Source organism: Budorcas taxicolor, chromosome 16, assembly GCF_023091745.1.
Source record: "Budorcas taxicolor isolate Tak-1 chromosome 16, Takin1.1, whole genome shotgun sequence".
Classification (NCBI taxonomy): domain Eukaryota; kingdom Metazoa; phylum Chordata; class Mammalia; order Artiodactyla; family Bovidae; genus Budorcas; species Budorcas taxicolor.
Window position 1 is genome coordinate 28,660,174 of NC_068925.1, and position 288,358 is coordinate 28,948,531.

Consider the following 288,358-nt stretch of genomic DNA (forward strand, 5'->3'; position numbering starts at 1 on the left):
TTATAAGAAATCATATTTGGTCATTCAAATGTCCACTGTCCTGACTCACTGCTCCCCAACCCTTGAAATATCCTGAGAGATAAGCGCAGTGTGAGCATCTTTTGTTATAATATTTGGTCTCTTGTCCTCAGTTCCTGAAATCACTTCAGAGCCAGAAAGGTGAAATGGTGTCTTGCTATCCATAACAAGCTCTTTTCTACAACAACTGGCTTATGTTAATGATGTGACTTTTGGAACACTCCTAAGAAAGGGGGCTAGTTGAGTGGGGAATCAACTATGATTGGTTGCTAACAGTAGGTTCGGTCCTACTCCCTGATTTCTGGCAAGGGGAGAGGGGATGGAGATTGAGTTTGTCAGCAACAGCCAAGAGCTTCCAGGTTGCTGAACCAGAACACATCACTGTGGGTGGTGCATCCCACACTCCATGGTGACAGATGCTCTTAAGTTTGAGAGCCTTCCAGATCTTGTTCTATATATCTCTTGATCTGGCTGTTCATTCATATCCTTGAATATCCTTTGTAATAAACTGGTAATCTAGTTAAGTAAACTGGATTCCTGAGTACTGTGAACTGCTCTAGCAAATTAATCAAATCCAAGGAAGAGATCATTGGAACCTCCAATCAGCTGCCAGTTGGCAGAAGCAGAGGTAACTACCTGATCATGCCATTGGCATCTGAACTGGAGACTGGCTTGTGAGACTGAGCCCTAACTTGTGGAATCTGATGCCATTAAGATTTGAGTTGAATTGTAGGATGCCCAGTGGTTTCTGAGGATTGCTTGGTGATATGGGAAGACCCCTCACATTGGAACTGGGTACAGAACACTTTAGTTGGTCACTCAACACCCATTCCTAATCACTTTATTCCTTGCCTTCCTGTACTGTGTCACATGCACTTTTATTTTTTATTTTTTTAAAGACATTGGCTTGTGGAGGCGTTATGTACTACTTCAGCAATCAGCCTGGGAACTTTATGGGTCCCTAGGAATGCCTACAACATATGGGTACTAGATAGTTGTTGAATAACAGTAACTGCCTGGGATCTTATTTTCTGAAATGCTACCACTTCAGTCATCTTTACTAAGATGCCACTTTATAACTGATAAAATGAGATACAACATGGCTGAGCAACGGGCAAGAAAAATAGGCTCTGTGATATGGATGGATACTTGAAAGTTAGAGTGGTAGGATAATTAAATTTTCCTTTCATGTAGAGGCTTCTGATTCTGGTAATGCTTGGTTAGATAATTCAGACCAATCTTCCTACTGGACACAATTTTAAAAGCTGAATGAGATATGTGTGTATATATATATTTTTTTTATTTATTTATTTTTTTTTTTAAGCATCAAAGACTCAACAAAGGAGTAAGGAATTACTGAGGCCAAGTTCTTAGAATGGTTGGGAACCCAGAGAGGCCAGACTAGCACTTGGGGCCAGTTTTTCTCTAGAGACATTGGGTAACCTAGAGGAGGTGGCTGACAGGCTGGGTTGTGCTTTTAGTGCTTTCCAGGGTGGGAGCAAAAGTCAGAGTCCAAGGACCACCATGGTTTAGAACTTGATGACCCACTTGCTTTGGCTTGCGATCTAAAATGATTGCTCCATTTGAATAAGAGTGAACCAGAAATAAAGACATCCTTTGCGCAGACCACAGTTAGTGGGTTAGTCCACAAAATCTCAGTCTCTGAAACTAGATCCAGGTAATTTTAGAGTGCTCATTTCCCCCAGACACTTGGCAAAAGAAGTATAAAATTTTCCTTGGAGAAGGATAACATCATCTTAGAAACCTCAAATTTCCACAAAGAACATTTCAAAACAAAGTTTGACATACAGTATAAAATTACTAGACAGATGAGACGCTAGGATTCCATAGGAAGGAACCAGTAGAAACAAAAGATAATAGATTAGCCTTAAGGGTCTCGAAATATTTGAGTGATCAAATTTCCCTTTGAGATTATTGTATTGTTCTGGTGTTACAAAAATTTATGCAGCATAATCACAACAGTTAAAAGAAATAACTGATATAAAATAAAAAGCAAAAAATAGAGCTAGAAAGAAATACACCACTTTTGTGTTAGTGGCGTCTGAGAGTGACAAATAGCGTTTGCTTCATTTTTTTCCATCTCTGTATTTCCAAATTTTCTTTAAGAAACTTTATACTCGGAGACATATTTAGGTGAAAGATAAAGTGGCAAAAAATATAATACAGGGCAGGGCTGAAGTCACAGGTGTGCAACCTCTACAGTTGCAGGGCTTGGGGGAGGGTGTCCTGTACTCAGACGGGCCTCAACCTTGGTTTAATAATCTGCTGTTCCTATGCTGAAAGTCTCTCTCTGTGCTGTGCTTGGTCGCTCAGTCGTGTCCGACTCTTTGGCACCCCATGGACTGCAGCCCGTCAGGCACCTCTATCCATGGGGATTCTCCAGGCAAGAACACCGGAGTGGGTTGCCATGCCCTCGCGTCCAGGGTTTCTTCCCAACCCAGGAATCGAATCCAGGTCTCCTGCACTGCACGCGGATTCTTTACCAGCTGAGCTACCAGGGAAGACCCGCCTCCCCCATATATACTTAAATAAGAAGCCCCATATTTGCATTTTGCACTTGGCAGTGCAAAGTATGTAGACCCAGAGGCAATTAAATGTTGACCCTTATGCAGATAAGGAGACCGAGATTTACAGAGGTTAGGAAAGGTGCAGTTAGAACGGGGTTTGACTGCAAAAGCACAAGCTTTTGACACGTCCTCTAGACCAACGCCAATATACACCGAACCACTGCTGCCGCCTCTCCAGCCCACAATAGTCCTCAAAGTCTAGCTTCCTCAATTCCAAGGTCAGACGGCGGGGGAGGGTGAAGGATGCGAAGGGAAGATGCTCACAGAGAATTTGCAGGCGCAGCCTGAAGCATTATGAAATCCATAGCTGGGAAAACCCATTGGACAACCCTGGGGTCCAAAAGATTTTCCTGTCTCTCCAACCAACAGAATATCAGCACCCTCAGCACCTACAATGCCCCCTCCAGTGTAACTGCGAGATCCAGGAGAAGCCGCAGCCTTTAGGTGCGAGGTACACACATACCCTTCCGCAGCTTCCCACCTCCTCCAGACGCACGTGTTTAAAGAGTCCCTGCTCCTCCCCACCCTGCCTCACCTCGGGACTGCCGTCCCGTCCCGCCCCGCCCCACCAGCGCTGCTGGCCTCAAGTTTCCTCGGAGAGGCCGGCGCGCACGACTGAGGCAGCCTCGGCGACCGAGCGCCCGGCGGCGCTTGGCAGCCCACCTTTCCCCGGCCGCGCCGCCGCCGCAGTCTCCGCCCGCCGGGGAGGGCGTGCTCGGCGGAGCCGGAGCCGAGGGTGGGGCGCCAAGAGGGAGGGGACCCCGGCCGCGCAGCTTCAGTGCTCTTCGCGGCACAGGCAGCAGCAGCAGGTGGAGCGAGCTTCGCGGTGAGCAGTTCTTGGCCTGAGATTCACTCCAGCGGGCCTGCTGGGCTGCAGCCCGTGTGCCGAGGCTCCTGTGCCGCTTAGACACAGGGGACACTAGAGTCCCACCGCCTAGTTTCCGGGGAACTTGGAGTACCAAGGCTGGTGGGCCCCGGGGCCGCCGGAGCCTGGCGCGCCTAGGAGCGCACGGCAGCTCTGGAAACCGCATCCGGGGCGCAGGGCCAAGGAAACCTCGCTCTTCTCGGCTACCTAAAGACCTGTTTTCCCGGGAAAGAGCCTCTGCTGGATCTGGGATTTGAGAGGAGCTCGGGGTCCCCCCCCACCCCCGCCCCTTCCCGGGCACCTCGCTGGACGCTCTCGGTTGGCGCCCAGGTGGCGCGGGAGGGTCCTGAGCGGCGCTCTCGGCTCTCCTGTGCCGCTCAGACGCGGGAAGCAGAGGGGGCTCTTCCCTGGGATTCCGTGGCTCGCGCGGTCCTCCGAGGGGTCCTCGCACCCCCGCGTCGTGTTGTCTCGAGAAGCTGGCTGGTTGGCACTAACTGCAGAAGTTCGCTATTGATTTGGTTTCTTCTTCGATTTGGGGACAGTTCCCGCCAGCGACGCGCGACGCACCTGTCTTCGCGGACGAGCTGGCGTCTCAGGTCGCCGGAGCCTGCGGGAATCCTGCCCCTTTCCCAGACCCGCACGGCTCTCCGCTGGCGTGCCTCCTTCCTAGCCACTGGCCTCGAGCGGAGGGTGCAGACCTGGCTCCTTGCTGTCCCCCGCCTTTTGAGGGAGTGCGGTCCTCCGGAGGGACTTCGGCCTCCTAGGCGCTGCTTGGTGTGTTGGTGTCGGGGTGCGCGCGGCCCCCCGCCGGCCGGCCATGGCCTTCACTTTCGCTGCTTTCTGCTACATGCTCTCGCTGGTGCTGTGCGCTGCCCTCATCTTCTTCGCCATCTGGCACGTGAGTAACCGGCAGCGGCTTCCAACTCTTTTCTTGCGCCCCTGGCCGCCTCCTTCCCCAGGTCCTCTGAAATGCCGCCTCACTTTCTCCATCGCGAGTGTGGGTGGATAGGCGGCCGGCCGCTGCGCACCCGGTTAGACCCTCTGCCGCCGCCGGATTGTCCCGGGCGGGAGATGGTTCAGAGCATCCCGAGGCCGGCGCGCCTTCGGTGCCCTCCTACTGGCGGCAGGCGGAGGGACCGCCCGGCCGCGGGGCAGGGCACCCTCGCCAGGGCTTGGCCTTGTGTCCCAGGCCCCGGGATGCGCGTCTACAGCCCCAGCAACCTTCCCCACCCCTTCCCGTGCCCCCTCCTCTCCTGCCCGCGGGGAGGCGAAGAAGAAGCGCCACCATGGGCCCGGCAGTTAGTCAAGTAACTATAACAACTAAACATTTAAAATGTCAGCATCTGTGGTGGGTTGCGTTTCCGCATACCTGGAGGCAAAGTGGAAACACAACGGGAGCGCCTTGTAAGAGGAAGTAGGGAGACGCCGGGCCAGGAAGGGGAGTGGAGGGAAGCCAGGTGATGCAGGTGGGGAAAGAAGGGGGTGGGCCAGTGAGGATGAGAGAGGAAAGCGAGGACCAGGGAGGGAGGCCGGAGAAAGACACGCATCAATGAGGCTGTTGAGGAAAGTCTCCGCAGAGACAGGTGGAGGGGAGAGAGTTTCCTCCGTTGCCCTCCCGGGGTCTGAGCCCGTCAACTCCTGAAAGGCTTTGCAGGTGGCGCACCTCCTTTTGGCGAGATCTCCGGCATCCCCAGTGGGCACACACTTGCCTGCTGCCCTTCCTGGGGCTGCATCAGGTTGAGGGCAGTCGTGATGAGTCCCGACTCTGCAGCTGTGGCGTGGGACTAGGGGACAGAGTGCTTCTGAATAGAAGGAGGGAGAGAGAAGTGAGGAACGCTGGTTCTCTCACAGAGACCGCACAACATCGGACACGTCTAGTTACTCTCGGAGCTTCCTCCTCTGAGGTTGTTTAAGCTCCCCGCCCTCACCATCAGAGACTTGTTGGGAAGAATAGCTAATGTCGCACATTTTAGGAACACCCCTGTGCTGCCCAGGAAGTCAGGTGCCAGAGAAGGATGCTGAGATGAGTTCCTGGAGGCGTGGATCCCGTGAGCCTGAGAGAACATGCATTCGGTGGACTGAAGACCAGGAGAAAATTTCGTGGTGGGTGGGATGAAGATGTTTGTGCAAATGGTTTCCAGAGTGAGAGGATTTCTTTGAAAATAGAACTAAGTAGCTAGAGCAGCCCCGTTACAAGGCTCTCTGACAGGGAGGAGCAGGAACCCCAGGAGGGGGAAGACTTGGGACTGTGTCATCTTAGGGAAGATGCTTAGGAAAGACACCTCAAAAGTGAGAAATTTGACCTGGATGATCTCCAAGCTTCCCCTTATGTCTAAGAGGGTATATAAGTGTGTGAATCAGTTGACCTATTCATCTAGGGGTGAGAGAGAAGGAATTCATACGTGGGAATTTGGGGGCTGATCAAAAATTCTGCGAGTGAGAAGTGATGAGATTTTGCATCATCTCTTCCTCTGTGGGGAAGGCTGGCTCTATCGTACAGTGGAGAACAGAGCCTTGAAGTTGCTGACACTTGTTAAGGGAAAACAAAACTTTAGGATAAAAAGGGGTGCAGAACAGGTCATGCCCAAACATGCAACAGGCCTCTCCTAATGTGCTTTAAAGGAGCTTGCTGTGCTTCTTGAGATCAAGGGAGTTGTTTGCATTCTAGAAGACTAACTACCCCTCTTTTTAAGAAATACTTCATTCGCTGTTTCTTTTCATTTTTGCCTTGGCCAGAGGGTGGCAGGTACCAGAGAGCTTCATCAAACTGTCAGGCTTAGAGAGCTTTGAATTAGCCCCTAAAGCAAAGCAGATAACCAGAAAGAATAATTTTCTCTCACTAAGGAAGATAATAAATAATTCAGGAGTAGATTAATTAAATGGATGGTTTGTGCAGCTGGTTGACTGATAGACATTTGACTCAAAATCGAGCATTATTGCAATCCCATGTTGGCCTCTACTCTTCTGGTTTCCAGTGCTCACCCCCTTGTCGAGGGGTAGCTGGACGTGGTCAGGTTCAAAGCCTGGGTCAGGTCTGGACCTCCTTCCTGACCTGGCAAGATTCCAGTTTCTGATGATAAACAGAGTTTGTGCTCTTTGAATTCAAATTATAGTGACAACTCCCAAGTCTCAGCCCCTTTTCCTTTCCTAGTCTTTCCCATCACCCTCTCTGCAGAGCAAACAATCCAAAGCCACACTGCATTGCTTTGGTTCCTGAACACTGAAAGGGGAAATCTGAGACACATCGACACAGTCTGTGTACCCATTGTGTGTGGGGGTGTTGGTTATACGGTGATGATTATTTCAACCAAAATTTAGTTAGTCTGTGTTATACTCTGTGTTTTTTTTTCCAGCATCTTATGTTCCTTATACATTTCTTGATCTGACAAGCCATATTGATTGCTTATTATATATTGACATCCTAAATAATGACTTGGGCACTTAATTTACAGCAGTTAAAAGACCTGCCTCCCTGCCATGTCTGGGCTGAAGAAAAGGAGATGGTTCTTCTTACCTAATTGTACACACTTAGGGACAGTAGGAGTAGTTGCTGTTTGCTGAGTGTTTGTTGTAGACCAGTCTTAGGGACTTACAGAGGACTCCTCAGGTGTATCTCTAGTTGCTTACCTGTCTCCTCTTCCAGATGGGAAGTCTGGAAGCAAGGGTGGATGTGGCCAGTCATAGCACAACTCAGTTTTTAAAAGTGACTCTAGATATTTTTAAAAGAAAATTTTAAAGCCGAAATTTTTAAAGCTTTCAAGTTTTGCTTTTTACTTTGAAAATTTATCTGCATTTGTTTTCAAATGGAAAGATTTCATATTACTGATTAATTTATTCTATACGAGCCACCGTCTTTGAGTATAATTGTTACATTTGGAAGATGCAGAATAAAACTGAGGATTTTTTTTTTGTCTGTGTGGCTTTGCATACCATCAGATACATGGTCCCTTATTGCCCAGGCAGCCTTTTTGTCCTCGGAACTGACATTTTACAGATGAAGAGACTGTATGAAGAGGTTATGAAACTTGCCTAAGGTTGCACAGCTGGTATGTGTTAGAGCTGAGAGATTAGCTGAGTCTCAGGCTATTATGCCCATGTCCCTTTTCTAACTCTAGTCACTGTCTTTGGATTGTTTAGCTTTGATAATAGTGAATAATATTCGTATCCCAAGAATTACTTTTTTCTGTATAGATGAAGTATTTGGAGTTGGAATTTCTGATTAGAGCCACAGCAACAGGAAGACGACACCAAACATACTGTATCTCCTTTTTAAAAAGAGAAAATTCTATTTCATTTTTTGAAAAAAATAAATATTTTTTCTGTTTATACAAGTTCATTGCCCCGAATTTTGAAAGGACAGGTACATAGTCATGGACCGAAATCACTGCTAATGTCATCATCCGGAAGAGGTTTGGATGTCTCTTCTTCCAAACATTGTGTATGTGTGTATTTTTTTAAATGCATATTGGGTGTTTAGAAGGAAAAAAAAGTGTTTTAAAGGGTTTCAGATGTGAAGTGATGTCTGTTTCCAGCCAGTATAAAATGAACAATGTTACTCGCAAGAGCCCTCTCAGCTCCAGCTTGGTTGAGCCTGTTTGCAGACTGTCTCATTTATATAAACACAGATGAAACCATTCTTTGAAAAGATCGAAGATTCATACCAGTTATTTCAGATTTTTAGTTAAAAATTTTTTTTAAAAATATCTAGAGTCACTTTTAAAAGCTGAGTTTTGCAGCATACAAATAAAATTAATTTCCAATGATATTTCTTAGGATTCACAGCAGCATTTGCCATTGGAGAGTTTTAACAGGCCCCAACAGAAGATAACAAATAATGCTGACTGAGGGGCAGTTTTGATAGGTGAAATGTCTTTATGACTGAGCCTTTCAGCCAGTTCCAGCCTGTGTCACAGGGAACTGAGCAGACCTCTCAGTTTCTTAGATTATCCGCCTGGAAACGAAAATAATGGGTTTACGTGAGATGGTCGGATGCCTGGGCTTGGCAATAGCCTGTCCTTTGAGGACCCTACTTTGATCTGTCCAGATGGGGGTGCTGATCTCTTCGCTCTGCCTTACCTGGTCTCCACTCTCTGGTGTGTTTGAGGCAGCCCCATCTTCTGCGGTATGTCACTCTTAGATGTGATGTTCGCACATCCTTCCTCCCACGCTCCCCTCCTCTCTCATCCCCCACAGTGTTCTTTCTCCACTGCCTCACAGCTAACACAGGACGATGCTCCGTAAGAGCAGGGGACCCTTTCTGCTTTCATGGTTTCTCTGGAGCCTGGAACAGTGCCTGCCATGTAGAAGGGGCTCAGTAAATCCTCATACAGCTTAATGATGATGCTGGCAAATATTTTTAATTTGGTGTAGAAAAGCAAACAGAAGACTTTCTTTTTTTTTTTTTTTAAATGTTCTGACTGTGTGGGATCCTAGTTCTGGACCAGGGATCGAACCTGTGCCCCTAGTGATGGAAGCATGAAGATTCAACCAGTGGACTGCCAGGGAAGTCCTGAAGACATTCTTACATATACTAAAATACAGCCAAAATATAAACTATAAAACTCTAAAAAGATATCTAAACCGAGATTAAGCTCTTAGACTCTAATGGAGCCCCCAACATTTCTGTGCACAGCGTCAGAGGCATTGAAAGCCTTAGAGAATCTTGGTTGGAACACTCTCTGCTCTAGGGCACGGGGATTGCAGAGTAAGGCTGGGACCTTGGGAGCTCTCTCGGGACGGTGTCCCCAGCAGTTCGGTGCTGGGGGCCTGCCGCATTGTAGTGTCTGCCTGCCTGCTGCTGGTCTCCCACTCCTCCCGTCTCATGGCCCCAACTCCACAGGTAGACTCTGCTGCCCAGAAATGCGCATTTAATTCCTCTTTCCACAAGGAAAGACTTCTACCCTCTTAGGTCTAAATTCTGCACATTTTTTCACTGTCTCGCTCAAATCTCACATTGTCAGCTCTACTCACTCCAGCCTACCACAGGCTTCTAAGAAAGCTCACGTAGCTCACTTTCTCATGTGCGTGTAGGACACTTTCACATGTGTGTCCCGAACTCTCTAAGTGTAGTAGGCACTGTTAGAGGGGAGGGTCCTTATCTGTCCATGACATGCCTTCACAGAACTTAGGAGGACACGGTGACCACATGGGGATCATGTACCTGGCAGTGGGTGGTCTTCAGATTGGCCATGAAAGGAAGAATGAAAATCACCTGTTTGGTAGCCTTGTTTGGCTCATTAACTCAGAGTTCACCCTTCGAGATGTGGTACATATATATCATGGAATATTACTCAACCATTAAAAAGGAACAAAATTGGGATGCAGAAATATGGGTGGACCTAGAGACTGTCATACAGAGTGAAGTGAGTCAGAAAGAGGAAAGTCAATATCGTGTATTAACTCGTATGTGGGAAAAGGGTACAGATGAACCTATTTGCAGGGCGGGAATACAGATGCAGACGTAGAGAATGGGTGTGTGCACAGGGTCGGGGGTGGGGATTGGGATTGACATATATGCACTACCACGTGTAAAATAGGTAGGTAGTGATAGCACAGGAGCTTAGCACGGTCCTCTGTGACCTAGGTGGATGGCAGGTGAGAGGGAGGTCCAGGAGGGAGGGGATATATATTTATATATGTGTGGCTGATTCACTTTTGTACAGCAGAAACTAACACAACATTATAAAGCAACTATACCCCAATTTTTAAAAAAAGAACTCAAGCTTTGAAGAAAAGAGAGAGCCTTTGGCTCTGGTGACTGTGGTGGCCGGCCTTGAGAGCAGGGCCTGGGAGCTGGCCCAGCCAGGTGGCGCTCCATCTGGGTGCTGTGAGTGCCAGTGAGCTAGCAGCCTCTCTTTCTATTTGCTCGGAGACTTGACCTGGAAGGGATGCACCAGCCAGGTACCGCTGTCACAGAGGTTGGCTTCATCCTTGAGGGGCTGGCCTCTTACTGCAGGCTCGACACTCCTGTCTGTGCTGGGGTGCTGAGAATAGAACCATCACCACCTGACCCTGAGGCCATTGTCACAAATAAAGAATTCCATTGCCCTAGCTTCAGGGCTTGTAAGGGCCTTAGTTACATACAGGCAGGTAGAGGGCAGGGACTATCTTCTCTGTCTTGCCTGAGCTTGTGTAGACACTGATTGAGTGTGTGCTGAGTTGGACTGGAGATTTCTGTCCAGTCTCCATCATTTAGTTACACCAACCCAGCTTTAGACTCAGGCTGCCTGGTCAAGCTATCTGTTTTCTCTAGTTCTGTCCTGTTGCTACCTTTTGCTCAGCTTTCTCTGTGTTTCCCTGGTTACCTGAGAGAGAAAACGGGATTGCACCTAGCCCTGCAGTTTCTACTTTGGACTCTCTCTGGCTCCTCTCATTTTTCAAACTGATTAAATTTTTTTATTGTGGTAAGATAAATTGGCCATTTAAAAATCATTTTTAAGTTTACAGTTCAGTTGCATTAAGTCTATTCATGTGATTGTACCACTGTCACCACTATCCATCTCCAGAATTTTCCATGATTCCACACTGAAACTCCATACCCGTTAAACAGTAACTTCCCATTCCCCCATCCCCTTAGCCCCTGACAACCACCATGTCACTTTCTGTCTTTAGGAATTTGACTATTCTTTGCACCTTATATGGGGCTTTCCTGATGGCTCAGACAGTAAAGAATCTGCCTGTAAAGTAGGAGACCAGGGTTTGATCCCTGCGTCAGGAAGATCCCCTGGAGGAGGGCTCGGCAACCCACCCCAGAATTCTTGCCTGCGTAATCCCATGGACAGAGGAGCCTGGTGGAATATGGTCCATAGGGTTGCAAAGAGTCAGATATGACTGAAGCGACTTAGCACAGAGGCACATGTGCCTTATATAAGTGGAGCCACACAGCATCTGCCCTTCTGTGTCTGGCTTATTTCACTTAGTGTAACATCCTCAATGTTCATCCATGTTGTAGAAGGTGACAACAATTCATTACTTTTTAAGGTTGAAGATATCCCAGTGTGTGTGTGTACTACATTTTGTTTATGCATTCATCTATTGCTTCCACCTTTCGCCTGTTATTGTGAATAGTGTTGCTGTGAACATGGGTGTGCAAATATCTCTTTGATACCCTGTTTTTCATTTTTGATGTATGCTTTATTGACTATGCCAAAGCCTTTGACTGTGTGGGTCACAATAAATTGTGGAAAGTTCTGAAAGAGATGGGAATACCAGACCACCTGACCTGCTTCTTGACAAACCTGTATGCAGGTCAGGAAGCAACAGTTAGAACTGGACATGGAACAACAGACTGGTTCCTAATAGGAAAAGAAGTACATCAAGGCTGTATATTGTCACCCTGCTTATTTAACTTATATGCAGAGTCCATCATGAGAAACGCTGGGCTGGAAGAAGCACAAGCTGGAATCCAGATTGCCGGGAGAAATATCAATAACCTCAGATATGCAGATGACACCGCCCTTATGGCAGAAAGTGAAGAGGAACTAAAAAGCCTCTTGATGAAAGTGAAAGAGAAGAGTGAAAAAGTTGGCTTAAAGCTCAACATTCAGAAAACGAAGATCATGGCATCCGGTCCCATCACTTCATCGGAAATAGATGGGGAAACAGTGGAAACACTTTATTTTTCTGGGCTCCAAAATCACTGCAGATGGTGATTGCAGTCATGAAATTAAAAGACGCTTACTCCTTGGAAGGAAAGTTATGATCAACCTAGATAGCATATTCAAAAGCAGAGACATTACTTTGCCAACAAAGGTCCATCTAGTCAAGGCTGTGGTTTTTCTTGTGGTCATGTATGGATGTGAGAGTTGGACTGTGAAGAAAGCTGAGCGCCGAAGAATTGATGCTTTTGAACTGTGGTGTTGGAGAAGACTCTTGAGAGTCCCTTGGACTGCAAGGAGATCCAACCAGTCCATCCTAAAGGAGATCAGTCCTGGGTGTTCATTGGAAGGACTGATGTTGAAGCTGAAACTCCAATACTTTGGCTACCTAATGTGAAGAGCTGACTCATTAGAAAAGACCCTGATGCTGGGAAAGATTGAGGGCAGGAGGAGAAGGGGATGGCTGAGGATAAGATGGTTGGATGGCATCACTGACTCAATGGACATGGGTTTGGGTGGACTCAGGGAGTTGGTGATGGACAGGGAGGCCTGGCGTTCATGGGGTTGCAAAGAGTCGGAAATGACTGAGCAGCTGAACTGAACTGAACCCACAAGTGTGTTGAAAAGCAGAGACATTACTCTGCCATCAGAGGTCCATATAATCAAGGTTAAGGTCTTCCCAGTGGTCAACATGCAGTTGTGAGAGTTGGACCATAAAGAAGGCAGAGCACCAAAGAATTGATGCCTTCAAACTGTGGTGCTGGAGAAGACTCCTGAGAGTCCCTTGGCCAGTGAGGAGATCAAGCCAATCAATCTTAAAGGTAATCAACCCTGAATATTCATTTGAAAGGACTGACGCTGAAGTTGAAGCTCCAGTATTTTGGTAACCTGATGAGAAGTGCTGACTCATTGGAAAAGACCCTGATGCTGGGAAAGATTGAAGGCAGGAGAAGAGGGTGTCAGAGGATGAGACAGCTGGATGGTGTCACTGATGCAATAGACACGAACTTGGGCAAACTCTGGGAGATGGTGAGGGACAGGGAGGCCTGGCATGCTGCAGTCCATGGGGTTGCAGAATTTGACACAACTGGGTGACTGAACAACAACCCACAGGTGGAAATGCAGGAACTTTTTCAAACAGGAACTTTTGGTCCTCAGTCTTTTCGGCACCAGTTCTGCCTTTTCTTGACTCTCTGGCCCCTGTCTGTTGCTGCTGTCTTCTTTGCTCTAGGATGGACCAACAGCAGTGTCCCAAACATCCTGGGTTTACTTGCTTGCTTAAAAATCTGGTCTGTTTTGCTACATTACTCTGGAATCCTCAGGTCTTCTAGGTGAATAAAATAGTTGCAGAATCTTTCTTCAAACCATAGCATGGAGTCCTAGTTGAACCTTATTGAGAAGTTGTAAATGCTCCTTAAACAGATTTTACCAGATCTTGGGTTTTGCCGTCACCCCATGACCACAGCCATTTCTTCCAAAGGATTTCATCAGGAAGAGCTAGCAGTGTTTTCTGAGACTTTCAGCCTAGATGTGTGAGGATTGAGAGATGTACCTGATGTTGAGAACAAAGGGATCTTGTGCAAAAATTTTTTATTGTTCAGTTAAACCTTTGCATTTCTGCTCATGAATCAATGGGAAGCCCAAAGGCCCAGCACTTCTTTTGGTGGCTGTCAGAGAGGGGAACCAGGCAACTTTACCTGGGCTGAAGACTCAAGTTCAATTTTACCCCTAAACTGGGGACTGCTGGGTCATGGAAATGAAGAGGTTTTAGCTCACTGGGAGACAGTTTGGAGGATGACTTAATTTCCTAGTTTCTTTAAGTTGTCTTGGGTCACAAAAGTGGTTTTAAAAGACAAACCAGATTTATAAAAATGTAATACACAGACACACACACATACTTGTGCGCATGTGCACACAGTTACCACCACAACAAAAATTCTCCATAGCAATGCAGATACCACCTTTTCTTGGCCATAAATTTGGGGAGGATGGAATTTGCTTTCCTCTGTCTCTCTAGGGGTAAGGGTGGCTATGGGCAGTGGGCATCCCTGTGTGTCCATTTGCAGTCCCCACAGTTGGGGTGGGAGCTGTTAACCACACATCCATACACAACCAGTGACTTACCACCCAGAGGCTTGGGTTCAAAGGCCCCCACGCCTGTTTGCATGGTCTGCCCTTGAGTATGTACAGCACCTGGGACTGCCCGTGGGGTGAGGTCCAACTTCTGTGATGCCATCTGGCTAGCTGGAGCCATGACCTCTGGCCCTTTTCAATGTCTGTAAATACTATAGACAGGTACTCTGGACATGTTTCCAACTGAATGACACACCCACTTCCTTCCTCTGGACGTCTTTCCTCCTGGAGAGGGAGACACTGCAGGCTAGGCAACTATGAGTCCAGGGTTCACCCCCTGCCCACCGTCATTCCTCAGCTTCCCCATTCACATCCTTTTCAGGTTTTGGCTTCCCATTTATATTGGTGGATCTGCCTGCAGTGCAGGAGACCTGGATTCAGTCTGTGGGTTGGAATCCCCTGGTGAAGGGAATGGCAACGCACTCCAGTATTCTTGCCTGGAGAATTCCACGGACAAAGGAGCCTGGAGGGCTGTAGTCCCTGAGGTCGCAAAGAATCGGACTGAGCGACTGACACTTTCACTTTCACCCTCCCTGGCCTGGCACCCGGAGCTCAGCCCCTGGACTGCCCGAGGTGCTCTGGGCTGGCTGGAGCCTGTAGTGGTTGGCGAGTGTCTGGCATTAGGGATCCCAGGCCCTGATGGCTCTGTCTCCCTCCTTCCTTCTTCCCTTTCTCTGCTGCTTCCTTCTATTCCTTTTCCTTTGCATAGATCTTACTCTGCCAGAGCCCGCACAGTATTTCTTAGCTCAGCTGGAGGGCCTGAGTGCTGGGATGTTAGCTGACACCACCTCCCTCCCCCAGGGCATCTAGAACCGTGGGCTGATATTTCCAGAACATTAGCTTTAGGTATCTTTTCTGTTTTTGTGTTCACATGGTCCATTTTGATGATGGGATATAGCTCTCCTGCTGGGGAAAAATGCAGGGGAGGAGAGCAGAGTCTTGGAGCTGACTTCCTTTTCTTTTTTTTCCTTATTGGTAACTGATTCATGAACCCTAAAAAAAGAGTTGATAACAACATAGCCAGCTAGCAATAGCAGCCCAGATGGTCCCATATATAATAGAGGCATTTGTATCTTGGATTAAAAAAAAATATTGAAATGTGTTCTGCAAATCTCCCTGAGAAAAGGAATTAGCAGCAACTGCATTCAGGTGTTGTGGGTGTGAAACTAGCCAAATGATTCTAGTTTTCCAGAATGCAGAGATTAAGGAATGGGAACTGGGAGGTGGAAGGCTCAGATGTGGGGACTCAGGGGGGGAGGATGGGTTTGAGGGCATGGCGCTGCTCTGGCTGTCGGCCTGAGGTAGCCCTCCCTCGGGTTTGTCGGGGGAGAGGGGTCCCATCTGATCATGTGTGTGGTTGTGGAGCTGCACGTCTGGATTTATGTCCACCCAGGTGTACTGCCCGCCTGGGAGGCTTCAGACAACTGTAGGCAGACCCGGGCCAAAGAGAACAAGTATGCTCCAACTGTCTCTAAATTCTACATGGACTGGATACACAAATGATGCTTCCCTTGTTCCATAGGCCCAGTGAATCCCCTAGGCCTGCCTGAAATATTTTTTTTTCTTTTAAGTATTGAATCTGTTCCGGTATTGCTTCTGTTGTTTATGTTTTGGTTTCTTGCCCCTGAGGATATGGAATCTTAGCTCCTCAACCAGGGATTGAACCTGTACCCCCTGCATTTGAAGGCAGAGTCCTAATTAACCACTGGACCTCTAGTGAAGTCCTGGGCCTGAGATCTCTATGGAGCTTTTATTCTTATTGTCAGATATCCTAAGCAGGCCATCGGGTGGGGCTTGGAGATCTTTGAGAGGCATTCTGGAGTGTGGTGGCATCAAGGCTACCTTGGAGGATGAGGGGGGAGGGCATCCATAACCGTCAGTGAGTGGGAGTGTGTGAGGGGCTGTGGCTGAGGAGGGCTGGCCTCTTACTGCACGTGGAGTTGCTGCCTGGAGTTGGGAATCGGGACCGGATGCCGAGGAACCTAAAGCCACTTCATCATTACCAGACCGTGACTTCTCTGGGATAATTTTTCTTGGAGGTTCTGGAGAGTGATGAGGAAATTGAACTGAAGCCAACCAAGCATATGTGCTGACTGGAGAAAAATGACTGGAGAAAAATGTATCTGGGCTTGACATCCTTTTCTCGCACTGGTTGGCAGTTTTAGAACCATAAAGCCTGCCCTAGAAAGGGGCTGGTGGCTAATGGGGCTGAAGCTGCTGCTGAGTTGGAGCTCTCGGCAAGCTGCTCTGGGCTTTAGACAAGTCCTCGCATCTCCCCAGGCCTCTTGTTTTTCTGTGTGTAAAATGAAGATGCTGAGTAAAGTGATCTCTGTCTAGCCTTCTATCCAGCTCCAGAATTCTGCGGTTCTTCCATTGCCTGATCCATGCATCTCATCTCGTCAAGCACATACTTGCTACGTGCATCTTGCATTTCTCTTCCTTTTCTCTTGTCATGGTTTTCCTTTTCCGGTGGCCTTCCTGGGCATTCAGTGTCAGATTTCTATGGAGGGAATAATTAGTTAAGGTTCTTAGATATCAGGGCTGCTGCTGCTGCTGCTAAGTGGCTTCAGTCGTGTCCGACTCTGTGCGACCCCATAGAGGGCGGCCCACCAGGCTCCTCCGTCCATGGGATTTTCCAGGCAAGAATACTGGAGTGGGTTGCCATTGCCTTCTCTGAGATATCAGGGCAGTCCCCCTTAATCAAAGAAATAATTTATACAAATAGAATTGGAATGCTCATAAGATGGACAGAAAGCCTTCAAAACTAGACTTGAAGCAATAAGATAACTTTGATTGTGATCACTGCCCGTCTTTTTTCTGTCCCCGATACTCCCAAGGATGGAGAGGGTTATAGACTGAGTCTGGGTCGGTGCCCCTGTGGGCTGAAGTGGTGAGTAGAAGTAACACAGGGATCTCCCAGTCTCCCCAGTAGGAGGTCAGGCACCTGGGTTTACCCTCCCACCTGGATTCTGCAAAAGGTGTGTGTGTGTGTTTTAGTTGCTCTGTCGTGTCCAACTCTTTGTGACGCCATGGACTATAGCCCACCAGGTTCCTTTGTCCATGGAATTTACTAGGCAAGAATACAGGAGTGGGTGGCCGGTCCCTTCTCCAGGGGTTTTCCTGACCCAGGGGTTAAACCTGGGTCTCCTACATTGCATGCAGATTCTTTACCTCTGAGCCCTCAGGGCTCTGAGTCAAAGAGAGAGAGGTAATTCTCCAGAGGAAATCAGACCAGTGTAGAAAAGTGGGTATGAATGTTGAGTAACCAAAAAAGTGACCGATGTTCACTACTTGAGCCCTTCAGTTTACCTGTCACCTCCCCTGTAATCAGAGAAAGCAACGTTTTCTCTAAAGTAAAGGTTAACTTGTTGCCAGAGGCCCTGTGATATGTTATCTTAAGAGAGTTGCCAAGAAGATCTTATTTGTCTTCATTCCAGCCTGATGAGGAGCAGCTGTGCACTGGCCAGGAGGATGGACTTACTGGACTCGTGGTCCTAAGTGTGTTTCCCCAACTTGGGTAATGACCGCCCACTACCTCTTAATAAAGTTTCCGCTGTCTCACTGTTAAAACATTGGAGGCAAGGTGATGGAGCCTGCAGCTTTCACAGAGACCATTTGGATGAGGACTTAGCAGGAATTTAACAAAGCACATGCTCGTTTAGAATGAAGAACAGCAATTGTGTGAAGCAACACTTCCCTTGTGGTCCAGTGGTTGAGAATCCACCTTCCAATGCAGGGGACGCAGGTCCTATTCTTGCTTGGGGAACCAAGGTCCCACGTGCTCCAGGGCAACTAAGCCCTCATGTCTCAGCTCGAGAGCCCAAGTGTTGCAGGATAAACAGCCCGTGAGCTCTGGAGCCTGCGTGCCATGACTGGAGAGAAGCCTGCACTCTGAAAGGAGGGCCGCAAGTGCCTCAACTAAGACCCAATTCAGCTGAAAAGAAACATAATAATAAAAAAAGAAAAACAAAAGTGATGTCTTGCCAGTTTGGTGTCTTCCAGGCTCTTTAGCCCCAAATTCTAGAGCATACATGGGAGAGTAGAGCCCAGCTATTCCTTTTCCTCTTGGGAAAGCAAACCCTTCCCCTCAAATGCCCTCCTCTTTCTGAAAGCACCCCCCACAGCCCTCTATCTAGACTGGGCTGAGCAGATGTGTTCAATTACCATTCCCTGCTCCATGCAGAGCCAGGACAGGGCCCCCTCCCAAGCCCTGTGTGAACCACTTAATATGCCCCCCTCTGCATTCCTACCAGGAGTCACTTTCTTTCAATTAGCAAAGTTGGCAACTTCCGCCACTCTACAGAGTAAGTTGTTTTGCTCTGTAAATGAGAGGCAGCATCAGTTGTCTCCCGAGGGGAGAGAGGTGATGTTATGGCTCAGAGCTGTGTTGTATGCTGGCACCTCTGTTAAAACTAGCTGCTCCGCTGTTTCAGGGTTGTCATGAAGGAACCGGTGAAGTTTGATGTGGCAGGATTATTAAAGCCAAGGGAGAAAAGACTCTAGGACCAGGATGGCGTTTTCAAGAGGTCAATCCCACTGAGCCGTGGGAGGCAAGTGAAGTGCTGGGCCTAGGGCGGGGATGTGACCTTGGAGAGGAGACGCCGGCAGGACCACACGGAGAATTTGATTGCTGGAGCTGCTTCTTAGTCCACGTTTTCCCTTAATTTTTCAGTTTTTCCTTTGTTATATAAAAACTCTGAGTGAAATATCTTTTTGTTAAAATATTTTTCTTAAAGATTTTTTTTCTGATGTGGACCATTTAAAAAGTCATTATTAAATTTGTTACAGTCTCATTTCTGTTTTGGTTTTTTGGCTGCAAGGCATGTGGAATCTTAGCTTCCCAGTCGGGAATCGAACCCACCCCCGCCCCTGCATTGGAAGGCAAGGTCTTAACTACTGGACTGCCAGGGACGTCCCTCAAGGAAAATATCTCATTTAAGAAAAAAAAAGAAAAAGTGGAAACCTGAGCCAGTAAAGAGTCTGGGGTCCAGGCTCAGCCAGTTGTTGCTGCTGCTGCTGCTGCTGCTAAGTCGCTTCAGTCGTGTCCGACTCTGTGCGACCCCATAGATGGCAGCCCACCAGGCTCCCCCATCCCTGGGATTCTCCAGGCAAGAACACTGGAGTGGGTTGCCATTTCCTTCTCCAATGCATGAAAGTGAAAAGTGAAAGTGAAGTCACTCAGTCCTGTCTGACTCTTCAAGACCCCGTGGACTGCAGCCCACCAGGCTCCTCCGCCCATGGGATTTTCCAGGCAAGAGTACTGGAGTGGGGTGCCGTTAGGAAGAGTCAATTGCTATGCGCTGGCCCTCGGCGCCCTCTACCTTGCTTCGTCTGGAAATGAGGCTGAGTAGGGTGGGTTTCGTTTACAGTTTGCTGGTTTGTGTTCTATTTGGCACATTGATGGCAAGGGATGGAGCCACATACTCGGATAGGCCTGGAATCCCCACACCTAAAGGCACCTAAGATCATCTGGTCTGTCTGTACATTTGGAATGAGGTGCTTTAATGTGCAGAGGTGAGGTCATGGCCAAGCCCAGAGCATACCTCTAGGTTTCCCAGTTCCCCAGCCAGTTCTTCCTCCATCCAGAGGGATTTCATCAGGGAAATCTGTCCTGTTTTTATCACAACTGAAATAGAGAATAACAGTGTGTCTCCTTGACCTTCTGGAGAAGGCAATGGCACCCCACTCCAGTACTCTTGCCTGGAAAATCCCAGGGACAGAGGAGCCTGGTGGGCTGCAGTCCATGGGGTCGCATCGAGTCGGACATGGCTGAAGCGACTTAGCAGCAGCACCTTGACCTTCACAACTGTGCAGACTAAATCTTCATACTTCCCCCACAACTCATTATTGGATTTTATGATGTTTGGTTGTTTTCTAGGTGGGCTAAAGAGAACACTGGTAACTGAATTAAGAAAAGAGGGACACGTGATATTTTGTCAGTCCCCATATTTAAGATATTGTGTAGCTCTGGGAAGATGTGAATTAGAGGGTTGTTTTAAATTTTTTCATTTACTAAAAATACTTTAGGGACTTCCCAAGTGGTCCAGTGGCTAAGACTCTGTGCTCCTAATGCAGGGAGCCGGGGTTACATCACTGGTCTGGGAACTAGATCCCACATGCTGCATCTAAAATATCTCACACTCTGCAGCAAAGATGGGCGATCCCACATGCCACAACTAAGACTGAACACAGGCAAATAAATAAGTAAATAAATATTTTAAAAAGAAAATGAAATACTTTGGGGCTTCCCTGGTGACTCAGATGGTTAAGAATCTGCCTGCAGTCCCTGGGTCGGGAGGATCTCCTGGAGAAGGGAATGACTACCCACTCCAGTTTTCTTGCCTGGAGAAATCCATGGACAGAGAGGCCTGGAAGCTATAGTCCATGGGTTGTGAAGAGTCAGACATATTTTTTAAATAAAATAAAAATTAAAAACATATTTAAAAAACTACATTAACAGGTGTCTTTTCCCCTTGTGGTCAGAGGTTTGTTTCTGTCTATGAGGCCCAGCCTCATATATATTGTCATCCTGCTTATTTAACTTCTATGCAGAGTACATCATGAGAAACGCTGGACTGGATGAGGCACAAGCTGGAATCAAGATTAACAGGAGAAATATCAATAACCTCAGATATGCAGTTGACACCACCCTTGTGGCAGAACGCGAAGAAGAACTAAACAGCCTCTTGATGAAAGTGAAAGAGGAGAGTGAAAAAGTTGGCCTAAAATTCAACATTCAGAAAACTAAGATCATGGCATCTGGTCTCATCACTTCATGGCAAATAGATGGGGGAAAAAATGGAAACAGTGACAGACTTTATTTTTGGGCTCCAAAATCACTGCAGATGGTGACTGCAGCCATGAGATTAAAAGACACTTGCTCCCTGGAAGAAAAGTTATGACCAACCTAGACAGTATATTAAAAAGCAGAGACATTAATTTGCAAACAAAGGTCTGTCTAGTCAAAACTTTGGTTTTTCCAGTAGTCATGTATGGATGTGAGAGTTGGACTATAAAGAAAGCTGAGCACTGAAGAATTGATGCTTTTGAACTGTGGTGTTGGAGAAGACTCTTGAGAGTCCCTTGGACAGCAAGGAGATCCAACCAGTCTATCCTAAAGGAAATCAGTCCTGAATGTTCACTGGAAGGACTGATGCTGAATCTGAAACTCCAATACTTTGGCCACCTGATGTGAAAAACTGACTCATTGCAAAAGACCCTGGTGCTGGGAAAGATTGAGGGCAGGAAGGAGAAGGGGACAACAGAGGATGAGATGGTTGGATGGCATCACTGACTCAATGGAAGTAAGTTTGAGTAAGCCCTGGGAGTTGACGGTGGACAGGGAAGCCTGGCGTGCAGCAGTCCATGGGGTCGCAACGAGTCAGACATGACTGAGCGACTGAACTGAACTGGATGAGGCCCAGCCTCACATGTCGTCCTGATTCAGCATCTGATTCATAATGTGTGATGTGCCTGGTGCCTGCCCCCAAGCCACCTGACATGTCAGTTCATCTCTCTTTGCGTTGTAGTCTCTTTAGTCATCATACAGGGGAGTCTTTTCTTCTTCATGGTGTCCTGAGTTGGGATCACTTTTTTTCCAGCTGTCATGCAAGACATCTTGGTCATACATTCTCAGGGTTTTGTCCCGTCCCTCCCTTGCCTTGAGAAGGTCTTTGTAAACCATCAGTGAAGCCACACCCTTCCTCCCTTCCTCTGAGTCAGTATTAAATTAAAGGACACAAAGTCCTGAGCAAGGTGATGGCTGGCTTGTTGGTCACACTGTGACTGTGTGACTACCACTCTCCCAGCTGGGTGTGGACGACGCTGTGGTGGTGTGTTTTGGGGTGAGGGTGGGCCCTCTGAGACCCTCTGCTCTCCTTGATTTTCAGTTGCTCCCTTTGGTCAACAGCACATGTGACCCCTGCCTTGCAGAGGACAAATCGGATTGCTTGTGATACCAATGCTTTTCAAATGGATGAATAAGAAAGACACACAAAGCAAGTGGTATTTCCTGTTTAGTATTACATCTCTGGGCTTCCCTGGTAGCTCAGCTACCTGCAATCAGCTACAAGAATCCACCTGCAGTGCGGGAGACCTGGGTTTGATCTCTGGGTTGGGAAGGTCCCATGGAGAAAAGAATGGCAACCCACTCCAGTATTCTTGCCTGGAGATTTCCATGACAGAGGAGCCTGGTGGGCTACAGTCCATGGGGTCACAAAGAGTCAGACATGACTGTGCGACTTTCACTTCACTTCATAGTGTCTCCAAGATAGAAACCCTGTTTTCAAAGAGTGAGATGGGGAGACTGCTTTGCAGCCATGTCTGGGCGAGGGGTACCAACATGATGATGGATGAGGAGGGCCTGATCTACATCTTAGACCCAGGACTCATGAGTGTAGGCTCTGCTTCACGAGGCTTTACAGTCAGTCTGGGTGATGCTGAACCACCTGGAAGAGGAAGGGCAGTGTCTGCAGAGGATTTTGAACAGTTGAAAGGCACAGGGAGATGCTGAAGGGGCAGAGGATGGTGATGGGGCTTCACCCTAGCCCCTGCCTCCAGGCTGGGCAGGGAGGAAGGGGTCAGCCTTCTGTGGAAAACCCAGTAGGCTCCACCCCCCCCACCCCTCACTGCTCTGCCTACCAGGGTGCTCATCCCAACAGTCAGGGGGATTCCCTCCACCTGTTGCGGATCCTTCTTCCCCGTGTCATGTCAGGCCTGACCTTCTGAATCTGGGCTCTAGAACTTGCCTTCTGTTTGCCTTTCCCTGACTCTACCAGCCTCGTCTCACTGCTCTGGGCCTCACTTTCCGACTCTGTGAAAGGAGGTGCCTGGACTAGTGGTTCCTACAGATGCCTGACCCTGGGATGTTATTCTCAGCAGTGAGGGGCCTGGACTCGGAATTTTCAGAAAGCTCCCAGGTGACTTGGACGTTCAGGCAGCATTAGGAAGCTGCAGCAGGCACTGGAGAGGCTCTCCCTGATGGTCTATGGCTCTTTTGAGTCTTATTCTGGAAAGATTCCTTTCCAGAGCACCATGTTAAATAAAGTTAATCACCTTGTCATTCCTTTTGTCCCACATGTACACTTCTAGCATGTAATGTTTTTTTTGAGGATAATTGCTTTATAAATTGTGTTAGTTTCAGCTGTGCAGCAGTGAGAATCGGCTCTAAGTATGCATATGTATCCTGCCTCTTGAGTCTCCCTCCCCACACCCCCATCCCACTCCTCTAGGGTCACCACAGAGCACTGAGCTGAGCTCACTGTGCCATACACCAGCTTCCCACTAGCTAGCTGGTTTACACATAGCATGTGATCTTTCTATTTGCAGTTCTATTAATGTTTTCTATATTTCCATTTTTTCCCCTTTTCCAGGAAGTTTCCCAGAATTTGCCTCTTACCTGCTGATTTCTGTTTTGACTCAGGTTCTCCCTAGGCCTTCCAGGTGGTGCATCTTATCTCACAACAGAGAGCAGTCTTTTCTGTTTTTTTTTTTTTTTTTTTTGTTTAAGTATCTACTTGCATTTTCTGCCCCTTATTTATTTTTTATGACTTTTTTGGGGTTGTTGTTTTATTTTGTTTATTTATTTATTTTTAGGCAGTGCCATGTGGCAGGTGGGACCTTAGTTCTCCCACTGGGGATTCCATGCATTGGAAGCGCAGAGTCTTAATGGCTGGGCTGCCAGGGAAGCCCCAGTCTTTACTGTTTTGATGAGGAAATATGTTTGGTTGTTTGATCTGTGAATTTTCTTTCCCCTGTAACAGAGTGAACTCCTGACTGTTCTCCCCTGTCAGCCAGGGGCCTGATCATCACTATTGATCCTTGACCTCTGTCTTTTATGGGACATTAACAGCACTGGTCTGTTCTCTTCTTGAAGTGGACTTTCAAATACAACAAGCCCCCTTATCTGACACTTTTGTGAGCTAGACATTGGTGGGGTTCACCTGTCCCCACCCCTACCCAGCAGCCCCAGGCCCAACTGGCTTCAGTAGGAAAAGGAGTGACATCGGCTGCCTGCTTTGTGGCCTACAGTTTCTTCTTCTTTTTAAAATAATTTAATTTATTTATTAATTTTTGGCTGATTGGGTCTTCATTGCTGCTTGGACTTTTCTCTAGTTTCACCGAGCGGGGGCTACTCTGTTGCAGTGTGCAGGCTTCTCGTTACAGTGGCGTCTCTTGTTGTGGAGCACAGGCTCTCAGGTGCTCAGGCTTCAGTACTTGCAGCACACGAGCTCAGTAGTTGCGGCTCCTAGCCTCTGTAGCATGGGGCTCAGTAGTTGTGGCACATGGGCTTAGTTGCTCTGCGGCATGTGGGATCTTCCAGGATCAGGGATGGAACCCGTGTCTCCTGCATTGACATGCAGATTCTTATCCACTGAGAGGCCTGCAGTTTCTTTTCGCTCTCCACGTGTGTTGAGTGCAGGCTGAAACATCTCTGCTTTGTAACAATGACCTACCTCCCCAGCCTCAGCCCTCCTATCTGGGCTGTGGTTTTCCCATCGGTAAAGTGAAGCGGTGGACACGGTGACAGCTGAAGCCCCTTTCTGCTCTTAAGAGAGTGAGACCCACTCACTGTTTGGCACCCGTAACAACAGGTGCCTGCAGAAGCGATTGATGAGAGCTGCTTAGAAAAGGCCTTTCTTTGCAAAGGATGTTGGTGTCAAGTCCGGGGAAGCCACATGTGCGCTCTGGTGATTCAGACTCCCGGAGAACCTTTGTGTCTCTTGGTTCCTGTGATCCTCTGAATAATTTATTTACCCCTTAGCATCCCCACTGCCTTTTCCAGCTCTTCTCTGCTCATTAGTGTCTGTGCCCTGAGTGGGCAGGGGCCGGAGAAGCCAGGGAAATGAGGATGAATTGGTGGAGTGGGGGCAGCACTGGGCCCAGAGACAAGAGGTTTGGGTGACGATGGAGGACCTCCTCCACCATCTGCTGGGATGCTCAGGGACCCTGAGTGGTCGTTAAGGGGCAGGGCTGTTAGGGGTGGGCTGGAGGCTGCTGCTTGCTATTTCCTAAGCAGCAGATCCAAAGGTGAAGGGAGAAGGAACACTCGATTGTGAAGAGGAGTTGGAGGTGTCACGTTTCCCATGACACAGTTGACATTCTGGGAAGATTACACCGAATTGTTGTGCTTTGCATGTGCTATATTTGCTTCCTTGATCAGGCAAGTGCAGTTCCCTAGGGCCTCTGAGACTTGCCCTCAGTGCAGTCGGGATATGAAGATGCTGCAGTGAGAGTCTTTGGGGCACAGTTGGTGGTGGCAGAGCCACTGAGGGGGCAGCCTGGGCTCAGCCTCTTCTGCAGACCCAGGTACCACCCAGAGGCTGCCTGGCACCTGCGGCATGGAAAGTGGTTTAGCCCCACCCGTAGGGTAGGCCTACAGCACTTATGAAAGGAAGACAGAGAAGATTCCCGTCCCGGGGATCATGCCTGCCTGCTCACCAGTCATTTCTCGGGGCTGTGCCCAACATGACCAGGTACCATCCAAGGGGGAATCCCCCTCCATCGTCCCCAGCTGGGCTCTGGAGTCCTGCTTTTATTCAGTGATGCTGTCTTCTTCCCAGGCACACTGGAGACCCCAGGAGAGCTCCTCCTTGCCTCTCCATTCCCCAAGCCAGTGTGCAGAGAATTAGGGCCTTGCAGTACCTCCCAGCCTTTGCTTCCTCTTCCAGTTTGGACCACCAGCCCTGTGACTAATCAGTATCGTGACATCTGAGTGGAACGTTGCTAAGAGCATGGTTTCCACAGTTGTGGCCTCTGGGTCGGTCTCTGCAGTGGCACGTTTCTCAAATGAAGGGCAGCTGGCTCTCAGAGGCCATGGGGCTCTCCCCACAACACACCTCCTTTTCCCCCCATCACTTCTCTTATGTTCCAGCATCTCTCTCATAGGAGGGGGATATTGGCCTGTCCCACCTCCAAATTTGAAGCTGCCACGCCCCCACTTTTCTTTCCCACCAGTAGTTAATGGAAGACAAATGGATTGCATTTGTGAGATTCATGGTGACAGCTAACTCCCCTTCACATCACCTGAGATGAGGACCGTGAGCCATCCCTCTAGTCTGCTCTCTTTCCCCTGCTCTGTCTCCTTCTCTGACGATGGTTAATTGGAACACTGGGTTGTCTTTGTAAAACTGATGAAAGCTGTAGGTTCCATTCCGCCTGCATGTTGCAGTCATTCCATTTGAGGTCTCCCTTATAGGCAGAGTAAGTCTCTTACATATGAACCTTCAAGTTGCAAACTTTCAATGACGTGAACATGCATTTGGTGCCAGGAAGGAACCAGAACCTGTGCCATCAACATCAGGCATGGGTGAAATTAACCGCTTGCCCTTGGTCTCCTGTTGCTGACGGTCCTTCAGCTCTACCATCTCCCACCTCCCCTCCCTCCTCCAGTCAGTAACTCTTTTTGCCTGTTCACTCGATGTCAGCTCCTGTATGCCAGCTAATGTACTGTACTACTGGACTTTTCGAGGTACTGTTCAGTTCAGTCGCTCAGTCGTGTCTGACTCTTTGTGACCCCATGGGTTGCAACACGCCAGGCTTCCCTGTCCATCACCAACTCCCAGAGCTCACTCAAACTCATGTCCATAGAGTCAGTGATGCCATCCAACTGTCTCACCCTCTGTCGTCCCCTTCTCTTCCTGCCTTCAAGGTACTTCAAGGTCCTGTACTGTACTGTAAGATTAAAATGTTTTATTTTTTGTTTGTTTTTGATGTACTGTTTGTGTGGAAAGTATTATAAACCTATTACAGTACAGTACTATGTAGCTGATTGTGTAAGTTGGCTACCTAGGCTAACTTTGTTGGACTTAACGAACAAACTTGACTTATGAACACGCTCTTGGAACAGAACTTGTTTATATGTAGGTGACTTACTCATATTCTTATATTCTCAAGTTTGAGTGTGCTTGTGAGTCACCAGGAAATGTTCATGAAGTTCAGATTAATTCCTGGCCTTGGGGATTCTGGTTTGGGTGGGAGGACTGATCATGCTCAGTTTGTATATAAGGATTCGCTAGAGAATGAGCTTTGACCTGGATTGCTGTTCTCTGTGAGGATGGGAGGATATTAGCTGTGATGATGGCTAATATTGTGATTAAATACTTAGTCCACCAGTTAGGTAGTATCCTAACTGTAGTGACTCATTTAATCCTCACAGCGTCCTCTTGTGCAGATCCTGTTGTTAGTTCTATTTTTAGATGAGGAAATGGAGGCACAAAAACTTTGCCTGTGGTCACACAGGTAATACGTGGCCAAGCCAGTAGGGATTCCAGGCAGTCTGACCCCAGAATATGGCTCTTTTCCATGCGCTACCCCGCCTCTCTGCTGTACCTTTTGGGTAACTATGCCAAACTCTCTGTGTTCTGTAGGTAGGGATTTTTTTTTTTTTTTTTTTAAAGAAAATGATTGGTATTTCTGAGGAAGATCCCCTGGAGAAGGAAATGGCAACCTGCTCCAGTATTCTTCCCTGGGAAATCTCACGGACAGAGGAGCCTGGTGGGCTACATGTCCTGTTCTAGCATAAGACTGAGACGTGACATAGCAACTGCACAACAACAGCATAGTCCTAGAACCGTACGTACATGTGAGTATCTCTGATGAAAGAAAATCCAGAGGTGGTTAGGTCATCCATCTCGAGATAGAAAGCCTGAGCCCTACTCAGTACTCTGTAATGACCTATGTGGGAAGAGAATCTAACAAAGAGTAGGTGTATGCATATGTGTAGCTGATTCACTTTGTTGTACACTTGAAACTAACACGACATTATAAATCAACTGTAATCCAATTAAAAAAAAAAGAGAAGCCTGAGCCTATGAGGTTAGCGGTAGGCAGGAGCAGTCAGGACATTGTGAGCAGATTCTACTCCGCTCTCTCTCGAGAGCTCTTGTCAATACAGCTGGACATAAAAGTCAAGATGCGGGGCCCCCAGAAGGCCCCTATTTTTGCCAGTGTCAGCCACCTGCCACTGCCACCTGGCAGCTTGGACCGGTCTGTAGGCCTTCTGTGGTCTTGGTGGCTGTAAGGCTGGTGTTTGGAGAGTGTGCATTTTGATTTTAGCTTTTATATTCCTTTCCTTAAATGCATATAGTCCTTCCACAATCATCAAGTACCTACCAAGGGTCCTGGGCCTCAGGAATATAGGGAGGAAGGAAACACAGCCTCCCTGAAGGAGGTAGCAGTCTCTAGGAGAAGACACACATAATAGGAACAGGAGCACTCCAGGGCACTGGTTGCTCCCTCCTCAGGGAATCGTATTTGCAGTATCTTTGGGACACTGGTTCCAGCTACATCTACATGGAGGCTCATTCACACTTAAGGAACCTGGAGAAGATGCAGTAAGATGTTAAATATAACCACATTGGTCCTGCCTTGGGCCCCGCAGGCCCATCAGCTTGACAGGAGTGATCCAGGCCAGTGAGTCCAGGAGGCAGGACCAGGTGAGGCAGGAGGCCAGGCAGCCTCCCTTCTGTGACCCCCAACGTTGGGGGCACCTGAGATGAGAATCCAGCCAAGATGAGGCAGCTCCAGGGTTTCCATAGCTGGAAGGTGGGTACTGGTACAACCCTGGTGAATGCTGGCGGGACCTTTGGTTTGGGCTGGAGGCTGAGTGACTCTGGGGGCCTCTTCGACTGCACTTTCTTCATGAAGGTGGGGCTGATTCTTCCTCGAAGGTGCTCAACATGTGCTTGGTGACTGAATGTGTAGAAGAGACTGTAAATATCTCTACTGGATAATTTCACATCCAGAGTGGTAGCTATGGAGATGCATTACAACATATCGGAGAGAGTGGGGTTGGACCAAATGATGTCTAGGGGACCTCTTGACTCCATCATGCTGCCTGGCATACAGCAGCATGTGTCTGCTGAAACAAACTCTGCAGTTCTCTGGAAGAAAAAAAGCATCCACATAACCCTTCCCCATTTATCTTTGTTCTCATCCATTTTTCATTAATTTCTCCTGGCTGCTGCAGGTGGATGACTATCCTTTACCCCGAAGACACCTGACTGTTCAAAACAGCCTTGCCTTCAATTTGAAACCCGTTTTTTTTTCTCTGAAATGCTGTAATGCCTACCCACTGCCACTAGAGGGCTGAGGTTTTCCAGAGCAGCCTCCAGTTCAAAGGTTTGCCTACTGGGAAATCTGGACTGTGGGCAAAGACGCTGATGTTGGGAAAGATGGGAAAGATAGAAGACAGGAGGGTTCGGGGATGACAGAGAACTAGGTGGTTGGATGGCATCACCGATTCAATGGACATGAGTTTGAGCAAGCTCTGGGAGATGGTGAAGGACAGGGAAGCTTGGCATGCTGCAGTCCATGGGGTCACAAAGAGTCTGACACGACTGAACGACTGAACAAGGCAAAGGCCAGTTCTGAAAACTCAAATGAGCAATAGATGTTTAAGCAGCCAAATGCCTACACATCTGAGCTGGAGGTGCAGGGGGACGGCGGGGGCTCCTGTGTGGCGGTAGCTGAGGTCTCTGTGCAGCTAAGGGAAATGGGAACATGTTAGAGAACCTGTGCGGGCAGTACCCACAGGGTTGGCAGTGGCTGCCTCACCGCTTTGAGCCATGAACAAACATCCGAAGTTCAGTTTTTGCCACCTCTTCCACTGCCCCCACCCCCAAATGGAAGAGTTTATGTTATAGCGCATGTATATTTATTTTTTTCCCCTGGTCTTCCTTCCCTGAAGGAGTTAATAAGGACTGAAATGACCAATGAACAGAAAGCAATGGGGAGATGTGAGGAAAGAATGGACCACGTTTAATTCACCGACCAGATAATCTCTTGCCCTTGGCGATGTGCAGGATATTTTCAGCCGTGAGCTGGGCAGCCCTTTAGGGAAACCAGTTTTATTTAATTCTATTCATAGTTATATTGAGCACTTGTTTATCCGTCACTGTGTTTGAACTTACTGGAAACATAACGTGTAAGATTAAGGCCCCATCCTCAGGGATCTTGCAGTCTAAGATAAGGCAGCTGAGGTCTACGATGGAAGTTCAAAGCAAGGTCGCTGGGGTGAAACAGCGGTGCCTGGGCCTGGGGATTTGGAATAGGCAGAAACTGGCTAAGCATTTGCTGGCAGAAACTTGGTTCTGTGTGACCAAGCCTGTGGCAGGAAGTTCTCACCTGAGACTGAAGTGATGGCAAGAACCAAAGTGGGGAGCTGGGTCAGAACCCCTAGAAGAAAGTGAAGCTCGAAAACTTGGGAGATGCTATAAGAAATGCACTATCAAGCCATGGAAAGACTTGAAGGAAACTTTTTTTTTTTGACCAGACTGTGCAGCATGTGGGATCATAGTTCCCTGACCAGGGATGAACCTGTGCCCCCAGCATTGGAAACATGGAGTCCTCACCACTGGACCACCAGGGAGATGTCAAGGCTTGAAGGAGACTAATGCATATTACTGTGTGGAAGAAGCCAATATGAAGAGGCTACATACTGTACGATTCTAACTCTGACGTTCCAGAAAAGGCAAAACCATGGAGACATAAAATCATCATTGGTTGCCAGGGGTTGCAGGTGGGGAGGGATGAATAGGCAGAGCACAGAGGATTTTTAGAGCAGAGAAACTCTCTGTTTGATACTCTAATGTGGACCCATGCCATTGTACATTTGTCCAAACCCATAGAACGTACAACGCCAGGCATGCCCCTTAATGTAACTGTGGACTTCGGGTGCTTCTAATGTGCCGAGTGTACCACTCTGCTGGGGGATGTTGTTAATGGAAGAAGCTGTGCATGTGTAGGGACAGCGGGGAAACCTCTGTGCCGTCCACTCAATTTTGCCGAAAACCTTAAGCTGTTCTTAAAAAACAAAGTCTTAAACAATCTGGGGGAATATGTGTTAACCTCAGTTCTGGAGAAGACACAGGCTGGGATGGGGTGAAACCCCCTAGAGCCAGAAGTTTATGGCTTGGTGGCAGAGTGATCAAAGAAGGCAGTTTGGAACCAAGCAGGATGATGGAGAGAGGAGGCAATATCTTGGAAGATGGTCAGACCACCAGTGTAATGAGCAGGTACAGACAGGGTCTGGGTGGGTCAGGCTGGCTTAAGGGACCAGTGGCAGGTGGAATAGAGAAGAGTTAGAAGTAGTTTAAGTCTTGGAGCCCCTCTGGGGGCTATGAATTCAAAAGTAGGAGGAGGTTTCAGAGAGGTGTGCTGATGAGTTCTTTTCTGGGCGTGTTGGGTTTGAGGTTTTGAAGGACCCTGGGAAGGAAACTTTGAGTCTGGAGCTGGGGAGAGAGTGAAGATGTCCAGCTAGGAGTTGTCAGTCTAGACATGGCAGTGGAATTTGTGGGAAGAGATGAGATCACCAAAGGGAAAGAGCGTGAAGACAGGATGTTTTCCATTCCTTTATTCATTCACCGGATATTTGTGTAGCACCAGGAACTGTAATAGGCAATCCTCATTCTTCAGAGTCCTCTAGAAGCTAAGAGCACTGCTTGAGGAGAAATTTGCCTTACTGAGGCGATGTTGGAGCTAGTGATGGGGGAGTATCTGAACTTTCCATCACTTCTCCCTGGGATGTGGATATGAGGAACAGGAAAGCGCACCGGGGAACGAGGATTCACTTTATCAGGACTCAGGCCTGTGCTCAGGGCTCCCGGTGCAGAGAGCTCCAGCACAGCTGTGTGGGGGCCCACACCTCATGGTTTTATCACTGAACTGGGAATCTCTGCCTCCTCTTAGCTCAAATCCAACTTTGATCACCAGTGTGCGTCCACACCCACAGAGTGTGATGGAGAACTGAGTAAGACGGCGGGGCGTTTGGCTCAGGAGAGAGGAATGTCGTGTGAGGGCTTGTTGAGCTTTCAGTGCCCGGTGACCTGGCCTGCCAGGAAGCAGGGCCTACTCAGGTTCTGCAGTCAGGTTGGTAATTGTTCCTTCCTGGGCAGGAGGAGCAAGAAAGCCCTCAGCCGTTCTACAGGTGTGAGCTCCAACCACCACTACGAAATGTGGGAAGTAACAGGCCCAGAACTGATTTGTCCTGAGTTGCGAACAACCCACTGTCCCTTGTTCCTTGAGTTTCTTCCTTTCAGAATCCCTGCACGTCTTCCTTTTCTTTTTAAAATTAATAAATTTTTGGCTGCACTGGTGCTTCTGGTTGCAGTGCACGGGCTGCTTATTGTTGTGCCTTCTCTTGTCATGGAGCGTGGGCTGCAGGGTGCGCGGGCTTCAGTACTTGTGGCACACAGGCTTAGTTGCCCCGTGGCATGTGGGATCTTTCCGGACCAGGGATCAAACCCGTGTCCCCTGCATTGGTGGGAAGACAGAATCTCTCACCTGCTTAGCCAGTGTGTAAGTAGTAGGGCTTTCCATATTTATTGTGCTCACAGATTGTGGTAGAAAGATGCCCCAAAGATGTCCATGCCCCTTGCCTGGCACCTGTGACCTGTGGCTGTGTTACCTCACATAGCAAAAGGGACTTCCACAGATGTGATTAAATTAAGGATGCAGAGATGAGGGGACTGTCCAGGTGGGCCCAGTGTAATCACAAGGTTCCTTTTAAGAAGAGGCAGGAGGACCAGAGTCAGAACAGGAGGAGTGGTGACAGAAGCAGAGTTCAGAGGGATGCCATGGCTGGCTGAAGCTCACAGCTGGGGACTGCAGGCGGCTCGACACCGGGAGAGAGAAGGGAGCAGATTCTTCGCTAGAGCCTGCAGGACTATCAGCACTTGATTTTAGCCCCTTTGTGACCCATTTTAGAATTCCAGCCCTCAGGACTGTGAAGTAATACATATTTGTTGTTTAAGCCACTAAGCTTGTGGTCATTTGATACAGCAGCTATAGGAAACTAATATACCAGCATACACCTAATTTCCAATTTATACCTACATAGGTGCTCAGTTTATTGGATGAATACTTTAAGCCCCAAGCTATGGTTCTCAATGGTGTTTTCTCAAATCTGTTGTTCTGCTGTAGTTCAGTTGCTCAGCTGTGTCTGACTCTTTGCAACCCCATGGACTGCAGCACGCCAGGCTTCCCTGTCCTTCACCATCTCCTGGAGCTTGCTCAAACTCATGTCCATCGAGTCGGTGATGCCATCAACCGTCTCATCCTCTGTCGTCCCCTTCTCCTCCTGTCCTCCATCTTTCCCAGCAACAGGGTCTTTTCCAGCGAGTCAGCTCTTCACATCAGGTGGCCAAAGGATTGGAACTTCAGCTTCAACATCAGTTCTTCCAATGAGTATTCAGGGTTGATTTCCTTTAGGACTGACTGGTTTGATCTCCTTGTAGTCCAAGGGACTCTCCAGAGCCTTCTTCGTCACCACAGTTCGAAAGCATCATTTTTTTTTTTTGGGTACTCAGCCTTCTTTATGTCCAACTCTCACATCTGTACACAACTACTGGAAAAAACAGCTTTGACTATACCGACCTTTGTTGGCAGAGTGATGTCTCTGCTTTTAATACACTAAGTGTGTCATAGCTTTCCTTCTAAGGATCAAGCGTCTTTTAATTTCATGGCTGAAGTCACCATCCACAGTGATTTTAGAGGCCAAGAAAATAAAGTCTGTCACTGTTTCCATTCCCCCCACCCTTCTATTTGCTTCATTTGGGTGGGTAGAGACTTGGAGGAAACTGCCCAAGCAAGGAAATCCCCAGGTTCAGTTCAGTTCAGTTGCTCAGTTGTGTCCAACTCTTTGAGGCCCCATGAACTGCAGCACACCAGGCTTCCCTGTCCTTCACCATCTCCTGGAGCTTGCTCAAACTCGTGTCCATCGAGTCGGTGATGCCATCCAACCATCTCATTCTCTGTCATCCCCTTGGATCCGTTCTCTAATCTGAGCCACCCAGCGGAGCAGTCCTGGGAGGGCTGTTCGATTGCCTTGGCTCTGTCTTGCCCTTCACTGCTTCCATACTCTCTTCACTGCAAATCCAAATCCGGGAGATTTCCATGAGTTCAGAAAGCCAGGTGGAGTGATAGCTGCACGTGAATGTTGTGCTTAACAGAATCTTAGTCATCTGGGAATTGGCAGGAATTTAGTGAGCGAGGTGTAGCGGTGAGTGGAGTCAGATGGGCATTTGGCTCAGGAGATAGGAGTGGTGGGTAAGGGCTTGTTGAACAGGTGTGCTTCCTGCGCTCAAGATGCTCACATAGGCCAGCAGCTGATGCTTGGAATGATCTACAGAAGTGCTCTTGTGTCGAGGTGGCAGCTGAAATTCTGCTTTGCATAGAACCTAAGTGTCCTGAAAAAGGTGAAGCCTCCAACACGGGGCCTGGGGCCATGCTGTCCATACCCTCAACCAGCTTCTGAGGCCAAGGAGCTCCCCTGGAGGACTTTCTGGAGTGTAGAGGGGCACTCCCTGCTTAAGTAGTGCTTTTCAACAGGCTTGCTGTGTCCCTGGATCTAGACCAAGCAGGGCGGTTCATTGAACACACACTTCCAAGAAGTTGCACAAACTATGCAATTTGATTTTAAAAACTTAGAATTAGGCCTCTTGAGACCCACGTGTAAATTTTTGCAAATAAGCACCAGAGCCACGTGACCTGGCCCAGCTGCCTGGCTCTGGACAGTGGCCCCTGGCCCTGCTGCCCCTGTGTGTAGCCCTGTTTTTGGCTCTGGGACTCTAGACGGTAATGTTGGCAAAATATGGGTGGTGGAGGGAAGGACTGTTCCCACAGCCATGACAAAAACAATTCTTTTAGAGGGTTGGCATGCTGTTCCTAAAACCTTTCTATTAATACGAGGTTCCAGAGGCCTTAGAATTTTTACTTATTTCTTTGACTTATTTTAGGCTGGGCTGGGACCTCATTGCTGCACTTGGGCTTTCTCTGGTTGCGGTGGCTCTTCTTGTTGCGGAACATGGGTTCTAGAGCCTGGGCTCAGTAGTTGTGGTGCAGGGGCTAAGTTGCCCCACTGCATGTGGGATCTTCCTGGACCAGAGATCAAACCTGTGTCCCCTGGATTGGCAGGCAGATTCTTAACCACTGGACCACCAGGGAAGTCCCAGAGGCCTCATAAACTCGCTTCTTGGATGTAAGAGGTTAGGAGATTTGCTAGAACCCAACTCCTGGGATGGTGATTGAAGAGAAGCCTCTTTGTTGTTGCTAGAATTTGGGCAAGCCTCCCCTAAGCCTGGTTTAAGATCTGGGCTCCCTTTTCCTGCAAAGGTGACTAGGTAGATATGGACCCACCTGCCTGTGTTCAGTGTAGACACTAACGTGATGGGATCTTCTGGCCCAAGTCAGAGAGGAGACTTTCTCTGTCTCTCTCTTCTCACACACACAGGTCAACATTGAATCCAGTGCAGCTTCTCTGTGATGTGGTTTGTTTGGTTGGAGGTAGGGAGTTTAGAGTGATGGTAGAATTAGAAAAGCAGGGGAATAAAAAAATTACCATAAAATAGCTTTGAAGGGTATTTTTTCTGACTATATGAATAATTCATACTTAATAAAAATGCAGATAATGCAGGAATGGTATAAGGCCACTGCGTAGTGATAACCCGTATTAGCGTTCTGGTGACTACACTTTCATGTATCTTTTTATGGACACACATAGCATAATTTTACATAAAAGGAATTATATGAAATTACATCATATATTCTATTTTTTTCATCTCCACTTTGGAAAGTTCTATTTTTCGCCTCTGTTCTCGTTCTACTATTCTGTCCACCCGTGGGCACTTGCCTTCCCCTCCCACCACTGTCACCTCCCATACGCAAGGTCACTGGTGTTGGCAGCCTGGGAGGCATCTTGCATATATTTCTTCATGGTCATGTAATCACATACAAACACAAATACTCCTTAAGGGAGTGTCTTGGATTTGGTTTGAAGTTTTTCTGCACCCTGCTTTTCCTGCTGAGTCACAGCTCAAGGAAGCCCTTCTCAGTTCATCTGTGTAGCTCCAGCTCGGGGCAGTGTCAGAAGCCATGAATTGGACCCATTACTTCTTATGCAGCCCTTCTCTTACTGAGAAGCATTCACTGTGTTTTCAGGTTTTTTTCCATCTCAGACAGTGCTTGGACATCTAGTCTTACCTAGTGGTGCCTTTATTTCAAGAAACTAGAGCCCCAGAAGGAGGATTGCTGGGTGAAGGGGGTGTTTGTTTTCATTAACAGTAGACATTATCAGATTGCTTCCCAAAGGCTGTGTCAGTTCACATTTTCACCAGTGGTGGGTGGGGGTTCCTTTTTCTCGGCTTCGCCAACAGCAGTTTACTTATCATAGTTACATTTCCTTTTCAGTTTGATAGGTGTCAAATAATATCTCACTGTTACCTTCATTTGCATTATTTTGCAAATCAGTGAGGTTGTAAAGCTTCTTTAATGCTATTGACCTGTTGGCTATTTCGTCTTCATTTTTTTTTTTTTAATGAGTGCTTTCATTATAAAACATTTATCTGTTTATTCTTGGCTGTCCTGGGTCTTTGTTGCTGCGTGGGCTTTTCTCTAGTTGTGGTGTGCAGCCTTCTCACTGAAGTGACTTCTTGTGTTGTGGATCACGGATTCTAGGGCACAGGCTTAGTTGCTTCCCGGTGTGTGGGATCCTCCCAGATCAGAAATCGAACCCGTGTCTCCTGCATTGCAGATGGATTCTTTTACCACTGAACCGCCAGGGAAGCCTCTGTTGGCTATTTCTGCAAAGAAGTATTGCATGGAAGTCTGACCTTTAATTTTCAGGTTTTGTAGGGTTGGAAAAAAACTGGCGTGTGACCTCACCCAGACCTTCCTTCCCTGTGTACTAGAGGCTTGATCAGATAGAAGCATGCCGATGGTGTCTGTGTTGAAGCAGATCAACAAGGAAGACTGGGGTCAATGCCTGAACTGGACTCGACATCAGGGGGTCGGGAATAATGTGGCTCCAGTCCTCAAGGGTCTGCTGCACAAGAGTCAACAGGTTTGATGAGTTCAGCCGCTGTAGGCAGGTTGCTGGAAGTGAGGTTGGCGCAAGTGTCCATTCCAGGTAATCAGTCCTTTTGCAGTCAGCTGGACTCTAGCCAGTTGCTTGGAATAGGAGGAAAGGGTGTGGGGTAAGGAAACAGAATTAAAGCCCCTAGGTTGGGGAGACAAGGGCTAAGCAGTGCTGGGGCCTTGGCAAGCACACTCCTGTTACAGCAAGCAAGTCCTATACTGGGCAGGGTGGCTGAGGAAGGATCCTTGTTGTACACACCATGTCCCGAAAGAAAGAACAGGAAAGACATCAGAGCTGCACCACACAGTCATCTCTGGACTTCTTTTAGAAACCAAACCCAGGGAAGCAAAACTAAGTCCAGGTTGCAGCAGCTGATGTGGCTGGGGCTGCTGATGTGCTTTATGACTCTGGTGAGGATTGCTTAGGAGGACGTGAGCTTCTGTTCTCCACTCAAACCTATCTGGGCAGGTCTTAGCAGCTCTGGTTGTGCAGGCGTGGAGAGGACAGAGGTGGTGGAAATGATGCAGAAGCAGGAATCACTGGAAATTTCCTTTGCTCATGGCAAGGCAAGGAACATGAGGAAGGGAAAACGTTTCGTACCTACCCAGTTGAGTGACTGGCCACATTTCTGCAGCTAAAGTAAATTATTAATTAGGTTACATTTCCCTTCAAAATCATTTTTTGGCTAATCATGTTTCAAACCGGGAAGACCTCATCATTAGAAGTGACTGAGTTTATTAGACATTTCATTTACATTTTATGTTTTTCTTCCTTAAGGTGTGGGTTTGCATTTCTTAAACCAGTATTTTACATGGGGGAGCAACTGGGTTTCAGATATTTCTATCTTTTTATTGATTATTTTTAACACTCCTCTCAGGAAGGCAGCTGGTAAAGAAAATATAAGACTGTCTAAGGCTGTACTCTGTGGATGGTGAAATTGTATGAACTCAACACAAACTCTCAGTTACTGTTGTCTTTTAACGCTATTGCAAGTCAGGGTGAACTCAGAGGCTTCTACCAGGTCAGATATTTGTTTTGAACAAAGGCAGCTATGTTCCAGCCCCTCTTCCTTTTTAACCTAAGCTTAAAGATTTGAAGTTGCTTATGGATAATCTAGGTGCATGTCTCCTTGCTATGGAGCTTGTCTTTTTTTTTTTTTTTTCCATAGGATTTTCTGTATGCTGATGATACAGTTTTTTCTTTTTTTAACTTTGGTCATAAGCTAACAGTGGCCTCAATAGGCACTTATTTTAGCCATTGTGTGAAACCTAGTTCTAAAACCAGCATCAGCAGATGTCCTGTAAAATTTAATTGGTTACATTCAATAGCTCCATATAACAGGTCACTTCCTTTAGTTAGTTTGGGCACACTTTGCAAATAACTCATCCTGGAGAATTCATTAGAAAGCTGTTTTATTCAAAGGCTGCTATTTCACAGGAGTGTTACTGAGATTTAAAAAACAAACAAGCAAACAAACTAATTCCTCTGCTGAGCAATGAGTTAACTAGTAGTACGGGCTTTGAAATTTATCTAGGCCAAAATGATTCCATTCTGTATGACATATAGAATGTTGAGAACTTGATTAATCATCGATTCACAGGCTAGAATGTATCTAGAATATTTATTTGTTTGTTTTGGTGCCAAATTACTTTATTTGAAGGAATGGTACTGAGGAAAGAATTTAAGTAGATGTTTTGGTACTAGAGTGTTTATTTGCTTCATTTTTAGATGTATGCATGTGTGTTTAGTTGCTCAGCCTGTTTGACTCTTTGCAACCCTGTGGACTGCAGCCCACCAGGCTTCTCTGTCCATGAAATTTTTCAGGCAAGAATACTGGAGTGGGTTGCCATTTCCTTCTCCAGGGGATCTTCCCAACCGAGAGATCCAATCTGCATCCAATCCAATGCATCTCCTGCATTGCAGGCGGATTCTTTACCACGTTAGACCTGGCCTAACCTTCCGGTCTCTTGTATTGGTCAGGATTGCAGTAGAAGACAGATGACACATTCAGAGGAGGTGATTGAGGATGGTTTAAAATTTACAGAAGAGGAGTTGGGTTAAGAAACCAACATGGATAGTGAAGCACCAGGGTCAATCAGAAGGGGAAACTTACCACTTCCAGTCTGGTGGGGCAAGCGGGGTGCAGTGGCCAGAACTTCATGAGAATTGTGGGGGTGAGGGTGCTTCCTGAGGGGCCTGTGGCCTCAAGTGGAGGGGCAGAAACCCTGCCTAACCCAGGTCCAGCAAGAAGGGACCCAGGGAATAAGTACCTTGCCAGTGCCTCCTGTTGGCCTGAAGTAATAAGAAGCCAGAGGGCAAGAAGAGCCAGGTGGTACATTTCTTAGTGACTGAGCATAGGGTGGAGGAGAGCTGAGTGGGATCTAGAGGGGTAGATGGAGACTTTTCAGCACAGCTCACCTTCAGGTGGAAGGAAAATGGACATCCAGGCAGGAGAGAGGAAGCTGGCTAGACTCCTCAGTTTTCCCAAGTCATTGTCAGTGTTGCTGGTAGCCACTGGAGCTCCATGTAGTAGGAGAACCACAGGATACCTGCAGTGGAGGTCCCTACTGGGAAAACCAGCCTCTTCTTACGTGTTCTCCATCTGTTCAGATGCCTCAGTGGGAGATTCATGGAAGACTATTTGCAGAACATTCAAAATCTGGACAGTATGACTTGTTTTTACTGAGTCACACTTCATGTTGAGTTCTCAGCCATCACTGAGTGTGGCTCCAATGCCAGTCTACCTATTGCTGTGTGTGCCCTCTACTGTGACTTAAAATATGTGTGACAAATAACTTAGATGTGAGTGTTGGGGATAGTTTGTTTCCCCTGAGGAACCCTTTTTCTTTCTGGACATTGATAACTGTGTAGCTGATTTCTCTTCCTATCTTAATTTCTGGAAAGCTTAGATCCAAATTTTCAAGCCACCTAATTTGGCTTCCTTTGGGATCCTAGAGTTTATGTATGTTTGTGTGTGTGCGTGTGCATGTGGGTGTGTATTTCCTTCTTTCAACTTTTACTTTTCATTCAGATTTGAATTTTTTCCTGGATCTAACTTTTATTCTCATTTTTTAAAAACTATTTTATGTAGTTCTGATAAGCTACCTGAAGTAACTTCCTAAAAGGTAGAGTATTCTTACACATTTTGAATATGGGTAAATTCAGTTAATCACTTAGGGAGTCTGGAGGAGAATGGTCTAGATGAAGGTTCCGAAACCTGGGACCTGCCTCATGTTGGATGAACATGTGATTGCCCTCAGGGAACTGACCTCTTGAATGCTGGAGTGCCCTAGGGCTCCATCTTTGGTGCAGAGATAATATTTCCTTAAGTGTATGTGAGGGTAGGAGAAGTATGTCCCTCACTTTGTCTGCAAGAAGCATTGGGTGGGTGGTTGTGCTCAGTTAATGAAGTATTTAGGCAAGTATCTTGAGAAGATTAAAATGCTTCCTATTTGTTCATGTGCTCATTTACCATTTACTGCAAGCACTGGGCCAAGGATACAAAGATAGGTAAACTTGTTAATTTATCCTTTCAGTAGATATTTGTTGAACATCTACTGTGGGCTGGGTGTTAGTTGCTCAGTCGTGTCCGACTCTTTGAGACCCCGTGGACTGTAGCCCACCAGGCTCCTTTGTCCGTGGGATTCTCCACGCAAGACTACTGGAGTCGCTTGCCATTTCCTTCTCCAAGGAACATCTATTGTGTTGGCCCTAATCCAAATGGTGGGGAGGCAGCTGTATAAGGAAAAACTGAGATTTTCCCCTCTGTTGTGTTTCCTTTACAACTTCATTTCTGGTCACCAAGTGTGTGGAAGCCCCCTGCCACACACCCCCCAAGTAATTCTCTGCAGAAGTCAACTGGATGTCCTACAATTTAACTCAGTTCTAACACTGACTGCCTGGAATAGTACAGTACAGATCCCACAGGTTCAAGGCTCAGTCCCCCAAGATGAGGTTCCCTGGTGGCTCAGATGGTAAAGAGTCTGCCTTCCATTGCAGGAGATGCCGGAGATGTGGATTTGATCCCTCCTTTGGGAAGATCCCCTGGAGAAGGAAACGGCAACCCTCTCCAGTATTCTTGCCTGAGAAATCCCATGGACAGAGGAGTCTGGCAGGCTCCATGGAGTTGCAAAGAATCAGACGCGACTTAGCAACAAAACAACAACAACCCACAAGACAGTTGCCATTTCAGATGCCAACTGTAAGCAGTGGTTCCCAGTTTATATGTAAATTACCTCCTCAGGTCAGTTCAGTTCAGTCGCTCAGTCGTGTCCGACTCTTTGCGACCCCATGAATCGCAGCACTCCAGGCCTCCCTGTCCATCACCAACTCCTGGAGTTCACTCAGACTCACGTCCATCGAGTCAGTGATGCCATCCAGCCATCTCATCCTCTGTCGTCCCCTTCTCCTCCTGCCCTCAATCCCTCCCAGCATCAGAGTCTTTTCCAATGAGTCAACTCTTCACATGAGGTGGCCCAAATACTGGAGTTTCAGCTTTAGCATCATTGCTTCCAAAGAACACCCAGGACTGATCTCTTTAGAATGGACTGGTTGGATCTCCTTGCAGTCCAAGGGACTCTCAAGAGTCTTCTCCAACACCACAGTTTAAAAGCATCAATTCTTCGGCGCTCAGCTTTCTTCACAGTCCAACTCTCGAATCCATACATGACTACTGGAAAAGCCATAGCCTTTACTAGACAGACCTTTGTTTGCAGAGTAATGTCTCCGCTTTTGAATATGCTATCTAGGTTGGTCATAACTTTTCTTCCAAGGAGTAAGCGTCTTTTCATTTCATGGCTGCGATTACCATCTGCAGTGATTCTGGAGCCCCCAAAATAAAGTCTGACATTGTTTCCAGTGTTTCCCCATCTATTTCCCAGGAAGTGATGAGACCAGATGCCATGATCTTCATTTTCTGAACATTGAGCTTTAAGTCAACTTTTTCACTCTTCTCTTTCACTTTCATCAAGAGGCTTTTTAGTTCCTCTTCACTTTCTGCCATAAGGATGGTGTCATCTGCATATCAGAGGTTATTGATATTTTCCCCGGCAATCTTGATTCCAGCTTGTGCTTCTTCCAGCCCAGTGTTTCTCCTGATGGACTCTGCATATAAGTTAAATAAGCAGGGTGACAATATACAGCCTTGATGTACTCCTTTTCCTATTTGGAATCAGTCTGTTGTTCCCTGTCCAGTTCTAACTGTTGCTTCCTGACCTGCAGACAGGTTTCTCAAGAGGCAGGTCAGGTGGTCTGGTATTCCCATCTCTTGGACATAACAGAAGCAGAAGATATCAAGAAGAGGTGGCAAGAATACACAGAAGAACTGTACAAAAAAGATCTTCATGATCAAGATAATCACAGTGGTGTGATCTCTCACCTAGAGCCAGACATCCTGGAATGTGAAGTCAAGTGGGCCTTAGAAAGCATCACTATGAACAAAGCTAGTGGAGGTGATGGAATTCCAGTTGAGCTATTTCATATCCTGGAAGATGATGCTGTGAAAATGCTGCACTCAATATGCCAACAAATTTGGAAAACTCAGCAGTGGCCAGAGGACTGGAAAAGGTCAATTTTCATTCCAATCCTAAAGAAAGGCAATGCCAAAGAATTCGCAAACTACCGCACAGTTGCACTCATCTCACATGCTAGTAAAGTAATGCTCAAATTTCTCCAAGCCAGGCTTCAGCAATACATGAACCGTGAACTTTCAGATGTTCAAGCTGGCAGAGGAACCAGAGATCAAATTGCCAACATCCACTGGATCATTGAAAAAGCAAGAAAGTTCTAGAAAAACATCTATTTTTGCTTTATTGACTATGCCAAAGCTTTTGACTGTGTGGATCACAATAACTGTAGAAAATTACCTCCTACTTGGCTACAAACTGGAGGTTCCCATGACCCCGTCCCCCTCAGGTTTGATTAATTTGCCCCAGCAGCTCACAGAACTCAGGGAAGCACTTCTTTTATTTACCAGGTTATTAAAGAACATGATAAAGGATATAGATGAACAGCCAGATAAAGAGATACAAAAGTCAGGCTCTGGGAGGGCCCCAAGCACAGGTGCTTCTGTCCCTGTGAAGTTGGGGTGCATCACTTTCCCAGTGTGGATATCTTCACTAATCTGTGAGCTCTCCAAACCCTGTACTCTTCGGATCTTATGGAAGCGTCCTCACATAGGCATCATTAATCATTTACTCATTTCCAGCCCCTCACTCCTCTCTGGAGAATGAGAAGCTGAAATTTCCAAGCTTCTAATCATGACCTGGTCTTTCTGGTGGCCAGTCCCCATCCAGGAGACCACCCAGAATTTCCTTAATAGAATGAAAGTTGCTCCCAGTCACTTTGGAATTTATAAGAGTTTTAGGAGCTCTATGCCAGGAACAGGAGCAGAGACCTATATATTTACTTTCTGTTATCTCAGAGCAATGATGAACAAAACAGCGTCTCTTCTCACAGAGCATTTCATCCTGAAATCCCAGAGGCACTCATAACCAATGGGGTTCTTTGCATGAGTTCTTTCTGTTTGGGATGTGTGGAGGCTCACTGTTAAAATCAAAGCTATGTTTTCATATTAGGATTTATAGATCTAAACTATTGTTAAAGGGGACTTCCCTGGCAGTCCAGTGATTAAGACTTTGTGCTTCCATTATAAGAGGTGAGGGTTCAATCACTAGTTGGGGCACTAAGGTCCCACATGCTGCTTGGTGTGGCCAAAAAATAAAATAAATTGAAAAGAAACCAAGATTAAAAATAAATAAAAAACTTTGTTAGGGTTGTTTGTATTCACAGAGAGGGGCTTCCCATCCTAGGTGATGCTAGTGGTAAAAAAATCTGCCTGCCAGTGCAGGAGACATGAGAGACACGGGTTCTGTCCTGTAATGTAGGAGACCTGGGTTTGATCCCTGTGTTGGGAAGATCCCCTGGAGAAGGGCTTTGCAGCCCACTTCAGTATTCTTGCCTGGAGAATCCCATGGCCAGAGGAGCCTGGCGGGCTACAGTCCATAGGGTTGCAAAGAATTGGACATGACTGAAGCAATTTAGCACACACACACACACACACACATTCACAAAGAGATTTATAGGTTTTTTCCATTCTCCTAACACCATGGAATGATATCTACAGGTAGGAGTTAAAGACAGTGATAAAGTTGAGGACTATGTCTGTAGTTCCTGGGGAGGCTAATGTGCTGGGCTTTTCTTGTCCGAGGGATGCTGCAGGTACATGATGTGATGACATTCTCCAAGTCTCACACAGCACGTTAGAGCAGAGAGAAAGGTAGTTTTCAAGTGGTTCTGGCCATGCTATCCTCATTTTGACTTAGCAGATCAAGGGCAGGGCTTGTGTTTGGACAACATCCCTAAAAAAACCCAACATGCTTCCTGTTCCTATCCAATGTTCAGAAATGCTATCTGCCCCCATGTGCTGGTTTGGCATACAAGGAAACTGAGGCACAATCAGGCAAAGAGATTACCCAACATCATAGTTAAGAGCAAAGCCAGGACCCAGACTCAAGTTCCTGACTCCCACACAGGAAGGTACCCTTTCCCTGAGCTTGGGCTGTTTACCTTGTATGTGCCTGCAGGTAGTGAGGGTGGGGAGGTGGGGTATTGATACACCCTTGCTGTGAGGTTATCCACCCACTTTCTCCCCTGCTCTGGAAGGAGTGCCAGCAGAAGCATGGCCTGGGCATTTTGGTTTCATTCCCACTTGATACTGTACTTGCTCTTCTTCCATTGAATTATTTCAATTGTTAAATGTATAGTGCCTGACTCTTAAGACTTCTCAACGCAGATGTTGCTGCTTTGAAAACCTTAATAAATAAAGTGTTTAGGTATTCCTCTGGTGGGGAAGTCTCTCTGCAGGAGATCATTCCGGCAGGCATTTGCTACCAGAAGTGTTGTTGCAAGCCCTTGGAGGTTTCCACAGAGAGTTATAGCTAAGCCTTCTTTGGCCAGACTCATTAATGGGTATGTGTAGTTATGGAGGAAATGACTCCCAGAAAATGGCTTTCCAAGGAAAAAGTCTGCCCATTAGGTGCACTATGGAGCCTGAGTTGAGGGCATTTGATCAGTTTTTTTCTTCATGATTGACTCCACATTTGATTTTGAGGACTTGATTGTTAAAGCCTAACATTCTAGTCCTGGTACAAATCCTTCTAGATCGAGGAAGGAATTCTGCTTTTGTTTTTTTTTTTAATTGAGATATCACTGATTTACAATATTGTGTTAGTTTCAGGTGTACAGCAAAGTGATTCAGTTTTATATATATATATATATATATAGTTTTATGTATATATATAAAAGAGTATATATATTCTTTTTCCTTATAGGTTATTACAAAATATTGAGTGTAAGTATCCTGTGCTATACAGTAGATCCTTGTTGGTTATCTAGTTTATATATAGTAGTGTGTATATGATAGCCCCAAACTCCAAATTTGTCCCTCCCACCTCCTTTCCTCTTTGGTAACTATAAGTTTACTTTCTATGTCTATGGGTCTATTTATGTTTTGTGTATAAATTCATTTGTATTTTTTTTAGATCCCATATATAAGCAATGCTGCTGCTACTGCTAAGTCACTTCAGTCGTGTCCGACACTGTGCGACCCTGTAGACAGCAGCCCACCAGGGTCCCCCGTCCCTGGGATTCTCCAGGCAAGAACACTGGAGTGGGTTGCCATTTCCTTCTCCAATGCATGAAAGTGAAAAGTGAAAGTGAAGTCGCTCAGTCGTGTCTGACTCTTCGCGACCCCATGGACGGCAGCCCACCAGGCTTCTCTGTCCATGGGATTTTCCAGGCAAGAGTACCGGAGTGGGGTGCCATTGCCTTTGTTTTTGGCTTACTTACTTAGTAGGACAATTTCTAGGTCCATCTATGTTGCTGCAAATGGCATTACTTCATTCTTTTTTTAATGGATGAGTAATATTCCATATTATTTATATATATATATGTTATGTGTGTGTGTGTGTGCGTGCGCACATGTACGTGTGCATATGTGGCTGCTCAGTCACTTCAGTTGTGTCTCTTTGTATCCCCATGGACTTCAGCCCACCAGGCTCCCCTGTCCCTGGGATTCTACAGGCAAGAATACTGGAGTGGGTTACCATGCCCTTCTTAATGTATGCATATGTATGTGTGTGTGTATCTATCTATCTATATACATATATATATATATATATATACACCACATCTTCTTTATTCATCAGTCGATGGACATTTATTTAGGTTGATTCCACATTTTGGCTATGGTAGTTAGCACTGCAGTGAACAATGGGATGCATGTATCTTTTCACATTATGGTTTTCTCTGGATATATGCCCAGGAGTGGGATTGTAGGATCACATGATAGCTCTATTTTCAGTTTTTTAAGGAACCTCCATACTGTTCTCCATTGGTGGCTGCGCCAATTTACATTAGACTTGGAAAGGAATTCTAAAGTCCCAAGGATGTTCCTCTCTGGGCTATTCTTGGGATATACAAATATTTGCATAGTCATTTTCATCTGACTTGCATATGATTTACATATGCCTTCTGAGACAAGTCTCATCCAGGCAGTTTGCAAGTTGAAATTTAATCTCTTCAAGTTAGGGTTGCCCTTCCCGGATTTCTCTCATCTCCTATTACGTCACATGGAGTTGCTATTCCACTCCTGTCATTGAGTCCAAGGACAATGCCCTGTTGTCTTTCTGCTGCTCCAGGGACAGTGTCTTTTCTTCTGTCTGCAGCTCCAAGCATAATGTCACGTAGTAGGGGCTCATTAAGTATTTAGTGAATGAACTAATAACTCTGATCCCTTTTAGTTGACTCTCCAAAGCCTAGTCACTGGGCTTTCCTGGTAGCTCAGTGGTAAAGAATTCACCTGCCAATGCAGGAGATGTTTGATCCCTGAGTTGGGAAGATCCCCTGGAGAAGGAAATGGCAACCTGCTCCAGTATTCTTGCCTGGGAAATCCCATGGACGGAGGAGCCTGGTAGGCTACAGTCCATAGGGTCGCAGAATCAGACGTGGCTCAACAATAACATGTGAAGTCACCGGTGTTGGAGGACAGGAAAGGACTAACTAGAGAACTAAAATCTCATAAAGAAAATGGAAAATAACATAAGAGTCTATCTTTGTGTCTTAGGGACAAGGAAGAACTTCTTTTTAAAAAAACTTCAAAAAATATAAAACATAAAGGGAAAATTTGATTTCCACTCAATGAAGGATACTACAGTTAATAGGTGATGGATGAGAGGAGGTATTCAATATATCTAAAACTGAAAGAAGATTCACATCTACAGCATAGTAGCAACAAGTTCGAATCAAAAAGAAAAATAGCAACAACCACATAGAAAAATGGGCCTAGCAGCTAAGCAGGCAACTTACAGAAAAGAAATATAAAAGGCTCTCCATTATATGGAGAGAGGCTCTATCTGGAGAAAGCAAGTTAAAACAACAAAAAGATCACTTAAAACCTATTAGACTTCAAAAGGGGGAAAGCTGGATGCTGCTAAGTGTTGGCAGGCATGTAGGATGAAGAGTCCTTAGCACCCCACAGCGGGAGTGCAGCCACTTAGGAGGGTGGTGGGAGAGTGCATGCATGTTTAGTTGCTTCATTTGTGAGCGACTTTTTGCAATCCTGTGGACTGCAGCCCCTTAGTACTTAGTTCTATTTAAAAAAGCCGTAAACCTCATGGCCCAGCGGTCCCACTCCTAGGTATAAATCTAGAGGAAATGTCAGACCAATCCCTAAGGGAACATGCATGGGGATTTTGGAGCATTATTCGATGTGCAAAGGTCAAATTAGTCTGTGTCTCTCCCTGGGAACACAGATAGACAAACTGTAGAGGCTATACCTATGGAGCCCTGTAGCTACTTTGCTAAGTGCAAGAGGTAAGCAAGAGAATGAGATACAGTTAGGTAAATTAATAATGTGTACACACAGGGGACTTCCCTGTTGGCACAGTGGATGAGAGTCTCCGTGCCACTGTAGGATGTGTAGGTTCGATTGGTTTCTGGTCCAGGAAGATCCCACATGCTGTGAAGCAATAAGCCCATGCACCACAACTACTGAGCCAAGCTCTGGAGCCTGGAAATTGCAACAACTTAGCCAGTGTGCTGTAACTACTGAAGCCTGAGTGCCTAGAGCCCATGCTCCATAACAAGAGAAGCCACTGCAATGAGAAGTCCTTATATCACAACAAAGAGCAGACCTGGCTCACCACAACTAGAGAAAATCCTGTGCAGCAGTGAAGACCCAGCACACATGCAAACACACACACACACGCACACATATGTACATAAACATATGCACGTTTTGTAAGAATATAACAAAGAGAAAGATACCCATTAAACATAAACCGATAATCACCTCTAATGGAAGGAAAGGATAATGGGAGAAAAGGAAATGAATCGATAAATTAGTAAAGTAAGAGAGGGCCTTGCTCAGATCCTTGATGACAGTGTGTTATGAACCAAGGAGTGTGGTTAATTTACCCTCTGCTTCTGAGAATCTCAAACCAAAAGAAGCAACCCACCACCACCAACTTAGAAAAATTTAAGTTCTGGCCTAGAGCTTGGGGTCTTGCATCCCTTTATATATATCTAACCTTTAATTTGATTAAAGAGTTCACACTCACATTTGGAAAAGTCAGTGTTTTGCTTAATAGGCTGTTGTGCCCAGAGGCTGTTGCTTTTTTGAAGTTGACCTGAGAATGAATAAAGAAAAAATTATTCTGGCACTTGTTAAAGTGGTAAGGGAGCCTTAATCAGGGCTATTGCAATACGGGAGATAGAGTGGGCTCAATTATGAATACAAGGACAATAGGGATTTTTAAAAAATATTTATTTTAGTTTTGGCTGTGTTGGGTTTTAGTTGTGGCACACGGGATCTTTTATTGTGGTGGGAGAGTTTCTCTCTAGTTGTGGCTCACAGGCTTGGTAGTTGTGGTGCAGACTTAGATGCCCCGTGGCAGGTGAGTTCTTAGTTCCCTGACCAGGGATGGAACCCACATCCCCTGCTTTGCAAGGTGAATTCTTTTTTAAAAAAACTAATTAAATTCATTTATTTCTAATTGAAGGATAATTGCTTTACAGTATTGTGTTGGTTTCTGCCAAACGTCAGCATGAATCGGGCAAGGCAAATTCTTAACCCCTGGACCATCAGGGAAATTCCTGACAATGGGGATTTGTAGCCAATAAGCATGGTAAAGGGGTTGGTGATGAAAAATCACTAAGATGAGACATTATGGGTGGGTGGAAAGGTTTACTAAACTGACTTACTAGCATTCTTACTGAAGACAGGCCAGGGTGATCAGATATCTAGAGCAGGGATTCTCTCAACCAACTTAGCAAAAACTAGACTTGGTAAGGACAGACACAGAGCTCAGGACTGAAGCCTAGCTGAGAAGAAGACTCAGAAGAGCCTGACTAAGATTTGGTCAAGGAGACCTTGGTCAAGTGACCTTGGTCACTGGGAGAGCCCTGTGCCTTGTCTGCCTTCCTTTCTATGGTATCTCCAACTCCTACCAGGGTGCCTGGCAAATGGTAGATCCTAGTAAGTATAAGAATGAGTAGTGATGGACTTCCCTGCTGGCTGGGTGGTGAAGAATCTGCCTGCCAGTGCAGGAGATGCAGGAGATGCAGGTTCCATCCTTGGATTGGGAAGATCCCCTGGAGAAGGAAGTGGCAACCCACTCCAGTATTCTTGCCTGGAGAATTCCATGGACAGAGAAGCCTGGTGGGCTACATACAGTCCATGGGGTCGCAATGAGCTGGATATGATTTAGCTACTAAACAACAACGACTGTGATAAGGATGGATCTTCCTGGAAGATTCTCCGGGGTGTTAGAGCCTCCTTGATGCATGTTCACACTTACCCTTGGACGTTTGCTCCCCCAGAACTGGGCCTACTGGCTGTGGGGCACTGCAGGCCTGGGGGCTGGAGGGGGCACTTGCTTGCCCCAAGAAACAGAGGACATTGGAACCAGAGGGAGGAGCAATTCCAAGAGCTGTGTGGAAAGCTGATGGCCAAGACCCAGAAAGGTGTCTGGAAGGTCACCAAACCCTTCAAGCCAGAAATTGCTCCTGAAATCTCAAGTTTGAGAACCAAGGATGCCAGAGCAAGCGCAAGTGTGGTAGGAGAAAGGGGGAACCTGGGGCTGCTAACAGTCACTTAGGCTCTGTGGTTCCCAATTTGCATCACATAGCAGTTTATGGTACTGTGGGTGCTGGCTGGGTTAGGGGCTGAGTGGAGCAGGGGCCTGTGGCCTGCTTGAGTGAGACCAGGAAGACCTCAGAATGCTGCGGGCTGCTGCCCTCCTCCTGTTACCAAAGAGCTTGTACTGCTTGCCATGTGCTGCTGCTGCTAAGTCGCTTCAGTCGTGTCTGACTCTGTGCGACCCCATAGACGGCAGCCCACCAGGCTCCCCCGTCCCTGGGATTCTCCAGGCAAGAACACTGGGGTGGGTTTATATTTCCTTCTCCAATGCTTGCTGTGTGACAGGCCAGTAAATTGAAAGACAAGTTGTTGGGCAAAGGGATAGCGACTTTATTTGAAAAGCCACCAGACTGAGAAGATGTTGGACTAGTGTCCCAAAAAATCATCTTTTTTTCCCCCTTAGATTTGTTTTTGATGTGGACCATTTTAGAAGTCTTTATTGAATTTATTACAATATTGTTTCCATTTCATGTTTTGGTTTTTTTGGCCACAAGGCATATGGGATCTTAGCTCCCCAACCAGGGATTGAACCCACAGCCCCTGCATTGAAAAGTGAAGTTGTAACCAATAGACCACCAGGGAAGCCCCCCAAAGAATCATCTTACCCCAGTTAGAATCCAGGCTTTCTTTTACGCTAGAGGAGGAGGGGGTATGGTTAGTTATTGCAGACTTCTTTGTGTCAGAATCTTTTGTTCTTGAAACTGTCCCTGTAGGTGTTTAAAGATCATGACTTTCTGGTAAACTGCCAACAAGACAAATGATATTCTTTGTTCTGTGACTTTTAATCTCTGTGTAAATGGAAAAGTGTTATGCCTCTAAAGGTCAGAGCCTTGAGAATGTCCTGTACATCCCAGGCTACATGGAGCCTTCTTGTAGTGAAAGCAGAGTGGAATACAAAGATTAAAGTAAGAGAAACATTCAGAATGGACTAGGATTTGTTCTTCCCTGTTCCACTCCCACCCTTCCCTCACTGCGCGTGTTCTTCAGAGGGGCTGCCTCGCCCACCCCAAGTTAGCAGAACATGGGGGCCTTCTCCTGACCTCCTCCCTTCTGGAATGTCCCCTGGCTGAAGCTGTGCCTGCCTGGTCTCCTGTTCTCTTGGCTCCCATGCCAGACATACCTGGCTCTGGGGCATCTTTGTTTTTTGTTAATTAGATGAGCACTGGGGAAACAATGTCAAAACCAACTGTGTCTGCAAATTCTGGCACAGGCAATGGCAAATAGGCTGTGTCCTTGTGTTCCCCAAGTTGTACTCGTCGTTTGGGTCCAGGGGTTGGTCTGGGGGCTGATGTCTGCTTTCGCAGCTGATGTGCTGATCCCAGCCTCCTTCCCAGTATCCCAGTCTCCTTCCCAGTATCCCAGCCTCCTTCCCAGTATCCCAGTGCTCAGTCTCCCACCGGGGACAGGATGGGCCCTGCCACTTTCTCATCCATGTGTAGCCTCGGAGTGGTTCTACACCTACCTACATCCTCCTCCCCTAAAGTGCCTGGGTTCTTCTGGATCCAGACTGTGATGTTAATAACTGTGCTCAAGGCCAGGGAAGTGGAGTCCTAACATCTGCATGCTGGTAATAACTACAGTAATAAAAATAACAATATTTACTGTTGCCACTAGGCATTGTGCCTAGCGCTTTTATTGCCATTATCCCATTAATCCTCACAGCCACAATAGGAAGTGGGAACCATTACTGTCCTGTCTTTATATTTGAGGACACTGTGGTTGGAAAGGTTAAACAGTTTGCCTGCAGTCTCACGAATAGATGAGGTGGAGTTTGGATTTGAACTGAGACTTTCTGACTCACAGGCATAGGCTTAACCATTCTACCATGTGGTGCCTTCTCTGGAACGGCAGTTCACTCCTCATCCAGCCCCATCTTTATCTCTCCTGCTCTGATGCTGTGGTCTGTGGCACCTCATTTCATCCTCATGGTGCCTCATGATGTAGAGGTAGGGATGGTTATTTATTTCCATTTTCTGAATAAGGAAACCACAGTCTGGAGAAGTGAAGTGAGATATGCCCAAGGTCACACAGCTAGTCTTTGCAGGGTCAAGACCCCACCGAGCCCTCCTCCAGGTGCGGGCTTCTTGCCTCTAAGAGACAGCAGGAGGCGTGGAGTCGATGGTGGCTCACTTAGCAATGGTGAGGAGGGGGATGTAGGGCCGGCAGAGGTGGTACCCATGAGTGTGGAGCTGATGCTGCTTCTTCCTGGGGGCTCAGGTGTGGCTTAGCAAACTGTTGCCCATAGCCGTTTAGAATCAGTGAATAGAACCTTTAGGATGTTTCAGCTGCTCCAGTGTCAGACATAAAACTAACACTAAACTGAAGCCATCTGTGTTACAACCAGTAAAGCTGTTCCCATCCCCCTTCTCTCTCCCATCCAGTTGAACTCCTGACTCTCAAAAATGGCCCCAAGGCTGGGGCCATTACTCCTGTTGAGACAAAACATGGAGAAGTTAAAAAAAAAAACCAAAAACTGACTTCTTTCTAAATTAGAAGTATATTCTGAGCATGACTTTAGGGAACTTACAAGGCATGTGGTGAGTGTAAATGCCTGTTTCCCCAGGGAAGGTATATATTTTGGGTTGGAAATACTTCTGTTGGCTTGTTTCACACTAACCAACTTTCACTGATAGCGCCGCATGCCCTTCTCTCCTGGTAAACATCTTAGGTGACAGCAGCAACAATTTCAGATATTTTGCAAGTGGAGTGTATTGGTTTCCCAGGGTTGCCTTAGCTAATTGCTACAAACCTGGTGACTCAGTAGGATTTATTCTTTCACAGTTCAGGAGTCTGAGAGTCTAAATTCAGGGCATGTCCCTGCTCCCTCTGACAGCTCTAGGCAAGATCCTTCCCTGTGACTTCCAGCTTCTGCCGGCTCCTGATCATCCCTGGTGCTCCTTGGTTTGTGGCCGCATCATCCCCACCCCCCCATTTCTGTGTGGCCTTTTCTGCGTCTTATAAGGATGCTGTCACTGGGTTTCAGTTCAGTTCAGTTCAGTTCAGTCGCTCAGTCGTGTCCGACTCTTTGCGACCCCATGAATCGCAGCACGCCAGGCCTCCCTGTCCATCACCATCTCCTGGAGTTCACTCAGACTCACGTCCATCGAGTCAGCGATGCCATCCAGCCATCTCATCCTCTGTCGTCCCCTTCTCCTCCTGCCCCCAATCCCTCCCAGCATCAGAGTCTTTTCCAATGAGTCAACTCTTCACATGAGGTGGCCAAAGTATTGGAGTTTCAGCTTTAGCATCATTCCTTCCAAAGAAATCCCCAGGACTGATCTCCTTCAGAATGGACTGGTTGGATCTCCTTGCAGTTCAAGGGACTCTCAAGAGTCTTCTCCAACACCACAGTTCAAAAGCATCAATTCTTCGGTGCTCAGCCTTCTTCACAGTCCAACTCTCACATTCATACATGAGCACTGGAAAAACCATAGCCTTGACTAGACGGACCTTTGTTGGCAAAGTAATATCTCTGCTTTTGAATATGCTATCTAGGTTGGTCATCAGTTTCCTTCCAAGGAGTAAGTGTCTTTAAATTTCATGGCTGCAATCACCATCTGCAGTGATTTTGGAGCCCCAAAAAATAAAGTCTGACACTGTTTCCACTGTTTCCCCATCTATTTCCCATGAAGCCAGATGCCATGAGCTTCGTTTTCTGAACGTTGAGCTTTAAGCCAACTTTTTCACTCTCCTCCTTCACTTTCATCAGGAGGCTTTTTAGTTCCTCTTCATTTTCTGCCATAAGGGTGGTGTCATCTGCATATCTGAGGTTATTGATATTTCTCCTGGCAATCTTGATTCCAGCTTGTGCTTCTTCCAGCCCAGCGTTTCTCATGATGTACTCTGTATAGAAGTTAAATAAGCAGGGTGACAATATACAGCCTTGACGTACTCCTTTTCCTATTTGGAACCAGTCTGTTGTTCCATGTCCAGTTCTAACTGTTGCTTCCTGACCTCCATACAGATTTCTCAAGAGGCAGGTCAGGTGGTCTGGTATTCCCATCTCTTTCAGAATTTTCCACAGTTTATTGTGATCCACACAGTCAAAGGCTTTGGCATAGTCAATAAAGCAGAAATAAATGTTTTTTTTGAACTCTCTTCCTTTTTACATGTCCATTACCATCACCATTATCAGAAAGCACCCATGAAGTAATTGTTATCTCATGGAGCTTGAAGGCATAAGCTTCATTCTGGCCTTCCTTTTTTCACACCTTCCTTCAAGTCGGGTCCTAAGATGAGCTGTGGTTGCCTGCTGTCAGACTCAACTCAGCAGCTTGAAACCCCCTGGGGCTCCTGTCTAGCTGCTTCAAGCATCAGCTGCCTTTGTTCCCTTCAGCCCAGATCCACATCCCTTCACTTAGATAGGGAGCGGGCTTGAGGCAGGAACCACACGGGTGCATCTTCCGTTGCAGCGGTAATGTGGGGCTTGATCCCTTTTCTGAATGGGCTCCTAGCCTCTTTGGGGAGCTTATATGTGCTGTACCAACAGTAATGGGATTCTAACGCCATCCAGAGACTTTTAGTTGACTGGATTAAATCTGATGAATTGTCTTTATAATTAGGTACATAATGAGTGGAATGCTTGCTTATGTCAGCCTACTGGGATCTAGGAGGTCGATCTTCAGGCTCTGCCCTCGGTTCTGCTCAGTTTGCATTTATATCTGGGGATAACACATTATGTTCATTAACATTAACATTTGTAGTTTGGAGACATATCTCAACACATTGGACCAATAGGGAGGAATTAAAAGGGATAAATATCCGTTACTGCTTTTAGGGACCAATAATCCAATAATGGGCGTGTGGAAGGAAGTGGGTTTAGTTTAGCTGAAGCACATAAAAAGGACCTGGGCTGTTATGCAACGCAAGTTCAGTATGAAACCAGGAATATGATGTGTCTACAAAAAGGCTAATGCTATCAGGTCACATTAACAGAGGTACGGTTTACAGAACAGAGGTGAGTGATGCTTTTACTCTCTGAGCCAACTGACCTCACCTTGAGTATGGTGTTTAGTTCTGACAGTCATGTTTTAGTAAAGACGTTTACAACTGTAATGTGACTGAAGGACAATCAGAAGGGTGAGATAATTTAGTGCCAGTTAATATAACGGCTGCCCACTCCAGTATCCTAGCCTGAAGAATTCCATGGACTTTTTAGCCCATGGGGTCGCAAAGAATCAGACACGACTGAGCGACTTTAAAAAAAAAAAAAAAAAAAAAATATATATATATATATACATGTGTGTGTGTGTAGATATATATACATATATACATACATACATACATATATATATACATACATATATATATATATATATATATATATATATATATATATATATAATGGTTGGAGAGATTTAGCCTGAAGAAGGATTTGCTGGATTCACCATAGCTGGCAATACTGATAGGAATTCATTGTGGAAGAGGGATTCAGTGATCCTCCGTGTCTCTAAAGCAGTGCTTTACAATAGAACCTTCTGTGATGATGGAAATGTTTTATATCTATGCTGTTTGATAGCTACTAGAAAGATGTGATTTTAAGTAATTAGAATGTGGGAACTGAATTTTAAATTTAATTTTAAGTAATTAAAATTAAAATAGCCAAATGTGGCTACCATATTGGACAACATGCAGCTCAGAGGAGAAATAAAATAGTAGAACAGAGGTTAGCAAATTTTTTTCATTAAAGAGCAAAATAGTAACTATTTTGAGCTTTGCTGCCCATACGGTTTCTGTGGCAGCTACTCAACTCACCCATTTTGGTGCAAGAAAATAGACCATGTATGAAAGAACGCATATGTCTATGTTCCAATGAAACTTTATCGATGGACACTGAAATTTGAAATGATCTAATTTTAATGTGTCACAAAATATTATTATTTTATTTTTTTCTGTTATTCTAAAGATGTAAAAACCATTCTTAGCACACAGGTTGTACAGAAATGAGTGGCCAGCTAGATTTGACCTGCTGGCTGTGGTTTGCTCACACTGGCTTAGCATGTGGGTGGAAACCTTAGGGAGTTATATGTGAGTTCAGTTAAGGAAGATAATGATTAATTAGAGGTAGCCAGGGATAGAAGGGGCATCTTCAGTAAGTGGTGAGTTTTTTGTTACTAAAGCTTCAGGTATCAGCTGGATAATGAACTATCTGGCAAGGGATGATACATAAATGCGTCTCTCTAATACTACTTACACTGGAATTCCCCCCTAATTCTGTAGGAGTATTAAAATCAGAATGACATGTGACTGCGCTACAATCATACCTGCTTTTTTAAGGGGAACAAGTCATTTTCCTTCACTTGGTACTTACTCTCAGCCCCCTGCTGCTAGAACAGGGACTGTTTTGAACAGGGGCACTAGCTTCATTGTTTCAGTAATTCTCCTGAGTGTTCAGGATGCCTGGGATGTGCCTTCCTGGGGGAGTCGGTTTGTCCTTTTGTGTGCAGCCCAGGAAAGGTCTTGAGACCTTCACACCCTAGGAGAGGACACCCTACTGGCTGTATACACTTTTGTTCTGTTACTGAGTCCCTGAGGACACCTGGGGGACAAAGTGGTTGGGGTTAGGAAGCGTCCCTTCTAGCTAGTTCTTTGTGTGGCTGGGTCATGCCTCATTCTGTGACTGGAGAAGATCACCTCTAATATTTTCCCCTCCAGACAGATAGGGAAACCGTTGCTCTCTGGGGACCTCTGAGCCTCTGTCCAGAATGACCTTGAGAACTCAAGTCCAATGGAGTAAGCTTGACACCTTGATTGTCCAGGAGCTGATTGTCCAGCCTTTGGATGGCTAAAGATTCAATTGTTTCTGGTATTGTCAACTCTGCTTTCTTAATTTTCTCGTCTCCCTTTTGCCTGACTTCTATTCATTGAACTTCTAATCAGCATCTCTGCCAGAATAAACAAAAGTAAAAAATAAACAACTTTTTCCTTCAGGAGAAAATGGAAAGTGCTGGTTTGAAGTTTTAATTGTGTGTGTGTGTACACCTTTATTCAAAGCCCAGCCTGCTCACACTGTAACAAAGTTTTCTCTATATTTTTGTGAAGCACAAGAAACTTAAAAAAACCTTTATTTGGGGGATTTAAAAAATTGAGATATTTGACATACAACATGGAGTACATCTAAGGTGTACAGTGTATAGATTTGGTACATTTATGTTACAATATGGTTGCCACTTTTGCCTTAACTAACACCTCTAGTCCATCACGGTTACCATTTTTTCTAGTACTGGGAACAATTAAGATCTAGTTTCTTAGCAAGTATAATGTTTATAATACAATTTTGTTTTCTGTTACCACTGTACAGTGTATTAGGTCTCCAGGACTTATTTATCTGCTATTTTAAATATGTACCCTTGAAAAACATCATTCTCATTCCCCATGTAGGGGATTTTCAGGCATATACAATGTAGACAGGAGAGTACAGTCAACCCCAAGTGCCCATCACCAGCTTTGACAGTGACTCCTGGCCAGTGTCGTGTCATTGGCACCCCTCTTCTGCCTCCTGAGTTATTTTGGACCACATCTATAGGAAGCTTTCCACATGGTGAACTGACTCATTTTGTACTAACATCTTGACTCTGTGTTTTCCATTTCAGATAATTGCCTTTGATGAGTTAAGAACGGATTTTAAGAGCCCCATCGACCAGTGCAACCCTCTTCACGCAGTAAGTAGTGGGTGCTGGTGACTGGAAGGGTGGTGTCACTCCAGGCCACCCAGGACCTGTGAAGGAGGGTAAGGTTTTGATGAGTAGGGTGAGTGAAGCACATACTTGGCCCTGGCTGCACCTCCATGTCTGGTTCAGGGCGGTAGTCCCTGAGGCTGCAGCGGTCTTAACTTATCCTGAAAAGTCGAGTATAGCAGTCCCAGTACCTGGGTGGGAAAGCTCTGTGTGCCGTCGCTGAGGACTCCTCGTGGCCCCATGTTAGTGGATCTTGAACAGGGAGGGAGGCTCCAGGCTGTCCATCATGTTGGCAGATGTGGGAGCATCACCGTGGTCATCCCCACTCTGTACTTTTGCCAGGTTTCCCACAGGGAAACTTGCAGGGGGTTGACATGTGCAGTTCATTTCGCTGTATCCATCACCCAGGGAGCATTCATCTCAGGAGGCTGTCTGGGTTTGAGGTCAGTTCGCCTCCCCCTGGGAACCTGATGCAGTCCAGTTGTCTGGCCCCGGTTCAGAATATGAGAGACCCCCTGCCCCTTCTGCTCCCTGAGTCCTGATGCTCTGTCTGGCTTGTCAGGCCATGACCACTGCTTCCACGTGCCTGGAATGGATGTAGGAAGAAGCCTTGATGTGAGCAGAGGAAAAGGACCTTGTGTCTGCAGAGTCGGGTGGATGCTGGCTATCCACTCCTTGGCTCACTGCAGCCCACATCCCAGAGCCAGGCACCAGCTAGGCCTGTACAGAGCCTTTTCCAGACTCTTCTGGACCAGAACTCAAAGGATGGAGGTCATAGTTCATGCAGGTCTGTCTCTTAGTCTAATAAGCTCGGTGAGCCTGCATTGTGTTGAACTTCCCTCCAGGCCCTGGTTTCCAGGGCTAAGGCAAGTTTTTGTTTGAATAGTTCTGTTGATAGTTTCAGTTAAAAGTTGTAGAGTGAATGCCAGGATTTACTAGTGTGACTATACATATATGTAGTATATATCTGTGTGAATATTAACCTGGAAGGCTTTCGTGACATCATTTCGTGACATAATTCTCTAGTGACAAGGACAAAGAGGTCTGTTCTCCTTAGCCGCAGACCCCCTGAAGAGAGTTGTGTTCTTCGGGAGCTACTAAAAGACCAAGGGAATAGGCTTTGGTGTCCACTTGTGAAGTACAGGGTTATTATTGGATTATTATTTAACAGTTATTACTGTTAAATTTTGGGTGGGTTTTATTACATTCCAACAATACAAGAGAAGACTCTACATATGGACGTCACCAGATGGCCAATACTGAAATCAGATTGATTATATTCTTTGCAGCCAGTGATGGAGAAGCTCTATACAGTCAGCAGAAACAAGACCGGGGGCTGACTGTGGCTCAGATCATGAACTCCTTATTGCCAAATTCAGACTTAAATTGAAGAAAGTAGGGAAAACCACTAAACCATTCAGGTATGACCTAAATCAAATCCCTTATGATTATACAGTGGAAGTGAGAAATAGATTCAAGGGATTAGACCTTATAGACAGAGTGCCTAAAGAACTATGAATGGAGGTTTGTAACATTGTATAGGAGGCAGTGATTAAGACCATCCCCAAGAGAAAGAAATGCAAAAAGGCAAAATAGTTGTCTGAGGAGGCCTTACAAATAGCTATGAAAAGAAGAGAAGCAAAAGGCAAAGGAGAAAAGGAAAGATATACCCATCTGAATGCAGAGTTCCAAAGAATAGCAAGGAGAGATAAGAAAGCCTTCCTCAGTGAGCAATGCAAAGAAATAGAGGAAAACAGCAGAATGGGAAAGACTAGAGATCTCTTCAAGAAAATTAGAGATACCAAGGGAACATTTCATGCGAAGATGAGCACAATAAAGGACAGACATGGTGTGAACCTAACAGAAGCAGAAGATATTAAGAGGTGGCAAGAATACACAGATGAACTATACAAAAAAGATCTCTATGACCCAGATCACTAGGTGATCTAGGTGTGATCACTCACCTAGAGCCAGACATCCTGGAATGCAAAGTCAAGTGGGCCTTAGGAAGCATCACTATAAACAAAGCTAGTGGAGGTGATGGAATTCCAGTTGAGCTATTTCAAATCCTAAAAGATGTTGCTGTGAAAGTGCTGCATTCAATATGCTAGCAAATTTGAAAAACTCAGCAGTGGCCATAGGACTGGAAAAGGTCAGTTTTCATTCCCATCCCAAAGAAAGGCAATGCCAAAGATTGTTCAAACTACCGCACAAATGCACTCATCTCACACGCTAGCAAAGTAATGCTCAAAATTCTCTGAGCCAGGCTTCAGCAGTATGTGAACCGTGAACTTCCAGATGTTCAAGCTGGATTTAGAAATGGTAGAGGAACCAGAGATCCAATTGCCAACATCCGTTGGGTCATCGAAAAGCAAGAGAGTTCCAGAAAAACATGTACTTCTGCTTTATTAACTATGCCAAAGCCTTTGACTGTGTGGATCACAACAAACTGTGGAAAATTCTTCAAGAGATGGGAATACCAGGCCACTTTCCCTGCCTCCTAAGAAATCTGTATGCAGGTCAGGAAACAACAGTTAGAACTGGACTTGGAATGACAGACTGGTTCCAAATCGGGAAAGGAATACGTCAAGGCTGTATATTGTCACCCTGCTTATTTAACTTATATGCAGAGTATATCAGAGAAATGCTGGACTGGATGAAGCACAAGCTGAGATCACAAGATTCCAGATCACAAGCACAAGATTGCAGGGTGAAATATCAATAACCTCAGATATGCAGATGACACCACCCTTATGGCAGAAAGCAAAGAACTAAAGAGCCTCTTGATGAAAGTGAAAGAGGAGAGTCAAAAAGTTGGCTTAAAACTCAACATTCAATAAACTAAGATCATGGCATCTGGTCCCATCACTTCATGACAAATAGATGGGGAAACAGTGGAAACAGTGATAGACTTTACTCTTTTGGGCTCCAAAATCACTGCAGATGGTGACTGCAGTCATGATTAAAAGACGCTTGCTCTTTGGAAGAAAAGTTATGACCAACCTAGACAGTATATTAAAAAGCAGAGACGTTACTTTGCCAACAGAGGTCCGTCTAGTCCAAGCTGTGGTTTCTCCAGTAGTCATGTATGGATGTGAGAGCTGGACTATAAAAAAAGCTCAGCAACGAGGAATTGATGCTTTTGAATTGTGGTGTTGGAGAAGACTCTTGAGAGTCCCTTGGACTGCAAGGAGATCCAACCAGTCTATCCTAAAGGAAGTCAGTCCTAAATATTCATTGGAAGGACTGATGCTGAAGCTGAAGCTGAAACTCCAATACTTTGGCCACCTGATGTGAAGAACTGACTCATCTGAAAATACCCTAATGCTGGGAAAGATTGAAGGCAAGAGGAGAAGGGGATGACAGAAGATGAGATAGTTGAATGGCATCACTGCTTCAATGGACATGAGTTTGACTAAACTCTGGGAGTTGGTGATGGACAGGGAAGCCTGGTGTGCTGCAGTCCATGGAGTCACAGATTCTGACACGACTGAGCAACTGAACTGAACTGAAGAAAAAAAAAAAAAAAAAAAAAATATATATATATATATATATATTCAGTGGTGATTTAGTCACTAAGTCATGTCCAACTCTTGTGACCCCATGGACTGTAGCCACCAGGCTCTTCTGTCCATGGGATTCTCCAGGCAAGAATACTAGAGTAGGTTGCCATTTCCTTCTTTGAGGATTATTCTTGTGTTTCCTACATTGCAGGTAGATTCTTTACTGCTGAGCCACCAGGGAAGCCCCATATAGACACACACACACATATATAAAACCTATAATTCTCATAACTCTGTGAGACAGGCATCATTTGCCCAATTTAGACTCTTATCCAAGGACTCAAAGTTCTCATGCACATTGAAGTCAGAACTGGAACCCATGTCTGCTTGTGTTCTTACCACTTACTCTATGTTGTAGAAAAAGAGAGAGATCTGATTCTTTAAACACCTGTTTTTATAATCCCTTGATTCTGTGAAACAGAGCTGACCCTTTCCAAGTCAACTGTGTAAAGCAGAGTTTTGTGGCAAGTTGGAAGAATCCCTAAGATCTACTTTACAACTTACCTGTCTTGTGAAACTTGTCATTATTTAAAATTCATTTTGTTTCCATCTGCCAGCCTCACCACCCTCCAGGGGTAACTTGGCTCCTCCAGGCCTGAAAAGGTTGCACCCTGAGCCTCCTTTCATTCTGGATGTTTCTGTGTTTGGCACCAGCATCACACACCTGGCCCGTCAACATCGACCAGGTGCATAGAGCCGCTCTAGGCTGAGAGGGCACTTCTATTTGGAATGTCTGGGAGTCAAGAGCCTGTTTTGCTTCCTTCTGGTGGCTTGGGCTCAAATTAGAAAGTGGCTCACATAGAATACCCAGAGTTTCTTGTGTCCTGCCCCTCAAATCCATCATGTGAATTCAATACCAAATTGCAAGAGAGTTGATGAAACCATGAGACAGGTTCATGACGCCCATTTCCATTTTACCTTGACAGTTTTCTTAGTTCGGGCAGAACAAAGAAAATTAGGACCAGTGTATGTCCAGTGGGAAGCTTCTGCACAAGGTCAGTGCAAGGACAGAACCTGCACACAGTAGGCGCTTAATAACTGTTGCTGAAAGAATGAATGACTGTTAAAGGGCGAGATTACATAGCAGAGAAGCTGAACCTCAACTTTTTATTCCTATTATAAAAGCCACACTTGTTCACAGATATAGAAAACAAATGTAAGCTTACCAGGGGTGGGGAAGAGGGGGGATAAATTGGGAGATTGGGATTGACATATACACACTACTGTGTATAAAAAGGCTTCCCTGATAGCTCAGTTGGTAAAGAATCCACCTGCAATGCAGGAGACCCCAGTTTGATTCCTGGGTTGGGAAGATCCCCTGGAAAAGGGAAAGGGTACCCATTCCAGTATTCTGGCCTGGAGAATTCCATGGGGTATAGTCTATGGGATCACAAAGAGTTGGACATTACTGAGTGACTTTCACGTTCATATATAAAAGATAACTATTAAAGACCTACTGTATAGCACAGGGGACCCAATATTTGTAGTAATGTGGGAAAAGAATCTTGAAAAGACTGGATATATGTATGTATATAACTGATTCCCTTTATTGTACACCTGAAGCTAACATAGCATTGTAAATCAACTATACTCCAATAAAAGTTTGAAAAAATAAAGCCCCACATCTAATCGGTCAATGAATTAATTAAGGAGTTCTTGCCTGGAGAATCCCAGGGACAGCGGGCTGCTGTCTATGGGGTCGCACAGAGTTGGACACGACTGAAGCGACTTAGCAGCAGCAGCAGCAGCAGCAGCAGCAGGGCCCCAAAGGCCAGACATCTTATAGACAGACTAAAGCCGTTAGCTTTGTAAAGGACTCCTGTCTGATATTTTTTAAAGCCCTAATGGAAGAGTATTAGGCACATTCCCCCTGGATTTTATGATGTTACTCCCTGGCAGGAACTTAAACTTTGGATGCCTCATTTAACTCATCCTTAAGCTCTCTGGGCCCCCATAGAGTCTCTGCAGCAGCATCTTGGGCTCAGATGGCTTGACAAAGCTACTTCACTAGTTGCTAACTGTAGTCCTGGACAAATTTGTGCAAACAGTTGCTGATTGGTGTGGAGTATTTCTAAATGAACATGCATGAGGTCCATTGGTTCTTTAGATGTAAGCTCTAAACACTGTTGGACCCTTTGGTTGACCATCAGCCCCCGCTTCCAGCCAGTGGGAAGAGGAGGAATGCTTTGTTTTTACTCTGAGTTTCTCATGGTAACCCTTTCCCTTTCCTTTTATCAGTGGGACATTTAATATCACTGTAAAGTAAGGAGAGATGTTGTCCTTCAGAGGATCTGGCTTGCTGGAGAAAGAGCTCGCATGTGTCCTGACCCCCCCTCTTTCATCCTTGGGATCTCACGTCTTTTCACGTGTTCTCCGTTTAGGCAGCCTGGATGCCCAGCTGTGTTTGTGTGCGTTTGCTTGTACACGTGCAAGCACACATGTGTGTTGAGGAGAATGTGGTCTGTCTTCCTAGCCATGTGGACACTAATTTGTCCTGATGTGGGCTCTTTCCTCTGGGCTTAAAGGTTGCACAGGAATTGCTATATTTGTGATTTAATTAGAGAAATTGAAGTGGCCCAGCCACCTGTCTTCTTGTGATCCAGGAGGAGCCTCATTATCATCACATCTACCGCAACCAAATTGCCTTGGTAATGAAGCACTGGGAGATGCCACAGCTGTGTTCAGGGTGGCTTCAGAGATTGCAAAAGTCACTGCGGGAAAGAGGAGGCAACATTCAGTGTGTGAGCTGAGCATCATCACCTGCCCACCCCTGGGGCATTTTTCCATGGCAGTGAGCCAAACTCTAGAAATGGCCATCTTGAAAATTCTTAGCCCGGAGGCACTGCTGGTGTCTAATTGAGTGGGAAGATTGCTTCCTCTAAATACATTCACTTTAGAAAAATAAAGTCAAGGGCAGAGAGCTTCCCCACTTTATACACTAATCAGGCACAGACGTGCTCTTCGAGACTTGAATGGGAGGCCCTCCAGGGGGCCTGACTCTGGGCTTCAGGACATTCATGAGCACGTGGTCCCTGTTCTTTAGTGTGACTGTCTTACAGGGATATGGAGGTTGTAGGAAAAAGAAATAAAGAAACGTGCTGGGCTGAAAAGAAAGCTGAACCCATGCTGTTTGCTGGGGAAGTTGGGTTAAGAGCAAATAACTGTGCAAGACAGATAGAGAAAAACTTGAAACTCTTATTTCTTTCAGTTTTATTAAGATATAATGGACACATAGCAGTATATTTAGTTTCAGGTGTACGGCATAATGACTTGACTTGCAAACGTTGCAAAATAATTGGTTAACATTGCAAAATAAATGGTTAGCATCCGTCATGTTGTATAGATGTGAAAGAAAAATAGTTTCCTTGTGATGAAATTTTTGGGATTTATTCACTTAGCAACTTTCAAATATGCCACATAGCATGTTAGCTATAGTTGTTATGTTATATATTACATGCCATTATTTGTCTTATAACTGGAAGATTTTAACTTTTGACCACCATCATCAAAATCCCTCTCTACCTCCGGTAACTGCAAATCTGATCTCTTTTTCTGTGAGTTTGTCTTGTTGTTCTTGTTTTGTTTTTAGATTACACATATAAATGAGGTCATACAGTATTTGTCTTTCTCTGATATTTCATTTAGCATAGTGCCCTTGAGGTCTGCCTATGTTGTCACAAATGGCAAGGTTTCCTTTTTATGGCTGAATAATATCCCATTATTTATGTGTATACCACAACTGCTTTATCCATTCATCTGTCAATGGACACTTAGGTTATTTCTATGTCTTGGCTACTCTAAAAAATGCTGTTATGAACATAATGGTGCAGATATTTCTTCAGTATAGTAATTTTGTTTCCTTTGGTTATATCCAGAAGTGGAATGCTGGATCATGTGGTACTTCTATTTTTAATTTTTTGAGGAACTTCCATACTGTTTCCCGTAGTGACTATACCAATTTACACTCCCACCAACAGTGTAGGAGGGTTCATTTTTTTCCCCACAGCCTCACCAGCACTTGGTATCACTTGTCTTTTTGATGCTAGTCGTTCTAACGGATGTGAGGTGATATCTCATTTTGGTTTTAATTTGGGTTTTCCTGGTGATGAGTGAAATTGAGCAGCTTTTCATGTGCCTGGTGGCCATCTGTATGTCTTTGGAAAACTGTCTGTTCAGATCCTCTGCCCATTTTTAATTGGTTTATTTGTGTGGTTTTTTTTTTTTTTTTTGCTCTTGAGTTGTATGAGCTGAAATTCTTCTTAGCAAAAGGTCGGAGCTTGAAGGTAACGGCTGGGAGGGGTCTGTGGTGGACTCTGCCTCCTCCACTAGGGGCTGAATGTGGGGTTTCTCGTGTTTTTCCAGCAGAAGACCTAACCTCCCCTTTCTTTTCTTTCTTGTGCCTCCTAATAGAGGGAACGGCTGAGGAACATTGAGCGAATATGCTTCCTTCTGCGAAAGGTCAGTGCAAGTGCCCCATGCCAAAGGGTGGATGGTCACGTGGTCATGGGTGGTCACACAGTGAAAGGGACTGGTGAGGCTGAATGCCCGCTTCGGTCCCTGTCTCCCCACAAAGGCAAATGATGGTGGGGGAGAAGGAGGTGGGAGCAAGTGAGTTCTTTGGAAACCTCCGGAGACAAGAGGCACTAATTAAAAGGGGTGGCCATCAATCAAAGTGTCAGAACAGCACTGGATATTTGCAAGTGCCCTCTGGTTGGATTTTGAGATTCTTTATCTTTGCTTGATGATGGATGGCCTTTACAGCTGATAACTCCTTCACAGCCTTTGTTCCTGTCTGATGCTGGGCTCAGAAATGCTCCCGCCTGGCTCAGCCAAGTTTTTAACTGGTTGTTGGGTTTCATTTGAGGTTTCAACCTGCCATTCAGCTTTGCAGTTTGATTGACAGCATCATCAGGAGTGTTGGAGGGGTGGAGTGGGAGATGTTATTAAAGGGGGAGCCAGGCATTCAGAGAGTTTCTCTGAATGAATGGTCAGTAGGTCACAGCTGCCCTCAGCGCATTCAGAAAGCACACGTGTGCACGCATAGTCATGTATGCGTGTACAGCTTAAGCTTAGTATTTAGCAGGGCTCTATGACTGAGCAACTGAACTGAACTGAACTGAACTGCTGATGTAGCTGGGAGACCCCTGTGACAGAGAGATCAGTCTGCTACTCTCCAGTAAGGAAAGCATGTACTTTTTGTAGCAAAGTGTGGAGAATAGCAACTTGCATGTAAAACTAAGAGTCCATTACCTTGAGCCAAGGGACATCTGTGATCTCTATTCAGAGTGGATGGGCTACAGGCTGTAGGAAAGCCCCCTGTCCACTCAAAAGGAGTTTTTGAGCCTTATGTGAACAGGAAAGAAATCAAATGCTATGCCAGCATTGATGGAAGGGAAACAATTTTGCAAGCTTTTGATTTTTTTCCCCTATATTTCAATAATGATGCCTTTCATTGGGAGAGAGAGCTTAATCAAGAAATCAGTTATTTTTCTAGCTAATTACTTGTCCTTTACTGTTTTTCAAGAAACTCAGTATGTCAGGGTTCCGCATCTGCTATGACACAGCAGGGAAGTAAGCTCAGATAATGAAAATACTAGTGATCCAAGGAATAAAGAATGATTAAGAAAATAACATATGACATTTGGTGTTAAGGGGCTTCCCCAATGGCTGAGGGGGTAAAGACTCCACCTGCCAATGCAGGAGACATAGGAGATGTGGGTTTGATCCCTGGCTTGGGAAGATCCCCTGGAGGAGGAAATGGCAACCAACTCCAGTACTCTTGCCTAAAAAATCCCATGGACAGAGGAGCCTGGCGGACTACAGTCCAAAGGGTCCAAAGAGTTGTACACTACTGAGCACACATGCATGCATGTGGTTTTAAGAGTGATTCATGAATTTGTAGATTATTTTCCCACAGAATGTCTCGGACACCAATAATCCTCTCCAGCGGTCACTTCCGTAGTCTTCAGTTAATTTTTTAAGACTGATACCCAAGGTCTTTCAACTCCAAGTTGCCCCCCGCCCCCATTTAAAATGTACCGTCCTGAATTCTCTGGCAGAGCAGTAACCTCCGTCAGTCACATCTGAGCCTTGCTCACTCTTCCTGTGTCGTTGACTCTAGCCAGACAGCAGGCGGTAGCCTGCGGCTGCCTCTGCCGAGGTCCCATCTTACAGCCCTGTGCTCTACAGCCAATCATTACTCACCTATTTCAGGCATGGTTGTTTGTATCTGTTAATCCCATGCACCTAATTTGTCCTTCCCCTCCTTCCTCTCTCCTTGGGAAACCATACATTTGTTTTCCATGTTTGTGAATCAATTCCTGTTTTATATATAGGTTCACTTGTCTTATTTTTTAGATTCTATGTAGAAGCCATATCATATAGTATTTTTCTCTCTCTGTCTGACTTACTCAACTAAAGTATAATATGTTCTAGGTCTATCCATGTTGCTGCAAATGGCAATATTTCATTTTTTATGACCAATTAATATTCCATTGTATACATATATATACACCATATCTTCCTAAGCCAGTTGTTTATCGATGGGCACTGAGGTTGCCTCCATGTCTTGGCTATTATAACTAGTGCTGTGGACATTAGGGTACTGGTATCATTTTGAATTAGTTTTCATTTTTCCTGGTTATATACCTAGGAGTTGGGTTGTTGGATCATATGGTAGCTCTATTTTTAGTTTTTTAAGGAACCTCCATACTGTTTTCCATTGTGGCTGCGCCAATTTACATATTCCCACCAACAGTGTAGGAAGATTCCCTTTTCTTCCTTTTACCATCTCAAGCATTTATTATTTATAGACTTTTTAATGATAACCGTTCTAACAGGTATGCGGTGATAACTCATTGTGGCTTTTTTTAGAGAAATTAGTTGTATTTAAAAATATTTTATATTGGCATATAATTGATTTGGGGGACTTCCCAGGTAGCTCAGTGGTAAAGAATCCACCTGCCAGTGCAGAAGATGCAGGAGACGTGGGTTCAGACCTTGAGTTGGAAAGATTCCCTGGATGAGGAAATGGCAATCTACTCCAGTATTCTCACCTGGGAAATCCCATGGACAGAGGAGCCTGGTGGGCTAGAGTCCATAGTGTCACAGTCAGGCACAACTGAGCAGGTATGCTCAGTAAATAGTGTATTTATAGTGTTGTATTAGTTTCCGGTGTACAACAGAGTGATTCAGTTATACACACACACACACACACACACACGTATCTATCTTTTTCAAGCTATTTTCCCACTTAGATTATTAGAGAATATCGAGTAGAGTCCCCTGTGCTACATAGTAGGCCCTTGTTGGTTCCCTATTTTAAATACTTTGGTGTGCATATGTTAATCCCAAGCTCCTAATTTATTCCTCCCCCCTTTCCCCTTTGGTAACCATAAATTTGTTTTCTAAATCTGTTTTCTGAGACGTAGAAAGTTAATTTGTATCATTTTTTTAGATTCCCCATAAAAATTATATCATATTTGTTTTTCTCTCTCTGACTTTCTTCATTTAGTATGGTAATCTCTAGGTCTATCCATGTTGTTGCAAATAACATTATCTCATCCTTTTTTATGGCTGAGTAATATTCCATGGTGCGCGCGCACGCACACGCACACACACACACACACACACACACTTTCTTTGTATACCCTTTCCTCTGTCAGTGACCATTTAGGTTGCTTCCATGTCTTGGTTATTGTAAACAGTGCTGCAGAGAGCATTGGGGTGCATGTTTCTTTTCAAATTATGGTTTTCTCCAGAGATATGCCCGGGGGTGGGATTGCTGGATCATATGGTAACTCTATTTTTAGTTTTTTAAGGAACTTCCTTACTGTTCTCCATAGTGACTATACCAATTTACATTCCCACCAAACAGGGTAGGAAAGTTCTCTTTCTGATGATGGGTATTCTGACAGATGCAAGGTGATACCTCATTGTGTCTTTGATTGCATTTCTCTAATAATTAGTGATGTTGAACATTTTTTCATGTTCCTGTTGGCTATCTGTATGTCTTCTTTGGAAGAATGTCTACTTAGGTCTTCTGCCCATTTAAAATTTTTTCTTTTTTTTTTTTTCCACTACTGCGTAGTGTGAGCTGTTTGTATATTCTGGACATTAATCCCTTGTTGGTCATATCATTTGCTCATATTTCCTCCCGTTCCATAGGTCATCTTTTCATTTTGTTATTGGTTTCCTTTGCTGTGCAAAAGCTCTGAAGCTTGTTTAGATCCTGTAATAGTCTTTTCATTTCTTCACTTCAACAGTGTCCATGACAAAGCACAAAACTTAAATCTTACCACATTTGCTATGTACATCAGGTTTGTATTTTAAAATCGAGTTTAACTCTTTACTGTATTCATTATTGACACAGAAGATCTCTAAGCTCAGGTTCTATCCCCTTCCTTTCCTCTGTGTTTCTGTCCTCTCCCCTCTTTGTAGTCTGTATTTTAACCTTATGAATAAACTCTCTCTGCCTGTTCTGGACAGGCACTGGACGCATGATGTAGGGCGCTGGCAAAGTGTGCAGGCTTCTGGTACTTCCCGCCTATGCCCGGATTCTCTGTGTCGCCCCCAGTGTGACTCTGAAGTGGGGGTGATAAGTTCATCACCCTCCTCATGGAGTTGTGAGAATTAAATGAGATGATACATGTGCGTCTAGCTCATAAATACTCACCATGTACTAAATGTGACTCATATTATCCTGACCCTTAGCTGCTGCCTAAAACTTCTTATAACATCCCCAAGCATACCCATGGTGCTGAAGTAACCCTGGATTGGCCACAGCCCCTCACATTTTGTGGGGGTGAGGGTCATTTGCCGTTTAAGCAGAGTCACAGGGCAGGAAGGCCTGCCTCCTCCCTCCTGGCTAGTTCTGAATGGGTTTCCAAGTTCAGATTCCCCAGCTGTGAACACGTGCTAGGGAAGGTGGGGAGGGTGAATAGGTTTCTTTAGCATCACCACCTCGTGGGAACTGTACCTTCCAAGAAATTTCTTGGAACTCGTCTCCTAAGTACCCCGGAATGTGATGCATCTCAGCAGTTGATTGTTGTTAAACCACCTCCTCAGCTTTCTCGGGAGAGAGGAAGGAATTTTCAGAGTGGGTCCATTTTTAGCTCTATAATTAGCAGAAAATGTGTTCTTTGGGTAATTGTCTGAACTGCAGGATTCTTGTGTCAATTTGTGCTTATGATTCATTTTTTCGTGCCAAGAGCCACTTGCCCTTCCACCAGGCATGCTGTCGCTCTGAGGGTCACTGTCAAATGTAGAGAGCCGGGTGGAGTGTGGAGCGCAGAGGTTGGTTAGACAGCTGTTCTCAGGAAGGGTTCTCATGTGGAGGAGATTGACTAGAGGCCTCCTGTTCCATCTCCAAGTTCAGGGACTGGTTAGAGGAAATGAACTTAAATGAGAGCCTGAGAGTGGCGTAGAATGAAGAGAAACTTTGTTCATAAGCAGCTGTCATCTAACCTTGGGGTTGTTCATCTCAGGGACTAAGAAATGTTCACCTCCCTCAGATGAAGTTCACCTGATGTCTAAGATGGTTTTGAGTTAGACTGAACCTGCCTGAGAGGCTTTGGGATGTCCCTTTGGTTTGAAAAACCTTTGATTCTCCGTTTCACACCCCTGATTTCCCCAAGAGTGTGTCTAGTCTCTCTGCAGGTTTTCTGACTGTGGTGGATGTGAAAAGCTCTCATGGATGGATAATTTTACTCTTTCCATTGAGCAGTCACAGTGAGATGTGAAAAAAGAGGATAAGTGGGGTGGTGGGGTTGGAGGTAGGTGGGGGTGTTGAGTTCATTGGGGAAGTATAACCAGCCTGGTGTGGGGGGCCAGGTGCTCCAAGTTTAATTCTGGAAAGAACAAGATGGGGGTAAGGACCCAAGTGTAACAACTGATGACCACTTAGGCCCCTCCCTGTTCCATGCTTGTCAGAACCACACCTCTGTCTTAGGGAGGGCATCATGGTGTGATCTGAAGCTGAATGGTGTGAATGTGGATTCACTGCAGAAATTCTTCTATGTGGTGCTGAATGCAGGATCTTGGAGGAGTTGGGAAATTAATATGACACTTCTGTAGTCCAAAGTCAGTTTGTTAAGTAGGAAGATTCATCATTGTTCCAAATTCTTTATCCTCCCCCATATTCAAGTCTGGCTATATAATTGGCAGGGCCCAGTAAAAAATGAAAATTTGGGGCTCCATGACAAAAATTTATTAGTAATCTTACACAGCTGACAACAGAGCATTCAGCCAAAGGTGGGGCCCTCCTGAGTATAGGGCCCAGGTACGTCTGCATGGGTGGCACATCCCTGAAGCTGGCCCTGCCTGTGTCCATGACCTTTGCATATGATTTTGCAGTTCTTCCTGCTGGAAGCAGCCCTGCTGATATAGGGTTCAGCCGTGTGACGGGATGTGTCCCCTGGAACGAGGGAGGACTTGTGAGTGTGTACTGAGACATTGAGAGTAACTGGACATTTCTTCTTCCTTTCTTGCACTTCTGACATCACCAAGGCCAGCCCACTGGTGCAAGGAGCATGGGAGGCATGAGATACAGCCCTTAGCCTACCTGTGGCCCAGAGCCAAACCCACTAGGTGACGTGACACCCAGTCAACCTCTAGATGCATGAACAAATATAACTGTTGTTTTAAGCCACTGGATTTTGGAGTGATTTGTTATGCAGCATTATTATGGCAATAGCTAGCTGATGCTACTATAAGCATCTCCCATTTTTATAAGGTGGAGGGGGAATCTTTTTATTTTTTAAGAGATTTCATTCTGTGGCAGAGATCAGCCATTTGCTGACTCTACAAATTTATAAATAGACACTTTCAAACTCTGTCCCAATTTCTTTGACCCAAGAGGAGGCTACTAAGTGCATTTATATACCAGAACTTGGAGAAAGACTCATGTCACTTTGGAGCACAAAATTTGTCATGCATTAACTATGTGGAAGAGTGGCAAAGATGATGTCTTTTCTGTAATCACTGGCACTCCCTGCCACGAGGGATTTGCTTGATTTCCAGTCTTTTTAGCTGTTAGTGTATTTCTTCCTGCAGGGCTCTGGAGGGAATGGTGTATTTTCATGGAGAGACATACTACTGAGAAAAGGGATGCAGAAACTCAGAGGCAGTTGTGTGGAATGCCTTGGAGAGACCATCCTTGGCTCAAAAGTTTTCCAGATGAGAATTCTCTGTGGCTTGGGGAATGTCCAAGGCATGACAATACTGCTTACCTTTCTTGAGTGACTACTGTGTGCCTTTAAAAGGATTGACCCTTTTAATCCTCACAACAATTCTATGAAGTAGCCACGATTAACAGCCCCAGTTAACAGGTGAGGAAATCAGGCTTAGAGAGTTTCAATACATGTTTCCTGGAGTGTTTTAGGTCATAAGTTGGTAGAACTGGGATTTGAAGGCAAGTCTGTTTGGACACAGTCCACAGTTTCATTCTCCACATTGAAGGAGAAATTGTCAGTTCTCTCTGAAACACACTCCTTAAGGACCACCACTATAGCAATATTGCTCAGCTATTTTAAAGGGAAGATACAAATACCAAAGCTCCAGAAGGCCTCAGGGACCCTATCATATGCTTAGCTCACCGTGATGGGGCCAAGTGGATCTCTTTAAGGCTCTTTTCTAATTCTATTTAATTTCTTGGTGGAATTGTTCACCCCTGGAGGGAATGTTTGTAGAAAAGTAAAAATATCCTGGAACAGAACTTGCAACTAGTTCAGAAACTGTGTCTCATGTATAATTTATTTTCTGCCTTCTGTGGCAGACTCCTTGTTAGTCAAAGGGAAAGGGGGGACATTTTATTCGCTGTGTGGATAATGGTGCTGTCACAGGGTTGCTGAACCAGAAGCTGGAGGAAGAGCTCTGTCCTCATTTCACTCCACTTCCAAACCGCAGCTGGAGAAACCAAGGACTTCACGACAGCTGCCTTACACACTATTGTTGTTCAGTTGCTGAGTTGTGTCCGCTTCTTTGAAACCTCATGAACTGCAGCACACCAGGCTTCCCACAGGGGCCCTGGCTTTTCACTCTAATCTGGGGGAGCTGGTTGACCCTATCCTTATTAGGTCTCCATTGCCATGTGATAGCTGCTCGTGTCAACCATGATTTATATTTCTTGTAAGTCCTTGAGTGATCTGGTAGTTCCACTGATCTTGGCTGGGCTTGTGGGGAGACGAAGGTGTTCTTCTGGTCTTGGCTGGGCCTCATTCATCTATCTGCCTGGAGTCAGCAGGCTGTAAGCTAATCTAGGATGCCCTCAGTGGGGGTGGGCCATCTCATTTTCCAGAGACTATTCCAGACTTTTTCTTGTGGTGTCATAGAGAAGCAAGAGAAGTGGAAATACACAAGCATTTTTTCAAGCTTGGTTTTCATCAAATCCTGCGCTCAGTTGTGCTCAGTTGTGTTCAACTCTTTCGACTGCATGGACTGCAGTCTGATAGGCTCCTCTGTCCATGGGATTTTCCAGGCAAGAACACTGGAGCAGGTTGCCATTTCCTCCTCCAGGGGATCTTCCTGACCCCAGGAATCGAACCCATGTCTCTTCTGTCTCCTGCATTGGGAGGTGGATTCTTTACCACTGAGCCACCTGGGAAGCCCGCATCAAATCTTCTAGTGTCTTATTATTGGCTAAAGCAAGTCACATGACCAAGCCCAGGGTCACAGTGGAAGGGACTACAGAGTTCCAAGGCAATGAGCGTGGATACAGGGAGGCCATTAATTGGTGCCATGACAGGGAAAAGTGTTAGTCACTCAATCATTTTGAACTCATTGTAACCTTATGGACTGTAGCTCACCAGGCTCCTCTGTCCATGGAATTCTCCAGTACTGGAGTGGGTAGCCATTCCCTCCTCCAGGGGATCTTACCAACTCAGGGGTGGAACCCGGATCTCTTGCATTGCAGGCAGATTCTTTACTGTCTGAGCCACCAGGGAAGCCCAGTTTGTGCCATAAATGCCATCACATCCCTGCTGCTGCTGCTGCTGCTAAGTTGCTTCAGTCATGTCCGACTCTGTGTGACCCCAGAGATGGCAGCCCACCAGGCTCTTCTGTCCCTGGGATTCTCTAGGCAAGAACACTGGAGTGGATTGCCATTTCCTTCTCTAATGCATGAAATTGAAAAGTGAAAGTGAAGTCTCTCAGTCATGTCTGACTCTTAGTGACCCCATGGACTGCAGCCTACCAGGCTCCTCCATCCATGGATTTTCCAGGCAAGAGGACTGGAATGGGGTGCCATTGCCTTCTCCAATCATATCCCTACTACTTAATTATTTTATAAACTAGAAGTTTGTACTTTTTTTGGTCACTTTTATCAAATTCACTCTCACTCTTCTGATAATCAAAAATCTGATCTCTTTTTGTTAGTTTTTTTATTGTTGTTCTTACTGTTTTGTTTTTAGATTACACATGAAAATGAGATCATACAGTATTTATCTTTCTCTGTTTGACTTATTTCACTTAGCACAATGCCCTCAAGTTCCACCATGTTGTCACAGTGGCAGAATTTCCTTCTTTTTGTGGTTGAATAACTGTGGTGTTGGAGAAGACTCTTGAGAGATCCAACCAGTCCATCCTAAAGGAGATCAGTCCTGGGTGTTCACTGGAAGGACTGATGTTGAAGCTGAAACTCCAATACTTTGACCACCTTATGTGAAGAGCTGACTCATTTGAAGAGACCCTGATGTTGGGAAAGATTGAGGGCAGGAGGAGAAGGGGACAACAGATGATGAGATGGTTGAATGGCATCACCAACTCAATGGACAGAAGTTTGGGTAAACTCTGGGAGTTGGTGATGGACAGGGAGGCCTGGCGTGCTGCAGTCCATGGGGTCACAAAGAGTTGGACACGACTGAGTGACTGAACTGAACTGAATATTCCATTATAAACATATATCCTGGAGGAGGGCATGGCAACCCTTTTCAATATTCTTGCCTGGAGAATCCCCGTGGACAGAGGAGCCTGGTGGACTAGAGTCCATGGGGTCGCAAAGAGTCAGACATGACTGAGCGACTAAACATATAAACATATATACTGCAACTGCTTTATCTGTTCATCTGTCAGTGGACATTCTGGTTGTTTCCATGTCTTGGCTATTGTTAAAAATGCTGAACATGGGGGGTGCAGGTATCTCTTCAACATAGTGTTTTTATTTCCTTTTGGATACATACCCAGAAGTGGAATTGCTGGAGCTCACTCATGTGATAGCTGCATTTTTAACTTTTTGAGAAACCTCCAGACTGTTTTTCATTGTGGATGCGCCAGTTGACAGTCCCACCAACAGTGCACAAGGGTTCCCTTTTCTCCGCATCCTCTCTAACATTTGCTATCTCATCTTTTCTGATGCTAGTCCTTCTAGCAGGAGTAAAGTGATATCTTATCCCTTCCCTTCAGAAATATGGTAGATTGACGGCAAGGTCAGCTAGCTCACGGGTCTGCTTCCAGAGCCCTTGCGTACTCCCTTTGCATTTTGCTGTCTTGGTCTGTAGGAGCTGGTAACCTTGCTCACCTTTTACAGAGCTTCTGTTGACTCTAGGAATCAGTCTCTATGAGTCACTCACCAAGAATGACCATCACGTAGTTTCCCCTCTAGTCTCCATGGACCACGTAGACCAGAAAAAAGAGGCCAGTCAACTTATCGAATTCATTAGCAAAGCAGATTCTTGAAGGCTGACCTAAGCAGACTTATGGATTCTCAGTAGTTCTGCTGTGAGAAGTCACAAGTCATTGACCGTACGGACAGAGGTCATTTGGTTTTCTGCCACACCTTCTCCTTTGTTTAATATACAAAGAAACTCCACGTACTGTAGGATGTGATGGAGGCAGGAAAGCGGTTTACAGGTCTGAGTGTGAGTAGAAGATACAAGGGAGCCCGCTCTGTCTGAGAGGAGCGCGTCTGGGCTGAGGGTGGGGTGGGAGAGGACCCTGCCTCACAGAGGTGTCTGGGGACCCAGGCTCCTCCTGCCTTCGGAGCTCTGCCATCATTAAGGCATTTTCTTGTCCATGTGGTTCATGAGGGCATCACACCATGATGTCGTTTCAAGCAGCAGGGTGGAGGGGTAACAGGAAAAGGGCTGCTTCAGAGAAGGACATGACCTGGAAGCTGTGCACATCACTTCCACTGAATTCACCAGCCAGATCGTAGGCAAATGGCCATATCTGGTCTTTTCTGCGGGGTGGGCATGGGGGTTGCTATATGCTTAGCTTCAGATCAGGGATTTTATTTCAGAGAGCAGGGGGATGGATGCTGGAGGATAGCTGCCTTGGTCTCTGGGAGAAATTCATTCAGCAGAGTGGTCAGTGCAGGGCACCCAGCCACTGTCAGGCATCCCGGAACTCCAAGGGCAGTGTGACGTGGGCAAAGGGGATGGGGGCAGAGAGACTCAGTATTAGAGGTTGAGGTGACATCTGGTGGTACCCGGAGGAGCCTGGATATGGTGGGGGTAGAGAAAGGAGGCAGGGAGTCCTGGGTATTGGCCTTGATGAGCTCCAGTGAGAGCAATCTGAATTTCTTCATTCATTCAAGCAGAATTCATTTAGACCTGCTGCGTATGGAGTTCCGTGTTGTGTGCTGATGATTATTTGTGTGTGTGTATATCTGTGAGATGTGTTATTTGTGAAGACATCAGTCCAGCTCATTTTTCCTCTGATTTCCTGCCTAAGTCTGAAACCTCTGATCTCACAATGCCTCGAATCACAGTCACTCATATACCTTGTCTTCCACGGTTGATTCTTGAAGGCAGGGATCATGTCCTCCTAATTTTTGTGTCTGCTGTGTTGCCTAGCATGGTGTCTGATTCATGTTAATTAGCTAAATGGATTAGTGAGCATGAGCCCAGCAACCACACAATGGCTTGGATTATTATTTTCTTAATGTATGCAGTAGAATTATCACTGCTGAGCATGGGATTAAGGCAAGTGAAGGAGACCAAAAAAAGGTCTGTGGCAGGTGTGACAGGCTTTGTCTTGTCAGAGCATCCCTCACTTGCCAGAGCATCCCACTGAGCACAAGAATGGATGTTTTGGGTTGGCCAAAAAGTTTGTTCAGGTTTGTCCATTATACTTTCTAGAAAACCCAAACGAATTTATTGGCCAACCCGATGATTAGCGGGCTGGTTCTCAACCTTGGCTGCACACTGGAATCACTTGGGGAGCTTAAAAAGTACTGTCCCTGGATCCCACCCCCAGCGTTTCTCTTTCAGTGTTCTGGAATGCAGCCTGGGCATTGGCAGGGGTGGAGGGGGTGTTGGAAAAGCTCCCTAGGTGATTCTAATGTGTAGCGAAGCTGCAAATCACTGAGTTGAAGGGTAGGCCAGGCTTCAGCAATGCAGGTAAGGAGGCATTTTCTCTTGCTTGGTCCCCCAGAGTATGATTTAGAGAGCTGTAATTTTCTAAATGGTACCAGAGTAAAAGCAATAATTTACCAGTGGGTGCCCAGGTGGACTAAAGGAGTGAGGGCCTAACTTCCTGCTTCCTGGGAGATGCTCAACCCAGTGGGAGACGCCTTGCAAGTAACGGGCAGACAACTTGTTTTTCTCCGTGTGAGCTTTGCTTCTAGGTGCTGGCTTTTCCAAAATGCGATAAGTGAAAATTCTGGTTTTCAACCCCCGAAATGCTCACCCTTCCAGATACTCATTCTTGCCCTTTCCAAACTGCTGAAAAAGCAAGAAACATTTCTGGGTCACGTTTCTGGGCCACAAAATTTACCAGTGTTACCAAATCCTAATGGTCTCTGATTCCCTATGGTTGCTGCCCAGTCTCTGTCTCTCCCTACAGTTAGAACCGAGTACCAGCCTCCGCCCAGGCAGGGCCCACAGGGAGAGCCCTGAGACTCAGAAGAGAACTCCTCTGGGCTCCCCGGCTTGTGCTGAATTGATTCCCATGCTCCAGATGCATCTGCTCCCCACGGAATAGCTGTATTGCTGCATTATCATGCTGGATCCATTCGCAACTTCTATGGGATTTGTTATTCTTTAAGAGATTTGGGGCATCGGGCCTCCTCCAGCACAATTTCACTGACTCTGATTCCTAAGCTGTCTCTACGGCACAGACAATTACAAAACACATGGGGTTTTGTTTCATTAGGATAAGACCAGCCAATAGACAAGAAAATGCACTGAATACGTGAAATGTGCTATACAAATGCAAAGTGCCATTATTACAAAGGGACAGAAAAGCCATACTGTTCCCTTTCTGTGTCTGCCACATGGTCCAAGCAGTGATGAAATTCTGGGAGACAATGGTCCCCGATTATAGCACAAGGAGGTGGGCGGGCAACACACAGGAAAAACAGCTCTGCTATTGTGGCCTTCCTCGTGGTGACATCACTGCCCTTACCACTCAGCGCATCAGCACAAAGTGGTGCCGGTGCCGCTGGTGTCCTGGTAGGAACTGAATAAGGGAGCCACTTAAGCAAGATCCCCGCTCTCGGGAATGTATACACTGTGCGGATGACGTCAGCAGGATGGACTGATTAAATGACCAACAACGCCTCTCCTGTGAGGGTCTGTATAATTCTCTTTGTATAAACTATCACACACGTATAACTGTGCTATTTCAAATGCTTTTTGATAGTGTTGATGCCAACTGTTAATAGAAACCAAAAATGAGGGACCTTGGATTGTTTTTGAGTATTTGACATTTAAGTTATTCAGTTATTGATGAAATACTTCAAGCCCCAATATTGTGAACTTGAAAGGAATGCAGTGTGGGAGGGCAAAGTCAGAAGGACGATTCTTTATAAAATGTTTGTTTTCCTTAGTCAACTATAATGTTGATGAGGGCAGGGCCCTTGTTTCTTGTTCCCTGCTTACCTGACCTAGAAAACAGCACCTTTTCAGTAATTCTTTGCTGGCAGAATGGCTGGATATGCTCTGTACTTTTCCCACAGTCTTGGATTTATTCTTACATCGACTCTGTGAGGTGGAGATGGGGACCTGAGACCCGAGGGCTAATATCACTCAGATGGGGAGTGCTGGGTCTGGATTCAAATCCAGCTCTACTTTCAAACGCCTGCCCTTTCTAGTAGTTTTTATGTCTCCGTGCACTAGGGATTAAAAGCATGTTTCTCTGCATTTCCCAGGACAGTTCCATACATGGCGTTTGCAGAGCACACTTGGATACCGCCCTCTGACCACCGGCATTTATCCATTCAGGCAATCCCCTGTCAGCCACAAGCACGTGTGTGCCCTGCCTTTCTCCAGTCTGACTACCAGAAAGAGACAAAGGTGTCAACAGGGTGGGCTTCTCCTGAGGCCTCTCTCCTTGGCTTGACTTCTTCTTGCATCCCCACCTGGTCATCCCTCTGTGTGTCTGTGTCCTAATGCCTTCTTCTTATAAGGACACCAGTTATATTGGATCAGGGTCCACTGTAATGACCTGGTTTAACCTCAACTGTGGCTTCCCGGATGGCTCAGTGGTAAAGAATCTACTTGCCAGTGCAGGAGACACAGGAGATGTGGGTTCAGTCCCTGAGCACGGAAGATCCCCTGGAGGAGGAAATGGCAACCTGCCCCAGTATTCTTGCCTGGGATACTCCATGGACAGAGGAGCCTGGCAGGGTGCAGTCCATGCGATCCCCAAGAGTCGGACACAACTGAGCAACTGAGCACACACACATGTACACACACCCACTGATTTAAAGACATCCCCAAATCCAGTCACATTCTGATCCGATTACTGGGAGTTAGGACTTTTAACATATGAATTTTGAGGGGAAACACAATTCAACCTGTCACAGGACCCATATGGATACCAGGGAAGAGTTTTTATGGCAATGACATTCTCTTGGTTAGGAGCAGTGATTGGCCTTCCCTTGAATTCTGTTCCTTGACAAATAGCAGAGTGAAAGGTGAGCCCCTGGGTTTAGATTTCTGGAGCATTTTCTTATCACGTACAAGTGTTATCCAGGGAAAGAGAAGGCAAGACTGATTCTTTCTGTTGGATTTTATTGCATGTTTATCAGAATAAAAAGCTAGCTTGTTCTGAGCAAAGCCTGTGAAGAAGTGCTCCCATCATTCTTCAGAAGAGATGCTCCAAACAGAAAGAACAGGGCCTGGCCTCTTCGAACTGTCACACCCCTTGCAGGGAGCAGCGTGTGGAGCCAGTCATCCAAGCATAGAGAGTTGACTCAGCACACACTGGACAAGGCTGGGGTCGTTCATCATTCTAATTAGCTTTGGCTCCTTTCTCCTCAGCAGGCCCAGGGTCAGGACCAAATCCATGTATGCATTGTGAGCATTTACAGAAGGGCCAGTTACTGAGGATGGCTGAAGTTATATAATTATTGTAACTATTTTTTGTTTGTAGGACATCCTTTCCCAGAAGATAGATCACAGGCACTTCCCTGCCCAGCGGCTGTCACTTGGTAGCAGGACAGCGTGACCCATTGCAGAGCTGGAGGAAGTCATAAAGAACGCTGTCCACCATAGTGCCTTGCAGGCTGCACAAAAAAGTCGCTATATGCACAGCTCTCGGGAAGGCTGAAGCAATGTAGAGTCACAAGAGGGCTTGGGTTTTTTCTTTGCTGGAGGAGGTGAGCTTACCTAGACTTTGAAGATTGGTCTTGAGTGGCTTAGGGAAAAGTTTTTCCATGACAACAATGTTTATTAAATTACTGTATGTGGCCTAGAATATGGCAGATGTTGTCGTGCAAAGCACTTGCCTGGGTCATCTCACTTAATGCTCATCTCTGATGTGGATGCCATTCTGATGTAGGCATCACTTTGGTCCCCTTTCACCAATGAGCATATTGAGGGCAGAGGGATTAAGGAACTGAAGGTAGGACATGCAAAGCCAGGATTTGAATCTAGGTCATCTTATCCCTGGGCTCAGTCGTAAAGAATCCACCTGCCAGTGCAGGAGACTCAAGTTCAATCCCTGAGTCGAGAACATGCCCTGGAGAAAGAAATGGCAACCCACTCCAGTAATCTTACCTGTGAGATCCCATGGACAGAGGAGTCTGGCGGGCTACAGGATCCTGAAAGAGTCAGACACTCTGTGGGTTTTCTTCATTAATGATTTTAATTGTAGAAGTTGTATCTCCTTGTTTTAACTAGAAAATGATGCTCAGTTAATTCGAAGTAAATATTAATAAGCTCCCAACTCCTCTCTATTCCTGACTCTCTGACATAACTAATGTTAAAAGCTCGGGTCTCTGCTCCTACTTCCCTGCACAAACACAGGCAAGTGCACATACGCACACACACATACGTACGTGTACATTCCCTCGGAGTTGGCCTTTTGCCTTTTTTCCCCAATAATTGAAAAAAAATTTTTCCGTAACTTTTCCCCTGCATACCGTTTTATTATGGACAACCCTCTAGATCAGTAGAGTACTATAGATCTATCTGTTTTAAGAATAATCACAAACTCTCATAGTATTCCACAGTGAAAGTGAAAGTCACTTAGTCATGTCCGACTCTTTGCGACCTATGGACCTTACGGTCCATGGACTTCTCCAGGCCAGCTGGAGTGGACAGCCTTTCCCTTCTCCAGGGGATCTTCCTAACCCAGGAATTGAACCTAGGTCTCCTGCATTGTGGGCAGATTCTTTACCAGCTGAGCCACAAGGGAAGCCCACAAATACTGGCGTGGTGTAGCCTATCCCTTCTCCAGCGGATCTTCCTGACCCAGGAATCTAACTGGGATCTCCTGCATTGCAGGCGGATTCTTTACCACAGTCCACCCACTTTGTTCAGTCATGTTTATATTTGTGGACTTTCTGTTTCTTTTCAGTTTTGTTGATTTGGCCTATATCAGTAACCCTGCAATAAATACCTTTGTGTGTTTATATCGCAGGAGTGAGATTGTCAGGTTAAAGAGGATATGAATTTGTACTCTAAAAAATTTGCCAGATTACTTTCCCAAAAAGGTTGTGATCAGGAAGTTGTTCTCACAGACCCGAGCTTCTCAGTCTGGGCAGCACATTGAAGTCTCCTGGAGCGCTTTTAAATTCCGGGTGCAGAGGCTCCACCCATAAGAGTGTCTCACTTAATTAGCCAAGAGGGCGTAGGCAGTGGTGTTGGCCAGAGCTGCCCAGGGCCTTCTCACTGTCCGCCAGAGTGGAGGGCTTCTGAGAGCGATCCTCGCAGACTCCAGGGTCCTTTCTTCCCTCTCACTTCCCTGTCTCTCCCCTCATCCCTTCCTCCCTCCTTGAGGCCCTCTCCTCGAAGGTCAGGGGAATTTTCGCCGGAAGCTGCAGGTAATATCCTTCCCCCAGCAGCCTCCTTCTAGTCACTGCCCTGGTCCCGCAGAAACACACTGGTTGGAAGGGCTGACGTTAGCGCTTGCAGCACATCCCCTCTGGAGAGCCTTCAGGGCCTTTGAGAGCCTTCCAGCTCGTGTCGATTTGGAACAGTGTCTCTGGAAGAGAAGGGGCTGTGCATCACTTCTCTTTCAGGACCAGAAAGAGGATGTGCTGCCCTCCTGCTACATAGGTGATGTCATTTTCATCCCACAGTCTACAGACCTTCTGTTCTTCCACCTGCATCCCACGCCTTATCCCCTGCAGTATGTGTACCGGCGCGACCCACACGGCTGCCTCCAGAACAGCAGCCCAAGCCCTCACCCCCCTGGAGTTACGCAGACCACCGGCAAAAGCCAAAGCTGTTTAACTTCAGCCTTTTTCGTGCCTGATTGGCACGCAGCTCTTCACTGCCATCCATTGCTCACCTTGAGTCAGAATGGGTAGAATGCCCCACGGGCTGTTGTGGGGAGCTTCAGAGCAGCGGTGACTCAGGTGCTTTATACACAGCGGTGTGTGTGTGTCTTTGGCGGGGGGCTGGGGTGTGGGAGTGCCTGGTGCTTACCTAGTTCTGCTGAAATGCCCGCAGGGTGCTGACCCAGCCCATGGCTGATGCTGGGGCTGGTAGAGTCCTGTAGCTGGCCACCGTCTTTGTCAGGCCCACATAATTATTAACCGTGATACCTAATGTTTGCCAAGTGCTCTGTTTTTCAAACTTGGCTGCACACTGGAATCCCTTGGGGAGTTTTAAGAAATTTTGATGCCCGGTTCCGTCTCCAGAGATTCTGACTTAATTGGTTTGGCATAAATCTTGGGAGTCAGGATATTTAAAACCTCCCCCCGCCACCGGGTGATTGTAATACACAGTCAAGTTTGAGACTCTTTGCCAGGCAGGGTTCAGCATTCAGGTTCACTACTGCATGAAAGTACCCTGTGTGGCCTGGCTGCTGTGGCCCAGTGGGTCTTGGGGCCGACTTCCTCCCTGACCCTGCGCCTCCCCTCCCTAGTGCAGGGCTGGGTAGGGGTGCACAGACACCTACCTGGTCCTTTCAGTTCAGTTCAGTTCAGTTCAGTTCAGTCGCTCAGTCGTGTCCGACTCTTTGCGACCCCATGAATCGCAGCATGCCAGGCCTCCCTGTCCATCACCAACTCCCGGAGTTCACTCAGACTCACGTCCATCGAGTCAGCGATGCCATCCAGCCATCTCATCCTCTGTCGTCCCCTTCTCCTACTGCTCCCAATCCCTCCCAGCATCAGAGTCTTTTCTGATGAGTCAACTCTTCACATGAGGTGGCCAAAGCACTGGAGTTTCAGCTTCAGCATCATTCCTTCCAAAGAAATCCCAGGGCTGATCTCCTTCAGGATGGACTAGTTGGCCCTTAGCTCCCCCCAAATCTCCTAGTACCTCCAACAGTTGGCAGAGCCTTTCAGCTGCTGGGATGGGTAGGCTTTTAGAGGTCAGAGGTGTTTCCAGCTCCAAGAAGAAACAGGGCGGCAGTTTTCATGACTGCCTGAACCAAGGCCCTCTCTGCAGTGTTTCATAAAATGCTGAGGGCCTGGCCCCACTCTCTGAGTTTCCAATATAGTGGTGAGATTTGCACATAGAAACTTAAAAAGATTTTTTTTTTTCTTGGGGAAGGGAGAAATGTCAAATGAAAGGGAATGTTTCAAGAGTAAAATAATGAAAAATTCATATAGATGATCTTATTTACAAAGCAGAAACAGAGACAGATGTAAAGGACAAACAGATGGGTAGCAAGGGGGAAAGGGGAGTGGGATGAACTGGGAGATGGGGACTGACGTATGTACACTGTTGATACTAAGGCTTCCCTGGTGGCTCAGATGGTAGAGCGTCTGCCTGCAATGCGGAAGACCTGGGTTCGATCCCTGGGTCGGGAAGATCCCCTGGAGCACGAAATGGCAACCCACTCCGGTATTCTAGCCTGGAAAATTTCATGAACTGAGGAGCCTGGTAGGCTACAGTCCATGGGGTTGCAAAGAGTCGGACACACCTGAGCAACTTCATTTCGCTTCATAGAACAGATAACTAATGAGACCCTACTGTGTATCACAGGGAACTCTACTCAGTGCTCTGTGGTGACCTAGATGGGAAGGAAATCCAAAAACGAGGGGATATGAGTATATGTATAGCTGATTCACTTTGCTGTTCAGTAGAAACTAATGCAACACTGTATAGCAACTATACTCCAATACAATTTTTTTTAAAGAGTAGTATAATGAATACCTATAATGTAGTCTTTACCAAAAGTTATCACTCACCATGTTTGCTGTATCTGTTCTCCCCTCCCCCCAGGCATGTAGCTTTTTTTTTTTTGCTGGACCATTTAGTTGCACATGTGATGACATTTTACCCCTGAATACTCTCTCCAGCATAACCACACTACCGTGATTACACCCAAAGCCATTGTCATCATAATGTTATCTATTAATAACAGTTGTCTGTAGTCACATTTCCTCTCTTTTCCCAATAAGTTCTTTATGGTTTTTAAAAAATATCCAGGACCCAGTCGGGTAGCGCACATAGCATTTAGTTGCCATATGTCCCACTTTCTCCTTTAATATGAAAGAGACTGTCCATTTTTTTTTTTAATGACACTGACCTTTTTCGAAGCATCTCTGAGTATGGGTAGTTTTTTAAAGTTCACCAGGCATTTCCAATGGGCAGCAGCAGGGTTGAGGAGCCTTGCACCAGAGGACTATGCAAGGTGATTTCCCCACAGGAAGGTTTATGTGGAGGATGCTGGAGGCTGCCCCTTCCTGCTTCTCAGTCTTCAGAGAGGGCTGCCCTGCTTGCTGTTTACAGCCTGCTGTGCAGAGCACACCCTTGCCCCACGATGTTTATTTTTAATTGATCTGGAGTCACCAGCCCCTGTGATCACTGCCTTCTCTGGTTGCCCAGCATCCTCATCTCCTCCTTTCCTTTCTCTCCTAGCATCTCCAGAAGTGTTTTGTGGGCTGGATCTTCAGGGTCTAATTGCTTGATGCAGCCTCACCGAAGTGGGTGTGGCAGGGGTGTGTCTGATTTCTCCATCCGCAGCTGCAGTGGGTGGTGGAAAAGTCTCTACAGGGGGGGTGGTTCTTCTTAGGCTGCCTGCTTCCCTGCTCTGATCACCCAACTAAGCTCCATTCACTTTCCCTCTTCCTGCTCATTCTTCCTTTTTTTTTTTTTTTTTTGGCTGAACCTACCCATTCTTTAAAATTCAGCTCGTGTCACCACTTCTGGGAAGCCTTTGCTTCCTCCCTTGGTTGGGGTCTTGCCCCTTCTGCAGGGTCCTGCAGCCCCTGGGCTGATGTCTACCCTAGGGCTTACCAGGCAGCAATGCATTTCCCTCTCCCCAGCTAGACCATGAGCTGCTGAAGGACAGGGACCGAGTCTGTTGTAAATCGAACTCCCTAGACCCCAGCATGGTGCCTGCACCGTATGCGTGCTGAGTCAGCGTTCAGTGAGTGAATGGTAATGGAAGTTGGACCCAATTCTGAGAATCCAGTAGTCACAGACTTCTGGGTTAGAATCCTAGAAGGTTAGAGCTGGGAAGGGCCTTTGTGAATTCTGGTCCAGCTCCTTCCCTGAAGATAAATGAAAGTGCAGAAAGACAGAGATGCAGTGCCCCCAAATTGGCAGAGTGAAATCTAACTCTGTCCCCTCTTTACCCTGAGTCCTTTCCCCCTCCACCCACCTTTATTTCATTGGGTTATTTATTCACTTCATATTTCCAAGTCCTGTTGACTTTCCATCATTCACAGATGGATAATCCTTCATATTATTGTCTACCGCAGTATCTAAACTCCAGTTGGCTATCTCTCCCTTCTGACCATGGGAAAGAGAAGTCCGTTTTAATGCGAGTATAAACAAGATGTAATCAGGAGAGTAGATTTGTTGGATGAAAACCAACAATCACAAAACCACTCTCAATCTAGAATAAAGGCTCTGTGCTTCTTTGGAACATCACAGGGACCCCCTCTACTGAAGTGGACAAGGGATAGTTCACCATCAAGTTTGTCGATGCAGTTTTTATTTTCTCCTTTCTCCTGGTGGAATTGGCCAACCAGCAGTGGGAGTCCAGCAGTGCTGGCTGTGGTACAGTTGCCTGTAATACACTCAGACTCTCAGGCCCCATCGAGATCTACAGGATCCTGGTCTGGGTTTTAACAAGATCTCCAGGGCGTCTGGATGCACATTATTTTGAGCAGCACGACTGAGACCCCGATTGTCAGATAGAGAGCTGACTGGCTACACCGTTCTTCAGTATTCTCTGAGCGCCTGCCGTGTAGCCTTGAAGGAAGGAGCAGCAGGCGTGAACACCTTGCCCCGTAGACTTGCCTGCCCCACCTCGTCAGTTCCCCTCTGCTGACTCAGTACCCAGCTGGCCTCGCCCTACGGGGGTCCTCACTGCTTGCAGCTGGCCCCTGACTTATCCCTACACCACCCCTGTCACACTGCCTCACTGGTTGCAAGTGGCTTTCTCCACTGTCCTTCAGTGTCCAGACTGCTCTGCTGTTTCTCAACAGTGGCCACTTTTTCTCATGAGTAGATGGAGCCCAGCAGCGCCAGGTTCCTGTCTCTTTCCTGCTCTGCTTTCCATCTTCGTCTCTCAGAGCCTCCTCTACCTCTGGGGCCCCTCTCTACTCCTTCCGTGGGTTCCCTTGATTCAGTCTCCTTCTGACTCAATCTGGAGCATATCCAAACTAGTTCCCTCTTTCCGGAGTACCTTCTTTCTCTCTCATCGCGATCCAACTCTTCTCCCCCTCATCTTTAAACGCATCTAGTCTGCCTTGTTCTAAACAATTTCACTGACCTTGGTAACCCTTCATATTGCCAGCCCACACATTTCTTCTTTCGATTCTTGCCAAATTCTGGGAAGTCATCAACACCCCTTGCCTACACTTCCTCACTCCTACTTATCTCTGAATTCCTTGCAATTTGCCAGATGCTTCTGTCATTCAGTTGAAAATGGTATCTTGAAGGGCACCAATGATGTCACAAATCCAGTCGATCGACTTCTTCGTTCCTACGCCCTTGACTTTTCTGTAGTGTGGCATTACTGGACACTCCTTTTTGACTTCCTGACACTAGACCCTCTTAATTTTCTTTCTGTCTTGTGTCCACTCATCTCTAACTCCTGTCTGACTCCTCTTCCCTCACACTCCAAATGCAGCCGTTCATTCACGTTCTGCCTTTGACCTTGTTTTCTTCCTGTTCTATACTAGGAGTTCCAGTCAACAGTCTATGGGTTATATATGGCCTGCCAATTTGTTTTGTTTAACCCTTTTAATATTTTAAGAATCTGAAAATTTCATACAAAAATCTGGATTTTCAGCTTCTTTTGGGAAAATAATTGCAAGGGACCTGGCAGTATTGGAACCGTACCCCTCAAGGCAACAATCAGCTGAAGTGAGATAGTGATGACGTCTTCAGATGGGAAGTGCGTTTTTCAGTTCATTTCCACTCCAATCACTCCCCCACCTGCCTACCCCTATATACATTTGAGTGTAAGATTCTGCTTTCTCTGAGCTCTTCCCTCTCCAATGCTGGAGCTTCTATCATCATTCATCTTAGAGTGGCCCCCAAACCTATACCTTCTCTCCCGCTCTGTCTTCCTCTTGAATTCCAGGCAAGCATTTGAAGCCATCTATTGAGCATTTTTACCTGGTTCTACTCCTTGTACCTCAAGGAGTGCTAATGAATCACACTTCTCCACCTTTTTGGGTTGAACCAATTGAGAACAGACATGAGTCTAGATGAGGATGAAAATACAGTGTCCTATCCATCCAGCTCCATGGATGGTCAAGGTAGGATTCCAGCACCTTCAGTAGTGAATACCAAAGAGGGGTGGGCTCGAGGCTTGTGTTGCCATGCAAGCAGGCTTTAGACCTTGGCCACATAAACCTACCACATGCTTGCAGGAGTGGAGGAAGAGAATGAATGAAGTTTAGGGACAGGCAGTCCCTAAAGCAAGAGAAGCCAGGCCACAGGCTTCCTCCCTAATACTTCCCTAAGATGTGGAAACTGTTGGTTGAATTCCTATTTTATGGGTTGGGGCAGAGAAAGGAATTGAAGGGCTCAGAGTTCTCCCTTTTGTCACCTGTCCATAAACTTACATCTACTTCTGCTTTATTGACTATGCCAAAGCCTTTGACTGTGTGGACCACAGCAATCTCTGGAAAATTCTTAAAGAGATGAGAACACCAGACCACCTGACCTGCCGCCTGAGAAATCTGTATGCAGGTCAGGAAAAAACAGTTAGGACTGGACATGGAACAACAGACTGGTTGCAAATAGAGAAAGGAGTACGTCAAGGCTGTATATTGTCACCCTGCTTATTTAACGTATATGCAGAGTGCCTCGTGAGAAATGCTTGGCTGGATGAAACACAAGCTGGAATCAAGATTGCTGGTAGAAATATCAATAACCTGAGATATGCAGATGACACCACCCTTGTGGCAGAAAGCAAAGAAAAACAAAAGAGCCTCCTGATGAAAGTGAAAGAGGAGAGTGAAAAAGTTGGCTTAAAACTCAACATTCGGAAAACTAAAATCATGACATCTGGTCCCATCAATTCATAGCAAATAGATGGGGAAACAGTGGAAACAGTGACAGACTTTATGTTTTTGGGCTCCAAAATCACTGCAGATGGTGACTGCAGCCATGATATTAAAAGATGCTTGCTCCTTGGAAGATAAGTTATGACCACTTTAGACAGCATATTCAAAAGCAGAGACATTACTTTGCCAACAATGGTCCGTCTAGTCCAAGCTATGGTTTTTCCAGTAGTCATGTATGGGTGTGAGTTGGACTATAAAGAAAGCTGAGCACCGAAGAATTGATGCTTTTGAACTGTGGTGTTGGAGAAGACTTTTGAGAGTCCCCTGGACTGCAAGAATATCTAACCAGTCCATCCTAAAGGAAATCAGTCCTGAATATTCATTGGAAGGACTGATGCTAAAGCTGAAACTCCAATACTTTGGCCACCTGATGCGAAGAACTGACTCATTTGAAAAGATTGAAGGCAGGAGGAGAAGGGGACAACAAAGGATAAGGTGGTTGGGTGGCATCACCAACTCAACGGACATGAATTTGAGTAAACTCTGGGAGTTGATGATGGACAGGGGGGCCTAGCGTACTGCAGTCCATGGGGTTGCAAAGAGTTGGACACGACTGACCGACTGCATTGATAAACTTACTATAGATTTACAGCCTACTCTTTTGGTTAACCACCTTGGTTAATTGGGACATTAGCTTTCATGCCACTCAGGTTTACTACCTCATCTGTTACTGGTCTGTGGATTCTGTTTCTGAAGTGCTTCATGAATTGCAACTCTCCTTCCCCAAGCCACTTCCTCAAGAGCTCTGGCTCTCCTTTCTTTTCCTAGACTATTGCAGTAACCTCCTAGGTGGGTTTTTCCCTCTGGTCTTTGGTCTGCTCCCTAGCCCTGCTCCTCCGTTCACTCTGCACATTATCGTTGGAGTGATCTAAGCCAATCTTTACCATATATGACTTTCCTATCCAAAGTCTTCTTGCTTTCGCTTAGTCATGTCCAACTCTTTGCGACCCCATGGACTGTAGCCTGCCAGGCTCCTTTGTCCTTGGGAATTCTCTAGGCAAGAATACTGGAGTGGGTTGCCATGCCCTCCTCCAGGGGATTTTCCCAACCCAGGGATCGAACCCAAGTCTCTTGCATTGCAGGCTGATTCTCTACCAACTGAGCCACCAGGGAAGGAAAGTCTTCTTGGGGTCCCAACTTTAGAGAATGAATGGCCAATACTCAGCATTTCTTTTAAGACCCTCCTTGATTTCCTACCCACTCTTTTAACCTTATTAAAATCTACTTCCTTTCACTTATCTGCTCACCCATTTATTGAGTACCTACTATGTGCTGGGGGTTGTGCTGAGTACCATAGATAAGACTGTGACTTCCTTTCTTTGTGCCTTGTCTTACACTGTTTCATCACTTGGATATCCTTCTCTGTGGGCTAAAATGCTATCTTTCAGTTTCAACTCAAATGTGGCCTCTTCCATGAAATCTTTAATAATCCACTAAAGAAGTGTCTGCCTTCTCTGTCTGACTGGCTCTTTCAGTGGTCTTCCTACATGATGATGTCTTATTTACATATCTGACTCCTTTCCTGGTTGCAGTCTTCCTGGGGGCCAGTGCTACATCTTCTTCAACCTTGAATTGTCTGTGGTCCTATGCTGTCCTGGTGCACAGGAAGCACTCTATTGATGGGCTGATAAAATCACATTTTCTCCAAAGTAGGAAATAGAACAAACCCAGAGAAAAGTGTTTAAACACACAAATAAATGAAGCATGATCCTAGGTGTTACTAAATATAGCTTTATAGAGATGAATATGTCATGACTAATTAAAAATAAATCTGTTTTGAAATAAAGCAGCACACTGACATTAAATACTGTTTCTTCATCTCTTTTCATTCCTACTGCCACCAGCTTAGTTTTTTTTTTTTAATGTCTTTGTTGTTAATAATCAGAGACTTCTCTAAAACCAGATGCCAACTTTGACTGGTCTGTCTGTCATAACTCGGGCAAATTTTTCCTGCTGACATTGCCATATGTGTGTCCATCCCGTCCTTGGAGGCCTTTGATTCTTTCTCATTGCCTGTTGCCTCCAGTCCCGACTCCTTCACCTGGTCTTCTTGGCCCTCTCAGGGGCCTTTTCTAGGCTGTTGTTCTACTTCTCCCCAGCTTGAACCCAGGCCAGTCAGGTAACCCCCCTCCTCTTAGGTGCATATCTTCCCTAGACTCTAAAGGCGCGTCCACTTCTGTGAAATCTTTATCATTTTGGCTGAGGGTAAATTCTTCCCCCTGTCACCCGTAGCAGCTGTTTCCAGACCTGGTTGCTCATCAGAGTCAGATGCATAGCATTTAAAACCCAGATCCACGACATGGTACACACTAGTATATTTAAAATGGATAACCAACAAGGACCTACTGTATAGCACAGGGAACTCTGCTCAATGTTATGTGGCAGCCTGGATGGGAGGGGAGTTTGGGGAAGAATGGATACATGTATATGTATGACTGGGTCCCTTTGCTGTCCACCTGAAACTATCAGAACATTGTTAATCGGTTATGTTGTTTAATCACTCAGCTGTGTCTGACTCTTTTTGGCCCCATGAACTGTAGCCTCCCAGGCTCCTCTGGGATTTCCAGGCAAGACTACTAGAGTGGGTTGTTGATTCCTTCTCCAGGGGATCTTTCTGACCCAGGAATCGAACCAGAAACTCCTGAATTGGGAGGCTGATTCTTTACCACTGAGCCACCTTAGAAGCCCCAAAATAACATGGGGCTTGAACCCATGACCCTGGGATTAAGAGTCCCATGCTCTACCAACTGAGCTAGCCAGGTAATTGGCTATACTCTAATATAAAATAAAAAGTTTTTTAAAAAAAAATCCTCTTAGAAATAAAAAATATCCAGATGCAGATTGTGAAATGGGGTTGGAAATATGCATTTTTGTGACGTTCTACCATAGGATTCTGATGTGCAACAGTTTTGGGAACCATTGACTTTTGGGGTCCTACAGTCACACTGCCTTGTGTTGTATTTATGTATCTATCTGACTTGTCCCTCTAGACTCTCCCCAAAGTCGGGACCATGCCACTGAGTCATCTCACCTTTGGATCACCCGGCAGGATATCTCACTCACAGTAGTGCAATAAATTGCTCAACAAGTGTTGTTTGAATGAATGCATGCATGCACACGTGAGAGACTTCTTCAGTGAGATGGGGCTTGATGGGTAAGAGGAACCTGAAACGCAGACGCGAGTTGAAAGAAAGTTCAAGTAGAGAGAGGAGCTTTAAATTTCAATATTTTGTGCAAAAGGCAGTGATCATCCAAACTCTTGGGAGTCACTTTGAAATGTTTGCTTCCAGGGTCAAAATATTGCTCACAGATGGAATTAGTTCCAGTTTTGAGAAAATGCTTATCTTTATAAGACTTTCCAATGTGTATCCTATTATTTGGTTGTATCATTTCTGGCTTTATGATGAACAACTGGTTGTTTTTAAAATAGAATGTTTCAACTCTTCCAGTATCTGGTCCCTGAGGTTGCTCTGGCAACCACCTTGAAAACTCTGGAAAGCTTTATCCTAAGTTTCCAAACTTCTTAGATTTTCCAGCTGCCACATCGATTTTGCAGTTGCTTTGACTGAAAGATTAACATTAAATAATCTTAATTAATTTAGCTAAATCTAAAATTCCTGCCACCTCCCCCTCTTCCAGCATTCTCAGAAGTATTGTCCTGTATGCCTCTTTTGACTGTAATGGTGTTAAACCCTGGATCTTCAGGGAAATACGACCTTCAGTAGTGGGTTAATCAGGTGTCAAACAGACACTAGCTGGGAGACCTCCCTCTGCAGTTATTTAAAATATCATCACTGTACCTGCGGTTTCCAGACCCATCTCTGGTTTTACTGAAAAGTCAAAGGGAGGGGAAAAAGAGTCACTGCTGAGAGGCATGTGTGGTTTTGATTGTCACGACAGTCTTTGCACAGTTCTCAGGAGTCTTGTGGATATCACAGCTCTTGCCTTGCTTTGATTGTTCAGTATGTGTTGGTTTGTACACTGGCCCCTGTATATGGACGGCAGGGAGAGAGTGAAGAAAAAGGCAGCCCACTCTAGATTGGTAGCTGGCAAGTCTAATAAGCCAGGGAGCTTACTTACAAGGCTGTCCTGTATGAAGACAAGATGAGTGGATCTCCACACCTACCCCAAGAATCTTAAAACTTTATATAGAGGCCTTAACTGGGTTAGTCATGTATTCAGTCCACAGGGTCTTACCCTGCTCTCTCTTGGAACAGGCCCCACTGTGAGAGCAGCAGGCAGAGGACAGGGAGGGGGTGAGGAGCCTTGATACCCTGGGCCAGCTCAAGGGTCAGCCAGTGGTCCCGCCCTCTAGTTGATCTCCTTCATCACTTCCTCCTTCACAACCGGCTCTTACAATCTTGTATGTCCCCTTTCCATAATGTGCCCTGAATGGTCAGCAAGGGTATTCCCCAGCATGGAAGTGACTTGTTGGGAGGCTGTCTGGCTACGTTGAAAACTGATGCCACAGTGTAGACAAGTGTAAGAGAAAACACAGATCAAGATAATGATTTCTAAACTAAATAACATTTTTGTGTGTGTGTGTGTTATCAAGAGCCCTGTTGGAGCTCAGACTATGCCTCAATGGCATATTGATTATTTTGAAATTAAGTTACTTAAGAAATGGTTGATACAAGAGGGACAATTTCACCCCTCTCTGTTTCCCTGCAAAGCAGGAAATTTCTCTCCTGTTAGAGGTGAGCTCTGTGCACCTGAATGCAAAAGGACACCATTATCGCCGGAGCCTGGGAATTTAGGGCTGAGAAGCCTGGTAAACATGCCTTGTTATTGCGTTCACTTACTACCCCAAGCCCACACAATTTAGATTCTTCACTAATTAAGCACCCAAAGCTTAATTTCTTTGTTTTGTCAATTCCTCCCTCATTTATTGTTTCTCTAGGGAGGATCCCCTGGAGAAGGAAATGGTAACCCACTCCAGTATTCTTGCCTGGAGAATCCCGTGGATGGAGGAGCCTGGTGCACTAGAGCCCACAGGGTCACCAAGAGTTAGGCATGACTGAGTGACTAATACACACGTACTGTTTCTTGGTCTAAAAAGTATAAAAACTGCCTGCTTTGGTCACGTCTTAGGTCCCACTTCTTTAAGACCTCTGTGCACATGAGTTAAAATTTGTTTCTTTTTCTCCTGTTAATCTGTCTTGTGTCAATTTTTAGTCCAGCCACAAGAACTCAAGAAGGGTAGAGAGGGAAACTTCCCCCTCACCATCAGCCCTATGATCTGAATCACGGATTTATGAAGTCTCCTAGGCTTGGGGTCAGGTCACTCGGGGCATTCATTTGTGTCTTTATGTGATTTAGTAGTGATGATGTATTGGTGAACTCATCAGGTATGAACACACTACCTTCTGTTTAGATAATGGCATGGGTGCCTCCTTATGATATAATGTCCAAGGCAATTCTATTTTGGAGGACAACTTTTCTGATTAAAGACATTTCGGTGTTCAGTCGGACACGACTGAAGCGACTTAGCATGCATGCATGCATTGGAGAAGGAAATGGCAACCCACTCCAGTGTTCTTGCCTGGAGAATCCCAGGGACAGAGGAGCCTGGTAGGCTGCTGTCTATGGGGTCGCACAGAGTCGGACACGACTGAAGTGACTGAGCAGTGTTCAGTAAGGGCAGGCTTAAATTATTTGAAGGCTTAAACACTTTGTTGGCTTAGATCATTTGAGGTTTGCTCAGAATTTTGTAAGGGCTTCTATGCACGTTATAATGTCCTCTAGGCTGATAGAGGGGACAAAGATGGCCAAATGATCATACCAATGGAAAACAGAGTGTGTCCCCTCCTTGAGGAGAAAGACATTGGCAGTTTTAGGACTTGACCTGGTTGCACGTACCATACATGTCAGCTGAAGAAGGCATAACTGAGAGGCGTGAGGAGGTGGACGGCGAGTGGGATATGCCAGACCAAGACCCTCACTTTCTCTCCTCTTTTGATGGTGCATGTTCCGTTCCAGCTGTAGTGTGTTTTCACAGATCCAGCTTGCAGTAGGACAACGGGATCCCACTAGAGTTATCCCTTACCTGGGGGTGCCAAGTACGTTACCCATCCCAGTGGGATATCTCATTGCAAATTCCAGTAGGTAACTTCTTTCCTAGGTGTGATGAGGCTTGGTGTTCTCAGCAGCATAGCATGTTGATCCATGGTGAAATGTGGGGCAGTGGCTGTTTCTTACTATTTCCACGCTTTTATAGTATTGGGTGCATTGGTAGTTGTCCCCAGTCTGGCACATGGGGCGATGGGCTCTAGTGGTTGATCATTCAAATCTATTAAATCCTGGAAGAGCACTTTAGTCTACTCAGCCAAGATAGTTTTACTTGTTAGGAATTTTAACTGCTGCTTTAATGTTTTATATTTTCTTTCTGTTAATCCCATTGTTTGTGGGATATAGGGGAGATGAAACCTCCATTCAATGCCGTGTTCTTTTGTCCAGTCTTGCATATCATGGCTTTTGAACTGTGACTTCTGATCACTGTTCCACGAGGGTATCTGTACGTGGTACTCAGTATCTTGAGTCCCTTGGCGACGGTAGCGGCTTGCATGGCAACAGGGAAAAGCTTGGGTTAAGGCAGATGCAGTGTCCACACAAACCAAGGCACATTTAGAATGCTGTCTCCGAGTGGGGTGGCCAGTATAATCAACGTGCTAGTCCCTCGATGGTTGGGAATTCTGTGGATGACCCCAAACTTCCTTGGAACTTGCCTTGGGCATAGTTTTGAATACACAGGACATGCTGTTACTGCATCAAACTAGTCATTTCAAGGGTGGCCTGGCGTCCTTGGTAATGTGTGCTGTGGTAGCTGCTCTGTGTATCCAATCTGCTGTATGAACTGGAGAGTCAGTTGCCAGGGCTCATGCCTGAACTAGGGCATCAACTTCCTGGTTGCTATGGCTGTCAGTGCCAGGTGCATGAAGGGCAGTAAGAAATGCCTCAGGCTCTTGCAGATAAACCCAAATGTCTTTCCAGGTATCCTGACCCCACAAGGCTTTACTTATGGTCATCTATCCCTTGACTTCCTGGGTTGTTAACAGCCTGGACTCATGAGTGATCAGCAGCCAAACTGCTCTGAGTTCAGCCTGTTGGGGGTGTGGTTTATTCCTGTTTCTAGGCATCTGTATAACAGGCATCAGCAGGAAACTCACCTATTCTCTCTCTGTTGGCCATAGAGGCTGCTATAGGCATAGAGGTCATTTGGAGGATATATCTATTTTTTACAGGGCTTAGTAGCACCTACATTTTTAGAGACAGTGAGCTACAGCAAATAAGCATGCTATTGAGTCAAAGTGGGATCCATGGCAGAGGAAGGTCAGTGGAACATATTCCAATCTATCCCTCGATAGGAAGGGATGTTACTGCCATGATATGTGAGGCATTCTACTTGGAGGAGTATTATGTACATTGCTAGGAGCTGTTGCTCTATGGGAGTGGATCATGTTTGTGCCCTCTTTTAAAGCTGGGGCCAAAATCCTTGGGGTACTCTCTCCTTCCCTGGTCTCTGCCATAGCGCCCAAACATACCTTCCAGAGTCACAGATATATCTAACTCAATGGTAGCCCTGCTGAGGAGCTGCCCAGAGCTTAAGAATTTTTGCCTTCTCAAGGTGGCTTCTTGCTGTGATGCCCAATCCCACATGTGCCTTCTTTTTCCCAGGCAGATCAGGGATGGAGGCACTGTGCCAGGTGGGGAATAGAAGTCCTCCAGATGTCAAATCCTTGCAAAGGCTTGCATCTTTTTCATGCTCTTAGGGGTTTTAATAGGTTTGCATCTTAGCAATCACAACTTCTGGGACAATGAACGTCTTCTTTAACCAAATGATTCCCCCAAACTTTAGGGCAGTACCTGGACCTTGAATTTTCCGCATGTCTATCTCTAATCTTCTCCCTCACAGGTGTTCCAGTAAAGCCTGCAGAATGGCCTGCAGCAGAGGCAAGTCTTCGTATGTTAACCTTACGTCAACATTAATAGGCACATTTTACTGATGTGGGGAAGAAAAACAGGCCAGGTCTCAGGTTACCATTCTGGGTATATTGGTTTGGCCAAAAAGATTATTTGGGTTTTTCTGTAATATGGGAAAAATCCCAGTGACCTTTTTGGCCAACCCCGTATTATGATGTTGTGCCTCATAGGAGTATTTAAAAGCTCCACTGCTGTCCCTCCTGTATGAAGGCAAATTGATCTTAGTTTCTCCATGAATCTCCCTGAAGAACCTTTTCGGGAACATTTATATTAATAACATATATTTATATAAAAAACCTAAAGAAAGTTTATCGTCATTTCTTATTTGATTGTTTTCCATGTAACTTAGCATATCAAATAAGCCTAATATAAGCCCAAAGTAATTTTGAAGTCAATAAGATTCATTTAGAATTTGATTTGGGGATTTAAAAGATTTTGCCCAAATTTAAGTTTGTAAAAAATATCAAAAGGTTTAAAATGCTTGATTAAGTAGGATCAGAGTTCATTTTGAAACAACACTTCAGTTCAGTTCAGTCGCTCAGCCATGTCTGACTCTTTGTGATCCCATGAATTGCAGCATGCCACGCCTCCCTGTCTATCACCAACTCCTGGAGTTCACTCAGACTCGCCTCCATCAAGTCAGTGATGCCATCCAGCCATCTCATCCTCTGTCATCCCCTTCTCCTCCTGCCCCCAATCCCTCCCAGCATCAGAGTCTTTTCCAGTGAGTCAACTGTTCACATGAGGTGGCCAAAGTACTGGAGTTTCAGCTTCAGCATCATTCCTTCCAAAGAAAACCCAGGGCTGATCTCCTTCAGAATGGACTGGTTGGATCTCCTTGCCGTCCAAGGGACTCTCAAGAGTCTTTTCCAACACCACAGTTCAAAAGCATCAATTCTTTGCTGCTCAGCTTTCTTCACAGTCCAACTCTCACAGCCATACATGACCACTGGAAAAACCATAGCCTTGACTAGACGGACCTTTGTTGGCAAAGTAATGTCTCTGCTTTTCAATATGCTATCTAGGTTGGTCATAACTTTCCTTCCAAGGAGTAAGAGTCTTTTAATTTCATGGCTGCAGTCACCATCTGCAGTGATTTGGGGGCCCCTCAAAATAAAGTCTGACACTGTTTCCACTGTTTCCCCATCTATTTCCCATGAAGTGATGGGACCAGATGCCATGATCTTCGTTTTCTGAATGTTGAGCTGTAAGCCAACTTTTTCACTCTCCACTTTCACTTTCATCAAGAGGCTTTTTAGTTTCTTTTCACTTTCTGCCATAAGGGTGGTGTCATCTGCATAACAACACTTAGTTATCCATTTAACTAAAGTGACAACTAAGAGGTCAAAGGCAAATGCAAAGTAACATAGTTTTATATATATATAAAAGCTTAGCTCTTTTAATAAAGAAGATTTCACTTTCTCAAGACCTGTTAAAAAACAGGAAATTATATTTTTATAAAACACAGAATCTTTGTTTTGTAGGCAGATTACTTAAAAGGTAAAGAAAAGTTTTTATAATCATATCACAAACAGGCTAATAGTCCAAAAGGCCTTCTTCCTTTTAGCAGATGAAAGAAAAAGTGAGTTTCAGTTTTATATAAGTCCATTATTGATATTAAAGTTTTTTTTTCTTGAAGCCAATTAGATAGAGCTCTTTTATAAAATAAGTTTGATAATACTTTCCATAGATAGAAAAACATAACACATATATGCACACATACCTAAACATACAAACAGAGACCCCATAGCTTTCATTCCAAAACTTTAGCCATGAATTAGGCTCTCCTTCACATGGTTAAAGCTTTTTATCCAGTATTTGTGAGGAAGACTTTTAAGATTTATATTTGACTAATTCTGTCAAGGAGGCTGTAAACTAGATTTTGGGCCAGGGAGCTTCTATAGCACTATGTTTTAAAAAATATTTATGGGAACAGGGGTTACTCTCTTAGTTGCTCCAGGCATGTGAGATCTTCCCCAACCAGGAATTGAACTGGTGTCTCTGGTACTGCAAGGCAAATTCATTACCACTGGACCTCCAAGAAAGCCCAGCAGTCTATATTTTAAAAAACCTTTCTCCCCCTTTTTTCCTTCTGTCTTTGTAGGCAGTGACTTAGTTGTCCTTTGGGGTGTTTACATTTCAAAGATGTGGTAAGATTTACAATTTCAAGGGACAGAGAAAGACTGCAGGTTTGCTCCTAGGAGTTTTGGGGTGTATTTGTCTGTTATCAGAAGTCTAGGGTAATTGCTATTTAAAATTCCCTTTGTATTAGGAGTTGGATGACATGGGGTACTCTGTCTGTTTTATTGTCAGTTACCATAATATCCTCCCTTTCATTATCCCAGCTTCTCCAAGAATTCTACCTCTAGTGCCCTAACCAGACTTTGTCACACGTGCTCGGATATTAATCTGCGGCAGCTTGTGCCTTCCTGGCTTTGCAAAATCTTGTACTAAAGTCTCCAGTTTACTAATCTTTTCTCCCACCTTATCTGCTAGCCCCCAAACTAGCAAAATAGTAGACAGTTACATTCTTTTTTTTCTAATTTACGCTCTTCTTTTCAACTCTCTAACTTAGGCTTTAGCCTGTAGTTGGGCATCGATGGCCACTGACCTGCCCATAGTAAAGGCCATTTACTGGGGCAGCCATTCGCTTCTCTTTGCCACGGTGTGCTCTGCATAGTGTTCCAGCCAAATGCATTAAAGCAGTGGCATTTTCAGGGTGTACTCATACTCATGCAGGGGTCCATAGTCATCTGACATACAGGGCACCCCTCCCCACATAGAATTTTATGGCCAGTGTGGGATTTCCTTTGTAGATGCCTCTTTCCCAAAGCCCATTTCTTTAGTCTCCTGGCTGGCTCACCAATTTTTGGTTTGAAAACTAGTCTTTGTATGCAGAGGGCAAGGAGACACCATTGAAAGAGGTATATCACTCTAGATTGATAGATGGCAGGTTTCATAAGCAAAACATAAATTTAAAAATTTATTTATAAAGCTCGTCTTAGGTGGCTATAAAATGAGTAGATCTCTGCACCCAACCCACCAGAATCTTTAAGTTTATGTAGGGGTTCAGTCATATATACAGTCCAGATGGTCTCAACAGCAGCTTACTCTCTCAAGGCTACATCCTTGGTGCAGCTGCCACTATGGCAACAGGAGGCTGTGTGTATCTTGCAAGGACAGGCGAGGGGGTGAGAAGCCTTCAGGTGCTCAGATCTAGCTTCCAGGTCACCTGGTGGTCCTGTCCTTTTGATGACCTCCCTAGTGCCTCATCCGCATATATGTGATGTGTGTGTGTCCAGGGATTTACATCTGTGAGTCCACATTCAGTCCACATATATGACCACTTGCCCAAGGTCATATAGCCCTGATCAAGTTACTTCTCTGAGCTTCAGTTTCCTGCTCTGTAAAATGAAGCTTATAAGAGCTCCTCCTTCAGAGGTTGTTGCAAGGAATAAATGGATAAGGCAGTAAACACTTAACATAGTGGTCAGGGCTGAATGTACTGTGCTGTGCTTAGTTGCTCAGCTGTGTCCAACTCTTCGTGTTCCCATGGACTGTCCCGCCAGGCTATTCTGTCCATGGGGATTCTCCAGGCAAGAATACTGGAGTGGGTTGCCGTGCCCTCCTCCAGGAGATCTTCCCAACCCAGGGATTGAACCCAGGTCTCTAACCTAGGCTTTAGCACTGCAGTGCAGGTGGATTCCTTACTGTCTGAGCCACCAGGGAAGCCCATGAATACTGAAGTGGGTAGCCCATCCCTTCTCCAGGGGTACTTTCCAACCCAGGAATCGCACCGGGGTCTCCTGCATTGCAGGCAGATTCTTTACCATCTGAGCTACTAGGGAAGCCCTAGGGCTGAATAAACATTAGTTATTATTATATCAACCAGCATATATGCTTATGGCTGGCTTTATTGAAAGGAGAAAAGTATGTGCTATTTTCTACCCAGTATGAAATCTGTCTTTTTAGTACTTTGGCCTGACTTTTGATCCTTCCATTGCAGTGTAATTTTTAGTTAGTCTGAAACACATAGCATTAATGTTGTGTTTGTTCTAAGCAGTCTCTACAGGGCCTGGGCTCCCTGAAATTAAAGCCGCCTCCAGACATCAGCTTGGGAGTCACAGACAGGAGAACACCAGCCCTTATATTTTAGTCAAAACATTTCCAGAGTTCTCTATCAGCACAGCTTCACAAAAATATATACTTCCCTAAGACCCCTTCATTCCTTAAACTCACTGCGAATCATCTTATTGAGACAGATTTCTTATAGGCACCAGGGAAAATGCGAGAGATAGTGAGGAGTCAAGAGGAGACATGTGCTGGCCCATTTCTTTTGCTCTTTGCATGGAAATAGACACACGCAGGATCCTTACTTTGCAAGGAGTGTGGAGAGCTGCCTGCTTTGCACTTCCCAGGTGGCAGGAGGGTGTGTTTTGGAGGACTTGTTTGTGCCTCCCACACGTTCGCTGTGTGAGGTGGTGTAAGTTCTGGCTGGCCCAGGCTCTGATACAGGCTAGCCCCTGAATAATGTCTGTTGAATGAGTGGATGGAATGAATGAGCTGGCCACAATTGAAATTCCATAGAGAAGTGATTAGAGGGACCTCAGGGTCACCCCATTCATCCACTCATGGATGAGTTATTATCAAACACCTACGCTAGGACACCTGGCAACACTATTCCTCAGAACTGCAGGGGCTACAGAAGAAGCACGGGCTGTCCCCAGCTTTCAAATGGATTGTCTGCATTCCAGAAATTCACCGGAAAGTTGACTGTTTGATTAAAAAAACAAACCCTTTTCCACCTGCTGTTCAGTCTTTGGGCCAATCCAGAGATTCATGTCACTTTATCTGGTGAGGGATGGGATCACTATTACTGTAGAACTTGTCCATATCCATATTAAATTTTGTTTATCTCATGTGCCTTCCTGAAAACAGACAAAAAACAAAGCCCTTATCCCCATGCGCCTAGCTATTGCTCTTCACCAGGCTCTTTTTCACAGTGAATGAAATGGCTGTCTCTTCCCTGTCCCTGAATCCAGTGGGCATCTTTCCCTCCCATGATGTTCATCTCCCCCAGCAGTGTTTGGCTGCCCATTTCTCCTTCCATCTCTAACCACCAAGATCCCCTGGCTTTATGACCCTGTGCCCTCTGGTCCTCCTCCTGCCTGTCTGGTTGCCCTCTGTTATTAGCCTTCTTGGCCTGCTTACCCGTTGAATATTGGTGAACCTAAGGACTTTAACCTGGTCTTTGTTCTTAATCTCATCTCACTCTGCACTCTCCTACCAGGCAATCCTAATTTTGTTTACCATCAGTGTTTCTATAACCTCCAAGTCCTTCTTCTGAGGACCAATCCTCCACACTCAACTCTCCTACAGACTTCTCAAACACTGGCCAGTCCTGAGCCCTTATTTTGCCCCCTGCAAAACATTTCCTCTTCCAATTTCATCACCTAGCTGTTGAAGATTTCTGAGAGTAATCCTCTCCTCTCTTCTCTCATCTAATTGTCTAACACCTCAACTGGCTCCCAGCTTGAGTATTCTGCTTTTCCTCATACAGCTAATCTTCTAAATCTCGATTCAGAGGCCATCCTATTCCAGGAAGCCCTCCTTCAACTCCTCATTCAGAGTGGATGTTTCTTCTTTGCTTTCTTCCTTCCTCATGCTGCTTCCATGCTGCCTCTGTCCCTCAGCTCTCATTTGTTGTGCTGGAGAATCCGTGGTTTCCATGCTCACTTACACGCCAGTCTCCTTCAACTAGACTGCTTTGCGTCCACTGCCTAGAAAGGGCTTATGGGCTTCCCAGGTGGTGCTAGTCATAAAGAACCCATCTGCCAATACAGGAGACACAAGAGACGCAGGTTTGATCCCCGGGTCAGGAAGATCCCCTGGAGGAGGGCTTGGCAACGCACTCCAGTAATCTTGCCCAGAGAATCCCATCGACAGAAGAGCCTGATGGGCTACAGTCCATAGTATCACAGAGTTGGACACCACTGAAGTGACTTAGCATGCACCCAAGGGCTTATAATAAATATTTACTGACTGAGTGCATAAGTGGAGCTCTTCAGCGCTGGAAGGCTTGTCAATCACTTAGCCCTCTGCCCTTTTCATTCTAGAACTTTCCCTTCTGTTTGTCTCTCTCCTCTCAAACAATCTGAACTTTTGCCTAATCACTCCCTGTATTCTGAACACGACAATTCCCACTCTTCTCATCCCTGGCTTAGAGAAAGAAAGAAAGGAGTGGGTAGCTACAAGTGTTAGCTTAAGCTGTCTTTGAATTGCCAGCTAGTTGTAGGAGAATTTTGTCCCTTTAAAAATATGGCATTATTTGAGAGCGTGCTTTTATTCTTACCTCCTCCTTGAGTGGGCTCATAGGTAGTTTAGTAATTTAACAAGTATGTGAGGAAACTGGCAGAGAGGCTTTTGAAATTCAAGTGTGTCTTGAAGCTGCCTGAAAATGGTGATAAAGGCAGGCTGGGAGGTGTGGGCAGGGCAGGACTGGAACCCCAAACGTTTGGTCCTAAAACAAACCAGTCATCTCCCAGGTCTAGAAAGTCCACTGAGACCCAAGGAAGGCCATAGATGGGCAGGAGGAGATTGTGTGTGACATTGAAGGTCAGGGGATCACCTGCTGGGGACAGAGAGAGGATGGTGGGAAATAGAGGCTGCAAGGTTCTAGAGGGGAGAGGAGGCTGGAGAGATGGCCTCCATCGCTGGAAGATGCCAAGGCTAACCCTTCAAGGTTAGACACCACGGCCTTGATTTCTCAGGGAGCCTCATGGGGATTCTCCCACTTGGCAGTGGCTTGGAGAGCCGGGAGCCAGACACTACCACCCTTATCTGCATATACTACCTGTGCAGACTCAAGTCCACGAGCAGTAGTTAGTAAGCATTACACTGTGAGCGCTGGACTGTCACCGCCCTGCTGGGAGACTGGAACCCAGGGTCTTGAAAATGGAAGCCTCTGCCCTTTGTGTTCTTCAAACTCTTGGCTATGAATCTCAGCTCCAGTGTTTAAGAACATCAACTGGGATGCTTCTGAAAATTGAAGATTCTTGGCTAGAGAGTTTATTTTAGCAAGTAGATGGGTGTAGAACTCAGAAATCTGCATTTTAAACAAGTGTCCCAGGTGTTCTGCTGCAGGTGGCTGGAGGGCCCTCTTTTGGGAATCAGTGGTAAGCAGCCATTTCTCAGACTTTACTGTGCCTACAGATCCCCTGGGGATCTTGTTAGAATTCACCAAGTTCTTATTCAGCAGTCTGGATGCAGCCTAAATTCTGTGTTTCTAACAAGCTCCCAGGTGGTGCTGATGATGGTCCTATGGCCACACTCTGAGGCCCGAGGTTCTCAGTGGTTCACCTGGGAGCTAGTTAGAAAGGCAGATTCTTAAACCTCACCCAGACCTACTGAATCTGAAATGCTAGGTGTGGGGCCCGGCCATCTGCATTTTAGCAAAACCCTCAGGTGATTGAGAAGTACCATACCATTTGGGAATCGCTGTCCAGGCCCTGGGTCACTCAGACAGAGTCTCCTTCTCCTACTGTCTCCCCTTATTTCCCCTGTGTTCCTGCGGAACAGGCTCATGGGGAAATGATCGGTGCCTGGTTCCCTTGAGGCCTGGCTCTGTCTCCTGGGATTGGATGTGAGGGTCTGATCCTGACTCTGACAAGGGCAAAGCAATACTTGGCCCAGGCATTTGGGAGACGTGCTGGCAGCAAAGGGCACAGAGCCATGCCCGCAGTTCCTGGTGTGCATACAGTCAGCATCTGTCAGATTGATTTTATGGCGACTTTTTCTTTTTCTTTTTTTGCAGTGTTGTATTAGTTTCTGGTGTAGAGCAAAGTGATTCAGTTTCAGTTCAGTTCAGTTGTTCAGTTGTGTCTGACTCTTTGCAGCCCCATGGACTGCAGCATGCCAGGCCTCCCTGTCCATCACCAACTCCCAGAGCTTGCTCAAACTCAAGTCCATTGAATCAGTGATGCCATCCAACCATCTCATCCTCTGTATCCCCTTCTCCTCCTGCCTTCAATCTTTGCCGGCATGAAAGTCTTTTCAAATGAGTCAGTTCTTCACATCAGGTGGCCAAAGTTTTGGAGTTTCAGCTTCAGCATCAGTCCTTCCAATGAATATTCGGGGTTGATTTCCTTTAGGATTGACTAGTTTGATCTTGCAATCCAAGGGACTCTCAAGAGTCTTCTCCAACACCACAGTTCAGAAGCATCCAATTTTTGGTGCTCAGCTTTCTTTATAGTCCAACTCTCACGTCTATAGACTACTGGAAAAACCATAGCTTTGACTAGACAGACCTTGGTCAGCAAAATAATGTCTCTGCTTTTTAGTATGTTGTCTAGGTTGGTCATAGCTTTTCTTTCAAGGAGCAAGCATCTTTTAATTTCATGGCTGCAGTCACCATCTGCAGTGATTTTGGAGCCCAAGAAAATAAAATCTCTCACTGTTTCCCATCTATTTGCCATTAATTGATGGGACTGGATGCCATGATCTTAGTTTTCTGAATGCTGAGTTTTAAGCCAGCTTTTTCAGTCTCCTCTTTCACCTTCATCAAGAGGCTGTTTCGTTCCTCTTCATTTTCTGCCAGAAGTGTGTCCTCTGCGTATCTGAGGTTATTGATATTTCTCCTGGAAATCTTGATTCTAGCTTGTGCTTCATCCAGCCCAGCATTTCACATGATGTACTCGTCATAGAAGTTAAATATGCAGGATGACAGTATACAGCCTTGATGTACTCTTTTCCAAATTTGGAACCAGTCTGTTGTTCCATGTCTGGTTCTAACTGTCGCTTTGTGACCTGCATACAGATTTCTCAGGAGGCAGGTTGGGTGGCCTGGTATTCCCATCTCTTGAAGAATTTTCCACAGTTTGTTGTGATCTACACAGTCAAAGGCTTTGGCGTAATCAATAAAGCAGAAGTAGATGGTTTTCTGGAACTCTCTTGCTTTTTCTATGATCCAATGGATGTTGGCAATTTGATCTCTGGTTCCTCTGGCTTTTCTAAATCCAGCTTGAACATCTGGCAATTCATGGTTCACGTACTGTTGAAGCCTGGCTTGGAGAATTTTGAGCATTACTTTGCAAGCATTTGAGAGAAGTGCAATTGTGCAGTAGTTTGAACATTTTGGGGCATTACCTTTCTCTGGGATTGGAATGAAAAGTGACCTTGAAAACTGACCTTTTCCAGTCCAGTGACCACTGCTGAGTTTTCCAAATTTCCTGGCATATTGAGGGCAGCACTTTCACAGGATCATCTTTTAGGATTTGAAAAAGCTCAACTGGAATTCCATCACCTCCACTAGTTTTGTTCATAGTGATGCTTCCTAAGGCCCACTTGACTTCACATTCCAGGATGTCTGGCTTTAGGTGAATGATCACACCATCGTGGTTATCTGGATGATGAAGATCTTTTCTTTATAGCACAGGAATACAATTTATATATAGATGCAGTTTATAAATATATATATATGTTTCCTAGGTGGTGCTAGTAGTAAAGAACCCGCCTGCAAGTCAGGAGATGTGAGAGATGCAGGTTTGATCCCTGGGTCAGAAAGATCCCCCGGAGGAGGGCATGGCAACCCACTCCAGTGTTCTTGCCTGGAGAATCTCACGGATAGAGGAGCCTGGCAGACTACAGTCCACAGAGTCACAGAGAATTGGACATGATGGAGATCCAACCAGTCCATTCTGAAGGAGATCATCCCTGGGATTTCTTTGGAAGGAATGATGCTAAAGCTGAAACTCCAGTACTTTGGCCACCTCATGTGAAGAGTTGACTCATTGGAAAAGACTTTGATGCTGGGAGGGATTGGGGGCAGGAGGAGAAGGGGACGACAGGGGATGAGATGGCTGGATGGCATCACTGGATGGCATCTGAGTGAACTCCAGGAGTTGGTGATGGACAGGGAGGCCTGGCGTGCTGCGATTCATGGGGTCACAAAGAGTCAGACATGACTGAGCGACTGAACTGAACCGAAGTGAAGTGATTTAGCACAGCACAGCACATATACGTGTGTGTGTTTGTGTAATGTATATATGTAATATATATGTTATATATATATATAACACATATACTCTTTTCAGATTATTTTTCCTTTGTAGGTTATTACAAGATATTGAATATAATTCCCTGTGCTATCCAGTCAGTCCTTGTTGTTTATTTTATATATAGCAGTGTATATCTGTTAATCTTAACCTCCTAATTTATCATCCCCTCCCCCCAATTTTATGGTGACTTTAAATTACAATTCTAATTGCATTTTTATTTGGCTAAGTTGCATATGTACCAGAGTCATCTGCTTTCCCCATAAAAATACTGGATAAACATTGATGCAGAATCCAGGAGGTCAAACAGTTTGACGTGCCAGCATCATCAAATAGGCAACACTCCAGCTGGCCCATCCCAAGTCTGAGCTGTTGGGATGTTCTTCCTTAATTGTGCCATCTGTGGTTGGGATGCCAGCCCTCCACCGGAGGGAGCAGAGGCTGCGGGGAAGCCTTGCCTCTGGGGGTGCTGGCTGGCGAGTCTGGGTGGCCCTCCTTGGCCCCAGTCTGGTGCAGGCCCTTGCCTCCCTGCTACGGGGCAGCGCCTTCTCCAGGAGAGCTATGTTGCTGTCCAGTCACTAAGTCTGTGTGCCTCTTTGTGACGCCATGGACTGCAGCATGCCAGGAGAGCTGTACCCGGAGCAACTAAAGAGAAAGTGACTTCCTTTGAGCAAAGCGACTAAGACAGAATAAGGTTTCCTGACAGTGCCTAGATGCTGTTTTATAGTCTTCCAGTTTAGCGAAATCCCAGGTTCCTGAGCTGCCATCGTATGCCTCTTATCCCGCTGTCTCCTCCTCATGTGAATTATGTGCATGATGGTTCATTTCGGGACAATTGCAGGACAGATCCCCATGCTGGATATCTATGAGAAGATTGCCTCTGCCCTGCTCATCCCAGAAGGGCATCTCTGTTTTAGGGCCAGTCTGGTGTGGGCTGGGCAATCAAATGAAAGAGACATTATCTTTTCTTCTTCATAGTCACTGGCTCCTGGGGCAGATAAACCTCAGGACAGACACACAGGGAACTGGGTTGTTGTTGAAAACAGGCAAGGACTGGAGCAGGCTGTTAAACAGCTGTGGGTTTTTCTTCCCATTTGGTGAAGCTGGAAGCTTGGTTTAATCAGAGTGGGGGAAGGTCAGAGGAGATCGGATGGAGACTCAAGCTCATATGTAACTGGTAACAGAGGTGACGATCACGTTTGTCTCCACAACGACATCTTTCTTTCTTTGATGCTTATTCCGCCTTGAGAGCACTGTCACAGAACACCCTGAGTCCCTTCTAGCAACTTTGTTGGTAGGCCGCACACATTGGCATTTACAGATGAGGGAAATAAGTTTTTCTCGGTATCACACCATCGATCATTATGTAACTGGTAAGAATTTATATAACACGTTGAGATAGTGGGCTAATATTTTTAGCCCAATGTAATCACAGCAGAAAAGCTTGTTGTCTGAGTCAACAGGGTTCATTGAGAGATGGGTGGTCTCACAGCTGACACTCCCTTCAAGCTACACGCAGCCCTGGGACCTTCCCCGTGGCTTCTATGGCTTGGCTCTTGGGGTGTTTGGCCCCAGCCAGGCTTATCCCAGCCCCTCAGAAATCCTGTCCCACTGGGATGCTGGTGGGATCCAGGAGTGCATCCCTACCACTAGGGATGCTTGGTACCACCTTTGCCATCTCCTCCTCCCCAGTCTTAGGGAATCCACTCTCTCCCTAGGGAGCTTGATTCCTTTGCTTCAACTCCAACATTCCCTCTCTCTTTTCTCTCCCTTTAGGGGTTAGAAGAGCTTCTCTTCCTGCTCCTAGGCCCTTCTCCACCACAGTGAAAGAAGACAGACATTGATACATTATTACAGTATTCTCCCATCATGAGTAAAGGTTTTTCAGTTCAGTTCAGTTCAGTCGCTCAGTCATGTCCGACTCTTTGCAACCCCATGAATTGCAGGATGCCAGGCCTCCCTGTCCATCACCAACTCCCGGAGTTCACCCAAACTCATGTTCATCGAGTCAGTGATGCCATCCAGCCATCTCATCCTCTGTCGTCCCCTTCTCCTTCTGCCCTCAATCCCTCCCAGCATCAGAGTCTTTTCCAGTGAGTCAACTCTTCGCATGAGGTGGCCAAAGTATTGCAGTTTCAGCTTTAGCATAAGTCCTTCCAAAGAACACCCAGGACTGATCTCCTTTAGAATGGACTCGTTGGATCTCCTTGCAGTCCAAGGGACTCTCAAGAGTCTTCTCCAACACCACACTTCAAAAGCATCAATTCTTCAGTGCTCAGCTTTCTTCAGTTGCAAATCACTTGTGGGCTAAAGCAGCTAATGAATGGATATATGAATGAATGAGATGATGCTTAAGTAGAAAGAAAATAAAATTCCTGGGGGAAACAGGTGGTGGATGAAAGTTTAGAGCTGAGCTGAGTGTGGCACACATAGGAGAGAAGCAGTAGCTGCTCTGCTGGACAGAGCGGTGTCCAGGGACAGAAACCTGCTAGAAGGTTCTTGCACCAGCCTTGGGAGAATGTGCTGGGGCCCATTCTCCAGTAGGGGAAGTAGACCAGTAGGGGGCAGTAGAAATTTAAAAAGGGAAAGCAAATCCAAGTGGCTGTGAAGAAGAAATGGCAAAATTTGGAAACAGTGGCGTGAGAAATGGATGAGACAGAGAAGGCAGAGATGGCTATTGTTAGCAGAAATTGGACATTTAGGAGATAAAGTTTACAGGTGCTGGGAGGAGATTGAGCTTTCAGCACCAGGTGGTTGCAAACTTATCTGGATGGAAGCATCTGCCAGGAATTGGAAATTGAGGACTAGAATCTGGGCAGGGAGTCAGGATAGGTGATCCTCACCAGACACCACATCCATCCTCTTAGGGGCCATGGAAGAAGCTGGGGGGCGGGGGGGAAGGTGGGGTGGGGTGGGGGGGGGGGTGAACCCTTTGAGGTCTTCACTGACAAGTGTCTGAGCTTTGCTAGTGTGCTCTGAGAACTTCACCTGATACTTGACCTCTGCGAGCATCAGGGCAGGATGGAGTGGCAGGAGGCTGTGTTGTCATTGTACTCTCATGACCAGCCTGTACTCTGTAGTTTATGATGGCGACACACAAAGGCTGCAGCCCTGGGGGATGAGAAAGCTGGGTCCCAGCAGGAGGGGAATAAAATGAACATTTACCCAGAACTTGGCTCACATCAGGCCGGGCCTTAATCCACTCAGTGGTGACTAAGTAGCCTGTTAGGTGGGCTTGTGAAGAACCCACCCAGGTGGTGACTGTCACCTCTCTCTTTTGCCCCATCATTTCCTGTTCCTGGAGGGCTGACTTCTAGCTTCCTCATGTGGTTAGGTTTTACTCATCCTTTCAAGTTTCCTGGATTCCGCCTTGATGACGAAACCTTCTGTGGGCCCCCCTGGTTGGAGTGAATTGCAGTCTTTTCAGCAATCTCACAAGACCTATATCGAGACCACTTATTTAGTATTTATGACTCTGTAAAGCAAGGCGTAAGGAGACACAGGAATTCAATAGACTGGGGCCTGTGTGAAGCAGTTCCTCTGTCTGTTGTATGAAAGAATGAGATTGGCACCATTCAACAGCTCGTCTTATTAAGGAAACAGTCTTTTCCATTGAAGGGGATGACTCAGGATGGTGGGGGGACAGTCAGTGCTCCCTTCAGTGTTCCTGTAGTTGGCTCAGGAGATGCAGGGACAGTCTTTGTAGAAGAGTGAGATAAGCAGGGTTAGGATGGGACAGCTAGTCCAAACAGCCCACATGGAAAATAAGCATTATGCCCACTTGGTGATCATTCAGCCCCTGCCTCACTGTACCCAGTGCTGGTGAAAGCAAGGGCAGGCTGCTCATCAGGAGGAGTCGCCACGTTGCTCTTCCCACTGATTACTCATTCTGTACCAGACAAGATGGGTTAAATGATGCTATGGTAAGAAACAGCTCCCGAATCTCAGTAGCATTGGATGCAGTGCAGTGGTTAAGACCGCAGGTGGATTGGAATCCCGATCAGGGAACTAAGATCCTGCATGCTGCATGGCTGGGCCACCCAAACAAACCAAACAACCACAAAAAGCAAAACAAAACACCCAACAACAACAAAACATAAACCGAACCAAACCCTCCAAACCGCATTTCTTTCTTGTTCATGCTGGTTGTCCATCCCCAGCTGCCCCAGCACCTCTCTCCTCACTTATGGCTTCAGGATGATGGAGGACCCTCCAATTAAGTGTGCCTTGCTGTGTCATAGGGGAGAAAGAGACCCCGGAGCGCTTTGTCTTGGCTGGTAAATCCTCCAGCCGTTTCTGCTCACAGCCCTTCGGCCCCACCCAGTAACATCCTAAGGGCAGATTCAGGAAGTGTGAGGGGTGGGGGCGAGGAGGGGTATGTGGAAGGGAGCCGGGGTGGGGTGTGGGGGTGGGGGGCAGCAGTAACGCCCAGTGGGCAGGCCCGGAGCATGTGGCCTGGTGGAGGTTCACTGGGTCCAGGAGGAACAGTCCCCGCCACAGAACAGGGACCTCCTGGGGAAGCAGGAGAAAAGCAATGCGTGGACATAAAGGGCACCCTTGCTGTCCCACCTGCAAGGGTGCTGCTCAGTGTTAGGCAGAGGCAGCTGGGAGAAGCCACCCCAAGAGCAGCATGGATTCTCAGCTTGTGTCCTCTGTGGACCCAGGTGGCCTCCATTAAGCAGTTTTCCTCGGTGTGGTGACAGTGACAAATCCTCCCTGCTCAGAAGGTTGCAGCTTCCACTATAAATCAAGCTCCGAAGAGAGAAGCAGTGATGGTGATGAATAGGGGGACCTGTAATCAGTCGGAGGTTTGTCACTGGAGCTACAGACGGGGATGATCCAGGCCCGCGGTGGCTGTCTCTTAACATGTTAATTACCTTGGCATAAGTGTCTGAAATTGATGATTAAAAAATGAAGAGATGTAAGTAGTAGAGGTCACAGCCACTGCCCCCTGGAGCTGGCAGGCTGAGAACTGGAGAAGGGAGGAGGGGGATTTTCTCTTTAAGCAGGAGGAGGTGAGGAGGTGCCTTGGCTGGGCACAGATGGGGCTGGTAAAGATGGCTGCAAGGTCCTGGGAGGAGAAATGATGGAACATACCCCCTCCTACCAGGTGGTCCAGGCTCTTAGGGGCTGGCTGTGCTCAGTTCCCCCACTGAGGTCACTGCTGGCTCTTGTATGTTGATTCTAGGATTACTGCCTGAGAATTGTAAGATGTGGGTCAATGCAGTTCATTCTTCACTGGACTTGAGATGAAAGAAGATGCCACTTAGTTACAAAATGCATTTCTTCCACATGTGCCTCTGCATGTATTTATTTCAAATGCGTGTCCCTCACTGTGTCTGTCATCTGGGCCAGTTGGCTAATCTGACAAAAGTGAGAAAGAGACCGAGGTCGTGTTCTTTCCCCAAGATGGGACAGTTAGAGGCAGTTTGTTTCCCATCCAGAGGAATTTTGGTTTGTGGCCACAGGCTGCATCCCTGATGCCAGCCAGCCATGCTCCAGCCTCGCGCGCATGGTCAGTTCAATTGATTTTGTCAAATACTTGCTAAGTCTCTACTAAGTGCAAAAATAGAGTTTGGCCAGGACAGTTTATAGACTTGTGGAGTAGATCCTGGAGGAGATCTACATGTGTTGAGAGGTGGGAGGAAGGTTATGACTCCATCATGGACGTGGAGAATCCCCCTGGGTGAGGGTCAGAAAGCATCCTGTGGGGCTGAGACCTTTAGGGTGGGGGAGCGGTGCGGTGGGCTGGGCAGAGCTTCCATTAGAAAGTGGTGTTTGAGACAGGTCTTGAAGGATGGTTAGAATATGCTAGCTGGACCAAAGCATTCATCATGGTCTAAACAATGCCCAGAGACTAACCACCCCCCACCCCGACATAGATGTATACATTCATTAAATACTCATTCATTAAATATTTATTCCTCTATGAGTGAGAAAGATGGTACATTTATATCTCTGTTTTAGGGTTTCCTTGCTACTTGCCTGGGTACCAGATTTCTCTTTTATAGTCACTTTGATTTCTGTTTCAACTTTACTTTCTGTTAAGATGTAACCACCCTTAGGAGGGGGTGGTTCATAGTCATTGAGCTCTTTTTACCATTTACACCAGTGTGGGTGGATTGGGGTCGGGAGGTTTGGTCTTCCTGCTGGTCACCTTCTACCGTCTGACCCTTCTTGATCTGGATCGGACTCTTTTCCCTCCGGAGGTTCAAGTTTCCCTCTTTTATCATTACATGTTGTTCCTCTCAGGTTCCTCTGGATCCATCCACCATCAAGCAAAATGCCGTTTCCCCAGCTCTCCTTTATTTGAACTAAATAGTTGGATACAACTGAAGTGACTTAGGATGCGTGCACACATATTAATATTTGCTTTAGGTCTGTGAGTCTCTATATGTGAATGCATAGTGGCTAGGAAAACAGGAGCAGCGCAGTTGTTGAATCACTGAAAACCCTATCAGTGTTTCTTCCAGTACTTCCCGCCCGGGGTCAGACATCACGGGGGCTGGATGGCCTCTTCTGCTTCTCCCAGGGGGTCATCCATGGGTGACCCTGTGAAGCAAGTGCCCTGTTCTGGTATGTAGGGTGCTGAGGGCCTCTGTCCATTTAGGGCTAGGTATAAAGCATGGCTCTGGTCACATAAGAGGAGAACTTACCAGAAGTGGCCGGGGCAGTGACTCTGTGATGCTGTGCGGGGCAGGGGCTGTGTGTCAGCAGCGTGTCGGAGGCAGGATCCAGGCAGACGTCAGCTGCTGTAGAGGCTGGGGTGGCTTCTCCTCCCTCTCACTCAGGCCTGCGTCTCTGCTTCCTCTTCAGCTGGTGCTGCCAGAATACTCCATCCACAGCCTCTTCTGCATCATGTTCCTGTGTGCTCAGGAGTGGCTCACCCTGGGGCTCAATGTCCCTCTGCTCTTCTATCACTTCTGGAGGTAAGTCTGCTTGGGACTGCTCCGTCCTTCCCTTTCCTGCACAGGCAGCCTGCCCTGTAGAGATGACACCCTCCACATGGACCAGCCAGCTGTGCCTTCCTCTCACCCCTTCCTGGGTGACCCTTACCCCAAAGCCTTCTCTGCAAGCTGCTCTCAGATAGCAGTCCAGTAAGTCCAGCGAGGGAAGGTCCTTCCTATAAATTCCACTAACCACAGCCTCAGCCCTCACAGATCAGTGTTAAAGGCAGCTATAGCATTATTCACAGTAGCCACAAAGTAGGCAAAACCAAGGCTTCCCTGGTGGCTCAGCAATCTAGAATCCGCCTGCCAATGCTGGAGACATAAGAAATGTGGGTTTGATCCCTGGGTCAGGAAGATCCCCTGGAGAAGGAAATGGCACCCCACTCCAGTTTTCTTGCCTGGAAGACCCCATGGACAGAGGAGTCTGGCTGGCTGCAGTCCATGGGGTTGCAAAGAGTTAGACACAACTTAGCGACTAAACAACAACAACAACAACAAAGACACAACCCAAGTTTCCATCATAAGATGAATGAAGAAACTAAATGTGATGTATCCTTACAATGGAGTGTTATTGAGCAATAAAAACCAATAAAGTACTGATGGATGCAACACCATGGACAAAGCCTGAAAACATTACAAGTGAAAGAAGTGAAGTGAAAGTCGCTCAGTCATGTCTGACTCTTTGCGACCCCATGGGAATTCTCCAGGCCAGAATACTCTTTTCGACCTCATGGAATTCTCCAGGAGTGGTACCCTTCCCCTTCTCCGAGGGATCTTCCCAACCCAGGGATTGAACCCAGGTCTTCCACATTGCAGGCGGATTCTTTACCAGCTGAGCCACAAGGAAAGAAGCCAATCACAAAAAGCCATTTATAAGAAATGTCTGGAACCGGCAGATCTATAGAGATGGAAAGTAGAGTGGGGATTGCCAGGGGCTGGAAGGGAGTGGGAGTGAGGAGTGACTGCTGATGGGTACACTGTTTTCTTTTGAAATCGATGAAAATGTTCTGAAATTAGATACTGGTGATGTTGTACAATGCTGTGAGTATATTAAAAACCACTGAATTGTATACTTTTAAAAGGTGAATTTTTTGGCATATGAATTATATATTAATAAAAATAACCCACCTACCAGATGGGCTGCATTTTCTGGGACAGTTCTGATTTTAAATGTTCTATTCCCTGCTAAGACCATGCATCAGATCATATGATCTGGGCTTTTTGTAAAAGAGAATCACCATATGGGTATAGAAGGTGGGTTGGGGGTGGGGGAAGTGTATACCAAAGTAGTAAAAGATGCAATTGTACAGATAAATGAGCCACACTTTTGGTGCCCCACAAACATTTAATCATTGCCATTATACCATACAGTATAGCCTGTATTCAGTCACGTCTAGAATATTCACTCCTTCATTTAGCAAACATATGGAAGACATACCAGAGGCCAGACATTGTGGGGGATTCTAAGATGAATGTAAAATATAATATTACCTTCAAGGAATATATACCCCGGTGGTGGAGGGAAATATATTCTTACCAGGTGTCTGAGGAGCATGGGTGGAATGTAGAGGAATGGAGGGGCAGCACTGGGGAATCTGGAAAAGCACATTCGAGGTTAAGGGACTAGCCTTTGCAAAGCTCAGAGGTAAGAGAGCTCCTGGTGTTCTGGGGAGCAGCGGTTGTTCAGCGTGGTTGGCTGTGGGGTTCTGAGATGAAAGGGAGCAGAGATGGGGTTGACAGCTGGGGATCAGGTGTGGAGGGTCTGAAATGAGTTGGTAGGAAGTTGGAAACGCTTCTTCTGCAGGGAATGGCTCACTCTCAGGAGCTTTCCAGGAGGAAAATGACATTGCTGGACCCAATTTTTAGGATGGTGACCCTGACAGCAGTGGGAAGGCTGGGCAGGAGGCTGAAATTTTAAGGACGAAATCTAATTAGGAGGTTCTGGTGAAATTCCAGGTGGAAAGAATGAAGGCTTGTCCCAGGTAATGGAAGTTGGGATGGAGAGAAAAGAGGGGGAGAGGTCTGGAGAGGTAAACTGGACATAATTTGGCCAATAATTGGAAACAGGAGGTGAGGAAGAGGGGGCATGTCAAGGCTGGGTGGCTAGGAGGTGACCAAGAGCAGGATGCAGGTTTAGGGAGGAATGAAGATGATTCAGTTACATACGAAAGTCCTTTTATGTAAAGGTAACCTACTAAAATCTGAATTTAAAGAGAAGTCAAATAGAAACATTATGGTGTTAAAATGGATTGCATACCCACCCAGAGACTTTCCATGTCTGCCTCCTCCAATATCCACAACAGAAGGGTGGGTGGTACACACAGGTCACAAAGACTTACCAAGTTTAAGTCACAACCCAGCATCACTCGGCTGGGACATGGCAGGGCCATTTCTGCAGGAAACACAGGTCATATCTTTGTCACCTGACGGCTGGCTCTTCTCCCTCTAAAAGTCATTTGTCCCAGAGTTCTTCAAACAGTGCGTTGTTAATCCAGGGTATCAAAAATGTGGTTTATTTACCAAAGTTTGGTTAGTGTACTGATTCTTAGGGCTATCACCCCTCCAAAAGGGAGGGAGGGAGAGCTAGCCATGCCGTTCCACTTGGAACGTTTCCGTGTATAAGGGAGTGACTGCAATTTTCTTGCCAGTAGGAAGTTAGCCTTGTTTTTGAATCCCTGACAGATCTAGCCTAGTTCTGGCAGTTTGTAAGTACCCAGAAAATGAAAGAAAAAGGATTGAGGAGGGGAAGTGTCCTTTACAAATCAGAGTCCTTGAACTCCCTCTCTTTCCTTTCTGCCCACCTTTCCTCTCCGAAGGGCAGTTAAAGCCCCCTCTGCCTTAGCTCTGTATGCTTAATTGCAAGTAGAACGGCAGTACTTTTGTTCAGCATCTGTTCTTTGAGTTTATTTGGACCCATCACTTCACACAGTTGTCACAAGAGCCCTTTGGAGTAGGCAGTTTCAGCCCCATTTTACAGATGTGGAAGTTGGGGTTCAGAGAGGTTAATGGCTGACTCGAAGAAGCTCAGTCCCTGAGCCACTCAGCCACCCTGCCACCCTTGCCTTCACTTAATGATGTCACCTGGGAACAAGGCACAGCAAAAGCAAATAGGTTTTGAAATGTGCTCCCAGGAAGAGGAGCGGTGAGTGGCCTGGAGGGCTGTGAGCTGGCAGATGTCATTGAATCTGGCTTGTGATTTCCTCTCAGCACAGCGTAGATGACAGATAATGTCAGTGCAGTCCTCTGAAGGGGATGAAGAGGGAACTGAAATACCAGCTCCGGGAGTTGCTGCGTTACAGGGACGCTCTTCAAAGGCGGTGTGATTAAGCCCATCACACCCCTCGCCTGGTCCTCCATTTCCCTCGAGGACCACGGTGGGACCCAGAGGCTCACAGGAGCCATTAATTTGCACCCGGCTTCCTGATTCCCTCACCAGACTGACAAAAAAGCAGCTGCAGAGCGATTTCAGCTGCACTTTGTTCTCTGGCTTTGAATGAGGTGCTGGCTGAGACCCTGGGGGCAGTGTCTTTGTAAGGGCCAGACAGATGGACAGCCTCAGGGGCAGGACTCACCTCCTGCCTGACCACTTCCCGAGGTCTCACCCAACACAGCCGGAGTCTCTTGCTTCCTGTGAGCACAGCTGGTTCACGCTGCGCCAAGGCGATGTTTTGAAGCTGACACCAAGTCTGCGTTTGCCCCCTCCTCCCACCGCTGTCTGGGTTCACCCCGTTTCCCTCTGGAGCAGCTCTCTCCCTGCAGTGGCCAATGTTCTTTTTGTTGTTCTCATCCTTCTCTCAAGGAGAAAATTACCTGTAAACTCCTCCATGCTCAAGTGGGAATGTGATGTCCCTTCCAGAGTACCCGGGATTTTAAAAGAGGGTCTGGGAGGAGGATAATCCAAAACGACTTAATGTTTAATCCAAAGTAATGAATATGTATGGTAGAATTGTGGTACAGCAACACTTGGAGGCAGAGATACAACTGACGTCCACACACACGTGTGCCCCTAGTGATGCCCAGATCTGTACACATAGCAGAACACCCCCCCAACCTGCCCACAACACAGACCACCCCTCACCCACCCACATCCATGCAGAAAGGAGGCTCTTCCTGGTACCTCCCAAGTGACACGGTTTCCTTCTACCAGGGCACCTGTGTGTGGGGCGAATGTGACGCTGGTGGGTCTGCGTATTCGGGTGTTACCACCTGCTGGAAGACAGTGGTTGAGCCACTGGTTAGTGATTCCTGGGCTGTATTTTGGGCAGTGATTCTGGCAGAATGCAGATGACTGCTTGGCAGCGATTCCTCAGAGGGAAGCCTGGCATCAGGAAGACTCAGCCTTGATGACTTCCCATGTCCCTCCCAGGTCTCAGAGCCGATGACGGCATGTCTGCTCTTCCTGCAGGTATTTCCACTGTCCAGCAGACAGCTCCGAGCTCGCCTATGACCCACCGGTGGTCATGAACGCAGACACCTTGAGTTACTGTCAGAAGGAGGCGTGGTGTAAGCTGGCCTTCTATCTCCTCTCCTTCTTCTACTACCTTTACTGGTGAGTTTCTGCTCCTCTTGGTGGATTTGACTCCTGTAGCAAGTGGAGGGGATATCAGGCCTTTGAGCATTGGAGTCCTGGCCTGTCAGGGACGGTTGGAGCCATCTAACGGTTTCTGTATGAAGGAGAGGGAGGGGCACAAGGTCCTACCTTGCCAGCTGACAGGTGTAGCCTTTGAGCTACACAGTGAAAACACATTCTGCCAACCCCTCTTAGGAGATTGTTGGTAAAGTGCGCTTGGTTACTCCTCCGTAGGGCTCCCTGCCCCCAGCAGCTCCACAGCTCAGATAGTCAGGTCACCAGTGGCCGCGGATGCATAGCCTTATCGCCCCTTGCCCCCTAGTCTCATGTGAAAGCATTCTTGGGGACCATAACAGAGACCCCCTGGGGCAGTCACGCTTCACAAATGGGCATTTTGGGTCCTTAAATGCTTATACTCACAATTCTCCCAATATTATGCAACACCACTCTAATTAAATAAAACATGCTGACTTTGTAACTCTGTTTCAAGAGTCTCCCCTCTTTTCACTTCACTTCTGAGTAGAATATCCTAATGAAGTGAATAGCTATAAACAGAGTGTCTTGTGGTTTGATACCCCAGGAAGTGCCTTTTCTGAAAATGTCTCCTCCTCCTTCCTGTTCCTTTTTGGGCTCATCCCTGAGGTGTCTCACCTGTCACTTTGCTCTCCTGTCCCTATCTGCACCAGGCCACAATATCTCCAGGTACCCAGCGCTATCCTCAAAGTGGTCTGGTCGGCAGTAGCCAGGCGAGGAAGAGGGGCCTGCCTTGGAGTTTGAGTTAGGCTGGGGGCAGGCGGAAAGCAGCTGCATTTACCCAGTATTTAAACAACCCAATCAAAAAGTGGGCAGAAGACCCAAACAGACATTTCTCCAAAGAAAACATACAGATGGCTAATAAACACATGAAAAGATGCTCAGCATCACTCATTATTAGAGAAATGCAAATCAACACTATGATGAGGTGTCTCCTCACACTGGTCAGAATGGCCATCACTGAAAATCTACAACCAATAAGTGCTGCAGAAGACGTGGAGAAAAGGGAACCCTCTTGCGTTGTTGGTGGGAATGTAAATTGATATACCCGCTATGGAGAACAGCATGGAGATTCCTTAAAAAACTAGCAATAAAACTATCAAATGACCCAACAATCCCACTATTGCACATATATACCCTGAGGAAACCATAACTGAAAGAGGCGCATGTACCCCAATGTTCATTGCAGCACTATTTACAGTAGCCAGGACATGGAAGCAACCTAGATGTCCATCAACAGATGAATGGATAAAGAAGTTGTGGTATATATATACAATGGAATATTACTCAGCCATGAAAAGGAATGCATTTGAGTCAGCTCTGATGAGGTGAACGAACCTGGAGCCTACTGTACTGTGTGAAGTAGGTCAGAAAGAGAAAAACAAATATTGTATATGAATGCATATATGTGGAATTTAGAAAGATGGTTCACATTTGCAGGGTGGCAATGGGCACCCAGACATAGAATAGACTTGTGGACACAATGAGGGAAGGAGAGGAAGAGACGAAAGAGCAAAATTGAAACACGTACATTATCATATATAAAATAGACAGCCAGTGGGAATTTGCTATATGACACATGGAGCTCAAACCCAGTGCTCTCTGACAACCTCAATGGGTGGAATGGGGTAGGAGGGGAGTTCAAAAGGGAGGGGACATATGCATACCTATGACTGATTCATTCATGTTGATGTACGGCAGAAACTAACGCAACATTGTAAAGCAATTATCCTCCAATTAAAAATTTAAAAAAAGCCAAGCCATGCTTTGAGCTAAGAGCTTGGCGTATATTGCCTAGTGTATGAGCTAAATGCTATCACTGCCCTCATGTTGACAATGAGGAAACTGAGTCTGAGACATTAAGCCATTTTCCCACGGTCACAGCTCGTAGTGACAAAGCTGGAAGTCCCTCTCAAGTTGAGTCCCAAAGACCAAGCTCTTAACTGGTGGCTCTTAGAAAATCTTTGTTGTTGTTGTTTAGTTGCTCACTTGTGCTCGACTCTTTGTGACCCCATGGGCTGCAGCACGCCAGGCTTCCCTGTCCTTCACCATCTCCCGGAGTTTGCTCATACTCATGTCCATAGAGTCAGTGATACCATCCAACCATCTCATCCTCTGTCACCCTTTTCTCCTCCTTCCTTCAATCTTTCCTAGCATTAGGGTCTTTATCAACGAATTGGCTCTTCCCATCAGGTGGCCAAAGCATTGGAGCTTCAGCATCAGTCCTTCCAGTGAATATTCAGGGTTGATTTCCTTTAGGGAAACCTTTAGAAAAGTCTTTTATCGAAATGTGGTCTTTGGATCTTCTGCCTTAGGATCAGGGGGTGAGGAGGGTATGCTTTTTAACAAGCAGATTCTTGGTCTCAGGTCTGCTTATTCAGAATTGCAGGGCTGTGCATCATCCGGGAGATGCTGCTTGTCCACCTCCTCTCCTCTCTGCATCCCCAGGGTCCAGAAGACTCAGAAGCACCGCATCTATAACTTCTGGAATAACTCAGCCCTGGAGGTGATTCAGAATATTCTACCACATTCTCTCTCTCTCTCTCTCTCTTTTTTTGTTTTTTACCACATTCTTGTTGGAGTCAAGGGTTGGTTCAGGCTCAGGGTGACACTTCTATCCTCTTCCTGGATGGAATGTCCTGGTACATTGCCTATTTCAATTTGCAAGGAGCCTAAGGGTCTCTGAAGCCTCTCTGGAGCTTTCCAAGGTGCCCAGCAGATTGGCCCAAGTGTCTTAATGAAAGCTGGCTCAAACTGCTTTTTATCTTGGGAAGCCTGCAGAAGGTGACTCAGGGTTTCATGGGCTTAGCGATTTGTTCACCTTGGGCTAACAGGGAAGTTAGGTTTCCTCACTGGAGTGTGCTCAGCTTCTTTGTGGGGCTGCAGGCAGTCCCTGCTGCTGAGTCATAGGTGAGGGGCCTGTCCCCAGAGGCAGTGTTGTCCCTCTTCAAAGCCAGCAGAACAAGGAAAGAACTTTCCCCTGATCCTTCCCTGTTCACTGGGGATCCGCTTTAGTCTGGATGGCAGATCAAGCTCCCTCATTTCAGTTTTGTTGCAGTAACTGCTGGAACCTAAGGTGCTGGAGGGAAGAAGGCATAGGAGTCCTCATGACTTTGCTCTCTGTCTGCTGAGCTGTGGGGGCAGTCCTGGGGCTCCTGCCTGTTAGATGGCTGTGATCATCCTGTAACTGACCATGTTCCAGACATTCTGTCTCTGTCCTTTAGTTTAGTTTGACTCTGCCTTCATGTTACATTCGTTAATGACTTTGTTTCCAAAACAAAAGGGGAAATAACTGCTTCTCCCGCCTCACTGTGACCCTGGGTGGCAATCAGGGTCCTGCCTTCTTTGTTGAATCTGACTTCTTGGTGCTCTTCAGAGCTCCTCACAGACCCTGTTTCTCATACCTCAGGGGCTCCCAGCTCCTTAGATCCAGGGCTTGTGGTGAGCACAGGACTGTCAGCCCAGGCCACTCTCACAGGGACAGAAGGGGACCCACGTGCACGGAGAGCTGCTTCTGAGTCGAGCACAATGATGGACTCGAGTGACAGCCACTGGGAACCCTGTAAAGGAGGGGTTTGGATTTTATAGTTTGAGGTTCCCAATGGGTTCCTAACAACATCATGGAGATTAAGAAATGTGTCGAAGGTCCTAACTAACAGTTAGCAGTTGACCGCAGAGCCGGACTCTGCCCTGTATGCCATGTGAACCACCCCAGCATCCAGTGCCACCCCCTCCTCAGGTTGCCTTGTGGAGCAGGAGACCTTTGCAGGTTACATGGGATGGGGGTTGTGCATGTGTGCTAAGTCACTTCCGTCGTGTTTGATTCTTTGCAAGCCTATGGATCGTAACCCACCAGGCCCCTCTGTCCATGGGGATTCTCCAGGCAAGAATACTGGAGTGGGTTGCCATGTCCTCCTCCAGGAGGTCTTCCTAACCCAGGGGTCAAACCAGAGTCCCTTTCAACTCCTGCATTGGTAGGTGGATTCCTTACCACTAGCGCCACCCAGGAAACCCCAGGATAGGGGCTACTTAATATTAATACTTTTTTTCTCCTTTGCTTTTCCCTTCCCTTCTTTCCACAGCTATTTGTAAAGCCTCCTCAGACAGCCATTTTGCTTTTTTGCATTTCTTTTTCTTGGGGATGGTCTTGATCCCTGTCTCCTGTACAATGTCATGAACCTCCATCCATAGTGCATCAGGCACTCTGTCTATCAGATCTAGTCCCTTAAATCTATTTCTCACTTCCACTGTATAATTGTAAGGGATTTGATTTAGGTCATACCTGAATGGTCTAGTGGTTTTCTCCACTTTCTTCAATTTCAGTCTGAATTTGGCAATAAGGAGTTCTTGATCTGAGCCACAGTCAGCTCCTGGTCTTCTTTTTGCTGACTGTATAGAGCATCTCCATCTTTGGCTGTAAAGAATATAATCGATCTGATTTTGGTATCGACCATCTGGTGATGTCCATGTGTAGAGTCTTCTCTTGTGTTGTTGGAAGAGGGTATTTACTATGACCAGTGCGTTCTCTTGGCAGAACTCTATTAGCCTTTCTCTGCGTCATTCTGTACTCCAAGGCCAAATTTGCCTGTTACTCCAGGTGTTTCTTGACTTCCTACGTCTGCATTCCAGTCCCCTATAATGAAAAGGACATCTTTTTGGGTGTTAGTTCTAGACAATCTTGTAGATTCTGGGCTCCAAAATCACTGCAGATAGTGATTGCAGCCATGAAATTAAAAGACGCTCACTCCTTGGAAGGAAAGTTATGACCAACCTAGAAAGCATTTTGAAAAGCAGAGACATTACTTTGTCAGCAAAAGTCCATCTAGTCAAGGCCATGGTTTTTCCATTGGTCATGTATGGATGTGAGAGTTGAACTATAAAGAAAGCTGAGTGCCGAAGAATTGATGCTTTTGAACTGTGGTGTTGGAGAAGACTCTTGAGAGTCCCTTGGACTGCAAGGAGATCCAACCAGTTCATCCTAGAGGAAATCAGCCCTGAATATTCATTGGAAGGACTGATGCTGAAGCTGAAACTCCAATACTTTGGCCACCTGATGCAAAGAGCTGACTCATTTGAAAAGACCCTGATGCTAGGAAAGATTGAGGGCAGGAAGAGAACGGGACGACAGAGGATGAGATGGTTGGATGGCATTACCAACTCAATGGACATGGGTTTAGGTGAACTCCAGGAGTTGGTAATGGACAAGGAGGCCTGGCGTGCTGTAGTTCATGGGGTTGCAAAGAGTTGGACACAACTGAGTGACTGAACTGACTGAATATTAATACTAATGCTAATATTAAAATCAAAATTAATAGAAACTGGTTAGTCCAGTGTGGCTTCTGCCTGTTCAGCATAAAGTCCTTTTCAAATTAAGGGTGTAAACCAGAATGGTACTAATACCTAAGTAGCACCACCCTCCTAACCAGTTACTCTGGGTTGTGCCTGCCTCCCCTCCTGTTCGTTTCTCTCACTCTGGGTATGTTACTTATGATGTACTTGATGCCAGAGACTTCGTCTGTTTCATTCACCTCTGTATCTGTAGTGCCCTGGTTGTGCCCAGCACATAGTAGGTGCTTGCCCAATCCTTATTGTTGCTACAGCTTAACTGTACCCTCCCTCAGTGCAGTGGATGGGGCTGTATACTCCATCAGTTTCCCAGCACTAAGAATAGGGACTGGCACTCAGGAGACACTCAATAAATATTAAATGAACACAGGAAGGAAAGTGAGTGAACAGATACTGTGAGGCTCAGTGTTATAGTGGAAGGAGCACTGGCTTTGGTGTTGGGACGTGGCTCCTCGCCTTGCTCTGTGACTTTGAGTGATCCACTTTTCATCCCTGTATTTCCCCGTGTCAAATAAGACTGCTGTAGCTCCAGGCCTGACCGGTGAGGCTCTGTGAGCATGAAGTGTACCAGATTCTCAAAGGCAAAACTTGAGCTCCTCAGAAGGGCCTTGATGGGGCTTTGCAGCTGGAGGTTAGAAGCAGAATTCTTCAGTTTCATTGTTTTTGGTTTTGTTTCTTAGATTTTCCTTTCTTCTCTCTATAAGAGTTGTTTTTCTTTCTGCCAGATAGAGTGTATATTTTGGTATAGAATCTTCTTCCTTGTTGCAGAATTAGCTTGCAGCCCTTTCTAAGGGCACAGGGATGCATGACCCCCTCCTCCGTGGTGTTGGAACACCACCGTAGGACATAGGACACGTGCTCTTAATGCATGTTTAATGCCTGGACTTTGTTAAAAACAAGAGGGCCGGGGAATTAACCAGCTACGAATTCATTTAGTTTGTGAGCCCAGAGGGCCTGTGTTCACACACACGTCCCTACAGTCATGATGGTGAGCTTCTCCCCAGCACTGACATATTAACCAGCATAATCTCGGAGCCCCTGGACATGGCCATCACATATGCATGTGGCAGCTGGTGGCATAAAGAATCCATGGCACCCCGGACCCCTGGGGACCTGCCCTGCAATTGCAGAAAAGAGGAATAGCAGCCCTAATTATTATCCTGTTGATAATAATGAGAGATGCTCAGAGCAGTCATATCTCTCATCCAAGGGGCACAGTGTGGCCTTGTAACAATGGTTACATGAGGTGGGAAGTAGAAGAGGGAAGAGTTTGGGGAGCAGATAAGTTGCTTTAATGACAGGAATGAGAAAGAAGCCAGGGGTCTGGCTTATGGAAGGTGCCTCTTTTAAGGGTCGCCTAAGTCCTTTGAGGGCTCCCACTAATGCCGTCTTTTTTCCTCTTCTTTTTGCATCCAGCATGATCTACACTTTAGTGAGCTCTTAACTCGAAGACCACGCACATCCACAGAGACTGAGATGGGAGAGGCCCGAGGCTGTGCGGTCCATCCTGCTGGTGACGGGAGCAGGGACCAGTGTGGGGATGTGACAGACAGAGATGGGCAGATACTCGGAATTGGGAGCCGGAAGCAGGCAGCAGCCAGCGGCCGAGCCAGCCTGCTGTCACACGTGTTGTCGCCCTGTGTACCAGTCTTCCGCGTTCGCACCCCACACTTGGCCTGTAGATCCCTTCTGGGCAGCAGGGGCACGTGGGGTGATGAAACACGAAACCTCTTCTGAACGAGAATTGCTGCTTCCTGAATCCCCTTTATTGAAAGGCTCCCTGAAGTTCATGCTGCGTTCCTGGTCTGTGGGTGTGATGGCTGGAAGGCTGGAGGGTGCCCTCTGAGGAACTGGGTGACCCAGAGTCAAGGCTGCGTCTGTAGGACCGATTGAAGATCTCAAGGATGTCACGGGCTTACCTGAGACTCTCGCGTTTCTTCTAAGCCCTGGCCACGCCCTTCACTTCGATGGGCGGGGCCTGGAAAGTGTGCAGACTTGCCTTGGACTGTAACCAGCCTTGAGTCTGCAAGGGTGTCTATTTTTCTGCTCTGCTTTGTAAGAGCCCAGTGATGTTGGGAACTGAGTTGGGGACGGTATGTTGGTAAAGAATTATGGCCAAAATCAGGAGTGGGGGCTGGGAAGTGGGAAGGGGGCAATTGTAGGAAAAAATGATTTTTTAAAATACTGATGACATGTTCAAAGTGTTAATTCTTCGCCGCCACAAACTGTACAGTTTTGTTGTCATCCCAAACCATCACAGGGCCTTTGAAGGCGAGTCAATTAATCAACACTAGTCAAAACTACTAACTTTTAAGGCTTCCCAAACAGTCCTGAGGCCAGAAAGAGCTGGTGTGGCAGTTCTGTGCTGTGGCATCCAGCCGCTGAGAAGTGAGACGACAGTACTATAGCTTCAGTGATGCTGATGCATCACTCGTGCTGTCTGGTTCAACACGAGGACATTAGTTCATTTAGAATTTTCCATTCGACATTCTCTCCTTCTTGGGTAGGAGTTGTACTCGGGGTTGTAAATAATAAGGCTGAGATTTTTATTATGTTTAAATTGGGCACCATGATTTTGACCTTATTCCCCCAACTTCCCTTCTTTTCATGTGTTTGACATACACAGGCTATTTATACATGTACCAGCTTCCATCTGAAGTCTGTGACTCAGGTTTATGAGTGGTGTTTGTGTAACATGTATTCTGTGTTTAAAACGCTGCGATTGCTTGAGTGTCTCGCCTACCTGGCTGTCTCATTTTAAACCCATTACAGGCTGGCTTCATCTCTATATAGATGGTAAACTAGTAGGTGGAGAAAGCAAAGTTTCAAAAAGACATGTTGCTTCTAAGAATTCTACAGAAAACAAAATGCAGATTTCTGCTTTGAGGTTGAAGGTATGAAACCAGAGGATTCAAGGCAATATTTTTGGGATCAGGCTTCCCCTTGGCTGAGAGAGTTCCCTTTAGGGCTGGTTAGTATCATTTCTGATTCGATTCCTGAGATGACCGGCTACCTTCAACCAGAGAAACCAGTCCTGGGTTCCAGGCTGCAGACAGCAAATCTGATCTACTGCCATCTTGCAAATGCAACTGAGAGCAGAGGATAAATGATCCAGGAGGTGTTGTTTGCTTTTATACTTTGCCTCTTTCCAAAGCAATTTGAAATGACATAATAGCAGATACAGATGTGAAAAGACTGTTAAAATGTAAATAGCAACGTCCAACTTAAAAAGGAGGAGGACACAGAGATACGGGGCTTCCTGAGGGACTCTGTTTACTGGGATTGAGCGTGTTTCTGGGACTGAGCGTTAAATATGATATCGTTTCTCTTAACAGTAAATAATAACAATTCACATTTTCATAGTGTTTTTCATTTTACAGACTGTTTTTACATCTCATTTGACTTTTCCTCACATTCCTATGACGTTGATATGATTCTTTTTCCCATTTTCTAAGTGAGGAGACTGAGGTTCAGAGAGGGTAACTGTCTTACCTGTAGTCACACAACAGTCCCAGACCTGCCTTTGACCCCAGGTTGTCTGACCTTAAACCCCATGTTCTTTTCATCACACCTGAGAGCTGGGAAAGTAGCTAGGATCCTATTAAGGTTTGATTAACGTTAACTTTCTGAGAGAAGGAGAAGATTTTTAAAACAGTTATAGAGGAAGCACCTGATTTTCTTTTTTTTTCATGGGCCAGCCTCAGACTTGCTTTATTGTGGGCAGTTCTTCTCTAAGGTGGTTGTCTAAAAGCTTGTAAATCTTCAAATGTCTCTTGGGCAGTTCTTATGTTTATGAAAGAGAAATATACAAATATTTCTCCCCCATGAGTTGTGACTGAGAAGAAATTCCAGTGGTTATTGGGAGTTTAAGCCAATTTTCAATTCCTGGGAGAAGTTAATTATGATAAGAATCAGAGTAAAGTACACAGTTGGTGGAGCCATCTTGTGTGCCGAGCTTTATGCAAGACCTCTCCCAACTCTCACAGTGATCCTACAAGGCAGATTATGTGTTCTCAACCCCCAGTTTACAGGTCAGGAAAACAGGGAGGCTCAGGGCAAATGAATCTTTCTTGGGTGAACAGCCAGACCAGAGCTTAAGGCTACGAATAAATGGCCAGATAATAGCAACAGCTTAGTAATTGAGGAGCTGGGCATTATACTATAAATTTCATGTGTTTCTGTCTGATCCTTATGAGAAAACCATGATGTCGATATTATCTCTGCTTTATTGATGAAAAATGTCCAGAAGATGAATCACTTGCAGAGACCCAGAGCTATTTAATAGTAAGGGGTGTGTCTATAGCTACAGTTGGAATTGAAGCCCAGGTCTGCCTCTTCTCACATAGTTTTTCCTTCTTGAGTATCTTTGTCACTTGTCGTTTATCACACAGAAATGACCGAAAGGAGGAAGGAGGGTGAAGTGGGAGAAGCAGCACCCTGGATCAGTCACAAAGGAAATGTCACCCTTGGGTGATGGAGAGCTCTTCCTTCCAAGCACGTGTCTGAGCATCAAGGAGGAGGGGCACAGATATCACACGGGGGCATCCATGCTGACCTGGTGCCCGTTGCCTTAGGGAGGCAGGGCCGTAGGCTTGGTGTGGCTGTGCCCTAAGGGTCAGAGTGGGACCTGGTGGGGGAGCGGGGTCATTTAAGTTTACTTTTCACTTTCATTAATGAAGGGAACAGTGGCACCCTCTGCACTGACATTATAAAGATTAAATGAGTTCACATCTGCAGAGAATCTAGAAGAGTGCCCGGCACATGGTAAACACAACTCTTTGTAGGAGGTGGGTCTTGCTCGCCATCCTTTTCTCTGCCTGGTGCCCACCCAGGCCAAGGTCCTCCAATGGGAGGGAAGTAACCTGGCCATGGGAAGGAGTGGAGATTCTGGTGTTCTTCTACCCAGCAGCTACCCCCACTGATGTTTCCATCTGTAGTGTCCTAAGTGGAGGTCAGGCTGGGACCTGATACCTCTTTTCAATGCCATGTTCTCTGGCCAATCATGATAACAACTGCTGTCAAGTATTTGCCCTGTGCCAGGCATTGTGCAAAGCATTTGACCTGCAAGGTGTCACTGAATCCTTACATCAGTGCTATGTGGCAGGAGCTCTTCCTGTCCCCAATGTATAGTTGAAACGCTAAAGCTCATAGAGGTTAAACAAATGAGCAAGTGTCACAATTACTAGGAAGTCATAGAGTGTAGACTCCAGCCCAAGTCTAGCTTCTACCAGTTTTTTTTCCAAGCACTCAATTTATCAACACAAAAATCCAAGTTGAAAAAGGCTTTTACAAGTTGTGCAACAAAGGAAAAGTTTTTGCCCTTGGGCTCCAAATTCTAATCTAAACCTGACTGGATGACCTCTCTGACCCTCAGTTTCCTCCTTTGCAAAACTGCTATGATCCCTCCCATCTTAGGGGAGCTGTGGGAGTGAGACACCATGGACAGAAAGTGCCTGGCTCAGTGCCCACGCATCACAGATGCCCCGTGAATTGCAGCCAAAATAATGCAATTTATTAGGCAAGTGATCTGGACAATCCTCTTTGTTCCTCTGCTTTTCTGTAAAATGGGAACAATTAAGCTTTCTCAGAAGTCAATAGAAGGAGTTAAATGAGGAAACGCAGATAGATACCTCAGGTGGTTCTGGACCTTGGCAAGAGCTCCACCAACGATCATGGGATTCACCTGAAAATATATGTAAGATACTGTGACTGGTATCTCTTCATTAAAAAGAGAACCTCACAAGAGCTGCCAAAGCTACCAACAAGAAGTCACATCAGTTGGATCTTTAGTGCCAAAACAACAGCCGAAAGTTTCGATTCAGTTACACTTGGTCGGACTCTGGCCAGAGTCGACAGAGCCGCAGCTCCTAAGCTGTGGCAGTGCCTGGCCCCCAGAATTGGGCTGGTTCCTTCTCAGAGATGTGGGGCAGAAATACCCAGCTTCTCTTCCTACTTCTGCTTCTGCTTTCTCTGCCTGCGTCTTGGGGAAGATGAAACCTCTCTCCAGTTTGTCTGGCACAGTCTGAGGACACATGCTTAGGGGGTTCAGACAGATATGGGTATTAGTCAAGGATCTGCCACTGCTGTGTGGCTTTGTAGCCTTGGCCATTAGAGAAAGAGTAGAAAAGGGGATGAAGAAGGGAGAAGAGAGGAGGCGTTATCCTGAAGTGTGGCTCTGCTCACCTCACAGGTTTCACGGTGAACAAGTCCCCGTAGATGACTGTTGTTTGTTTTAATCTTTATTTTTATTTATTTGGCTGTGCTGAGTCTTAGTTGCATTGTGCAGAATCTAGTTCCCCAACCAGGGATCAAACTTGGGCCTCCTGCATTGAGGACTCAGAGTCTTAGCTGCTGAACCACCAAGGAAGTCCCTAAATGACTTTGGGTGTATGTTGGTCGTTCAGTCGTGTCCAGCTCTTTGCAATCCTATGGACTGTAGCCTACAAGGCTCCTCTGTCCATGGAATTCTCGAGGCAAGAATACTGGAATGGATATCTTTTCCCTTTTCCAGGGGATCTTCCCAACCCAGGGATCGAACCCATGTTGCCTGCATTTCAGGCAGATTCTTTACCATCGGAGCCTTCAGGGAAGCCCAAATAAATGACTTTGTAATAGAAAGCATTTGAGCATGGGATCTTGCAAAAGCTTCTTAATCTTTCTGAGACTCAGTTTTCCCATCTGTAAAGTGGGGATAATACTTCCTTTTGAGAGAGGTTACGGTAAAGTGATAATGTATGTAGACTGTGTACAGAGAGCCTATCTCATACTAAGTGCTCAACAGATCTTGCTCCTCAGAGCTCTGCTCCACTCCTCCTTGCATCACAGAGTTGAAGGGAGGACTGTGTCACATAAGACAGTAAAACGTTTCTCATAGTAGCACATGGCAACATTCAATGAATCTAAGCTTCCTTCCTCTCCACCCTCCATCCTGGGAGCAGAACCGTCCCAGGCATGGGTAACAGAGCTCAGCTCTCTCAAGCAAATCTCCCCTCTGCTTCCTATTTTTAGGCTTCGTAATTGCACCAGAGTTGAATAAAGTTGTCACCGTTATGACAGTTTTGTTCTCCTACATAAGAGATGAATGCAGCCAGCAAAATGCTTTGACAACAATTAATTGCGCTAACGCTGTGTCATTGCACAGATCTGTTTCATAACCTCTTCTTTTCTTGGACTTGGGCTGCTCTGTTCTAAACCGTGTGCCAGCAAACGAAGTTTGCATCTCAGGGCTGCCTCTGCTGCAGAGGACTAGGCAGAAGGCTGTCATTGTTGTAGGTGTTTGAGGAGGCATCCTGGAACATGCCCTCATCCAGGCAGAGGGAAACGTGAGCCGAGAGGAGAGGTGATTCTTCAGGACACAGCCAGGTGTTTTTCGGGAAAGATGGGACAGGCTTTAGTGTCTTCTTGACTAGGAACCAGGAGCTGTCTTGTTACCAGGAGCTCTGCATGTGATGCAGTTATTTTGCATAGTTGCATTTGCAGGGAAGAAAGCATTCATACTGATATCTCTGATTGGGTTTCAATTACCGCTCCACTCACAACTGGGAAATAGATACAGGGTCAATACCACAGAATAGTATCATCCATGCTTTGCTCCACCCTCGCTATGATCTTCTCTACTCCTGTTAAATTCTGCTGAGACAGCTCTGGTTGCCCCAGGAGTGTCTTCCCGTTCTGTGAACTTGACCATTTGGACACCTTGTGATGCCCACCTTTTCTTCCTCCCCAGCTAGTAGTGTGCTTGAGCTGGCTCATACAGGCTTATGAGAACTGATCAGTATATTTTTAGGGATTTTGCTAAATGGTTGTTAAACACAGCTATCATTAACACTGATTATGTAAGCTTAGAGTTAAATTCATTAAATTAAAACAAAGGTAAAATCTAGTCAAAACTCTTCACCTCCTAATTATTTTATTACGTTTTGCTGCGATCTATGCTTTTGAGATGATGTCAATTGCATCTGTGGTGGAAACACTGTGTAAAAGCACACTAATTTGCACCTCCTCTCATTTTTGTGTTCAGTGATATCCCAGGAATAGCTTTCAATCAGCCATGCTGGGAGGATTTACACCACAGAATTTGGCAGATGCTACAGATGAGGCCCAAAATTGAGGAAATTTTCTCGACTCTATGAGGTACAGACATCCCTCTCCATGGGCTGGAAATCACAGCATAATCCAATGCCTGGCATATGGACCAGATACCTAAGAGATGGCTTAGAACCCTGCAGGCTGGGCAACCAGTCTTTAAAATTAGCAGTTCTTCGTGTTGATTAATATTTCACGATTAGATTAAAGATGGGGCTTCCCCAGTGGCTCAGTGGTGAAGAACCCACCTGCCAAAACAGGAGACAAAGATTCAGTCCTGGAGAAGTAAATGGCAACCCACTCCAGTATTCTTGCCTTGGGAAATCCCATGGAGAGAAGAGCTTGGTGGGCTACAGTCCATGGTGTTGCAGAAGAGTTGGACACAACTGAGGGGCTAAACAGCAACAACAAATTAGATTAAAATAACTGCACTATGGTATCTAGCCCTAACTAGCTAACATGGTTACAAGTGTGGTGGAAAACTTAGCACTGAAGAGCCAGCGGTGGCTGTAGCACTTACCTCTCCTAGGTAAAAATAAGAAACTGAGCCCTGATCACGTTCTTCATTTGAGACACATGCCACCTAGGTGTGGGTTACGGGGGAGAAGCCCCATCACAAGTTTCAACTTCACAGCTCGGAGAAACCCAGTGCCTTCTAGACCCAAGTGTTCAGCACGCCTTGGATGATGATACTTTCTAGGGAGCTAAACAGGAGACCCAAGGGTGCTGGTTCATGGATCAGCATCAGCCTGGAAGGTGGAAGGTCATCCTGAAACAGGTGTTGTGGGGCTTTGCACTCGACTCTGTCCTGTGTGACATTTATTGCCAATGAACTTCCCATGAAGGCACCAGATCCGTTCTGGAATGCATGTGTCCAGAGCAGGGTATCGACAATCCATTTCATAGGACTGGGCACAGAAGCTTCAAGGATACTCTCTTCAAAGAACCGAAGGCTCTAGGAGGGCAGATGGAAGGATTTGGGTGGGGGGAAGTCTTTCCCCACCCCTTATTCTTCATTTGGGGCTGCAGCAGTTCTTTCTCAGTGAGGACTCTGAAGAGGTGTCTTGTGGAAGGGGTGTTCTGTGGGAACTGGGCTGAGCGCATCAGCAGGCTTTCCTAGACCTACCTGGGCAGAGCCTGCAGTCATGAGCATCACAAGGGATGACGTCTCTGAAATGCAGCAAGAGAGACTCAGAGAGAGGTGTGGGAGCTCTCTGGGCTCGATGGTGTCAAAGCAATGAGTATGTATTATGGGATGGAATGGGTTCCACATATGGAACTAAACATTTCAAGTAATGTGAAAAGTTTGGGCTTGCTCCAAACTGGACAATGACACTAATGATAATCCAAATAATTTGAATGTAGGAATAAATTGAAAGGGTTGAATTGAGGATCACATAGGTTATAAACTCTTTGAGGGTAAGTATTTATTTCACTAGTTCCAGAGTTAGGCTTAGTCCTAAAAGTGTGCTCAGCCGCTCAGTCTTATCCAACTCTTTGCAACATTAAGGACTGTAGCCTGCCAGCCTCCTCTGTCCATGGAATTTTCCAGGCAAGAATACTGGACTGGGTTGCTACTTCTTACTCCAGGGGAATCTTTCTGACCCAGGGATCCAACCTGTGTCTCTTGGGTCTCCTGCATTGACAGGCAGATTCTCACCACTGAGCCACCTGGGAAACCCTTAGTCCTAAACAGGCCACAGTAAATATATGTTGAAGTAAATTGAATTTTGGATTGCTTTTGGAATCAGCAGGAGGCAGAGATAAGTCCTACAGTCAGTAGGAATCACTGTCCTGGGAGGAATGTAGGAGGGAAGAGTGTTAAAACAATGGGGAGGCCCGCGTCCTGGAGAGGTCTTGCTGGTTCAGTAACAGGAAAACAGGCAAAGACCCAGACAGAGCGTCTGCAGGTTGTTTACCCCTGCAAAGCTCCCTGGGCTCATTCTCCTCCAAATCACTGAAAAACACAGACTCAAAGGAGCAGAGACAGCTGAGTCTCCAGAGTAACAGAGTGAGTAACACTGAACTCCATCACCTTCTGTACCTGTAACAGCTGAGAAACCTTGGGGGGAAAAAAGCCAGGTCTTTCTCTGACTGCTGTTTTTTGGCTTATGAGACTCCGGCTCATGGAAGCAGCTGTGGGGAGGAACATACAGAAAGCCAAGCATGGTCTCCTGGGTACTGGGCAGGTATCGGAAAGCCATCATCAGCTCAGCCCTCGTGTAGTGCTTCTGGCAGAAACAGGGCCCTTGTGGCTTCTGCTCTGCCCTCAATCTCTGAGAAATTCTCCCAGTTGGGGCTGTGAGGGGACGGGAGCAGGTGGGAGCATAGTGAGCGCTCATGGGGTGTGGCTTTCATGCCAATCACTTCTCCAAGGTTGTCCTTTGTTCAGTGTCCAACTTTTGGGGTGTTGGTCAGTCTGGTCTCAAGGGAAACATAACAGAAGGCAAGAGTGAGCTGGGTGATGGATGAGAATGTATTCAGTTTTGATGTTGTGTAAGTCAAGGTGATTCCAGCTATGGTGCAATCGACTCTGGTTCTGTTTTTGATGTTTGATTGCTGACAGCTGCCTTCCCCTTTTTCCCATATCTGAGCAAGCTGATAAGAATGTCAGAATGACATTCCCAGTCACGTAACACCTGGCTTGTTTGGGAGCCTTCCCTAGTTTCATCCACTAACCACAGTAAAGCCTGAGTCAATCACCCTTCCTCACTCTCCTAAGCCATCTTTAGACCTTCTTGGGAGCCTGTCCTGCTTTCTCCTGAAAGATTCATCCTGTGACTAATAGATCTCTTCATGCCCTCTTGTGTACATGTGGCATCATCAGTGTTAACATCCAAACCACCTTTGGAGTTGGGGGTTGGTCATGCCCCCCCCCACGCCCCCCCGCCACATCTACTCAGGGAACCAAAGCATGGTAACAGATGAATCCTGAATACAATGGAAGTTTATTTCCGGTTCACATCCTAGTTCAATGCAGGAGTTCCCAGCCAGAGAGCCTCCCACGAGCTCATCCAGAGGCCCAGGCTCTTTCCATCTTGTGGCTCCTCAAGCTATTCAAGGTCTTTAGAATTCTTTCCATGCAGTCAACAGATGGGCAAAGAACAGGCAGTGTCACGTGGCAGGTTCTGCAAAGTGTCAGTCAGGCTTGGTACTGATCCACATCACTTCTCAACTTTCCTTTGCTTAGAACTTGGTCATATAGCCACACCCACCCGCATGGAACACTGGGAAATGTAGTTGAGGTGGGTTTTGGTGAATGTGTAGCAGTCCCCACCACAGATATGTTGACTCTGAAGATCAATTGGTCATTGAGGTGAGATATTTAAAAGGAAATAGGACAGAGGGGTCTGAGGCAAAAGTTCTGGGCTAGAGTTAAGTAATGATAAGTCTAATTTCTAGGCAATGAAAGGGAAAGGGGAAAGAAGGGAAAAGAGGTTAATTCTATGTATAATTTTAATTTCGTTTGATTTTCATCTTTGAGGATTGCCTTCTAGAACCTCACTAGCGTTAAGTGAGGTGTTGACAGGGGGAGAAATAGAGCAGGAAGATGTGAAATGCCATCCTTTGAAATTAGAATCAGCAGCTTGTCTACACACACACACGAGTGAACATCTTTTTTTTTTTTTTAAATGATCTGGCCCCTCCAGTTTCCTGCCCTTCTAAGACTCCAATGAGATGATGAAGGAAGTGGCAGGCTAATTGGAGAGAAAAGTGAAGGAAAGGCAGAGTAGGTAAAGGAGAGAGGAAATCAGTTTGCTATTTTAAGGCTTAGAATGTCTTCCTATAAGTCATTATGGTCTCCTTGCCAGTTAATTTCATTTCAAATGAAGCTAAAAGGTGATCTGATAGGTGTCATTATCTCTGTAAATAATGCATAAATTCAGATGAACTCAGAACCATGATATAGCATGTAGGAAGATTCCAAGGTCTGACAAGGTGATAATTACCAGGACTACACTGAGGCTGACAGCTGGTATTGGAGTGATTTCTTTTTTATTGAAATTGTCTGTGTGGTTAGGAAAAAAAGATGCCTAAATAAAATTAATCTGCAGTAGTTGGCAGTTCCATATTGCTCCAGTGCAGACCAAGAGAGCTGTGTGTGGATATGTGTAGAGACGGCAGAGTCCGTGCCTGATTTAGAACTTCACAGTCAGGAGACTCTCACATCTAGCCAATGATGAGAGCTGTTCAGATATGCAGAGCCGAATGGTATGTTCAGTCCCAGAAATCTGGAGAAGCCTGAGATAGAGAATCAGAATACACTTCACAGGCCAAGTCAGCTCCTTTGTAGTAGCTCCTGCCTTGCTCAGGCTGGCGATGTATTGCTGCATTAGCTGGTTACATCATTCTGCAGTCTCCTCTCCCACTGCCTTGTCCCCAGATGGATGGCAGAAAATGAAGATGGAACATAAGTGTTTGTCTGGTGGACCAGAAGGAAAGATTATGTCTTCTGTAAGCACTAAATCATTGCTTTATGGTAAGTATACTTAAGCTGATGGAATATCTTCTTCAACCTTGAAATATATGTAAGCTTATAAAATAAACATATGTTTCAGCACAACGATAACAGTGAATGGATAGATAGAATGTATATTAAAAGATTAGTATTTGCAAGTTAATTTATCTATTCATTTGTTTATCACTCATCTATTCAATAAGAATTTAGAAAATATCTGCCACATATAACACTGAATGTACAAAAATGAATAAGATGAAGCTGTTGCTCTCAGCCTTCAAGGAGTTCACACATTTTTCTACCTCTGTCTTCATCCATGCATCTTTCCATCCATCTATCCATCTGTCCATCCCTGCATCAATCCAAGATGCCTATCAGGTCTTCAGTGGCTCAGAGACTCAGCTGTCCCCAAGCCTCAGTGTTATAGCTCTTGGAAACTCTGAAAGTCCATCCTGCAGTTTATTTGTGCACTTGATGTTTGCTGTTCCTCCTGCTCTCTGCTTCTGTGCTTTCAGGCTTCCTGGACAGCCCTTATCCCAATACTTTAATATGAAAATAAATCCTTGCCCCGTCACTGGTTTCCACCTCTCCAATTCATGTGTCTTGATTATCTTGTGAGTTTAGTAATTTTACGTAAAATGGAGGAGAAGCAAAAGGAAGTCATGTCATGGAGTCTTTGACCTTCACCCCTTTCCTCTCCCTTTCTCTTACCCTTTTTGTGTTTCTCCTAAAGATATAAAAATGTATGACTTCCAACCCTCTCTGCCCCAACACACACAAACACGCACACACCACTGCTACAATCTCACACTGAATAAGTCTTTCCCTGGGGGCTCAACTTTTACCCCAAGTCAGTTGGTCAAAAAGGCACTGACTTCCACAGGGCATGTACTTAAAGGCAGCAGATTCAATTTCATGAATATCTGAGAGCAAGAAACCAGTGGAAGCCGAAATGGGAAGGTAGGAAGCAGTGATCTTTTTCATCCCTGCTTCTTTCTAGTTCCTCTCTTTCTGCAAGTGTTTGAGGCCTAATATGGTCATCTCAGGCTCCAGTTCCACAAAATTTTCCCTTCAGCATTAGCAACAACAATAATAACAACAATGTATACTTTCTTAATATATTTTATAATTATTATTACAATGGCTAACATTTCTTGAGCAGTTATAGTCTATGTTCAAGGTTAAGTGCACTGCATACAATTATATTTAATTGAAAAATCAGGGAGGCCTGGTGTGCTGTGATTCACGGGGTCACAAAGAGTTGGATACGACTGAGCGACTGAACCGAACTGAACTGATGCTTATTTTGGCTTCTCAAGTGGCTCAGTGGTCAAAGAATGTGCCTGCCAATGCAGGAGACTCAGGAGATGCAGGTTCAATTCCTGGGGTGGGAAGATCCCCTGGAGAAGGAAATGGCAACCTGCTCCAGTATTCTTGGCTGGAGAATCCCATGGACAGAGGAGCTGGGTAGCTATAATCCATGGAGTCCCAAAGAGTCAGACACGACTCAGTGACTGAGCATGCATGCTTATTTTATAAATTAAGACACTGAGAACAGTGATGTTGAAGGTTACCTGGCTAGGAATTTCCTGTCATTCTTTTCAGTTATTATTATTTTTAAAGCAGAATCTCTCTGTTATTGCCAGTTAGGTCTACATATATGGCCAGGAAGATTGGTATCATAGTACAGAGGCTGTTCCTTCTGAGACTATGGGAACCACATAACAGACTAGATGGAAAAATTAAACATGACAGGGAAATTGATTCACTTATCTGCTGGAGTAAGCAATCATTTGGTTAAGCTTAAGACTCTGCCTTAATTACCACCATTAGTAAATAGAAATCTATTTGGGCAATGTGCAGACAGCAGCTAACAGAATGAAAAGTACTATGAAGGATTTTTTCTCAGAATATCAGCAGTTCAAATGTATGCCACTATTTTTTCATATTAAAATTTGCCATCCTGTGGCTTGTCTTATAGCTACTGAAGAAGCAGGGGGTTTTTAAAAGTTAACACAAGGAAAAATCCCAGAGGAAGGGTAGATGTGTATTTCAAATATACATTCAGCTCCCTTTGCCAATGAATGAGAAGATAATGAGCCAGAATCTCCCCATAAAAAGTAGAGAAATCATTTAACTACCAAGGGCTACATCCCACTCTATTATATTATTGTCTCATTCCATACATTTATATTTGTATTGTTTCTGGTGAATTCTTATTCACCAAGCCAGTGAATAGCAAATTTGGATGAGTTGGATCCATTTCCAAGATACAGGAGTGTTCATTCTTTCTTTCAACAAACACTTGTTGAGTTTTGGTCTGTGAGGTGTCATGCTGGGGCCATGGTATATTCAGAATTCATTCAACATCCTCTGATTGTATTTATTGAGTCCTTTTTAGCTTTCTGACACCTAGATAGATGCTGTGAAGGTTTAAAAAAAGAGGGAGTACGATAAATAAGACAAGCTTCTTATTCCTGAATGAACTTGAAACAGTATTGAGAAAACAAAATTAACATGAAATAATTAAGGAACAAAACAAGAAAGTCTTTTTTAATTTCCCCTACATAATGGGACTTTCTCTGGCTTCTACATGTTCAGACAAATGTCTCTGAAAATGAACTACACCAATGATCCCTGAAAGGGTAGTCTTAAGACAGTCATTCAGCTCAGTTCAGTTCACTTCAGCTTCCTGGTCGTGTCGGACTCTTTGTGACCCCATGGACTGCAGGATGCTAGGCTTCCCTGTCCATCACCAACTGCCGTAGCTTATTCAAACTCATGTCCATCAAGTCGGTGAGGCCATCCAACCATCTCATCCGCTGTCATCCCCTTCTCCTCCTGCCTTCAATCTTTCCCAGCATCAGGGTCTTTCCAGTGAGTCAGTTCTTCACATCAGGTGGCCAAAATATTGAAGCTTTAGCTTCAGCATCAGTCCTTCCAGTGAATATTCAGGACTGATTTCCTTTAGGATGGACTGGTTGGATCTCCTTGCAGTCCAAAGGACTCTCAAGGGTCTTTTCCAACACCACAGCTCAAAACATCCATTCTTCAGTGCTCAGCTTTCTTTATAGTCCACCTCTTTCCACACATGACTGCTGGAAAAATCTAGCTTTGACTAGATGGACCTTTGTTGGCAAAGTAATGTCTCTGCTTTTTAATATGCTGTCTAGATTTGTCATAACTATTTTCCAAGGATACTCTTTTAATTTCATGGCTGCAGTCACCATCTGCAGTGATTTTGGACCCAAGAAAATAAAGTCTGTTGCTGTTTCCACTGTATCCCCATCTATTTGCCTTGAAGTGATGGGACCAGATGCCATGATCTTAGTTTTCTGAATGTTGAGTTTTAAGCCAGCTTTTTCATTCTCCTCTTTCACTTTCAAGAGGCTCTTTAGTTCTTCTTCACTTTCTGCCTAAGGGTGGTGTCATCTGCATATCTAAGGTTATTGATATTTCTCCCGGCAATCTTGATTCCTGATTGTGCTTGGTCCTGCCTGGCATTTCACATGATGTGCTCTGCTTAGAAGTTAAATAAACAGAGTGACAATATATAGCTTTGACGTACTCTTTTCCCAATTTGGAACCAGTCTGTTGTTCCACATCCAGTTCTAACTGTTACTTCTTGACCTGCATACATATTTCTCAGGAGGCAGGTAAGGTGATGTGTTATTCCCATCTCTTGAAGAATTTTCCACAGTCTGTGGTGATCCACACATTCAAAGGCTTTGGCATAGTCAATAAAGCAGAAGTACACGTTTTTCTGGAACTCTCTTGCTTTTTCTATGATCAAACAGATATTGGCAATTTGACCTCTGGTTCCTCTGCCTTTTCTAAATCCGGCTTGAACTTCTGGAAGTTCTAGGTTCATGTACTGTTGAAGCCTGGCTTGGAGAATTTTGAGCATTACTTTGCTAGCGTGTGAGATGAGTGTGATTGTGTTGTAGTTTGAACATTCTTTGGCATTGCCTTTCATTGGGATTGGAATGAAAACTGACCTTTTCCAGTCCTGTGACCACTGCTGGGTTTTCCAAATTTGCTGGCATACTGAGTGCAGTACTTTCACAGCATCATCTTTCAGGATTTGAAATAGCTCAACTGGAAATCCATCCCCTCCACTAGCTTTGTTCGTAGTGATGCTTCCTAAAACCCATTTGACTTCACATTCCAGGATGTCTGCTCTAGCTGAGTGATCACAGCATCGTGGTTATCTGGGTCATTAACATCTTTTTTGTATAGTTCTTCTGTGTATTCTTGCCACCTCTTCTTAATATCTTCTGCTTCTGTTAGGTCTATACCATTTCTGTCCTTTATTGAGCCCATCTTTGCATGAAATGTTCCCTTGGTATCTCTAATTTTCTTGAAGTGATCTCTACTCCTTCTCATTCTATTGTTTTCCTCTAATTCTTTGCATTGATCACTAAGGAAGGCTTTCTTATCTCTCCTTGCTATTATTTGTAACTGTGCATTTAGCTTCTCCTCTTTTCTCAGCTATTTGTAAGACCTCCTCAGAAAACCATTTTGCCTTTTTGCATTTTGTTTTCTTGGGGATGGTCTTGGTCTGCCCCTTGTACAATGTCACAAACCTCCTTCCATAGTTCAGGCGCTCTGTCTATCAGATATAATCCCTTGAATTTATTTGTCACTTTCACTGTATAATTGTAAGGGATTTGATTTAGGTCATATCTGAATGTTCTAGTGGTTTTCCCCTACTTTCTTCGTTTAAGTCTGAATTTTGCAATACGGAGTTCATGATCATTAAGTGTGCATTTTTGTGGTACAATCTCTGATAACACTAGGAGTTTATAGTAGGGGCTGAAGAGTGGGAGGGAGGGATGGGGAGGCTTCTCAGGGGAGATTCATAGGGGCAGGTGCCCTCACAGGGGCTTGTTAAGACCCCGGAGAGTAAAGGTGGGTGGGATGCTAACAAAGACAAGAAAGGAGTGTTCTGGAGAAAGTTCCACCACTCTGGCTTGGTTTCACCCTGGGCAAGACTTTTTCTGCCATACACCTCACCCCTCACACACCTCTGAGCAAATCCAGAGCTAAACTGGTTGCTCTGATGCACACTTAGTTTCGGATGAGGCCAGGATAGAGTCTCATGGGCTCTGAACCTGTAGCCCATACAGCCCCCTGGATTCTAAATATGAGAATTTGACCCAGAGTTGGGGCCTGACTCCCAGAACCTTTGGTTCTTCTCTGGTTCCAAAAGGGAAAGCCAGGGCCCATCGTGGTGAGAGCTCAGAGCAGAGTGGCAAGGGGATTCCAAGGTGAGCATACAGCCTGAAGGGACAGGTAGTCTGGAGGAAACAGAAAGATGAAATAAACATGATTCCTAAGCATATCAAAGGTCTTACACCAGGCCAGAGCCTGGTGACTAGCACTGCGTTCTCTGAAGGGCTGTGACTACACCGTCAGAACGTCTGGGGTCAATGCTGTTGTTCTAGTGTCTATCCTGACATGACTGACGCCTCTGCCCAGGCACCACCTGTGAGGGGACCGTCAGGATTCTCCTCGGGTGGCCAGCCACCCCAATTTGCCCAGGACTTTCAGTCCTCAAGGGATTCCTTGGTGGCTCAGATGGTAAAGGATCTGCCTGCAATGTAGGAAACTCAGGTTCGATGCCTGGGTTGGGAAGATCCCCTGGAGAAGAGAATGTCTACCCACTCCAGTATTCTTGCCTGAAGAATTCCAAGGACAGAGGAGCCTGGCAGGCTACAGTCTGTAGGGTCGTAAAGATTCAGACATTAACTCTATGTCAGGATGTATGCTCAGACGCTCAGTCATGTCTGACTCTTTGCGACCCCATATACCATAGTCCCCAGGCTTCTCTGTCCATGAGACATGACTGAATGATTAACACTTTCAGTGTTCAAACTGAGACTTTCCTGGGCAAGAGCACCTCCTCTTGGTACTTATGTTTCGACTCAGCAGCTCACCTGCTCCAGGCTCAGGTGTGCTCTCCTCTACCACTGCCCATGGGGGGCCCAGGATCCCTAAGACGACCCCCAAGACCCTCAGTCCCATGAGTGAGTTGAACAGATAGGGAGTTTACCCAAGACCACCTGGTCTGGTTGCTCAGAGAATCCAAGCACAGCTGGAACCAACGGTGCCATCTACCAGGCCTGCAGGTCACCCTGGGGAACAAAATGGGAGAGTGAGCAAGTGCTGGACATGAGAACGATAACAATAAATGGACTGATTCTTCTGTTCAGTTGTCCCAGCTGGGAAAAGGAAATGGGCGGAGCCACAGCTTTGCTCTGTGTCTCTCGGGCTCACACGGTGAACTTATTTACAGTCTCTCGGCTTCTGCAGATGTGTCAGGCGTAATTTCTGACAATTCATAAAACTAACTCTCCGCTGATTACATTTTTAAAAGGGCCCAATCTCTTTGGAATAATTTTAGTTGTATCTCAGACAGGAATGATTTTTTAAAAAAGGGTTTTGATTACATGTAAGCATTTCTATACGCTTGGCACCATGCTAAGTACTTCACTGGGAGTATTTTGCTAAACCCTCACTGTAATCCTACAGGCAAGGTGCAATCACCCTTCCTATATTAGCAGGTGAGGACACTGAGTCAAGGAAGTGAGGTCATATAGTGTAAGCCGGGCACCTGGCTGATGAGTTTGGCCCCAGAGCCCATGCTTTGCACTGTGCGGTGCATGGGGCTAACCCAGCAACTGAAATGAGCTTTAGAGACTGAATTTTATCTGGGTGTCCAGGAGACACCCACCACTCTTAGTTGGCCCAAATGGTCAAATGAATAACCAGCACCTTTTATATTTAGCGGATTTTATAAGAAACTATTGAAATAGCTAAGAATAGTGTCTCTGTTTTTGGTGATGTTGGTCCTCAGTTTGAAAGGTAAGGACATGGTGACAGAGAGGTGAAGCTTATGATTCTATTTAAAGGATCATTACTCTGGTTTTGAATAATGTAAGACTACGCTGGGATGAGGGTTTACTGGTTTAAATGCTATTTTTCATGCATATAATTGAAAGGAACTAAGTTTGGGCTGTCAGAGGAGATGAGAGAGCGACTCAGGCCTGAGCTGCTTGCTTCAGGAAACTCACAGCTACATGCTCTTGCTGGGACTTCAAGGTCCCAGACAGGATGGAGAAAAATAAACTTGACCTACTCAGGGCATTTATCTTGAAAACTGTAAGTGGTTGAACCAAACTAGGCACCTCAGATCACATCTTGTCTTAGTCTGTTCGGGCTGTTATAACAAAGTATCATAGACTGAGTGACTTATAAACAACAGTCACTTATTTCTCATCACTCTGGAGGCTGGAAGTCTGAAATCAGGGCGCCTGCAAGACTGAGCCCTACGGACACCCTTTTCTGTGTTGAGATCTGCTGACTTCTTGTATCCTCACTGGGTGCAGAGCAGAGAGATGCAAGTTCTCTTGTGACTCTTCAGTTCAGTTCAGTCACTCAGTCGTGTCCGACTCTTTGCAATCCCATGAATTGCAGCACACCAAGCCTCCCTGTCCACCACCAACTCCCGAAGTTCACTCAAACTCACGTCCTTCGAATCGGTGATACCATCCAGCCATTTCATCCTCTGTCGTCCCCTTCTCCTCCTGCCCCCCAATCCCTCCCAGCATCAGTCTTTTCCAATGAGTCAATTCTTCGCAGGAGATGGCCAAACTACTGGAGTTTCAGCTTTAGCATCATTCCTTCCAAAGAAAACCCAGGGCTAATCTCCTTCAAAATGGACTGGTTGGATCTCCTTGCAGTCCAAGGGACTCTCAAGAGTCTTCTCTAACACCACAGTTCAAAAGCATCAATTCTTTGGTGCTCAGCTTTCTTCACAGTCCAAATCTTACATCCACACATGACTACTGGAAAAACCATAGCCTTGACTAGACAGACCTTTGTTGGCAAAATAATGTCTCTACTTTTCAATATGCTTAGGAGGGCACTAATCCCATTCATGAGGGCCCCACTTTCATGACCTCATCTAACCCTAATTAGCTCCCAAAGGCCCTACCTCCTAATACCATCACACTGAGGGACAGGATTTCAACATACTAATTTGGGAGAGATACAAACATTCAGTCTGTAATATCCCCGCGATGAAACTTCACAACTGGATTGCTTAAAACAAAGAGGATTGGAAGCATCTTGGCTGTATGATGTGGATTCCAACTGTCAAACTATTAATTCCCAGTTCAGAGTGGCTGAGCTATCCCAAGGGCACCTTTGTGGCCATTAAGAAAAGTGACCCACTTGCTGAGCATTGAAGAATGAATGCGTCCAAATTGTGGTGCTGGAGAAGACTCTTGACAGCCCCTTGGACTGCAAAGAAATCAAATCAGTCAGTCCTAAAGGAAATAAACCCTGAATATTCATTGGAAGGACTGATGCTGAAGCTCCAATACTTTGGGCACCTGATGTGAATAGCTGACTCATTGGAAAAGACCCTGATGCAGGGAAAGATTGAGGGCAGGAGAAAAAGTGGGCAACAGAGGATGAGCTGGCTAGATAGCATCATGGGCCCAATGGACATGAATCTGAGCAAACTCCAGGAGACAGTGAAGGACAGGAAAGCCTGGCATGCTGCAGTTCATGGGGTCGAAAAGAGTTGGATATGACTTACTGAGTAAACCGCCACAACAACCTACTTCCAGTGGATGTGGCTCCAGATAGGTTGATTTTCAGTCCCATTTCTTCTTCCACCTACCTCCTCAATCCTGCACCCCTCAAGGGCCTACGTGGTGGCTCTAGTCTCTGGGAAAACCTGAAAGCCTTTAGGTTCAGCCCCTCTCTGGATCAGATTCTCACAGGGTTCAAGGATATAAGAATGAGTAAGATAGTCTTCTTTTTCAAGAGCCGAGCAAGATCCTCACTGTACTGAGGGAAGCAGACTCATCAGCCCATGGAGCAATGCAGCTGTGAGCAAGACGTGGCCTGGGAATAGGGGAGCTGGAGGGTGAGTGGGGAGGGACTAAGGAAAGCTTTCTGGAGGAAGGGGCATGAGGGCTGAAGTATGTACCTGGATCCTTTATTCAGAAGCACCTGAGGCTCCATAGAGTTAAGTGTGGTTAAGAGCTTAGTAGGGTCTGCCATTGGCTAGAACTGAGGGTCAGCCTTGGTTCTGTCACTTACTACCTACACAACTTGAGCAAGTTATTTATCCTCTCCAAATCCTGGTTTGGTTATCTGCTAAATGGAAAAACAATAATATCTACTTTCACAGGGGTGTTGTGAGGATTAAATAAAGTAATGGATGAGAAGCCCTTCATGTCATGGTGCTCAACTGATGGCATTATTACTATTATTGTCATAGGTAGCTTTGCCCAAGGGCCCCTTCTGATGCATACACTGATGTAATCAGAAGGGAAAGGGTTTTGAGGGTAGCCTAGGTGCCAGGGCTGTGATTGCAGGAGGGTCAGGGTCACGAGGGGCTTCCCAGGTGGCACAGTGATAAAGAATCCACCTGCTGATGCAGGAGACCCAGGTTTGATCCCTGGGTCAGGAAGATCCCCTGGAGAAGGAAATGGCGGCACACTCCAGTATTCTTGCCTGGGAAATCCCATGAACAGAGGAGCCTGGAGGGCTACAATCCGTGGCGTCACAAAAGAGCCAGACATGACTGAGAGACTGAGCATACACACACACATAGTCACCAGGGCCCTCGCGATCACCTGAGCCCCTTTCCACTCTCGGGGCATGGGAATGCATTGAGCACAGGACAAAGCTTTCCATTGTGCAATCAGATGAGTGCTAACCAGTAGACCATCCCAGAGATTTCAAAGAAGAAAATCCCCTTCAAGCTTCTGTCCTTAGACAGTGTCTGTGGTAGAAGGTGGAAAAATGGTAAAAGGGTAAAGAGAAAGGAAGTTTGGGACCGAGAATCAAAATTCAGAGGAATTTTGGATTTGTTCAGGTGAAAACTTGGTGTACAGAGAAAAACAGACCAGAGCAGCTGACAAGGCCGCTCCCTAGGTGGTTGGATGGGCCTGTCCCTCCAGATGCCAGTTCAGTCTGGTCTGAAGACCCCTCAGTCTTCTGAAGGAGCCAATTCAGGTGGAGCCAGGGGTCCAGGATCCTTAGGAAGCTCTTACTTGTCTTGCTTCCTCTCTTGTTCAGGTCAATCTTCTTTTTCCAAAACTGAAGCCCAGGGATGTGGGGACAAAACTTCTACTGTCAACAGAAGCCTGAAGGATTTGGTGCCAAAGGGGTGGGCAGAGGGGTGAGTCTTCCCTGGTGACAGCCTTGAACTTCTATTTTTCAAATCCCTTTGATATTTTCTCCCAGCATTTCCTCCTCCTGAGGTAAAGTATTTCTCTGAATTATTATCCTTGTTTTCTTGCAATGGACTCTGGGAAGATGACTCAAGAATTGCCATTGAACCAAGGAACTCTCTTTCTTCATTTCTTGCACTGTCCCAGCAAAGATCCTAGCCCTGGCCATGTCATCATCTTGTCCATTCCAGCCTGGCCTTCTGGCCTCCTGATCTCACATGCCCTTAAGTTGTGCTTCAACACCTCACTCTGTTTGGAGCTGATTGCCTGCTGTCCTTTGAGACCAAGTGGCATTATATAACTCACCTTTTGCAGGTGAGCAGGAAATATCATTTTACCGGAAGGGGTGAACTATATCAAAATGGTGACGTCCAAAATGTAGAAGTGGTGGATAAAAATAAGCCATGCTCATTAGATAGCTGCCTGCCCTACATAGCTGCCCAAAAACTCACGTCTCGCTCTGCCCAAGTGTAAACAGTCTCCTTATTTAGAAATGGCACAGTGGGAGGTAAATGAATCGGCTAGGAGAGACCAGTCATAACTCATCACATTGAAAAGCTTAAAAACTCTTTATGGAAAAATTCAAATGCCTATCGGTTGTTGAAAGCCAGGCTCTGTGCTAGGAGCTTTACATACATTATCTTATTTAATCCTCCCACCAACTCTGCAAGGTTCTTATTTTATTTAGCAGATGAGGAAAGGAGGCTCAGCAAAGTTAAGCAGCTTGTTTGGGGTCATGATAGGGAAACTGGGAGTCAGACAGTGGTCACTCTTGTCCCAAACCCGTGTTATTCTCACTAGACCCTACTGCTCATGACTGGCCAGACGATGAAGTTATCAGGCACATTTGAACACCTCATCCTTTATTATTGTCAGGAAATTCTTGGCCTGATCCTTGGCTGTAAGATTCTCCAGAGTGAGGCTGCTTATGAAGGATGAAGCATGAAATTAAGTATGAAATTAAATTCCCTTGCAGGACTTCCCTGGTGGTCTACTGGCTAAGACTCCATGCTCCCAAAGCAGGAGGCCCAAGTTTGACCCCTGGTTGGGGAACTAGATCCCACATGCCACAACTAAAGATTCCGTGTGCCATAACAACGTCCCAGCACAGCCAAATAAATATTAAAAAATTAAAAATAATTCCTCTCACCATGGTTGAGTCCATTCCTGACTTTCCCTAACCCTAGACTTTTGGCCTGGTTCTTGTTCTATAAATGATGGTCCATATGACAGAGATACCATTGGTGTCCTGCTTGCCTCTGTTCACTGGCCTTTCCTTGATTATCGGATAATGACTTTTGGTATTTTGTTTTCAAGACTTATAATTTTATTTTATTGTTTTTTTTGGCTGCACTGAGTTTTTGTTGCTGCACAGGGGCTTTCTCTAGGGGCAAGAGGGGGGCTACTGTTTGTTGCAGTTCATGAGCTTCTCGTTGTGGGGGCTTCTCTTATTGTGGAGCACCTGCTCTATCTAGGGCACTCGGGCTTCAGTAGTTGCAGCATGCAAGCTCAGTAGTTGTGGCTTGAGGACTCTAGAATGCAGGCTCAATAGTTGTGACTTAGCTGCTCCAACGCACGTGGGATCTTCCTGGATCAGGGATGGAACCGATGTTCCCTGCATTGCAAGGCAGATTCTCAATCACTGGACTACCAGGGAAGCCCGACTTTTGGGATTTTGAAGCAGTCATCATGCAAGTCCACTGCAAGCAGTCCAACAGTGCTTGCAATCCTGTCCAGATTCTGAATCAGAAATCAGGCAAAGAGTAAGGTAGATGTAGGCCAGATAGCATCTTAGTGTGGATAAGGACTAGATTGGGCAACATTGCTCAGTGAGAGCAAATGGGTTTCTGTTGCACATGGTGGGAAGCAACATCTGAGCTGGAGATTAGGTTGCAGGAAGTCTATTAGGGAATCCTCATGTGATCTACAACCATAGGAGAAAATGGAAAGAAAGCAGGGTTGGCAGAGAGGAAAGAAGCAATGATGAGGGCTATTCAGAGGTCTCAGTTGGAGCACAGTTGGTCTTTATACTTTTATATAGGCCAGTCTAGGACTCAGGCTACCCCTGGCAAGGGGTGTGACTTTGGAAGATGGCGATATTCAGTTAAAGACAGTCCCTAGAGAGGACTATTGGCTGAGGGCTGTCCACCAGCAACATCTACAGCAGAAGGGGAAGATTGTTTTTTCCTCAAAGAAAATCCTGGCCAGTCATGAGAGTGTCCACTGCATGAATCTACTTCTTTATTCAATTTCTGGAAGCAACTTTCCCATAATGCTGCCAGGCTTCTTTTCCTGGCAAAGGCGTAGAAGGAAAACACTAGTGGGACACACTACAGCCCCATCATCACAGGAGCCGGTCTTGAGACCACAGCTGGTACTCACTGTCTCCCTCATCCTCAGAAAACACCTCTGCTGGTCTAAGTGGCTGTACAGGTGGTGTGATGAGACTTGCATCCTTGATGATCTTTTCTCTGGGTGCCATGCCTTCCTTAGGCTGTGGTTGCTAAAGTTGTCCATTTACCATGAAAAATTGGTCAAGGGGATGCCAAGAGAGGCAAACGGATGACCTGGGCACCAGATTCCTTTGTATGCCCAGTGTGCCAATGTGTACAGCAGCCCTACCTCCTCTTATGGGCCAGGGTCAATTTCTCTGGCCAAGATGGTAACTGTACTTCTTGCCAAGTTCCTTGGCGCAGTGAGCCCCAAGTACCCTGGCAGTAGCCATTACTTATAGTTCGGTGGTTCCTTTGTTATATTCTCTGGTGGGAATGGACCCCCCTCCCCGACCTGGAACCTGGACCTCTAAACCAGAAAAGCCCAAAGTCGAGGAGATGGGAAACACCAAGTCTCCAATGGGTCACCGGCAGTAACAGTAACTGGAGCCATGTCACTACAGCTTCCCACTACCAAACCCTGGGTTTAGCAGAGCTGGGGCTGGGAAGTGCGAATCAGGATGGATCAGGGTTACGTACGCTTCTTCTCCTTTTCCATTCCCACCTCTTTCTCTAACACCCTTGCACCCATTCGTACAAAAAGAGTCTGTCTCTGGAGGAACAGGGAGGGTTTGTACTCTTTTGGGCTAGTTCATTCCTAAGAGGAAAAAGAAGCAACTGAGCCAGGCATGGCCACTGTGCTCTTGCTGCTTTGATCAGTGTGATATCCTTCCTCTCCACCTTGACTGATGGGGTGGAGATGTGCTGAGAATGTTATGTTAATGGAGCTCCCTCCACACAGAAGGAAACAACGAGGGTTGTAAAGAAGCACGTCCCTCTTCAAAAGTGATTATTTTTTGAGCGCTTACTTTATGCCAAGGGCTTCCCAGGTGGCACTATGCTAAAGAATCCATCTGCCAATGCAGGAAACACAAGAGATGTGGGTTTGATCCCTGAGTTGGGAATATCCCCTGGAATAAGAAATGACAACTCACTCCAGTATTCTTGCCTGGAAAATCCCACAGACAGAGGAGTCTGTTAGGCTACAGTCCATGGGGTTGCAAAGAGCAAGGCGTGACTGAATGACTGGACACACACACACACACAGTATGCCAAACTCCAGGCTAAGTATATTTCTTCAGTTATCTTCACAATAATCCTCTGAGGTGGGGACTGTTTTTGCCTCCAGTTTACATACGATGTAGTGAGGCACATAGAAGTAAAGCGATAAGCCAAGAATCAAACCCAGGGACTTCCCTGGTGACCCAGTGGTTAAGACTGTGCTTCTACTGCAGGGGGTGCAAGTTCAGTCCCTGGTTGGGGAACTAAGATCCTGCATGCTGCAGCCAAAAGGAGAAAAACAAACATACAAACAAACCAACTTTCTTGAGCTGAATAAAGATGAAATGCAACATATCAACTTGAAAAATTATGTAGGAAAAGTAACAACAACAGCAAAAAAAATCAAACCCAATTAGTCCCAAGGCCCAGGCTTGAAACACTATTCCCATAGCTCTCACACTGGTAAACATAAGAATCATCAGGGGTAGTTTGTTAAAACTCAGGTCCTGAACTCACATTCAAAGATCCTGATGGGCCTGAAGCAAAGCCCAGGAATAGGAATTTTTCACAAGGTCCCATCTACTCTCTGCAGAGAAGAACACGACTTAGGTGATTTGAGACCCAGCTTTGTGATGGTATTTACTTGCTTCTCATTTGTAAGCCCCTTGCATGAAAATAATTTGTTACTACTAGTTGAGCATACTTTCTGTTCCCCCTGCTGGAGGGAGGGAGGGAGCGCAAGGAAATTTACCAGGCTTTGTGGAACATAAGTAACCAAAGGTAATAGAGTACACCACTGACTGAAGGGGCTCAGACCCCAAAAGCAATTAGCATTTAAAAATGGACACTCGACTGTCAGTTTGGCCTGAGTGATTAGTAAAGGATTTAGATAACTGTGGTGGGAGAGAAGAGTTAATTCTGGGAGTAAGAGTGTGAGGAGCTGCCTAGAGAAAGCACTTAAAGGAAAGAATTTAGACACTGGGAGCATTAGGAAAAGATGCTATATGGGAAGAAGCATAAGCAAGGGAAGCATCAGATTGTAATGGCAGTGAACAGTACAGAGAATGTCAGTTTCCTTAGAGAAGGGCTCAAGCCCCCAGACCCTGAACTCATGCACACAAGAACACAAATGATCCACAGAAAGCCTGAGGAACTGTGAAGATGAGACAAGGACCAAGGATCAGCAACACCAAATGGATGTTTCAACAGCATTTATTGCCTATTGGCATCAGGCCAGTGCTTCAGATGCAGAGAGAAATTAAACCTAGTCCCTACCCTCCATAAGATATCACCAGATGTCCAGTGTTAGGGAAGAGAGATTAAACTTCTTCATTTCTTTTGTAGGGAAAGAAAAATGATTTTATTCTATTCTTCTAAGTTATAGCTTGGGTCCCTTTTTTCTTTCCATTTCCTCCTATGGATGTAGATTCTAGTGGAAACCTCGGAAGACAAAAACCTACAAAAACTGGTAAGCACGGCTCAAGCATTGAAAAACTATTAAAGTGCTTGCCACCTAAAACTTGCCACCCAAAACTCTCACATTAGGAGAAGTTGGTCATGGAAAATGAGTTAGATTGACACTAGGTCACTCACCAACCTCAACACAATTTCTGTGCAATGAGACATACTATAAAACATTACACTGTTTCCAACCCAGCAGCACATCACTTTTAGGTATTAGCTGGCTCTGAGACTCAAAGTCTTAGCTAAATAAGTAAACAGAACTCTTAAATTCCAAAGAGCTGACCACAGCACCTTTGACACACTTGCCTATTTCATGTCAAAGAACTGTGGTCCTGGAAGTTATAAATATCTAGAGAGATGTTAAAATCTTACTGGAAAAAAAAAGAGAGAGAATTATAATGGCTGTAATGGGGAGCATTCTAATTAGACAAGATCATTCATTTAAGAAGTGTATTTGAAAGCAAGTTTCCCCCCCCCTCCCCAAATCAAATGGAATGGGATATCTATTTTAATTGGTGGGCAGAAAATTCCTAAAGCCTTAAAATTACAAAATGGCTTCATTGAAAGGGTTATTATAAACGGCTAATGAAAGATTTAAGATACAAGCAGACAAAATATTACCTAAAACAAAAGACTACCAGATTCTCATAACTCCTGCTCCCTTCTATCCTCCATTATTTTAATATTCATCCTACTAATCCTGTCTGAATTGTCTTTTCACTCTAAATAGACTATGAAAATGTAAACAACAATCCATCAAGTTAGTGCCCTTTCAGATACCCCATATCACCTCAAGGCAGGGCCCCTGAATGGGTTTTTCTCATAACTAATGGGACTCTGAGACATTTTCTGGTAAACTTCTATGTTATTCTGATCTCAAGTGGCCTCCAACATTGGTATAAGACCAGATGTCAGATGGAGGCTTCTTTATGTGTGATATGCATTGCCTAAGGTTCAAGTCCCTGAAGGTTAGCTGCCATCCGGGTAGTGAGAAGGACCTGGCATAGTCCCTTCCAAGACAAGTCAAGCTCAGGGTTTGTTTTCAGTGATTCCCAAGAAGTGGGGGGGGGGGGGGGGGGGGGATTAGAAATGTTCATTTGGAGAGCTGGAGGCAGATATCTGAGGAAACTAGAAGAATTCAGGGCCCAGTCCAGTCATGGGTATATAGCAAAGCCTCAAAGGCAATCAACATGACCAGAATCCAACACAGACGAAGGAGCAAACACAGTTTCTTCTCTCTACAAGGACCTCATTTTTTTTAAACAAAAGATAATTACAGCAAAAGTAAATTGTTACCATTAAACTTGGCCTGATTATCTATACAAATGCGGCAAGAACAGCGATCAACCACATAAGATCTTTTCAACACTGCTTTGCTGGAGCCTTCTAAGCAAAGTATCAGGTTTCTCCAAGGGGCTATATTGTCTCTGTAAAAGCCAATCTTGGTTCCTTAAAACAGTCTGGTTATCCACATCTCTCAAAGATGACATTCCAGCCAAAGCCTTAGTGGTACAGCCAGTGTTTCCAACTGTGTCTTATTAAAGGAGCAGAGGTCCTTATTGAAATTATGCAAATAATTAACCATGTTAGCCATGAAAAGAAGTCAAGGGACTTGACTGGTGTCCAGTGGTTAAGAACCAATCTTCCAATGCAGGGTACAAAGTTCGATCTCTGGTTTGGAAAACAAGATCCCACATGCCACGACGCCACTAAACCTGTGCATAGCAGCTACTGGGCCCCCGAGCTCCAGAGCCCGTGTGCCACAACTAGACAGTCTGTGTGGTGAAACAAAGATCCCTTATGCTGCAACTAAGACCCGGAGTAAATATATATGGAGAAGGAAATGACGTCCCACTCCAGTATTCTTGACTGGAGAAGTCCATGGACAGAGGAGCCTGGTGGGCTACAGTTCACGAGGTCGCAAAGAGTCAGACATGACTGAGCAACTAACACACGCACATACACACACACACTCACACACACACACACTCATACACACACACACACTCATACACACACACACTCACACACACACACATTTTAATGAAAAGAAAAGAATAGTCAAGAATTTCTGAATTCTGGAGTGATCAGGTAGGGGGCTGATGTTTCATCTCTGCTTACAAAGGTATACTTTACCAGATTACTGTAAGTAGCTTAAGAGAAAATGTTTCCTTACAGAAACTTAAGACTGGAAAAACAAAGCATTAAAGAATCAGCAATATTTCAAACAAGAAGTCATAAAAATTGAGTCCCATGTTATTAATTCTTTTTTTGTTTGAATCAAATTTTTCCATTAGTTCTGGAAATTCTTACCCAGTTTGGTTTTATGCTCTTAAAGTTATCAGAAACCTGTACATGTCAGTTTCTTTTCTATGAGTCTCCTTGAAGATGCTTATACAAACACAACATAAAGAAAACTTACTATTCCTTATTAGAAAACGTTTCCCATTTAATGTAACATATCAAATAAGCCTAATTAGTTTAATCTCTCTCTTTTTATAAGGAGAGAAAACAAATCTCTTGAGATGTTCTAGGGGCCTTCTGAAAAAATCCCGAAGTCAGATCAGCATAAAAAGAAAAAACACTTCATTTAGAATTTATTTTGGGGAAGTCTGTCAAAAATATCAGTTTTAAAGCACTTAATCAAACAGGATCTCAGGTCACTGTGAAACAATACTTCGTCATCCTTGACAGAAAAACTAAAACTCTAATTTTGTACCAGCTTACTATTGATATTAAAAAAGTATTTAATTTAATTAAATTAATTATACACTTACACATTAAAATTCCTTTCCAAAGATTTCTTTTCCACAAACATTTTACAAGTTTCTTTTTGCACTCAGATTTTATCCTGCTTTCTTCTCTTTCCCATTCTGAAACAAGCAGCCTCACTTTAGGACAAAATCTTTGGAATTATCTTTAGGATTTTTTCCTTCTCAACAACAAAATGCATCTCCATTCTTCATAATTTCTTTTACCAATAGTACAATTCTATTTTCCTTGCATACGAAGATGTTTGCTTAATAATTTCTAGCAGATTTGACTTCATATACTAGAATTCTTAACCCTTAAAAACCTAATTAAGTAAAAACCTAAGTATTAAAAATTAAGAAGTAAGCAACTGTAAATTGCCTGTAATATTAGCATTCTGTGGCTTGGCTGAGTTATAAATACCTTGTATAGTTTCTAGAGACCTATACTTTCTCATAATAAAATTTTTAGTGTGTCACAAACATGTTTACTAAAGGACCCAAGTATCTTTAGTTTTTACTGAAAAAAAGAAGCCAAAAGTGAATAAACTTAAGGTCAGTTATGAATGTTTCAGTATTTTATCCTGTTTTAAAATGATCTATATTTTTAATGCTTCCATTATTTAACTTAACTAAGCACAATTCTAGATTTCAACTTAAAATATTTTAGAAATTACTTTTAAATGGACAGAGCTTATAAAACCTGACTATTATGGAAAAGCTAATTATAAATTATTTTGTTCCACTTTCATCTATTTAATCTACTCGTTTCCAATAATTTTGTTTAGGCTACTCACAAATGTTTCATGAGATGTTAGACAAAATCAGTCATCATCCTGCAATAGGAGGGAAGGGGGCGGGACACAACCTTAAAAGAATGACATCGCCCAAGGACATGACATAAACAGATTAGAACCAAATAGGCCCAAGAACAGTATGAAAAGGCAAAATGATAGGATTCTGAAAGAGGAACTCCCCGGGTCAGTAGGTGCCCAATATGCTACTGGAGATCAGTGGAGAAATAACTCCAGAAAGAATGAAGGGATGGAGCCAAAGCAAAAACAATACCCAGCTGTGGATGTGACTGGTGATAGAAGCAAGGTCCGATGCTGTAAAGAGCAATATTGCATAGGAACCTGGAATGTCAGGTTCATGAATCAAGGCAAATTGGAAGTGGTCAAACAGGAGATGGCAAGAGTGAACGTTGACATTCTAGGAATCAGTGAACTAAAATGGACTGGAATGGGTGAACTTAATTCAGAAGACCATTATATCTACTATTGCAAGCAGGAATCCCTTAGAAGAAATGGAGTAGCCATCATGGTCAACAAAAGAGTCCGAAATGCAGTACTTGGATGCAATCTCAAAAACGACAGAATGATCTCTGTTCGTCTCTAAGGCAAACCATTCAATATCACAGTAATCCAAGTCTATGCCCCAACCAGTAACACTGAAGAAGCTGAAGCTGAACTGTTCCATGAAGACCCACAAGACCTTTTAGAACTCACACCCGAAAAAGATGTCCTTTTCATTATAGGGGACGGAATGCAAAAGTAGGAAGTCAAGAAACACCTCGAGTAACAGGCAAATTTGGCCTTGGAGTACAGAATGAAGCAGGGCAAAGGCTAACAGAATTTTGCCAAGAGAACGCACTGGTCATAGCAAACACCCTCTTCCAACAACACAAGAGAAGACTACACATGGATATCATCAGATAGTCAACACCAAAATCAGATTGATTATATTCTTTGCAGACAAAGATGGAGAAGCTCTATACAATCAACAAAAACAAGACTGGGAGCTGACTGTGGCTCAGATCATGAACTTCTTATTGCCAAATTCAGACTTAAGTTGAAGAAAGTAGGGAAAATCACTAGACCATTCAGGTATGACCTAAATCAAATCCCTTATGATTATACAGTGGAACTGAGAAATAGATTAAAGCGATTAGAGCTCATAGACAGAGTGCCTGATGAACTATGGATGGAGGTCATAACATTGTACAGGAGACAGGGATAAGACCATCCCCAAGAAAAAGAAATGCAAAAAAGCAAAATGGCTGTCTGAGGAGGCCTTACAACAGTGGGAGGAGGCCTTATAGCAGTGAAAAGAAGAGAAGTGAAAAGCAGACAAGAAAAGGAAAGATATAAGCATCTGAATGCAGAGTTCCAAAGAATAGCAAGGAGAGATAAGAAAGCCTTCCTCAGCAATCAATGCAAAGAAATAAAGAAAAACAACAGAATGGGAGAGACTAGAGATCTCTTCAAGAAAATTAGAGATACCAAGGGAACATTTCATGCAAAGATGGGCTCGATAAAGGACAGAAATGGTATGGACCTAACAGAAGCAGAAGATATTAAGAAGAGGTGGCAAGAATACACAGAAGAACTGCACAAAAAAGATCTTCACGACCCAGATAATCAAAATGGTGTGATCACTCACCTAGAGCCAGACATCCTGGAATGTGAAGTCAAGTGGGTCTTAGAAAGCATCACTATGAACAGAGCTAGTGGAGGTGACAGAATTCCAGTGGAGCTATTTCAAATCCTGAAAGATGATGCTGTGAAAGTGCTGCACTCAATATGCCAGCAAATTTGGAAAACTCAGCAGTGGCCACAGGACTGGAAAAGGTCAGTTTTCATTCCAATCCCAAAGAAAGGCAATGCCAGTGAATGCTTGAACTACTGCACAATTGCACTCATCTCACACGCTAGTAAAGTAAGTCTCAAAATTCTCCAAGCCAGGCTTCAGCAATATGTGAACTGTGAACTTCCAGATGTTCAAGCTGGTTTTAGAAAAGGCAGAGGAACCAGAGATCAAACTGCCACCATCCGCTGGATCATGGAAAAAGCAAGAGAGTTCCAGAAAAACATCTATTTCTGCTTTATTGACTTTGCCAAAGCCTTTGACCATGTGGATCACAATACACTGTGGAAAATTCTTTAAGAGATGGGAATACCAGACCACCTGACCTGCCTCTTGAGAAACCTATATGCAAGTTAGAAAGCAACAGTTCGAACTAGACATGCAACAACAGACTGGCTCCAAATAGGAAAAGGAGTATGTCAAGGCTGTATATTGTCACCCTGCTTATTTAACTTATACGCAGAGTACATCATGAGAAACACTGGGCAGGAAGAAACACAAGCTGGAATCAAGATTTCTGGGAGAAATATCAATAACCTCATATATGCAGATGACACCACCCTTATGGCAAAAAGTGAAGAGGAACTAAAAAGCCTCTTGATGAAAGTGAAAGAGGAGAGTGAAAAAGTTGGCTTAAAGCTCAACATTCAGAAAACGAAGATCATGGCATCCGGTCCCATCACTTCATGGCAAATAGATGGGGAAACTGTGGAAACAGTGTCAGACTTTGTTTTTGTGCGGCTCCAAAATCACTGCAGATGGTGATTGCAGCCATGAAATTAAAAGACGCTTACTCCTTGGAAGGAAAGTTATGACCAACCTAGATAGTATATTCAAAAGCAGAGACATTACTTTGCCAACAAAGGTCTGTCTAGTCAAGGCTATGGTTTTTCCAGTGGTCATGTATGGATGTGAGAGTTGGACTGTGAAGAAAGCTGAGCGCAAAGAATTGATGCTTTTGAACTGTGGTGTTGGAGAAGACTCTTGAGAGTCCCTTGGACTGCAAGGAGATCCAACCAGTCCATCCTAAAGGAGATCAGTTCTGGATGTTCATTGGAAGGACAGATGTTAAAGCTGAAAGTCCAATACTTTGGCCACCTCATGCGAAGAGTTGACTCATTGGAAAGGACCCTGGATGCTGGGAAAGATTGAAGGCAAGAGGAGAAGGGGACGACAGAGGATGAGACGGCTGGATGGTATCACCGACACGATGGACATGAGTTTGGTTGAACTCCAGGAGTTGATGATGGACAGGGAGGCCTGGAGTGCTGCATTCATGGGGTTGCAAAGAGTCGGACATGACTGAGTGACTGAACTGAATTGAACTAAACTGAGGTCCAAGATGGTGGACAAATCAACTTCCATCAGACCTTGAGCCTCAATATATGCTCGCTGTAACACATCAGCAAGCTAAATGACACACTCACATGTGCCAGGACAGTTCAAAGGCTGACCATACAGGTCAAAAAGTGGGCAGTGGCCCAATTCCTGGAAATCCCTACCCTTTACTGCAAAGAGCTGACATACTCCTTCAAATCTTTAGCCTATGAAATTACCCCCTCCTATGAAAATTGACAACCCCATTACCTGGGGCCACTCTCGCCTTCTGAGATATCTCACATTCTGTCTGCGGAGTGTGTTTCTGTCTAAATAAATCCACGTTTTACCTATTACTTTGTTTCTCACTGAATTCTTTCTGCTATGAGACATCAAAAACCTGAGCTTCATTAAGTCCAGATATGTGATCTCAGTTAAAAGAATGTGAGTTCAAGCTCTCATCTGAGTTACAGGGCTTCAATCTCAAGCTGTTATTTTTGCTGACAAATTTTGTAAGCAATAACATGAGCATTTTTGACCTTTTGTACACAAATGTAGGATGCAGTATTATGTTTAATGCTGGTAATTCTTATGATACACCTGTTTTAAACTTAAAAAAAATTTTTTTTAAACTAAATTTAATACAGACTATCTTCCCAGATCACACGAAATTGAAAAGCATTTTGTTAAGTTTCTGTTATATTACTAAAAGTTTTAAAAAATGCTTAATTAATTTAAGCACTTAATTTTTCTTTTTTGTTGTTCAGTCACTCAGTTGTGTCCGACTCTTTGCAACCCTCATGGACTGCAGCATCTCAGGCTCCCCTGTCCTTCACTATCTCCCAGAGTTTGCTCAAACTCATGTCCAGTGAGTTGGTGATGCCATCCAATAATCTCATCCTCTGTTGTCCCCTTCTCCTCCTGCCTTCAGTCTTTCCCAGCATCAGGGTCTTTTCAAATGAGTCAGTTCTTTGCATCAGGTGGCCAAAGTATTGGACTTTCAGCTTCAGCATCAGTCCTTCCAATGAATATTCAGGACTGATTTCCTTTAGGATGAACTGGTTGGATCTCCTTGCAGTCCAAGGGACTCTCAAGAGTCTTCTCCAACACCACAGTTCAAAAGCAACAATTCTTCGGTGCTCAGCTTTCTTTATAGTCCAGCTCTCACATCCACACCTGACTACTGGAGAAAACATACCTTTGACTAGATGGACCTTTGTAAGCGATGTCTCTGCTTTTGAATATGCTGTCTAGGTTAGTCATAACTTTTCTTCCAAAGAGCAAGATCTTTTTATTTCATGGCTGCAGTTACCGTCTGCAGTGATTTTGGAGCCCCCAAAAATAAAGTCTCTCACTGGTTTTTCCCCATCTGTTTGCCGAGAAGTTATGGTGAAGGAGGAAACAGAACAGGCTCCATCTTGAAAGCAGGGCTCCATCTTGGGCCAGATTGGGGACTTTGAGCTACATGCCCAGTATCTATGGAAACAACATACCAACTGGAAAACCAGACCCCCCCCCTCACCGATGGAAGAGCCCCAGGGCTCATACCTAGACTCTCCGTAGCTTAAAAGAATACCCTACTTATCTGTGTTCAGTTCACTTCAGTTCAGTCGCTCAGTCATGTCCAACTCTTTGCGACCCATTGAATCGCAGCACACCAGGCCTCCCTGTCCATCACCAACTCCCGGTGTTCACTCAGACTCGCGTCCATCAAGTCAGTGGTGCCATCCAGCCATCTCATCCTCTGTCGTCCCCTTCTCCTCCTTCTCGCAATCCCTCCCAGTATCAGAGTTTTTCCAATGAGTCAATTCTTCGCCGGAGATGGCCAAAGTACTGGAGTTTCAGCTTTAGCATCATTCCTTCCAAAGAAATCCCAGAGCTGATCTCCTTCAGAATGGACTGGTTGGATCTCCTTGCAGTCCAAGGGACTCTCAAGAGTCTTCTCCAACACCACAGTTCAAAAGCATCAATTCTTCGGCACTCAGCCTTCTTCACAGTCCAACTCTCACATCCATACATGACCACAGGAAAGACCATAGCCTTGACTAGATGGACCTTAGTCGACAAAGTAATGTCTCTGCTTTTGAGTATACTATCTAGGTTGGTCATAACTTTTCTTCCAAGGAGTAAGTGTCTTTTAATTTCATGGCTGCAATTACCATCTGCAGTGATTTTGGAGCCCCCAAAATAAAGCTTGCCACTGTTTCCACAGTTTCCTCATCTATTTTCCCATGAAGTGATGGGACCAGATGCCATGATCTTCGTTTTCTGAATGTTGAGCTTTAAGCCAACTTTTTCACTCTCCTCTTTCACTTTCATCAAGAGGCTTTTTAGTTCCTCTTCACTTTCTGCCATAAGGGTGGTGTCATCTGCATATCTGAGGTTATTGATATTTCTCCCAGCGATCTTCATTCCAGCTTGTGTTTCTTCCAGTCCAGTGTTTCTCATGATGTACTCTGCATATAAGTTAAATAAGCAGGGTGACAATATACAGCCTTGACGTACTCCTTTTCCTATTTGGAACCAGTTTGTTGGTCCATGTCCAGTTCTAACTGTTGCTTCCTGACCTGCATACAGATTTCTCAAGAGGCAGGTCAGGTGGTCTGGTAGCTGAATAGAATTATAAATTCTATTATGCTTGTTGGGGTATGACCACAGGTCTATTGATATTTGTCCACTGTTAACTACCTAGGCTTAAGGCATATGAATCACAGGTTAGTTTTGATTGTATCTTTCTTTTCCTTTGTTCAAACTAGTTTCAAGAAATTTGGGGAGGTGGGTTTGGGCACTTATTTTAGGATCTATAAGGATTTCACAAAAACTGGTCATGGTCCTTGGCTAAGAGGAGACTCTGCCTTGGGCCCGCGGGTGTAATAAACTGCACTCCACTATCTGCATTGTCCTTCTGAGTGAGTTTGTTGCCCAGAACGCATGGCAATGGGACTGGATGCCATGACTACGTTTTCTGAATGTTGAGTTTTAAGCCTACTTTTTCACTCTCCTCTTTCACTTTCATCAAGAGGCTCTTATTTCCTTGTTTTTTCTCCTGGAAATCTTGAATCCAGCTTGTGCTTCATCCAGTCCAGCATTTCTCATGATGTACTCTGCATATAAGTTAAATAAGCAGGGTGACAATATACAGCCTTGATGCATTCCTTTCCCAATGTGGAACCAGTCTGTTGTTCCATGTCCAGTTCTAACTGTTGCTTTTTGACCTGCATACAGATTTCTCAGGAGGCAGGTAAGGTGGCCTGGTAAATTCTCTTGAAGAATTTCCCACAGGTTGTTGTATCCACACAGCCAAAGGCTTTGGTGTAGTCAATAAGGCCGAAATAGATGTTTTTCTGGAACTCTCTTGCTTTTTCTATGATCCAACAGATGTTGGCAATTTGGTCTCTGGTTCCTTTGCCTTTTCTAAGTCCAGCTTGAACATCTGAAAGTTCATGGTTCACGTACTGTTGAAGCCTGGCTTGGAGAATTTTGAGCATTACTTTGCTAGTGTGTGAGATGAGTGCAACTGTGTGGTAGTTTGAGCATTCTTTAGCATTGCCTTTCTTTGGGATTGGGATGAAAACTGACTTTTTCCAGTCCTCTGGCCACTGCTGAGCTTTCCAAATTTGCTGGCATATTGAGTGCAACACTTTCACAGCATCATCTTTCAGGATTTGAAATAGCTCAACTGGAATTCCATCACCTCCACTAGCTTGTTTGTAGTGATGCTTGATAAAGCCCACTTGACTTCACATTCCAGGATGTCTGGCTCTAGATGAGTGATCACACCATTTTGATTATTTGGGTCATGAAGATCTTTTTTTGTACAGTTCTGTGTATTCTTGCCACCTCTTCTTAATATCTTCTGCTTCTGTTAGGTCCATACTATTCCTGTCCTTTATTGTGCCCAGCTTTGCATGAAAATTTCTCTTGGTATTGTTGCAGGAAGGCAGACCCCTTCCAGGGTCCGAAACTGGGCTCTTGTCTAACACTTGGCAATGAATTGTCCAAGGAGACACATGTGCTGACAAGCAAGAGATTTTATTGGGAAAGGGCACCCAGGTGGAGAGCAGTAGAGTAAGGGAACCCACGAGATGTCAGGTTTTATGGTGATGGGATTAGTTTCCGGGTGGTCTTTGGCCAATCATTCTTATCAGAGTCTTTCCTGGTGGTGCACCCATCACGCAGCCAAGATGGATGCTAGTGAGAGGGATTCTGGGATGTGGACGGACTCACGGTGTCTCCTTTCGGCCTTTCCCGGACTCTTCTGGTTGATGGTGGCTTTGGTAGCTTATTAGTTCTGTATTCCTTATCAGGATCTCCTGTCATAAAACAGCTTATGCAAATGGTTACTATGGTGCCTGGCCAGGGTGGGCGGTTTCAATCAGTTTGCTTCCCCTAATAGTATCTCTAATTTTCTTGAAGGGATCTCTAGTCTTTCCCATTGTATTGTTTTCCTCTATTTCTTTGCACTGATGGCTGAAGAAGGTTTTCTTATCTGTCCTTACTATTCTTTGGAACTCTGCATTCAGATGGCGATAGCTTTCCTTTTCCGGATTGCCTTTAACTTTTCTACTTTTCATAGCTGTTTGTAAGGCCTTCCCAGACAACCTTTTTGCATTTCTTTTTCTTGGGGATGGTCTTGACCACTGCCTCCTATACAATATCATGAACCTCCGTCCATGGTTCTTCACGCGCTCTGTCTATCAGATCTAATCCCTTGAATTTATTTGTCACTTCCACTGTATAATCATAAGGGATTTGATTTAGGTCATACCTGAGTGGTCTAGTGGTTTTCCCTACTTTCTTCAATTTAAGTCTGAATTTGGCAATAAGGAGTTCTTGATCTGAGCCACAGTCAGCTCCCGGTCTTGTTTTTGCTGACTGTAATAGAGCTTCTCCATCTTTGAGAAAGATTGAGGGCCCATATACATGGGCTTCCCAGGTGGCACTAGTGATAAAGAACCTGCCTGCCAATGCAGGAGACATAAGAGATGCAGGTTCCATGTCTGGGTCAGGAAGATCCTTTGGAGGAGGGCATGGCAACCCACTCCAGTGTTCTTGCCTGGTGAATGCCATGGACAGAGGAGCCTGGCAGGCTATAATCCATAGGATGGTAAAGAGTCAGACACGACCGAAGTGACTTAGCATGCACGCATCCATATGCATAAACATACATTCAGAAGTAAACAGAGACCTTATAGCTTCCGATTTCCAGTTTTAGCTGTGAATCCAGTGCAGTAATACTGAACTCACCAGTTATAAAAGAGATTGGATCCAAATTTTTTTTGGCAGATAAGTTACCTGCTTAGATTGCTAAAGCTTATTAATATTTGGAGGAAGACAGACTTTTTATTCACCTAAGTTTCAAAATAACCTTTCCCCCTTTTGTTTTTCTTCTGATAAGAATTACCTCCCTGAAGTTGGTATTTCAAAGAGATGACCTAGATAAGAATTCCTAGAGGAATCAAGTAGAATATTTACACCTGAAAGGCACAGGAAAAGAATACAAGTGCCTGTTAAGAAGGACTTTTGTTTCCTAAGGGCAGAGTTTTTTACAATACCTACAAGTCTTTTGAGATGAATCTGAAGTCGCTCAGTGTCCTGACCCTTTGAGACCCCTGGACTGTAGCCTACCAGGCTCCTCTGTCCATGGGATTCTCCAGGCAAGTGTACTGGAGTGGGTGTCCATTTCCTTTTCCAGGGGACCTTCCCAACCCAGGGATCGAACCCTGGTCTCCCGGATTGCAGGCAGACGCTTTAACCTCTGAGCCACCAGGGTTAATTGTTAAAAAGGACAAGTAGGTTGCAGCTTAAATGCCATCAAAAGTTGAGCCACCTATCCAACCACAGTATCTTCAAATTGCTTCTTTATATCAGAGAGAAGATTTCCACCTAAGATGGAAATCAAAAGACATATGTCCTGGATTTAGAACTTTTGTCTTTGAAATGTTTTAGTAAATCCTTTCACAAAGTCTTTGGAAGACCTCTTTTGCTCCTCGGGTACACAGTTTTATTTTAGCTTAAGGGAGGAGGCCTAAGAAAAGTTTCTATCAGGTTCTGAATAACAGCTTTCCATTTGTCCAATTTCTGGACACAAGGCTACTTTGAAAAAAATCCTTTCAAATATCTTGTCAGTTTTCAGTTGGGAAAACCAGTGACTATTTCTGCCAGTATTGAAGAACTGAACTCTTGTCAGCCTTGACCTCAAGAAGCATCCCCTGCCCAGATGGAAGATAAAAAAACCACATATTTTTCACCCTTGAAGTCAGGAGACCACCCTGACCACACATGCGCAGAAAGGCTTCTTGGAGGTAAAAAAGGGAGAGATCCTAACTGATGCTCACTACCCATAGGCCTCTTTGATAGAATCCATCTTGGCCAAGAGATGTGTGTGCACATGGGAGGATCCTGAGGTATATCAGATATGGTCTTGGAACCAGGCAAATCAAAATGATTGGCAAAGGAAACCTGGAAGAAATGTCCCTGTTACTGAGTCCAAGCTCGTTCTGCTTGCCGCAAGACAGGCCAATGAATTCAACAGACGACATGTTGAAGCAAGAGACTTTAATCTGGGAGCCGGCAGACCAAGAAGATGGCAGTCTAGCACCTTAAAATAACCATCTTATTGGGGTCTGGATGCCAGGTTCTTTTATAAATCAGAGAGAAAGAAGCAATGAGGAACGAAAATCAAAAGGCAGCATTGAGAGGGAGATGAAGTAGGGAAGTAAAGCGAAAGGGTCTTCTGTCTCGTAAAACATCTCCAAGGGAATGTCCAGCCTTTGGAAGGGGTGTGTTAATTTCTTCTATTCACAGGTGGGCAGGGACAAACTATCTCTCTAGGAGCTGAACAAAGGCACTTTAATTTGCAGTCAAGCAGAGTGGCAGGGTCTTCCAGGCAAGCCATTGAGTATGATTATAATAATAAAAGCAGTGAAAAGCAAGTCAAAGAAACAGTTTCCAACATGGAGTCAGAATTGGCTTTCTCCCTGCAACACCCTCATAAAAGTAATTCAAGCTACCACTAGGGCAAGACTCTGTCACTTTCACTCTGAGTCTGTGCCTGTGTCTATCCACCCATACTGTACTCTTTTTTTCCTCCTAATAAATACTTTATTTGTTTCACTACTTCCAGACTTTGTGGGAATTCTTTTTCTGCAAAGCCAAAGAGTCAGGGCCTGGCCACAGACCACTGGTCTAGTGGCTAGGATTCTGTGCTTTCACCCCCGCCATCTGACTTCAGTCTCTGGCTGGAAACTGAAGCCCTGCTTCAAGCCGCTTAATGAGGAAGAGAAGCAGCTGACATATGACATAGAATGCTTCTACACAAGACGTTGGGTCAAGACTTTCCATTTTAATTAAACATAAAACCCTTTCTTTTCTTTCTTTCCTTTACTCTGGCATTGGCATGTAAAAATAATGCCATCACCCTGTACTTTCACTGCCAGAAGGGGTGGTGGTAATCTTTCGAGACTGCAAGATTTGTCATAAAAGAAACTCTGATATGTCCAAGATGCTGAGGACCCTGTGGTCCTTACTATGACCGATTTTTCTTTGATTCCTGATGTCATCATAATCTTGTATTTCTGCCCATTACAAATTTCACCCAGATTTTCAGTGCCTCAGTTTATCTGGAGTAAACGCAGCCCCCTTTTGTGTCAGACTCTGAGATCCTGTGGGCCCATTTCCATGTTTCTGGTTAACAACCCCAAACTTGAGAAACCTTGTTTCCAGGCTCTATACAAAGAAAGTGACACAAGGCAAAGGTAATAAGAATAAAACCACCTGTGACTTTTACTGGCCTACTTTTCCAGTCTTAAGCCACAGACTCAAATGAAAATTACCGAGAGGCATTCATGATTCAAAATGAGTTTTTCTGGCAGATCACTGTTGCTTTGGCTAGCAGTAAGTGAAAATGAGTCTATGACCAGAAACCTTTCTTTAGCTCTTGAAGATACTGCAGAATCTACTGCTAAAGCAGGAGCTGCCGAACAAAAATCCTTAGACTCTCTGGCCAAAACTTACCTAATATTGGGATATTATCCCTGATTATCTTTTAGCTGAGGAAAGAGATGTCTGTGCCGTGGCCAACATCACCTGCTGCTCCTGGATTAACACTTCTGGGGAAATTGAGGCTCAGTACGGAAGATCACTGAGTGAGCCACTGGCTTAAAATGGTAACTCCTTCAACAGGGTCTTCCTTGAACTTATTTGATTTTGGTTTTGCTTTTGGGACCGTGGCTCTGAAGTGCACTTCAAATGTTGGGAATTACCCTGCTTATAACAATCACAGTCATATCCCTAGTGCATTGCATTTTCTCAAAAGCTTTCAATGCATGTTTGCAGCTGCTCACCGCAAAGCAAATGTCCTTTCTAAGGCTGAAACATCAAACAGGGGACAAAGAGAATAACCAGCTTAAGAAATGTGAATCTGAAGTCCTGACCTGTGAAGATGACAGAGATTCAGCAAAACATGTCATGTGACTACGACACAGGATCAGTAAAAGCTGTAAGAAAGAGAGACAAGTAGCTGGGAGTGATGCTAATGCCTTTAATTTTAATCTCTCAGTTAAAGTGAGAGTCTGATCAAAAGGGAGAAATAATTTTAAATAAGAAGAAACAAAGAAAAGAAAGAGCAAGCACCAAATGGAGTCAACCTGCACTAAGTCCCAGGTCAGCAAATCAGGACTGAACACCTAACCTAATAGAAGTGTTAGCCTCTCCTGGGAATGCAAACTTAAACTGGTCAGTCTGGAATTTCCTGGTTAGCACTGCTGAGGCAGTCCTCTAATAGACCTGTTCTGTCCCCCATAGGAAGGTGACCTTGACTGAAACAATCCACTTATTTTTTTAAGCTTATCGTGAAAACTTTTTTCTAATTGGAGGATAATTGCTTCACAATGTGTGTTATTTTCTGCTGTACAATGTGAGTCAGCTATAAGTATACACATATCCTCTCCCTCTAGATTCTCCCTCTGACCCCCGATCCCACCCCTCTATGTCATCACAGAGCATCGAGTTAAGCTCCTTGTGTTTATTAGAAAGTTCCTTTTCCTGCCCTCTTCTGCCTGTAGAATCCTTCCATTTCATACACCTCCTCAGAGCTCCATTCCATTTGTTAGCTGAAAGGCTGCTTGATTCATGAATTATTGAATAAAGCCGGCTAGATCATTAAATTTACTTACCTGAATGTTGTTTTTAAGAACATGTATAACTCATGTATACATGAGAGATACCCAAGGGAATATGAGTGATTCTCAGAGGTGGCTTAAAACTGCAACTTATATGGCATCTTCTAATAAATACAAAGAAAAGAAAGGTGTGTATGTGGTAGGGATGGAGGAGGATCTGAGGAGGTGACCAGGAAAAATATAGATAACGAGAGAATAATACAAATTTAGGCCCATGCCTTCTCCATTGATGAAGGTTTCAAGTTGTTAGGCATGGGGGCTGATTAACCTTTGTCCCTCTTGGTAGAGAGGGTAAGGGGTCATGCTGGTAAATTTATGTCCTGCTTTTAGGCAAATTGTGTGAAGGGCAGAGAGTTCTTATTTTTGCTTCTTCTCAACTTCTTTCAGCATAAAATAATTCTAAAGCCAAAGTGGCATCTTTTGGGGTGTGATATTCAGCTAGACTTCATTTTTATTTGTTTGCTGAGTGAAAAAAATATTACAGCCTTGAAGTTGAGAATAACGTTTTGTTTGATGAAACTTGCTGAGGGCTTACGCCTGGGAGGCAGCCTCTCATATAGCTCTGAGAGAGTGCTCTGAAGTGGTTAAGGGAGAAGCCAGGCTATATGGGCAGTCAAACAAACAAACAAATGAAAAAGCAGGCAGTGAGCATCAAAAAGATTACTGCTAGTTAAAGAAAACCAGACATCTCAGGTTAATGAATTTAGTGCTTTACTGTGTATGGGAAAATGCAAGAGTCTGGGCTTGTTAGGGGAGACACTGACCAAAACCACCTGCCCTGGCCAGGCCCGATAGTAACCATTCACTTCAGTTATGTTACAACAGAGGTCCTGGTAAGGAATATGGAACTAATAAGCTACCACCAACCAGAAGAATTTGGGAAAGGTCAAAGGGAGAGAAGAGATGCCAGTCCATATGTCCTAAAAACCCCCCAGATTCCTCCTCACTGGAATCCATCTTGGCTGAATGATGTGCGGGACACTAGGAAGGACCCTGAGTCAGAACGATTGGCCTGAGATGACCGGGAAACTAACGCTATTACCATCAGACCTGAGACTGTGAGCCCCATGGCAGAGCAGTTCTCCTGGCTTCCCTGGCCCTTCTGCTTGCCACCTGAACGCCCCTTCCTAATAAGAAGTCTTTAGTCTCTTGCTTATCAGCACGTGTGTCAGCTCGGATGATCCATTTCCAAGTGTTAGACAAGGCCCACTCTCTGGCCTTGGAAGGGGTCCTGCTTCCTGCAATAGGCTCATTGATATCATTCCTTTGACATTCATCTTAACTACTGAGGCCCAGTATCCTGTTTTTCTTCTTCTTGTATCCCCTCAGGTGGCACAGTTGAGGCAGCTACGGTGCATGATGGCTTGATGCTTGCTACATTTTTTCTTTACTGATATGGCAGGTGACATTGTTTGTCCACATATTTAACCATGTTTTGTTTTGTTTTGTTTTGAACACTCAAGATAGACTTTGTTATTTTTTTTTAAATTGAAGCACATTTCTTTACAATGATTCAGGAGTACAGGTGTATATATGTGTATATACATATATATATCTCTGAAGGACTTTCCTGGTGGCTTAGACGGTAAAGCATCTGGGTCGGGAAGATCCCCTGGAGAAGGAAATGGTAATCCACTCCAGTACTATTGCCTGGAAAACCCCATGGACAGAGGAGCCTGGTAGGCTACAGTCCATGGGGTCGCAAAAGAGTTGGACACGACTGAGCGACTTCACTTTCACTTTCACTATCTCTGAAGTGGGCACTAGGAGAGTGTTCAGTTCAGTTCTGTTCAGTCGCTCAGTCATGTCTGACTCTTTGTGACCCCATGAGTGGCAGCATGCCAGGCCTCCCTGTCCATCACCAACTGCTGGAGTTCACTCAGACTCATGCTCATCGAGTCGGTGATGCCATCCAGCCATCTCATCCTCTGTCATCCCCTTCTTCTCCTGCCCCTAATCCCTCCCAGCATCAGAGTCTTTTCCAATGAGTCAACTCTTTGCATGAGGTGGTCAAAGTACTGGAGTTTCAGCTTTAGCATCGTTCCTTCCAAAGAACACCCAGGACGATCGGACTGGTTGGATCTCCTTGCAGTCCAAGGGACTCTCAAGAGTCTTCTCCAACACCACAGTTCAAAAGCATCAATTCTTCAGTGCTCAGCTTTCTTCACAGTCCAACTCTCACATCCATATGTGACCACTGGAAAAACCATAGCCTTAACTAGACAGACCTTTGTTGGCAAAGTAATGTCTCTGCTTTTGAATATGCTATCTAAGTTGGTCATAACTTTCCTTCCAAGGAGTAAGCATCTTTTAATTTCATGGCTGCGATCACCATCTGCAGTGATTTTGGAGCCCCCCAGAAACAAAGTCTGACACTGTTTTCCACTGTTTCCCCATCTATTTCCTATGAAGTGATGGGACCAGATGCCATGATTATCATTTTCTGAATGCTGAGTTTTAAGCCAACTTTTTCACTCTCCTCTTTCACTTTCATCAAGAGGCTTTTTAGTTCCTCTTCACTTTCTGCCATAAGGGTGGTGTCATCTGCATATCTGAGGTTATTGATATTTCTCCCGGAAATCTTAATTTCAGCTTGTGCTTCTTCCAGCCCAGTGTTTCTCATGATGTACTCTGCATACAAGTTAAATAAGCAGGGTGACAATATACAGCCTTTGACATATGCCTTTTCCTATTTGGAACCAGTCTGTTGTTCCATGTCCAGTTCGAACTGTTGCTTCCTGACCTACATATAGGTTTCTCAGGTCAGGTGGTCTGGTATTCCTATCTCTTTCAGAATTTTCCATAGTTTATTGTGATCCACACAGTCAAAGGCTTTGGCAGAAGAGTGTTAACCTGTTTTAAATCACAGGTTTTTCCAAAGGAGCCTGAAAGAAAGTGAAAATGTGAAAGTGTTAATTGCTCAGTCATGTCTCTTTGTGATCCCATGGACTGTAGCCAACAGGTTCCTCTCTCCATGGAATTCTCCAGGCCAGAACACTGGAGTGGGTTGCTGTGTCCTCTTCCAGGGGAGCTTTCCTACCCAGGGATAAAATTCATGTCTCCTGCTTTGACAGGTAGACTCTTTACCTTTAGTGCCACCCACCTAGAAATCCCTCAAAGGAGACTAACTACAATGAAATAGCTTGTGATCTCATATCTCATACCTTGCTTCATCCCATGACAAAATCCAGGTTTCTGCTGTGTTAGCAACAAGCATGGGGAAAGGTGTCAGCCTTGGACAAAAGAAAGGGGCAGAATCTGAGTGCAGCACAGATCTGGGGCTCCTGCCTGATTGCCTCTTCTGTCCCTCTTTGAGATGGGCTATGTCCCTGGCCTTTTAGACCTGAACAGAGAAGACATTTCAGGTCTGGTAGCACGTGTTCAGTTCAGTTCAATCGCTCAGTCACGTCTGACTCTTTGTGACCCCATGAATCGCAGAACGCCAGGCCTCCCTGTCTATCACCAACTCCCAGAGTTCACTCAGACTCATGTCCATCAAGTTTGTGATGCCATCCAGCCATCTCATCCTCTGTCGTCCCCTTCTCCTCCTGCCCTCAATCCCTCCCAGCATCAGAGTCTTTTCCAATAAGTTAACACTTTGCATGAGATGGCCAAAGTATTGGATTTTCAGCTTCGGAATCATTCCTTCCAAAGAACATCCCAGGCTGATCTCCTTCAGAATGGACTGGTTGGATCTCCTTGCAGTCCAAGGGACTCTCAAGAGTCTTCTCCAACACCACAGTTCAAAAGCATCAATTCTTCAGTGCTCATCTTTCTTCACGGTCCAACTCTCACATCCATACATGACCACTGGAAAAACCATAGCCTTGACTAGACAGACCTTTGTTGGCAAAGTAATGTCTCTGCTTTTGAATATACTATCTAGGTTGATCATAACTTTCCTTCCAAGGAGTAAGCATCTTTTAATTTCATGGCTGCAATCATTATCTGCAGTGATTTTGGAGCCACACAAAAACAAAGTCTAACACTGTTTCCACTGTTTCCCCATCTATTTCCCAGGAAGTGATGGGACCAGATGCCATGATCTTCGTTTTCTGAATGCTGAGTTTTAAGCCAACTTTTTCACTCTCCTCTTTCACTTTCATCAAGAGGCTTTTTAGTTCCTCTTCACTTTCTGCCATAAGGGTGGTGTCATCTGCATATATGAGGTTATTGATATTTCTCCCAGAAATCTTGATTCCAGCTTGTGCTTCTTCCAGCCCAGTGTTTCTCATGATGTACTCTGCATATAAGTTAAATAAGCAGGGTGACAATATACAGCCTTGATGTACTCCTTTTCCTATTTGAAAGCAGTCTGTTGTTCCATGTCCAGTTCTAACTGTTGCTTCCTGACCTGCATACAGATTTCTCACGAGGCAGGTCGGGTGGTCTGGTATTCTCATCTCTTTCAGAATTTTCCACAGTGTATTGTGATCCACACAGTCAAAGACTTTGGCATAGTCAATAAAGCAGAAATAGATTTTTTTCTGCAACTCTCTTGCTTTCTTGATGATCCAACGGATATTGGCAATTTGATCTCTGGTTCCTCTGCCTTTTCTAGAACCAGTTGAACATCTGGAAGTTCACAGTTCACATATTGCTCAAGTCTGGCTTGGAGAATTTTGAGCATTACTTTGCTAGCGTGTGAGATGAGTGCAATTGTGCAGTAGTTCAAGCATTCACTGGCATTGCCTTTCTTTGGGATTGGAATGAAAACTGACCTTTTCCTGTCCTGTGGCCACTGCTGAGTTTTCCAAATTTGCTGGCATATTGAATGCAGCACTTTCACAGCATCATCTTTCAGGATTTGAAATAGCTCAACTGGAATTCCATCCCCTCCACTAGCTTTGTTTGTAGTGATGCTTTCTCAGGCCCACTTGACTTCACATTCCAGGGTGTCTGGCTCTAGGTGAGTGATCACACCATTTTGATTATCTTGGTCGTGAAGATCTTTTTTGTACAGTTCTTCCGTGCATTCTTGCCACCTCTTCTTAATATCTTCTGCTTCTGTTAGGTCCATTCCATTTCTGTCCTTTATCGAGCCCATCTTTGCATGAAATGTTCCCTTGGTATCTCTAATTTTCTTGAAGAGATCTCTAGTCTTTTCCATTCTGTTGTTTTCCTCTATTTATTTACATTGATCGCTGAAAAAGGCTTTCTTATCTCTTCTTGCTATTCTTTGGAACTCTGCATTCAGATGCTTATATCTTTCCTTTTCTCCTTTGCTTTTTGCCTCTCTTCTTTTCACAGCTATTTGTAAGGCCTCCTCAGATAGCCATTTTACTTTTTTGCAATTCTTTTCCATGGGGATGGTCTTGATCCCTGTCTCCTGTACAATGTCACGAACCTCGGTCCACAATTCATCAGGCACTCTATCTATCAGATCTAGTCCCTTAAATCTATTTCTCACTTCCACCTTATAATCATAAGGGATTTGATTTAGACAGAATTTGATTCTGACAGAATGTGGTCTACTGGAGAAGGGAATGGCAAACCACTTCACTATTCTTGCCTAGAGAACCCCATGAACAGTATGAAAAGGCAAAATGATAGGATACTGAAAGAGGAAATCCCCAGGTCAGTAGGTGTCCAATATGCTACTGGAGATCAGTGGAGAAATAACTCCAGAAAGAATGAAGGGATGGAGCCAAAGCAAAAACAATACCCAGTTGTTGATGTGACAGGTGATACAAGCAAGGTCTGATGCTGTAAAGAGCAATATTGCATAGGAACCTGGAATGTCAGGTCCATGAATCAAGGCAAATTGGAAGTGGTCAAACAGGAGATGGCAAGAATGAACGTCGACATTCTAGGAATCAGCAAACTAAAATGGACTGGAATGGGTGAATTTAACTCAGTTCAGTTCAGTTCAGTCGCTCAGTCGTGTCCGACTCTTTTTGACCCCATGAATCGCAGCATGCCAGGCCTCCCGGTCCATCACCATCTCCCGGAGTTCACTCAGACTCACATCCATCGAGTTCGTGATGCCATCCAGCCACCTCATCCTCGGTCGTCGCCTTCTTCTCCTGCCCCCAATCCCTCCCAGCATCAGTCTTTTCCAATGAGTCAACTCTTCGCATGAGGTGGCCAAAGTACTGGAGCTTCAGCTTTTAGCATCAGATGACCATTATATCTAGTACTGCGGGCAGGAATCCCTCAGAAGAAATGGAGTAGCCATCGTGGTCAAAAAAGAGTCTGAAATGCAGTAGTCGGATGCAGTCTCAAATATGACAGAATGATCTCTGTTCATTTCCAATGCAAACCATTCAATATCACAGTAATCCAAGCCTATGCCCCAACCAGTAATTTTGAAGAAGCTGATGTTGGACGGGTTTATGAAGACCTACAAGACCTTTCAGAACTCACACACAAAAAAGATATGCTTTTCATTATAGGGGACTGGAATGCAAAAGTAGGAAGTCAAGAAACACCTGGAGTAACAGGAAAATTTGGCCTTGGAATACGGAATGAAGCAGGGCAAAGACTAATAGAGTTTTGCCAAGAAAATGCACTGCTCATAGCAAACACCCTCTTCCAACAATACAAGAGAAGACTCTGCACATGGACGTCACCAGATGGTCAACACCGAAATCAGATTGATTATATTCTTTGCAGACAAAGATGGAGAAGCTCTATACAGTCAACAAAAACAAGACCAGGAGCTGACTGTGGCTCAGATCATGAACTACTTATTGCTAAATTCAGACTTAAATTGATGAAAGTAGGGAAAACCACTAGACCATTCAGGTATGACCTAAATCAAATCCCTTAGGATTATACAGTGCAAGCACATTTTAGCTCTCCTCATCTAGGAGATGAGGCTGCCCTGAAGCTAAGTTATGAGGTATGCAGCCGGTAACTCCCGTTTCTCTGACCTCTGTTCTCTGTCCACTTTCACGTTCCCCACCCCACATCCCAGAGTGTACTACATATCTGCTTTCTGGGGGCCGGCCTTCTTGTTTCCTGTTCTCAAGAAAGCTGCTTTCTTCTTTCCTAGACCCTCAGTCTCCACTCAGCAAGGAACATTCTGAGCATGAAGTTTAATCAAGGTCTTGTTAGTGTTCCATGGAATCTGAAGGTGCTAACCTTCCAAGGGTAACACACTTTAACTCAGACCCCGGGTCCCAGACAAACGGAACATCTCTAGTTTGGAACTTTCAACATGGAGATTGGTGGGTGGGCAAGCACCAACTCTGAGAAGGTATTTTTGGAAGATTTTAAGTTTCCCAGAGAAGCAGTGTAGTTCCCCCAAGGAACTGCAGTCTGGAGTCAGTAGTCTGAGTTCTGCCTGGGGCAAGTCACTGAAACTCCGGGAGCCTCATTTCTGCTATTTGTAAGATGGAGAGGAAACTTGCTAAGTCAAGTCACCTAAATTGTTCCCAGTGAAAATGAGATGCGAAAGTGTTTGTGAACCAAGAGGCATGCTTTTCTTACAATGTGGGGATGCTGGCAATGGCTGTGACGTGCAAGGCACGGGAGGGTGGGTGGGGAGTGGAAGTGGGTGCAGGTTAATCTACAGCATTCAAACAGGCTGCTGCCGGGAATCCTCACACCACTTTCCTAATCGCTTGCAGCTTGCAATTTAAGGCAGCCAGAGCAGTTCCCTACCTCCCGCCCTCCTTCAATCACCCCTGTTGCACTCAATGAGAGGTTGAGTTAGGAATGAAAAAGCTGACTTTGTAGGCGTGGAAGGTTATTTCTGCTTCTGTGTCCCATCCCTCCTCATTCAAAAAAGACGCAAATAAATATTCAGAAACATTATTATGGAGAAAGGGAGTTCACGTGCTCCCAGGGAGGCAAACAGAGCAGGATGCCAGGGAGGCAGCTTCACGTATAGGAAGCTGGGTTGGTGCTGCTGCCCTGGGGACCCTGCGTGACTGCCTCGCTTGGGCCGAGCTTAGCAAAGATTGGACCAGCTTGGTAATTATTCAGAGACTATTAAGCACATATTGCTTGTGGATTAATTAGTTTAGAGGAAGGAAGGGATTAAGTGGCCCCTTAAGGTGATGGGAAGCTTTAAGATATGGATGGCAATTAATCTAGGCTCTCCCGTAAATTTGTAAGCACACTTAGCAAATAATTGCATCTAATTATTATGGCCATTATGGCTGGAGGTGACTGCCCCTGGTCTTAACACAAGCACCTGCCACAATCCCAAGGACATGTAATTCACATGAAATCTACATGACGTTTCTCAGTGTGAAAAGGAGGAGGGATGAGCAGGAGGAATTCAGAGAAGAAGAGAGGAAAAACCAGAGAGGACATAATAACATCCCTGATTAAAATTCAGTAGAGAAGCATTAAAAAATTGAAAAAAGATTGAAATGCTGAGAAGACAGTAATAATTTAAGCCCCAGATGAAATCAGTATGCAGATACTCCATTGCAATGAACACAATGAAGCTGTATTGACTTTAGAGTTAATTTTCATCTCAGTTGAAGAAGCATTTGGTCTTTACTCAGTCATTTGTGAGATGACACACGCAGTTTGATTCTGTTGATCCCAGGTTTCTGGAAAGCGTGCCCTTACTCACTTTAAAGGATTATACTTTCTACTCTGACACTTGAGGAGTTATTTGTTGGAAAGGAGGGTAGAAAGCCTTACCAACTACAGCCAGTTAATGTTAAAGGTCCTTCCAATAAGCCATCTCATTTAAGGCTATATGAAACCCAGAGAAGAGGGCTGATAAAATTGGGACATATGGTCTCTCACCATTTCCAGCCCAGGGAACAGCAATGATATATTAATACCCCTCATTTATAAATGGATTTCTCCTAAGGAAGGTTTTTTGAAATTAGTAGTTTTCTACCACTGGAATTGCCCTGGGCATTTTAAAAATAACAGGTAAATGCCCCATGACCCCATCTTTCAAAGATTTTGATGTCATTGATGTAGGATGGGTTGCTTAGGTGATCTTAGGGTATAGCTAAAGTAGAGAAGTAGGACTTCCCTGGTGGCTCAGATGGTAAAGCGTCTGTCTACAATGTGAGAGACCTGGGTTCTATCCCTGGGTTGGGAAGATTCCCAGGAGCAAGAAATGGCAACCCATTCCAGTATTCTTGCCTTGAAAATCCCATGGATGGAGGAGCTTGCTGCAGGCTACTATCCATGGGGTCGCAAAGAGTAGGGTACAACTGAGCGACTTCACTTTCACTTTCAAAGCAGAGAAATGCTGATTTTAAAAGTTTGTCTTACTGTACTTCCTGAGGGCAGACACTGAGCTCACCTTTGCATGCATGCTTGCTAAGTCACTTAAGTCATGTCCATCTCTTTGTGACACTATGGACTACAGCCTGCCAGGCTCCTCTGTCCATGAGATTCTCCAGGCGAGAATACTGGAGTGGGTTGCCATGTCCTCCTCCAGTGGATCTTCCTGACCCACGGATTGAACCTGCATCTCCTGCAGCTCCTGCATTGCAAATGGATTCTAAGGAAGCCCAGGGGGCTCACCCTTGGAGTTTCATATTCAGCAGGTGAGGGGTGGGGCTTGAGAATTTGCATTTCAAACAAGTTTCCAGGTGATGCCACTGCTGCTTGACCTCAGGCCCCCACGTCAAGAGCCAGTTACCTATCATATTCTTTATGGTTCAGTTAAAGCTTTCTGATGGTTAGACATGGCCATGCCCGACAGCCTGTCAGGGTGTTCCGTGGCTATTCTCCATCCTTTTGGACAGCCTCCCAGGATCCTCCTTGATTTCCTTCAAACTAAGAGGCAGACACGACTGAGCGACTTTACTTTCACTTTTCACTTTCCTGCATTGGAGAAGGAAATGGCAACCCACTCCAGTGTTCTTGCCTGGAGAATCCCAGGGATGGGGGAGCCTGGTGGGCTGCCATCCATGGGGTCGCACAGAGTTGGACACAACTGAAGCGACTTACCAGCAGCAGCAGCTTCTTTGCTACTCTGGCCTACTTGGCCCCTGACCTCCAGCTTTTTCTCTTGCTCACAAACAGCACTTGGATGTGGGTTTTCACACTTGCTCTCCTGGCCCTGACTCTTGGCAGTTCCTCAGGTCTTGTCTCAGTGCCCCGTCTTCTGACTCTTTATACCCCAGACAGCTCAGACTGGAAGCCTGTCCCTGGAGACCTCGTGCTGCCTCATTTTCAGACCTCCTGGCCCTTGTAGGGGAGGAGGGTGGATGGTGACCAGGGAAGCAGTGAGGATATGAGTGCTTCTCAACATTGTTCTCTTGCTTCCAATCACAGCCTCATCTAGTTATCTTTTTTTAACTTTATTTTTTACTTGGTATGTGCTGGGTCTTCATTGCAGCACACTGGCTCTGGAACGCATGGGCTCAGTAGTTGAGGCATGGGGACTTCGTAGCCCGGACACACGTGGGCTCTTACTTCCCTGATCAGGGATTGAACCCACGTCCCCCTGCATTGCACAGCAGATTGATAACCACTGAACCAGGGAAGCCCCACCGCAGCCTCATCTTCACAGTAGCAATCGTAATGGTACTAACAGCTGATGCTCTTTGAATCCCCACTATGTGCCAGGTATATGATATGCTAAATACTTACATGGATAATCTCCTGTTGTATTGTTCTTGTTTCCCTAACTCTACTGCATGTTGCCTGCGGCTGGGGATCAGGTCTTACACAGATTGCCATTGTAACCAAATGGAGCTAATGGTCTCATGTGGCTTTTGGTCATACCATCACTTTATGATATGCAGTAACTCCTCTCATTGATTTGAGATGTGAAAAGAGAGAGGAAAAATATTGGTCTAGGTAACTATGCCATGGTCACTGCTATGAATGTCCACGCCACTCTGGCCCGCTAGGAGCATTGTGGTTGACTGTCTTTCCTTGTGTGGTTGATACACCTCTGAGGCTGCAGCGCTGAATGCAGTGTCAGGGTGGGGTGGGGGAGTGAGGTGGGTGGGGGGGGACCTGGAATGCTTCCCTTCACAACTGTAGTAGGGATGCTCCACACTCTGTAGCAAACCCTGGGGGAATGCCTGGATGTAGTACGTATAGCTAATTCTCTCTTAATTTTCATCTGAAACACAAGAAAGCCCAGGACTCATAGCCATGATGTGGTTTAGTGGATCAGCAAAGACCCTCACATTATTTGGCAGTCAAGACTTCCAGAACTGCTCCCGTCAACTCTTCAGGGCAGCAAAGACTTATTCTAAGGTACAGAGTGAACTTGTAGTCTCCATTCCAAAGTCATGTTTACATATTTAGCATTTAACATGGGACTCCTTCTTAGAATGGGTTTAGGCTCTTTCTGAGAGCAGTTTCTGAAGGGGTTTCTTGTAGAAGTGCATTATAAAAATTGACTGAGGTGATGTTCAGGAAAATAACAGTATGCAAACTCGTCAGCAGCTTTTAATTCAAATAAAGGAGGCTGTGTATATATGTGTGTGTGTGTGGGGTGGGGGGAGGTGACAACATTTGATTCTCCCACTAGATTAATGTGGAAGATGACCTCTTACTGACTAGAGATAGCTGTTTGCTGTGGACTGAGTTGTTGCACGAATGCATTCTCAGTCGCTTAGTCGTGTTTGACTCTTTGGGACCCCATGGACTGTAGCCCACCAGGCTCTTCTGTCCATGGGATTATTCCAAAGAATACTGGAATAGGTTGCCATTTCCTCCTCCAGGGGATCTTCCTACCCACGTCTCCTGCGGCTCCCACTTTGGCAGGAGGATTCTTCACCACTGAGCCACTTGGGAAGCTCTGTAGATTGAATTATGTTCCCCCACCCTGCCCCAATACAGATTCATATACAGAAGCTCTAACCCCCAGTGTGATGGTATTAGGACTTGGGGCTTTTGAGAAATAACTGGGTTTAGATGAGGTCTTGAGGGTGGGATCCTTATGATGGAATTAGCGTCCTTATAAGAAAAGACCAGAGAGCTTGCCCCTTCTCTCTGCCACATGAGCACAGGGCAAGAAGGCAGCTGTTGACAAGCCAGGAAGAGCATTCTTACCAGAAATCAGCCACACAGGCACCTTGATCTGGGACTTCCTGGTCTCTAGAATTGTGAGGAAGAAATGTCTGTTGTTTAAGCCACCAGCCTATGGTATGTTGTGGTGGTGGCTTGAAGTGTCTTAACATGTGTGGGGAGAATTGTAACCAATTCCATTTTCAGTCTGGCTTGTCAGAGGGTGCATATAGGGGACTCTTGGGGTGGAAAGAACTGGGGAAGGATTTCCCAGCTACTCCAGAGTCCTAGAAACTGACCTCAGGCCTTCTCTTCCAATAGCTCTCTCAGTTTACCCAGGTGAACAGGCTGCCTGTAAACTGAGGCAACAACCTGGCTAACAGGAAGAGACCTCTGGAGACCAATCACCTTGAAACTCTGGCAGTGTTACAATTTAGGTTATCAGATAGGCCTGGACACGGTAGAAAGGAGCACCATAATCAAAGTTTTTGTATTCTATTTGGATTAGAATGAATGAATAAACAGAATGAGAAGGACCCTGGAGAAAGGCAACAAATTACATGTATTTTTTAAAATGTAAGTTTCATCTCTTTATTTTTGGTTGTGCTGGGGTTTCACTGCTGCTCGGGCTCCTCTCTAGTTGCGGTGTGTAGGCCTCTGTTGGTGGTGGCTTCTCTTGTTGCAGAGCACTGGCCCTGGGTGCTTGGGCTTCAGTAGTTGTGGCTCTCAGACTCTAGAAGACAGGCTCAGCAGCTGTGGTACATGGGCTTCGTTGCTCTGCTGCATGTGAGATCGTCCCAGATCAGGCATTGAACCTGTGTCTCCTGCATTGGAGAGAGACAGACTCTTTACCACTGAGCCACCAGGGAAGCCCAAATTACATATATTTTTAAAATACTTGCTCTATAAAACTTGGTCACCTTACTACTTAATATTTGTTATGCTCAATTGTTTTAAGCTCCCTTAAATTAAAAAAATTAAAAGACACAGAATGTTTTCAAAATTTTAAGGAGCTAAAGTTTTCTATGCTGTTTCAATTTCTCTGAGCTACAGATGATGCATAGCCTTCTACCTATTATACAAAGCAAAATCAAATGAAGAGCACAGAGAAAGCAAAAGGCCTACCTCACTGATGAACACAGGCATATACGTTCTAAACGAAACATGAGGACAAAAAATGCAGTCCTACTCTCCGCAATGCTGTAGGGTCAATGCTGGAAAGGACTATTCACTATTAGCGAATTTATTAATAGAGCCAATAAGAACCTTGGTGATGTTGATGTATTGGGATTATGAAGTGGGAGGTGTGGGAAGGTTTTGAGCAGAGTGGAGTAATGTGATAAATAGCTTAATAGAATCACTTTGGCTGTGGAGAAAAGACTGAAATGAGGCAAGTGAAAGCTGGGAGATGAGTTAGAAGTGTGGTATGCAGAGTAAGATCCTCCCAAAGATGTCCACATCTTAATTCTGGAAGCTATGGATATGTTATTTTACAGGCAAGGGGAATGAAGGTTGCAGGTGGAATTATGACTGATAATCAGCTGACCTTGAGATGGAGATATTATCCTGAATTTTCCAGGTTGGACAGATGTAGTCACAAAAGTCCTTATAAGGGCAAGAGTGAGACAGGAGATTGAGAAAATGATGCAGTGTGAGAAAGACTTGACCATGAGCCAAGCAATGCAAGTGGTCTATAGGAGCTCGAAAAGGCAAGGACCCAGATTCTCCCCTAGAGCCAGAAAGGAAAGCAGCCTTACTGACATCTTGAGTTTAGACCACTGAGATCCATTTTGGACTTCAGACCTCTAGAACTGTGAGATAATACATTTGTGTTGTTTTAAGCCACTAAGTTCATGGTAATTTGTTATAGCAGCAATGGAAACGAATACAGGTTTGCTACTTCATTAATCCAAGTGGGAGTTGATCACACCTTGGACTAGAGTGGTGGCTGAAAAGATGTTAAAAAGTGATTAGATTGTGGAATTTTCTGAAGTCAAGTCAACAGGATTTACTGGTAAACCGAATGCAGGGCTGGTAAACTGAATGCAGGAGATGTCAAGGTGATTCTCAGCTGAAAGCACTCAGGATTTCCAGGGAGATGGAGAATTTGAAAAAGTTCCCCTGGAAATAAACAATTTTCCTCTTCCCTCTCCCAGCCCCTGCACCCATCACACCCAAGGATCCCTGGTCTGGACTAAAAGCATGCCAATTGCATTCTGTGGGCCATTTTTTCTAGATCTACACCCTAAGCTTGATCCTGAAGATACTGCCACATGATGATAAGAGTCACAAAGAAAAAGTTAAATTATGTGATTTACAGTGTTTTCCCCATCCCCCTGACACTGAAAGAAAGAGAATCATTGAATCTTCTTCCCCCTCCCCTTCTAAGAGAAAGTCAGCTCAATGCCTGGGCTGGAGCATCTAATGGGAGAGGCCAGAACTTTTCCATTAAAAAGGAAGCAAATATCTGGTGTGAGAGAGAAAAAATAGATCCAAGAGTCGGGGGTGGGGAGGTTGGGGGGAAGATGGGAGCCAAAGGAGTTGAGAGTCACTAGGATGAGTTATAGCAGAGGGTTGGCAGCGAGCTGGAAATGAAATGGAGAGAGAGGCTTTGAACAACAAGGTGGAGAAGCAAGATTGAGAGGGAAGAAAAAGAAAGGATTTTAAGACACGTTGCTATGGTTTAGAACTATATCCTCTGTGATATTCTTTAAGAACATCAGTAAAAATTGGAGTTGCTTTTAAGTGCAAAGTGGAAAAACTTCTCATGTCCTGAAATATATTTGTTAATACCGCTGTGCTATCCTCTCCTTTCAGTACTGTGAGTTCTCAGATCCTTAGCCCATTACATTTTTTTCTATGTGCTAAAAAGTGGAATTATGTTGCTTAGCCTTGAAACCGTGTCCCCTTTCAACTGCTGATGAAAACAATCTCAGCAAGATGAAAAGTTCTCTGTTTTCTTGATACTGTTCTGCATCATAAAATAATCCTTGCAAATGGCAAAGGAGGCTTGTAAGGAAAAAACCCTGCAATTTTTTAGTTTAATCATGTATTTAACCAATAAATAATCTAAAAACTGAATAAATGATTAACCATTATTTATTGAAACAATTCTCTATTCTTTTTTTTAAATTTATTTTTCATTGAACTGTAGTTGTTTTACAGCCCTGTTTTTCTGGTATATAGCAAAGTGAATCAGTTATACATACATACACATACACACATATACATATATACACATGCACATATATACTTTCTTTTTCATATTCTTTTCTATTATGCTTTATTACAGGATATTGAATATAGTTCCCTGTGCTATACAGTAGGACTTTGTTTTTAATCTATTTTGTATATATTGATGTGCATCTGTTACTCCTAAACTCCTAATTTATCCCTCCCACCTCCCTGTTCTGTGGCAACCGCAAGTCTGTTCTCTGTATCCTTGAGTCTGTTTCTGTTTTGCAGATAAGTTTATTTGTGTCATAGTTTAGATTTCACATATAAATGATATGTGACATTTGCCTTTCTCCATCTGACTTGCTTCACTTGCCATGATAATCTATAGGTCCGTCCATGTTGCTACAAAAGGCATTATTTCATTTTTTTGGTAGCTGAGTAATATTCCATTGTATATATATATACATATATGTGTATATATATATTGCCACATAGTCTTTATCCATCCCTCTGTTGATGGACACTTAGGTTGCTTTCATGTCTTGGCTATTATAAATAGTGTTGCTATGGACTCTTTGCTACCTCATGGACCGTAGCCTGCCAGGCTCCTCTGTCCATCAGATTCTCCAGGGAAGAATACTGGAGTGGGTTGCCATTTCCTCCTAAAGGGGATTTTCCCTACCCATGGATCGAACTTGAGTCTCTTGTATTGCAGGCAGTTTCTTTACCATCTGAGTCACCAGAGAAGCCCTGAACATTGGGTTGCATGTATATTTTCAAATTATAGTTTTGTCCAGATATAGGCCCAGGAGTGGGATTGCTGGATCATATGGTGACTTTATTTTAGTTTTTTAAGAAGCTTCATGCTCTTTTTTTTATAGTGGCTGCACCAATTTATTTAGTGGCGAAAAACAAAGGAGAAAAGGAAAGATATAAGCATCTGAATGCAGAGTTCCAAAGAATAGCAAGAAGAGATAAGAAAGCCTTCTTCAGCGATCAATGCAAAGAAATAGAGGAAAACAACAGAATAAGAAAGACTAGAGATCTCTTCAAGAAAATTAGAGATACCAAGGGAACATTTCATGCAAAGATGGGCTCAATAAAGGACAGAAATGGTATGGACCTAAGAGAAGCAGAAGATATTAAGAAGAGGTGGCAAGAATACACGGAAGAACTGCACAAAAAAGATCTTCATGACCCAGATAATCACGATGATGTGATCACTCATCTAGAGCTAGACATCCTGGAATGTGAAGTCAAGTGGGCCTTAGAAAGCATCACTATGAACAAAGCTAGTGAAGGTGACAGAATTCCAGTGGAGCTATTTCAAATCCTAAAAGATGATGCTGTGAAAGTGCTGCACTCAATATGCCAGCAAATTTGGAAAACTCAGCAGTGGCCACAGGACTGGAAAAGGTCAGTTTTCATTCCAATCCCAAAGAAAGGCAATGCCAAAGAATGCTCAAACTACCACACAATTGCACTCATCTCACACGCTAGTAAAGTAATGCTCAAAATTCTCCAAGCCAGGCTTCAGCAATATGTGAACCATGAACGTCCAGATGTTCAAGCTGGTTTTAAAAAAGGCAGAGGAACCAGAGATCAAATTGCCAACATCCACTGGATCATGGAAAAGCAAGAGAGTTCCAGAAAAACATCTATGTCTGCTTAATTGACCATGTCAAAGCCTTTGACCATGTGGATCACAATAAACTGTGAAAAATTCTGAAAGAGATGGGAATCCAGACCACCTGACCTGCCTCTTGAGAAATCTGTATGCAGGTCAGGAAGCAACAGTTCGAAATGGACATGGAACAACAGACTGGTTCCAAATAGGAAAAGGAGGACGTCAAGGCTGTATATTGTCACCCTGCTTATTTAACTTATATGCAGAGTACATCATGAGAAACGCTGGACTGGAATAAACACAAGCTGGAATCAATTGCCGGGAGAAATATCAATAACCTCAGATATGCAGATGACACCACCCTTATGGCAGAAAGTGAAGAGGAACTAAAAAGCCTCTTGATGAAAGTGAAAGAGGAGAGTGAAAAAGTTGGCTTAAAGCTCAACATTCAGAAAACGAAGATCATGGCATCCGGTCCCATCACTTCATGGGAAATAGATGGGAAAACAGTGTCAGACTTTACTTTTTTGGGCTCCAAAATCACTGCAGATGGTAATTGCAGCCATGAAATTAAAAGACGCTTTCTCCTTGGAAGAAAAGTTATGACCAACCTAGATAGTATATTCAAAAGCAGAGACATTACTCTGCCAACTAAGGTCCATCTAGTCAAGGCTATGGTTTTTCCTGTGGTCATGTATGGATATGAGAGTTGGACTGTGAAGAAGGCTGAGCGCCAAAGAATTGATGCTTTTGAACTGTGGTGTTGAAGAAGACTCTTGAGAGTCCCTTGGACTGCAAGGAGATCCAACCAGTCCATTCTGAAGGAGATCAGCCCTGGGATTTCTTTGGAAGGAATGATGCTAAAGCTGAAACTCCAGTACTTTGGCCACCTCATGCGAAGAGTTGACTCATTGGAAAAGACTCTGATGTTGGGAGGGATTGAGGGCAGGAGGAGAAGGGGACGACAGAGGATGAGATGGCTGGATGGCACCACTGACTTGATGGACGTGAGTCTGAATGAACTCCGGGAGTTGGTGATGGACAGGGAGGCCTGGCGTGCTGCGATTCATGGGGTCTCAAAGAGTCAGACAGAACTGAGGGAGTGAACTGAACTGCACCAATCTGTAGTCCCACCAACAGTGTAGGAGAGTTCCCTTCTCTCCATATCCTCTCCAGAATGTTATTTGTAGATTTTTTAACAATGGCCTTTCTGACTGATGTGATGTGGTAGGTACCTTATTGTAGTTTTGATGAGCATTTCTCTAAGAATTAGTGATGTTGAATATCTTTCTGTGGGCCTGTTTGCCATCTGTTTGTCTTTGGAAAAATGTCTGTTTAGGTATTCTGCCCATTTTTTAAAATTGGATTTTTGTTGTTGTTCTTGAGTTTTATGAGCTGTTTGCATATCCCATGCTCTTGGATTGGAAGAAATACTGTTAAAATGGCCATACTACCGAAAGCAATATACAGATTTACTGCAATCACTGTCAAATTAACGATGCCATTTTTCATGAAACTAGAGCAAAAAAATCCTAAAATTCATCACAGAACCATAAAAGGCCCAGAATTGCCATAGCAATCTTGAGGAAAAATCAGAAGCAGGGAGCCTAACCCTATGAAGTAACAGATTATTTTTCAGTGGCAGCCATCTCCTAATCTATTGGCCTCACAATACCTGAGATATAATAAAACCTACCTTTTTAAGACACTCTAGCCTAGTGCAGGACATGTAAGAGCACCAATAAATATTCATGAATAAATGGTCATTGAGATGGGCAAGTCAGCAAGTCAAGATTCTTGCGTGTAATTGCAAGAGTCCAAAGTTGTGGCCAAGATTAACTTTACTTTTCAAATTGTATTTGGCTATGTCCTTCATCCAACTTTAACACCACATGCCAGGAAGAGGACTTGCACCAAATTTTTGACTCTCTATGACACTGAAAACCTCCATGCCCCTTCCATTATCAAATCAATTCATTATTCTCTCAGAAAAATAAATGTTCCCCCAAATTACAGAACCTTCTGCAGTGGTCCTCACTTAGATGCCTGTGGGAGTTTGGGTTTATTCTTCAGGAGCTTGAAAATATTCCACTTGAATTCACAGTGCTGTTCCTACACTTCTAAGGTGGGCTAGCTCCTGGTTCCAGTCTCTTTTCAAAGCTACCAAAGTACTCAAGAATGTTGCAGTCATCTTTAGGGGGAAAAAAATCACCAAATTGCCAAACCAAATGTGACCAATGCAACAGCTATGAACTAAAGAAATAATTATCTGACATTGAAAGTCATTAGGTGCTCGACATCACTAGTTATCAGAGAAATGCAAATCACAGCTTCAATGAGGTATCACATAACACTGGTCAGAATGGCCATCATCAAGAAAACAATAAACAATTAATGCTGGAGAGGGTGTGGAGAAGAGGGAACCCTCCTACACAGTTGGCAGGAATGTAAATTCATGCAGCCACTGTGGAAAACCATATAGAGTGTGGAGTCCTATCCCAAGGCCACAGGTTGTAGGCCTTGTACTGAGGCTGCTGAAGCAGAGCCCAGAAAGAAGGTCACCTCCAGAACTGGCTGAACCCCACTGGAACCACTGCCAAAAGCCCCCTGATCCTTACTGGCCAGCTTTCTGACCCCAAAGTATGCAAAAACACCCACCCTAATAGTTACTCTGTAGCACCCTAACCAGTCACCTAATTCCAACCCTCCAGCAGGAGTTTTCTTTGTTTTGAGACTATAAAAATTGGCTTCTGATCCACAAAAAGCATCAACTCTCCCTGGCCTGTCAGGAGGTGTCAGCCCACTGTGCTTGCAATGCCCATGTTATCTCTGCTCTTTGTTCTTAGTATACTTACTTCTTTCTGCAATACTGCGTGTGGAAATTCTTTTACAACCTACATTTGGACTGCCATGACATGTGGGTTGCTTAAAAAATGAAAAATAGAGCTACAATACAATGCTTCAATCCCACTCCTGGACATATACCCAGAGAAAACCATAATTTGAAAAGATACGTGTATCTCTATGTTCATTGCAGGACTATTTACAACAGCAGGATATGGAAGCAACATAAATATCCATCAACTGATGAATGGGTAAAGAAGATGAGGTATATATATATAAATATATATATATGAATATTACCCAGCCATTAAGAAGAATGAAATAATGTCCGCAGCAACGTGGATGGACTTACACTGAGTGAAATAAGTCAGACAGAAAAAAAAAATATCGTATGATATTGCTTACATGAAGAATCTAAAAAATGGTACAAATAAACTTATTTATGAAACAAAAATAAAGTCACAGCTGTGTAAAAACAAACATGTTTACTAAGGGGGAGAAGGGGTGAGGGAAGGATAAATTGAGAGATTAGGATTGGCATATACACACTATCATATATAAAACAGATAACTAATAAGGACCTACTGTATAGCACAGGGAACTCTTCTCAATATTCTGTAGTGACCTATACAGGAAAAGAATTTTAAAAAGACTGGACATATGTAAATGTATAGCTGATTCAGTTTGCTGTACAGCAGAAACTGACACAACATTTTCAATCAACTGTAAGCCAAAAAAACCTCAAAAATAAATAAATAAGTTTTCTGGATGTTTCTAAAATGAACAATACTATTTATTTGCAACTTTTATCTTCCTAGGCAAGAGTTTCTTAAAATATTAAAGCCATGTTAATGACTACTGGGGGACAATAAAATCATGTTATGTAGATAGTAAAAAATAAAAATAAAAAAGAGACATTGATCTCGGAAGGAGAGCAGTGAGCAGTCCTGAAGAGAGATCTTAGTTTCTTGCTCAGAAATTGGAGCTGGGTAGCCTGAATGAAAACCAGGAATCCTAACTGTGAGACCCCCCAGGGGCTAGAGTCTACAAGCAAAGTTCCCTGGTGTTTCCTCCATTTGAAAGCAAGAATGTTTCAAGGAGGCAAAAACTGTAAAAACAGGTACAAAGTTGATTATTAGAGACACAGCACAAGTGGGAGACCACACAGAGAAACAGGCTCTTTAAGACAGAAGCAAGGCAGAAATACACCTCCCAGAGAGGAAGGGTATGGGTGTCCTCTCTAATGAAGAGGAGCACAGTAAATCAGAAGCTAGGCAGAAATACACACCCGAAGAGGAGGACAGGCTTCCTGAACGAGGAACTCAGGAGGTGACGTAAATCACTTGTATAGGACACTCCTTCTGGTTCTTTGTTTATATTTTGGCCAATTATCTTGTTTCTTTCTTGCATCTGACTTGTCCCAGGACTTGCGCCAGCAAGTCTGTGCAACATTTTGCTAAACTGGATCCCACCATAGAGGCCCGTGGGTGCATGTCCACACTTATTATGAGGTGGTGCCCCCTCCCATTTTGTCTCCCAAGAAGCCTTCCTGTGCATGTGTAGACAGGGAAGTTTTCCTTGGCCTTAGGAGTGGGCACCTTATCTCTTTGCTTCAGCAGAGCTCAGCTTCTGCCATAAGCTTTGTCCTTGGAGTGTCTGGGTGAGAACAAAGCTTCAATTTTGTTCCACTTGATGAACACCAGCTGTCCAGCCCAGAGGCCTGTCTATCTCCTACATCAAGATCATTAGGAAAAAAAACATTACAGAAGATCACAGAAATAATAAAATTAAATCCCTGTTCCTAATAAAATCTCTTTTTAAAAATTAGGAATAAATGGATACTTTCTTATTCTGATTAAAAAGTATCAGGCTTACCATCAACCAGCATCATATGAAACAGTGGAATAATGAAAGTTTCATCAAACCAGGCACAGAAAAGGAAACCCATAATCACCATTTTAATTTGTTTTTTCTGGAAATTCTGGCCGATTTAGTAAAAAAAAAGAAAAAAAAAAGCTTATTATTTGTGGATAGGACTGTATCTATAGAAAACTGAAAGGAGCAAAATTGGAAAAAATATGAGAACTAATGAGCTCAGTAGAATACTGAAAGCATTATAAATATATAAAAATCAATAGTTTGCTTTTATAAACATTAAAAACAAGTTATAAAATATAATAAAAACTGGGATCTTGACTACAATAGCAGAAAAATATGAAATGCCTGCAACCAACCTTAACAAGAAAATTGAACAATGTATTGGAGAAAACTACAAAATGTTACTGCGAATTAGAAAAGAAAACCAGGGTAGAATTATGGAATATCATAATGATGTCAAGTCTTGCAATTTCATTATTCTGTTTAATGTTATTTAATTCAATAGTACAATGTGATAATTTCAAAAGTTGAAAAAAAAAATCATTCCTACTTTCATCTGGAAGAATAAGCAGTCAAGAAGAGCAATGAGTTAGGAAGGAAATATTAACTTATTAGGTACTAAAATTAAGAAAACTTCAGTAATTAAAAGTGTGAAATTTGTGCAAGAATAAGTTAAGGTACTCTTGCTGTGAGCCACCCTGGTCCTCTCTATTTTCTTTAGAGCTGTTGTACCTATTAGTGTGTTAGTGACAGTGTTAGTCACTCAGTTGTGTCCGACTCTTTGCGACTCCATGGACTAGATAGCATGCCAGGTTCCTCCCTCCATGGGATTCTCCAGGGAAGAATCCTGGAGTGGGTTGCACCATTGTATCGTTAATACTTGGTTTATTTGTTTAGCAAATTTGCTGTCTTTATGAATGTATCCCCAAGACCTGGTACAGTGTCTGGCACAGGGTAGCCATTGAATTAATATTCGCTAAAAGAGTGAATGGATAAATGAAAGGAGGAAGCAAAGAAACACATCCTATTACATACAGGCATCTTATCTCTTTTAACAGGAAAGAGAATATCAGCAATAAATGGGCATAGGGTAAGTGATTAGGAATTCAAGAGAAAAATTCTTCTCTTTAGCATGTAGAATATATACTAAATTAAATTTTTTGATGGACTAAGTCATTAAATATAAAAAATTCAAACTACAGAAAAAAATGATACTTACCAACGTTCCAACCTTAGAATAGAGGGGAAGACTGACATTCACAAAATAAACCTCTAAAAACCATTCTAGGTCCAACAAATAAACAAATCCATGTTTATTATCCATGTTAGTCAGGCAAACAAATAAACAGATCCATGAAAATTATAACTTTCTATGTTGAAGAAAAGATGGCAGAAATAGTAGGACATGACATGTGTCAAGATCTTTAAAAATATTTACACTGTTTGATATAATAAAAGAACAGTTTGTTTGGATGGAAAGAAAGGGATTTTGAAACGAAAGGATCTCGGTTGAGCTTTAGCATTACATTTTAGATAAATTAATGCCTGAGTCTTGGCGTCTTCATTGACAAAATGGAGCTATTACTATTTACCTGAAAAAAGTCATTGTGAATAAGAGTAATATAAGTAAAGTTCCTGGAGACTAATGAGTGTTCAATAAGTCATCACTATTTTTATTAGCCATTATTACTATTTTGTATCTAAAAATTATCTGTCTCAGAGCAAAGCTAACATTGCTTTAATTAGCTTTATAGGCAGAAGTGTTGACATGGATTATTTATAGTCAGAAATATTCTAAGTGCCTTCCCACAGGGAATGGCAACAGAAATTATGTTTCTTCTTCTCACTGGGATATCTTGTAGCCATTAAAAAGAATGTTTTTGTAGGTTATGTAATATCATGGAAAAACGCTCATGGCAATATTTAGTGGAAAAAAGCTGAGTAAGACTACAATTTTATAAAAGGAAAAAAGTATGAATAATAGCCTGGAAGAAAAATTGCTGAAATGTTAACAATGACTGTGATTGTGAAGACTATGGATGGTCTATTTTCTCATATTATCTTCTTCATTCCCAATATTCTTAAAGCTAATATGAAATATTTTTGAAAAAAATCTACAAAAGCAAAGACTCTCTGAAAAATTACATTTGTAATCTGGATATAATTTAAAGAGTTAGTCTTGGGCAACATGACTGAGGCTATGATACTTCTCAGCTCCTGCAAAGGGGGAGGAACTCTCTAAAGTTCTAAAACTGAAGAGTTGTCAGTGACCTCATCTATTATGAAAATCACTGAAGACTCTGATGGGGACCACAGGGGAAGAGTCCAGAAGCATTGGTCAACCAGAGCTTATTCCTGGAACCAAATTCAGGAAAATGGATACGCGCCCTCACCCACTGCACTCTGGGAAGAACAAACTCCTGGATTACAAATATGTGAGTGCTGTCTGCCTCTGAATCTGTCTTTTCCTGCATCCTTTTCCCTTTCTTCCTCCTCACCCTTATCATCCACCTCCCCTCAAAAGCTGAGAGTTTAACAGAATAATCCAGTGTAGAATGTAAAATAGATTCAGGAAAAGAAAGACAAACAAAATCCCCACAGATATCTGAATATGTGAATTTGAGTTAACCAGGGAAATACTACTCCAGTAAGTTAAAATAGTTTTACCTGAGTGGCATCATGTTGCATGGTAACTCATTCCTTTACACTTTCTACATGTTTTAAGGGTTTCCCTTTTAACAATAAGCATATATTATTTTCAGATATAATGAAAACTAAAATATTATCTAACAAATTAGTAATTATTACGGAAATAGGAGAATTTTTGTTGGTAAGATTAAATTCTAAGGAAAAAATGATTGCTTTTCTTGGCTCTTCAGTCCTTTTCACCTGGGTCTCCTCACCAGCAACAATGACACCATCTACCAGAATACTTGGTGAATGTGTTAGGAACCTCAATATGCCCTGACATTCAGTTCCTTTCTTTAATGATGAGTCTAGATGTAGGTTCATTTAGTGCCTGTGAAAGGATTTTGTGAGTTGTTTTACTGCCTATGCCTACTTTCTTGGGCTTCCCTGGTGGCTCAGATGGTAAAGAATCCACCTGCAAGGCAGGAGATCTGGGTTAGATCCCTGGGTTGGGAAGATCTCTTGGGGGGAGACCATGGCAACCCACTCCAGTATTCTTGCCTGGAGAATCCCCGTGGACAGAGGAGCCTGGCGGGCTACAGTCCACGGGGTCACAAAGAGTCAGACATTACTGAGTGACTAAGCACATGCCTTCTTTCAGAGACAACTGGATTTTTCTGGGTCGGCCCTGGTGAATACCACCTGCCAAAGATTGCTGTGGAAACAGATTTTGACCCCCAGCCAAAATGTTGGCCCCATGAAGGTAAGGACTGTGTTTGTCTTATGGCTTTATGCTCAGCAGTCAGCACACCTGCCAGTATACACAGGAATCACTTAGTAATATGTGAATAGATTTTGAATGAGTGAATCAATGAACTAACATTTGTTTGATAAATGAAGGAAAAATTAAACAAAAAAGAGTGGTGTGTTAACACCCCATTACATTTTTAGGGGGATGGGAGACAATTCTTTATGAATCTCTCACATTCTTCTCAGCTAGGTTTTAACAACCAGCTTACTCAGATTTGTTTACATTCCAGGAGTGTAGAGAAAATGTTTCCTTTCATGGAGAGAGTCCAGGACAGTAAAGATAAAGACCTCCCTCTCCCTTTCTCAAGGAAAATTTGTTTATACTGCAGGGTAATAAATCTCCTATCTCCTAGGGGTGTGGGGTGAGGGGAGGATAGGCAGCTCAGGGTTCCTCAGGGGTCAGACACCCGCTCCTTGCATGATATTCAAGTGTGCCTGCCTCTGCGTCGCCCCCATGGGACTTGGGCAGTAAAGACCTGATGCAGGCAGGGAGCTTACACTGTCTGCTGCGCTGTGCGTAATAAAACTTCTAAATCTGTCTGGACTTACTGTCTTCTTGCTGGCCAAAGCTATGGGGCTGTGAGAAGACAAACTGTTATTGCTCTGCTGCTGCTTAGTGAATACTTGACGGTTGGACACACTTATTATTGCTTTTGTTTGGTGGCCACGGTCTGAGTGAGCAAGAGTGGATTAGTGGAAGTAGCCTGAGTATGTGTGTCATTACTTTGTCAAATTAGCATATAGTAAGTGGGATCCATGGTGCTGGATGGTGAGCTGAGTTCAATTCAAAACAGACCACAAGAGAAATTGAAATAGAAGTTTAGTCCTCTTGGGTGGGAGGAAGCACCAGGCACACTGCAAGGGGCCACATGGGGAGGTCAAGGCAGAGTTAGAGAGAAAGTGAGGACCTGGGGCATGTGCCTTTATTAGGGTCTGTGGGTGTAGGGCTTTGGAGATCCTGGGCTAGGGCCTGACTGGTCAGTTCAAACCAAAAGAGCAAGATTTTGGTAAACTCCATTGGGAGAGCATGGCTTACCTAAGGGGCACCTAAAGGGAAAGAGCTGGGGGGCAGGGGAGAACTTGGACACAAGGGTTGTCGAGAAGTCCTATCAGGAACTTACATTCACTTGTGACTCTGTGGCTGCTATCCAGGGCTTGTGCTTGCAGGAGAGGCCTCGTGTTAGTTTAGGGCCCTGCAGGCTATTTGGCTGAACAAAAGGGAGGCAGAGGCAGCAATACCATCAAGTAACTTAGCTAAACTCTCCATGATGTGCCTCGTTGTCAGACAAACTTCTCTTTTGTGACTTTGGCTACATTGCTTAATGCCTCAAGTTCCTCTATCTGTAAAATGACTTTCTTATAGGGTTGCTATAAAGATTAAATATAAAGCACCCAGCCTAGTGGCAGGCACCCAATAACACCACCCTGCAAAAGTTAATTTACCCTCTTCCCTATAACCCCCAAAATCATATATTACAATTTACTTAGATAGCCACACTATATAGACTACTCTTTCATAACTTTTAATCTACAATTTCCACTTAGAAGAAAAACCCTTTTTTAAAATAGTCATTTAAAATTCTTGTTAAATGTAATTATAGATGCTTTTTCACAGCCATATTAAAAATACTTTCATTAAAAGTTATAAATATGGAAAATCATGCAAGAAATATACAAACTAGCTTACTGTGCAAATGAAAATTTTATTTATCTTAATTCCCCAGAGGGGAGGGGGAGAAAGAGTATTTATTAAGTGACAATCTCCAAGCCACTTTATTTCCATTATCTTAGTTAAATTGGTCAGCGATTTTCTGTTTCATTATTTTGCAAATGAAGACGCTTCAGCTCAGAGATATTGTAACTTGTACAAGTTTACAGAGTGATGAAACCAAAGTTTGAAACTTGGGTCTATTTGACTTTAGAGCGTGAAGTCTTTCTTTTACAAGTTTTAGGAGCTGATTTATAGAAAGTATCCACGCTAAGCCTTAAGACTTCGGCTCCTCATTCCCTGCCCCCATCCTTATCTTTCCTTGGTCTCCCAACTGTGTCCTCCTTAATGAATTATGACTGAGTTCCCCATTGTCCTCAGAATGGCAGTACTTTGATTCCTCTGATGTGTAGGGTTCTACCTCCTCTCAAATATTGAATTGCATAATTTCATATGCAAAGAGGATTAAAAATTTTTTTGGTTTGCTTGGCTGTTTTTGCCAAAGGAGTAAAGAGGATCTGATGATAGAGCTGGGGGTGAGGGTGATAGTGGAGGGGCTACGTGGCATCCAATGGACATTTGCCCTTTTTATTTATTTATTTTTGACCTTCTAACTTCTGAATCTTTTTGTATATTTAGGACTTCCACAGTGTGAGGGGAGAAGTCTAGACAATTGTTACCCTGGCCTTTTTGCTGCCTGTGTGTGATGCATAACCGAGGCCTGGGCAGTCAAACAAACCCTTCAAGGACTCTGAACTGGAAACTAGTGAGCAGGAGGAGGTTGGGGCCAGAAGCTGAAAGATTAGTGTCACTGAAAGACTTTGTCCCTGTCTGGGAACCATCAGCATCTTTTGGGGGGCAAAGAAACAGTAAAATTCATAGTCAGATAAGGGGCTGTCCTTCCACTCTGCTTCTGATTGCCAGTGCCCTGGGCATGTCTGGTACCCTGAGAACTCCAGGTTCATCAGGGAAAGAGGCCTGAGTTCTATAGAGGTATCTTTGTATCCTCCTGGGGTTCAGCCTCAGTAGAGGGGCCAGGAGCCTCAGTGAGGAGCTGGGGCAGAGAATATGAGCAAGTGTTTTCTGAGCATTCATGAGATGCTCTCCCAGGGAGGGAGGGAGACTAGGGGGATTCAAAGGGGGTGGTTTCTGTGTAAGCAGGTGGCAAAGAGTCATGTACTTTATAGATATGAGGTCTGGGATAGTCAGGTGACCTATACATTCAAAAGACCTCTTAACAACAATCCTGCCAAAGAGTGTGGGCTTGAAGTAGTAAAGACCAATTTCACACCCCACCTCTGGCACAAATAAGGTGTGTCAGTGACCTGTCACAGAAATGGAGTCACAATGTCCACATCTGTGAAATGGGCATAATAATACACCTTCATCTATAATTTGTAGGGCAATCATGAATAAATGAGAGTCTGTAAGTCAAAGAGCAAGACTTTCAGCGGGGGAGCCTGGATTTAGGTACCAGCTACACCTGTACCTTAGAAAACATTTACTACGTTAACCAGTGCTAGGCAAGTGAGAGGTAGCTAATGGAAAAAAATCTAAGTTTAAAAAAATTATTTATGTATTTATTTATTTTTGGCTGCAGTGGGGTTTTGTTGCTGCACATGGGCTTTCCTCAAGTTGTGGCAAGAGGGGGCTCCTGTGGTGGATGGGCCATTGAGGTGGTTTTTCTTGTTTGGTGTACAGGCTGTAGGACACACAGGCTTCAGTAATTGTGGTGCATGGGCTTAATTGCTCTGAGGCATGTGGAATCTTCCCAGACCAGGGATTGAACCTATGTCCCCCGCATTGGCAGGTGGATTCTTAAACACTAGATCTCCAGGGAATTTCACACCCCTTCCCCCCAAAAAGCAAATGTTTTCATCTCCTTACATTTGCCTGTAAGATATATTTGGAGCATTCTAACTAGTAATTCTGTCCTTCTGGCTGAGAAGTCTTTGGCTGGAAGCATAGTAGAGTGAATATCTGTTTGGTTGTTTTTGAGGAGGGCACAGCATCCCTTCTGTAGACTTTGCCTTCCCAGACCTGATGGGTTCTGATGCGGCTACTCATTTCAGTACTCAGACTCTTGACCACAAGAACTATATGTGGTCCAGATAATTAGAGTGAGTCACTCTTTCTGGAATCCAGTCTGGAACAGAGACACTCGGGGTCAAAGCCTCTGGTATCACATTTAGTGGGTGTACGTTAGAGAAACAGAAACCACAGGCTCCTGCCCACCAAGGCCTGTGCTATGTCTTGTTTGCCACTCTGAAACCATTTCTTCAGCTTTTCCTCAGTATACATTCAGAAACACCTATCTCCTATTTATGTTAGAGCTTACTTCTTTTGCTCAAAGTAAAAAAACCCTTACAGAGTGATTTTAATTTGTGTAATGGAGGGGAAATATCACTTAAAATGAAAACTGTAAAGTACCTTTTGGTTTTAGAGAGGAGGGTGGTTTCGAGATGATGGGGAGGTATTTCTAAGTCATCCATTTCCTCTTACAGAGGCTGGGGGGAGAGTGAAGAAGAGAAGGCAGGGCATCTCCTTGCAGAGCCACGCCTAGTGGGCGTGGAGATGGATCGAGTAGCTCTGCCTAACAAAATGTGAGAATTATCTGGAAGATGGTAAGCAAAAAGATGGTAGGGAGCTAGAAATTAGGGGGTAAAGTGGCCAGAAGAATCTTGAGAATAACACATTTGATGTTAAATAGTTTGAATTATTTCACTGTGAATTCAGTATCCATTTCCCCATGGATATTTGTCAGCTATGAACAAATTTCTGTATGACTAGATGTGTGTGTGTGTATTAAGGAACAAGCCTAGGATCTATGTCTGGCATGATGTGGTGTAGAATAAGGACAGAAAATATGAGAAGGCAATATGATCCATACATTGAACCACTTTATACCACAGGGTATGTTCATTTACCCTCGAGAACCTGGGTGGCGTGCAGGCCTACCTCTGCAAGTGGTTTCATTTTAATCTCAGAGAGCAGAGTGCATCAGCTAACATCTGGTTTCTATGCCTATATTCATAGTCCACTCACTTGGATGGGATTTGGATGAGACAAAAAAAAGCTTGGAAGAGAAGTAGGGAAGAACCTTGTTCCTCTAGAGCAGGGGCTGGCAAATGACAGCTGTTGGTGTAAATACTTTCACTGCAACACAGACAGCTCATTCGTGTGTATCATTTCTGTGCTGTTCTCACCTATACAGGCAAAGGTGGTTTGCCACACAAAACATGTGGACTGCAGGGCCTGAGTTGAGGTGACACAGGTTATTTCAAGAGAAACCAGGTAAAATCTAAACCAAGTACAGGAATGCCTTTTTATTCTATTTATTTGTTTGGCTGTGGCAAGTCCTTGTTGTGGCACATGGGACTTTTAGTTGCGGCCTGTGGGATCTAGTTCCCTGACCAGGGATCAAACCGGGCTGCCCTGTATTGGGAATGCGACGTTTTAGCCACTGGACCACCAGGAAAGCCCTAGGAATGTCTCTGCTGCTGCTGCTGCTAAGTTGCTCCAGTCGTGTCCGACTCTGTGCGACCCCATAGACGGCAGCCACCAGGCTCTGCCGTCCCTGGGATTCTCCAGGCAAGAACACTGGAGTGGGTTGCCATTTCCTTCTCCAATGCATGAAAGTGAAAAGTCAAAGCGAATTCGCTCAGTCGTGTCTGACTCTTAGCGACCCCATGGACTGCAGCCCACCAGGCTCCTCCGTCCATGGGATTTTCCAGGCAAGAGTACTGGAGTGGGGTGCCATTGAATGTCTCTAGGAAAACTTTAGTTTATGAATTTCTTAATTCTCTTCTTGACTGTCATTAGAAGCAGTCTGGTAGACAGTAGAGGGCATCAGTTTGGGATTCAATGTTCATAAACCTATACCCTGGCTCTTCAACATACTGGCTGTGTGATTTTGAGCAATTTGCTTGACTTGAGCAATTTGTGAAATATATCTGTTTTCTTACTGGTAAATGTGTAGAATAAAGTTCATTACATGGGGCTGTTATGAAAACTAAATGATACAATGCTCAGTTTGCCTAGAATTTTGAAAATTCTTCATTCACCCACCCTTCTCTTCCTGCCCTCAACTCTTTGCTATACTTTGGGCATATAATGGAGGGCTTCATAATTAGCCAAGTGTCCCCAAGTTCGTCTTTTTGCTACTAAACAGTCATAACTCTCCATTGTTTGACTTCATGCCAGCCAGGAGATTAGGACAGGCTGAGGGGATAATAATGTTTAGATCCACCTGGAGTCTTCATATTATTCCAAGGCGATAAGGGAAGTCAGACCTGCTTGGTTCCTTAGGAGTTCCCCAGCCTTCTGAGTCCAAATTCCCACTTCTGGACCTCAGTATGTAAGTGAGGAGGAGGAAACCAAGGTCAAGAAGGGTTTTAGGCCAGGCCTGTAGAGAGGTCAGAGGCCCAGCAGCAGAAAAGCCCAGACTAAATATTTAAGATAATTTGGACTAACACCTTCTCTTTGGATTTGTGGTGGTGGTGGTTTAGTTGCTAAGTTGTGTCTGACTCTTGCAACCCCATGGAGTGTAGCCCGCCAGACTCCTTTGTCCATGGATTTCTCCAGGCAAGAATATTGGAGTGGGTTGCCGTTTCTTTCTCCAGGGAATCTTCCTCACCCAGGGATTGAACCCAGGTCTTTGGCACTGCAGGCAGTTTTTTTTATCAACCAGGCTACCGGGGAAGCCCAGGTTTAAAATCCACGATATATGACTTGAGAATTGACTATAATATTTCTACTTGATCAAGGCTTCCCTCATAGCTCACTTGGTAAAGAATCTGCCTGCAGTGCAGGAGAGCTGGGTTCGATTCCTGGGTCGGGAAGATCCCCTGGAGAAGGAAATGGCAATCCACTCCAGTATTCTTGCCTGGAAAATCCCATGGACAGAGAGCCTGGTGGGCTACAGTCCATGGGGGTCACAAGAGTCAGACACGATTTAGCAACTAAACCACCACCATCAAGGCAATACCAAAAATTATCCCCTACCAAGAAATTACCTACCCACCTGCCTTCTTGGAAAATACCTTACAAGCTAATGTGCTGGGTTTCCCTGGTGGTTCAGAAGGTAAAGAATCTGCCTGCAATGCAGGAGATCCAGGTTCGTTTCCTGCGTTGGGAAGATCTCCTGGAGAAGGGAATGGCAACCTACTCCAGTATTCTTGCCTGGAAAATTCCATGGACGGGGAGCCTGGTGGACTACAGTTCATGGGGTCGAAAAGAGTTGGACATGACTGAGTGACTGACTCAACGTTCACTAATGTCCCTGAAAAGTCTACCCTCTTAGACTTGCCTATATCACAGAACTACTGTGCCTTCTACCTTGTTTCCATGTTAGAAGAGAAAAATGCCTCTCTCCCATCTGCCTGTCAAGCCAGCTTTCAGTATGCTGAAGTTAGAAGAGCTCCAGTCTCCTGGGTGAAGTTTTAAGTCCTCTTCATTTTTGAATGCAAATTAAGAGCTCTTCAGGCTCATAAAACTCATTGTCACCGAAAGAATGCAGGTAGCCACCACTGAGTTCTTGCTAAGCATCAGTTGTTTCACCGGGATCTTCTCTCTCTCTCTTATTTTTTTTAAACATTTTTTTGATGTCTTTATTGAATTTATTACACTATTGTTTCAATTTTATGTTTTGGTGATCTGGCCGCAGGGCATGTGGGATCTCAGTTCTGGACCAGGGATCAAACCTGCACCCCTTGCATTGGAAAGCGAAGTCTTAACCACTGGACCACCAGGGAAGTCCCTGGATCTTATTTCTAATCTACATCACAAGTCAGATGGGCTGGACTTGTTACCTCCATTTTAGAGACGATGAAATTGAGGGTTGAAAAGTTAAACCTCTTGCTTAAAACAAAGGTGGTGAGGTCTGTTTAACTGTAAAGCCACACTCTGAAGCTCCCTTGTCACATCCATGTTAGTTTTGCTCAGAAAGATCTAGGTCAGTGTTTCCCTAACTGCCCAGGGTTTCCCTGATCTCCCCTGGAGATTCTGATTTGGTAGATCTGAGCTGGGTTGGGAGAATTTAGGATCTGAGAGGTGACTCTTGTCATCCAGAAATCTAAAAATTTGTCATCTAAGAATTTGGGAAGCACAGGTAATCATCAAATTCCTCCCTCCCCCCATAGTCCCAAACTGTGACTTTTATGGGGAAGCTAAAGTCAGGCATGTGTATGAGACACGAGGCAAGAGGCTTCCTGAGACACCTGCCCCTAAAAATCCAACCAAAAGGAGATGAAAAAGCCCAGGTTTGATAACAGCTGCCATTTCTTATGAGCCTGACATGATTTCCTGGGGATCTGAGATATATAACATGGACTAGTAACTGTGACTGGGATAATTGTGATGAAGTAGCTTAATTAGCTTCTGTGGACTGACTTTAGAGGATGCCAGCTGTGAAAATGGCCTATATAAACTAGGCAGGGCCTCAGAATGACTGAGGGAAGTAGATTTCTTGGGCTATAAGAACATAGTGGGCTCAGTGACATGGGTGGTTGTAGATGGTTGCAGTGATGAAGCTGCAGAGAAAATGCTAAGTCCAAATGCTGAACAGACACAGCTGGACCTGAGCAGTGGGGGTGGTTTCTTCCCTAAAGGGTATCCTTCCTTACAGGCTGCTAAAGAAATGCTGGAGTATGCCAGTATATCAACAGAAAGGACAGGGAGAAAAGATTTTTAAAAGCCTTTAATTTAAATTCAAACTTATGACAAGTCTTTCAAGTGGCAGCAATTTGAAGATAAAGACAAAATCATAAAACATTTATCTCCAGGCAGAAAACTGGCCTTTCAGAAATAAAATAGAAAATAAAGGGATGTGGGGCCAAGGGAATTTTGTTTAATTTTCTGAATGGACAAAATTAACCTCTCCCCGCCAAAAAAAAAAAATACAAGATGAAACAAAGACAGGAAAAGAGAGAAAATAAACAACAAAAACAATGACAAGGAAACAATAACCAAGTAATTTAAAAACAGAAACAGATTTTATGTTTTTTAAAACCTGAACCTCCCATTGAAAAAACAAGAAGAAAGGAAGACAAGAAAAGAGAAAATAAACAATAAAAACAATATCAAACAAACAGTAACAAAGTAATTTAAAACAGAAAAAAATATTTTTGCTTGTCTAGAATGAAAACTGTTTGGTCCTACTACCATTCAGATCATCTTCTCTATTGGTGCATGATTCTATATTAATTCAGAATAAAAAGGTGTATCTGTTAGAATTAGGTCCAAATGTGTACAACAAAAACAAATATATAAGTAGAAGTGGCTTCAAAAGAGAGTTTAGTTCTTGCCATCGTGAAAGAAGTACAAATGGAGACAGTCCAGATCTAACGCAGTGGCTGTTCACAGCCTCAGAGACCCGGGCTCCCACGCTTTCTCAGTTCATCTATTCCTTCATCAGCATTTGTCTTCTTCCCCTGAAAAGTCTGCTTAAACTCCAGCCCTCATGTCCACATTTTTCCTCAAGAATAAGAAAGAAAGAGAAAGTAGCAAAGAGCATGCATTAGCTAACTTTCAAGGAAGGTTCCTGAAAGTTGCTGCATAGCACTTCTGACCCCATCTAACTGACCAGCATTTAACCTCAGGGCCATATTAGCAGCAATGGAGAATGGGAAGCTGGTCTTCAGTCACACATGTGCACAGCTGAAAATTAAGGATTTAATCACCAAGACAGAAGGGGTGAATGGATAGCAGAGTGGCAAATTGTTTTTGCCACAAAATGTAATGTCCTACCCACAAGGAAACAGCTTATGGAAGCTCTGGGCTTGGTAACCAATGGGGATCTGAGAATAAGCCTTTCCTTTCTGGCCCTGCCCCCTCACCTGAAGCAGGAGTCTTGAGGCTAAAAGAAAATGCTCTTGTCTGATCTTTCTCTGCACGGCCACCCCAACAAAGCCTCTAATCAGTTGCCTCAAACAAACTTTTGCCATGAGCTCTGGAAGGCTGTGCAGACTACTAAGCTTCACCTACATCCTGGGAGCAAGTCACTGATTCAGAAAGGAAGATCCATCTGTGCACTGCCAGGCATGTCCCAGAAGGTGGGTGCTGTCCTGGGGCATTGGTGATTCCACTACTGAAACTTCCTGCCGTGCCAGCTGGCCTGAGACCTGCAGCTAGCACTCCTGCCATAGCAAGCATTGTCCCACCTTGTTTTCTCTCACCCAGAGTGTGAGAACTGATCGTTTAGCTGCCCTCAGTAGGGCTGAGAAGGCAGTAATTATGGGATGGCTGGAGGAGGAGGGCTGCACAGCTCAAAGGCTTGGCTATGCGGGTTAATAAGCACATCCAGTGAGCTTTTACTCTATGCCAAGGACCATTTGGTTTTTTAAAAAATATTTAATCCTCACAGTAAACTTGGGGTGAAGATGGACTCATTGTACCAGTTTTGCAGATGAGAGAACAAAGTCTTATGGAGGCTACTTCTTCAAAGTGAACTCAGCTAATAGATAAGCGATACAGTCAGGTTTTAAGCCCTAGGCCCTTCTGACCTCAGAGAGTACCCTTTAGCCCCTACACGATGCCCTCTAGCATTTGTAGGGAGCTGCTCAGAAATACTCATCCTTTCTCGATGCTTTCACATCGACACGTAGGCAGAGCACAGGTACACGGCTACAACTGGGATAGGGGTCGCAGGCTGCGTTTTGTGTTGTTATATAGGAAGCCAGAGGGAGACGTGAACATCTGAGCAAAACTGACGCTGACTTATTGCTCTAAATAAGAATCTGCCCAGTGTAAGCTTGAAAGTGGCAACTTTTTTTTTCTCCCTACTTCATTGCCACCTCTCTTGCTCTGCTGCCTTTGAGTTGTCAGTGATGCTAACAAGCTGGCAGGGGATGTCAGAAAAGAGATAATTTATTCCCCATTTCCAGCAGCTGAGGATAGCACCTCCCCAATGACAGACACTCTTCCTACAGAGAGAAAGCAGCAAACCCTGGCATCTAATGAGTGGCCAGCTGGGGTTTCATGCCTCATGCTCACGTGGTGAAAGGGAAGGGGAAGGTTTTATTTCTAGATACATTTTGGTGCTGTCTGAAAGATGTTGGCTTATGAGGCACAAAGGCTGGCTCCTGGCACCACCATGAACACTGGCCTCACTGTTAAGCCAGCTAATGCTGAAGAAGGCTCTGGTCCACCCACCCCTGGAACTTCTTCAAAGCCATCAAAACAGACTGGCTTAGAAAAGCAGAGAGCTTGTCTTCATTGTTGTTTATTTAATTTCTGTTCTTTTTTTTTTTTGTAATACAATTTGTCTCTTGTTTAGGTAGCCATCTTCCTTATTACCAGTGGCCAGGCAATAAAACCAAATCTGTGGTGGTTCTGGCAGTTTTTTAGGCCAATGAGTAGACTTCACCAGAATGATAACTTTTTGATAACAATTCTCTAGTCCAGATCAGTTTTTCTATATAGTTTATAGTGTCCAGAAGTAAAACCAATACATTCATGTTGCTCAGGAGTTCTTTCTGGACCTCAGATCTTAAAGAAATTTCTACCGTGGTTCTTTATAAAGTGGACTCTAATATAATGAACAAGATGTTTAGTATTAAGATATTGTCACGATGAGGGTTGCTGGGTTAAAACAAAACTATAGAACACCAATTAAATTTGAATTTCAGATAGCAATGAATGATTTTTTAGTTTAAGTATGTCCTATGAAATATTTTCAATATTACTTCTACTAAAAAATTATTGAGGACTGCTCTGGCAGTTCGGTGGTTAAAATTTCTGATGCAGGAGGCACGAGTTTGATCTTTGGTCAAGGAGCTAAGATCCTGCATGCCATATGGCATGGCCAAAAAATAAATTAAAACAAATTATTGGATACTACATAATCTCACTTATATGTGAAGTCTCAAAAAGTTGAACTCATAAAAGCAGAGAGTGGAATGGTGGTTGCCAGGGTCTAGGAGTGCAGAAAATGGGGAGATATTGGTTAAGGATACAAAGTTTCAGTTAGGCAGGATGAACAAACTCTGGAGATTAAGTGTGCAGTATGGTGGCTGCAGTTAATAATACTAAGTCATATACCTAAAACTTGCTAAGCAAATAGATTTTAAGTTTTCTCACCATACACACACACACACACACACACACACACACACAAAGTAACTATGTGAGGTCCTGGATATATTAATTATTTTGATCATGATAATCATTTCACAATATAAACATATATCAAAATATCACTTTGTATACCATAAAAATATATAATTTTATTGCCAAAATGTTAGATTTAATTCAAAGTCATTGGGGGTTTCCATATTTTATTTATCAACCGGACTTGATAAATACACCATGGAGACTCATAGAGCTGCTTTTGTTTTGTTACTTTAACATTTTATCTTCATCCACATTACACACCCACAAAGTGCAGGAAGTCAAACAGTTCGCTGTGACTTGCTATAAAAACATGGTTCTTTTACTCTTCTCTTTCTTCATTTCTTGCAGATCCAGAAACAACTATTTTCAGTTCCTCTACCTGATTTTTTTCTGGCAAGTGAGGTATAGCTTCATTTCTCTAACCTCCATGCTGTACTGCTATATCTTGATTTCTCAGTTTCAGACGTTATCTATTGACTTCCTTCTAAGGAAGAAGAGAATTTAAGCTTTCACCACCTTCTCCAAGCCAACTGTCCTTCTTCACAATCTCCCAGTGTAGTTATATGGTCATTTTGATCCAATCAATAGTCAGGATTTACATTATTATGACCAGGTAAACCCTATTCACAGCTGAGCCTTTGTGGCATAAATTTTGGAATCTATTTTTGGTGGTGGTAGTGGGTTAATAATGGTCTCTGCTGAGTTTTTAAGGTACTTATCACTAATTAGTCCCCAAGCTCTTTCCCAGTTATGTAAATCTGTCAATTATTCAAAACCCAGTGGGTATTCTATCAACTTCATTTTCTCAGAAAAAAATTTCACCCCGTTTCTTACCTCTGACTTGAATTGATTGATCCCCTGGTCACCCACACAGCTTCATCCTGGGACTCTCCCCTTTATCACCATTTGGGACACTCTTTTTCCTCTTGTACAGGCTCACCTATTCCCTGGAGGCAGTGTCTCCTATTTCTCCGATCACTCCCTCATCTAATGTGGTATGCCCTCTGATAAGCCCTTTGTGACTGCTTGTTGAAGGAAGAGTGGATACATCCATGAAGACTACTGTGTGGGATGAAGACTCGGCCTCTTGGAGTGTCACCACAGGGGTCTTCACCTTGCTTAGCACGTGCTGCGGTAGCTATCGCAAAACTCTGGATCCCACCTTCCTATTCCTGTCTCCAGGCTCCTTGGCTGCTTGGCCTTCTGGTCTCCCCAGAAGTCACGATGTCTTCATTTCCCAGATGAAATGTCAGGGCAAACAGTGTTCATGAATTAATTGGAGAGTGGCCCCTGGGTGGCAGATAGGATGCCAGAATGTCCTGCTGTGTTGGGCACTGCTGAGGGACACCTAACCCCTCATAATGGCTGGTATCTCACCTTGCTACTGAAGTCTTGACTCTGTCCCACTGTTCCAAACCAAACTGTCTGAGTGAAGAGCCATTAAAATGTCATTAGAAGCAGCAGGCACTAGGTGCCGAAACTGCAGTGAAAGTGATGAGTAATGAAGGTAATAAGACACTTGCTCTATTTATTTGTTTTCTCTTCTTCTTCACTAGTGATTAATTAAATAAAGTGCCTAGCGATTTAATGCTTTGCCTCTCTCCTAATTGGATGTGGATGGTTGTAAAAGGGATATAGATTTATTTCCTATTTCCAAATTGTAGCCTGACAGGAATGCTTCTGCTTTCTGATCCCCACTCTGATTTTTCTTTCATCTACTTTTCCTTATCTGATAGAGTAAGCATCATGCAGCATGCAATCTTAAGCACTTCCACCATGACACCACCCGCTCTGACCAGATGTGATGGCTGCATGTATCCAGCTAATAAAACAACATGGCCTGGCTTCATGATTGCAACAAAAAGTTTTATGGTTCAAGATATCCACATAGATCAAAACTCTTTTTTTTTTTTTTTAAGAGCAGGAGGGACTTCTTTCCTTGGAGATGAAATGTGAGTTATAAATAACAATAGGATTATATACAAGTTCACATTTTCTGGATTCCATAGTGAGAACAAAGGTTGGTCCAGCCAATTTTCTACAGTAGGTAGAGAGACTGAGGCAGAGAATTCATATCTAGGTGAGAGAAACATGGAAAAATTCCTCTGGAACAACATAATTGGAATGAAAACTGGAGCCCTGCTCATGGCTGTGTAATTAGAAATCATATTCAATGAACAATTATGATGAACACTGTCATTTACCATCTATTCAGGGGAAAATAACTAATATACTTGCTTGTGTGGGATACTGCTCTGCGGACATGCTGTAGTTCATGGGGTTGCAAAGAGTTGGATACAACTTAGCAACTGAACAACAACTTGGAGGGAAACATCTTCATGAAATTAATTTCTTTCACTAAAAAGTCACAATTAGGATAGTCTTAGTGACCATTGACTGTCAATAATAGTCCCAACATCAAGGTAATAACTGTTGGGGTAAGTACATGTTAATTCTGCAGCCAGTTTGAGAAATTTCATCTTTCCCTCAAAGCAGGAATGATGAAATGGTTACTGATACTTTCTGAGAGAAGAGGAAGGAAAAATTAAAACAAAAACAAAAACAAAAAACAGAAGAAGGAAGGTTTTAAAGGGTGAAAGGTGAATTACAGCAAATATCAGATTAAGTTGAGAGGGAAAAAATTTCCCTTCTTCCTGTTTAGGTTCTGTGCCAGTCTAATAATTAAACTGATGCAAGGCACAATTGTACTCATCTCACACACTAGCAAAGTAGTGCTCAAAATTCTCCAAGCTAGGCTTCAACAGTATGTGAACTGAGAACTTCCAGATGTTCAAGTTTAGAGAGGCAGAGGAACCAGAGATCAAATTACCAATATCCATTGGATCATAGAAAAAGCAAGAGAATTCCAAAAAAGCATCTACTTCTGCTTCATTAACTATGCTGAAGCCTTTGACTGTGTGGATCACAACAAACTGTGGAAAATTCTTAAAGAGATGGGTATACTAGATCACCTGAACTGCCTCCTGAGAAATCTGCACGCAGGTCAAGAAGCAACAGTTTGAACCAGACATGCAACAATGGACTGGTTCCAATTGGGAAAGGAGTACATCAAGGCTGTATATTGTCACCTTGCTTACTTAGTTTCTATGCAAAATACATCATGCGAAATGCCGGGCTGGATAAAGCACAAGCTGGAATCAAGATTGCAGGGAGAAATATCAACAGCCTTAGATATGCAGATGATACCACCTTATGGCAGAAAGTGAAGAGGAACTAAAGAGCTTGATGAAAGTGAAAGAGGAGCATGAAAAAGTAGGCTTAAAACTCAACATTCAAAAAATGAAGATCATGGCATCTGGTCCCATCACATCATGGCAAATAGATGGGGAAACAGTGGAAACAGTGACAGATTTTATTTTCTTGGGCTCCAAAATCATTGCAGATGGTGACTGGAGCCACAAAATTAAAAGACGCTTGCTCTTTGGAAGAAAAGTTATGACCAAAAGAGACAACATATTAAAAAGTAGAAACATTATTTTGCCAGCAAAAGTCCGTCTAGTCAAAGTTATGGTTTTTCCAGTAATCATGTATGGATGTGAGAGTTGGACTATGAAGAAAACTGAGCACCTAAGAATTGATGCTTTTGAACGGTGGTGTTGGAGAAGACTCTTGAGAGTCCCTTGGAATGCAAGGAGCTCAAACCAGTCAATCCCAAAGGAAATCAGTCCTGAATATTCACTGGAAGGACTGAAGCTGAAGCTCCAATACTTTGGCCACCTGATGTGAAGAATTGACTTATTGGAGAGACCCTGATTCTGGGAAAGATTGAAGGCAGAGGAGAAGGGGACAACAGAGGATGAGATGGTTGGATGGCATCACCGACTCAATGGACATGAGTCTGAGCAAGCTTCAGGAGTTGGTGATGGACAGGGAAGCTTGGCGTGCTGCAGTCCATGGGGTCGCAAAGAGTTGGACACAACTGAGCGAATGAACTGAACTGAACTGAACTGACTGAAAGCAGCTTAGCAGGAGAAAAAAAACAGATTTAATTTCATATGTATGGAAATTCATATGAAATTCATAATTTCATATGTATGGACCTACAAGGATATAGGTCCAAATAAAGAAGCTTTTATACCTTTTAAATAAATAAACAATAAATATGTGAAGAATTGACAAGGCAGAGAGGTTATGGCTAAGGATAGGAAATGATGAAGATACAAGGCTTGTTTTTACAGCTGTTTTGGTCCTAAAACAACCTCTCTCTTGTGATAAGGATGTCTCCCTTTCTCCTGGTACAGGCAAGGTACATTTCACATGGAAGATTTATCTCCTGCTTTTATGAAAGAAGGGTGGGTGGTTGGGGAGTTTAGAGCAACCTTCCTGCTTTTACTGTTTTCTTTGACTCCTGCAGCTGAAGATAGTCAGTATTTTGGGGTGCCATATTTTAGTGTAACATGTCCTGAACCCCATCGCTGGCAAAACGTATTTAACTATCAGTTCAGTTCAGTTACTCAGTCATGTCTGATTCTTTGCGACCTCATGAACCACAGCACGCCAGGCCTCCCTGTCCATCACCAACTCCCGGAGTCCACCCAAACCAATGTCCATTGAGTCAGTGATGCAATCCAACCATCTCATCCTCTGTCGTCCCCTTCTCCTCCTGCCCTCAATCTTTCCCAGCATCAGGGTCTTTTCAAATGACTCAGCTCTTCACATGAGGTGGAGTTTCAGCTTCAGCATCAGTCCTTCCAATGAACACCCAGGACTGATCTCTGTTAGGATGGACTGGTTGGATCTCCTTGCAGTCCAAGGGACTCTCAAGAGTCTTCTCTAACACCACAGTTCAAAAACATCAATTCTTAGGCGCTCAGCATTCTTTATAGTCCAACTCTCACATCCATACATCACCACTGGAAAAACCATAGCCTTGACTAGACGGACCTTTGTTGGCAAAGTAATGTCTCTGCTTTTTAATATGCTGTTGAGGTTGGTCATAACTTTCCTTCCAAGGAGTCTTTTAATTTCATGGCTGCAATCACCATCTGCAGTGCTATGGTGTTATTTAAAATAGTGACAAACCCTGTAAAGGCCAGGAAATTGAGAATGATGGGTATAGCCAGGTAGAGATAGATAAACCAGCAAACCACCAAGATGTCTTGGACAAATCTCTGCCTGGCATAAGCTTGTTCACTTTCTGTCTTTACTCACACTGGGTCTTTGGTCAGACACACCTTCCTTCCCAGCAGAGGATGAGATGGTGGGATAGTATCACTGATTTAATGGACATAAACTTGAGCAAACTCTGGGAGATAATGAGCGATCAGGAGGCCTGACAGGCTACAGTCCATGGGGTTGCAAAGAGTCAGACATGACTTAGCAACTGAACAATAAAAACATTCTCATTCCCTGCTCTAGTTGGCAGGAGGATACTCACTATTGGATGCTTCTTTCAAATGTCCTTTCAGGTGAATCCCATCCCGCCCCCCCACCCCGCCGCCCCCACCAAGATGACTTGGGTCCTCCTCCCGTGCATCTGCAACGTCTGTACCCATCTCAGAGCGCACTGTACTGTAGTTACTTGTGCTATCCCTGAGGCCATCTTATTCATTTTCATAGCCCTAGAAAATGCCATGATGCTTGAAAAGCAGTAAATATTTAGAAAATAAATATTGAACAATTTAATAAATGACTTTAATTGTTAAATAATAAAAATAGCTTGCTTTTGAATTGTACTCTATAATTTTCAAAGTACATCCACACACATCACCCCATTTGCTTCTTGGAGCCTACCGTGAAGTAGGCAGGACAAGTGTTAGGATTAAATAGGGCTTAAAAAGAAAATTCAATCACTTCTTAAGCTTTAGAGAAAAGATGACACAGTCCAAGTCACACTGATTATTGCACAGTGAGAAAACCACTGGGGAACACTATGTGCTTGATCAGAATCCCTTTTCTGGGATTCTAGAAACAAATTCTGGGTCATCCTTCTAATTATCTTTGGTTATGAACAGATGGCCTTGTTTACCAAGTCATGAATTGTGAAGTCTAGGCACACATATGTAGAATTACTCTTCAGTTTTGAGGCTCTATTGTGATTATTAGGATGAAGAAGCTCTTCTTCTCCTAGAATAGCCAATCTATGTTCTGGCTCAGGGTGTGAGGTATGAAGAGTTTGAGGCTATACTCACTTTCCATCAGTCATCCCTCTGGGGGTCCAGGAGTTTGGGTTGTCAAGTCTTGAGTCATATTTGACACTAGAGAAGGACCTTATTGGAGTTGAGAGACCCTCAAAGCATATGCTGGACTTCAGTGTAGCTGTTTTTGTTCTTGGGTATAAAAAGATGCTATAAAACTAAGAAGAGAATGGAAGAAAAAGGAAACACAATTTAATTTGATAAAGTAATGGACACTTGTACTTTTCACCTGCCTACTATTTATCCTTCCTTTTCTGAGAATAGCTCTGATTTTCTCTTGGAGAACCACTTCACTCCATAAGGTTTTGGTGAGGTCAACCCCCTGGTAGTTGATACCAGGGATAACTGTATAACCTTGGCCTGGCCAATGAGTACCTGCCATCTCCTTAGCCACAGTGATGGGTCCAGGAATCTGCACATGATTCAAATTTCCCCAAGGAGACTCAGTTTTGAGGCTCTATTGAAATTATTAGGATGAAGAAGCTCTTCTTCTCCTAGAATGCTAGCTAAAAGGAGAGTATAAACCAGGAGCTGGCAGGGGTTCATTGTGGATAGGTCCTGTTTGAGGTGAAGCCAACAAAGAGGAAAGCAGACCAGGGAGATGAGAAGAGAGATGTATGGGCTCGATCTGAATGACCTTCTTCTGTCCCTAGGTATAGGTGTACCCCCTGGTGGCTCAGAGGTTAAGGCGTCTGCCTCCAATGCGGGAGACCTGGGTTCGATCCCTGGGTTGGGAAGATTCTCTGGAGAAGGAAATGGTAACCCACTCCAGTATTCTTGCCTGGAGAATCCCATGGATGGAGAAGCCTAGTAGGCTACAGTCCACGGGGTCGCAAAGAGTCGGACACGACTGAGCAACTTCACTTTCACCAATGTCAGTTCTACTTACTTTGGATTTTTCAGTTACATGACCTAGGGTGACCTAATATTTATGTAATAAGCTAATAATTTCCTTTTCTCCAAGCAGCTGGAGTTATAGTTTCTTTGTTTGTTTATTTGTTTTTACAACTCAAATTCTGATAGAAGCTTGCAACTTGGAGTAATATGGTGGGAAAGGCACATGAAACAGATGGAAAAGCTTGGCTCGTATGTTCATATGAGGCAAGATTCAGTATCTCACAGAACCCAGGTGGAAAACAGGAAAAGAAAGGAGGTTAGAATTTATACGCACCTTAAAAAGACAGCGTGGGTGTGTGTAAGTGTAGGGGCAGGAAAAGTGATACAGCCAAACAGCCACATGGAAATGTTATTCACTGGAGCTCCAGGTGGGTGTTCTGCTAAGCGGCATGTATGGGAATGGTTTGTAAAGACATGTGGTTGCCATAGTCAGTTAGAAAATAGTAAAATATAAGTGCTGTTGCTGTGCTTGTATCCAAGCAGCATTTTATTATAATCTGGTTATAAGATGTGCCTCTGGAATATGGATGTTTACCTTATGCAAACTATATTAGTGACTCATTTCTTTCACATATAAGAGGTAAACAGTGAGTTTTGTTAATTGTGCTGACCAAGGATTCTTTCCCTGGGGTTTATGGCTCGTGGTTATGTCTCAGTTCTGTGAATCCCTTGAAATTATGTGTAAAAATTGCATATGTGTGCATTTTTCTGAGAAGGTCCAATTCTCCAAAAAGTAGATGAAGGAAAGAGTTGATTGGACCTGGAGTGGACACCTGACCCATGTTGGCCAATCAACAGCCACTTCCTCCCTTGAATTGAGACTTAAAGTGAGCAACTTCCTGCCAGTCTCTGAGAGAGGCTGGCAGTGAGGAGAGTAAACTCCGAAGCTGTGGGCTGCCCTGAGGAGGAAAAACAGGCACTGTCAAACTGCAGCGTGAGAAGGGAGGAACTGATGTCACAGACTATGAAAGCATGAAGAGAGGTGGACCCAGAGACAGACCATGAGAGCTGTTCTCTGAGCCGCAGCAGCTTGCTGGTTCTTGGTTCAAGTATCACATGATGCCTTGAAGCCTGTCTCCACCTCTGCTTTGCCATCTGTGAGATGCTCTTGTGTCTTTCCAGGACATTTGCCTTTTTTTTTTTTTTAAGCTGGTTCCAGTTGGTTTCAGTTATTTGTGAATAAAGGCTCTCAAATAAGACAAGGAATTACAGTAAAGACACATCAGAAGATCCTTGCTGGATGAGGAAGGGGAAAAACAAGTGGGGGCTCTTACATGCATTGTCTCATTTAATCTTCACTGAATTCCTGCCATTTTCCACCTGAGGAAATGCAGTCTCAGAAGGGTTAAAGGTCCTTCTCAAGTCACAGAGCTAAGAAAAATTTATTTATATTATGGTGCAGTTTAATGAATACAATTTCATTTATGGCAATATCAATAGCTCTCTAATGACTTGGTTAGTAGTGTTGGCTTCTTTCTGGGAAAAATGAATGCAAATTGACAAGTGAAAACTTCATGGGTCTTCCATTCCTGGAGCCCCTGAATTTTCCAAAGAACTTTTCAACTCTCTTTCCAATCAGGAATTGTTTGTTCTCTTTTTTAAAAAGTTAATGATATCTTTTTTGCCATCTTTAATAAATATTTTTTTCATTACAAAATATATTTATATATTCATTACACTAAAGTTTAAATACAGGAATATAGAAACTGGAAGAAAGACTACCAGCCCAATCATTGCTAACATTTAGATATATTTCCTTTGAATATATTTTATTATACATACTTTGGTTATTTGGGATTTGTTTTGTCTCATGTAGTTGAGACATTCTGTGTTAAAATTGTGTTTTACAAAATTTTTGTTGTTACTAGAATTTTGCACTTGTAGAAAGTTTGGCTACTACTTGTGCTAATATTTTTTCTACTGTTACTACTACTATTTTTGCGAATGCTAAATACTGTTATCTAAATGTAGAAACTTGTCTTATATTTACAAAATGCTTTATTTAAAATTTATTTTAGTCTAATTTTGGTAAGAACACTTAATATGAGATCTACCTTCTCAACAGATTTTTGAGTGTACATCTGAGTCGGACACGACTGAGTGACTGAACTGAACTAAACTGACCTGTGTTGTTGTCTATGTGTATAATGTTGTAGAGCAGATCTCTGGAACTTACCCATCTTACTCAACTGAAATTTTATGCTCATTTATTTATAATTCCCCATCCCCTTTCCATCAGCCCCTGGCAACCACCATTTCATTCTTTGGTTTTATGAATTTGACTATATTAGATACTTCATATAAGTAGAATCATGCTTTTGATGTCTTTGTCTGACTTTGATATCAGGGTAACACTGGCCTTGTAAGTGAGTTTGAAGTGTTCTCTCCTCATCAGTTTTTTTGGGAAGAGTTTGAGGAGGATTGGCATTAATTGTTCTTCAAATTTTTGGTAGAATTTACCAGTGAAGCCCACAGATTCTGGGCTTTTCTTTGTTAAGAAGTTTTTAAATTGCTGATTAATATTATTCAAGTCCTCTGTTTCCTTAGTGATCTGTCTGGACCTTCCATCCATTAGTAAAAGAGGGGTATTGAAATTTCCTACTATTGTTGTATTTCTATATATTTCTCAATGTTTGCTTTCTATATTTAGGTGCTCTAATGATGGGTGCATATATATTTATATTTTTAATTGTTTAATATTCCTAGTGAATTGATCCGTTATCATTATATAATGTCCTTCTTTGTCTCTTGTTACCATTTTTTACTTAAAATCTATTTTGTCTGATGTAAGTTCAACCATTCTTGCTCTCCTTTGATTATCATTTGCATGAAGTATCTTTTTCTATTTCTTCATTTTCACACTATGCATGTCCTTAAATCTAAATTGATTTTAGAATTATAGTTGGATTATATGATCTTAACTAATCTTCATAATTCCATAAATAATGCAAATCCTTTTACATTTCCATTTTGAAAGCAATAAATTGGGGCTTATAGACTAAATGACTTGCTCAATTCCATGTTTAGTGAGAGAAAGAACTGGGACTAGACCCAGTCTTCTCATTGGTAGTGCTATGCTGTTTCCATAGAACCACCCACTGCATCTCTTCATCCCATCCTCTCCTACACGCACAAGAGAAGCTGCCAGATGCCTCAAGTTCCTCAAGGTGCAAAATGAGGAGTCTAGTTTCTGGTGTAAAGCCCACATAATTCCTTGGGAACTTCAGATATCATCCTGTACCTGTGTTCTTAAGTCTTGGTGGCTACATGCTCAGATACTTGAGGTTACTCAGATACTTCTGTGGTTAATATGTTATTGTGGTTCTGGCACTCAAGAGGATTAGATGGTATTATCTATCCTTTTTCTTGTATCATTTGTTAGCGTTTTATTTTTAAGTGATAAAAAATTAGATGATATCCATCATATCTTTGTGGTTGTCATGGAGCTTAACTGTGCATCTCAAGCTGATAAAACCAACTGAGACAATAGTTGAATGAGGAGGAGTTGCTTATTAATGTTAAAGAGAGACAGAGTTCTGCAGGTGAACCGAATGACGCTTTCCAGTGGGAGGGATGATGGGAGCATAACTACACTGCCTAAGCATGGCAAGTGAAAGTGAAAATGTTAGTTGCTCAGTCGTGTCTGACTCTGCAACCCTATGGACTGTAGCCCTCCAGGCTCCTCTGTCCATGGGTTTCTCCAGGCAAGAATACTGGAGTAGGTTGCCATTTCCTTCTCCAGAGAATCTTCTTGACCCAGGGGTTGAACCTAGGTCTCCTGCATTGCAGGTGGTTTCTTTAGCGATTGAGCCACTAGGGAAGATGCCAGCATATCCCATATTCCAAAGTATGTGTGCAGTCACTTCAGTTGTGTCTGACTCTTCGTGACCCCGTGGACTGTAGCCCACCAGGCTCCTCTGTCTATGGGATTCTCCAGGCAAGGACACTGGAGTAGGTTGTCATGCCCTCCTTCATGGGATCTTCCCAACCCAGAGATTGAACCCGCATCTCTTGTGTCTCCTGTATTGCAGGCGGATTCTTTACTGCTGAACCACTGGGGAAGTCCATTCCATAGTATAATCAGGGCCAAAATGTTCATGGAAGCTTACAAAGACTCCCAGAATATGCTACGTAGTTTCTTCCTCTGGAGAGACAATATAGAAATTAGGAGGACATGTTGGAATTTGAACAAACCAGTGGCTTTTATGTTTTCTTGGCATGATCTACAGTAAGAAATACATTGTGGCTCATATGTGTGTGTATAAATGAAACAGAAGTCTCAGAAAATAACACTTTTATTACATACTATGTACCCCTAAGTGCTCTGATAATTCCATTCCAATCCAATCCTTTAAAATAAATGTTAGTTGTGACCCACTGAGTAAATTTTACTATGCACTAGTCAAGGCTATGGTTTTTCCTGTGGTCATGTATGGATGTGAGAGTTGGACTGTGAAGAAGGCTGAGCGCTGAAGAATTGATGCTTTTGAACTGTGGTTTTGGAGAAGACTCTTGAGAGTCCCTTGGACTGCAAGGAGGTCCAACCAGTCCATTCTAAAGGAGATCAACCCTGGAATTTCTTTGGAAGGAATGATGCTAAAGCTGAAACTCCAGTATTTTGGCCACCTGATGCAAAGAGTTGACTCATTGGAAAAGACTCTGATCCTGGGAGGGATTGGGGGCAGGAGAAGAAGGGGACAACAGAGGATGAGATGGCTGGATGGCATCACTGACTCAATGGACAAGAGTCTGAGTGAACTCCGGGGGTTGGTGATGGACAGGGAGGCCTGGCGTGCTGCGATTCATGGGGTCGCAAAGAGTCGGACATGACTGAGCGACTGAACTGAACTGAACTGAACTGAATCCAACATTAGGTCATAACTCTCAATTTGAAACATTCTGAGATAAATCTTAGCTGAAGCTCTGCTACTCTACAACTTCTCCATTGGTAAAAGGAGGTGATGACATTTTTCCTATAGGTGGTTGTTTTAATGAAATGCCATCTGTGGTCACTTGACAAGCTCTGTGCTTTGGTTTTTCACTGCTGCATCCCCAGCACCGAGTGCAGAATGTGGTGCATAGTTGGCACTCCATATGTGTAGTTATTTTTACTGTTCCCCCACCCCATCCTGCCTGGTTTTAGATGGAAAGATGCCGGCTACATTAGGACACTCCCAGTGACGATCCACTGCAGGAGACTTGAGACTAATCACCCTATGGGCCTTTATGAGGAGGAATATTACAGAAGCTATTCTAATCAATCCATCAGCCAAACCTGAATCTATGGAATGTTTATGAAGGGTAAGATGCTGGAAGAACACCAAGAAAGACTCAAAAGAATTTGAGTCAAAATTCTTTTGAGTCTTTCTACTAACTATATTTTGTGTATTTCCACTAACTAAGAGTTTACTTGATTGAAGAAATAATACAAAAACACCAAAAGATAAATAGAGGCGCAGGACAGAAAAATCAGCACTAAATACTATGTCTTGTGTGATAAAGACTAGAAATTTTAAATTCATAGTTGACGGTGATTTTAGTACACAGCTGATTGAGAGCATAATGAAATAGCTCCAAGTCATTTATTAATGATTTTTCAGTGAATGTATATGTTATCAGTCTCTATGACATATAGGTATTTCTTCCTTAGTCCACAGACAATGAATTTGAGGATTCCAAACCATGTCAGTTAGCTTAAAACTCAACATTCAAAAAACTAAGATCATGGCATCCAGTCTCATCACTTCATGGCAAATAGATGGGGAAATAATGGAAACAGTGACAGACTTTATTTTCTTGGGCTTCAAAATCACTGCAGATGGTGACTGCAGCCACAAAATTAAAAGATGCTTACTTCTTGGAAGAAAAGCTATGACCAACCTAGACAGCATACGAAAAAGCAGAAACATTACTTTGCCAACAAAGGTCCATCTAGTCAAGGCTATGGTTTTCCCAGTGGTCATGTATGGATGTGAGAGTTGGACTATAAAGAAAGCTGAGTGCCGAAGAATTGATGCTTTTGAACTGTGGTGTTGGAGAAGACTCTTGAGAGACCCTTGGACTGCAAGGAGATCCAACCAGTCCATCCTAAAGGAAATCAGTCCTGAATATTCATTGGAAGGACTGATGCTAAAACTGAAACTCCAATACTTTGGCCACCTGATATGAAGAACTGACTCAATGGAAAAGACCTTAATGCTGGGTAAGATTGAAGGCGGAAGGAGAAGGGGACGATAGAGGATGAGATGGTTGGATGGCATCGCCGACTCAATGGACATGAGTTTGAGTAAGCTCCAGGAGCTGAGGATGGACGGGGAAGCCTGGCATGCTGCAGTCCGTGGGGTTGCAAAGGGTTGGACATGACTTAGCAACTAAACTGAACTGAACTGAATCATGTCAGGGAGACACTGAAGCCTTATGCTAAGAGAAAGGGTCTTAGGGTCAGAGGGTAGTGGGTTTGTCCAGCTCTGATGCTCACCAGTTCTGTGGTGTTTAGCTAGTGACTTAACTTTGTGGTTTTGCTTCTTGCAAAAGGTGACTGGTACTGTCTATCTCATGATGTTTTTGGAGGGTTAAATGAATTAAGATCTGTAAAATTCTTAGCAGAGTTTCTGGCCAAGAGTGAACTCTTAAGAAAGTTGGTTGACACTCTTGTGGTTTGCTGTCCTTTGGGGTCCAAGGCCTTGGTTCGTGCTCAGTCAGTTCTGTTATGCCTGACTCTTTGTGACTCCATGGAGTGTAGTTTGCCAGGCTCCTCTATCCATGAGATTCTCCAGGCAAGAATACTGGAGTGGTTGCCATTCCCTCCTCTAGGGGATCTTCCCAACCCAGGGATTGAACCTGCATCTCTTACATCTCCTGCATTGGCAGGCAGGTTCTCTACTGCTAGTGCCACCTGGGAAGCCCTTTCCAAGGACCTCAGCAGCAGGGAAAAAAAAAAAATGTTACACCAGTGGGTGGATGGTCTCCTGCTGGCCTCCAAAGTGATGGTGGCATGGGTCCTTCCAGAAGCCCTGCAGCACTTCACAGACATTATTCTGGGAGAGAAGGCAGCGGAAATTGTTTTCATGGTGGAGGAGATCTGGCATGGAGAGGTGGAGGCTTCACAAGCCTTAAGACGGCAAAGCAGATGAATCACATCAAAAGAACAAACCAGCAAAGGGACCTGGGTTTAAGCTTCAAGTCCTCCACTTTGTGAGTTCTGTGATCCTTGGCAAGTTCCCAAGGTCTCTTTAAGGCCCAGATATCTAATTCTGTCTCTGTGGGGATAGCAGAGACAAGGGGGCTTCCCTGATGCTCAGATGGTAAAGAATCTGTCTGCAACGAAAGAGACTCGGGTTCAGTTCCTGGGTGGGGAAGATGCCCTGGATGGCAACACTCTCCAGTATTCTTGTCTGGAGAATCCCATGGCAAAGGAGCCTGGAGTGCTATGGTCCATGAGGTCACAAAGAGTCAGACGCAACTGAGTGACTAACACACACATACATGAGGACAGTACCATGAACAACTTTATTTTTGGTGACACAATGCAGGTATAATCAGCCTGTGCTTTTTCCTGGAATAGCACTCTGTATGGACCTCTACACACCTGCTCTTGTCTGCCCTCTGTCCTCCTGTCCTGCACTGCTCTGCCCTTCACGTCTTCTCTTTTTCTAGGGCAAGACAGTCAGAGTTTCAAATTTCTGCATGTCAGTCATTAACTAAGGGCTCCCTGGGTGAGACAGGGGCTGCAGAGAGAAAAAGAATAGATTCCCAGTCATTTCTTGCTTCTTTGCTGTGGAGGATGGTCCTTTGAAAAAGAGCAGCAATTACTGGCTTTTGGAAGCAACTTGCATGCCAAAACTGGGGGCGCAGGGAACAGCTTGGCCCAGTGCCCTACACCCGTGCACCTGTGCACAACCCCACAGAAGCCACAAAGGCAGAGCTTGAACTAAGGCTGAATCTAAGTCTTGCTAGAATACTCCGTGATCCTCCCAGAACATGAGAGGGTCAGGGGCCAGTGAGAAGTGAGTCCAAGGCCATGGTTCACGCACCCGCTTTCTGCCCCGAGAGGCTGGCTGGAGACAGTGCTCATGCCTCCCAGGTTCTGATGAGGTTGGAGGCTGTCTGTCTGGCTGCACCTGGGGTACAGCTGCTGGCTCTAAAACAGCTTGGCTGCAGTAGGACCTGGGCTTCTGTTTTCATATTCTTTCCAGAGGTCAGTCAAACATGGCCAAAAGAGGAGACAGAAGACAGATTCAGAAACAAAGCTTTTTATCTTCACAGGTACTAGAGACAGGAGGTGAGGCTCACCCTGCAGTGCCACGTGGGAAAGACAGCAGGATGGTCAGCAGGCAGAAGACAATAGAGTGAAGGGAAGGTTTAGAGCCTTTATTGGGCTTTCTGCGGGAGAGCAAGACAAAGCTTAAGACTGGCTAATCTGAATAATATGAGCAGGCTTTGGGTCATAGGGGTGCCCCTGATTGCCTGGGCTTCCTTGGTAGCTCAGATGGTAAAGAATCTGCCTGCAATGCTGGAAATCTGGGTTTGGTCCCTGGGTTGGGAAGATCTCCTGGAGAAGGGAATGGCAACCCATTGCAGTATTCTTGCCTGGGCAATTCCACGGACAGAGGAGCCTGGTGGGCTATAATCCATGGGATCGCAAAGAGTTGGACACAACTGAGGGACTCACACTACTACTTCCTGGTTGCCTGGCACCTGGCTCTGGGATGATAATACAGAGAAATATTGTCTTCCCCTCAACCCCCAGAGCCACTTGGAGGAGGAGGGACTTTGAATGGCATAGTCGGCAGATCAAAAACTCCCTTTGACCAGTCTGTAAGAACTAGCAGCCCAGGAAAGGACAGTCTTTCCCTGCCAGAAAGGCTTTTTTTAAAGATGTCATAACATCATAATATACCCAAAATTGAAAATATTTATAGCACAGTTTCTCAGCAACAGAGCATCCCATTATCTGTGCTGTAGTCGTCTGGCCCCTTGTGTTTGGTGTCAGCCACCCTGTGCATTCACGAGACCTGGCCCTATTAACGGATCTCACTCCTGAGGGGTGGCTTGTGAGTAATAAACTGCCTGAAAATAAAAAGATTTCATTGCTTCTTTCCTGGCTGAGTCTTTACTTGCTTTGTACTTGATAAGGAGATGCGCAAAAAAAGCTGATGGAAAGCATTCTGAAAGGATCTGAGTGGAACACCAACACTGTCAGCTAGAGTGGGCAAGCATCTCCATTTTGAGTAGAGAAAATTTAGTCTCACTCAGTTGTATGGATTACATGGTCAGTGGTGAGGCCTGGACTAGACCCAGAGTCTTCTGATGTCAAGGTCATTACTCTGCCAATAGAATATGCTAAGCAAGGTGTTTCCCGACTACCCTGAATATCTAGGTCCAAGCAGATACCCAGGGGGTAGTGCCTTCCCTGGGCAGAAACTATACTGAAGCTCTAGGTCTGTCAACAGCTCCCAATAATCAGTGCCTCCCCCAAGGACTCTGTGGTGGGAGCCGCCCAAGGCAGGACTTTCAGGGGAGAACTTTGTAGAAATGACTATGTTTGCCATCACTGTGGTAAAACATCAATCATGCTGCAGCTCTAGGGCAGAGTTTTAGCAACCAAAGTGGTCCTCCATGAGGTCCCTTACCTGAGGGATCTAGCTATCAGTTTCTGGTATTAGGTTCCAGCCTGTGTCTCTTCTGCATGGGCGGCGTTTGGCCTCTATGGGTCGGCTTCTTCGGTTGTTGAATTAGAATGATGGTGACCTTCCTGCTCCATTGCAACTCTGGAAAAGCACTTTACTTCTTTGAGCCTCAGTTTCCTCATTGTTAAAATGAGAAATTGAGCTAATTGTTCTTCTGGGTCATTTTCATGAATAAGAATCTGTGATTATTTGCTTCTTGACAGGAACATTATATGACTTATCATTAGCAAACATGAAAAGAATCAAAATGGCAAGCGTTGCAGAGAAACTACATTATAACATCAGCTTTAAAGCGGCAGTTGTGTGCTGTCAGTTGAAAAGTTACATTCTGATCAGTCTGAATTGCTGGGCTTTCAAAAGATGCCTTTTGTTGTTCATATCAGCAACTCACATTCATGCTATATTTTCAACTGTTTATTTTGAAATAATTTCAGGTTTAGGAAAAATATAACTCAAAGAATTTCCATATACCCTTCACTCATGTTCTCTAAATGTTGAAATTGTACCACACTTGCTTAATCATTTGTTCTCTATCTTCACACAGACATGTGGACAGACCAACTGACACACACATACACACACACAATTAGTTTTCCAAAATGTTTTAGGGTATTGACTTCTGTATGTTTCAGTGTTTCTTTCCTGAATATGTGGACATTCTCTTATAATTTATGCAGTCATACATGTCATCAATTAACATGTTTACTAATTTAGGGGAGGATCTCATTCAGAGTTTGCCAGTTCTCTCACAAATGCCCTTTCCCTGGTCTACAATCACAGATTGCATTTATGTCTTTTCTTTTTTTTATTAGATGATTTTTTTATTAGATCATTTTTTATTAAATGATGTTCACTTTCTTTGATCATGTGATTAAGTTGGTGCTTACAGATTTCTCCATCATAACTTTTTTTTTACATTTCTGCTTATTAAGTATTTTGTGGATAAATACTTTCAGTTCAGTTCAGTTTAGTTCAGTCACTCAGTCATGTCTGACTCTTTGCAACCCCATGAACTGCAGCATGCCAGGCCTCCCTGTCCATCACCAACTCCCCGAGTTCACTCAAACTCACATCCATTGAGTCAGTGATGTCATCCAGCCATGTCATCCTCTGTCGTCCCTTTCTCCTCCTGCCCCCAATCCCTCCCAGCATCAGGGTCTTTTCCAATGAGTCAACTCTTCGCATGAGGTGGCCAAAGTACTGGAGTTTCAGCTTTAACATCATTCCTTCCAAAGAACATCCAGGACTGATCTCCTTTAAAATGGACTGGTTGGATCTCTTTGCAGTCCAAGGGACTCTCCAGAGTCTTCTCCAACACCACAGTTCAAAAGCATCAATTCTTTGGCGCTCAGCTTTCTTCACAGTCCAACTCTCACATCCATACATGACCACTGGAAAAACCATAGCCTTGACTAGACGGACCTTAGTCGGCAAAGTAATATCTCTGCTCTTGAATATGCTATCTAGGTTGGTCATAACTTTTCTTCCAAGGAGTAAGTGTCTTTTAACTTCATGGCTGCAATCAACATCTGCAGTGATTTTGGAGCCCCCAAAAATAAAGTCAGCCATTGTTTCCATTGTTTCCCCATCTATTTCCCATGAAGTGATGGGACCAGATGCCATGATCTTAGTTTTCTGAATGTTGAGCTTTAAGCCAACTTTTTCACTCTCCACTTTCACTTTCATCAAGAGGCTTTTTAGTTCCTCTTCACTTTCTGCCATAAGGGTGGTGTCGTCTGCATATCTGAGGTTATTGACATTTCTCCTGGCAATCTTGATTCCAGTTTGTGCTTCATCCAGCCCAGCGTTTCTCATGATGTACTCTGCATATAAGTTAAATCAGCAGGGTGACAATATACAACCTTGACATACTCCTTTTCCTATTTGGAACCAGTCTGTTGTTCCATGTACAGTTCTAACTGTTGCTTCCTGACCTGCATACAGGTTTCTCAAGAGGCAGGTCAGGTGGTCTGGTATTCCCATCTCTTTCAGAATTTTCCACAGTTTATTGTGATCCACACAGTCAAAGGCTTTGACATAGTCAATAAAGCAGAAATAGATGTTTTCCTGGAACTCTCTTGCTTTTTCCATGATCCAGCAGATGTTGGCAATTTGATCTCTGGTTCCTCTGCCTTTTCTAAAACCAGCTTGAACATCTGAAAGTTCACGGTTCATGATAAATACTTTGGAACCATATAAATATCCTGTTTCTCATGCTTTCTCCCCCTACATTGATCATTTAGTAATGATTCTAGCCTGAAACAGGTGCTGCTGTGGTAGTTTCCAAGTGGTGTTTTTGCTACTTTTACTAGTTGGAAGCATTTGTTCTTTTCCCCATCTATTTGTTTAAGTCACTGTGTGTTTGTGGATTCTTTTGTTTTGTTGGTTATAATCCATTGTTATTTTGCTGCTCAAATTGTCCCATGTTTGACTGGAGGGAGCCTCTTCTAGTGGGCTCCTAGGTTCTTTAGGCACGTCCTCATCCTTTTTTGAACATTTCCTTGGTTTCTGACATCACAAGATACTCCAGACTTACTTTTTGTTTTCAGTGCCTCGGCCCCGGAAATAGCCATTTCTCCAAGGGATCCTAGTCCTTCTTATTGGAAAATGGTATTGTGAAATCAAGACCTAGGTATGCTCACTGGTTTTCCCTTTCCTTGGTGTCATTAGTTTTAAGCTCCTTCAGTGAACAGAGCTAAGAAACGTGTCTTATATATCTATCAATGTACATACAAATATGTACACATCACACACAGAGGTATCTCCTGCTTTTCAAAAGCTCACTTTATACTACTTCACTTGTATAAAAGATCTACACTAGTAGCTGTTTTCCAATCCTGATAGAAATTCGAAGGGATTCTTCACTTTTACAGAAAAATGTGAAAACAGTGCTCAAGGACTGTTTTGCAGCCAGTCATGACACAGGCAGCCTGCACCCTGAGTAATGAGAATGACCCCGACAAGGTCCTTCCTCAGGAACTACACTCAAGCATCTCTGCCTCAAAGCCATAGCTTTGTACTGTGTCTATGAACATCTGTACTTCATTTTGATTTATTTTGTGTATCCATTAGCAAGATGTGTTCTAAGGTAATTGCTTTTTCACTTTATACCAATCAGCTTATGAAAGCTTTCATAGGAATCCTAACTTTAGAATGGGGGCGGGTAACCTATATCCACATACACACACACACACGCACACAAAGCACATCTGTGTCTATGTGTGTGTGCATGCACACACAGCCATGAGCTCAAGTTTACAATGATATCTTCAGGTTCCCTCCAATACTACACAGGGTTCACTTGCCTTCCCCCTTTACTTACGTGTAAGTTCTCCAACAGTGAGAAATCGGTCTCTTTTATTATCTGCAATGTGTCCACTTATTTGCTTAGTCCTCATGTTAATACAGCTAAAGTAGTTTTAGAATTAGTAACCCATATTATAGTGAAAACAGATCTACTAACTACAGTACAATATTTATTTACAGTTTTTCAAAACATGTTGTTCCTAAGTTACTTGTGTTAGTTCTATACTACCCTCCCCTCTGCCCCCTTTCAGTGTAATTATTTTATTCATTTGAAGTACAGTAGGGGTCATTTATTTAAGAAAGCCTTCCTCAGTGATCAATGCAAGGAAATAGAGGAAAACAAGAGAATGGGAAAGACTAGAGATCTCTTTAAAAAAATGAGATACCAAGGGTATGTTTCATGCAAAGATGTGCACAATAAAGGACAGAAATGGTACGGAGCTAACAGAAGCAGAAGATATTAAGAAGAGGTGGCAAGAATACACAGAAGAACTATACAAAAAAGAGCTTAATGACCCAGATAACCAGGATGGTGTGATCACTCACCTAGAGTCAGACATCCTGGAATGCCAAGTCAAATGTGCTTTAGGAAGCATCACTACAAACAATGCTATTGGAGGTGATGGAATTCCAGTTGAGCTATTTCATATCCTAAAAGATGATGCTAGTACCATACTGTCTTGATGACTGTGGCTTTGTAGTAGAGCCTGAAGTCAGGCAGGTTGATTCCTCCAGTTCCATTCTTCTCTCTCAAGATTTCTTTGGCTATTCAAGGTTTTTTGTATTTCCATAAAAATTGTGAAATTATTTGTTCTAGCTCTGTGAAAAATACCATTGGTAGATTGATAAGGATTGCATTGAATCTATAGATTGCTTTGGGTAGTATACTCATTTTCAGTATATTGACTCTTCCGATCCATGAACATGGTATATTTCTCCATCTATTAGTGTCCTCTTTGATTTCTTTCACCAGTGTTTTATAGTTTTCTATATAGGGGTCTTTAGTTTTTTAGGTAGATATGCTCCCAAGTATTTTATTCTTTTTGTTGCAATGGTGAATGGAATTGTTTCCTTAATTTCTCTTTCTATTGTCTCATTATTAGTGTATAGGAATGCAAGGGATTTCTGTGTGTTGATTTTATATTCTGCAACTTTACTATATTCATTGATTAGCTCTAATAATTTTCTGGTGGAGTTTTTAGGGTTTTCTATGTAGAGGATCATGTCATCAGAAATACAGATCAATGGAATAAAATAGAAACCCCAGAGATAAATCCACACACCTATGGACACCTTATCTTTGACAAAGGAGGCAAGAATATACAATGGAGTAAAGACAATCTCTTTAACAAGTGGTGCTGGGAAAACTGGTCAACCACTTGTAAAAGAATGACACTAGATCACTTTCTAACACCATACACAAAAATAAACTCAAAATGGATTAAAGATCTAAACATAAGACCAGAAACTATAAAACTCATAGAGGAGAACATAGGCAAAACACTCTCCGACATAAATCACAGCAGGATCCTCTATGACCCATCCCCCATAATTTCGGAAATAAAAGCAAAAATAAACAAATGGGACCTAATTAAACCTAAAAGCTTCTGCACAACAAAAGAAACTATAAGCAAGGTGAAAAGACAGCCTTCAGAATGGGATAAAATAATAGCAAATGAAGCAACTGACAGACAACTAATCTCAAAAATATACAAGCAACTCCTGAAGCTCAATTCCAGAAAAATAAATACCCAATCAAAAAATGGGCCAAAGAAGTAAGTAGACATTTCTCTGAAGAAGACATACAGATGGCTAACAAACACATGAAAAGATGCTCAACATCACTCATTATCAGAGAAATGAAAATCAGAACCACAACGAGGTACCATTTCACGCGTCAGAATGGTTGCGATCCAAGAGTCTACAAGCAATAAATGCTGGCGAGGGTGTGGAGAAAAGGGAACCGTCTTACACTGTTGGTGGGAATGCAAACTATTACAGCCACTATGGAGAACAGTGTGGAAATTCCTTAAAAAACTGGAAATAGAACTGCTTTATGACCCAGCAATCCCACTGCTGGGCATACACACTGAGGAAACCAGAATTGAAAGTGATACGTGTACCCCAGTGTTCATCGCAGCACTGTTTATAATAGCCAGGACATGGAAGCAACCTAGATGTCCATCAGCAGATGAATGGATAAGAGAGCTGCGGTACATATACACAATGGAGTATTACTCAGCCATTAAAAAGAATACATTTGAATCAGTTCTAATGAGGTGGATGAAACTGGAGCCTATTATACAGAGTGATATAAGCCAGAAAGAAAAACACCAATACAGTATACTAACGCATATATATGGAATTTAGAAAGATGGTACCAATAACCCTGTATGGGAGACAGCAAAAGAGACACAGATGTATAGAACAGTCTTTTGGACTCTGTGGGAGAGGGCGAGGGTGGGATGATTTGGGAGAATGGCATTGAAACATGTGTAATATCATATATGAAATGAATCGCCAGTCCAGGTTCGATGCATGATACTGGATGCTTGGGGCTGGTGCACTGAGATGACCCAGAGGGATGGTACGGGGAAGGAAGAGAGAGGGGGGTTCAGGATGGGGAACACGTGTATACCTGTGGTGGATACATGTTGATGTATGGCAAAACCAATACAATATTGTAAAGTAATTAACCTCCAATTAAAATAAATAAATTCATATTAAAGAAAAGATGATGCTGTGAAAGTGCTGCACTCAATATTCCAGCAAATTTGGAAAACTCAGCAGGGGCTACAGGACTGGAAAAAGTCTGTTTTCATTCTAATCATGAAGAAAGGCAATGCCAAAAAATGCTAGAAAAGTAATGCTCAAATTCTCCAAGCTAGGCTTCAACAGTATGTGAACCATGAACTTTCAGATGGTCAAGCTGGATTTAGAAAAGGCAGAGGAACCAGAGATCAAATTGCCAACATCCATAGGATCATCGCAAAAGGAAGAGAGTTCCAGAAAAATATCTATTTCTGCTTTATTGACTATGCCAAAGCCTTTGACTGCGTGGATCACAACAGACCATGAAAAATTCTTAAAGAGATGGGAATACCAGACCTGCCTCCTGAGAAATCTGTATGCAGGTCAAGAAGCAACGGTTAAAACTGGACATGCAACATCAATTCGGTTCAGTTCAGTTGCTCAGTCATGTCCAACTCTTTGCGACCCCATGAACTACAGCACGCCAGGCCTCCCTGTCCATCACCAACTCCCAGAGTTTGCTCAAACTCATGTCCATTGAGTTGGTGATGCCATCCAACCATCTCATCTTCTGTCGTCCACTTCTCCTGCCACCTTCAATCTTTCCCAGCATAGGAGTCTTTTCAAATGAGTCAGCTCTTCGTATCAGGTGGCCAAAGTATTGCAGTTTCAGATTCAACATCAGTCCTTCCAGAACATCAGACTGGTTCCAAATTGGTAAAGGAGTACATCAAGGCTGTATATCATCACCCTGCTTATTTAACTTATATGCAGAGAACATCATGCAAAATGCCAGGCTGGATAAAGCACAAGGTGGAATCAAGATTGCTGGGAGAAATATCAATAACCTCAGATATGCAGATAACACCACCCTAATGGAAGAAAGCAAAGAAGAGCTAAAGAGCCTCTTGATGAAAGAGAAAGAGGAATGAAAAGTTCGCTTAAAACTCAACATTCAGAAAACCAAGATCATGGCTTCCGGTAAACACTGGAAACAGTGAGAGACTATTTTTGGGGGCTGCAAAATCACTGCAGATGGTGACTACAGCCATGAAATTAAAAGATGCTTGCTCCTTGGAAGAAAAGCTATGACCAACCTAGACAGCATATTAAAAAGTAGAGACATTGCTTTGCCAACAAAGGTCAAAGTTATGGTTTTTCCAGTAGTCATGTATGGATATGAAAGTTGGATTATAAAGAAAACTGAAAGCCAAAGAACTGATGATTTTGAACTGTGGTGTTGGAGAAGACTCTTGAGAGTCCCTTGGACTGCAAGGAGATCCAACCGGTCCATCCTAAAGGAGATCAGATCTGAATGTTCACTGGAAGGACTGATGCTGAAGCTGAAACTCCAATACTTTGGCCACCTGATGCAAAGAACTGACTCATTTGAAAAGACCCTGATGCTGTGAAACATTGAAGGGAGGAGAAGAAGGGGATGACAGAGGATGAGATGATTGGATGGCATCACTGACTCTTTGGACATGAGTTTGAGTAAGCTCTGGGAGTTAGTGATTGACAGGGAAGCCTGGCGTGCTGCAGTCCTTGGGGTTGCAAAGAGTTGGACACGACTGAGTGACTGGAATAAACTGAACTGAACTGAAGAGTCATTTATTTCTGTTTTCCATTTGAATTTCCCCACCAGAGTCCCTGATGGTTTTGTTTATTTTTAATTTTTTTAGTGTATAAGGCATTAACATGATTCTAAAAATCAAAGTGATGCAGAAAGTATCCTCAGAAAATTGTTAATTCTTCCCCGAACCACCACCGCTGCCATGTTTTTCACCCATTCCCATCCTCCCATCCCCTGTGGATAATGAACTTCATTGTATTTTCTGGCCATCCCTTCCTGTGTTTCTTTCTTTCTTTTTTAATTTTTGCACAAATGAGAAGATACATGTCGAGTTTCTAAACAATTTTTTCTTCTACTAGAGATAACAAACTATAGATTCTGTTTTGTGCTTTGCTTTTCTCACTTAGCACCACATGCTGGAAAGTGCTTCATTCAGTTTGCAGAGCTCTTTCTTACTCCTTTGTATAGTTGCATGCTTCTTTGTTGTACTGTTAGGGGAACCAGTGACCAAAACTTCCCTCCCTAGCCAGGCCCAATAGTAACCACTCTCTTGAGTTATGTTACAACAGGAGGTCCTTGTAAGGAATGCAGAACTAACAAGTTACCACCAACCTGAAGAATTTGGAAAAGCTCAAAAGGAGAGAGGAGATGCCAGTCCCTATGTCCTACAATCTGGAATCCATCTTGACTGAATGATACACACACTACCAGGAAGGAGCCTGAGTCAGGATGGCTGGCCAAGGTCAACCTGGAAGCTAACTCCATCACCGTAAAATCCAAGACTGCAAACCACGCTGCAGAGCAGTTCTCCTGGGTTCCCTTACCCTGCTGCTCTCCGCCCAGGCTCCTCTACCCAAAAAAGTCTCTTGCTTTGTCAGCACGTGTGTCTCCTCAGGCAATTTATTTCCAAGTGTTAGACAAGAGCCCATTCTTGGGCCCTGGAAAGGGTCTTCCTTCCTGCCACAGGACTGTCTGTGAAATAAAATATGTATTTTATGGCAAGAGAAGAAAAATTTAGACATAGAACATTTTCTCTACCCTTTGGCCTCCTATCTCCTGTTTACTGTGCATTGGTGTATCTGCATTTTGCATAGGCAAAACCTCCCCGTTGACAGAAATACTTACTTAACCATAAACAGCAGCATTCTCCTAGCATCTACAAGACAACTCTTTAAAAGATAACATTCCTTCTTGATCTTGTAAGGGACCATGATGACACTTAGCTCTGGACTGTGTAAACTTAAAAATATGTCATATAATGTACAGCTCTCTGTCTCAAAAAACTTATATAACTCTGTTTTGATGTCTAAAAAGGCAGAACAGTTCTCAGAGCTTTCTGAGATGCTATTCCCTGGTTATAATCCTCAATTTGGCTCAAAATAATTTTTCCATTTCTTTCTTGTATTGACTGATTAATTTTTCATTGAGAGTTATTTATTTAACAATCCTTTGATAGATGGGCGTTAGGTGGTTGCTGGTCTGTGGTTGGGACCTGTTGTTCACGGCCAGAGGTACAGGTCTGTATGCTGTCTACACTTGAGTGTCACCTGCCCTGGATTCCTCACTGTCTGGTCTAGCCCTCTGTGATATTGTGATTTATAATAAATATATATTTGGTCTTTATCTGTGTTCCTGGCACAGAGCTCCTGAAATTCTTGGAATTTCCTAAGTGATAAGAGCAATAAAGGTGTGTTGATATCCATAACAAACCTCTCAACCACACCTGGGTTTATGTCAATGAGGTGATTTTGGAAAATATCTAAAGTTGGAGGCTGGTTGCCAGGGAAACAAAGTGTGGGATTCAAAGGTTGAAAATTTCCCCTCCCCCACCCCCAACTTCCAATGACCAATGATTTCATCAATAATGTCTATGTAATGAAGCCTCTGTAAAACCCCAAAAGATGGCATTTGGAGAGTCTCTGGACTGGTGAACATGTGAAGAGGTGAGGAGAATGGTGTGCCTGGAGAGGGCATGTGAATTTCATGTCTTTCCCCGTACCTTGCCCTGTGTGTCTTTTCCATCTGGCTCTTCTTGAGTTATGTCCTTTTATAATAAGCTGATAATCTAGTAAGTAAAATGTTTCTCTGAGTTCAGTGTTTTTCTGAGTGAGCCACTTTAGTAAATTAATTAAACTTGAGGAGGGTGTTATTGGAACCTCTGATCTATGGTCAGAGCACAGGTAACAACTTGTATCAGAGTGAGGGATGGGGACAGCCGTGTGGGACTGAGCCCTTAACTTGGGAATCTGACACTATTTCCAGGTATGTAGTGTCAGAATTGAGCTGAATCGTAGGATACCCATTTGGTGTTGGAGAATTGCTTGGAAGTACTGAGAAAAATACAAAAACTGTAGTTGGAATCAGAATGTTACCCTCCAAGTTCTCAACAGAGGTCAAGGTGTCAGGCCATGTACAGCCAAAACTACCTGTGAGCACAGCTTGACTTTCTGTGAGTCAAAAAGTGGCAGCTGCTGGGGAAGCCCCCGGCCAAGAGTGTAGATGCAAAATGTAAACACAGTTGTGAAGCTGGATAGAATATTAGGAGAGGTGGTAAAACAGGTGCTGAAACTGAAAGGCAAGAAAGATCTGAAGTCAGAGAAACACATCCCGGTTGAAATGGGCAGGCAGAAGTGAGTCTGGCTGCTGAAGTTCTACTTAGGAACTAGACTGTGAGATTTGCTGGGCTGGGACATAGGCTCAAAGCATCTAAACTGTATGTGCTCTGTGTAGCTGCTGGATCAGGGAGGTCTGCTGGCTCTGGCGACCACAGCTTGCTGTGCTGTGTTTGTGGACACCCAGCTGGGCTGCTCAAGCTCTTCTGGGATGAGATGTATGCTTCTGGCTTCTGTCCCACTCAGTGAGCTATCTCAATACATCTTGCAGCCCCTCACTGTCTTCACTGTCAGGGCATAAGTGATAGACTCTGCTAGGCTGAATTCTGAGCACAATTATCTTCCATGATCCATACTCACTCCTTGTGGAGCAGACAGACCTGACCTACAGATGAGGAGGTCAGTCAGTTCAGTTCAGTTGCTCAGTCATGTCTGACTCTTTGTGACCCCATGGAGTGCGGCACACCAGGCTTCCCTGTCCATCACCAACTCCTGAAGCTTGCTCAAACTCATGTCCATCGAGTTAGTGATGCCATCCAACCATCTCATCCTCTGTCATCCCCTTCTTCTCCTGCCTTCAATCTTTCCCAGCATCAGAGTCTTTTCTAAGGAGTCAGTTCTCCACATCAGGTAGCCAAATATTGGAGTTTCAGCTTCAGTATCGGTCCTTCCAATGAATATTCAGGACTGATTTCCTGAATTTTAGGACAGATGAGGAGGTAGAAATGTGTAAACGTCATATGACTTACTCAAGGTCACCTGGCTATGTTTTGACAGAGGGAGCTCATATTCATTAGGTGCAGTAAGCATAGTGCCAAAGGCCCGCTTTCAGAGGTTTGTGGAAATGTTTTCCTCTTCATTCCTTTTAAAAATCAGAAGGTGGGGCTTCCCTAGTGGCTCAGTTGTAAAGAGTTTGCCTCAGTGCATGAGACCAAAGTTTGATCCCTGTGTCAGGAAGATCCTCTGGAGAAGGAAATGGAAACTCACTCCAGTATTCTTGCCTGGGAAATCCCATGGATGGGGGCTTGGTGGGCTATAGTCCACAGCGTTGCAAAAGAATCAGACATGATTTAGCAACTAAAAAACAGCAACGTATATAATATTGTACATTAACTATTCAATAAAAAAAATCAGAAGGAAAAAAATGAAGGAATAATAAATGAATATATAATAATAAATCCAAACTGGATTGTATGAGTCTCTATACTAACACACTTGCAAAATAAAATTTTTAATATTTTTTAATGGAGGAAGAGACTCGCGAAGGCAAAAATGCTTAAGGCCCATGAAAGTCATAAGGTGACCGCATAGTGCCAGCACTAGGACCACAGATCTTTCTATTCCACATGCTGTTTTCCTTTGGTACAGGCTACGTGAGGGTCTAGACAACTTGACCATTGAAAAGCAGGAATCTGAGAGATAATGTCCACGGGGGCCACACATGAAATTGCCTTAAGGGGACCAGGAGAGCCAAAGAGAAGAGGAGGCCTCCCCTCACTTGGACCAACTCTTTGCTTTCTTTTTTTAAATTTATTTTGTACTGGGGTACAGCTGGTTAACAAAGTTGTGACAGTTTCAAGCGAACAGCTAAGGAACTCAGTCCTACATTCCAAGTATCCATTTTTCCCCAAACTCCCCTCCCATCCAGCCAGCCATATAACATGGAGCTGAGTTTCCTGTGCTATACAGCAGTGGACCAACTCCTTCTTCATTCACAGGCCATTTGGTATCGGCAGGAGTCCAGGTGATCCAGGTCAGGAGTGCACGAGAGGTGGGAGGACTGGTTACCTGAGTGGCAGTGTCGACCCAACATATGTTTTGGGTTGTATTTAAGTCCACGTTCAGTCATGTACTCTTACTTGCTGTGTAGCTTTTGGAAGTTTGAAAATGGAGATAACAATAGTTCCCTCACAGAACTGTTCAGAAGATGAGATGAAGCAAAGTGGGCAAGGTCCCAGGCACTCTGCAGATCCAGCAGATGTGATTTAGGTCTTTTTTTTCCTACCTATGTGCTTGCCACAGCCTGCACATGGGGTCTCTCTCTCTCTCTCTCTCCTTCTTTGGCTACTGCCTGATGCTGTCCGTGCTGATGTTCTTACTGCTTTCTGTTATACCCAGGGCAAGTGGAATTGGAGAACACTCCACTGCATTCATTTTAGGCTATAAATAGAAGAATTACTGAATTTTTTCCTTCTAAGTCACTTGCATTTACCCCAGCAGTTTGTTACTGAGGCAAGCAGTCCTGAACACGATGGGACATGACAATAGGAAATGTAGCCTGAAGAATAAGCAATTCTTTGCTGCAAAGAACAAAAATATGCACGTCAGGTAGGTACCAAGAGGGAATCTTGTTAGGTTTTCATCAGCCTGGTTGGGTGCGGAGAGTGAGTGGTAATTACAAATGTGACTTCCGTGTGGCTTCTCGCCCTTGCCATCTCTGTGTCCTTTTGTTGAATGCTGGCTCTTTGAATGGAGCCTGTTTGTGTGACACAGCGAACCTGAAACAAAGCTGGAAGGGGCCTGTCAACCTGCCCTCCTCCCTGACCAGGTAAGTCCTGCACTTGGAAGGGGGAGTGGTCATGCCATCACACCTGCTCATTGAAAGAAGTGTGACATCTTCCTGGTCAGGACACACAAAACCCAGATTACATGAGGCAGATGGATCAGTTCTCCTGCTTCACTCAACTCTCCTCATGGGAAGACTCTGCTCCAGCGAAAGGAGGGCAAAAACAGGCTGGGGAGTCCAGGCTGGGACCTTGGCCCTCTTGTGCCCCAGTCAGCTCATCTTCCACCCTGGGTGGTGCATCCTAAGAGGGGGCCAAGAAGCGTTGGAGGAGGGTTTGGACAGTTTTGTTCTCAGTCCAAATTTAGCTTCTAAATTAAAGGATGACTCAACTTTTCCACCTGTAAAATGGGAGGTTTTGTCAGGTTCACCAAGAAGTAAAAAATAGCCCACAGGTAGGCAGCAGCATCTCTGCGTCCGCTCTGACTCTGCTCCTGCAATTCTGTTTGAAGTCCGAGTAGACTTTTATCAAGACAAATGCAAACTGGCTCCTTCAGAAGTGTCAGTCAAGCAGTAGGTGAGCTCATTCACTTTCATGAAGGTTCAAGGGCCTAGGAAGTGGTGTCGGAGTGCACACTGCCCTTCCCCACCTGGTAGGCCTGCCCCTGTCTTCTCCCCACTTTATGGCACCCCTGCAGGGTATTCCTCCTCCTCCTCATCTTGATCCAAGTTTCCCTCCTGAGCACAGGAGGGATCTCTTTGTCTCCGCAGATAGCAAATACTTTGAGCTTCATTGTAGCTCCTCTGTTTCATTTTGTCCCATCTGTGGGAACACTTGTTGTGTCAGGATGGCTAATCTTGATTTTATCACAAAGAGTTGGGAGAACACTAGGTCGTGACTGACTCTGTGACCCCCATGGACTGCAGCACACAAGGCTCCTCTGTCCTCTACTATCTCCTGAAGTTTGATCAAATTCTTGTTCATTGAGTAGGTGATGCTATCTATCCATCTCATCCTTTGCTGCCCTCTTCTGCATCAGGTTCTCCTTCCAATGAGGGCACTTAGAAATCTTTTTCTAAGTGTTTTGTTTTTCAGTTTGTGACTTGCAAAAGCAATTAGTGAGGCAAGGATAGCATTTTAAAAAATGAGATAAAATTGAACAAAAACAGTGCAAAATAGATTAGAGTGCCGTGAACAAGACAAATCTTTGTTGTTCAATTGCCCAGGCCTCTCTCACAATCTCCCAGAATTTGCCCAAGGTCATGTCCATTGAATCGGTGATGCCATCCAACCATCTCATCCTCTGTGGCTCTCTTCTCCTTCTACCTTCAATCTTTCCCAGCATCAGGGACTTTTCCAATGAGTCGGCTGTTTGCATCAGATAACCAAAATACTGGAACTTCAGCTTCAGCATCAGTCCTTCCAAGATAAGCCTTATATGTTGTTTTATGAAACTTCTGTTTTGATTGTGTGTGTGTGAACGCCTTGTGCATTGTCTTAAAATTGGTTTCTTATTGAAATCAGTCTCAGAAAGGTTTGAAAATCACGGATTTCGCTTCATTGTTTCTCAAACTTTCTTCTCTGGATCATTTGCATTAGAATTCCCTTAGGGAGGGCTTGTTAAAAATGTAGATTCCAGGACTTGTCCACTTGATCCCCCACTCAAGGGGCTGAGGAATCCGTATTTGTCACAAGTTCCCCGGTTCGTTTAGTTTTATATTTAAGCACGTAACACAAAGTAAGCTGCTCCCTTTGTGCCAGGAACAATTCCTTCTGCCGGATGTGTACTATTATTCACTTGTTAGTACAGATGAAGAGTGTGAACTGTACAGGGCTGAATGGAGAGCTGGTGTTCAGACCCTCACCCTGGCTCTCAGAGCCGCTTTCCCCAACCGCTACTCTCCACTGCCTCCGCCTGGTGGAGTGAGCACTCAAGCTGGTGATCATTTATTTCAAGAGTCATGGACCAGAGACCAGGAGACTTGTTCAGCAAGGGCCCAGAGTTGTGTAAAAAGTTAATAGACCGGCCAAGACTATAGGCCTACCTCTGTGCTCCTGGGGCTGGGTTTGTGCTTGGAACTCTGCATCTTCCATATCTTGTGGGAGGTTAGGACAAGCTTCCTGAGCAGCCTGTTCACTGTGACATTTCTTTTTCCCTCTGTCTGATTCCGTTCAGGCTGCTGTAACAAATGACCAAAAACGGAATGGCTTAGCACATTATTGACCAGACACATATTATGGCCACAGGCATTGGTTTCTGCAAAAATCCCCCAGGTCAATAATGTGTTAAACAACAAATATTTATTTCCCAGAGTTTTCAGAGCTGAGAGGTTCAAGGTCAAGGTGCCAGCAGATCCAGTGTCTGCTGAGGGCCCTTTGCCTGGCTTGCAGATGGCCATCTTCCAGTTGCATACCTCAGGGCAGGGAGAGACAGAGTGAAAGCTAGTTAGCTCTCCTCCTCTTTTTATAAGGACACCAATCCCAAGTAAGGATTTGATATTGGGAGAAGTTTAAAAGGGGTTTCCCTGATAGCTCAGCGGTAAAGAATCTGCTAGCAATGCAGGAGACCAGGGTTTAATCCCTGGGTTGGGAAGATCCCCTGGAGAAGGGAATGGCTACTCACTCCAGTATTCTTGCCTGGACAATTCCATGGACAGAGGAGCCTGGAGGGCTAGAGTCCAAAGGGTTGCAAAGAGTCGCACACTACTGAAGCAATTTAACACACAGGCATACACTCGAAGCTTAAAAGACACTAAACTATTCATGAGGGCTCCACCTCCCAAAGGCCTTGCTAATCACCTTCCAAAGGCCTCACCTCCTAACACCATCACATTGGGGGTTAAGATTTCAACATATGAATTTCAGGGACACAAACATTCAGTCCCTAGCACCCTCTCCTTTCAAGCTCAGCTACTCCCTCGGCAGATGTGCTCATTTTTCTCCCAGACAAAGGGAGAATTTTCCCAAGGTCCTGCTTGCATTTTCCCAAGGTTGTGCTACAGAAGGGCCTCATCAGTGGGCCTCATCAACTCAATAGTCAGCCAGAGTTGCTGGAAACTGGTACAAAATGCATTTCCTTTCAACCCTTGAAGTTGATGTTAGGAAGGGTCACTTTCATTTCTGTGCGCGTGATTTTTATTTAGATATGACTCCCTGGGAGGATGGACTGAGTCACAGTAATTTATTCAAAAATCAAATCCAAACATTCCTCCACTCAGTATGTGTGATTTCCATCACTTTGAACCAGAAAGAATATGCAGATCCAAGTCTTTAAACTTCCCTCAATAGTGAGTCCCTACAAAGCATGTCACATTCGTCCTTGGATTCTATTAGCCCATCCTCTGGCCAGCATCCTGCCCTTGCTTCCTCCTGCTCATCAGACATTGTGTTCAGGTGCCAGGAGGTAAGCCTTTTATCAGTTGAACATTACAGGGTGATGGACAGTGGGTCTCCTGGAGAAAAGGGATGAGAGTCTTCCCACTGCTGCAGTCCCTTCCCACACTGGGGGGATACAAGAGTCCCTGTGATTTGTTTCTCTTTCACGTCTCACCAATAAAGTGTTTTGAAGCTCTTGGCTGTTCTCTCAGTCGTCCAACTTTCTCCAGACCTCATTTACCCACAGTGGAGAGAAACAAAAATAATATTTCCCTGATTTGTGTCCCCAGAAGCACAGGGAAGACCACCAGCTCTATTAAAAACCCCATCGGCTCTTCCCAGAGGTTCTAGGGAGTTTTGAGAACCCACCAAGGTCGTGGTTAGCCCACTGGTTAGCCCACGAGGCTCCTGTTTCACAGTTACTGCTCCAGGCAGGACCCACCCCCTCACCTCAGAGGGAATGCCCGTGTCAGGAGAAGCTGCTGTCTCCCAAGGCCCACCAAGCTGCCTAGCCTCACCAGGAAAGGCGTCTGTCCAACCTGCAGCCTCCCCTGAGCTGAAATCACTCCAATTCCCAAGCAGAAGTGAGGATGGTGTCCCAGGGTCACATGGAAGCCCCCTGGAAACTGCTCCTCGGCTTCTTCCTGTAGCGATTCCATCCGGGAGTCCAGGAGCCCCCATATCTCTCTGCATCCCTTCCTCTCTCCTGAGCCCTGTCCACAGTCACAGGCCATGCAGACCTCTACCTCCCTTGCCAGTTCGCTCAGGCAAATAAGTGCCCACAGATGGCCCAGGCCACAGGTCCTCAGACATGCTCAGGCAAGTGTGAATCTGGGTGTGGACTCCGTTTACCTGGTTATTGCATGTATGTCTGCATTATCCCTCTGAGGAGTTGACACACAGTGAGGTTCTTAACATCTCCTGGGTAGCAAGCACAGAGCTAGCACTGTAGTTTACTGTTTAATGTAGGAAGCTCAGCCTGTGGCTAGGGAGAGGCAAAGCCTTTAGTGTGAGAAATGAGCAGTAGAAGGCGGCATCATTGGTGCTTTCTTGCTGAGATCCATTTAAGAATATATGGAGTTTCACATCTGAAAACCCAAATGCCTAACCAGCTTGTGTGTGTGTGTTTGCCTGTTGCACCTGGAGGAACGGGTTGGATACAGAGAGGAGGGAGAAAATTGCAGATGGCTTCCTCACGGTGGCCTAGACTGTCATAGTGGGTGGGGTCACAGATCACTCTGAGGGCAGGGTCACTCAAGCTGATTTTTCAGCACATTCTCTGAATTCAAGTTTGTGCTCCTCAAAGTTCTTCTCCTCACTGAGACCAAAGCAATCTTTTCAAAAGAACAATTCTGATTATGTCCTTCTGGGGCTTAAATCTGTTTTTTTTTTCTGATTAGATTCTCAGGACATGTTTCTTGAATGAATATAGTTTTCATGACCTGAGGGGTGTATGTGTCTGTGCTCAGTCATGTCTGACTCTTTGTGACCTCATGGACTGCAGCCCACCAGGCTCCTCTGTTCATGGAATTTTCCAGGCAAGAATACTGGAGTGGGCTGCCATTTCCTCTTTCAGGGAATCTACCCTACCCAGGGATTGAAACAGAGCAGGACTTTCTGGTCCTTTCCTCCATGTCCTCTGCCTGGCTTTTGTCTGTGGAAAACTTTAGTCAAAGAAGAAGTTTAATCAGAGAAATGAGAACATGCTGAAACAAAGGAAAACAGTCAAAGGAGACCAAAGAATAATAATGTAGTCATTAAATATAGGCAAGGACTATAGCTCATCCTCAAGAGTTATAGATAATATTCTGAGCCATATCCTATGAGCTGTCTTATAGGTACTGAAACCCCAGGCGGAAGAAGTTAACTGCATGACTGTACCCATGACATAAGCTGACACAGTTCCAAGAATTAGCCTCAAAGAAACAAACAAACTTACCCTGGAACTGAAGATTAACTGTACCTAAAACAATCAAGATGATGCTGGTCAGAGCACCAATGATCAATTTGAAGATGACTGTCAGAGCGGACTGTGCTGTTTCTGCATGTGACCCGGCCGTCTGTCTATAAAAGCTCTTGCCCCATTGGTTGCCGGGCTTGGGGGCGGGAGTCAGCCTTTGGACAGATGTCCAGTCCCCCACCCCTGGTTGATGGCATCTGAAATAAAGAAAACTTTCCGTTTCATCAACCTTGCCTGTTTATTGGCTTTTGGTAGGCAAGCAGCCAGACCCCAAACCTTTCCATGCTGCTAAGTCACTTCAGTCGTGTCCGACTCTGTGCGACCCCATAGACGGCAGCCACCAGGCTCCGCCGTCCCTGGGATTCTCAAGGCAAGAACATTGGAGTGGGTTGCCATTTCCTTCTCCAATGCATGAAAGTGAAAAGTGAAAGTGAAGTCGTTCAGTCATGTCCGACCCTCAGCGACCCCATGGACTACAGCCCTCCAGGCTCCTCCATCCATGGGACTTTCCAGGCAAGAGTTCTGGAGTGGGGTGCCATTGCCTTCTCTGAAACCTTTCCATAACAGGATCGAATCCCTGTCTGTGGTGTCTTCTGCTTGGACTGGTAGATTCTTTACCTTTGAGTCACCTGGGAAGTCCTCTCATGACCTACAAATGCAAAAATATTACTTATACAAGTATTGTTAATGTTACTCAGACAAGCTCTAATCAACAGTTCCCTGGTAAGATTTAGATTTATATGAGATTGTAAATTCTGAAACAGAAATTACACTGTGCTTAAAACTTTTCCGTAGCTTCCTGGGGGCCTTATAATTAGGACCCAAATCCTTAATGTGCCCTTCTCTCCTGAGACTTCTCACCCTGGCTCTCACTCTGAGCCTTCCTTAGCTTCTCAAGTGTACTCTGACTCTCCTACCACCAGTTTTTACCCGATGGCTTAGGACTTCTTCCTGGGAAAGATTCTTTTTTACTCCCCAGATGATCTTCACGTTATATGCTCTCATAGTAATATATCTCTCCTTGTTCTTATCAAAGCATTAATTAGTGTGAATCTGAGTCAATATCTGTCTGTCCCACCAGCCAGTAAGTTCCATGAAGCAGGGATATGTCTACTTGACCTCATTTTTCTCAGTTCTAGATACAGAAAACGGAGGCCCTCAACAAATGCCTGCTAAATGAACAACACTGCAGAAGTCACTTAATGTCTTAAAACCTCAGCTAAGGTTTTACTTGTAGGATGGGGGTAATATTATCTACCACATAGGAGTTTTGTGAGAATTCAGGTGTTAAAAAAACCCACAAAATTCAACCAAGTGAATTTTAAAGGTCTGATCGATTTTATTCCAGGTTTTATGTATCAGGCAGCAGCATCCTCTCGCAGATAGAGAGGAGCTGTGAGGGGCTGGACCTAAGGAAGACTTTCAGGCAGAGGGGAGCCAGACAAGAAAGTTATACCAGCAAAAGGTGGTTTGATTGTGGCAAGGTCACTTTCCCCTGGGGGACAGCAGGGGTATATGAGGCAGATGACCTCACTAGTGCTGACCAGGTAATTTCTGATTGGTTAGTTTAAGATTTCATGCCTGGGAGAGCTGAAAGTGTAATTAAATGAATTCTTAAGTCTTGCTTTGGTGTCATGAGGCTTAGTATGAAAGAAGTGAAAGTGTTAGTTACTTGGTCATGTCCAACTGTTTGTGACCCCATGGACCTAAGCCAGCCAGGCTCTTCTGATTTCCCAGACAAGAATACTGGAGTGGGTAGCTATTACCTCCTCCAGGGGATCTTCCTCACCCAGGGATCAAACCCTGTGTCTCCTGCATTGCAGGCAGATTCTTTACCATCTGAGTCATAAGGAACTACATTTTGGGCCTGTTGTCTTTAACACAAGTAAATAATGTATAGAAAGCACTTAAGTAAGTGTCTGCCTTCACAGAAGGCGCACAGCATATGGCAGCCATTATTATGTTAATTATCAGCAGGGTAGGAGCTGTAGCCATATTTGAGATAGTATTAGGTTATAGCCCTTGCAATACTTTACATCAACCAAGTACCTTTAGAAAGAGCTGGTGTCTGCCATCTGCTCAACAAACTACCACAAAACAGTGGTTTAAAATATTGACCATCATTTATTTTGTTCCTGTGACTGGGGTTTTGTTGGCCTCTGCTCTGCAGATTTTGCTCAGGGGTTTGCTTTTGGTTGCAGTCACCTGGTGGCATCCTCATTCTGGTGATAGGACTTAACCAGCTGGGATCAGAATAATGAGAGCTCCTCAGAAGTCAATAGCTTTCTCTCTAGTCTCTCACTGTGTCCTCCTCACATGTTGGCCTCAGAAGACCTGAACCATCTTATATGTCCATGGAATTTCTCCAGGCAAGAATACTGGATTAGGTTGTCATGCCCTTCTCCAGGGAGTCTTCCCAATCCAGGGATCGAACCCATGTCTCTTATGTCTTCTGCACTGATAGCCGGGTTCTTTACCACTATCTCCACCTGGGAAGTCCCATTGGATTGAGGCTCCTGGGAAAGATCAGCAGAAGCTGAGGGGCCTTTTCTGAACTTGTATCAGAAATGACAGTATCACTTTGCTGCATTCTGTTTGTCAAGTCAGTCATAAAGTTCCACCCAGACTCGAGGGAAGGGGCCCAAGACCCCATGTTTTGATGGCAAGCAGGCCAAAGAACTTGCAGACATGTCTTACAACCTCCGCAGTTGTGGCAGGACTCATAATAGCTAGCTGGTGGGGCTCACAGGCTCTGGGCATCCCAATTACATTTCTAGGTTAAATGCCAAAATGTGAACTCACAATTTTAACAACCTTATTTGTTTTTCAATTGCTAAGTCATGTCCAGTTCTTTGTGACCCCATGGACTGCAGCATGCCAGGCTTCCCTGTCCATCACCATCTCCCAGAGTTTGCTCAAACTCATGTCCATTGAGTCATGGATGCTATCTAACCATCTCATCCTCTGTCACCCTCTTCTTCGCCTGCCTTCAATCTTCCCCAGCATCAGGGTCTTTTCCAACGAGTAGGCTCTTCACATCAGATAGTCAAAGTATTGGACCTTCAGCTTCAACATCAGTCCTTCCAATGAGTATTCAGGGTTGATTTCTTTTAGGATTGACTGGTTTTATCTCATTACTCATAGGAATGGATCTTCCTAGTCAACACTCAGAGTCTTTATTAGACTCAGAATGAAGGCTGGTCCCTTCCACTGTCAAGACTTGGGATTTGGTGGGACCATTTTCTGAAATAAGAGGAAGAAACACAGCTTCCCTTTTCATACTCTTCAGGTCTGAGAGAGGTTGCTTCACCATAAAAAATGGGTTCTATTTTGTTGCCTTTTTATTTGGGTGAGTAGTATTCCCAAAAAGTGCACTGGCAAATACAGGGCTGGAGAGAGCTTTGAAACCTGTGTTAAAGGTGTGGTTGTAATGAGATGAAGAGTGCTCAGGGTAGAGAAGCCATCATCAGAAAGCTGGCAGGTGGTGGAGCTGGGAGATGGTCGCACTTTTTTTTTGCTGGATGTTGATGTTATTGCTTAGTCACTCAGTCATGTGTGACTCTTTGCAACCACATGGAATGTAGCCCACCAGGCTCCTCTGTCCATGGGATTTCCCAGGCAGGAATACTGGAGTGGATTGCCATGCCCTTCTCCAGGGGATCTTTCTGGCCCCGAGATCGAATCCACATCTCTTGAGTCTCCCTCACTGGCAGGCAGAGTTTACTGCTGAGCCATCAGGGAAGCCCATCCTTTTGGGTGATTAGGCAACAAATCCAGTGAGACCCTGAGCTGCCCTGGCTGTGTGCTGAGTGTGGGAATGTGTCAGGAGGCTGCAGTCCAGCTTTGGTGGGCTTAAGCTTTAGGCATCTTCATTATGTTGGAGACTGCTTCCACTTTCTTCTATCATGTTCAGTCTTAATGTGTGCTCTGGATGTTGTCAGGAGAACCCTTGACTTATTGAGATTGCTCTGAAAGAATTATCTGGATCAAGGGGTGTCTGGTTCATTAGTTATACTATTGAGCACCTTCCAAGTGGGTAGAGAGGTGCAGTGGAGTAACATAGGTGTTGCCCTAACCTTGTGGGAATTTCATTCAAGTTGGGGGAACATAAAATACTAAATCTAACAACGACGTGTATGTTGAAAAGTCTATCAACAGATGATTTCATAAGTTATGCTGCAGTGAGACTAATGAAGGAGGCTGCGTAAGAATTTAGGGAGTATTTTAGAGTTTTCTTGAAAAACCTCTTGGAAGTAAAGGCTTTCGAACTGAGACTTGAAGAATTAGAAAGCGACTGGCCTGTGAAGACCTGGCTAAGAAAATTCTGAGCAGAGAAAACAGCAAACACAGAGGCCCTGGGGTGGGAATGTGACCCAGCAAGGAAGACTGGGGTGCTGGAGCGTATGTAACAGTGGGGAGAGGGTCGAGCTGAGGCTGGAGACTCAGGTTATTAAGCTGAAGTTTGTAAGAAGTCAGGATTTTATTCTAGAGGCATGGGAGATATTGAAAAATCAGACCTGTCAAGTTCATGAGTGTGTTAGCTTGGAGAAGAGAAGGCAGGGTGTCACACAATGTCCATTTTCAAAAAGGTACTTTGGGTCACACCAATCTTTTCTATATAGTTTTACTACTCCAAATGGACAGACTTTGTGATGGTAACATTTAGAGACCTCAGATGTGTGCCATATACCTTTGTATTCTCAAGTCCCATCAAGATCTTAAAGCACAGTAAATGTTCTATAAATTTTAACTCCAAAGAATGAACCATGTGGCTGTAAGTGGTTGATATTGATGCCACATAGGAATGGTGGCATAGTAAAGCTATCCTAGAAAGGGACTGGCTTACTTTGGAAAGTAAAGAGTTCCCAGAGCTGAGCGTGTTGAAGCTGGAATGGGGTCATTCTTTATCAGGGATGCTGTACCAGTAACTTTTGAACTCTATAGAGTAGTGTGAATACAATTAGTTTCACTGTGCTGCGCTAAGCCACTTCAGTTGTGCCCAACTCTTTGCGACTCCATGGGCTGTAGTCCACAGACTCTTCTGTCCGTGGAATATTCCAGGCAAGAATACTGGAGTGGGTTGCCATTTCCAGTTCCCCTATCAATTCTAAATGCCTCCTTTCAGGCATGGACAACTCTAGAGCAACCAAATATGAGCCTGGTGGGCTTTGGGATTACTTGATAGCTTCAGGTATGAAATCAGAAGTGGCGCTCTGCTGCTAGTTGTCTCTGATGGCCTCCTACGGTATTTTCAAAAATATATTTATTTATTTGGCTATGCTGGGTCTTAATTGCAGCATGAGAACTCTTAGTTGTGGCATGTAGGATCTAGTTTCCTGACAAGGGATTGAACCCAGGCCCTCTGCATTCCCCCTGGGATATTAAGTCCACAATTTTTCTAAAGGTATATTTCCTGTTTCCACTGAGATTTCAAAGACTTATAGCACTTTAGAGACACTGCTAAACTGAACATTTTACATTTCAGTTCCCTTCCAGAACTCTCTATAGGTAAGATACATTAATTCAGAAGGCAATATGAGTCCAAAAATGTTCATCTGTATTCTGAGGTCCAGTAATGAATTTAAAGAAGCATTATTTCTTGGGAAAGAGGTCAGTATTCCTAGAAAAGCTACTAAAAATTCTTTTGGTGCTCCACAGAAGGAAGTGCTGATGAAATTCAATTAAACAAATGCTATCTACTGTTGAATCTACAGTGTACTAAGCTGGGTCCTTTGGGGGCAGCAAAAGAGTTAAATGGCTCTGTTTATTGGGTGCTTGGAGTTTCACTGGGGAGATCACCAAGGGGCTGCAAAACACTGAACAATCATCCAAGGCACATGGCATGAATCATTTGATTCATCGGTTGGAGCAGGCAGAGTTGTGCTCTAGGCAGCTGTAAGCAAGTGTGTGTATCAAATCACCCACCAACGGATCCTTTCGATAACACACATGCCCCATCCTTGGAAAAGTTTTGGATTTTTTATTTTGAATTAACTTCAGACTTACAAAAAGATTCCAAAGATAATAGATAGAGTTTCTGTATATTTTTCATTCAGTTTTTCCCAAATGAGTCTCCTTAGCACACTTATTAAAACTAGGAAATTAACATGGACATGATATTATTAATCTACCTACAAACCTTATTTAAATTTTTTAAATTGACCAGTAAATGTCTTTTTCTGGTTCAGGATCCTACATTGTATTTAGTTCTCATGTGTCCTTGGTTTCCTCCAATCTGCATTTCAAGAAATTCTTATTTAGTAGGGCTAGAGTGGGTCCCAGGAAAGTTTCTTTTTCAAAAGCTTCACAAATGCATGGCCCCCATCAGGAAATCTCTTCTAATGCTATTTCAAATATGAAAAATAATATTATTTCTAATAATAGTTAATATATATTAAGTGCTTTCTGTATTCCATGTATTGCTCATTTGTCTTGCATTTTCTACCCCTTTAGTCCTCACAACCCTTTTAGTTAAGTTCTATTATTATCCAAATCTTTCAGAAGTGGAAACTGGGACACAGAGAGCTTAAGTGTCTTTTCCAAGTCACATTGTCGTAGCTTGTAACATCATTGTTAAGTGTTGGAGCTGGGATTTGTCACCCTGCTTATCTAACTTATATGCAGAGTACATCATGCAAAATGCCAGGCTGGATGAAGCGCAAGTTGGAATCAAGATTGCCAGGAGAAATATCAATAACCTCAGATATGCAGATGACACCACCTCTTATGGCAGAAAGTAAAGAAGAACTAAATAGTCTCTTAATGAAAGTGAAAGAGGAGAGTGAAAAAGTAGGCTTAAAACTCAACATTCAGAAAACTAAGATCATGCCATCCAGTCCCATCACTTCATGGCAAATAGATGGGGAAACAATGGAAACAGTGACAGATTTTATTTTCTTGGGGTCCAAAATCACTGCAGACGTGACTGCAGCCATGAAATTAAAAGACTCCTTGGAAGGAAAGTTATGACCAAGCTAGACAGCATATTAAAAAGCAGAGACATTACTTGGCCAACAATGGTCCGTCTAGTCAAGGCTATGGTTTTTCCAGTAGTCATGTATGGATATGAGAATTGGACTATAAAGAAAGCTGAGCACCGAAGAATTAATGCTTTTGAACTGTGGTGTTGTAGAAGACTCTTGGGAGTCCCTTGGACAGTAAGGAGATCCAACCAGTCCATCCTAAAGGAAATCAGCCTTGACTATTCATTGGAAGGACTGATGCTGAAGTTGAAACTCCAGTACTTCGGCCACCTGATGCAAAGAACTGATTCACTGGAAAAGACACTGATGCTGGGAAAGATTGAAGGCAGGAGGAGTAGGGGATGACAGAGGATGAAATAGTTGGATGGCATCATAGACTCAATGGACATGAGTTTGAGCAAGCTTCAGGAGTTGGTGATGGACAGGGAAGCCTGGCGTGCTGCAGTCCATGGGGTCACAAAAAGCTGGCATAACTGAGTGACTGAACTGAACTGAACTGGGATTTGAACCCAACTAATCTGGGTCCAGAAACCATGAAAGATTTTCACCACTGCATTGTGCTTCCTCTGATGGAAAATGCACATTCCATGGTTGCAAACTCCAAAGATCTATGGTGTAGTGAACAAGATATGAAGCATATAAGTAATTACTGAAGCACTGTAATAGAATGATGTATTATGACATAATCATAGTCCCAGAGGTCTAACTTGTCAGTGCAGATGGTGATGAAATTTCATCAAGGGCTGGCTGGCTGGCAGGGTCGTCTCTACAAGAAATTTTATGATGATGATAAAGCCTGAGAGAAGGAGAAAGTGAGCTCTGAGAGGCAGAAGGAGACAAAAAAAAAATCACTAGATGGCAAACTGGCATATCCAGAGAGAACTTCTGCCTGGGAGGATGTGGAAAGGCCCTTTACAAAGGACAAAAAATTTGGCTCAGGATTAAAGATGGTTAGGATTTTAAGAGGCCAAGGTGGAATCCAGACAGTAACAAAGTCTGTGTTGGAAGAGGGGCCCTAGAAGGGAGATTTCAGTTTAGTTAAAGAGAAGCATCCCGTGTAGGAAAGGATGGAGGTAAAGCCAGAAAGAAAAGTCAGGGTGAAACAAGGAAGGATTCTCAGATGCCTGATTAAGGTGTTCAGACTTGCCTGGAGGGCCATCAGGAATTGTCTAAAGTTTCTGAGAAGAGGGGGGTACTTGTGTGGAGCAGTAGTGCTGGCGTACTTAGCTGGTGCTCTTTTTGTTTGTTTAGCTGTGTGGCATCTCAGTTGTGCCATGAAGCATCTTTGCTTTCATGCATGGGTTCTTCCTTGTGACACGTGGGGCTCTCTAACTGTGGTGCATGGGCTCAGTAGTTGTGGCACACAAGCTTAGTTGCCCTGAGCCATGTGGGATCTTAGTTCCTCAACAGGGATTGAAGCTGAGTCCCCAGCATTGTAAGGTGGAATCTTAACTACTGGACCACAAGGGAAGACCCTAAGCTGGTGCTTTTTTTTTTATCAGATAGGTTTGAAGATAGAGATGCTGAAAGCCAAAATGTCTTAGGAGACTATTACAAAGTTTAGGTCATAAAGTTGAGTAGGGAGTTATCAGTAAAGTGAAAATGCAGTGAAAAGATGGATGCACAGGATTGCAAAAGAAAAATCAATAAGAAAGGCAGTTGGTATGATGGGTGGTTGATGCTATGAATATGGAAAAAGAATGCAATCACTTAAGAAAAGGAGAAGGGACAAATTTGGAGGGGAAACAGATGGGTTTGGAGTGATTAAATGTTGAATTTGAGCCTCATGTGTCAGATACTGGGCTAGATGATTTGGTGACTTCCAAGGTGAATCAGACATGTATACTCTGTCCACAAGAAACTCTGGTCTAGTAAGTAAATTAAGACATATTCTTAAATAATTATAACACAAGCTAGAGAAGGTAGGTGTGAGTAGGTAGAGGGGTGCAAATGATGAAGTTCTGTGAATTCAAAGGCAGAAGAAATCCCTTCCAGCTGCAGCGACTATGTACAGAAGCATTTTATTTTGATTCTGAAAAATAGGTAGGATTTAACAGGTTGAGGGAAGAGTACTTCAGGCTGAGGAATGCCAGGAACAGAAACGTAATGAGAAAAAGCGTGAGTTTTGTTGCCAGATCCCAGTGGTTTATCTTGGAGAACAATATACATTTTGGAGGGGATGAAGCTGGAAAAGAGTATGGAGTCAGCTATAAAGGGCTTTTCACTTTAACATAAAGAAATCAAATATAAAGAAATGCAAATTTTAATTCATACCCCTTGAAGAATTTTGAACCAGCAGTGTCAGAGAATGGGTTGGCCATGGGAACAGAAGATCCAGCCAGGTGATTGAACAAGGCAAGAGATAATGAGGCTTCTACCAGGATGAAGAGAGTCGAAATTGGGAACAGGATCCATTTCCGGGAGATTAATGAGCAGAAGTGTTCAACAAAGTAAGTTAGCAAGCCGGAGGGTGTCCACATGGAGTAAACAGCCTACTTGCAATTTCACAGTGTACTTTGGAGGCTTTAGTTTTGAGTCAAATTCAGTGATGCTGGCCAATCTTGAACGTGTTTCATATCTTGTGTTAATTAGCTTAGGTTTCCTTGCTTTCCAAAGCTTGAGCTTTCACAAACATGGCTAAGGACTGTGCTGAAATGCTGCCTCATTCTCAATAGGAAGCTTTAAACACATCCAAGAGAGCTGTTGGTTGACGTGCCCTGAAATGCATTCATCCAATAATTCTATAAGAATTTTATCAAGTGAAAGTGTTTACTGCCTTGCAACAAAAGTTTTCTTCAACTGACCTTCAAGGAAGTTGGACCGCCTCCCATGTCAGCCATGAACAGATGGAAATGTGTATGCAGACAACAAGAGAAGAATTTACTTTGAAAGCTCTTGAAAAATCATGTCTCCTACCAGTGTCAGAATAAGTATCAATGTGAGATCATGCTCTGTGCTGGCATAGAAGATAAGAATCTTGTCTTATTCTTGACAAACAATGGTTTTTGCAAATGAAAACATATGAAAGTGTGCTCTATTTTCTCCATAAGGTTACTGAGGATTTTCATTCTAATGTTAAACATTTAAGTCAAAGAGCAAAAACCCCCAAATTTGAAATTTGAGATAGCACTAAGTATTCTTAACATGAATAGAAATGTAAAGAAATAACATCTCCTGACCAGGAGAATCCACAACATCACCATCAGGAGAATTCCTGTGGCTAAATATATTTTCCTAAAATGGCACAATATTTCCTACAAAGGCATGTGCTCCCACCAAGAGATGGAGTCTATTTTCCCTCCCCTTGAAACTGGAGAGTGTGTTTTGGGGAAGGGGGCACTTCACAACTGCCTCAATGAGTAGAATGTGGTGGAAGAAACATTTCTAAGTCTAGGTCATGAAAGGTGACATCACTTCCATCTGACTCAGTCAACACACTCATCTTTGGAACCTGGCCACCATACTATGAGGAAGCCCGAGTCACAGAAAGGTCATTTGTCCTAGCCAATAGTTTAAACAACCTGACAGCAAGCATTAACTATGAAACACATGAATAAGTTAATCTTCAAGTTGAAACCTCACAACTCAGACTGGGACTGGAACCCACTGTTTTTAATTGAGATTACACTCCTGGCCTCAGGATTTGCTGAAGTTCAGGATCTTCATGTCTCAGCACAGAAGAATTCTGCAAGAGGAAAAGTGATAAGTAAGGAGTAAACTTATTGAGAGAGATATACCCTCCATAGACAGAGTGTAGACTGTCTCAGAAAGCAAAAACCACCCCAGAATATGCTGACAATATGCAGCCTTGATGTACTCCTTTCCCTATTTGGAACCAGTCTGTTGTTCCACATCCAGTTCTGTTGCTTCCTGGCCTGCATACAGATTTCTCAAGAGGCAGGTCAGGTGATCTGGTATTCCCATCTCTTGAAGAATTTTCCACAGTTTGTTGTGGTCCACACAGTCAAAGGCTTTGGCATAGTCAATAAAGCAGAAATAGATGTATTTCTGGAACTCTCTTGCTTTTTCCATGATCCAGCAGATGGTGGCAATTTGGTCTCTGGTTCCTCTACCTTTTCTAAATCCAGTTTAAACATTTGGAAGTTCACGGTTCACATACTGTTGAAGCCTGGCTTGGAGAATTTTGAGCATTATTTTACCAGCATGTGAGATGAATGCAATTGTGCAACAGTTTGAGCATTCTTTGGCATTGCCTTTCTTTGGGATTGGGATGAAAACTGACCTTTTCCAGTCTTGTGGCCGCTGTTGAGTTTTCCAAATTTGCTGGCATATTGAGTGCAACACTTTCACAGCATCATCTTTTAGGATTTGAAATAGCTCAACTGGAATTCCATCACCTCCACTAGTTTTGTTCATAGCAATGCTTCCTAAAGCCCACCTGAACTCTCATTCTAGGATGTCTGGCTCTAGGTGAGTGATCACACCATCATGTTTATCTGGGTCATAAAGATCTTTTTTGTATAGTTTTTCTGTGTATTCTTGTCACCTCTTCTTAATATCTTCTGCTTCTCTTAGGTCCAGCCATTTCTGTCCTTTATTGTACCCATCTTTGCATGAAATGTTCCCTTGGTATCTCTAATTTTCTTGAAGAGATCTCTAGTCTTTCCCATTCTGTTCTTTTTCTCTATTTCTTTGCATTGATGGCGGAGGAAGGCTTTCTTATCTCTTCTTGCTATTCTTTGGAACTCTGCATTCAAATGGGTGTATCTTTCCTTTTCTCCTTTGCCTTTCACTTCTTTTCTATTCACAGCTGTTTGTAAGGCCTCCTCAGACAACCATTTTGCCTTTTTGCGTTTCTTTTCCATGGGGATGGTCTTGATCCCTGCCTCCTGTACAATGTCAAGAACCTCTGTCCATAGTTCTTCAGGCACTCTCTCTATGAGATCTAGTCCCTTGAATCTATTTCTCACTCCTACTATATAATCATAAGGGATTTGATTTAGGTCATACCTGAATGGTTTAGTGCTTTTCCCTACTTTCTTCCATTTAAGTCTGAATTTGGCAATAAGGAGTTCATGATCTGGGCCACAGTCAGCTCCTGGTCTTGTTTTTGCTGACTGTATAGAACTTCTCCATCTTTGGCTGCAAAGAATATAATCAATCTGATTTCAGTATTGACCATCTGGTGATGTCCATGTGTAGTCTTCTCTTGTGTTGTTGGAAGAGGGTGTTTGCTATGACCAGTGAAAAACTCTTGGCAAAACTCTGTTAGCCTTTGCTCTGCTTCATTCTGTACTCCAAGGCCAATTTTCCTGTTATTCCAGGTATTTCTTGACTTCCTACTTTTGCATTCCAGTCCCCTATAATGAAAAGGACATCTTTTTTTGATGTATTATAATGAGTGTGTAATGAGGCTCAAGGCCTATTGGAAGTTGAGTCTTCTGCCATCTTGGGCCTAAATCAGTTTTAACCAGTTTTGTCATGTCCTCAATGGCTCTGCCATTCTTTTAAATGTTGTGCCCTGCCCCCTTCCCTTGTGCTTCAAGGAGATTCCCAGCCTTGAATCATCCCAGTCAAAGCCAAGTGGATCAGAGGCAAGCCTAAATTGCAAATTCATGAGCAAAATAAATGTTATTTTAACATGTTGAGTTTGGGGATAATTTGTTGTGCAGTGATAATAATTAAAAAATTCTCCTAAAGCTTAGGAGGGAAGAGCATGCTAGTAGGATATCAGTAAGTGCTCGGGGTTTGGCTGAAATTCTTGATAGCATGTAAGAAACTTGGAAAGTTACAGAGGATTATAGCAGTCCAGACAGCAGGGAACCTATAATCTTGTAGTAAAGTCAGACTTCCATACTGCAGGTGAAGCCTTTCACAAAGAATCACATGCGAGAGAGCAAGTAAAAGTCAGACAGGAAGGCTCACAATGTCAAGGAGATGGAAGCACCTGATGACAAATATTCATTTGTGAAGGAGCTTCAGCCACAGATTCCTAAAAGAACACTTCCTCAAGGCTCCAGGAAGGCTAAACAAATTAGGAAAAGCAAAAAAATTGTTCTCCTAAGTTGCAAACAGGTGGCTTAGTGGAAAAGAATTTGCCTGCCAATTCAGGAGACATAGGTTCAATCCCTGGGTCAGGAAGACCCTCTGGAGTAGGAAATGGCAACCCACTCTAGTATTCTTGCCTGGAGAATCCCATGGACAGAGGAGCCTGGTGGGCTGCAGTCTGTGGAATCACAAAGAGTCAGACACGACTGAGTGACTGATCATGCAAGTACCTAAGTAGCAAAAAGGAAGTATTGAACTTGAAGACTAACCAGCAGTCAATGAAAAACAAGTGGCATTTGAAAAGGTCCCTGTGGTTTGAAATTTGAATGTTAACAGGCAGCAAATCACAGAAGCAAAACCATCATAAGTACTCACCTCCACTTCACCATCAGGACCACTTGGGCTAGCTATTTCAATAGTCCACCGCATCAGTAAAAAATTTCAACCATCAAGGTGTGTAAAACTGTACTGATGCTGTACATTTTTAAAATATACAAAATAAAAAAATAATAGAATTTCTCATATTTAAAAGCTGTCCTTTTGGATATTGATTAATCTTGTGTCCCACCTTGGAGATCAATGGTTTAGAATTTAGACTTAATCAGATCTTAGGAAAAATCATGACCACATAGTTACTTAACTATTCTAGATTACATCTCATTGTGCTAGTTTGGATAGCTAATCACTGTACAAAAGGATCCAGTTATATAGTGGCTCAAACACTGTAGACATTTATTTCTCACTCTGTTAGCAGTCTAGGCCAGGTGTTCAGGTGGGCTGGAGGCACTCTCCCATGAGATATCTCAGGGAATTTGCTCCTTCTCTCTTGGGACTCTGCTCTCCCCAAGGAACTTCATATCATCTGCAGCTGGTCTGTGGAAGAGAAAACAGAGAGTCAAGGATACACCCTCATCATCTTAGAGATGTACCCAGAAAGTGGCAATCGCTACCTTTGTTTCAAGGGAGAAAACGTAGTCGGACAGCCGTGCCTAGCTGCAAGGTATGCTGGCAAATATAGTCTAGCTTTCTATCTGTGGCCACAAATCTATAACCATGGAAGAAGGGCAAGATTTGATCTCTTCCACACTCAGTTTACTTCTTCGTAAAATTATATGTAATAATATGTTATCTGTGAAATTTATTTGGATTAAAAGCAAAGTATTCATGTAACACTTTGCACAGTCTTGGCATAGTTTAAGGTGCTAATATGGGGAGAGTGAGGAGGAAGAAGATGAGGAAAGGGGGTTGGTGAGAGGAGAAACTGTGTGGTGGGAGACCTGGTCCTGGGTGACTCTGGATGAGCCACTTATCTTGAGTGGCCTTGGATGAGTCATCTATACTCCTTCTGAGCCTCAGTTTCTTCACCTATGAAATGGAATATTAGACTCTTAATTTATGGGTTTTGGTATCTTTGCATTATTATCTGCTTATGTTTTGGGTGATCACTAGACTGACTCCCTTGAGGACAGAGTTCATTTCTTTTACCCATGATCCCAGTGCTGGGCTAGCTCTCTGCAAAGCTGATACCTTCCAGTCCTATTTATTCCACCTCCATTCCCACCCTCAGGCCCATGATGCTATCCAAGGTCATCCACAGTGCTGGAAAAACAATTTGATACCTGTGTACCTATCACATCTAAATGTTAAAAGTGCTCATTCCTTCTGGAGTCCATTTGACCACAAAGGTCTGGAGGTGGAACTTTTGTATTTAGCGATTACAGGAACTTTTAGAGCTGGAAGGCTGCCCTACAAGTCCTCAGATCCCTACTGAGACTGTTTGGAGGGTGTGCCCCAGAGGGTCATCAGTTTTCCATGAGAAAAGAGATTAAGTTCATTTTTTTCCTCTTCCAATTTTTATTTGCCATCAAAAAATTTTTGTTGATGAAATCCAGGAAACCTCCCTGTTTCCTCCTGTACTCAATTCCCAGCTAACACATTCATACTCACACATTCTAGTTAGGGAGCAATAAGGGAGCTCAGCCTGGTGCTCTGTGACAACCTAGAAGGCTGGGAGGGAGATTCAAGAGGGAGGGGCCATGTGTATTTCTATGGCTGACTCATACTGATGTATGGCAGAAACCAACACAATAATGTAAAGCAATTATCCTCCAACTAAAAATAAATTTTAAAAAAGAGCGATGGCTATGGAAAAAAAAAAAAACAAAAACATAGCCATACTTCCTGTAGTGCCAGATGGCTCACCTACATGTGTGTGTGTGGACCTTCCATACGGCCCAGAATCCACAGGAAGAAGAGAAAAATTAACAGAAGGACAGAATACAAACATTGATATTATTAGTTGGTACTTATTGCTGAAAGACACATCTTCCAAAAGGAAATATCTTGTCACAATCTTACTTTGTTGACTAGGGCCAGGGCTGAATCATTCACAGAGAAGACTCACACTGATCATCTTCTTTATTTGAGAATCATTAGCAAAGAAGCTGGAGAAGGCAGTGGCAACCCACTCCAGTACTCTTGCCTGGAAAATCCCCTGGATGGAGAAGCCTGATGGGCAGCCCTCTATGGGGTTGCACAGAGTCGGACACGACTGAAGCAACTTAGCAGCAGCAGCATCGAAGTGGAGACTTGGAGAGGCTGTGACTTGTCAAGGGTCAAACAACTAAGACGTGGGAGAGAAAGGACTGGCATTCAGCTCTTTGGGCTCTTGATCAGCATTCTTTCCGGGACTCAAAGCTACTTCAAAATGCAAAGTTTTTCATATCAAACATTTCCCTTTCCAAACGAAGAACTCATCAATGATGCAGGAAAATTGTTTAGGTTTGTTGGCAGAACTTTCCTCCCAAATTCTCATCCTAACCACAGTATTTATAGAGAGTCAATTGCCAGGCTGACAGTGTTTACTGCAAATTATAAATATTTCCACCTGCCTCTTAACTGCACCTGTGAAATCTACATTGTGCCATTGTCATAATTCAGTCAATGACAGATATAAGTAGCCTGTTCCTATCTGCGCTCACCCTCCTATACTTCCCGCTATCTTCCCCCACCCCTCTTTCATTGCAAGTAGGAAACAGGAAAAAATGGCTATGGGTAAAGCCATGAGATGGGAATGCAACATTTGTTAGTATATCTTTCATTAGACAGCAAAGTTAAAATAATTCACACAGATGGCAAGGTCATCAGTACTCTGCCAATTTATTTTAAAAGAGTCATTTTCTATAATTCAGATGTAGGGCTGGGCTAAATGTCAACTCTAATAAGGTAGAAAATTCTTACAGTGGAAAACTCTGTGTGCATGTGTTTCTAACGAACTCTGAGGACCCACTGTGCATTGCTTTATTTAGAGATCATTTTTTATTTTGTTTCCTGCATAATGAATAGGCTCAGTTCCAATCTCAAAGGCAAATACATATGGAGATATAAAGAAAAAAACGGGTGGAGGGAAGCAATTTAATATATGAGAGTGTCTCTCTCAACTAATGAATAATTAAATTTTGGATTTGTTGTCTGTCCAACAAAAATGGAAATATAGGCAGATGCTGAGGGAAGTGTGGCCATGGCATGTTAATGATGGATTAAATGAAACATTGTATTGTTCTATTATTATTGTGTGAAGCTGGGTGTAAAAGAAGAGCATGAATTTAAGGAGGCAGAATGTCCCAAGGAGATTAAGGTGCTCTATAGTTTTTGGATCTTGCCTTGCAAATGAATCCCATTTGGCCAGAGGCAAAATTTTATTCTCTTTTATTATATTGTTCTCTGCACCCCAACCCCACCCTCGCTTGCAACCTGTCTCATGCTCCATAGCCCTTCCCAGTCTTCTAATCAAGATTAGAGTAGCTAAATTACAGGACTGGTTAAATTTTTTGATTTTTAAATTAAAAAATCCTACTCCTTGATGCCAAATAAATGCATAATTTAGAAAATAAAGAATCAGTACTAGTTTTCCTATTAACTGGATGGGTCTTAGCAACGCTATTCATAGTAGCTTCAAACTGGAAACTACCCACATGCTCATCAACAGAAGAATAAATCGATTATAGCATATTCGCCCAATGGAATTCTACATATCAATAAGAATGAGTGATCTCTAACTTCTTACTACTATATGGATGAATATCCCGTGAACGATGTTGAACCAAAGGAGCTGGCTCCAAATGAGAACATATCATGTGAATTAATTTATAGACAAAGAGTACAAAAAACATGGAAAAACCTATCTGTCCTGTTAGAAGCAAGTTTATCTTTTTAGTTAGTACTGATCAAAACGCAGCACAGAAAGGGCTTCCTAGGTGTATGTAATAAATTACTTTTGAATTTGAATGCTGGGTACACAGGTATATTCTGTTCAGATCATGAAGATTCATCAAGCTGTTCACTTTGTTTTTTCTGTATCTCTATTTCAATTTTTAAAAATTCAAAATTTTACTGGGTGGATTCTCAAAATAATAACTTTAACAAAGAGACTTAGCAAGTTATAACCTGTATACATCAGGGACCCCAGATGGATCAGCCTTGGTAAAAACACAGTCCAACAAACAAGTAGGGCCTAATAAGCAACAGTAATTCAAATGCATGTTGAACTTTCCTCTCCATTCTTCTCTTCTGCTGCTCTGTTCTGGAGCCTCTAGTTTGTTCAAGCATAATCTCTCTCCTTCCAGCTCAACTTTGAGTTCCAGGTAGTCATGGTTCCTGACTCTCTCTTGCTTTTCCAGTCTTGTCTATTTCAATTCATTCTCCTTCCTCCTTGTTATTCTGAACTCCACATGATGCTGCTTCTGTATTAAACTGGGATAAAATAAGCTATATTAAACCATAATAATAAGCCTTTTGAGGAGAGAATTCTGAAGGTCAAGGGAAAAAGTTGGGCAGTAATGACTTTTTAAAGGTCTCATCTTATCAAGGGAAGCAACAACGGGGGATTACAAGGCTTTACTTGTAGAAACTGCTTGTATCTTATTTGATATAAATCAGAGGGAAAAAATAAGTTTGCTTATGACTTTTGAGTGAAGGAAGACAACCACTAGTATAGTAAGCACCTGCAAATTAATGAAGGGGAGAAAAATATGAGGAGTAATATGATGAAGCCAGCAAAGAGAAAAAGATGAAACAAAGCACAGTTATATGCATAAGGTGAGATGAAATAAGTTAGGTCAATCCTTGCCTGGACTACAGCAGTTATCTTCTGATTACCCTCTCTGCCACAGTCTGATCTGTCATTTACTCAACCTTTATGGCACAGCCATGGCAATCTATTCAAGACAGAAATCTGGTTGCTATATCCTTCCCCAGGTGCCCTGGTCCTGTCCCCTGAGCCATCCACTGGATAAAGTCCAAGCCTGCCATGCAGAAGTCTACCTTCCTTACAGCTTACCTCCTCCTCCATCTTGAAACCTGTTGCTTTTCTGCCCAGTACATCATTCCTTCTAGAAATTGCTACCCACCCACTTCCCCTTGCCATCTCCTCCCCACATGGCTACCTTGTAAGCAGTGCTGTTCATGCAAACTTTGACCACAGCTGATTGGTTTTGATTGACAGAATAAGGACTATATTAGTTCTTTCTCTGAGTCACACCTCCTTTGCTGCAGTTGATTGGTTCAGAAGGGAACATCTGGTCAAAGTGAGTGAACTGCAATCCTTCTGTAAGACATTTTGGAACTGGAACAGAGAAGGAGAAATGAGCTTTTTCCAGTAGTTCAAACTGTCATATTTAAAATTTAAGAACCATGTCAGTGATGTTTCCTGACATCTGGAACTGGAACAGGTGAGGAGGATGAGAGAGTAGGAGGGAGAGAGAGGAAAACGAGAGAGAGACACAGACAGATTCCAGAAGAAAGCAGAGCTGAAAGCCAGAAGCTCTGGTCAGTGTTCAGGTTCTTGGTTATGTCTTTTTCTAAAGGCCTGCCATTTCCTTGGAGTCTATAAGATAGCCCAGTATCCTCAACATAAACTTCTGTTCCTTTTAACCAAGAGTCCTGTTACTTCTAAAATTAACAAGTTGCTTTTACTTCTTCACGTTAAAGTCCAATGGTGTGCTGATAAACTGGTTTTCTAATACACAAAAATGTCCTTATTTGTAGCATTTGCCAGTTTCCATGGTATAAATATTCCTACAATAGCCAACTTCAAGCCACCAAAGGTTTAACAACTGGAAACTCTTTTTTTTTTAAATTTATTTTATTGAAGTATAGTTGATTTACAATGTTGTGTTAATTTCTGCTGTACAGCAAAGTGGTTCAGGTATACACATATACATTCTTTTTCATATTTTTAAATTATGGTTTACCACAGGACTTTGAATACAGCAACTGGAAATTTTTGACTGTCTCCAACCAGCTCTTGCAGAAGAGCCAGCACCGCATGCCACCACAGTGCCACCAAGTTTTCACCTCCCTGTCTTTGTTCACGATGTTCTCTCATCTTGTAATGCCCACCCCATCAGCTCTCTTCCTCAGCGTCTTACTTTCTCATTTCCTGTACTACTTCTGCCAGGAAGCCTTCTCGAACTCCCTCCACCCTCCCTTAGGTTTGCCACCGAGGTTCAGCCACATGATGCTAAGCTGAAATATATGCGACTGTGTGCTTCTCTAGTCTACAAAGACCCATCCTAATCCTCTCTGTAGTCCCTGTGCCAACTCAGAGCTTGCCATACAGAATTGATGGGCAAGAGACTGGGTAGTGCTGGGTGCTGTTTGGCAGGACATATCTGGCTGAGATAGGGCAGAAAGGGTTTGAGTGGTCAGAGCTCAGCATGAGACCTTAGGGGACCTAGAGGCATGGATACTCAACTAACCTCAGCCCTGGACAATGTTTCAGCTCTGCTGAAATTGATGGGAGCACTGACAAATCCAGTAAATAAATAATTCAGGACTTCCGTGTTGGTACAGGGGATAAGAATCTGCCAGCTAACGCAGGGGGTATGGGTTTGATTCCTGGTCTGGGAAGATTCCCCATGCTACGGAGCAACTAAGCCTGTATACCACAACTACAAAGCCAGCACCTTAGAGCCCGTGCTCCACAACAACAGAAGCCACTATGATGAGAAGCCTGTGCACGGCAATGGAGAGTAGCCCCCACTGCTGCAACTAGAGAAAGCTCGTATGCAGCAACTAAAACCCAGTGCAGACCCAAAATAAATCAATTAATTTAAAAAATTGTCAGATGGAGCTTGACTATTATCCTGGGAAGATAGCCACCGTCACAATAAAAAGCAACACCAGACTTCCCTGGAACAATCAGACTCTAGGTGCTGAAAAAAAAAAAAAATCAGGCTTTGTGGCCAAATACATAAGATAAAAAAGAACTACCGCTCAGTCTTTCTTCAAGGGCTGTCTGCGGCCCTACCGCATCTGTGAGGTTGTATGTAGCTGGCTAGTCTGACTTACAGCGGCTCTGTTAGGACTTCTCTTTATAACATTTGGTTGCTAATAAATCATGAAGTGATTCTTAGCATTTAGATAGCTCAATGTATACTTTTACAAAACAATTTTTCACGAGGCTCCTCATATTGATGCCAAGTTTTTTAAAGCTAGGAGTCATGATTGTATTTATCTATATATAGTATTCCTTGGTGTGTCTCACCGTACATCAGAGTCAGCCTTTCTCCTTGAATGCTCACCTGAGCTAACGCCAAAGTGCCTTCTCTTCATGTGGAGTGGACAGCTGAGGGCCTGGAGGCTGAGAAGCTGAAGATAGTGTTCACTCAGGCACATTCATGTGGCTAAAATTTTTGAAATATGTTGGTTCTTCCTTCATATCTCAATTGAGTATTATACAAGACCCCTAAACTGTGCCCAATTACTGCTTAGCTGGAATAATTAATTCTACATTTGAATGGAATTCCCTTTAGGCTCCAAACAGATGCCTTATTATGCTAAGGTAGCTTAAACTTGTAGCTCTAGTCCTGAAGAACATTTCAGAGGGGAAGGGGGCTTTTGCTCCTTAGTCATGTTAATTATGAAAAATGACCACAATCAGAGACTTTTACCTTGGTGAGACAGTTGTGCAAGTGGGTTTTTGTCAGAATCTGCTTAAGAAGAAATAGCAAGAGAGAGTGAGTGAATCAGTGATCTTAAACCAAAAACATTCCGTTGTTGACAAGGTTATTTTCCAAAGTGATGATGCCATATCCACACTTGGAATCTAGTGCTGGACTGAAAGCATTCACCTATGAAATATTTATCTTCAGAGCTTGCCCAATCATTGTCGTGACAATGTTCATGTGTGATGACAGAAGCATCACTGTGTTATTCTGCATGATGCCAGTGCCGAATCGAATCTTGAAGACAGGGTTTTGGGTGGAGTAGAACAATAGCTTTTGCTAGGCAAAGGAAGATGCAACAGTGTCCCTGAAAAACTGTGTCCCAATCTGGGAGGATTTGGTGAGGAGTTTTATAGCAGTGGTTCAAGGGTGGGCTCACTAATGAGGATTAGGGTGTCTGCAGGCTCTTTATTTCTTTAGTCTGGCCTCAGGTGGTCTCCTGATGAGCTTTTCCAGGTTATCATACTGTGACCTTCTTTGGAATGAAGGGGCTTCCCTGGTGACTCAGATGGTAAAGAATCTGCCTGCAATGCTGGAAATCTGGGTTCGATCCCTGGGCTGGGAAAATCCGCTGGAGAAGGGAATGGCTACCCACTCCAGTATTCTTGCCTGGAGAATTCCATGGACAGAGGAGCCTGGTGAGCTACAGGCCATAGGTCGCCTAGAGTTGGACACAACTGAATGACTAACACTTTTACTGGAATGAAGAAGGCTAACATATTCCATTTGTTGGGGGTATCTTAGTTCCCTGGTAGCTGGGCTTCCCTAGTGGCTCAGAGAGTATAGAATCTGACTCAATGCAGGAGATACAGGTTTGATCCCTGGGTCCGGAAGATTCCTGGAGAAGGATATGGCTAACCACTCCAGGATTCTTGCCTGGAGAATTCCATGGACAGAGGAGCCTCACGGGATAGTCCATGGGGTCGCAAAGAATCAGACACAACTGAGCAGCTAACACTTTAGTTCTATAAAGGAGCTCAAATGTATTGTTCTGTGTATCCCTCGAGGTGGAGCAAGGACCCTGCCCCCAGGCTACATATTGTTTCTTGGTTGCCCTTCGCTTGTCTCCCCATCCCCCTCCCATCCCTGATTAGCAACAGTTCGAATCTGTCCTTTGGAACTCAAGGAAGGACATGGATGCTGGAGTCTATTCCGGACAAACAGGACACAGGGCACACGGACAGGCTTGCGTGCTCAGGAGCCCCACAGGGTCCTGCTTGCTTTTATGCCTCCCCGCCCCGCTGAAGGACAGATGGTAGAGCCACTGTCTAGTGTATCTTGGAAGCTGGAACTTGCGCACGGAGTGTCTACACTGCATTTGGATTACTTAGGTGAACTGGAAAAGTAACCAGACCAGCGGAGTAGTGGGCTTTCCCAGTGGGGGTGATGCCTCTTGTAACCATGGACATTCCATTGGTATGAAGGTGCATGAGTCATGAGCCTTCACCATCATCAGCCACTCTCCAGAACGAGTGTTCCTTCTATGCCGTCTCTAAGGGCCCTACGAGAACCTTAAAGAGAGAGAAGGCAAGTTTTTTTTTTTTTTTTTTTACTATAATCCTGAGGTATGAATATAAGCAGTGAGTGCTGCCTCCTTACCAAAGTTCAATATTAATCTATTCAGGGAACATTTATAGAGAGGTTTCCATGTGTGAACACCATATCAGGCAGTCAATTCAGTATGAGCAAAACAGAAACAGCCCCAGTGTTTGTGGCGTTTAGTCCAGTGAACAAATATTCACACAAATCAATGTGTACTTCGTTAGTGTATTACTCCTTTCCACCTCAAGTTGAGATCCAGGATGGGGACCAGGCCCATTGCATCTTTGGACCCCAGTGTCCAGCCCAGCATCTGCAGGAGTGAATGCTGAGTTTGCTGAATGGCCCATTCTCAGGCTAATGTCACCTTCTGTGAGGGAAGCTCTTGGGCCCCTGCAAGGTGGGCTGGTGGTCACTAGTGCAGGTCTGGCTGCTCTCTGTGGCTGAAGCCAGAAAGGGTCCAGCCCAGGGTACCAAAGGCAAATGAATATAAAGCATCACCTAAAATGTTTACCAGGGGCTTCCCAGGTGGCACAGTGGTAAAGAATCTGCCTGCCAATGCAGGAGATGCAAGAGATGTTGAAACCCTTTACCCCAGATTGGGACTTGAACCCATGTGCTGGGACTCGAACCCATATGGTTGGGACTTGAACCCAGCCCAAACCCTGCTTGGGACACGAACCCACATAGCTGGGACTCAGACCCAGCCAAAACCAATGGTACCTGGTTTCAGGACCTAATGAAGCTCAGGTTCTTGATGTCTCATCACAGAAAGAATTCAATGAGAGATAAAGTGATAGGTAAGAAGTGGATTTATGCAGATTCACAGAGAACTGCACTCCACAGACAGTGTGGACTATTGCAGCAAAAAGTGGCTGGTTAGTTTTTATAGGCTGGTAATTTCATATGCTAATGAGGGGGAGGATTATTCCATCTACTTTGGGGGGAGGGGTGAAGATTTCTAGGAACTGGGCCGCCACTCACTCCTTGGTCTTTTGACCGTGTCTTGCCACTGTCTTGGCACCTCTGGGTGTGTCATTTAGCTTGCTGATTGAGGATCAGGGTCAAGACTTGTCTGCCATCTTGGTCCCATTTGATTCTAATCAGTTTACATTATGTCCTTGGGCTATGTCATTCTTTCAAAAGTTGTGCCCTGCCCTGTTCCCTGCTGTTACAATGTGGGTTCAATCCCTGGGTTAGAAAGATCCCCTGGAGTAGGAACTGACAACCCACTTCAGTATTTTTGCTTGGAAAATTCCATAGACAGAGGGGCCTGGCAGACTACAGTCCATGTGTTGGACAAAGAGTTGGACAAAACTAGGACAAAACTGAGCACGCACGCACAAAATGTTTAACACATATTAGGTGCTCAAAAATGATTTCCATAGCTGGTGATATTGTTAATCCTAAGTATTTTGTAGTGATGTTAAATTCTTAAATATCCTTGCTGCTATCTAAAGTCTTAGTAGAAAAATACACTGAAAGTATTACAAAATGGAATAAGGCAATTTCCAAATGACATTAATGATTTAGCTTTTACCCTTTGATAAGTTGCTTTACATTCTTGGGTTTTGATTTCTTCATGAAGAAAATTATGGAATATGTAATTGTTCCAACATGTATCTCAGACTTCGTTGACCAATTTGTAAACTTCAGCCTCTAAGCTCAACCTCTAAATTGATCAGTTTTCTGGTTTCTCTTAGGAAACTGAGTCAGCATTTCATCTTGCCATCATTAGATCCCCATCTAGTGGTCGTAATAGCCAATTGCATATCTTTACGTCTTTATTTTTGGTCCCTAGAAAAAAATGGGGAAAGTAAAAATGAATGCTGAGGATGAATACCACCAAGCCAATTCATGATTTGAGTTCTGAGTTGGCTCTTGAAATACAGTGACAAAAATAGATTGCTAAAGAATAATTGGATGAATTTTTTAGGCTGGAAGTATGCCATACTCTAAAGTTCTGAATTGAGAAGGAAATGAGCTTGGCATTCTTGGGCCAAGAAAACAATTGTTTTGGTGGAATGGAAGGTCAGTGTAATGGCATGACTGATAGGGACCTGGAACAGTGGATAGGAGAGTTTGGGTCTGACATGACAGTTTCCTAAGATGGCAAATTTCTGTTACTGAATCAGTGGCCTGAGTCAGTGGGGTTCCCAGTCACATTCTCAAAAGCAGTGTGAACCTGAATTCTTTCTCTCTGGGCTTAGAGACAACTGACTGGTGCTTTTCTTAAAGGTTCTTATAGAGCTGTCATCTTTCTCCCTACTTCTCTGAAGACTGTGTGGCATGGGGGTTAAATGTGTGGGTTTGGAAATCGTATAAGTCACTTTGTATTCTTGAGAAAGGTATTAACTTCAGTTTCCTTATTTGTAAAATGGCAAGAGGCTGCTGGGTGCAGACAGGAATAGTACATACTCCATAGGGTTGATATGAAGATTAAATAGTATAGCCTGTGCATAGAGCCTAGTATAATGCTTGGTGCAAAACAGGTGCCCAATAAGCAAAATCAGCGTCAGAGCCTTTCTGTCTCCCCTGCATCACTTTATTTCCCTGTGCTCTGTATCTCTTTACAAAGATCTCTTTTGTGTCATGCTTGTGTAAGAGGATGTTAAACACAACTACTCCTCTGGTCTGAAAGTTTTAGGGCAAGTACCGGAAGCCAAGAACTTCAGGTGCAACACTACAAGCACAGAGCCTATGAAACCAGCTGCGGTCCTTTGCTCATCAGCAACTGAGCAGGTCCATGAGGAAAGGCCAAGAATACACAGTGTGTTTCAAAGGCTGGTAGAGAGCTGCCAATGTGCTCTGTGTCTCCACCTGCCCCACCCTCAGCGAGGAGGGAGGCTTTCCCTTCACCTCAAGCCAAAGAGAAAGGAACTGCCTGAGAAAACTCTCCTGGAAAATCTGACATGGGTTCTCTAAAGTTTGAAGAGCCAGCTGTAAGTCAGCTGAAAAGAACTTTTTTTCAAGAAGACATTCTGCCAGGGTGAGGCATCTATAGCAGGAAGGGGCTAGAGATACTTTGTTGAAAAGAGAACCTGAGTTGGGAGTGGGGGGCAGGAAGCTTGTAAACAGTCAGCTGAAGGACCTGCCACACCAGGGATCTATGGTCTCCAGGCAGAGGGTTCTCAGAAGAACCCATAATATTATATATATGTATATAATCCATATATCATATATTTCTTTATATATATATAAATATATATATATAAAATAGTAGGTCCTTGCTATTTATCTGTTTTATATATAGTAGTGTGTATCAGCTAATCCTAAACTCCTAATTTATCCCTCCCTCCCCTGCTGTTTCCCCTTTGGTAACCATAAGTTTGTGTTCTATGTCTATGAGTCTATTTCTGTTTTGTAATAAGTTCATTTGTTTCATTTTTTTTAGATTTCACATGTGAGTGATATCACATGATGTTTGTCTTCGACTTACTTCACTCAGTATGATAATCTCTAGGTCCATCAATGTTGCTACAGAATGGCATTATTAAATTATTTTATTATGGCTAATAATTCCATTGTAGATAGATAGAAAGATAGATGATAGATAGATAAATCACATCTCCTTTTGGAGGTCAATATTCTTAGGTGAATTTGTACCTGAATAAAATACTAAATCCAAGGAATCCTTAATTATCGGGTATGATGGAAGTGGCAGAATTGGGCAACAATGACTTTGGGAACTCTCTCTAGGTTGTCTGGTCAGCAAATCAGCTGGGATTTGGGGCACGCCTTCTCCAGTGGTCAGTGGGACGTGCCTCTGACCCCCTCCCATGAGGGGACAGGGCTGCAGTATGCCATGGGCCCATGGTCTGCCGGTGCTGGCTGCCTGTTTCTTCAGCAAGCTCCCAAGAAGAGCTGGCACCCAAATAGACACTGCCAGATGACCAATCAGTTGATTTGCAGACTTGCCCTGAAAGAATAGGGAGCATTATGGGGCCAGGTCCCTGTCCTGAAACACAAAACCACATAGGGAGTTCACCTGTAATGTTTTGGTCTTGGCCATCTCTCGTAAGGACAACAGCAGGGAAAAAGACCTATATTTTCTTTTTTCTTGCAGATCCTCATTTTGTAAGTTTCCTCCTTTTTCTATTTACTCTATTGATCTTTTCAAATGAAATGTACCCAAGCCCTGGAACATGACTTTGAAGGAAACTAGTTGCCTCGCATGACAATGGGTTCAGTTCAGTTCAGTTCAGTCGCTCAGTCATGTCCAACTCTTTGTGTCCTCATGAATCGCAGCACGCCAGGCCTCGCTGTCCATCACCAACTCCCGGAATTCACTCAAACTCATGTCCATCAAGTTGGTGATGCCATCCAGCTATCTCATCCTCTGTCGTGCCCTTCTCTTCCTGCCCCCAATCCCTCCCAGCATCAGGGTCTTTTCCAATGAGTCAACTCTTCGCATGAGGTGGCCAGAGTATTGGAGTTTCAGCTTCAGCGTCAGTCCTTCCAATGAACACCCAGGACTGATGACAATGGGTTAATGTTAACTAAAAAGGCGATTTCTTATTATCTACCACTGTACCAATTTTCTGCCAAATGGTTTGACCTGCGTAAAGATTTAGAGGGCAGGTTGTTCATATTTGTTGGTGACATGAAGCTAGAGAGAGATGGGTAGAGATAGAGAATACCCGGATGGCAGAACAAAAATTCTTAAAGATTTCAACATACACACTAAAGAGAAAGTATAGCAAGGTCAAATATAAATTCATTCTTGTTAAAAATACTACAAAGTACAAATGGGAGAACTTATCTTAATACGGATTCATGTGAAAAATAACTGATAGTTTAGTAGCTGCAAGCTCCAAATGAACCCTAGTATAATGCAGTCAACAAAGAACTTAGTTCAGCCTTAGGTGTTGGGTAAAGCAGGAACAGTTAGTTCCCCAAGTTCACTGGCTGGCCCAGATCTGGAATATCCTACTCTCCTGGGAGCCATGTTTTAAAAAGGCCAATGACAACTTGATGAGGAGTAAGAATAATAGGATAGTATCTCATGAAGAAAAGTTTAAAGAACTGAATATATTTAGGTTGAAGACAACAAGATTTCATGGTCACAAAATGGCTCTTTTTAAAATTTGAGGGCTATTTTCCAATCACTCAATAAAACATCCATGGTTATATTGAAGAAAAAAATAGTTTTTTTTTTTTTTTTTTTATGGAGTGGAACTATACAAATTGGTTAAAGTCACAGGAAAATGATTGTTAAAACCAAAGAAAAAACAAAATAACAAACAAAAATTTTCAGACATTAATTTTTCTGAAATTGTGACAAATTTCCTCACAGAGAAGTGCTCTCCCCTAGTGTGGGGGTCCTGAAAGCAGAGACTGGGGGCTGGGCCTCACAGAGGAGGGTCCTGGAAGGAAGGTCTCTTAGTTGAGCCAAGTGCTTTGTGGCAGAGATTGCTACTTGCCTATCCAATGTAAATACATTCTCCCTTTTTTTCCCCAAAAATAGAGAACCATGATTCCACAGGAGGCAGCAATACCCCCAGTCAAAAACTTAATTTCCCAATCCCTTCCAGTTAAATAGGGTCACATATATAAGCTCAGGACAAAAACTTGTTAATGGAAGGGATTTGCATGACTTCTGGGAAGACTAATTAAGGAGAATTGATTAGCTGAAAAGTATACTTTTTTGCCCTTTCTCCTTTCCTCTGCTAGATGCAATGGCTGGCTCTCCAGCAGCCGTATTGGACCACAATATGACATTGAGTATAGAAGTTATGCTCCAGGATGGTATAGCAAAAAGATAAAAAAGAAGCATAAATAACTAATTTTGACAGATCTGATGTTCAGTACATATTTATTGGATGTTTATTATGCTTCAGGCAGTGTTCTAAGCAGTTGGTGAACAAAACATAGGATCTGTCCTCATCAATCCTAAACAAGTGAGGGAACCAGGGATGCTTACTATATTATACAAACTCTGGGGGTATGGGGCATTTACATGGAATGAAATGAGGCCCTCTGAAATTGTACAAAGGAGTAGTCCTGATGGGAGCTTACATTGTAGTAGTGTACTTTTAATCTTGATTGGATAGCTAAGAACAGTGAGATATACAGATATTCAGTTATTTCCCAAGACTACTCAAAAGGTTGGGATTCAATCCTAGGTGTGTCTGATTCCAAGACACACCTTTCTTCACCACTTATCTCAACTGGTTCGAGGGCAGTAGGAGAAGGGCAGAAGCATATGCAGAGAAACAGAAAAAGAACCAGGAGAATGTGACATTTTAGAAGTACAAGAGAGGGAGGCAGAGAATTACAAGAAAAAGGAGGGATGAAGAGAAGTTAAGGAAGATGAAGACTGATAACAGGCAGGAGGATTTGGAGAGTACTCATTCTTGACCTTTAAGAGATCAATTTTAGTAAGAACATTCCTAGCCTACTTTAATTCTCTAAACTTGAATCTTTTCTCTCATAACAGGTTTATAAAATCTTTCATTTTATATGTCTATTATTGAGATTTATGTTAAAAATAGATTTCAGCAACTGTTCAGTAGTATAATTATTTCTATGACATCAGTAGTACATCAAGTACCAATTTCTTTTGTTGTCAATCTAGCAAATGCCACCAAGAATGTCACATTGTACAGTGGTGGCAGCTGTTTTGCAGACATTTAAGTATAGAACTGAGATGTTTTTCGCAAACAACTTCTTAAATTCACATCCATGGACCTGGAAGGTGTTTGCGCACCATATGCTTCTTTTTCTTCAACTGTTAAGTAATAGATAACATTGTCAAAATCACTACTGAGAAGTATACATTCTCATTTTATTTTGGTGGGTATGCATATTATGTTTCTAAAAATGTTTCTTCCTATGAATTTGTCTTCATAGTTCAGAAGTAAACTGCCCTTTTGCTTGTCAAGGAACTGTGGTAAGTTGTAAACATCTCCAGAAACTCTTAAGATTTAAAATATATTTCCTAAAATGATCTGAGTTTGAAAGATAAAATGGAAGGAAAGGCAAGGTAAGTCACAGAGTAAACTATCTGCTGCTGTTCCTCAACCTCATCTTGTCTTCTCCCACGCTTCTCACTGTCTTCCTCACCTCTGTATGCTGACCCCACTGTTGACTAACAAAGATGTACAGTTTGAGAGTTGTGAACTAAATTTTATTTGGGGCAAAATGAGGACTGCAGCCCAGGAGGCAGCATCTCAGATAGCTCTGAGAAACCACTCCAAAGCAGCAGTGTGGGAAGGTCAATATATAAGGTTTGGTGAATGGGGAGTTCAATACCATGAAGCACTCATTTTACAAAAGGTTTTTTGTTAGTCATGAGACTCTGATGTCACCATGAAAGGATTTAGGTCAGTTCAGTCGCAAAGTCATGTCAGACTCTTTGTGACCCCATGGACTGCAGCACACCAGGCCTCCCTGTCCATCACCAACTCCCAGAGTTTACTCAAACTCATGTCCATTGAGTTGGTAATGCCATCCAACCATCTCATCCTCTGTCGTCCCCTTCTCCTCCCGCCTTTAATCTTTCCCAGCATCAGAGTGTTTCCAAGGAGTCTTCGCATCAGGTGGCCAAAGTATTGGAGTTTCAGCTTCATCATCCATCCTTCTAATGAATATTCAGGACTGATTTCCTTTAGGATGGACTGGTTGAATCTCCTTGCAGTGCAAGGGACTCTCAAGAGTCTTTTCCAACACCACAGTTCAAAACCATCAATTCTTTGGCACTCATCTTTCTTTATAGTCCAACTCTCACATCCATAGATGACTACTGGAAAAACCATAGTTTTGACTAGGCAGACCTTTGTTGGCACAGTAATGTCTCTCCTTTTTAATATGCTGTCTAAGCTGGTCATAACTTTTCTTCCATGAAGTAAGCATCTTTCAGTTTCATGGCTGCAATCACCATCTGCAATGATTTTGGAGCCCCAAAAAATAAAGTCTGTCACTGTTTCCACTATTTCCCCATCTATTTGCAATGAAGTGATGGGATCGGATGCCATGATTTCAGTTTTCTAAATGTTGAATTTTAAGCCAACTTTTTCACTCTTCTCTTTCACTTTCAAGAGGCTCTTTAGTTCTTCACTCTCTGCCCTAAGGGTGGTGTCATCTGCATATCTGAGGTTATTGATATTTCTCCTGGCAATCTTGATTCCAGCTTGTGCTTCATCTAGCCTGGCATCTCGCATGATGTACTCTGCATATAAGTTAAATACGCAGGGTGATAATATACAGCCTTGAAGTACCCCTTTCCCAGTTTGGAACCAGTCTGTTCCATGTCCAGTTCTAACTGTTTTGCTTCCTGACCTGCATATAGATTTCTCAAGAGGCAAGTCAGATGGTCTGGTATTTCCATCTCTTTCAGAATTTTCTACAGTTTGTGGTGATCCACACAGTCAAAGGCTATGGTGTAGTCAATAAAGCAGAAACAGATGTTTTTCTGGAACTCTCTTGCTTTTTTGATAATCCAATGGATGTTGGCAATTTGATCTCTGGTTCCTCTGCCTTTCCTAGATATGAGGAGATGCAAAGATTGAGATCATAAAATTTGTTCCTAAAAACATCTAACTATCTAAAGACCTGTCCCACCAGATTCCCTGGAGCACAGAGTGCCTCACTCCACCCTGAACTCTCTTGGGGATTGCTGAAGGTCAGCAGCTATAGCAGCTTGGGGTTCTGTCTCCATAGAGGCAGACGGCAAATTCATTTGTTGTTCAGTCATTGGCAGTGCTCTTCAGTTCGGTTCAGTCGCTCAGTCGTGTCCGACTCTTTGCGACCCCATGAATTGCAGCACGCCAGGCCTCCCTGTCCCTCACCAATTTCCGGAGTTCACCCAAACTCAGGTCCATTGAGTCAGTCATACCATCCAGCCATCTCATCCTCTGTCGTCCCCTTCTCCTTCTGCCCCCAATCCCTTCCAGCATCAGAGTCTTTTCCAATGAGTCAACTCTTCGCATGAGGTGGCCAGAGTATTGGAGTTTCAGCGTTAGCATCAGTCCTTCCAAAGAACACCCAGGACTGATCTTTAGAATGGACTGGTTGGATCTCCTTGCAGTCCAAGGGACTCTCAAGAGTCTTCTCCAAAACCACAATGCTCTCGGTAAGGGCCAATTTGTAGCTGACACTACCCAATGTAAAAAGGGAAAGTTTATTTCTATATTTAGCAATGAAAATGAAGGCTCTTCAGCATAGCTGGGGTTAATGCCATGAAATATTTCTTGGAAGAGAAAGACAACAATTATTCTGGATTTGATGAATAAGGAGGAAAGCAGTGTTAATAACATGTCATGAGCCCACGAGGTAACACATGAATAACTGTAGAAAGAGATACTTGTTTCCTCCTAAATAGTTTGTGAAAGGGCTGTGGTATGTAAATGTGCCCTGAGGTATGTAATAAACATGGAAAGTGAGCAACTCTGTCTCAGTCTTGAGAATGCAACCTGTGCCAGACTCCCTCTTGGGCTGTGATTACTTCCTACAATGATGACTGATTTGGTTAGAGTCTAGGTGGGGATAAGTTGATCAAACTAGGAGTCAATAGTATCGAGACCCTGGCTTTGCCACTGCACATGCGCCTGCTACCTGTCAGTACATAGAGAGACAGAACTTGCAGCCAAGCATGTATGTGCCTCTGGCTCCAGCCAGCACTGTCATTTGTCTTATCTCTTGCCATTGGACTCCAGCAGCTATTGTAGCCACTGCAAACTTCACAGAGTTATTGCCACCAATTTACGTGTGCTTACTGCTAAGTCATGTCTGACTCTTTGCAGCTTTTAGACTGTAGCCTGCCAGGTTCCTCTGTTCATGGGATTGTCCAGGCAAGAATACTGGAATGGGTTGTCACTTCTTTCTCCAGGGGATCTTCTGATCCAGGGATGGAACTCGGGTCTCCTGCATTGCAGTCAGACTCTTTACTGTCTGAGCTTGCCACTAAGATCACATGCCAAAGATTACAATGTCATGGACAACAGCTGCCTGAGCTGACAAGATCCCATTCCCCTCCATGAGACACCACATGCCCCCACACTTGGCACCCCTCACCACTCTACCTGTGGCCAGCACACACTCTAGCATGTTCCTACCTGCAGATAAAGGTCTTTGCTTACTTAAATCAATCAATCATGTCTGGAAGAGGTGACTGCTTCTTCAAATCACAGATGCCTGTGGTAGGTTATTGGGTCATGAAGAATCAAGAAAATAAAATGCCTCCAAAGGAGGCAAACAACAAGCTAGCAACTGATCCTCAAGAAATGAAGATTCACATATTGCCTGACAAAGAATTTAGAATAACTATTCTAAAGAAGTCCATAGAGGACTTCCCTTGTTGCCTGATGGTTAAGACTCGCCACTTCAAATGCAGGGTGTGTGGGTTCAACTCCTGGTTGGGCAACTAACATCCCACATGTTGCATGGTACAGCCAAAAAAGAAGAAAAATAATAAAGAAGCTCAGAGAGCTATGAGAAAACATTGAACAAAATCAGGAAAACAACACAAGAACTGAATGAAGAGTTCAACAAAGATAGAAAACAACAAAGAACCAAACAGAAAGTGTGACACTGAAGAATACAATGACTGAACGAGAAAAGAAAAGGTAGTGGAAAATTTCAGCTACAGAATTGATCAGGCAGAAGACAGTATCAGTGAACTCTAGGACAGATCATCTAAAATCATCCAATCAGAAGAGAAAAAAGAAAAAAAAGAATGAAAAGGAATGAAGAAAGATTATGAGACTTAGGGGATACCATCAGGTGAGACCATATTTGCATTTTGGGAGTCCCAGAAGAAGAAGAAGAGAGAGAAGGACAGAAAGCTATTTAAAGAAATGGTGGCTGCTACTGCTGCTGCTGCTGCTGCTGCTGCTGCTAAGTCGCTTCAGTCGTGTCCGACTCTGTGCGACCCCATAGACGGCAGCCCACCAGACTCCCCCATCCCTGGGATTCTCCAGGCAAGAACACTGGAGTGGGCTGCCATTTCCTTCTCCAATGCATGAAAGTGAAAAGTGAAAGTGAAGTCGCTCAGTCATGTCCGACTCTTAGCGACCCCATGGACTGCAGCCTACCAGGCTCCTCTGTCCATGGGATTTTCCAGGCAAGAGTACTGGAGTGGGGTGCCATTGCCTTCTCCGGGATATCCAGGTACATGAGGATCAAATTTCTCCAATCAGTGTCGACCCCCTGAAACTTGACTGAGACATATTAAAATAAAACTATTAACAATCAAAGAAAAACAGAGAATCTTGAAAGCCGCAGGAGAAAAGAAGTTCATCACACACAAGGGGGACCCCCATAAGGTTATCAGGGTACTTCTCAGCACAAACCTTGCAGGCCAGGAAAGTGGGTGGGATGATGTATTTGATGCTGAAAAAAAATAATAACCTGCCTAGTTATGTCTACAGTTCTGTTTCATTTTTTAAAGTTGTAAGTAAATAATCAAGCTTTATGAAGCTTTTGTACTATTTCAGTCATTTTACTGAAGACTGCATGTGAGCAATCTCATTTAATCTTCAGAAACAATCCCATTATTATCCTCATTTATCCATATATTCAGAAGAAGTGAGGGGTGGAGACTTTAAATAACTTCCAAGTGATCACAGGACTATAATTATCTGAGACAGGATTAAACTAGGCAGCTTGACTCCAGAGGCCATGCATTCAGCCATTTAAAGCTGGTTTCAAACACAGGCCTGTCTGAGCCTGCAACCTTCAGTTCTACACTATCTAGATTTTTATCTTGGGATGTGGAAAGAAGGGATCCTTTAGGCCTGAATGGGATTTTGGAGATAGTTTCAAGGCCTGATAATTTTGCTGGAGCCTTATTCTACATACCTTTTCTTGTTGGAAATTAAATAATCCATCTTAGGGAAAAATGATGACTTTTTCCGTTAAAACTTTGGCTATATCTTTACGTCATACTTATTAGAAAGGGCCACAATATAAGTTAATACCAGCATGAATACACTTTGAACTATTTGTTGCCAGAATCAGGGGAATGAGCTTCATTTGTTCATGTGTGCCCCAAGATGTGAACATAGCAGACTGATGATCACCAGGATTCTTTTACTGGGAGGATAAGAAACAGCACTAGAAAAAAGTCAAGAATTTTCACAAATCTATTGTGGAATCTCAGAGAAGAAGTAAGGCTCAAAGAATAGTTTATATTACATTAGCCATAAAGCTCACTAGCTGGAATGAAATGTATACAGTGTTTATGATAAAATGCTTGTTGTTAAGAGAAGTCCTTTTGGGCACCTACTGGTGCAATCCAGACTTCTCATGTCTGTCAGTCCTGTGGACAGAATGACAGAGCAATACCCTGTTCTGACAAGTTCTCTCTGTTCCTGCTCGTTACAGTATCTGAGGGCAGGAGTGAAGCATATCCTACTAGGACAGGAAGCAAGTCAGCAGCCCCAAGCAGCTGCTGAGAAAGGCAGGAGGGGACCAATTCCTCAAATGCACAGATGCCAACGTAAGTATATAGTGATCACCAAGAATCAGGTAACCATGACACCACCAAAGTAGATGAATGTGATCTAATAACTGACCCTAAGGAAAGGAAGACCTATGAATAATAGCCTGATAATGAATTCAGAGTATCTTTTTAAAGAAATTCAGTGAATTACAAGAAAACACAGATAGATGACTAAACTAGATTAGGAAAGCAATACATACACAAAATGAAAAGTTCAGCAAAGGAATAGAAACCATTAAAGAAAACCCACAGAAATATTAGAGCTGAAAAATAGTAAAAAAAAAACTGAGGAATTTGATAGGGATGTTTGTTAGCAGATACAACCACCCAGAAATGGAATCAATGAACTTCAAGGCAGAGCATTTGAAATTATCCAGAGGAACAAAAAGAAAAAGGAAAAGGAAAGAGTGTGAGAAAACCTATGCGAATTATACGATACTATCAATAAAAGTAAATCTATGCATTATTTGAGTCACAGAAAGAGAAGAGAGGGAGATAGCACCTCACACCTATTAGAATTGATATTATCAAAAAGACAAGAGATAGGTATTGCTGAGGAATTAGAGAAAACACTTGTGAACTCTTGGTGGGAATGCAAACTGGTATAGTTATTATGAACAATGGTATGGAGAGTCCTAAAAAATTAAAAATATAGCTACCATATGATCTAGCAATCCCACTTCTTAGTTTATATCCAAAGAAAATAAGATCATATCCCAAAGACATATCTGCACTCTTATGTTCACAGCAGCATTATTCATAGTAGCCAAGATATGGAAGCAACCTAGTGTCTGTCAACAGATGAATGGATAAAGAAAACATATGTGTCTCATTTTACATATATCACATTATACATATATGTATACAATAAATGTATGTGAACACACACAACGGAATATTAGTTAGTCTTAAAGGAGGAAATTCTACCACTTATGATATGGATGAACCTAGAGGAAATTTTGCCAAGTAAAATAAGTCTGACACAGAACGACAAATATCATATAATCTCACCATGATGTGGAATCTAAAAAGAGTCAAACTCATAGTAACAGAAAGTAGAATGGCAATTACTACAGTTTGGGGAGTGAGGGAAAAGGGAGATATTGATCAAAGTATATAAACTTTCAGTTATAAGGTAAACTTTTGCAGACTTAATGTATAACATGGTGACTGATTAATAATGTATGCTTGAAGTTTGCTTAGAGAGTAGATCTCAAGAGATCTCACCAAACTAAAAAAAAAGATAACTGTAGGTGGTGATGACTATGGTAATGAGGTAGATTGTGGTAATCATTTCACAGCATATATAATGTATCAAAATATCATGGTGTATACTTTATGCATTTATATACAATTTGTCCAAAATAAATAAAAAACACTTTAAAGTACTATTGAATTCAGGATGGAGTTTTCTGGGGTTTTGTTGTTGTTTTACCTTTTATCATTTCAACCAGCAGGATTACTCTCTTTCACTAGCAAAGAGGAAGAAACTAGCAAAGCCTGCTGTTGGTTAGCCTGCTGACTGCTGCACTGGGAGGTGGGTTCCTTTGCTGTGAGGACAGGTTCAGTGAGAGGAGAAAGGGAGCAATGATTTCTTGTCTTCTTCAAGTCAGACACTGGATACGTTGATGTGTTACCTCATTTAATCTTCACAGCTCTGAGATAAACATTTTTAGATCTTCTCTAAAGATCTAGAATTTTTATATTAGTGACCTGGAATATCAGAGAGGTTAGCAACATTCTTATGGTCACACTGTTAGAATTGAGCCAAAACATAGGGTTTTTTCCCCTTATTTTTAAACATGTTTTTTGGCAGAACCATGGTATAGCCATAAGAGAAAGGAGTTTTATTAATGGGGAGAGACTCACAGGCAAACAGACCAGAACTATTATCTCACCTGCTACTGCTACTGCTAAGTCACTTCAGTCGTGTCCGACTCTGTGCGACCCCACAGACGGCAGCCCACCAGGCTCCCCCGTTCCTGGGATTCTCCAGGCAAGAACACTGGAGTGGGTTGCCATTTCCTTCTCCAATGCATGAAAGTGAAAAGTGGAAGTGAATTTGCCTGGTCGTGTCCGACCCTCAGCAACCCCATGGACTGCAGCCTACCAGGCTCCTCGTCCATGGGATTTTCCAGGCAAGAGTACTGGAGTGGGGTGCCATTGCCTTCTGTTGCAGAAAACTTCAAACACTTTCCCACTACAGCAGTACACAGGACATGGAAATTGAATTCACATCTGCAGAGCCAGCATGGCACTGCTTTCTTCTACAGCAATTAGGTGCTGCAACAAAAACAGCAAGGACAATGGCAACAGTAGCTGAACTCTCAGTGTCTGAAGTGAAGTACCTTAGAAAGGAGAACACCTGGAAAAGTGGCAGCCTGGTTAACAGAGCAGGTCAGGGCAAATGACTGGATTGGTATGGATACAAGTGACATGTCCAGACTGGAAATCCAGACAGGGACCCAGACTGGAGAACTAGGCTGACCAAAGAAGTGGCTCCAGGCAATGACAAAATGGTCACTCCAGCTTCTCTTTTTAAAGGGCTCTGTAAGTCCATTTGCCAAATGTATTTTCTAACTTTTAGAATATTATATATGCTGCTGCTGCTAGGTCGCTTCAGTCGTGTCCGATTCTGTGCGACCCCATAGATGGCAGCCCACCAGGCTCCGCTGTCTCTGGGATTCTCCAAGCGAAAACACTGGAGTGGGTTGCCATTTCCTTCTCCAATGCATGAAAGTGAAAAGTGAAAGTGAGGTCACTCCACCGTGTCCGACTCTTCATGACCCCATGGACTGCAGCCTACCAGGCTCCTCTGTCCATGGGATTTTCCAGGCAAGAGTACTGGAGTGGGGTGCCATTGCCTTCTCCGATATATATATGAGTCACTTGCAAAGAGTGATTTTGGTTTCATACTTCTGTTGTATTTAAGAGTATCCTCCATTTATTCTCAGGAAGACATGACTGAATTGAGTGGATCCAGTGACACTGACAACTGCAATGTCATCCTTCACAGAACCGTGCCTTTTGGAGGTATTATTCTATCCTCTATCCTTCCCATTTCAGTGAGTCAATCTTTCCTTAGATACAATTTTTTGTGCTATGTGACTTGAGGTTAAATGGCTTACTGGGAATGTCTTTCTAGGCCTTTGCTCAAACCATTCCCTTTCATCTGTAATTTCCTGGCCCTTAAAATGTTTAATTTTCACATTTAAAATCTACTGATACACACAATGATACAGATGCGTCTTAAAAACATTATGCTAAGTGGAAGAAGCCTTACAGGAAAGAGTCCATACTTTATGACCCCATTTATATGTAATTCTAGAGTAATCAAAATTAATTTATGGTAGAAAAAATTAAAATAGGTTGTCTCTGGGAATGGGAACAGGGGCTGTGAAGGTACATGAGGAAACTTTCTGAGGTGATGCTGATGCCATAAATCTTGATAGGGCTGTGGGTTACAAAGGTGTTTGCATTGTTTAAGACTTGGTGAATGTGCCCTTTCAATGCATGTAAATCTAATATATATAAATTTGCATAAGATACTGCAAAGAAATGTTAAACTCTAGTTAATTATATACATGTTGAAGTATTTAAGGGGAAGTGTATTGATATCTTCACTTTACTTTGAAGTGCATTGAACAGTAAGACTGATAAAAGGCTAGATAAAAGGATGACTAGATAAAGAGGTACGTGAGGAAGCAAGTATGATAAATATTAATGATAGTATTTAAATGATGAGTGATATATCAATGTTTGCTGCAAAATCCTTTTAATTTTGTTTTTGTTTGAAATTTTTTCATACTAAAATATTGTAAGGAATCAAAGATAATTTAATTTTTGTGATTTAAAAATTGAACTTGAGCTTCATTTGCAAAATCAAGATTAAAAAAAATTTTAAATATATACACATCAGAATGGATTTCCCTGGTAGCTCAGATGGTAAAGAATCTGCCTACAGTGTAGGAGACCCAGGTTTGATCCCTGGGTCAGGAAGATACCCTGGAGAAGGGAATGGCAACCCATTCCAGTATTCTTGTCTGGAGAATCCCATGACAGAGGAGCCTGGTGGGCTACAGTCCATGGGGTCATAAAGAGTCAGACATGACTGAGTGACTAAGCACAAGCACATACATCAGAATATCATGAGACCTGAATTAAGAATCACTCTTGTAGATGCTTCCCTGGTGGCTCAGACGGTAAAGCGTCTGCATGTAGTGAGGGAGACCCAGGTTCGATCCCTGGGTTGGGAAGATCCCCTGGAGAAGGAAATAGCAACCCACTCCAATACTCTTACCTGGAAAATTCCACGGACTGAGGAGCCTGGTAGGCTATAGATCATGGGGTCACAAAGAGCCAGACTCAGCTGAGTGACTTCACTTTCACTTTCACTTGTAGATGCAGAATTATATATCTTTATACTTTTCAATGAGCTTTCCAGGTGGTGCTAGTGGTAAAGAACCCACCAGCTAGTGCAGGAGACATAAGAGATGCAGGTTCAATCCCTGGGTCGGGAAGATCCTCTGGAGGAGGGCATGGCAACCCACTCCAGGATTCTTACCTGGAGAATCCCATGGACAGCGAAGCTTGGCAGGTTAAAATCCATGGGGTTGCAAAGAGTGCAAAACAGCTGAAGTGACTTAGCATGCACCACAAGCACATCTTCCAATACTGAGCACTTTATTCCTAATTTTTAGAAAGCTAGTTTGATGGAGAAAAACAGAGCAGTGTATTATTACACATTCTCTAAGATAGTCCCCAGTATCCCTATCTCCTGTTATTCATATCCTGTGTAATCAATCTCCTGGCCTTGAGTGTGGGCTGGATTTACTGATTTGCTTCAACAACTAGAACAAGGTAGAAGTAATTGAGATTATCCTGAGACTAGATTATACAAGACTGTGGCTTCCATCTTGGGCACTTTCTGGCTTTCTCTTTTTTCAAGTCACCATGCCATGCTGTGGGAACACTCAGGCAGCTTATGGAACAGCAGACCATGGCAAGGAAGAAAGGCCTGTGGCAACTATATGAATAAGCCTGGAAGCAAATCTTCTGAGGCATCCCAGCAGCCATGCTACTGAGCTTGGAAATGGGTCCTCTGGCCCCAGTTGAGCCTTCAAAGGATCATAGCACCAGCTGACAGCTTAATGCAAGCTCATGAGGAAGCCTGGGTCTTAACCACCCTTCTAAGCTGCTACCAAATCCTGACCCACAGAAACAGTATAAGATAATAAATATTTGTTGTTTGGGGCTTCCCAGGTAGCACTAAGGTAAAGAATCTGCCTGCCAACGCAGGAGACAGATACAGGTTCAATCCCTGGGTCGAAAACATCCCCTGGCAAAGGGCATGACCACTCCAGTATTCTTGCCTGGAGAATCCCATGGCAGAGGAGCTTGGAGGGCTACAGTTCATAGGATTGAAAAGAGTCGGACAGGACTGAAGTGACTTAGTGCTAGAGAATCCCACGGACGGGGGAGCCTGGTGGGCTGCCATCTATGGGGTTGCACAGAGTTGGACATGACTGAAGCAACTTAGCAGCAGCGGCAGCACTGGTTGTTTTAAGCTGCTCACTTTGGGGTAATTTATTTTGCACAAATAACTGTTTTCCTTTGCCCCTTCTCTTCTATCTCCTCTTCCTGCTCTTCTTCTGTCTTTTTTTGGTGGCACCATGTCCTAAGCATTATTCTTGATGCATTTACCTATATTTACCCATTTCATTGTTACTAGATACCTTTGTGTTAGCCTTATTCCTATATTAAAGGCAAAGAAATGCAAGTTAAACAGCATGCTCAAAGGTAAATACTTACTGTGACAGACTTAACCTGTGTCTTTATGATTTCAAAGTCCATGCCCTCTCCCTGGTGTCACAGAACCCTCAGGCCCTGCATGGTTGCCCAGTACATGCCCAGTACCGGGCTGAGGGACTTCACTGGTGTGGGGACTACAGAACCTTCTTTCCTACTTAGTTCATCAGGCTGTTCAGATCTAGCTTTAAGGATTTCTGTTTGAAAAGAGAGTGTTGAACGATATTCTAAACTTAGTTGAACGGACTGTACCAAAATATTGAGGAGCAAGAACTAGATGAATACAAAGGACAACACACATTTATTCAGTCTCCTACATTCCAGGAATTGTGCTCATAAACATATTACAGAAAAGGCTGCTGCTTTTCCAAATTCTGGGCTATCTGAAAGTTCAAATAATTGGGATTGTTTTTTCACTCTGCCTGGGAAATAAAGACAAACAGAGAAACTTTTATTAGAATTCAGATACTCATGCGCACGTGCATTTTCTGGGACACATTTTCTTGGGGTCATCAATATTTAGGTCAACCTCTATCTTTCACAGTTTTAGGACAGGAAACTATAAGATTTTCTTAGTGCTTTTTGAATCACTGAAGACTTAAAACTCAACATTCAAAAGACCAAGATCATGGCATCTGGTCCCATCACTTCATAGAAGATAGATAGGGAAATGGAAACAGTGATAAGTCTTACTTTCTTGGGCTCCCAAATCACTACAGACAGTGACTGCAGCCATGAAATTAAAAGATGCTTGCTTCGTGGAAGAAAAGCTATGACCAACCTAGACAGCATATTAAAAAGCAGAGACATTATTTTGCTGACAAAGGTCTGCAGAGTCAAAGCTATGGTTTTTCCATTAGTTATGTATGAATGTAAGAACTGGACCATAAAAAAGGCTGAGTGCCAAAGAACTAATGCTTTAGAGCTGTGATGCTGGAGAAGACTCATGAGAGTCTTTTGGACAGCAAAGAGATCCAACCAGTCAATCCTAAAGGAAATCAGTTCTGAATATGCATTGGAAGGACTGATGCTGAGGCTGAACCTCCAATGCTTTGGCCACCAGATGCAAAGAGCTGACTCATTGGAAAAGACTCTGATGCTGGAAAAGATTGACGGCAAGAGGAGAAGGGGGCGACAGAGGATGGGATGGTTGGATGGTATCATCAACTCAATGGACATGAGTTTGAGCAAACTCCAGGAGATAGTGAAGGACCGGAGGCCTGGTGCACTGCAGCCCATGGGATCACAAAGAGTCTGACACGACTGAGCGACTGAACAACATGAAAAATTAATTTTGTTATCAATCTAATGTTTCAATTTTATACACACATACATGCACACAAGCACATATATTAGAAAATGGACATATTTATATAGCTCTCTCTTGCTTTTTTCCATGATCCAATGGATGTTGGCAATTTGATCTCTGGTTCCTCCGCCTTTTCTAAAACCAGTTGAACATCATGGTTCACGTATTGCTGAAGTCTGGCTTGGAGAATTTTGAGCATTACTTTACTAGCATGTGAGATGAGTGCAATTGTGCGGTAGTTTGAGCATTCTTTGGCATTGCCTTTCTTTAGGATTGGAATGAAAACTGACATTTTCCAGTCTTGTGGCCACTGCTGAGTTTTCCAAACTTGCTGGCATACTGAGTGCAGCACTTTCACAGCATCATCTTTCAGAATTTGAAACAGCTCAACTGGAATTCCATCCCCTCCACTAGCTTTGTTTGTAGTGATGCTTTCTAAGGCCCACTTGACTTCACATTCCAGGATGTCTGGCTCTAGATTAGTGATCACATCATCATGATTATCTGGGTCATGAAGATCTTTTTTGTACAGTTCTTCCATGTATTCTTGCCACCTCTTCTTAATATCTTCTGCTTCTGTTAGGTCCATACCATTTCTGTCCTTTATCGAGCCCATCTTTGCATGAAATGTTCCCTTGGTATCTCTAATTTTCTTGAAGAGATCTCTAGTCTTTCCCATTCTGTTGTTTTCCTCTATTTCTTTGCATTGATCTCTGAAGAAGGCTTTCTTATCTCTTTTTGCTATTCTTTGGAATTCTGCATTCAGATGTTTATATCTTTCCTTTTCTCCTTTGCTTTTTGCCTCTCTTCTTTTCACAGCTATTTGTAGGGCCTCTCCAGACAGCCATTTTGCTTTTTTTTTTTGACTATGCCAAAGCCTTTGACTGTGTGGATCACAATAAACTGTGGAAAATTCTGAAAGAGATGGGAATACCAGACCACCTAACCTGCCTCTTGAGAAATCTGTATGCAGGTCAGGAAGCAACAGTTAGAAAGCAACAGTTAGAACTGGACATGGAACAACAGACTGGTTCCAAATAGGAAAAGGAGTACGTCAAGGCTGTATATTGTCACCCTGCTTATTTAACTTATATGCAGAGTACATCATGAGAAACGCTGGACTGGAAGAAACACAAGCTGGAATTAAGATTGCCAGGAGAACTATCAATAACCTCAGATATGCAGTTGACACCACCCTTATGGCAGAAAGTGAAGAGGAACTAAAAAGCCTCTTGATGAAAGTGAAAGAGGACAGTGAAAAATTTGGCTTAAAGCTCAACATTCAGAAAACGAAGACCATGGCATCTGGTCCCATCACTTCATGGGAAATAGATGGGGAAACAGTAGAAACAGTGTCAGACTTTATTTTTTGGGGCTCCAAAATCACTGTAGATGGTGACTGCAGCCATGAAATTGAAAGATGCCTACTCCTTGGAAGAAAAGTTATGACCAACCTAGATAGCATATTCACAAGCAGAGACATTACTTTGCCAACTAAGGTCCATGTAGTCAAGTCTATGGTTTTTCCTGTGGTCATGTATGGATGTGAGAGTTGGACTGTGAAGAAGGCTGAGTGCCGAAGAATTGATGTGTTTGAACTGTGGTGTTGGAGAAGACTCTTGAGAGTCCCTTGGACTGCAAGGAGATCCAACCAGTCCTTTCTGAAGGAGATCAACCCTGGGATTTCTTTGGAAGGAATGATGCTAAAGCTTAAGCTCCAGTACTATGGCCACCTCATGCGAAGAGTTGACTCATTGGAAAAGATTCTGATGCTGGGAGGGATTGTGGGCAGGAGGAGAAGGGGACGACCGAGGATGAGATGGCTGGATGGCATCACGGACTCAATGGACGTGAGTCTGAGTGAACTCCGGGAGATGGTGATGGACAGGGAGGCCCGGTGTGCTGCAATTCATGGAGTCGCAAAGAGTTGGACACGACTGAGCGACTGAACTGAACTGATATAGCTCTCCCTCTGGAGATACAGGTTTACAACAATAAGCATAAAATTTAGATCTTTCTTATGGTATTTTTACCCAGGTCTGCTTTGGTTCAGACTCACTTGTAGTTTTTTCTTTTTCATAAACTGAGCTTTTGAAGATTGGTAACTATGTCTTACTCAGTTTTGGGGTTCTTCAAAAATTGTAACAACCCTTTGGAAGTAAAAATAGAAGTAATACTGAAATACTTTGAAGTAGACATTTTCGCCTTAGACAGGCTGAGTAAGGATAAGAAAGATATACACTTCTTATTAATGGGGCTGAATGCAATGGGCTAAATAGTGTGTACATGAAGAATGAGGTCATAAAGCTTGTGAAATCTATAGTCAAACTGCCTGGGTTCAAGCATGACTCCAGTATTCACCGGCTGTGGGACGCTGGTTAAGCTGTTTAACTTAGTGCTCCAGTTTTCTCAACTGTGAAATGGGAATAATTATGGAATCTACTACATTCGAGGATCAAGTAAAGTAATACATGTAAAGTACTTCACAGTGTGCCCAGCATACAAGAACTCCACAAATGGAAGAATCATTGTAATTATTAAAACAGAGAAAGAACTCAGGGAGGAGGGAATTTGTGAATGAATATCTGCTGAAGCTGAAACTCCAATATTTTGGCCACCTGATGCAGAGAGCTGTCACATTGGAAAAGATCCTGATGCTGGGAAAGATTGAGGTCAGGAGAAAAGGGTGACAGAGGATGAGATGATTGGATGGCATCACTGTCTCAACGGACATGAATTTGAGCAAATTTGGGGAGATAGTGGAGGACAGGGAGGAAGCCTGGCAGTGCTGCAGTCCATAGAGTCAGATGCGACTTAGCAACTGAACGACAGCAACAACCATGTATCATTATTCTGTGGTGTCATCCTGGGCATATTAGCTTGGATTCTCTGACCTTCAGTTGCTTTATTTGTAAGATGAGGACAAGACTCATGAAGTAAGTACTAAATGAGTTAAACCATGTAAAGCACTTAGAAAAGCACCTGACACATAGCCAATGTTTAATAAATTCATTTATTCATTCAACAGGGACTTATTGGCACTGAATACTCAATAGCACATGCCAAGCACTGTGCTGGGTTCTGGGGACTCCTGGAGTGAATGAAACAGTCCCTGCTCTCATTGAGGTTACAGTCTAGGGAGGGGAGATGGAAGAACCTGTTTCAGTGCAGGCTGTGATAGGTCTATGGAGGTCATAAAGCAGGGTGAAGGGACAGAGAGTGAGAGCTGAGGCTGCACTACTTTATAGAAATGGTTACATTTGGGCAGAGACTGAAAGAAGAGAGGAAATGAGTTATAAGCCTGCTTTGGGGAAAGGTGTTCTAGGCAGAGGCAACAGCAACTGCAAAGATCCTGGGGTGGGCCCTTGTTATGCACAAAAATAAGAAAGAATCAGGGGGCTGAGGCAAGAAGGTGGGGAGAGTGGTGGGAGACGTGAGCCAAGGAGTCACGGAGGCCAGATCATGTGGGACCTTGAAGGCTGCTGTTTGGAATTTGGGTTTGATTGTGAGTGAGAGAGGAGGCCATTAGAAGGTTTAGAGCAGACTAGTGATTTGATCTGACTTAGGTTTGAAAAGCATCACTTTATAATACAAATGAATGTTCATGCAGAATAGAAAGAGACTCACAGATATAAAAAACAGACTAGTAGCTACTGAAGGGGAGAAGTAGTAGGGGAGGGACAAACTAGAAGTATAGGGGTATGGGATTAATGGATGCAAATTACTGTGTAGAAAACAGATAAGAAACAAGGGTGGATCATACAGCACAGGGAAATATAGCCACTGTTCAATAATAACTTTTAAGGGAGTATAATCTGCAACTCTGGGAGTTGGTGATGAACAGGGAGGCCTGGCATGCTGCAGTCCATGGGGTCTCAAAGAGTCGGACACATTGAGTGACTGCACTGAACTGAATCTGCAAAAATACTGAATCATTATGCTGTAGCTGGTGATGGACAGGGAGGCCTGGCATGCTGCGATTCATGGGATCGCAAAGAGTCGGACACGACTGAGCGACTGAACTGAACTGATGCTCTACTCCTGAAACTAACATGATATTATAAGTCAACTACAGTACAAAAAGTGTATCACTTTGAAGGGAGGCAGTTGATGGAATATAGGTTGCTCATTCTTTTTGTTATTATTATTTTTATCTCTTTTGCTAAGAGAAAGCAGGTGTCTCTCCCTCCTTCAGAATGGGTACCTGATGTCCAGATCTAAAAAATGTGACTAAATTCCCCAGAGATACTGTTAAACGATGAGATGGAGGCCAGTATTTTTGAACTTCCTTATTTTCTTACAAAGTTGACTTTTCTTTAGAGCCTACTATAATTTTTTAGTTCTTGGTTAAGGTATTCAAGAAGAGTATGTGTGGATTTTCTTTCTCAAAGAGTTGTTGGTTTAGATTTAAAGCACAGTCATCATGTTCAGGGAAATCACTAATGGCCTTGTTGATTATGCAGTGTTTGTGGATGGCCTAACACCTACTGGTGCAGAAAACTGAACTTAGATGGTATACACATGTGTGTGTGTGCCTGCATGTGTGTGTATGCACATATGTGTGCAGACAAATGTGCACGTATACACACATGTATATGTGCGCATGTATTTCAGATCTGGTGTCTGTGTGTAACTGCCCATGTGCATATCTATGGCTGGGTGTGTGCATGTGCTATACACATATGCACACACATGGTCATTATAAGTGTGTGCGTGTGTGTGCCTTGCATGGCTGGAGTGTTATACACGTACTTATACACATACAGAGCATGTTTCGTGCCAAAGAAAGAAGCTCATCACAATCTCTGTCCTTGATACATACACAGTCCATTTGGGGAAATTCAATACCAAAGTGGCATTGAAATAGCACGGACATCAACAGGCCACCTTTTATTTCACTCTGCACAGTGTGTCATTATCACTGAATGCTTGTGTTTATGAAGTCCTCAGATACTTTAAACATCGTTCCAAGGATACTGCCATAAAATATGATCTGTATCTCCTCCACCGATAAAACTGAAGGGTGGAATTAAATCAGCTTTAAGTTCTTTTCTGTCTAAAGTGCTGTAATTCAAACATACACTTTTGAAATTACAATCATCATTTAAAAATTTTCAAGAAAAACGGCTCCCAGGTGACTCAGTGGTAAAGAATCCACCTGCCAAAAGATGCGGGTTCGATCCCTGGGTGGGGAAGATCCCCTGGAGGGCATGGCAACCCTCTCCAGTATTCTTCCTTGGAAAATTCCATGGGCAGAGAGGAATCTGGCGGGCTATAGTCCACGAGGTCGCAAAAAGTCAGACATGACTGAGCACTCATATTGTCATCATAGTGTGAGAAAGCGGCATGTTGGATACCCTGGATAGGTCTGTTTGGACCAAGCTCTTTTTCAGCTTCCAAAGGGTCATGAGGCTGCAGAGCAGAGGTGGGTGGCTCGCTGAGAAGTGGCCAGAAGACTGCGAGAGGACCGAGGCTTTGGGCCCTCAGCCAACTGCGGCTTCTGCCAAGGTACATCCGCATCATTGGGCTTGCCTTCACTCAGTGACCTGCCTGCACTGTTCATTCTTTCACGCATTTGTTCATTCATTTTCTTTCCCCCTCTGTCCTTATTCCCCCTCCTTTCCCATTTTCTCCCTGTGCATTCACTGACTCTTTCCTCCTCCCTTTCTCTGATGGAGGGCAGGCAAGATCAGATGCCAGATGTGTACTGGGCCTGGTAGGATAGGCACCCCACTTTCTCTGTGTGGAACCCCATCTTATGATATGTAACTCCTTATTTCCACCTACAGATTACTCCTTTTTTTTTTTCCTAGTCTCTTATAGATTCACAGATGCTTGATTTAACAAAAAGGAAACCTGGGCCCAAAAGGGGCTCAATGACTCACCTTAAGTCACACAGCTGCTTAAGGCATAACCACTATCCCTGAATAAAGCTTGAAAGTCACCACTGCATAGACTAAATGCCATCTTAAGGCTTCCTACCATCCAGGGAGGCAAACTCTGGAACTGCATTCAAAGTTTTCCTTGTAACTATGGAAAGAAGAAGTGAGAGGCCAGATCTAGCAATTTCTGAGCTATGGTCAGAGATCAAAATACTAGAATAATGTTGACTAATAGGCCTAATGCATTTTTATTTCAACATCTCTTTTCTTAACTGTGCTAGACAATTGCAATTCTACTGGATTTCTTAGTTTTATTCTTTAAAATATTGATTTACTATCACTTTTAAAAGACATGGTCAGTGTTTGAAGGTCTTTAGACCTTCTAACATAATAATATTCGGCAAAAATTGAAGTACCAAGGAAATTTATAAGCGAAATAACTAGTAATAGTAACTTGCACAGTACTCAGTTCAGTTTAGAAACTATATGAGTGATGACTGAATAAATACTCTGTTGTTCTATATGTATACATCTATACATATTTACTGATATTAATATGAAATTTAATTGTTAAATACACTGTTGAATCAAATTAATAACTAGTAATTGTGCATGGTGATTTTTCTGTTGGCACAGTAATGCCCTAGTATTTCCTGCTTTCAGCTGAATAATTACAAGGCCCCGACCCCCCGCCACACCTCTTGCTGTCTGGCTCGGTGATTGAGCTGTACACCAAAGGGATATCACCTGTAAAAAGCAGATTTTGAGCCCATGTGCCAGATTTTAAGGTACCTGTTTATTGTTGGGAAAGGAGCAGTCATTTACTAAAAATGCTTACAATTACAGAAAGAATCTGGTTTTCTGTGAGTTAGAAAAATAGTCTTAATACAAATCTGTAATAAGTGTAGAGTAGATTCAGGCAGGTCAAAT

The 288,358-nt window shown here is 44.1% G+C and overlaps 1 protein-coding gene and 1 non-coding gene across 2 annotated transcripts; one reads left to right on the forward strand and one right to left on the reverse strand.

The window, feature by feature from the left end:
* Nucleotides 1-4,288: 4,288 nt before the first annotated feature.
* Nucleotides 4,289-125,750, forward strand: CNIH3 (cornichon family AMPA receptor auxiliary protein 3). Its single transcript, XM_052653983.1, has 6 exons — nt 4,289-4,369; nt 57,844-57,912; nt 65,901-65,948; nt 114,210-114,322; nt 118,749-118,892; nt 125,709-125,750. Exons 1-6 carry the CDS (start codon nt 4,289-4,291, stop codon nt 125,734-125,736), a joined length of 483 nt encoding a protein of 160 aa, XP_052509943.1. The 3' UTR covers nt 125,737-125,750.
* On the reverse strand, nt 92,051-92,119 carry TRNAK-CUU (transfer RNA lysine (anticodon CUU)). Its single transcript has one exon. It is a non-coding gene; the product is annotated as a tRNA-Lys (tRNA).
* Nucleotides 125,751-288,358: the final 162,608 nt, after the last annotated feature.

Excerpts from the sequence above, each read along its gene's own strand:
- CNIH3 (XM_052653983.1), top strand. The coding sequence starts at position 4,289 with ATGGCCTTCACTTTCGCTGCTTTCTGCTACATGCTCTCGCTGGTGCTG. Across the intron at positions 4,370-57,843 it reads TCTTCTTCGCCATCTGGCAC|ATAATTGCCTTTGATGAGTT; the intron begins GTGAGTAACCGG and ends TTTCCATTTCAG. Across the intron at positions 65,949-114,209 it reads TATGCTTCCTTCTGCGAAAG|CTGGTGCTGCCAGAATACTC; the intron begins GTCAGTGCAAGT and ends CTTCCTCTTCAG.